This window comes from Pseudonaja textilis, chromosome 3 (genome assembly GCF_049901715.1).
Source record: "Pseudonaja textilis isolate UNSWEBS1 chromosome 3, rPseTex1.2, whole genome shotgun sequence".
Lineage (NCBI taxonomy): Eukaryota > Metazoa > Chordata > Lepidosauria > Squamata > Elapidae > Pseudonaja > Pseudonaja textilis.
This window is the reverse complement of record NC_141992.1, coordinates 4,219,174-4,453,506: the sequence shown is the minus strand read 5'-3', so window position 1 is coordinate 4,453,506 and position 234,333 is coordinate 4,219,174. Positions and strand designations below refer to the sequence as shown.

General features: G+C 45.1%; 7 protein-coding genes, 1 long non-coding RNA gene and 2 other non-coding genes across 16 annotated transcripts; 4 read left to right on the top strand and 6 right to left on the bottom strand.

The window, feature by feature from the left end:
- The first annotated feature begins 12,750 nt into the window (after positions 1-12,750).
- LOC148125991 (signal-regulatory protein gamma-like) lies at positions 12,751-26,286 on the top strand. The gene is made up of 5 exons (XM_087928858.1): positions 12,751-12,841; positions 15,830-16,171; positions 16,371-16,691; positions 18,168-18,485; positions 24,600-26,286. The coding sequence occupies exons 1-5, from the start codon at positions 12,766-12,768 to the stop codon at positions 24,698-24,700; spliced, it is 1,158 nt and encodes a 385-aa protein (XP_087784984.1). The 5' UTR covers positions 12,751-12,765; the 3' UTR covers positions 24,701-26,286.
- A 7,564-nt stretch (positions 26,287-33,850) lies between these two features.
- Positions 33,851-42,430, top strand: LOC113450135 (tyrosine-protein phosphatase non-receptor type substrate 1-like). The gene is made up of 5 exons (XM_087928857.1): positions 33,851-33,962; positions 36,278-36,622; positions 36,810-37,130; positions 38,557-38,877; positions 41,146-42,430. The coding sequence occupies exons 1-5, from the start codon at positions 33,884-33,886 to the stop codon at positions 41,262-41,264; spliced, it is 1,185 nt and encodes a 394-aa protein (XP_087784983.1). The 5' UTR covers positions 33,851-33,883; the 3' UTR covers positions 41,265-42,430.
- A 15,697-nt stretch (positions 42,431-58,127) lies between these two features.
- LOC113450134 (signal-regulatory protein beta-1-like) lies at positions 58,128-72,129 on the top strand. The gene is made up of 4 exons (XM_026721285.2): positions 58,128-58,245; positions 67,310-67,633; positions 68,525-68,845; positions 71,817-72,129. The coding sequence occupies exons 1-4, from the start codon at positions 58,146-58,148 to the stop codon at positions 71,957-71,959; spliced, it is 888 nt and encodes a 295-aa protein (XP_026577070.2). The 5' UTR covers positions 58,128-58,145; the 3' UTR covers positions 71,960-72,129.
- Positions 72,130-77,114: 4,985 nt separating this feature from the next.
- Positions 77,115-90,299, top strand: LOC113450115 (immunoglobulin kappa light chain-like). 2 transcript variants are annotated; one of them, XM_087928859.1, is made up of 4 exons: positions 77,115-77,285; positions 81,769-82,101; positions 87,964-88,278; positions 90,151-90,299. In XM_087928859.1, the coding sequence occupies exons 1-4, from the start codon at positions 77,183-77,185 to the stop codon at positions 90,297-90,299; spliced, it is 900 nt and encodes a 299-aa protein (XP_087784985.1). In that variant the 5' UTR covers positions 77,115-77,182. The 2 variants fall into 2 exon arrangements, with proteins under 2 accessions (XP_087784985.1, XP_026577052.1); XM_026721267.2 differs by having other exon boundaries at positions 77,155-77,285; positions 90,154-90,299.
- LOC113450117 (uncharacterized) lies at positions 90,041-100,685 on the bottom strand. Of its 5 annotated transcripts, none has more exons than XR_015742662.1 (7): positions 100,445-100,685; positions 99,090-99,600; positions 98,148-98,255; positions 95,704-95,852; positions 95,064-95,157; positions 92,616-92,736; positions 90,041-90,348 (listed from the first exon to the last, which is right to left on the bottom strand). It is a non-coding gene; the product is annotated as an uncharacterized LOC113450117 (long non-coding RNA). The 5 variants fall into 5 exon arrangements; XR_015742664.1 differs by lacking the exon at positions 95,704-95,852 and adding an exon at positions 90,694-90,912; XR_015742666.1 differs by lacking the exon at positions 92,616-92,736.
- LOC113450138 (small nucleolar RNA SNORA5) lies at positions 92,077-92,211 on the bottom strand. The gene has a single exon (XR_003375901.1). It is a non-coding gene; the product is annotated as a small nucleolar RNA SNORA5 (small nucleolar RNA).
- LOC113450139 (small nucleolar RNA SNORA5) lies at positions 97,898-98,030 on the bottom strand. The gene has a single exon (XR_003375902.1). It is a non-coding gene; the product is annotated as a small nucleolar RNA SNORA5 (small nucleolar RNA).
- A 1,112-nt stretch (positions 100,686-101,797) lies between the features above and the next one.
- On the bottom strand, positions 101,798-227,955 carry SRXN1 (sulfiredoxin 1). 2 transcript variants are annotated; one of them, XR_015742660.1, is made up of 3 exons: positions 227,406-227,899; positions 222,317-222,686; positions 101,798-101,815 (listed from the first exon to the last, which is right to left on the bottom strand). XR_015742660.1 is itself a non-coding variant. In XM_026721268.2 (2 exons), exons 1-2 carry the CDS (start codon positions 227,628-227,630, stop codon positions 222,483-222,485), a joined length of 429 nt encoding a protein of 142 aa, XP_026577053.1. In that variant the 5' UTR covers positions 227,631-227,955; the 3' UTR covers positions 222,137-222,482. The 2 variants fall into 2 exon arrangements, 1 of the variants encoding a protein (XP_026577053.1); XM_026721268.2 differs by lacking the exon at positions 101,798-101,815 and having other exon boundaries at positions 222,137-222,686; positions 227,406-227,955.
- CSNK2A1 (casein kinase 2 alpha 1) lies at positions 104,853-148,706 on the bottom strand. The gene is made up of 13 exons (XM_026721266.2): positions 148,600-148,706; positions 129,422-129,640; positions 126,092-126,203; positions 120,898-120,999; positions 119,269-119,319; positions 117,246-117,305; positions 115,555-115,638; positions 114,194-114,304; positions 111,937-112,038; positions 110,569-110,669; positions 109,092-109,240; positions 107,216-107,302; positions 104,853-105,809 (listed from the first exon to the last, which is right to left on the bottom strand). Exons 2-13 carry the CDS (start codon positions 129,520-129,522, stop codon positions 105,694-105,696), a joined length of 1,176 nt encoding a protein of 391 aa, XP_026577051.1. The 5' UTR covers positions 129,523-129,640; positions 148,600-148,706; the 3' UTR covers positions 104,853-105,693.
- TCF15 (transcription factor 15) lies at positions 185,139-203,542 on the bottom strand. The gene is made up of 2 exons (XM_026721274.2): positions 202,899-203,542; positions 185,139-185,865 (listed from the first exon to the last, which is right to left on the bottom strand). Exons 1-2 carry the CDS (start codon positions 203,406-203,408, stop codon positions 185,788-185,790), a joined length of 588 nt encoding a protein of 195 aa, XP_026577059.1. The 5' UTR covers positions 203,409-203,542; the 3' UTR covers positions 185,139-185,787.
- Positions 227,956-234,333: the final 6,378 nt, after the last annotated feature.

The following is a 234,333-nucleotide window of genomic DNA, read 5'->3' as shown; positions in this document are numbered from 1 at the left end:
AAGAAGCTGGAGAAGCTGAAGAAGCTCCTAGGAGGAGAAGCGAAATGTTTTTCGTAGTATAAGACACAGCTAGCTTTGGGGGGAGGATAAGAAGGAGAGAAAAAAAATCTCCTTCTGCTTCCCAGCGTACATCCGGTATTCAACTGGCCCTTTTGCCGTAGACGATTCACCGCCACCCATTTGCCGCCGCCATGGCCTGTTCACCACATCCCAAATTCACCCGTGCGCATTGGCCGCTGTCACGGCCCGTTTGCCTGTTTGCCGCGGCCTGTTCGCTGTGGCCCATTCGCCACTGCCCATTCGGGAAAGGGCATCTTATACTTAAAAATACGGAAGTTGCAGGCTTCCCTTCCCGGCTCAATTTCATCATTTCCCTCATTTGCCATTTTACAAACATGGAGCCTCCAGTTTCCAGAAGGAAAAAAAACACAGGAAACTAGCAGGTGAAATCTATAATGTTCTATAGATCTTTTCCTGCAACCAATGAACGTTAGGACTAAGGTAGTTCCTACCACTCCATGGTGGGCCCGTGGTTAGAGTGGAGTACTTCAGGCTACTTCTGCTGTCTGCCAGCCGCCTGCAATTGGCATGGTGGCTCTATGGTTAGAAGACAGGCTTGATGATCAGCGAGCTCGAAATCAAGACCCAGATACTACGTGATGGGGTGAGTTCCCGCCACTCGCTCCTGCTCACCTACCAGTTCCAAAGCCTATCAAAATGCAAGTAGATAAATAGGCTTCACTTGGGTGGGAACCCATGCAGGGATGAGAGGAGATCCCCGATTGGGTGCAATTTGGCAGTTCGAATCTCACCGGGCTCAAGGTTTACTCAGCCTTCCGTCCTTCCAAGGTGGTTAAAACGAGGACCCAGATTGTTGGGGGGAAGAGGCTGACTCTGTAAACCGCTTGGAGAGGGCTGGAAAGCACTGTGATACATAAGGCTAAGTGCTATTGTAAGGTGGAGAGGGAGAGAGGGAGAAAGGAAGGGAGGGAGGAAGGAAGGAAGGAAGGGCCATTGGGTCACAGTGGTTGGAATGCAGCATTGCAGGCTAATTCTGCCCATAGTCAGCAGTTCGATTGTCACCGGCTCAAGCTTGACTCAGCCTTCCCTCCTTCCGACATGGGTAAAATGAGGACCCAGATAGTTGGGGTGAGAGGCTGATTCTGTAAACTACTTAGAGGGGACTGTAAAGCACTGTGAAGCAGTATATAAGTCTACGTGCTATGGCTATTACTATAAACGGACGTGGTGGCTCTATGGTTAAAAGACAGGCTTGATGATCAGCAAGCTCAAATTCAAGACCCAGATATTGCATGATGGGATGAGTTTCCACCGCTCGCTCCTGCTCACCTAGCAGTTCAAAAGCATCTCAAAATGCAAGTAGATAAATAGGTATCACTTTGGTGGGAACCCATGCAGGGATGAGAGCCCCCATGGGGTGTTCCAGACCACGGTGACATCACCAACTGGGATATTTATGTGGATGCACTTGGTGTTCACTTCTGGTTCCATCAGCTGCCAAACATCTACTGTCTCCGACACAGTAGACTCCTGGCTTTCTAGAGATCGTCATACACTAAGTACTAATTCCAAGCCCAGGTCCGACCGTCATTTGGTCGAACCTCCAAATCACTGCAGTCAACCAATCCATCAGTCAATGGGACTCCTATGAAAGTCTATGAGCTCCTTGATTTGGAGATTGGTCATTTCCTTAGTAACTCAGATTTGGGAAATCATGCAAATTTACAAGGAGGAAATCAGAGTTCCTTTTTTGCTCCTCTTGCTGTTGAGAAGTCTTAGTGGGTAAAAGGAAAGTCACCCCAGATGTTCCTCTGCTACTATCGGCATGGCTGCCTTGAGGTCCTTCAAGAGAACCCCTGGTCCTCTTCAGCTGCTACTGCTGCTTCTTCTGCAGGATCTGGGTGAGTGTTGATAGTTGACACCAGGCAGGTTCCACTTTCAGATTTACAACTGGAGTAGAATCCAGTGCCAGAGCAATATGAAGGTTGCTTTGAGCCTGATGTGCTGTGTGATGACCAGATTTCCCTGGGGGAGGTGAAGATTTCTTTTATTGGTTCCACCCCAAGTGACTACAAGTGAGGAAGAACATCAGAGCTCTGGGATCAACTTGGACCCCGCTGGTTTGATTTGATCCTTGGGGCGGTGACTTCAAGATATTGGGACCACACCATCTTGGATTACACTCTTGTTTCCAGTGAGCTTCTTTGTCTGAGATTGGGGCATCTCATGGCTTGGTTGTTGGCCAGGTAGTCACCTTGGTGTTTAATCTCTGCTTATGCTCTCTGGTGGGGTCAACTTAAGGCCAACTAATGTCCAAGCGGAGCCCACCAGTTATTGCCACCTTCCACTGCCTGACAAATTGTGAAGTGTTGAAGAGGAAGTAAGAGATTGAGAAAATCCATTGTTTTCCAAGTCCCCTTTCAGGCCTGACCTCACAACTTTGTCAAAGGAGTCTTATGAGCAGTGGCCAAGGCACGGGAGAACAGGCAGGAAGGCAGGATCATCAACAGATATTGTTTACCCTCCATTTAGAGACTGTTCCTTGCTCAAACTGGACTTCTGCAACGTGTCATAACACTCTTTTAAAAAGTTGAAGGGGTGACCCCCAATTCCTAGCTCTGTGAGAGGAAAGAAAACATGTCTAGAACATGCGTGATGTTCTCTAAAGCCAACATGCTTTGATTTAGCCTCCGCCCCAGCATGGCAGAGGTATATTCCCCCTCCCCTCTTTTAAAATTTGGGATTCTGGTTTTGAAGTGGGTTGCTTTGCACCTTTCCCAAATGTGCCTATCAACATTTGCATCTCTATATATCTATATACCACTAAATCTTTCCTGTTTGTATGTATGTAACCATTAATCCTCATGGAATTAAACTTTAGTAAATTTTATAAAACAATTTAGGAAGTGAGGAACCAAGGTGGGGAAGTGAAAACACCTAGCTGTAGGAGTTGACTAGGCTGGCGTAAAGGTGGAGTCAAATGCCCCATCAGTTTGGCATCACTAGGCCTCTAATTACATCCACGTTATCAATTTTCAGTTTAGATTTAAAGTGACAATCCCAAGATGGTTCACTTTTTCTTTTTCTTTCAAAATCCCTTGTAACATTCCTCATTGTGGCATATTGGGAATTTATTCTGTATATGTTATATACCGTGGGATGCGCGGTGGGGCAGTGGTTAGAGTGCAATACTGCAAGCTTCTTCTGCTGCCTGCTGGCTGCCTGCAATTTGGCAGTTTGAATCTCACCAGGCTCAAAGTTGACTCAGCCTTCCCTCCTTCTGAGGTGGGTAAAATGGGGACCCAGATAGTTGGGGTGAGAGGCTGATTCTGTAAACTTCTTAGAGGGGACTGTAAAGCACTGTGAAGCAGTATATAAGTCTAAGTGCTATGGCTATTACTATAAACGGACATGGTGGCTCTATGGTTAGAAGACAGGCTTGATGATCAGCAAGCTCGAATTCAAGACCCAGATACTTCATGATGGGATGAGTTCCCACCGATCGCTCCTGCTCACCCAGCAGTTCAAAAGCATCTCAAAATGCAAGTAGATAAATAGGCTTCACTTTGGTGGGAACCCATGCAGGGATGAGAGCCCCCTTGGGGTGTTCCAGACAACGGTGACATCACCAACTGGGATATTTATATAGATGCACTTGGTGGTCACTTCTGGTCCCATCAGCTGCCAAATACCTACTGTCTCCGACACAGTAGACTCCTGGCTTTCTAGAGATCGTCATACACTAAGTACTAATTCCAAGCCCAGGTCCGACCGTCATTTGGTCGAACCTCCAAATCACTGCAGTCAACCAATCAATCAGTCAATGGGACTCCTATGAAAGTCTATGAGCTCCTTGATTTGGAGATTGGTCATTTCCTTAGTAACTCAGATTTGGGAAATCATGCAAATTTACAAGGAGGAAACCAGAGTTCCTTTTTTGCTCCCCTTGCTGTTGGGAAGTCTTAGTGGGTCAAAGGAAAGTCACCCCAGATGTTCCTCTGCTACTATCGGCATAGCTGCCTTGAGGTCCTTCAAGAGAACCCCTGGTCCTCTTCAGCTGCTACTGCTGCTTCTTCTGCAGGATCTGGGTGAGTGTTGATAGTTGACACCAGGCAGGTTCCACTTTCAGATTTACAACTGGAGTAGAATCCAGTGCAAGAGCAATATGAAGGTTGCTTTGAGCCTGATGTGCTGTGTGATGACCAGATTTCCCTGGGGGAGGTGAAGATTTCTTTTATTGGTTCCACCCCAAGTGACTACAAGTGAGGAAGAACATCAGAGCTCTGGGATCAACTTGGACCCCGCTGGTTTGATTTGATCCTTGGGGCGGTGACTTCAAGATATTGGGACCACACCATCTTTGATTACACTGTTGTTTCCAGTGAGCTTCTTTGTCTGAGATTGGGGCATCTCATGGCTTGGTTGTTGGCCAGGTAGTCACCTTGGTGTTTAATCTCTGCTTATGCTCTCTGGTGGGGTCAACTTAAGGCCAACTAATGTCCAAGCGGAGCCCACCAGTTATTGCCACCTTCCACTGCCTGACAAATTGTTAAGTGTTGAAGAGGAAGTAAGAGATTGAGAAAATCCATTGTTTTCCAAGTCCCCTTTCAGGCCTGACCTCACAACTTTGTCAAAAGAGTATTATGAGCAGTGGCCAAGGCACGAGAGAGCAGGCAGGAAGGCAGGATCATCAACAGATATTGTTCATCCTCCACTTAGAGACTGTCCCTTGCTCAAACTTGACTTCTGCAATGTGTCATAACACTCTTTTAAAAAGTTGAAGGGGTGACCCCCAATTCCTAGCTCTGTGAGAGGAAAGAAAACATGTCTAGAACATGCGTGATGTTCTCTAAAGCCAACAAGCTTTGATTTAGCCTCCGCCCCAGCATGGCAGAGGTATATTCCCCCTCCCCTCTTTTAAAATTTGGGATTCTGGTTTTGAAGTGGGTTGCTTTGCACCTTTCCCAAATGTGCCTATCAACATTTGCATCTCTATATATCTATATACCACTAAATCTTTCCTGTTTGTATGTATGTAACCATTAACCCTCATGGAAATAAACTTTAGTAAATTTTATAAAACAATTTAGGGTGGGAGGAACCAAGGTGGGGAAGTGAAAACACCTAGCTGTAGGAGTTGACTAGGCTGGCGTAAAGGTGGAGTCAAATGCCCCATCAGTTTGGCATCACTAGGCCTCTAATTACATCCACGTTATCAATTTTCAGTTTAGATTTAAAGTGACAATCTCAAGATGGTTCACTTTTTCTTTTTCTTTCAAAATCCCTGGTAACATTCCTCATTGTGGCATATTGGGAATTTATTCTGTATATGTTATATACCGTGTGAGCCGCGGTGGTGCAGTGGTTAGAGTGCAATACTGCAAGCTTCTTCTGCTGCCTGCTGGCTGCCTGCAATTTTGGCAGTTCGAATCTCACCAGGCTCAAGGTTGGCTCAGCCTTCCCTCCTTCCGAGGTGGGTAAAATGGGGACCCAGATAGTTGGGGTTGGAGGCTGATTCTGTAAACTACTTAGAGGGGACTGTAAAGCACTGCGAAGCAGTATATAAGTCTAAGTGCTATGGTTATTACTATAAACGGACATGGAGGCTCTATGGTTAGAAGACAGGCTTGATGATCAGCAAGCTCGAATTCAAGACCCAGATACTGCGTGATGGGATGAGTTCCCACCGCTCGCTCCTGCTCACCCAGTAGTTGAAAAGTAGATAAATAGGCATCACTTGGGTGGGAACCCATGCAGGGATGAGAGGCGATCCCCGATTGGGTGTTCCAGACCACGGTGACATCACCAACTGGGATATTTATGTAGATGCACTTGGTGGTCACTTCTGGGTCCCATCAGCTGCCAAACACCTACTGTCTCTGACACAGTAGACTCCTGGCTTTCTAGAGATCGTCATACACTAAGTACTAATTCCAAGCCCAGGTCCGACCGTCATTTGGTCGAACCTCCAAATCACTGCAGTCAACCAATCAATCAGTCAATGGGACTCCTATGAAAGTCTATGAGCTCCTTGGTTTGGAGATTGGTCACTTCCTTAGTAACTCAGATTTCAGAAATCATGCAAATTTACAAGGAGGAAACCAGAGTTCCTTTTTTGCTCCCCTTGCTGTTGGGAAGTCTTAGTGGGTCAAAGGAAAGTCACTCCAGATGTTCCTCTGCTACTATCGGCATGGCTGCCTTGAGGTCCTTCAAGAGAACCCCTGGTCCTCTTCAGCCGCTACTGCTGCTTCTTCTGCAGGATCTGGGTGAGTGTTGATAGTTGAGATCAGGCAGGTTCCACTTTCAGATTTACAACTGGAGTAGAATCCATTGCAAGAGCAATATGAAGGTGGCTTTGAGCCTGTTGTGCTGTGTGATGACCAGATTTCCCTGGGGGGGGGGGGGTGAAGATTTCTTTTATTGGTTCCACCCCAAGTGACTACAAGTGAGGAAGAACATCAGAGCTCTGGGATCAACTTGGACCCCGCTGGTTTGATTTGATCCTTGGGGCGGTGACTTCAAGATATTGGGACTACACCTTCTTGGATTACACTCTGGTTTCCAGTTAGCTTCTTTGTCTGAGATTGGGGCATCTCATGGCTTGGTTGTTGGCCAGGTAGTCACCTTGGTGTTTAATCTCTGCTTATGCTCTCTGGTGGGGTCAACTTAAGGCCAACTAATGTCCAAGCGGAGCCCACCAGTTATTGCCACCTTCCACTGCCTGACAAATTGTGAAGCGTTGAAGAGGAAGTAAGAGATTGAGAAAATCCATTGTTTTCCAAGTCCCCTTTCAGGCCTGACCTCACAACTTTGTCAAAGGAGTCTTATGAGCAGTGGCCAAGGCACGAGAGAACAGGCAGGAAGGCAGGATCATCAACAGATATTGTTCATCTTCCATTTAGAGACTGTTCCTTGCTCAAACTTGACTTCTGCAACGTGTCATAACACTCTTTTAAAAAGTTGAAGGGGTTTCTAGCTCCGTGAGAGGAAAGAAAACGTGTCTAGAACATGCGTGATGTTCTCCAAAGCCAACATGCTTTGATTTAGCCTCCGCCCCAGCATGGCAGAAGTATATTCCCCCTCCCCTCTTTTAAAATTTGGGGTTCCGGTTTTGAAGTGGGTTGCTTTGCACCTTTCCCAAATGTGCCTATCAACATTTGCATCTATATATCTATATACTACTAAATCTTTCCTGTTTGTATGTATGTAACCATTAATCCTCATGGAATTAAACTTTAGTAAATTTAAAAAACAATTTAGGGAGGGAGGAACCAAGATGGGGAAGTGAAAACACCTAGCTGTAGGAGTTGACTAGGCTGGCGTAAAGGTGGAGTCAAATGCACCATCAGTTTGGCATCACTAGGCCTCTAATTATGTCCACATTATCAATTTTCAGTTTAGATTTAAAGTGACAATCTCAAGATGGTTCACCTTTTCTTTTTCTTTCAAAATCCCTTGTAACATTCCTCATTGTGGCATATTGGGAATTTATTCTGTATACGTTATATACCGTGGGAGCTGCGGTGGCGCAGTGGTTAGAGTGCAATACTGCAAGCTTCTTCTGCTGCCTGCTGGCTGCCTGCAATTTGGCAGTTTGAATCTCACCAGGCTCAAAGTTGACTCAGCCTTCCCTCCTTCCGAGGTGGGTAAAATGGGGACCCAGATAGTTGGGGTGAGAGGCTGATTCTGTAAACTACTTAGAGGGGACTGTAAAGCACTGTGAAGCAGTATATAAGTCTAAGTGCTATGGCTATTACTATAAACGGACATGGTGGCTCTATGGTTAGAAGACAGGCTTGATGATCAGCAAGCTCGAATTCAAGACCCAGATATTGCGTGATGGGATGAGTTCCCACCGCTCGCTCCTGCTCACCTAGCAGTTCAAAAGCATATCAAAATGCAAGTAGATAAATAGGTATCACTTTGGTGGGAACCCAGGCAGGGATGAGAGGTGATCCCCGATTGGGTGTTCCAGACAACGGTGACATCACCAACTGGGATATTTATGTGGATGCACTTGGTGTTCACTTCTGGTTCCATCAGCTGCCAAACATCTACTGTCTCCGACACAGTAGACTCCTGGCTTTCTAGAGATCGTCATACACTAAGTACTAATTCCAAGCCCAGGTCCGACCGTCATTTGGTCGAACCTCCAAATCACTGCAGTCAACCAATCAATCAGTCAATGGGACTCCTATGAAAGTCTATGAGCTCCTTGATTTGGAGATTGGTCATTTCCTTAGTAACTCAGATTTGGGAAATCATGCAAATTTACAAGGAGGAAACCAGAGTTCCTTTTTTGCTCCCCTTGCTGTTGGGAAGTCTTAGTGGGTCAAAGGAAAGTCACCCCAGAGGTTCCTCTGCTACTATCGGCATGGCTGCCTTGAGGTCCTTCAAGAGAACCCCTGGTCCTCTTCAGCTGCTACAGCTGCTTCTTCTGCAGGATCTGGGTGAGTGTTGATAGTTGAGATCAGGCAGGTTCCACTTTCAGATTTACAACTGGAGTAGAATCCAGTGCAAGAGCAATATGAAGGTTGCTTTGAGCCTGATGTGCTGTGTGATGACCATATTTCCCTGGGGGAAGTGAAGATTTCTTTTATTGGTTCCACCCCAAGTGACTACAAGTGAGGAAGAACATCAGAGCTCTGGGATCAACTTGGACCCCGCTGGTTTGATTTGATCCTTGGGGCGGTGACTTCAAGATATTGGGACCACACCTTCTTGGATTACACTCTTGTTTCCAGTGAGCTTCTTTGTCTGAGATTGGGGCATCTCATGGCTTGGTTGTTGGCCAGGTAGTCACCTTGGTGTTTAATCTCTGCTTATGCTCCCTGGTGGGGTCAACTTAAGGCCAACTAATGTCCAAGCAGAGCCCACCAGTTATTGCCACCTTCCACTGCCTGACAAATTGTGAAGTGTTGAAGAGGAAGTAAGAGATTGAGAAAATCCATTGTTTTCCAAGTCCCCTTTCAGGCCTGACCTCACAACTTTGTCAAAGGAGTCTTATGAGCAGTGGCCAAGGCACGAGAGAGCAGGCAGGAAGGCAGGATCATCAACAGATATTGTTCATCCTCCACTTAGAGACTGTTCCTTGCTCAAACTTGACTTCTGCAACGTGTCATAACACTCTTTTAAAAAGTTGAAGGGGTGACCCCCAATTTCTAGCTCTGTGAGAAGAAAGAAAACATGTCTAGAACATGCGTGATGTTCTCCAAAGCCAACATGCTTTGATTTAGCCTCCGCCCAAGTATGGCAGAGGTATATTCCCCCTCCCCTCTTTTAAAATTTGGGGTTCTGGTTTTGAAGTGGGTTGTTTTGCACCTTTCCCAACTGTGCCTATCAACATTTGCATCTCTATATATCTATATACCACTAAATCTTTCCTGTTTGTATGTATGTAACCATTAACCCTCATGGAAATAAACTTTAGTAAATTTTATAAAACAATTTAGGGTGGGAGGAACCAAGGTGGGGAAGTGAAAACACCTAGCTGTAGGAGTTGACTAGGCTGGCGTAAAGGTGGAGTCAAATGCCCCATCAGTTTGGCATCACTAGGCCTCTAATTATGTCCACATTATCAATTTTCAGTTTAGATTTAAAGTGACAATCTCAAGATGGTTCACTTTTTCTTTTTCTTTCAAAATCCCTTGTAACATTCCTCATTGTGGCATATTGGGAATTTATTCTGTATACGTTATATACCGTGGGAGCCGCGGTGGCCCAGTGGTTAGAGTGCAGTACTTCAAGCTTCTTCTGCTGACTACCGGCTGCCTGCAATTTGGCAGTTCGAATCTCACCAGGCTCAAGGTTGACTCAGCCTTCCCTCCTTCCGAGGTGAGTAAAATAAGGGCCCGGATAGTTGGGGTGAGAGGCTGATTCTGTAAACTACTTAGAGGGGACTGTAAAGCACTGCAAAGCAGTATATAAGTCTACGTGCTATGGCTATTACTATAAACGGACATGGTGGCTCTATGGTTAGAAGACAGGCTTGATGATCAGCAAGCTCGAATTCGAGACCCAGATACTGCGTGATGGTATGAGTTCCCACCGCTCGCTCCTGCTCACCTAGCAGTTCAAAAGCATCTCAAAATGCAAGTAGATAAATAGGCTTCACTTTGGTGGGAACCCAGGCAGGGATGAGAGCCACCATGGGGTGTTCCAGACAATGGTGACATCACCCACTGGGATATTTATGTAGATGCACTTGGTGTTCACTTCTGGTTCCATCAGCTGCCAAACACCTACTGTCTCCGACACAGTAGACTCCTGGCTTTCTAGAGATCGTCATACACTAAGTACTAATTCCAAGCCCAGGTCCGACCGTCATTTGGTCGAACCTCCAAATCACTGCAGTCAACCAATCAATCAGTCAATGGGACTCCTATGAAAGTCTATGAGCTCCTTGATTTGGAGATTGGTCATTTCCTTAGTAACTCAGATTTGGGAAATCATGCAAATTTACAAGGAGGAAACCAGAGTTCCTTTTTGCTCCCCTTGCTGTTGGGAAGTCTTAGTGGGTCAAAGGAAAGTCACCCCAGAGGTTCCTCTGCTACTATCGGCATGGCTGCCTTGAGGTCCTTCAAGAGAACCCTGGTCCTCTTCAGCTGCTACAGCTGCTTCTTCTGCAGGATCTGGGTGAGTGTTGATAGTTGAGATCAGGCAGGTTCCACTTTCAGATTTACAACTGGAGTAGAATCCAGTGCAAGAGCAATATGAAGGTTGCTTTGAGCCTGATGTGCTGTGTGATGACCATATTTCCCTGGGGGAAGTGAAGATTTCTTTTATTGGTTCCACCCCAAGTGACTACAAGTGAGGAAGAACATCAGAGCTCTGGGATCAACTTGGACCCCGCTGGTTTGATTTGATCCTTGGGGCGGTGACTTCAAGATATTGGGACCACACCTTCTTGGATTACACTCTTGTTTCCAGTGAGCTTCTTTGTCTGAGATTGGGGCATCTCATGGCTTGGTTGTTGGCCAGGTAGTCACCTTGGTGTTTAATCTCTGCTTATGCTCCCTGGTGGGGTCAACTTAAGGCCAACTAATGTCCAAGCAGAGCCCACCAGTTATTGCCACCTTCCACTGCCTGACAAATTGTGAAGTGTTGAAGAGGAAGTAAGAGATTGAGAAAATCCATTGTTTTCCAAGTCCCCTTTCAGGCCTGACCTCACAACTTTGTCAAAAGAGTATTATGAGCAGTGGCCAAGGCACGAGAGAGCAGGCAGGAAGGCAGGATCATCAACAGATATTGTTCATCCTCCACTTAGAGACTGTTCCTTGCTCAAACTTGACTTCTGCAACGTGTCATAACACTCTTTTAAAAAGTTGAAGGGTGACCCCCAATTTCTAGCTCTGTGAGAAGAAAGAAAACATGTCTAGAACATGCGTGATGTTCTCCAAAGCCAACATGCTTTGATTTAGCCTCCGCCCAAGTATGGCAGAGGTATATTCCCCCTCCCCTCTTTTAAAATTTGGGGTTCTGGTTTTGAAGTGGGTTGTTTTGCACCTTTCCCAACTGTGCCTATCAACATTTGCATCTCTATATATCTATATACCACTAAATCTTTCCTGTTTGTATGTATGTAACCATTAACCCTCATGGAAATAAACTTTAGTAAATTTTATAAAACAATTTAGGGTGGGAGGAACCAAGGTGGGGAAGTGAAAACACCTAGCTGTAGGAGTTGACTAGGCTGGCGTAAAGGTGGAGTCAAATGCCCCATCAGTTTGGCATCACTAGGCCTCTAATTATGTCCACATTATCAATTTTCAGTTTAGATTTAAAGTGACAATCTCAAGATGGTTCACTTTTTCTTTTTCTTTCAAAATCCCTTGTAACATTCCTCATTGTGGCATATTGGGAATTTATTCTGTATACGTTATATACCGTGGGAGCCGCGGTGGCCCAGTGGTTAGAGTGCAGTACTTCAAGCTTCTTCTGCTGACTACCGGCTGCCTGCAATTTGGCAGTTCGAATCTCACCAGGCTCAAGGTTGACTCAGCCTTCCCTCCTTCCGAGGTGAGTAAAATAAGGGCCCGGATAGTTGGGGTGAGAGGCTGATTCTGTAAACTACTTAGAGGGGACTGTAAAGCACTGCAAAGCAGTATATAAGTCTACGTGCTATGGCTATTACTATAAACGGACATGGTGGCTCTATGGTTAGAAGACAGGCTTGATGATCAGCAAGCTCGAATTCGAGACCCAGATACTGCGTGATGGTATGAGTTCCCACCGCCGCTCCTGCTCACCTAGCAGTTCAAAAGCATCTCAAAATGCAAGTAGATAAATAGGCTTCACTTTGGTGGGAACCCAGGCAGGGATGAGAGCCACCATGGGGTGTTCCAGACAATGGTGACATCACCCACTGGGATATTTATGTAGATGCACTTGGTGTTCACTTCTGGTTCCATCAGCTGCCAAACACCTACTGTCTCCGACACAGTAGACTCCTGGCTTTCTAGAGATCGTCATACACTAAGTACTAATTCCAAGCCCAGGTCCGACCGTCATTTGGTCGAACCTCCAAATCACTGCAGTCAACCAATCCATCAGTCAATGGGACTCCTATGAAAGTCTATGAGCTCCTTGATTTGGAGATTGGTCATTTCCTTAGCAACTCAGATTTGGGAAATCATGCAAATTTACAAGGAGGAAACCAGAGTTCCTTTTTTGCTCATCTTGCTGTTGGGAAGTCTTAGTGGGTAAAAGGAAAGTCACTCCAGATGTTCCTCTGCTACTATCGGCATGGCTGCCTTGAGGTCCTTCAAGAGAACCCCTGGTCCTCTTCAGCTGCTACTGCTGCTTCTTCTGCAGGATCTGGGTGAGTGTTGATAGTTGAGATCAGGCAGGTTCCACTTTCAGATTTACAACTGGAGTAGAATCCAGTGCAAGAGTAATATGAAGGTTTCTTTGAGCCTGATGTGCTGTGTGATGACCAGATTTCCCTGGGGTGTGTGTGAAGATTTCTTTTATTGGTTCCACCCCAAGTGACTACAAGTGAGGAAGAACATCAGAGCTCTGGGATCAACTTGGACCCGGCTGGTTTGATTTGATCCTTGGGGCGGTGACTTCAAGATATTGGGACCACACCATCTTGGATTACACTCTTGTTTCCAGTGAGCTTCTTTGTCTGTGATTGGGGCATCTCATGGCTTGGTTGTTGGCCAGGTAGTCACCTTGGTGTTTAATCTCTGCTTATGCTCTCTGGTGGGGTCAACTTAAGGCCAACTAATGTCCAAGCGGAGCCCACCAGTTATTGCCACCTTCCACTGCCTGACAAATTGTGAAGCGTTGAAGAGAAAGTAAGAGATTGAGAAAATCCATTGTTTTCCAAGTCCCCTTTCAGGCCTGACCTCACAACTTTGTCAAAAGAGTATTATGAGCAGTGGCCAAGGCACGAGAGAGCAGGCAGGAAGGCAGGATCATCAACAGATATTGTTCATCCTCCACTTAGAGACTGTCCCTTGCTCAAACTTGACTTCTGCAACGTGTCATAACACTCTTTTAAAAAGTTGAAGGGGTGACCCCCAATTCCTAGCTCTGTGAGAGGAAAGAAAACATGTCTAGAACATGCGTGATGTTCTCTAAAGCCAACATGCTTTGATTTAGCCTCCGCCCCAGCATGGCAGAGGTATATTCCCCCTCCCCTCTTTTAAAATTTGGGATTCTGGTTTTGAAGTGGGTTGCTTTGCACCTTTCCCAAATGTGCCTATCAACATTTGCATCTCTATATATCTATATACCACTAAATCTTTCCTGTTTGTATGTATGTAACCATTAACCCTCATGGAAATAAACTTTAGTAAATTTTATAAAACAATTTAGGGAGGGAGGAACCAAGGTGGGGAAGTGAAAACACCTAGCTGTAGGAGTTGACTAGGCTGGTGTAAAGGTGGAGTCAAATGCACCATCGGTTTGGCATCACTGTGCCTTCAATTATGTCCACATTATCAATTTTCAGTTTAGATTTAAAGTGACAATCTCAAGATGGTTCACTTTTTCTTTTTCTTTCAAAATCCCTTGTAACATTCCTCATTGTGCATATTGGGAATTTATTCTGTATATGTTATATACCGTGGGAGCCACGGTGGCCCAGTGGTTAGAGTGCAATACTGCAAGCTTCTTCTGCTGACTACCGGCTGCCTGCAATTTGGCAGTTCGAATCTCACCAGGCTCAAGGTTGACTCAGCCTTTCCTCCTTCCGAGGTGGGTAAAACGGGGACCCAGATAGTTGGGGTGAGAGGCTGATTCTGTAAACTACTTAGAGGGGACTGTAAAGCACTGTGAAGCAGTATATAAGTCTAAGTGCTATGGCTATTACTATAAACGGACATGGTGGCTCTATGGTTAGAAGACAGGCTTGATGATCAGCAAGCTCGAATTCAAGACCCAGATATTGCATGATGGGATGAGTTCCCACCGCTCGCTCCTGCTCACCTAGCAGTTCAAAAGCATATCAAAATGCAAGTAGATAAATAGGTATCACTTTGGTGGGAACCCATGCAGGGATGAGAGGCGATCCCCGATTGGGGGTTCCAGACAACGGTGACATCACCAACTGGGATATTTATGTAGATGCACTTGGTGTTCACTTCTGGGTCCCATCAGCTGCCAAACACCTACTGTCTCCGACATAGTAGACTCCTGGCTTTCTAGAGATCGTCATACACTAAGTACTAATTCCAAGCCCAGGTCCGACCGTCATTTGGTCGAACCTCCAAATCACTGCAGTCAACCAATCCATCAGTCAGTGGGACTCCTAGGAAAGTCTATGAGCTCCTTGATTTGGAGATTGGTCATTTCCTTAGCAACTCAGATTTGGGAAATCATGCAAATTTACAAGGAGGAAACCAGAGTTCCTTTTTTGCTCCCCTTGCTGTTGGGAAGTCTTAGTGGGTAAAAGGAAAGTCACCCCAGATGTTCCTCTGCTACTATCGGCATGGACATAAGTCTAAGTGCTATTGCTATAAATTTCTAAATCATTTTTTTCTGCTTCCCAGTCTATTAATTGAGCCAAACATTTCAGCATTCTTGATCTTCTTATTTATTGGCCGATTATTGGCCGTTCACTCTCTTCTATCCAGGAAATAGCATATAAGTGATGTTTGAGCAAGGTCCACAGGATTGTCACACACTCTCTTCACAATTTGTTTTCCTTGTTCCCTTTGGGGAGGGGGCTTTGTGGTACCCGAAGCAAAACATCCACCTTCAGCCACAGTTTTGTTCCATATAGAACCAACCTTGTTAATTCTCAAGTTTCCTCTTTTTGCTATGTACTCAAAATGGGCAGTGATTAATATATACAGTATATCACAGAAGTGAGTACACCCCCTCACATTTTGTAAATATTGAAGCATATCTTTTGTTCTTTTTCAGTAATACTTTTATTAAACATGTTTCATCATTTTATATCACTTGTACAGTTTTTGCAGTTTATCTTCCTCTCACAGCCAGGGTTTTTGGGGCATTTTCAGGCAGTTTTTCAGACTGTTTTCAGGCCAATTATAAGATATTAGTTTAGCAGAATAAGCCTCACTATTCATAGTTTCACAACAAGTTGGTTGCTAAAAAAAATAGAAATGGGGAATATAAACCCCCAGAAAACGGCCTGGAAAATGGGCAGGGATGGAGCCAGCTGGTGGTCTGATTTGCCGGTTCTCCGAACTGCACAGAATCAGAACCGGTTCAGGCGAACCGGTCTGAACCTGCAGCAATGCACCTCTTCCCCCAGTAGATTTCTGTCTCTAGAAGAGCGATGACCGCTTTCTAGAGGAAACCCAGGTACAAAAGTGTCTCTTTTTTGTTTCAGTTGTTACAGGGCAGAATATAGAGGTAACCCAACTTCCGGAAACCATATTGGTGAATCCTGGAGAGACCCTCACTCTAAAGTGTACACTGACTGGAGGAAATTTACCTGGAGGCGTGCGGTGGTACAAAGGGCCGGACAGAAGCCAGCCCCCCATTTACAGCGATAAAAAAGGAGCTTCCAATCGGGTGGTCAGGGTCATCCCAGGATCCAACACAGACTTCAGCATCAACATCCAAAATGTCCAGCCTGAAGATGCCGGGACCTACTATTGTGTGAAGTTCAGGGCAGGGATCCAAGAGAGAGAGCTGGCTTCGGGGAAAGGCACTCTGGTTTCTGTAATTGGTAAGTGGCCCTCTGCATTTCATTTCTAGGGATGGAGGGTTCCCAGTCACCCAGTATTCCCAGTCACCCGTGAGACACAGGGGAGCAATTCCCACGTTCAAAGTTGAGTCTCTCCAACCAAAATCCATCTCGTGTTCTCCTGTATTGTCTGTGAGGAACGTCAACTGATGTCTCTCTCTCTCTCTACTTTCTCCCTCAGCAAAGCCATCCCAACCTGTGGTTCTTGGACCCACAAGAAGAATCGCTGTAGGTTCTCAGGCCGCCTTCAACTGCTCCACAGAGGGATTCTCCCCACAAGAGATCACGGTCAGCTGGTGGAAGGATGGGAAAAAAATACTGGCTGTCCAGACCAGGGTCATGAATTCTGATGAAAAGCAGAGCATCTCCTACCGAGCAGAGAGCACGGTAGAAATCCCGCTGGAGGAAGGAGATATGAAGTCTCAGCTGACCTGCCAGATCCAACACAAATCCTTGAATGGTTCTCTCCAGCAGACCTTTGCACTTGGGAATATCCTAAGAGGTAGGCGAACCTTTGGTTGCAGAGAGGGACGAGGCCATTAAGTCCAGACCTGGTAGAAGGAATAGCAACAGGAAGAATCAAGTTCTCAACCCATGGAAGCCCATTAAGATCAGTCGTGCTTTCTCAACCCAAGTTCCCTCACAGGGCTGCGGTTGTGGGGAACAAGTTTTTAGAGAAAACTTCTACCGTGTTTCCTCTAAAATACAACCTACCCCCAAAATAAGTCCTATTCCAATTTTCCTGCCTGTGCCTAATATAAGCCCTACCTCCCAAAATAACCCCCAGAAATAACCCCAAAATAAGCCCTAGACCAATTTTCACACCTGCGTCTAATATAAGCTCTAACACCCCCCCCCAAAAAAGCCCCAGTTAAGTCCCACTCATCAGCTGGTTGTATGAGGTGGGGTGAAGCGCATACATAAAAATCATGCTAGGATGGGGGTAGAGGGGGTGGAGCTGCCCCACTTGCCCTGCAACCAGTTTACCTTAGGACTGCCGTAGCCCGGCCCCAAAACCTGTCTCTTTGATACCCGACTTCTTCTGCGGCTGCTTCTGACTGCTTGTGGCTGGATGACACGTGGTGCATGGCGCAAGGGCCGCTGCTCACAGCAGGACATTGTGTGGCATGTTGCTCCAGTGCCGCCCCTCATGTGCACAATGGCACAATACACCACGCAGCCTCCTGTCGTGAGCAGTTGAACTGGCACGATGGGCGGTGTGGCGCCCTGCCGTAAGTGGCAGCACCAGCACAATAAGCCAGGTGGCCTCATACCATGAACAGCTGTGAGCGGCTGCATAAGATATCTGGCAGCATCACGACAGGTGTCAGGGTGTAGAAGGCCTGATTACACTGCTCCTAAGGGAAGCGGGGAAGGCATTCCCCAAAAATAAGACCTGGTGCTTATTTTGGGTCCCAAGAGAAACTAAGACCCGGTCTTCTTTTCTGGGAAACATGGTACCTCTGACTCTTTCCCCAGGGACTTGGGTCAACTTGTGTAGATTTCCAAATTGGTGAGATTGTCAGCTAAAAAATACTCCTTTGGTCTTTTAGTTGCCAACAGAAAGGCAGTGGGTAAAGCAGTGCATTCCTTAAATGCCTCAGATAATCGCCTTGGCAGACCAATGCTGTCGTCACACAAGAATATTACTGGAGAGCATGATTGATGACTCTTTGCTATGGATGCGTCCTATTGGAGAATATACATACAGGGTCAAAGGGGGAAATGAATGATATATTTTAGTATCGACTGCATCCAGCTAACACTCTGAGAGATATAGTTAGAGACTTATGATTTGAATGGGGGTGGATACATTGGAGCCCTGACAGAGATATATTTTAATCCTACTTGTCCCAGAATTATTTCCCCCAATGCAACAATGGCTGAACAGAATCACTTGGGACTTTCACCCCATTCTGCATGCAGGAACCAGGAGTCCAAAGCTTTTTGACTGACCTCTTTGGCTTTCTTTGCTCAGTTCCTCCCAAGGTGCATCTTGAGATCAACCCACCTTCTCCCATCCAGCTGAACACCTCAGTGACGGTCACTTGCAACGCAGAAAGCTTTTATCCAGAAGATGCGAAAGTGGAGTTGTTTGCCAAGGATGCCCAAGCCAGAAAAGGAAAGGTTGGCATGAAGACCTCGAATCCCGATGGGACCTTTTCCCTCAACAGCAGCCTCGAGATATTGGCCGCCGAAGACAGGAATTTCTCCACGTTCCTTTGCCTGGTCCAGCAGGATTCCCAGTCTCCAGTCTACGATACCATCACGCTTGTGACGGAACAACTTCAACAAAGTAAATGTCTTTTGTTTTCTGCTGAGAATTTGCTGATTTAGGCTTTGCAGCTTTTCCGTTTGTTTTTCAGATCATTTTTTTAAAGATTAGATTGTATTACTCCTTGATACATCATGATTGAAAGCATTGGTCGCCAACCAGTGGGCCGGGAACCACTGGTGGTTCATGAGAAAAATTTGGTGGTCCTCAGAGAAATGTCACCCCCAAAGTGACCCCCCCATCATTTCTTTTCCTTCTTTGATGTAGGCAAAATTAGGTTTTGGATGGGACGAGGGCAAGGCCAATAAATAATTCATTCTATCTACCTACCTACCTATCTACCTATCATCTATCTATCCATCCATATCTATCTATCTATCTATCTATCTATCTATCTATCTATCTATCTATCTATCTATCTATCTGTCTATCTATCTACTGTCTATCTATCTATCTATCATCTATCTATCTATCTATCTATCTATCATCTATCTATCTATCTATCTATCTATCTATCTATCTACCTACCTACCTACCTATCATCTATCTATTTATCTATCTATCTATCTATTATCTATTTATTATCTATCTATCATCTATCTATCATCTATCTATCATCTATCTATCTATCATCTATCTACCTATAATCTATCTATCTATCTCTGTCTATCCATCCATATCTATCTATCTATCTATCTATCTATCTATCTATCTATCTATCTATCTATTATCTATTTATTATCTATCTATCATCTATCTATCATCTATCTATCTATCTTCTATCTACCTATCATCTATCTATCTATCTCTGTCTATCCATCCATATCTATCTATCTATCTATCTATCTATCTATCTATCTATCTATCATCTATCTATCTATCTGTCTCTCCATCCATATCTATCTATATCTATCTATATCGATCGATCGATCGATCGATCAGAATACAGTATTGTAGACTAACTCTGTTCACTGACAGAAGTTTGATCCTGAGCGGTTCAAGGTCGACTCAGCCTTTTATCTTTCTGAGGTCACTGAAATGAGGACCCAGATATTTAGGGACAATATGAGGACTCTGTGAACTGCTTAGAGAGGGCCATCAAGCAGTACGAAGTGGCATATAAGCCCAATTGCTATTGGTATTAAACAATTGGAAGGGACTTTGGAGGACTTCTAGTCCAACCCCCTGCTCAAGGAGGGAGCCCTATACCATCTGAGACAAGGGACTGTCCAGTTTCCTCTTGAAAACCTCCACTGATGGAACACCCACAACTTCTGGCACCAAGCAGTTCCACTGATTAATTGTTCTAACAGTCAGGAAATGTCTCTTTAGTTCTAAGTTGCTTCTCTCCTTGATTAGTTTCCATCCGTTGCTTCTTGTCCTGCCCTCAGGTGCTTTGGAGAATAGCTTGACCTCCTCCTCCTCTCTGTGGCAGCCCCTGAGATATCAGATAAGTAACAGATAACAGATAATCAGAGTTGGAAGGGACCTTGTAGGGAATCTAGTCCAACCCCCCACCCAAGCAGGAGACCCTACACCATTTCTGACAAATGGCAGTCCAATCTCTTCTTGAAAGTCTCAAGTGATGGCGCTCCCATAATTTCTGAAGGCAACTTCGGTTCCATGGGTTGATTGTTCTCACTGTCAGAAAGTTTCTTCTTATTTCCAGGTTGAATCTCTCCTTGTTCAGTTTCCATCCATTATTCCTTGTCTGGCCTTCAGGTGCTTTGGAGAATAGCTTGACTCCTTCCTCCTCTCTGGGGCAGCCCCTCAAATATTGGAAGATGCTCTCCTGTCTCCCCTGGTCCTTCTCTTTTCTAAACTAGCCCAAGCCCAGTTCCTGCAATCGTTCATTGTATGTTTGAGCCTCCAGTCCCCTCATCAACCTGGTTGCTCTTCTCTGCACTATTTCCAGCATCTCAACATCTTTTTTATCATGTGATGAACAAAACTGGATGCAGTACTCTAGGTGTGGTCTTACTAAGGCTTTAAAGAGTGGTATTAGTACCCGGGGGTGGGATCAGACAGGGTTAACTACCGGTTCGATGATTTACGAGGTTCAGTGATTTACGATGTGCTTCCCTGCATGCTGCGAGTGCCTGTAAATCGTCATCAGCCTGGTGCCTGGACAGCTGAGCAGCACTGCGTGCCGAGAAGCAGCCTTTGAAAAAGAACTTTTCTCCCATGAGCTGTTCAGAGCATCCGATAGTGGGTGGTGTTTCAGTCTCTGCATGTCAAGGCTGGGCTTAATTTGTGGAACGCTCCTCCTCCTCCACGGGACTCCTCCCCGGTGTTCCCCAGTTTTGGCTCAGCCTCATTGTGGCTAGGCAGTGCTTCTTCCTTGGTCGAAACAGGAATATTACTCAGCAGGTTTGGATATAGCCCAGTTCATTTTTTCAGGCTTTTAGCCTCCAAATCACTTTATGATCTCCCGACGTTAGCTCTCTCCATCTGGTCATCAGAGATCATTTACATTTTCGGGCAGTGCTGTTTTGCGCCCGAAGCAGTGGGTGGCTTCGGAATTGCTCCAAGCCCCCCCCCCCCCGCCATTGTGATTCTGCATTGCCTTTCTCTATATCGGCAATAGCGGCATGGGCGTTTTCACTCTCATCTGAGTCGTAACATTTGATTTTTCCCCTCAGAACACCGTCTTGGAGTGGAAAGCAGTAAGAATTCTTTCCACCCCTTTCCCCGCCGTTCCTTTTAGCCACAAGGAGAAGCCATCGGAGGCATTTCCCCACACGGCGGGAGTTTGTTGCTGGGAAGCGCGTGTGCACCAAAAGTAACGGCCATTGTTTTTGCCTTGGTTTTTAAAAACTGCGTGACCATGCTATTTGTATCTCGAGCTGTGTGAGGTAGCTTTCCTTCCCGGTCAGAGGTTTTTCCTTCTGATGACCAAAGGAATTATTACACCTCATTTTCTTATTAGATTCGAGGCCATCCGTGTATTATTGTTGGCTTAACGCTCACAGCCTTAGCCACCCAACGGCACAACAGCGAGCACCCCAGGCCCGTGTCCGCCTGTGCAGGGAAGCTGTTGAAGGCCTCTCTTTATTATCTTGGCCTTTCAGGTGTTCTTAATTTGGCTGTTTGGATATTCACTATATCAAGCTGTTTCTCTATTAATTTAGATATATATATATATTTATATCTCTCTATATATATTGGTGACTTTCATTCACTCCAATAATAACAATAATAATAATAACAATAGCCCACAACTATTCAGATCACTTTTGTTTAAGGCAAAAAACATTGCACGCCTGAACAAGTCGGCCCCTTCTACCACTCCAACTCTTTCAGAAGTGTGACCAGAAGATCTAATTTTCAACCAACCGGTAGTTGAGGCAGATGTGATTCCAGTTCCTCACATGTTTTCAGACCTGGTACAGAAACAGGGGGTGTCTGCAGTGGTGTACCCTGCCCCCACGGGATATGACAGGAAATATTTTAATTTGGCCCCTGATTTCTCAAAATTGTTGAATACTCCCGAAGTAGACGAACCTATAGTGGAATTAGCGTCCTTGTCCTCCATTCCCAGTGAAGCGCTGGAAGCATTAAAGCCGGAGGAAAAACGAGCCAAGCTTGCCCTACGCAGGGCCCATCAGTCTGACACATAGGCCATCAGAGCGGCCACAGCCGCTTCCTCCTTTACCCATGCTTCTCTCAGGTGACTACGTCTCTTACAGGAGCACGTCCCTAATTCCAACATTGGAGCACACCAAGATATTGCAAAACTTATAGCAGCCGCTGAATTCTCAGCTGACGCAACTTATCATGCGGTCAGATTTTCAGCCAGGGCCATTACCTCACATGTCACAGCGCGACGCTTACTATGGTTAAAACATTGGCAAGCGGACATGGAACACAAATGCAAGCTGGCTTCATCTCCTGTTGCGGGAGACAGACTCTTTGGCCCTGCCTTCGACCCGCTGCTAATCGAAACCCGAAACAAAAAGAAAATTCTACCTTCCCTTTTTCAGAAGTCAGATTCTAGAAACCCTCAGTCCTTTCGGAGGGGATCCTTTCGGCCCTTTTATCAGGGATTCTTCTCACCCAGATACCAGAGACCCCCATTTTTTAGACCAGGGCAGCAGCCAGAAAGGTCCGACTTCGGGGATAGGAACAGAAGGGGTGGCCAATCCAAGAGATCCTTTCGAGGAGCAGGAAATAGGTCTGTCCGACATCCAAGATAACTCCCCGGACCCGGCTCCCATTGGCGGATGCCTTAAATTATTCACGGACCAATGGGACTTCTCAACATCTGATTCCTGCATCAGAGACACGATCAGATTTGGTCTTGCACTGGAGTTTCAATCCTCTCCCCCAGACTTTTTCATGTCATGCCCTGTTTCCAGAGTTCCGGTTAAATGTAATCTTATGGAAACAGCTATCCATTATCTACTGGACATACAAGCCATCCAACTAGTAGCTACCAATCAACAAGGGCGAGGTTTCTATTCACATCTTTTTGTTGTTCCCAAAAGTTCGGGGGCTAGTGGAGAGCAATATTGGATCTGAAACGTCTCAACCGTTTCTTAGTATAGAGGCCAAGCTTTGGTATGTCCCACCACTGGATGCTCTGAACAGCTCATGGGAGAAAGGGCATTGGTACTTACCTGACACGCCCATTCTCTTTGAGCTGTGAAGAGATCCAGCCCCACCCTTTTTTTCCATCTGGTGGGATCCTGTTTCAGCCAACAAATTTGTTAGGGCTTTGAGGACAAGGGCGGTTATGTCTCTCGTCTTTGCCAAAACTGGGGAACGCTGGGGAGGAGTCCCGTGGAGGAGGAGGAGGAGCGTTCCACAAATTAAGCCCAGCCTAGACATGCAGAGACGGAAGCACCTCCTCACTACTGGATGCTCTTCACAGCTCAAAGAGAACGGGCGTGTCAGGTAAGCACCAATGCCCTTTTTCCTGCTTTTTTAACTACAGCTGTGCCTCGCTCGGCAGGAAATAAAGGTCAGGTAACAGCCCAGGTGGGCAGGTAGGCAAAAACATCAGCAGACATAGAACCAGTTCTATGTCTGCTGCTCTTCAGAGCTACCGGTTCTACAGAGGTGGACAGAACCGGTAGAAACCCACCCCAGTTAGTACTTGATCTTGATTGTATCCCTCTGTTAATGCAACTTAGGATTGCATTAGCTTTTTTGGCAGCTGCTGCACACGGCTGGCTCCTATTTAGCTGGTTGTCCACTAAGACTCCAAGATCCCTCTCATAGTTACTGCTATTGAGCCTGGTTTCACCCAGTTTATATGTACACTTCTGGTTTTTCTTGCCTAAGTGTAGGACTTTCCTTTTCTCTACATTGAATTTCACTTTCCTAGATATGGCCCAGTATTCTAGTCTGTCAAGATCCATCTGGATCTTGAGCCGATCTTCTTCGGAGTTAGCTATTCCTACCAGCTTAGTATCACCTGCAAATTTACGGTAGTAAGTTCCCCTTCTAGTCCCTCATCTAAGTTGTTAATGAAGAACACTGCTATTATGTCACCCCTAGTCCTTCTTTTCATTAGAATAAACCTACTCGATTCCTGCAACCATTCTTTGTATGTTTTAGACACCAGGCTCTTTGTTGCTCTTCTCTGCACTCTTTCAAAAGTCTCAACATCTTTTTTATAAGGTGGTGACCAAAACTGGATGCAGGATTCCAGGTATGGTCTTAACAAGGACTATCTGAGCTACGGTGGCACAGTGGTTAGAGTGCAGTACTGCAGGCTAACAGTGCCCACTGCCAGGGGTTCAATCCTGACCAGCTCAAGGTTGGCTCAGCCTTCCGCCCTTCCAAAGTTGATAAAATGAGGACCCAGATTATTGGGGGCCAGAGGCTGACTCTGTAAACCGCTTAGAGAGGGCTATAAAGCACTGTGAGGCGATATAGAAGTCTAAGTGTTGTTGCTATCTATGGGCTGATCTCATGCAACGGTGTTCATGAAACATATAGAGGAGTGAAAAGTGTCTGCCATCTTCATGTTTTACTGTGAGGAAACCCTTGGTGCAAATCTGGGATACCTATGATGGAACAAGGCTTTATTTTATTATTTCGTTTTATTCGCAAAATGTATTGGCTGCCCATCTTACTCAAGCTAAGATTATGATCACATCAAAACAATGCACTGTGTTTTCTTCACAGACTCCACAGACTCCGCATCGCAACTATCCATCTATGTTCTCTGCATGGCGCTTTTCCTGAGCAAAGCGGCATCCTACTTTCCATCGCTTCCTTTTTCCTAATAAAGAAGATCGGATTCAAAAGTCAGAGCTGAAGAAGCTTCTTGGATGAGAAGCAAAACATCTTCAAGGAAAAACTAGAAAGTCCAGTTGCCTTTTGAAAAAAAAAAAAGCATCTTTGGGACAAACATGAAGTTGCTGGCTGAGAATTTCCCATAGATGTTGGATGCAACAATGAAAAAATGTTGTTCCGTAAAACTCCACATACTGCAACAATCTGGAAGTTCAAGTTAGGCATATAGGTGAAACTCGAAAAATTAGAATATCGTGCAAAAGTTCATTTATTTCAGTAGTGCAACTTAAAAGGTGAAATTAATATAGGATATACTCATTACATGAAAGGTAAGATAGTTCAAGCTGTGATTTCTCATAATTGTGATGATGATGGTTCAGTCCACTCCTTGTGAAAGTCCCCGACACTTTTGAATGGCCTTTTCCTGACAATCCTCTCCAGGCTGCGGTCATCCCTGCTGCTTGTGCACTTTTTTCTTCCACACTTTTCCCTTCCACACAATTTTCTATTAATGTACTTTGATACAGCACTTTGGGAACATCCAACTTCTTTTGCAATTACCTTTTGAGGCTTTCCCTCCTTATGGAGGGTGTCAGTGATAGTTTTCTGCACAACTGTCAGGTCAGTGGTCTTTCCCATGATTGTGATTCCTACTGAACCAGACTTAGAGACCATTTAAAGGCCCAGGAACCCTTTGCAGGTGTTATGGCTTAATTAGCTGATTAGAGTGGGACACTTTGAGCCTAGAATATTGAACCTTTTCACAATATTCTAATTTTCTAAAAAAGAATGTGGATTTGGCGTTTTCATGAGCTGTAAGCCAGAATCATCTCAATTATGACACATCATGGTTTGAACTATCTTGCTCTGCATGTAATGAGTCTATCTCATATATTAGGTTCACCTTTTAAGTTGCATTACTGAAATAAATGAACTTTCGCACGATATTCTAATTTTTTTGAGTTTCACCTATACTTGTTCCCAACAGATTTTCAGGATGAGAAACAATGTGGTTAATGAATTGATAATAATGTTATTAAAATGCTTTACTCTCTCAAACAGATAACATTATAAGCCTATAAAATCAATATGGTGATAAAAAAAAAATCAACCTTGTATTGTTTTGCCATGTCCATGACTAAAATGAATCTGTCTTAAAATGGATTGTCCCAAAGCGCTTTTTCTTTCTTTTTTCCTTGAAGATGTTTCACTTCTCATCCAAAAAGCTTCTTCAATTCTGACTGAATTGAAGAAGCTTCTTGGATAAGAATCAAAATATCTTCAAGGAAAAACAAAATCCAGTCCAGAGGTGGTATTCAGCCGGTTCGCACCGGTTCAGACGAACTGGTAGCAAGGATTTGGTGTGGGTCGCCGAACCGGTAGTAAGTTCTGACTGGCCACGCCCTTGACCTAGTCACCTGGTAACCACTGGCTCGTTTGCCCCACTCACCGGATGCGCGCTCACCCCGCCTGCCTGACGCTGGCCCATTAAGGTATTTCTTTTTTTTTCCCTCCCGACAATCAGCTCTCCAGAGGCTCCTCTGAGGCCCAGAAGACCCCAAAATGGAGTGAGGGGGGTGCTGTGTGCCCCCTCGAGGCTCCTTTTTTATTTTTTACTGAGAATCTATATCAGCGGTCTCCAAACTTGGCCACTTTAAGACTTGTGGACTTCAACTCCCAGAATTCCTCAGCCAGATATGCTGGCTGGAGAATTCTGGGAGTTGAAGTCCACAAGTCTTAAAGTGGCCAAGTTTGGAGACCTCTGGTATACATAGACATAAATGCTGATTGCTTATTTTTTATAAAAACAAAAAACAAAAAAGTGAAAGTAGCTGTTCTTTCAACACGCATTTAAGTGATTAGGAAAGAAATATAAAGTATTTGCTTACAGAGGTTATAAAGAAGCCAACAGAAAAATCATTTAATTTGGAGCTCTAGATAGATGCTGTTGAAATGTGTAGCAGTGATACAAAATGTTAAATATCCACATTCCATACTTGTGTCTGTACTCTTTGTATAGATGGGGGAATGTTTGCTGGGAAATATATCATTCGATACATTTATGAGTAGAAAGAAAGATAGGGTGTCACTTGATCTCCATGATATAAAAAAGATGTTGAGACTCTAGATAAAGTGCAGAGAAGAGCAACCAAGATTATTAGGGAGCTGGAGGATAAAACGTATCAAGAATGGTTGCTGGAATTCAGTAGGTCTACTTTAATGTAAAGTAGGACCGGGGTGACATGATGTTCCAATATTTGAGGGGCTGCCCCAAAGAAGAGGGAGTCAAGCTATTTTCCAAAGCACCTGAAGGCCAGACAAGGAATAATGGATGGAAACTAATCAAGGAGAGAAGCAACCTGGAATGAAGGAGAAATTTCCTAAAAGTGAGAACAATTAGCCAGTGGAACAGGCTAATTGCCTTCAGAAGTTGTGGGTGCTCCATCACTGGAGGTTTTCAAGGAAAGATTAGACAGCCATTTGTTCAGAATTGTGTAGGGTCTCCTGCTTGAGCAGGGGGTTGGACTAGAAGACCTCCAAGGTCCCTTCCAACCCTGTTATTCTGTTCTTCTGTTAAGCACAGAAGCAGCATAGAACTAAGGAGAAATTTTCTGACAAGGAGAACAATTGATGAATGGAACAACCTGCTTCCAGAAGTTGTGGGTGCTTGTGAACACTGAAGATTTTTAAGAAGAGATTGGTCAACTATTCGTCTGAAATGGTACAGGGCCATGAGAAAATTTTGGTGGTCCACAGAGAAATGTCACCCCCAGAGCACCCTTCAAGGCAATTAATCTAGGCTGTGCAGGAACACAAGGCTGCGCCGCCCACATGATCTGCCCTACCCGTCCACTAATTCCTTACCTGGCAAACATGCCTGCTAAGTTGCTATTTTTCCTCTTCTGACTATCAGCTGTTCTGCTGCGTCGGGAGATTTAGATTAGCTAGAAAGCAGGAAATCGTTGCATTTATTGCTTTCTAGCTGATCTTTAGATCTTTGGCTCTGCTTTTAAGCAGAGCCGAACCTTCCTTAGGATTGAAGCTTCTATTATTGGGTGAAATCTCACGGCAAGCAAATTTTATGTGACAGACTTAGGTAGCCGATGGTGGATTGATAGATCTCTGAGTGTTTCTGTGAGTAACTCAATCTGCTTGACCGCTTTGCCTGGTTTTGGGTAAAAGTTGCTCTTTCTTTATAAAAAATTTAATATTTACCTACGTGGTGTGTTATGAGTTAATTTTGTGAGTTTGCTTGCAAGCAAATTTTATATGACAGACTTAGGTAGCCGATGGCAGATAGATAGATCTCTGAGTGATTCTGTGAACAACTCAATCTGCCTGCCTGCTTTGCCTGATTTTGGGTAAAAGTTACTCTCTTTTTTTTATAAAATTCAATGTTTACATAAATATTTATAATATTTACATACAATCCATGCCCAGCCAGTCACATGACCACCAAGCCACACCCACACATTAGGCCACACCCACAGAACCAGTTGTTAAGAAATTTGAATCCCACTCCTGCTTCTGTGTGTTTGTGTGTGTGTGAGAGAGAGGGGGTGATTGGGAGAGAGAGGGGTTAGATCAGATCTCTCTCTCTCTCTCTCTCTCTCCCTTTCCCTCCTCTCTCCAACATCAGCAAGTCACTGTCAGTCAAAATTCATATTAGTGGTCCCCAGGATTTAAAATTATGAGCTTGGTGGTCTCTGGGGTCCAAAAGTTTGGTGATCCCTGGACTAGAACACCTCCAAATTCCCTTCCAACTCTATTGTTCTGTTATTCTATTACCTAATTTAATTAATTGTCTGTCTCATGTTGCTTTCTGTGTCCAAATATGATAAAATATGCTAACTCTACAGAGGATGTTAAAAAAGAACAAGTGACACAATTAGGTGTAGAAAATCATCAAACCACGGGGGCAACTCTACAAAATGGTGGATAATGCAAATAACTGTACCTTAGGCATATAAATCCGACACCAGCTTTTATTATGATGGTGGTTTGAATGTAATCCTCCCAAGATGGTGCAATTGGAACAAGACTTCCAAGTAAGCCCCAGGTTGGGACTTTTTATCCGTGGATACTAACAAGGTCAAGAATTCTTTGAGAAAAAATGATATGATAGTCATCTCAGCGAAGAAAAATTTAATATGTGAAGATTTCCTTCAGGTTAATCTACAACAGGGGTGTCAAACTTGGTTTCCTTGAGGGCTGCATCAGGGTTGTGTTTGACCTTGGGGGGGGCGGGGTAGAGGGGCCAGGGGGGCATGGCCAACTCGACATCACTCCTATCGGGGGCACCTGTGGTGACCCGAACCCTCTGCTAGCCAAAACGGGCTTGGCTGCAATGGCCTCCTGCAGCCCTCAGCCAGTGAAGCTCAAAACTCCAAGTCAGCATTCCAGAAAACCTCCAGTCCAACAAATAACTCCGAAAGAGACATCATCCTCTCCAAGGTTCTTTTTATTTGAATAGTAAACTGGCACATCTGGAAAATCCCAGATCTGAAAGTTTTGGGTTTCCTTGCAACAAGTAAAAAAATTACAAGTCCACTCCCTGCACCCCTCATGGCACCACATGCCCCAATCAGCCTCCGTCCCGACTTGAGACATCCTCTCACCCAGGTGCAGTAATAACATGACCTTGACTTAGAAGAAGAATGCTATTATGTCTAACCACATACACTCCAAGAAATTCCCTCCTGAGACTCTATAAAAAGTACAAAGAAGAGCAACCAGGATCATTAGGGGACTGGAGACTAAAACATACGAAGAACGGTTGCAGGAACTGGGCCTGGCTAGTCTAGGGAAGAGAAGGACCAGGGGAGACATGATAGTATCTTCCAATATTTGAGGAGCTGCCACAGAGAGGAGGGGATCAAACTATTTTCCAAGGCAGCTGAAAGCCAGACAAGGAATAATGGATGGAAACTGAACAAGGAGAGATTCAACCTGGAAATAAGGAGAAACTTTCAACCAATGGACCTTCTTGCCCTTGGAAGTTGTGGGAGCTTCATCACTGGAGGCTTTCAAGAAGAGATTGGACTGCCATCTGTCAGAAATGGTGTAGGGTCTCCTCCTTGGGTGGGGGGTTGGACTAGATGATCTACAAGGTCCCTTCCAACTCTGATTATCTGTTATCTGTTATCCCATTTTCCCAGGCTCAAGAATGTAGCAGTGTAGAAGTGTCTGGTACTAATATGGCTTCCAAAGCTGACACTCCATTTTCACCGGCCAAGGGTTGCAGGAGGCCATGCTAGCCGAAAACGGAGCTCGGGAGCCTGTTTTTGCTAGCAGAAGCACGATGGACCAGACCTTTGCTGTTGCCAGGGCACTCCCCTGGGCCAGATCTAAATACCCCGTGGGCTGGATCTGGCCCCCGGGCCTTGAATTCAACACCCCTGATCCAAAACATCTAACAGAACAACTTTGGGACATTTTTTCATGGATATAAATAAAGCTGAGAACTTCTTGCAGAAAAGAGACTTGGATGTACATCCTAGAGAAGAAAAAGGTTTCATCCTATGATTAAATTTGAAAATAAGAGAAAAGATCTATTCCATGAGGATAAACTTGAGGGAGCGATTTGAATTCAATGAACTAATTGGAGTTAATTGGACTAATATGGGTGTGATATATACAGTATAAGCGATCCTCAACCAGGATCTGAGGATTGTGTTTAAACTTAAGTAGGGAGTTTCTTCCTTAGTTTTTTTTTTTTTTTCCTGTGGTGTTCAGTCTAAATCTTTGCTCTCAATAAAGAAAAATCATTTTTTCAAATTTGTTCAATGAAATGAAAACTTTCTCTGCTTCAAAATATCTGGAAGGAATCCCTTCCTAAAAATTCTAAGGGGGACAATTATAGGACAATTATATCCACTTTATCAATTTGCAGTTTAGATTTCAAGTGACAATCTCAAACTTTTTGTTTATCTTTCAAAGTGTACTAAATAATCCCTTGGAACATTCCTCATTGTGGCATATTGGGAATTTATTCTGCATACGTTATATATTTCTAAGTCGTTTTTTATGCTTCCCAGTCTATTAATTGCGCCAAAAATGTTATCATTCTTGATCTTCTTATTTATTGGCAGGTTATTGGCAGTTCACTCCCTTCTGTCCAGGAGATAGCATTATAAGCAATGCTCGACTACAGTCTGCAGGATTGCCTGACATCACATCCTCTTCATGATCTGTTTTCCTTGTTACCTTCTGGGAGGAGACTTCCTGGTATCCAAAGCAGAATGTCTAGATTCAGCCATGATTTTCTGACATTTAGTATCAACTGTGTGAACTCTAAAGTTCCTCTTTCCACTACATATTCAAAACGGACATTGATATGTTCTGTCTCACCTTTCTTCTTTCCCAAAAGATGAAAGAATACAAACTCACACAAACACAGGCAGGCAAGCTGGCTCGGACTTCACAGAGTTAATTCTTTGGAACTGATAATGTCCTTGGCATTCCAACACCCTCTGCCTGCCATGTCCGAATTAATAACCAGCAAAAAGCTACTCACTGAAAATTACAAGGCAGACCACGAAAATCATTCACAAGAAAACCTGAAGTAAGATTAAACTTTGTCCCGTACAAAGCCAACAACACACACACTTTTATCCCCTGTGGGGTGTGGCTCCATGACTCAGTTCACTCTCTGACCCTCCCATGCCTCCTACGTTGCTGCTCACGTTTCTCCCTACGACGCTGCCTAGGATCAAGCCAACATTCTTCCTCTTGACTCCCTGTCAGGGGCTGCTCCAATATGCCCTCTTCCTCCTGATTAATCTCAGGCTGTTCCTCTCGGTTGTCTGATGAAACCTGAGGCATTATCAGGGAGGAAGGCATTGCCAGAGAGGAAGGTCCTGGGGAGGAAGGCATTCCCTGTTCCTCCTCCTCATCTTCCAAGTCCTCTTCCTCTAACAGCACAGGATTGGGAATTGGAGCCACAATATTGATATATATTTGTGCATGTGTGTGTATGTATATGCCTGTGTGTGTGTGTGTATGGTATTCAGCTTTGTTCGGGTATTTTCCCACGTCATTATAGTTGTGCTTTTAAAGTTGTAGCAACATTTCAGCAGAATCTCATCTGCCATCATCAGGCTTCTGTATTGTGTACAAAATACAGGTATGTAGGTCTAGGTGCGTTCAGGTCTTTTCCCATGTAAGATTAAGAGTATCTTGGTCCCCACTCGCCATCCTCAGGCTGGTGCTTTCGGCTTCGTGCCGGTGCAACCATATATATATATGGTTCAGGTATATATTTATGTATGTACATAGCATGTGTATATGTATGTTATGTATATGTACACTCTTGTACATTCTGTTAGGAATGATAGTCACCTAACAGTTTGGTTGGAAATATATAAACCAGGATAGTTATTTAATGTTATATCTTTAAGAGAATGCTGTAATTGTGATTGGCTGAGGTTCCTCCAACGGCCATAAGATGGAGCCAGAAACCTGTTTTTTTCTTCTTGCATTTCCTGTTTTGCCATATTTGCCTGATCGTGGTTCTACTTGGGTTGCTGTGAGTTTTTGCAACTGTTAGCAAACTCCGTTTCCTGAACTTTGCATATGATACTGGACTTTGTTTTGGGATTATCCCTGGACTGGTTGTTTTGAATACTAACTGCTTTAACCGTGCATGATTTGGACTGTTTGTTGGACTTTGTTTACCCATTTACTGGAAGTAAAACCTACATTTGACTATTCAGTGTATCTGTATGCTGGTTGGGTGTTATTCCTCACCACTCTCACGACGTGCACTCATTCTCCTAATGGGGAATACCTCAACACCAGGGAACAGGATTTCATTGTTAACGTGTGCCAGTGTGCTCACAGAAAAAAAAAACACGCAGCAAAGGTTATCTTATTTTCTCCAGACACCTCAGGGAAAGCTTGGAACCATGTTTGAAGTTCCTAATTCTATAGTTCTAAGCAGGGGTGGGATTCTACCAGTTCAGACTGGTTCTATAGAACTGGTTGTTATGATTCTCTCCAGTTCAGAGAACTGGAAAATCACCCTCCTGGCTGGCCCTGACCCTCTGCCCATTTGTAGTATAAGATGCACCTAGCTTTTGGAGAAGAAAAGAAGAGCGAAAAATCTGCCTCTGCCCCCCAGCATACAACCGGTATTCATCTGGCCTTTTTGCCGCAGCCGATTAACCGCCACCCATTCGCCGCCACCATGACCATGCCCATTCTCTACGGTCTCAGCCCATTTACCTGTTCACCGCGGCCTGTTCGCTGTGGCCCATTCACCACTGCCCATTCGGGAAAGTGCATCCTATACTTAAAAATACGGAAGTTGCAGGCTCTCCTTACTGGCCAAATTTCATCATTTCCCCCATTTGCCATTTTAGAAATACGGAACCGCCAATTTCCAAAAAAAAACCCAAAAAAAACCCCAGGAAACTACTAGGTGAATTTGTATGTTCTATAGATGTTTTCCTGCAACCAATGAACGTTAGGACTAAGTTCCTACCACTCCATGGTGGTGCAGGGGTTAGAGTGCGGTATTGCAGGCTACTTCTGCTGACTGCCAGATGCCTGCAATTGGCATGGTGGCTCTAGGGTTAGAAGACAAGCTTGATGATCAGCAAGCTCGAATTCGAGACCCAGATACTGCGTGACGGGGTGAGTTCCCGCCGCTCGCTCCTGCTCACCTACCAGTTCAAAAGCCTATCAAAATGCAAGTAGATAAATAGGCTTCACTTTGGTGGGAACCCATGCAGGTATGAGAGGGGATCCCCGATTGGGTGTTCCAGACAACGGTGACATCACCCACTTGGATATGTCTTGGTGGACAATTGGATGCACTTGGTGGTCACTTCTGGGTCGCATCAGCTACCAAACATCTACTGTCTCCGACATAGTAGATTCCTGGCTTTCTAGAGATTGTCATACACTAAATACTAATTCCAAGCCCAGGTCCGACTGTCATTTGGTCGAACCTCCAAATCACTGGAGTCAACCAATGAACCAGTCAGTGGGACTCCTGTGAATTTCTATCAGCTCCTTGTTTGGATATTGGTCACTTCCTTTGTAACTCAAACTTGAGAAATGATCCGAATTGATGAGGAAATGAGATTTCCTCTTTTTCTCCTGTTGTAAGAAAGTCTTCATGGGTAAGATGCAAAGTCACTCCCGATGTTTCTCCTGCTGCAGTTGGCATGGCTGCCTTGAGGTCCTTCAAGATAATCCCTGGTCCTCTTCAGCTGCTACTGCTGCTTCTTCTTCTGCAGGATCTGGGTGAGTGTTGATAATGGAGATGAGGGAGGTTCTATTTTCGGATTTACAACTGGTGTAGAATCCAGCGCAAGAGGAATATTAAGGTTGCTTTGAACTTGATGTTCTCTTCTGAACAGTGCGATGACCAGATTTCCCTGGGGGAGGAGAAGATTTCTTTCATTGGTTCCACCCCAAGTGTCTACGTGAGGAACAAGTGAGGAAGAACAGCAGAGCTCTGGAATCAACTGGGACCTTCTGGTTTGATTTGATCCTTGGGGTGGTGATTTCAAGATATTGGGACCACACCATCTTTGACTGGACTATTGTTTCCTGTTAGCTTCTTTGTCTGAGATTGGGGCATCTCATGGCTTGGTTGTTGGCCAGGTAGTCACCTTGGTGTTTAATCTCTGCTTATGCTCCCTGGTAGGGTCAACTTAAGGCCAACTAATGTCCAAGCAGAGCCCACCAGTTATTGCCGCCTTCCACTGCCTGATTGAAAAGTTGTTAAGTGTTGAAGTGGAAGTAAGAGATTGAGAAAATCCATTGTTTTCCAAGTCGCGCTTCAGGCCCTACCTCACAACTCTGTCAAAGGAGAATTACTCTATTCCCCCTCCCCTCTTTTAAAATCTGGGATTCTGTTTTTGAAGTGGGTTGTTTTGCACCTTTCCCAACTGTGCCTATCAACATCTACATCTCTATATCTATATACTACTAAATCTGTCCTCTTCTGTCTGTATGTAACCGTTAACTGGGTGCAACAGTGCACCACAGAGTGATAGTTTTTAATCCAGGGTGTCTCGACTAGACTAACTTACAGAACGAACCCAAAATCCAGGCCCTACAACTCTCATGGAATTAAAATTTAGTAAATTTTATAAAACAATTTAGGGAGGGAGGAACCAAGATGGGGAAGTGAAAACACCTAGCTGTAGGAGTTGACTAGGCTGGCGTAAAGGTGGAGTCAAATGCCTCATCAGTTTGGCATTACTGTGCCATCAATTATATCCACATTTTCAATTTTCAGTTTAGACAATCTCAGGATTGTTCACTTTTTCTTTTTCTTTCAAAATCCTTTGTAACATTCCTCATTGTGGCATATTGGGAATTTACTCTGTATAGATTATATCCCGTGCGAGCCGTGGTGTTGCGGTAGTTAGAGGGCGTGATGAGGGGACGGTGGATTGTTTTGAATTGTTTTTATTTCTGTGTTTCCCTCTTTGGTGCAGATACTGCGTTGGACAGGGAGGAGGATAGGATGGGATGTAACCAGATAGGGGGTGATCTACACGGGGTAGGAGAAAAGGGAGTAGATAGGCGTAATTGATTAAGTACGGGGCGGGAGTGTGGAAGATTAGTTAATGGGCGGTTGTTAGGTTAGTTGGGAGGGAGAGCATGGAGAGTTAGTTGCTCGCAATGCTGACTTTGCACGGAGTGCCGTTGTTGTTGCTGATTGTGATTGGAAGAACTGCAGTAAACTCTAACATCACACATCTTTATCTATGAGAAATGTGGTTTGTTGTGGAAAGTGTCCAGTACCCGACAGAAGCCGACATTATCATTCTTGATCTTCTTATTTATTGGCAGTTCACTCCCTTCTAACCGGGACATAGCGTATAAGTAATGTGTGAGCAGGGTCCGCAGGATTGTCTGGCATGTCACAACCCTCTTCACAATTTGTTTTCTTGTTCCTTTCTGGGAGGGGGCTTCGTGGTACCCGAAGCAGAACATCCACCTCCAGCCACAGTTTTGTTCCATGTAGCATCAACCTTGTGAATTTTCAAGTTTCCTCTTTTTGCTATGTACTCAAAATGGGCAGTGATTAATATATACAGTATATCACAGAAGTGAGTACACCCCCCTCACATTTTGTAAATATTGAAGCATATCTTTTGTTCTTTTTCAGTAATACTTTTATTAAACATGTTTCATCATTTTATATCACTTGTACAGTTTTTGCAGTTTATCTTCCTCTCGCAGCCAGGGTTTTGGCGCCATTTTCAGGCAGTTTCTCAGACTGTTTTCAGGCCAATTATAAGATATTAGTTTAGCAGAATAAGCCTCACTATTCATAGTTTCACAACAAGTTGGTTGCTAAAAAAAATAGAAATGGGAAATATAAACCCCCAGAAAACGGCCTGAAAAATGGGCAGGGATGGAGCCAGCCGGTGGTCTGATTTGCCGGTTCTCCGAACTGCACAGAATCAGAACCGGTTCAGGCGAACCGGTCTGAACCTGCAGCAACCCACCTCTTCCCCCAGTAGATTTCTGTCTCTAGAAGAGCGATGACCACTTTCTAGAGGAAACCCAGGTACAAAAGTGTCTCTTTTTTGTTTCAGTTGTTACAGGGCAGAATATAGAGGTAACCCAACTTCCGGAAACCATATTGGTGAATCCTGGAGAGACCCTCACTCTAAGGTGTACACTGTCTGGAAGAAATTTATTCGGAAACATGCGGTGGTACAAAGGGCCGGACAGAAAACAGACCCCCATTTTCAATAATGATAAAGAAGGACCTTTCAACTGGGTGGTCAGGGTCATCCCAGGATCCAACACAGACTTCAGCATCAACATCCAAAATGTCCAGCCTGAAGATGCCGGGACCTACTATTGTGTGATGTTCCTGAAATGGGTCCAAGAGAGAGAGCTGGCTTCGGGGAAGGGCTCTCTGGTCTCTGTAATTGGTAAGTGGCCCTCTGCGTTTCATTTCTAGGGGTGGAGGGAGGTGTTCCCAGTCACCCATGAGACACAGGGGAGTAATTCCCACATTCAAAGTTGAGTCTCTCCAGCCAAAAACCATCTCGTGTTCTCCTGTATTGTCTGTGAGGAACGTCAACTGATGTCTCTCTCTCTCTCTACTTTCTCCTTCAGCCAAGCCATCCCGACCTGTGGTTCTTGGACCCACACAAAGAATCATGGCAGGATCTCGGGCCTCCTTCAGCTGCTACTCAGAGGGATTCTTCTCCCAAGAGATCACAGTCAGCTGGTGGAAGGATGGGAAAAAAATACTGGCTGCTCAGACCAAGATCCTGAATTCTTATGAAAAGCAGAGCATCTCCTACCGAGCAGAGAGCAGGGTGCAAATCCTGCTGGAGCAAGGAGATATGAAGTCTCAGCTGACCTGCCAGATTCAACACAGATCATTGGATGGTCCTCTCCAGCAGACCTTTGCACTTGGGAATATCCTAAGAGGTAGGTGAACCTTTGGTTGCAGAGAGGGACGAGGCCATTAACTCCAGAGCTGGTAGAAGGAATAGCAACAGGAAGAATCAAGTTCTCAACCCATGGAAGCCCATTAAGATCAGTCGTGCTTTCTCAACCTAAGTTCCCTCACAGGGCTGTGGTTGTGGGGAACAAGTTTTTAGAGAAAACTTCTACTGTGTTTCCTCTAAAATACAACCTACCCCCAAAATAAGTCCTATTCCAATTTTCCTGCCTGTGCCTAATATAAGCCCTACCTCCCAAAATAACCTCCAGTTAAGTCCCATCCACCATCTGGTTGTATGAGGTGGGTTGAAGTACATGCATAAAAATCAATGTGGGGGGTGTGTGGCGTGGAGCTATCCCACTTGCCCCACAACCCATTTACCTTAGGACTGCCGCAACCGGGCCTCCCACACCCCGACACCTGTCTCTCTGCTACCCAACTTCTTCTGCGGCCACTTGTGACTGCTTGTGGCCGGATGACACATGGTGCATTGCACCAGTGCCATCACTCAGAGCAGGACATTGTGTGGCATGTTGCTCCAGTGCCACCGCTCGTGTGCACAGTGGCACAATACACCATGCAGTCTCCTTCCATGAGCATTTGAACCGGCATGATGAGCCATCTGGTGAGCAGTGGCACTGGCACGATGGGCTGTGCGGCGCCCTGCCATAAGCGGCAACACCAGCACAATAAGCCAGGTGGCCTCATGCCATGAACGGCTGTGAGTGGCTGCGCAAGGTGTCTGACAGCATCACAACAGGTGTCAGGGTGTAGAAGGCTACAATGCTCCTAAGGGAAGTGGGGAAGACAACCCCCAAAAATAAGACCTGGTGCTTATTTTGGGTCCCAAAAGAAACTAAGACCCGGTCTTCTTTTCTGGGAAACATGGTACCTCTGACTCTCTCCCCAGGGACTTGGGTCAAGTTGAGTAGAGTTCCAAATTGGTGAGATTGTCAACTAAAAAATACTCCTTTGGTCTTTTAGTTGACAACAGAAAGGGAGTGGGGGAAAGCAGTGCATTCCTTAAATGCCTCAGATAATCACCTTGGCAGCCCAAAGCTGTTGGTGTGCAAGAATATTATTGGAGAGCATGATTGATGACTCTTGGCTATGGATGTGTCCCATTGGAGAATAGACATCCAGGGTCAAAGGGGGAAATGAATGATACATTTTAGTATCGGCTACATCCAGCTAACACTCTGAGAGATATAGTTAGAGACTTATGATTTGAATGGGGGTGGATATGTTGGAGCCCTGACAGAGATATATTTTAATCCTACTTGTCCCAGAATTATTTCCCCCAATGCAACAATGGGTGAACAGAATCACTTGGGACTTCCACCCCATTCTGCATGCAGGAAACAGGAGTCCAAAGCTTTTTGACTGACCTCTTTGGCTTTCTTTGCTCAGTTCCTCCCAAGGTGCATCTTGAGATCAACCCACCTTCTCCTGTCCAGCTGAACACCTCGGTGACGGTCACTTGCAACGTAGACAGCTTTTATCCAGAAGATGTGAAAGTGGAGTTGTTTGCCAAGGATGCCCAAGCCAGAAAAGGAAAGGTTGGCATGAAGACCTCGAATCCCGACGGGACCTTTTCGCTCAAGAGCAACCTCGAGATGTTGTCCACCAAAGACATCAACTTCTCCACGTTCCTTTGCCTGGTCCAGCAGGATTCCCAGTCTCCAGTCTACGATACCATCACGCTCTTCATTACGGAACAACTTCAACGAAGTAAATGTCTTTTGTTTTCTGCTGAGAATTTGCTGATTTACATCATGATTTAAAGCATTGGTCGCCAACCAGTGGGCCGGGAACCACTGGTGGTTCGCGAGAATATTTTGGTGGTTCACAGAGAAATGTCACCCCCAAAGTGATTAATCCAGGCTGTGTGGGTACAGAAGGCTGTGCTGCCCACATGGCCCGCGGGAACACAAGGCTTGCGTCGCTTGCATTGCGAACCACACGAGGTAGTGAGGGGAGTGTGGAAAGGGTGGATGGGGGGAACTTGTCCCTTTCACCCCACGCACCTGGCCTGGCCACCGGGCTGCTTCTTTCTGCTTCTTTCTTCTTCTGCTTTGGGCTGCACGCAAGGAAAGCAGCAAAAGTCTTTCTTTCTCTCCTCCAAACTCCGCCAGAAATGAGTCTTTGGGACCCTGCAAGGCTTCCTGCTCCAAGAGTCTGCGCTGGCATGAAAGTCTCACAAAGACTCATTTCTGGTGGAGTTTTCGGCTGCTTCTGCTGCTTTCCTTGCATGAAGACAAAAGTCTCTCTCTCTCTCTCTCTCTCTCTCTCTCTCTCTCTCTCTCTCTCTCTCTCTCTCTCTCTTTTATCCCTGAGAACAGAGCTGGAGACACTATCCTGCGATCCCAAATAAAGATTGATCAATCGGTAGGAAAACAGGGTGGGGAATTTTCAGACTTTGGGGGGAATTTTCCCAGGGTCTCTGGTCCCTGAGTTTGGTGGTCCCCGAGGTCCAAAAGGTTGGCAACCCCTGATCTAAAGGGTCTTTCTTTCATATACTTAAGTTTTAAGATATCAGATCTTAAGAGGCAAGGGCTTGTCATATATGAAGCTCCTTCCCAGAATATTTTGTGTTCTCTGTTGAATTTTCTCTTCATACAAAGTCCGGTCAATACACCAGACTGCAACCCCATTGAAGAATTAAGATATTGGAGAAGAGTGCAGATCTTGTCCACTGAACCATTTTGGAGCAAGGTTGGAGTTATAAAAATAGAAGAAAAGGAGAGAGAGAAAGAAGTGTGAATTGTTTGGAAGAAAATTATGGATTTAGAATTAATATTCATTCTAAGTAGTGAAGACACCCTAGTGTTTATAAATACCAATCTTTTCTTTTAAAAAAATCAACTATCATTTCTTTTCCTTCTGCAACGTAGGCAAAATTCGGTTTTGGATGGGATGAGGACAAGGCCAATAAAGAATTCTCTCTCTCTCTCTCTCTCTCTCTCCCCCCTCTCTCTCTCCCTCTCTCTCCCTCTCTCTCTCTCTCTCTCTCTCTGTGTGTGTATGTGTGTGTGTGTATCTACTGCCATCTATATCTATCTATCTATCTATCTATCTATCTATCTATCTATCTACCTATCTATCATCTATCTATCTATCTATCTATCATCTATCTATCTATCTATCATCTATCTATCTATCTATCATCTATCTACTGGTTATCTATCTATCTATTCATCTATCAACTATTTATCATCTATCTATCTATCATCTATCATTTATCTATCTATCATCTATCTATCATCTATCTGTCATCTATCATCTATCATCTATCTATCATCTATCATCTTTCATCTATCATCTATCTATCTATCATCTATCATCTATCTATGTATCATATATCTATCTATCATCTATCATCTATTTATCATCTATCTATCATCTATCTATCATCTATCATCTTTCTATCTATCATCTATCATATATCTATCTATCATCTATCTATCATCTATCTATCTATCTATCTATCATCTGTCTATCATCTATCTATCTATCTATCTATCTATCTATCTATCTATCTATCTATCAGAATGCAGTATTGTAGGCCAACTCTGTTCACTGACAGCAGTTCAGTCCTGACCAGTTCAAGGTTGACTCAGCCTTTCATCCTTCTGAGGTCACTCAAATGAGGACTCAGATAGTTAGGGAATATGCTGACTCTGTCAACCACTTAGAGAGGGCTGTATATCACTGTGAAGCAATATAGAAGTCTAAGTGCTATTCCTATCTATAGGCTGATCTCATGCAGTGGAGTTGATAAAACATACAGAGGAATGAAAAATGTCTGCCATCTTCATGTTTTTTTATTATTATTATTATACTGGGATGAAACCCCTGATGCAAATTTGGAATACGTATGATGGAGCAAGGCTTTTTTAAATTATTTGATTTTATTCATAACACTTATTGGCCGCCCATCTTACACAAGCTTATGATTAAATCAAAACAATCCACTGTTTTTTTTTTTAATCTCTCCAGGCTCATCGCAACGTTCCCTTCTTCTTCTCTGCATCACGCTTTTCCTGAGCAAAGTAGTCATCCTTTCCATCTCTTCCTTTCTCTTAATAAAGAGGATTAGACGCAACAGTCAGAACTGAAGAAGCTTCTTGGATGAGAAGCGAAACATCTTCAAGGAAAAACTAGAAAGTCTAGTCACCTTTTGAAAAAAAAAACACCTTTGGGACAGCCATGACCTGGATGGCTGAGAATCTCCCATAGACGTTGGATGCAACAAAGAAAAAATATTGTTCCAGAAAACCCCAGAAAGTCCAACAATCTGGAAGTTCAAGTTAGGAATTCCTGTTCTCAACAGATTTTCAGGATGAGGAACGATATGGTTAATGAATCGATAATAATGTTATTAAAATGGTTCATTTTCTCAAATGTATAACATTTATAAAATGTTTATAAAATCAACATCGAGATTTTTAAAAAGATTTTTAAAAACAATCAACCTCGTATTGTTTTGCCATGTCCGTGACTAAAATGAATCTATCTTAAAACAGAAATGCTGATTGTCCGGATGCTAAAAAATACTGGACTAAAATCCACATGTGGTTGGAAAAAAATGACAAAGAAACACATAGACTTGAAACCAGAGATCTTTTTATTGCGAATCTTACCTGATACATATAGTAAAGATTTGAAATACCTGATTGTAAATGTATTAACAGCGGCTAGGATTGTATTTGCTAAAAACTGGAAAAATGAGAAAATACCATTGCAGGAAGAAATCATTAAGAAAATATTGGAAGGTGCTGAAATGAGTAGATTGACATTTGAAATTAGAGTACAAGAGGATAAACAATTTTATAAAATTTGGGACCTTTTCTATCAATGGTTAGATAATAAAACACAATAATATAATATTTAGAATTCTAGAAAATAATGAATATATAAATATATATTTCTTTTTTTTTGATATCATATCTATAAAATGTTTTTAGGATAGATTTGGTATGTTTATATGATTTGTTATAAAATAAACTAAGTAAACAAAGTATGAATCGCAAAGTATGAATGAATAAAATTATAGTCAAATGATTGTTCAATAGTGATACTAGGGTATTTAATTTCTGATTGATAATATGAGTTATTATGTAATGTAATTGTAATTGAGACTACGAAATGGATGCACAAAAAATTGGTAAACCAACCGACACACTGATTGTATATTTATGAAAGAAAGCTGGATGTTTTTATATTTTGTTTGTTTTGTTTGTCTTTAAAAACCAATAAAGTTGTTTTCAAAAAAAGAAAAGAAAAGAAATGCTGATTGTCCCAAGGGTGCTTTTTTGGGGGGAAGATGTTTCCCTTCTCATCCAAAAAGCTTCTTCGATTCTGACTGAACTGAAGAAGCTTCTTGGATGAGAAGTGAAACGTCTTCAAGGAAAAAGAAAATCCAGTCCAGGAATGGTATTCAGCCGGTTCGTACAGGTTCACACGAACAGGTAGCAAGAATTTGGCATGGGTTGCTGAACCGGTAATAAGTTCTGGCTGGCCATGACCCCAACCTAGTAACCCCGATCGCTGCTGGCTCACTTGCGCAACTTGCTTGATGCTCGGTCGCCCCGCCTGCCTGACACTCACCCCTTAAGGTATGTCTTTTTTTCCCCCTCATATGATCACCTGTGCTGGGATTCCCCTTGGTGAAGCCCAGGAAAGCAAATAATGGAGGGATGGATTCAGCACCCCCCTCCATTTTTTTTGCCTTCCTGAGCCCCAGGGGAGCCTTCTGCGAGCAACCCCCCCCCCCCAGAGGGTCATCTGAGGCCCAGAAGGCCCCCAAAATGGGTGGAGGGAGTGGCTGCAAAAAAAAGCAAAAAATAAACCACACCCACCCAGTCACATGGACATGCCCACCTAGCCACACCCACCAAGCCACACCCACCAAGCCACACCCACAGAACCAGTAGTAAAAAAAAATTAAATCCCACCACTGATCCAGTCACCTTTTTCAAAAAAACACCTTTGGGACAACCATGCTCTGGATGACTGAGAATCTACAATCAGGGGTCCCCAAACTTGGCAACTTCAAGACTTTTGGACTTCAACTCGCAGAATTCCTCAGCCAGATATGCTGAATGGAGAATTCTGGGAGTTGAAGTCCAAAAGTCTTGAAGTGGCCAAGTTTGGAGACCTCTGGTATACATAGACATAAATGCGGATTGCTTATTTTTTAAAAACAAAACAAAACAAGAAAACGAAAGTAGCTATTCTTTCAACACGCATTTAAATGATTAGGAAAGAAATAAAACGTATTTGTTTACAGAGGTTATAAAGGACCAAACAGAAAAATCATTTAATTTCGAGCTGTAGAAATATGTTTTTGAAATATGAAGAAGTGATACCGAATGTTAAATATCCAGGTTCCATACTTGTGTCTGTATAGATGGGGAATGTTTGCTGGGAAATATTCCATACATTTATGGATAGAAAGAAAGATAGGGTGTCACTTGTTCTCCATGATATAAAAAAGATGTTGAGACTCTGAAAAGAGGGCAGAGAAGAGCAACAAAGATGATTAGGGGACTGGAGGCTAAAACATATCAAGAATAGTTGCTGGAACTGGGTATGTCTAGTCTAATAAAAAGAAGGACTAGGGGTGATATGATAGCAGTCTTCCAATATTTGAGGGGCTGCCCCAAAGAAGAGGGAAGTCAAGCTATTTTCCGAAGCACCAGAAAGCAAGACAAGAAACAACAGATGGAAACTAACCCAGGAAAGAAGCAACCTGGGATGACGGAGGAAATTCCTAATAGCGGAGCAGCTTGCCTTCAGAAATCATGGATACTCCATCATTGGAGGTTTCTAAGAAGAGATTGGACAACTATTCGTCTGAAATTCTATAGGGTCTCCTGTTTGAGCCGGGGGTTGGACTAGAAGACCTCTGAGGTCCCTTCCAACACTGTTATTCTGTTATCCCAGATGGTGCAATTGGAACAAGAATGCCAAGTAAATCCACAACTCTCAAGAGGCCAGGCTGGGCCTTTTTCTCCGTGGATACTAACAAGATCGAGAACTCTTTGAGAAGAAAGGATATGATAGACATCTCCGCGAAGAAAAATTTAACATGTGAAGATTTCCTTCAGGTTAATCTACAACAGGGGTGTCAAATATAATTTCCTTGAGGGCCGCATCAGGGTTGTGTTTGACCTTGAGGGGGGTGGCATGGCAAACTCAACATCCCTCCTGTCGGGGACACCTGTGGAGGCCCGAGCCCTCTGCCAGCTGAAACGGGCTCCTAAGCTCCGATTCAGCTGCAACGGCCTCCTGCAACCCTCCGCCAGTGAAGCTCAAAACTCTAAGTCAGCATTCCAGAAAACCTCCACTCCAACAAATAACTCCGATCCAGACAGACATCCTCCTCTCCAAAGTTCTTTTTATTTGAATAGTAAACTGGCACATCTGGAAAATCCCAGATCTGAAAGTTGCGGGTTTCCTTGCAGCAAGTAAGAAATTACAAATCGTTTGAATTGGATCTTTTGTTTCGTTAATTCCTGTAACCATGCTCGGATTTTGAGCCAATACTTTCGTGCTTAGGGACACATCCCCCACATGTGAAAATTCGTTCCCTGTCTAGGGGTTGCATTTCCAACGTTTGGATGACAGGTTGGGGAACATTTTGGCCAGTCTCGCTGGTGGAAGTTGCCACCGATAAAACATTTTATAAATGGAGACCGATAGCATTAATTTGTAGATTGTTTGCCATAATTGTCCCCATTGGTCCAAATCGATGGTATAACCGAAATGTTTGGCCCACGTTATCGTGTCTCTTTAACCGTCCCCTCCTCTAGTCCTGGGGAGGAAGGCAATTCCAAATCCTCTAACAAAGCAGGCTCAAACCTCAGAGGCAAATCCTCCTCTTCCTCATTGTCCAAATCCTCAACCTCTGACAAAGCAGGCTCAAACCTCTGAGCCACAACATATCTATATACTACTAAATCTGCCCTGTTTATCTGCATGCAACCAATAACTGGGTGCAACACAGAGTGATAGTTTTTAAACAAGGGTGTCTTGACTAGACTAATTTAAGAATGAATCCAATATCTGGGACCTATGACTCCCATGGAATTAAACTTTGGTAAAGTTTATAAAACAATTTATGGAGGGAGGAACTAAGCTGATCTTCATTTAATGACCCCGTCATCCCTTGCGGAGTGGAGTCTGGGCAACTGATTGGAGCTAGCAGAGTGTTTTAATGGCCGGATGCCCTTCCTGTGGAGTTTTGTTCAGCAGATACAGCCTCAGTTTGCCCAGAGAGAGAAATATCTGCCACTACCTGGGATCGAACTCACAGCCTCCTGATTGTGAGGCAAGAGTTCCACCTCTAGGCCACTACACCACTCAGGGAGGACGCAAGGTGGTAAAGTGAAAACACTCAGCTGTTGACTAGGCTGAGCCTAAAGGTGGCGTCAAATGCTCCATAGATTTGGCATCACCGTGCCTCTGATTATGTCCACCTTCTCAATTTTCAGTTTAGATTTAAAGTGACAGTCTCAAGCTTGTTCACTTTTCCTTTTTCTTTCAAAATCTTATCATGGCATATTGGGAATGTATGTTGTACTAGCTCGTTAGCCGTGCTTCGCTACAAAACTATGTGGTCAGGCTTAGTTTTGGGGGAGGAAAATAAGGAGAGGGAATCTGCCTCTGCCTATCAGCATTCATCAGTATTCATCTGGCTTGTGTCCTGTCAGAGTGTGAGAGAATGGAGGGCTGTTTGGAAAGTGAAACAGTATTTGCTGTGTGAGCAAGAAGGAGACAGCAAGGAGCCTGGGCGTGGCTTAGCTCAACTGTTCTGTACTAAAGCTGCTTGGTGCTGTGAAACTAAAACTGAAACTCCTCTCCTCTGCTTGTGTTTTGCATTTGGAAGAGATTTCTTTTCAGGTGGGGAGGGGGAGTAGAACTCCTTAGCATCAGAGCATGTTAATAATAATAATAATAATATACCAAATACTAATAGCTCTGATGGTCGTTTAGAAAAATCCTTTCTTAGTTAGCCCCTAGAAGCCAAGAGGAACATACAGGCCAAATTTCAAGTTTGTAGGCTTTACGGTTCTAGAGATTTTGTGATGACGCATGAGTGGTATTTTGCTTTTATAAATATATGCTTCCCAGTCTATTAATTGAGCAAAACATTTTATCATTCTTGATCTTCTTATTTATTGGCAGATTATTGGCAGTTCACTCCCTTCTATCTGGGACATAGCATATAAGTGATGTTTGAGCAGGGTCCGCAGGATTGTCTGGCATGTCACACAGTTCACAATTCGTTTCCCTTGTTCTCTTCTGGGAGGGGTTTTTTGTGGTACCCAAAGCAGAACATCCACATTCAGTCAGTTTTGTTCCATATAGCATCCACCTTGTGAATTCTCAGTAAAAAGTGACAATCTTATCTACGTTTACCTAAATCCAGAAGTCTGTCGACTTATATTTGGTACCAATTCATCTTGGCCATTGGTGGATGAGATTCTTGTATAAAGGTAACATGAAATAAACATGTAGGACTTTTGAATGCTATCCTGACTCCTGATTTCTTGCACCTTGATGTTAGCAATCCGAGTGCACGAGGGAATTTCCATTTTTATCTTATACTAGCCAATAACCTGGCATTGCCCTGGTATTTATTTATCCCAATCCTTTATCAGACAGGAAAATAGTGTGGTCGAAACTCACGCTGTTGTACTGTCTCTCGCGCAGCTTTGCAAGTCTTCTATTCCTCTCCATGCGAGTTTCTTGTCTATGCTGGTGTTTCATTTCTTTTTTATTGCACTTGACCAATCACCTGACGTTTCCTTGGAGGGCTGAGAGCCTGTCGGTATATTCATGAACTGGAATAGAGCTTCGTAACAAAGTCAGCCAATGAATAGGCATATTAACTAAATCAGCCAATGAAGGCAGTTTGGAAACCGAAACTAGAAGTAGCCTAGGCTGGAAACTGAAACTAAACGTAGCCTAGGCGTGACTCTATTGTTAAGCTCTGCAACTCTGCAGCTATGTTGAGCTCTGCAGCTCTGAAGCTATGTTAAGCTCTCTGAGTCTGTCTATCGAAGATGAAACGAAATTGCTTGCTTGCTGAAAACTGGAGCTCTGCTCTCAACTTGCAACATGTTTCTGTTTGAGTTTGCTCCGTGTTTGGAGAAATCTACAACGGATTTATACAATCTTATTGTGTTTATAAAGATGTTAAATGAAGCATCAGCCATCTGCGTTTATTTTTCTGGCGCAGACTTATCGCTGCAAAAACTCTCAATAGAGACCCCTTGTGGATTACTGTGAAGCCGTTACTATGGCAAGTCCGCTGTGTTGTACAGTAGAAGCCATTTTAAGGCACGACAGGCTGTATCTTAATAGAACACACACCCCGAGGGGTGTTAGGGGTGTCTTACTCCACAGTATTTGTTTCCAGAGAGTAAGTCATCCGTGTACCAAGTTTGGTTGAAATTGCTTGAGGCGGTCCCAGAGTTATGTTGGAACACACACACACACATTTTTATATAGAGAGATTATCTTTATAGCCTTTTAAAATTACCAAATTCTGTGCATCCCTGTATGTGATTAACTTCCAAATAAGTAGATGGGAACTGAAAAGTCTTTATACAATGAGAAGATTACAACATGGGAAAGAGGAAGAAATGACAAAGGGTGAATTTTGGCATACAAATATTGCTCACTCTATATGAGCAATAAATATAGATGACCCAATGGCATTTTTTTTTTTAAAAAAAAAGGCATCTGAAAATGAAGACGTAGGCAATGGCAAACATTAGCATTATTACTAAAAAAAAAAAAAGAAGGCCTGGGCTTGTTATAAATAGATATGATTCATCGAGTTGGAAGTTACAAGATCAAGCATGGAGGAATATCCCATTTACAACGTAAGGAACCAAATTCACTTTTCTGAGTCTGTTTTCCTGAGGCAGAATAACGGTGTGCTGCTGTCTCTCTAATTTTCTGGCTGAATATAGAGACAATTAGTTGAACACTACAAAGGCTTCCATACAAAGTTTTTTTTTATATTGGATTATATTAGGTATCATCAAGGTATAACTCACAGTTATGTTGGCATTAACTACATTTCCAATGAAGCATTCCCTTAAGGAGACAGCTCCCAATTCCCAACTAACTATATACTGTCTAACCAGCACAAACAGAGTAACACCATTGTAAGGGAGCTTAGAGATCTTCTAGTCCAACCCCCTGTTCTAGTTGGAGACCTTATACAATTTCAGACGAGGAAGAAACAATGCAGTTCTGGGCACAGATATGGTATAACTGAAAGAAATACAACAAGGATGCAGCTTGGTTAAAAGAGGCAGCTAAGAATAAAAAGAAGTTGAAACGAAAGAATTAGTAATAACAACAGAAACGGCAGAGAAAAGAGCAAAGAAGATCAAGAATTGGTCAGCACCAGGTGAAGATCAACTGCATGGTTTTCACACCTGCACCTAATATAAGCCCTATCCCAGCCCCCAAAAATAAGCCCTAGTTAAGCCCTGCCCACCATCTGGTGTGGTGGACTGACATTTGAAATGAGACGCAGGGAAAACGTCTGAGCAGATGCCAGCCCCGAGTAGACCCAGGTACCAGCTTTTATTGAGAACAAAATGCATATACAGAGAACAAGTGACCTCAACAGGATGTTATTTCCACAGGATATATAGGATGAGAATAAACAGGATGAGAATATACATCTGCGGAAATTCCCATGGGAATGGCTCAGCTATTCCCTTGGGAATGGCTCAGCTATATACTATGACCTTTCACCAACATATCTGGTCCTCTAAGCTTCGCAGGTCCTAACAGGACAAAAACACCCATAGCAGGCGGAAATGCCCCCCCCACCAGAGGCATTTTTTAGTCCCTAGATCTATGCAAAGCTATACAAGGACCCACAGAATAAAATATATTACCACATTCCCTCCTTTTTATTTATTCAAAGATAGGGGGTGTTTTAGTGGCATAATACACAGTTCCCTCGCGACTTTCGCGACTTGGTCCCATACGTTGAAAAGCTGAGGTACACATTTGAAATAGATTAGGAATACATTGAATACAGCAACATAACATAATAAGTATAATAACAATTGTCACAACTAATTGAAGCAATGAACGTAACCATGAGCCGTCAGGAAGCCAATCCCATAGCAAAGCCCAAGGTGACTTATCAAAGCCATCTTTTCCTGCTTCGTGTTCAGCTATGCGGTCTTCCATATCATGAACAGTTTTTGTAATGTTAGGCTCATAATTATGTATAAAAATACAACAATGTGAATGAATTAAGGCACAAACTCCTCCTTTGGCAGCTAACATTATGTCTAAAGCATAACGATTTTGTAAAGTAATTTGGCGAATTTCAGACACTTCTTCATTTAACATCTTAATGCTCTTAACAGTATTATTAAACATAGCAACAGTGAAATTATTTAAAATATGCAGATCCCGATAATTCATAGCCACCCCCAAAGGTGGTAATGAGAGTCTGTATGAGGTAACTTAGGCAACTCCAATTGACACCAATACTGTCCATAGTCTGAAACAGAAACATTAAACAGAATCAGAGTTGTAGCACAGGCTGAAGATATAATATCTTTATCAGGTCCCGAGTAAAGAATGTCTTGACCCTTATGCCAGGACCAATATGCTGGAAAGGTCAAAGGATGCCGCTGGTTGCAGATTAATTTAGTCTGATTCCCCAAAGGAACCTGCTGCATACAAGTTGATAACCTCAGATAAGCAGTCATCTTTTCCCAGCCTTCACAGTGCTGCGCCTGGATTGCCGGCATCAAGAGAATCAGGAACCACAGGAACGCCATCCTGAGAATCAGGAACCTCAGGAACGCCATCCTGAGAATCAGGAACCTCCCTCACTGGCACCTGCGAAGGCGCTTGTGAATGATCAGGCCGAATGCAACGACCAGGAACCCAACGAATTTGACCAAGATGTTCTACTGCTGCATAACCACGTCCCCACGTAATCAGCTCAGCGGGAACCCATGCCGGATCCGGAAGGAATCGCACCAACACTCGAGGCCTCACTGCATCTGTAGAAGGAGAAGAAAAATGCCTGCTGGCCGCACTGCAGCAGAGGTTACCAGACAAATTTAAAAATTTAAAGTATACAAGGCTAGATTTAATTGATCTTGAATTGCCGGAAGCCCCAGGAGCTTCCCTCCTTTTTATTTAATTTAGCTAACATGTTCTTGAGCGTGCCATTATAACGCTCCACAATAGCCTGTCCTGTGGAATTGTATGGAATTCCAAATTTATGTTCCATGGACCACTGTTTGCAAAACTGATCAAAGACTGTGCTCCGATAAAGCTGCACCATTGTCTGTTTTTAAAGTTTGAGGCGTACCAGCAACTGAAAATGTCTTAATGCAATGATTGATGACATGTTTAACCGCTTCACCTCTTTGAGGAGTAGCCATTAGAAATCCTGAGTAAGTATCCACAGTCACATGTATATACTTCCAAGGTGCAAATGATGGATACTGAGTAACATCCATTGCCAAATCATTGAAGGTTTCAACCCCCTGGGGTTGACTCCCATAGGAATAGCCGTGCCTTGCTTTGAACAAGTTGGACATTGTTGAATTATGGCAGCAGCTTCTGCAGCAGTAAGCTTGAATTGATGTGCCAACGCTTTAGCATTTTGATGAAAATAACTATGGCTGTCCCATGGCTGGACAGTGAGAACGGAAGTTACAGCACTGTCAGCTTTGGCATTGCCTTGTGATAAAATTCCAGGTAAATTACTATGGCTACGAATATGGGCGACAAAACACACATTCACACGCTGCTCCAAACATCCTTGCAACAACAAAAGCAAACGTAGAATATTAGGTGATATTCCAGGAGACAAATAAGAACCTGCTACAAAGGGTAACAAATTATATACATACAAAGAATCCACTATTAGATTAAAATCCTGATTTTGAAAATTTTGAAAAGCCAAAACCACAGCAGCAAGTTCTGCCTGTTGGGCAGACTTCTGCTCTGATGTCACTTTTGTATGCCAAATTCCAGATTTATCTTTCCAAACACAAGCACCAAAAACTTTCCCTCCATCAGTAAAGATTGTAGGGGCATCTGATATAGGCTGAGTCACAAAAGGTTTGCTAGATTAATTCTAACTGATTTATACAAAGATAACCTAGGATCGGCTGGAGGATGACAAGAAAACTTCCCTGGCCAAGAATCTACCAAAACTTGCAAAAACTCACTATTGCAAATCATTTGTTCCCAGGTAGCTAAAGCAAAAGGAACATAACATGTTACTGGTTCCATACCAGCAATAGCCTTGCAGCGCTGACGAGCACGATTAAAAATATCAGCGAGCTGTTCTGTGATACAATTTATGGATTTCGATGGTGTATGAGACAAATGAATCCATTCCAGAATCCTTAAAGCTGTTTTTCTTTTACCTGAACTATCAATGCAGTAGCTCTTCGTTCTGAGATTAAAATCACTGATAATGGACAATCTGGCAAACATCTATCTGTCCACCTACGACTCAAAGCTTGCTCAATCAATGACAAAATCCCCTTCTGTTCTTTATTCAGGGTTATTATGTCAGATGCTTGCTTAGCACTAGCCAAAGCTTGAAACAAAGGACTTAATTGAAGAGTAGTTAAACCCAAATACGGTCTGATCCAATTTATATGACCCAAAAATTGTTGTAAACCTACCAAAGTTAAAGGATCAGGAAGAACAAATTCCAATTTCAGAGGTGTAATGTGACTCAAGAATAATTTATGACCTAGATAGGCAAAAGGATATTCCTTTTGCAATTTCTCAGGGCTGACTATCAGCCCTTTCTCCTTCAGTATAGCAGTTAAAAGAATGACAGCAGAATCCATTGCAGCATCAGAAATATTAGCAGCTATTAAAATATCATCCATGTAATGATAAACCTTCCAATCCGGGAATTTATTCCGGAAAGGTTGCAAAGCCCAATCTACAAACATTTGACACATGGTAGGACTATTTAACATTCCCTGTGGAAGGACAGTCCATGCATATCGCTTAGTGGGCTGCCCCTGATTTATACTCAAGATAGTAAAAGCAAACAAATCTACATCTTCAGGGTGCAGAGGAATGGAGAAGAAAGCATCTTGCAAATCTAACACTCTTATATTCCATCCATCAGGTATTAAATTAGGATTAGGCGTCCCACACTGCAGTGGGCCCATAGGCTTTAAAATTGAATTTATGCTTATCAAATCATGTAAAAATCTGAATTTCCCAGATTTCTTCTTGATAACAAAGACTGGAGAATTATAAGGACTAGTGGTAGGCACTATATGTCCCTTTTCCAATTGTTGTTGAACCAATTCATGTAAATGAACTAATTTCTCACTAGTCAAAGGCCATTGATCTATCCACACTGGCTCCTGCTGGAGTAACTGTAATTTTAATAACTCCACAGGTGGGTGTTCAGTCATCATGAATGACAACTGTTGTATCAAACTGTTGCATCAAATCCCTGCCCCACAAGTTAATGTGAAGGCGCAAAACAATCGGTTGGAAATGTGCAATAGCACTTCCTGCTTTGTTTTGGCAGAAAGAATCCTCCTACTAACCCGTGCGTCTTGAAGTCCTCCGACTCCTCGAACAGACGGTGTAGGATCTGTCGGCCACTCCCTAGGCCATTCACTTTCACTAATCACCGAGACATCTGCTCCAGTGTCCAGCAATCCAATAAACTGTCTGCCTTCAACCAAAAGAGTTAATTTTGGTTTCTGATCAGCCTTGACATTTTGCATGATGGAAAACACACTAGACTCACTAAACATATCTGTAGATCCAAATCCACCCTGGCGAATTCTATCTGATTCCCCCAAAGACAGATATGGTAAAACTAAAAGCTGTGCAAAACAATCCCTTTTTTCAAAGATTGAGGAACAGGTGAATGAACTTGAATTTTGATCTGACCCTCATAATCTGAATCAATAACCCCAGGAACCACAAACAATTTACGCTTATGAGCCGATGATCTAGGAAGAAGAAGACCCACAGAAGCCGGAGGCAACGGTCCATAGAAATCCGTTGACCCTAAACAAACTACATGTGGATATCCCAATTCCAAATCCTCAGCTAATGGAAGATCAATTCCTGCTGAACCTTTTGTAGCTGGTGACCATATTTGATTCCTATCTCTCTCTGGTGGCTCCAACCCTTGGGCATTACTTCACTCTTAGAGTAGGGAGAATGCCCTGATCCCCGCTTCCTAGTTTTTTTCCTTCAGAATGAAGTCTGCACTGATTTGCCCAATGGTATCCTTTCTTACATTTCGGGCACACTGATTTAGGACCAACACCCTGTCCTAATAATCTCCTTTTTGCTGACTCTGACCCCTCCAGGAGCCCGACATTGCGCTTTAAAATGTCCAGGCTTCCCACAATTGAAACAAGTTCCTTTTTAGCATTTCCTGCCTGTAGAGCCAGAGCTAAAGTTTCCATGTTAAAAGTCTGACTCCCCACCTTTCTACATGCGTTTATCAAATCTGCGATCTCTCGCTCTCCGCTCGCGATAAGCGGATTCAGGATCTTTTACAGTCTGTGTTTGCCTGTTCTACTGCTAATTTCAAAGCAATTCATTTCGGGCAAATTGATTGTCAATTTGCCTTTCAATAGCCAATTTCAATCTGCTAATGAAATTTTCATAGGGTTCATTGTTCCCTTGTTTGATGTTAGTAAAGGTCTTCTCACCACCTTCGCCGTCAGGGAGAACCCCCAGGGCTTGTAAAATTAACTGTGGGAGAAGAACGAATCCCTCTTCTGGCATTCCATCTCGCTGCGCTCCACTGTTGTAAAATCACCAGCTCCATAAAGCTGATCTGCAGTAACATTTGCTGTTCCCCTCTGAACTGCCAGCTGTCTCCATTTCTGATCTAACACCAAAAATTGAGCTGGGGTTAGAATCATATTTAACAGAGCTTTCCAGTCAGCTGGAATCATTTTATTTCCATAACCAACTGCTTCTATCAATGCCTGAGCAAATGGCGATCTAACTCCATATTCTTTTACTGCTTGCTTAATTTCCTTTAAAACACTGAGAGGCAGAGGCTTCCATACTCTCTGTGGATTTAAAGCAGCATCTACACCAATTTCTATTGGATTAAGTTGAATCTCCACTCCAAATTCTACCAAATCATCTCCTGATAATTCCCCTCTATTTGTTGCTTCCTGAATAGCTGCAGTGACTGCATCTACTTGAACTCTTAAAGGCAAACTCTTCTCTTCTGACAGAGTATTTTCAGCGCCTGACAGTCCTCTGGATTTATCTGGAGGTGCTGTCGGTGGCAATATACGCATCGCATTGTAAGGCGGCAAACCTTCTTCGGGTGCTAGGAGCGGTTGTTCATGAGTAGCTAATGCATCCATAACCACCCTCCAGGTTAACAAAATTGAAGAAGGGGCACGAGGCTCCTCGTGCAAAAATTTCCCTATCTTTCTCCAGCACTCTACTTTAATACTACCTCCCTCTGGATAACACGGAATATGTTTCCAAACATACTGTAATAAGTCCTCAATTTCTTTCTTTCCTACTGCATGTCCTCTACTATGAACTCCAAACTTAAAACTATTCCCAGCGATCTCTCTCATTTCCTAAAATGCTTTGTCTGAGCTTTAGAGATCTCCCCCATACTCACGAAAAGAATCTGTCTCCGTCCAGCGAAGAAGATGAGGGCCCAGTCGACGTCCGCGGCGATGAGTATAGGATGCGGGAAACGTATAGCTTTTCAAGCTATCACGCCAAAAACGTATAGCCTTCCAAACTATCACGTCGGGGTCACCACTTGTGGTGGACTGACATTTGAAATGAGACGCAGGGAAAACGTCTGAGCAGATGCCAGCCCCGAGTAGACCCAGGTACCAGCTTTTATTGAGAACAAAATGCATATACAGAGAACAAGTGACCTCAACAGGATGTTATTTCCACAGGATATATAGGATGAGAATAAACAGGATGAGAATATACATCTGCGGAAATTCCCATGGGAATGGCTCAGCTATTCCCTTGGGAATGGCTCAGCTATATACTATGACCTTTCACCAACATATCTGGTCCTCTAAGCTTCGCAGGTCCTAACAGGACAAAAACACCCATAGCAGGCGAAATGCCCCCCCACCAGAGGCATTTTTAGTCCCTAGATCTATGCAAAGCTATACAAGGACCCACAGAATAAAATATATTACCACAATCTGGTTGTAGGAAGTAGGTGCTGTCAGGATTCCGACAATCACCTCATTTAAATCATGAGTCTTGAGCCAAACTTCCAAAACTTACAAAGGATTTATTGGGAGTTAACATGTCCGGCACTGCCTGGGTGTAGCCGACTCTGAGACACATCCTTCATTGTCACCCTTGACCCTAGTTTCCCCCCACCCTTCTGGGTGTATCATAATTCCTATTCTCCAATGGGACACCTCCATAGCCCAGAGTCATCAATCATGCCCTCCAGTTAGAATTTTGCATGGCAGAAACTTTGGTCACCTAGTTACTATCTTTGAAAACATTTATGGAATGCAGTTTCGGTTTGCAAGCTGCCGCACTGCTCCCCCTCCCCCTTTCTGTTGGCAATTCTAAAAAGACCATAGTTTATGAGTTGACAGGTGCACGCATAAAAATCAAGCTAGGGTGTGTGTGTGTGTGGAATGGAGATGCCCCACATGCCCCGCACCGCTTACCTTAGGGACCGCTGCAGCCAGGCCTCCCATGTCCCAACACCTGTCACGCTGCTGCATGGCTTCTGCGGCTGCTTGTGACTATAACAGCTCCCACAACTTCCACATTAGCTTCCATTGCCTGAATTACTGGAAGAGTTTCCTTGAGTATTCTTCCAAAATACGTCTTATGGGAGAGCTGAACCTCTCCTTTCTTGTTTTCTTCTAGTAAACCATGTGTAATAATTTGCAAGCTGACACAAAAAAACTGTATTGTGAGGCTTATTCTGTTAAATTAGCAGTTTTACAGGCAATGTTTTAAGTATTTGGCTCCCTCTTGTGGTCTAACAGCACCACTACAGGTTTATTGTGTGCAGAATAATTCTGGACCGAACAGACAAAAGTGTAAATATAATGATTTGAACCGAGATGAGATAATCAAAATAAAATTGAGAAAATCAAAAGAGGGGAAAAACTATATAGAAAATGTAAAATAGTATAAGATATGGAATAGAATACAAAAAGGAGCATGAAATTGAGTTTTGTGTCTGTATAAAGAAGTCCAACCCGGGACCGTGCTATTTTCAAAAAAGATGTTTCACTTGTATTTTGTATGTGTCAAAACCCAAATAAAACTTTATTTAAAAAAAAAAAGATTCTCAGTCATCCAGATTATGGTTATCCCAAAAATACTTTTTATCAAGAGGCAACTGGACTTTTTGGTTTTTCTCTGAAGACGTTTTACTTCCCATCCAAGAAGCTTCTTCAGCTCTGACCGAATGGTGGGGAAAGGAAGGATTTATACTCCTTGCAGACAGCTGGTCATTTGCCTCTTTTTAGAGGGTCCTTGAGGCCACTTGGAGGTTTATCGGTGTCCTCGCGGGCGCCTGAGTGGTGCAAATGGGTGTGGAGCCTTCTTGGAACTGCTAAAAGAATCATGCTGTTGTAGACTGTAGATTGATGATGTCCTATCCTTCCCCCCTCTGTTGAGGGAGGACTGTCCAGTTTTGGTATAGATGGCCTCTTGGACCCCTCTTTCAAACCAGCGGTCCTCTCAGTCCAAAATGGGGACTTTGCTGTCTTCAAAAGAGAAGCCTTTGTCTTTTAAATGCAGGTGTCCGGCTGAATCTATTCCTGATGGGTTTGTTTTCCTATGTTGTGCCATGCATTTATGAACTGGTTGTTTGGTTTTCCCCTGATGGCTTCGGAGCAATATTTCGGTCTTTGGCTCCCTCTTCTGGTGAAATAGCAAAATACAACACAGCCAGGAATCTTTAAGTCTGATGTTGATTCCTGACCAATCAACTTCAGCTAAAATCAAACTATTTCCCTCCCCGCCTCAACAACAACAAACTTCATGAAATGTACACTTATTAGGATCTTATATATCTTATATGCTTTTGTGGTGTGGCGCAGTGGTGGGATTCAACCAATTTGCACCTATTCGTGAGAACAGGTTGTTAACTTTCTAAGCGGTTCGGAGAACCAGTTATTGGAAGAAATCTCCTTTTTTCTCCCCCATTTTATAGGACTAATCCTGTAAGGAAGGCAGGAAGGAAACATTCTGGTGTTGTTTCTAGCCTACTCTTTATTGCCTTGCTTACAGAACCTGTCCCTCGGTTAACCCTTATAACAGCTAAAGGTTCTTGGCAGTACGCCCAGACTTACTGTTGCCTGAGCTTCTCAGGAGTTTTTTTTTTTTTTTCCTTTGCTGGGGCTTGACTTTCTTAAAGGGGAAGCGTTGTTTTAAGCTTTTTACACTGCCGTTGGGAGGAATACTCCCCTGTTGGCAGTAGTGGGCTTCTACCAGTTTCACAACAGGTTCAGTGAGCGCATGCCCACCCAGGTTTGAGTTGGCCATGCCCACCCAGCCACGCCTACCCAACTGGTCATTAGGGCAGAGAACAGGTGGAGGGGGAGGAGGGAGGAGGAGGAGGAGGAAGACTATGGGGTCTCTGGTTCTCTTGGAGCTTGGCGATTTTCTTGCAGGTGTTTCATTACCCAAGCAGGTAGCATCATCAGTGAAACAGAACAGAAATCACTGCTGAGGTCTCCATCTTGGTTTATTCCAGCCTCTTCTCGCATCACCTCCACCTGTCATCTTCTACTTTGGGACATTATTCATCTAGAGTTCTGGAATGCCTCCTTAGCTACACTTCCACCGAACGACTGCGCCAAACAAACAAGGCAATTCGCTCAAACTCAGAAGCAGGAAACATGCGAGTTCCTCTTTTGCTCCGTATTTCAAAGGAAACGTTTTGGGAGGGGTGAGAAGTAGCCCCAGATGTTTCTCCTGCCACTGTTGGCATGGCTGCCTTGAGGTCCTCCATGCGAATCCTGGGTCCCCTACAACTCTGGTTCCTCCTCCTCGTGCAAGACCTGACAGAGTGCTCCTCTGAGAGAATAGGTGAGTATTTTTGCTCAGATTTCCAGCTGGAAGAGGTGGTGGGGGGTTAGTAGATTTCTCATCAGGTTCCAGATTGTGGATCCTTTGAAGGGGAAGTTTCTTCCGTGGGCTCCTCCCTGAGTGGCCAGGTGAAAAAGTAGGAACGGCCAGGAAGAGGGGTGAGGTTTGTGGGGTGAGATCAAGAATGGTCCCTAGTTGGTTTACAAATTGTTTTGTGCTTCCATTTTGTAGTCTTCAATGACAATTACATTTTATATGTTCTCATATTGTCAAATATTCCTAAATACATTAATATAATTGTTAATCATTTGACTGTACTATTATTCATTCATGTTTTACAAGATAATCCATATTTTACTTAATTTGTTCTATGACAGTTCATATTATCATCTCAAATCTATCCTATAATCATTTTGTAGATATAATTTTAAAAAATACATCTTTATATATTCATTATGTTCTAAAAAATCTACATATTGCATTATTACCATGCTTTATTGTCTAACCATTGATAGAATAGATCCCAAATTTTATAAAACTGTTTATCTTCTTGTTCTCTGTATGCACATATATGGAAGATGGTTTGATGTTTTTATGTTGTGTTTATGTTTGTCTTAAAAACAATAAAAAAAATTTTTTTAAAAGGTCCCTGGTTTAGTGAGAATCTTAAGCTGCTTTGAGGTAAAGAACATGTGGACAGTTCTTGCCTTTTGAGCAGCAGCTTCAATGCTTCTGATGATGGTTTGTTGGTTTGTTTGTTTTATTCATTTTATTAAATTTATGTACTCCCCATCTGACTGCAAAGAAACTCTGCCTTATCCCTAATAGGCTGTCTTTAATAGAGGTAGATTTAAGATCACGTGAAGTGTTAGTACCACTTTATAATGCCTTGGTAAGATCACACTGGGAATAGTGCATCCAGTTTTGGTTGCCCTGATGTAAAAAAGATGTTATGACTCTAGAAAGAGTGCAGAGAAGAGCAACGAAGATGATTAAGGGACTGGAGGCTAAAACATACAAAGAACATACAAAGAATTGGGTGTGTCTCGTTTGATGAAAAGAAGCAGTAGGAGTGACATGATAACAGTGTTCCGATATCTCAGGGGCTGCCCCAAAGAAGAGGGAGTCAAGCTACACTCCAAAGCACCTGAGGGTAGGACAAGAAGCAACCGATGGAAATTAATCAAGGAAAGAAGCAACCTAGAATTAAGGCGAAACTTCCTAACAGAATAATTAATCTATGGAATTAGTCTAATAATTAATCATTAATCCATGGAACTGCTTGCTTTCAGAAGTTGCTCCAACAACTGGAAGTTTTTAAGAAGAGACTGGACAGCCATTTGTCTGAAATGGTCTAGGGCCGTGATGGCAAACCTATGGCACACGCGCCAGAAGTGGCACACAGAGCCATTTCTGCCGCCATGCAAGAGGTCGCCTGGAAGAGCCTCACTGCGCATGCCCGTGCGCCTCCCCGCCAGCCAGCTGATTGTCAGGCGTCTGTCATGCATGCGGAGGGGGAGACGTGCATGTGGGAGAAAGCGCACGCATGCGCAGATACATGCAGCGTGCGGGGGTTGTGTGCGCATGTGCAGAGGCATGCGATGCGGGAGGGTCACGCGTGCATGGATCATGGGCGCAGGTAAGCAAGCACGCACACGGGCGTGCTTTTGGCACACCCCGTGGAAAAGGTTAGTCGTCACTGGTTTAGGGTTTCCTGCCTAAGCAGGGGGTTGGACTAGAAGGCCTCCAAAGTCCCTTCCGCTTATGTTATTCTACTCTATTCTATGATAAAATCGGGGACATAAAACTGGTAAAATTGGTGAGATCAATGAGATTAAAATGCTAGAAAACTAAGAACAAGAACAGCGCTTGAGGTGGTGGTATCTTTCCTATTAATCCACCAGCCATCTCCAGCGTAGATCACTGGCATTAAGGATCCAAGCCAATCCGCAATGCCAGATTTTGAGACCCTCCTGGAAGGGCAAAAGGGGGAGGGTAGACCTCACACACACACACACACACAGAAAGATGTTCCACAGGGTGAGGGCCATAGCAGAAATGTCACTTCTTCTCCTACATCCTGCCAGTCAAAACTCCTTAAGATAACAGATAAACAGATCATCGGAGTTGGAAGGGACCTTGTAGGTCATCTAGTCCAACCCCCTGCCCAAGCGGGAGACCCTACATCATTTCTAACAAACGGCAGTCCAATCTCTTCTTGAAAGTCTCAACTGATGAAGCTCCCACAACTTCCAAAAGCAAGTTCTGTTCCATGGGTGGATTGTTCTCACTGTCAGAAAATTCCTCCTTATTTCTAGGTTGAATCTCTCTCCTTGGTCAGTTTCCATCCATTATTTCTTGTCTGACCTTCAGGTGCTTTGGAAAATAGCTTGACCTCTTCCTCCTCTCTGGGGCAGCCCCTCAAATATTGGAAGGCTGCTCTCCTGTCTCCCCTGGTCCTTCTCTTCCCTAGACTAGCCAGGCCCAGTTCCTGCAACCGTTCTTCATATGTTTTAGTCTCCAGTCCCCTTGACCAGTGATATCCTCAGCTTGCCCTTTCTGCCAGACCAAATGGGGCAGGCCAATCCCATTGGGATGAGATGGCTCCCCAGATGTTTAAAGGCTCTACAGATGTTCCATAACATCCTAGCCAAAGTCAAGGGCTTATGCAATCCTAGGCTGCATTGGGAGAGAATCAAGATCACACAAACTGTTTTATAAGGCCTTGGCGAAGCCACACTTAGAATACTTGCATCCAGTTTTGGTTGCCACGATGTACGAAAAGATGTTGAGACTCTGGGAAGAGTGCAGAGAAGAGCAGCAAAGAGGAATTGGGGAACTGGAGGCTAAAACGTTTGAGGAAGAGTGCAAGGAATTGAGCATGTTTAACTTTACAAAGTGAAGGGCTAGGAGTGACAAAATTTGAGGGGCTGTCACGGAGAAGAGGGGGGATCAACCTATCCTCCAAAGCCCCTGAAGGCAAGACAAGAAACAATGGATGGAAAGCAATCAAGGAGAGAAGCAACCTGGAATTCAGGAGACATTTGCTAATAGTGAGGACAATTAACCAGTGGAACTGCTTGCCACCAGACATTGTAGATGCATCATCATTGGAGGCTTTTAAGAAGAGGTTGGACAACCATTTGTCTGAAATGGTATAAGGTTTCCTGCCTGACCAGGGAGTTGGACTAGAAGACCTCCAGAATCCCTTCCGTTCTATTCTACTATGTTTCTCATAAAATAAGGCTGGGTCTTATTATTATTATTATTATTTTGGAGCACCGGGAAAAGGGCTAGGCCATCTTTTCGGGGGTGACTTAATTCCCCCCCCTCCTCGCATCCTGCCGCCGCTTTGTTTGGAGCTGCCGCTTCCACATTTGGAGCTGCCGCCGCCGCGTTTGGAGCTGCCGCTTCCGCATTTGGAGCTGCCGCTGCGGCGTTTAGAGCTGCCGCTTCATGTTAATTGAATGTTAATTGAATGGGGGTTTGCATCCACTCTGTTGTCTTGGGGTTCAGTTCGGTTCCCCTCATCCAGGCCTTGATGGATTCCAGCCATTGAGTCATCTGTGTTACCACAAGTTCCCTGTCACACACCCCTCAAGTTACTCACCTTATCGGAACACCACAACATCTATGGTGTGTGATCTAACGATAAGTCCAAATCTGTTATCTAGAAACCCAGGATGTTTTTCTAAATGTGTGCAGATTAAGATAAGGAACCAAGTCTTCACGTAACTCGATTTCAAGGGTCTGGTGGCTAAATTGTATGACTAAGGGTTGAGGGGCCTACGTACATCTATCTTAATGAAGTGAAGGTGTTATTACCCGGATGGTCGAGCAAGGCGGGCCTCTGGTGGAATGAGGCTGTTTTGATGGACCAGTTCTAGGAATTAAGCCTTTGTTCCCGACAAATGCCCCTCCCCACAGCATCTCCTTAAGTCTCGTTCCCCAGGTTTTTCTGTGAAGAGGGGCGGGGTGCTCTCCTTCTGAGTAGTTGGATCAGCCTGCACTGTTCTTGCCTTCTCTCCACTCTCTGAACTCTCGGATCAGGAGCGGGTGATCCTTGCTCATCGCCTGAGCTCTGTCTCTCATGTTCGCTGCTTAGCTTCTCTTGGTCATTCTGCCCCCTTTCCTCCCTGACTACAAGTTGTCCCAATCCTGACAGGCCCTGGCCTGACTGGGCCTGCTCCTCTGTACATTCCTCCAAAACCAACAAAGCCGCCCCCTCGATCTCTGTCGGTTCCATTCGCAGCTCATCTTCCTCTGCACATTCGGGCTCTGATGGGGACATGACAGGAAGACTACTGTGTTTCCCCCCCAAAAAATAAGACCCTGTCTTATATATTTTTTTGCTACCAAAAAAGACACCAGGTCTTATTTTCGGAGAGATGTCATCCACTGACTAGCCTCACTTGCGTGTGTCACCCCCGGCCTCCTTTTCGCTGTCAGAGGCCTTCAGGAACTTCTTCTTTGGCAGCCAGCAAGGCTTTCCTGAAGGCCACTGCAGCCAATAACAAGAGCTCAGGATCGATCCAGAGCTTTGTTATCAACTCCAGAGGCCTTCAGGAAAGCCTGGCCAGCCTTGCCGGCTGCAGAAGAAATGGGCCAGCAAAGCAGGTGTCGGGGTGTGTGAGGCCTGGCTGCAACTGTCCAAAGGTAAGTAGTAGGGCAGATCCACACACACACACCCATTCCCACCCTAGCTTAATTTTTACCCATCCACTCTGCAGTGGGCAGGATCTTAATTAGGGCTTATTTTGGAGGGTAGGGCTTATATTGAGCACATGTGAAAAAAAATCAAGCTAGGACCTACTTTCAGGGTAGGTCATATTTTTGGAGAAACAGGGAACTAGGGGGTGACATGATAACTGTCTTTCCCAACTTGAGGGGTTACCACAAAGAAGAGGGGATTGATTTATTCTCCAATACACCGAAGAGCAGGACCAGAAGGGTGGAAGAGAGCTCCAATCTAGAACTAAGAAGACATTTCCTGACGGTGAGAACAATTCATCAGCGGAACGGTGAAGAAGAGATAGGACAGCCATTTGTCTAGGGTGGGATAGGGTCACCTGCCTTGAGCAAGGGGTTGCACTAGATTTATAGCAACCCCTAATCTTTTGGGCACCAGGGACTAGATCCGTGGAGAGAGGTTATTTCCACAGAGGTTATTTCCATGGAGAGGTTATTTATTTCCATGGAGAGGGTGCAGCTTCGTGTGCTGTCTGCCATCTTGCAGACGGGGCTTTGCATGGCCGGTTTCTGGCATGCTATGGGCCAGGGCCAGTCCACAGCCCAGGAGTTGGGGACCCCTAACAGATTGACAGAGTTGGGAGGGACTTTGTAGGTCATCCAGTCCACCCCACCCCCCATCCCCAAGCAGGAGACCTTACACCATTTCTGACAGATGGCAGTCCAGTCTCTTCTTGAAAGTCTCAACTGATGGCGCTCCCACAACTTCCGAGGGCAACTTCTGTTCCATGGGTTGATGGTTCTCACTGTCAGAAAATTTCTCCTTATTTCCAGGTTGAATTTCTCCTTGTTCAGTTTCCATCCATTATTTCTTGTCTGGCCTTCAGGTGCTTTGGAAAATAGTTTCATCCCTTCCTCCTCTCTGTGGCAGCCCCTCAAATATTGGAAGACTCTATCATGTCTCCCCTGGTCCTTCTCTTCCCTAGACTAGCCAGGCCCAGTTCCTGCAACCATTCAACGTATACTTTAACCTCCAGTCCCCCAATCATCCTGGTTGTTCTTCTCTGTACTTCTCAACTTCTTTTTTTATATTGTGGTGACTAAAATTAGACGCAGTACTCTAGGTGTGGCCATACTAAGGTCTTATAGAGTGGTATTAGTACCTCACACGCTCTTGATTGGGAATCCCTGTATCAATGCAACTTAGAATTGCATTGGCTTTTTCGGCTGCCACCGCATACTGCTGACTTATATTTTTAATCGGTTTTCTCCAATTAATTCAGACTCCAAGATGCCTCTCCCAGTTACCGCTAGTACGCCTGGTTTCACCCAGACTATATGTGTCCTTTTGGTTTTACTTGCCTGAGTGTAATACTTCACTTTTCTCTGCACCGAATTTCATTTGTTCGATAGGGCCCAGGGTTCAAGACTGTCAAGATCCTTCTGGATCTTGAGCCTATCGTCTATTCTAGGCAGTCCCCAAAGTGCTTTATTTTTTTCAGGAGGCAACTGGACTGTCTGGTTTTTTCTTTGAAGACATTTCACTTCAGCTCTGAGAAGCTTCTTCAGCTCTGGCTGGATGGTGGGGAATGGAAGGTCGTATACTCCTTGCAGACAGCTGGTTATTTGCATCCTTTTAGAGGGCCGTTGAGGCCACTTGGAGGTTTATCGGTGTCTTCAGGGTCACCTGAGTGGTGCTCTTGGTTCCTTGCAGTTTGCAAATCTTCCTCTGGAAATCCGTCCCTACTCCCACGCCATTCGAAAGAGGTTCATCCCAAACTGCATAGCTAAAGGTCTATAGAAATTCTCAGTCATCCAGGTCAGTTGTCCCAAAGGTAGGGTAGGAGTAGGAATGGATTCTCAGTGGACAAAACTGACCATCTGTCTGCAAGGAAGATACATCCTTCCCTGCCCCACCATCCTATCAAAGCTGAAGAAGCTTCTTGGATGAGAAGTGAAACATCTTCAAACAAAACAACAACAACAAGAAAATCCAGTTGCCTTGTGAAAAAAAGCACCTTTAGGACAAACCATGACCTGGAGGACTCTACACACTATCATCTAGGGAGGCGGCTATTCTAACCAGCTTAGTATCTTCTGCAAATTTGATAAGTTCCCTTTCTATTCCTTCCTCTAAGTCGTTTCTGAAGATATTGAAGAGTCCTGGGCTAGAACTCTGAAGTCCCTTCTAGCCCTATTATTCTATGGTCTATTCCTCCCCTGTCTTCCCCACCCCACTTTTTCTGCCTACGTGGGTCTTGGTCGTGTTTGGAATTATCTACTTTCCTTCATCTAACAAAACAATTTTCAGCCTTGGAAATAGACCCAGCGGTTTTTGCCGTTGCTCGATTCCACATCGTACCCACAAGTGACAAATCATTAGAGTGGTTTGACTTGCGCAACTTTCTTGTGAGAGATTCAAAACAACTTCGGTCCGTTCTGAAGGTGCACGCCATCCATCGTTTCCCGTACGTCTGTCCTCTGCCCTTTGAATTTTCCATTTCAAACGGGAGACACGGACTCTGAGACACACAGACATGAGGTGGCTGACCCAGGGAGATACACACAAACACACACACACACAAACACACACACACACACAGCGCCACAAGCATACTTATTTAGAGGGGCTTCTGCTGGGTTTTTAGCTTCTGCAAAGATGCTTGGACAATTCGGTAGCTTTTCCTGAAAACGCTCTCTCTTGGTCCTTGGAAAGCCCGTGAAGATACTGTGCTCTTTTGCATGGCGTTCAAGAAAATGAAAGGTAATTGTTTTTATATACAGGCCAAAGAACCAAGAGCAGTTCTAGAAGAAGGTGGAACATAGAATCATAGGACTGGAAGGGACATCAGAGTAGAGTAGAGTAGAGTAGAGTAGAACAGAACAGAACAGAACAGAATAGAATAGAATATATGGAATGGAATGAGTAGCGTAGAGTAGAATAGAATAGAATAGAATAGAATGGAATGGAATGGAATGGAATGGAATGGAATGGAGTGGAGTGGAGTGGAATGGAATGGAATGGAATGGAATGGAATGGAAGGGAAGGGAAGGGAAGGGAAGGGAAGGGAAGGGAAGGGAATGAGTAGCGTAGCGTAGCGTAGCGTAGAATAGAATAGAATGGAATGGAATGGAATGGAATGGAATGGAATGGAATGGAATGGAATGGAATGAGAATGAGAAGCGTAGCGAAGCGTAGCGTAGCGTGAGCGTAGCGTAGCGTAGCGTAGCGTGAGAATAGAATAAAAATAGAATAGAATAGAATAGAATAGAATAGAATAGAATAGAATGAGTAGAGTAGAGTAGAGTAGAGTAGAGTAGAGTAGCGGAGAAGAGAAGAGAAGAGAAGAGAAGAGAAGAGAAGAGAAGAGAAGAGAAGAGAAGAGAAGAGAAGAGAAGAGAAGAGAAGAGAAGAGAAGAGTTGGAAGGGACCTTGAAGGTCTTCTAGTCCAACCCCCTGCTCAGGCAGGAAACCCAAAACATTTCAGACAAATAGTTGTCCAATCTCTTCTTTAAAAACTTCCAGTGTTGAAGCATTCACAGCTTCTGAAGGCAAGCCATTCCACTGATTAATTGTTCTCACTGTCAAGGAAATCTCTCCTTAAATCCAGTTTGCTTCTCTGCTTGATTAGTTTTCATCCATTGCTTCTTGTCCAACATCTTTTTTACATTGTGGTGGCCAAAACTGGATGCAAATCAGAGGCGGTATTAACCAGTTCTGGAGAACGGAGAGCAGTAATTTTGAGTAGTTTGGAGAACCGGCGAATCCCACCTCTGACTGGCCCCGCCAACCCCATCTCTTCTCTGCCATTGAATCCCAGCTGATCTGCTGGGTCTTCTTTGGTTGCCCTGCACAGGAGAACAGAGCTGGAAAGCAGGTTAGTGGGGTGGGGAGGGAATGGGGATTTTGCAATAACCTTCCCCTGCCATGCCCACCAAGCCACACCCACAGAACTGGTAGTTAAAAAAAAATTAAATACCACCACTGATGCAAATATTCCAAGTGTGGCCTTACCAAGGCATTTAAAGTGGTACTTACACTTCACGTGATCTTGATTCTACCCCTCTGTTAAGGCAGCCTAGAATGTGCCCATTCATAAACGTTAAGAATAAGAAAACCGTAGGCATTGACAAATTTGCCATCGGTCAATTGCAGAAGGCAGCTTGACTTGGAAGAGCTTCCATCCTGCGGCGATCTCTGTAACGCCATCAGACATCCAGATTTGCCTATCCCAGGTCCTGGGTAAGGACTTGAGAGGTAGACAAAAATGCCAAACCCAGTCTGAACATTTGACTGACTGTGCAATTAATAACAACAACAACAACAACAACAACAACAACAACAACAATAATCGGAAGCCATTTTACTTTTCAGTTGGTGGGCGGCCCATTATGAACCAGGAACCTGTGACAATCACAGCAGGCAAGACCCTCATTCTCACATGTATCCTGACTCAGAAAGATCAGCCAGCAAGCGCCGAATGGTACAAAGACCTGGGCAATGACCAGAAGATAATTTACAGGGAAAGTGACAAATCTTCTCGCGGGGTGAGGCTCGTTCCAGGATCGCCAACGGACTTCCGTGTCAGCCTCAACAACATCAGCCCTGGAGATAGCGGGACCTACTGCTGCTCCTTGGTCAAGGAAGGTCCCCAAAGCAGAAAATCGATCAAGACCAAATCGGTGGTCTCTGTGATTGGTCGGTGCTCTTTAAATGTTTGAGATTAAGGAATTTGGGGAAGAAATATCCAACTCCTTTGGCCTCTGGGTGATTTGTTGGATGAGGATAATTCCTCGGGGAATTTGAGGCAGGAGGGAAGACTTGTGTGATGACCCTGGGGCACAGCACAGAGATACCACAGGCAGATGGTGATTCAAGCCACACCTTTGGTGCTCCAAATTTCCCCCCCTCCCCCAAATGCTCCCAGCACGTTTATGGCAAGTCCCAGAGCAAAGTGATCACATACAAACACATAAACACACTGCTCAAATAGCCTCTGGTTGCAAATAGTCCAGCCCACCACTGTGTACACCAAGACTGCACAGAGCAAATCAAGGATTTCAGGAAACTAAAAGATCCAAGTAATGTCCAGAAAGCCAGAAAAAAATTGCAAGGAATCCAGGAAAGTTCAAAGTTTAGGGACTCGGCGTTTATTCCCGACAAATGCCCCTCCCCACAATGTCTCCTTAAGTCTCATTCCCTTGTGAAGAGGGGCGGGGTGATTTCCTCCCGAGTAGTCGGGTCAGCCTGCGCTATTCTCGCCTTCTCTCCAACTCTCCGAGCTCTTGGATCAGGAGGGAGTGGTCCTTGCTCCTCGCCTGAGCTCTGCCTCTCATGTTCGCTGCTTAGCCTCCCTTAGGTCATCTTGTCCCCTTTCCTCCCTGCCTACAAACTGTCCCAATCCTAAAAGGCCCCGGCCTGAGTGGCCCTGCCCTTCCCCATTTTTCTCCAAAGCCAACGAAGCCGCCCCGTCGATCTCTGTCAGCTCCGGTTCCAGCTTGTCTTCCCCTGCAAATTCAGGCTCCAATGGGGGCATGATATCTTGGTAGGAGGGAACATCAGCTGATGTCTTCATGCTTCCTTTCTCAGCCCATCCCTCCCAGCCTTTGCTTCGTGGTCCTTCAGACAGCATCACGGTGGGATCCCAGATTTCTTTCAGGTGTTCTGCAAAAGAATTCCCCTCCCAAGAAATCACAGTCATCTGGTTAAAGGACAGCAATGAAATACAAGCTGCCCGGACTGACATTCTGAATTATACTATGGAGGAGGGCATCCGGTACTGCGTAGAGAGCACGGTGGACATCTTGCTCAGACCGGAAGATATGGGGTCGGTGCTGTCATGCCGGGTTCGACACAGCTCCTTGGAGGACTCCTTACAGCAGGACCTTCGACTCAGTGAAGTCGTAAGAGGTAGGTGAGCTCCGGGTCACAGAGAGGGACGAGGCGATGGAATCTTAACCTGGTAGAGGACCCTCCATGGCAGAGTTAAGGCACTAGGCAGCTTCTCATCCCATGGAAGCCCACTGAGACCAACGACACCTTCTCAGCCCACCAACGACATTTTCTCAACACAAGCTACCTCACAGACCTGTGGTCTTGAGGAGTAGGTCTTCAGAAAGACTTCTGGCTGTCTACACCCCAGTGACATGGGTCAAGTGTCATCTCATAAAGCATTTATATGGACGTTTTAGAGTTGCCAACAGAAAGGGAGGGAGGAAAGGGGTTTGAAAGAGCAGTGCGGCAGCTTGGAAATCAAAAGTGCACTCTGTTGAGGTAATTCCCCGTTAGGAGAATGAGCACATACAGGGAGACGTAGTGAGAGAAGTGTTTGAATAACACACACACAGCACACAAATACACTGTACAGTTAATGTAGGTTTTTACTTTCAATAAACGTTTAAGCACAGTCCAAACAAGCAGTCCAAGTCATTCACGGTTAAATCAGTCAGTTTTCAGTCCAGGGATAATCCAATAACAAAGTCCAGAGTCAAAAACAGTTCAGTAACAGACTTACATCAAATCCAAGAATAACAGTCAATAAGGAAAAATGGTGGAACGGCAAATCTCTTCCAACAGAAGGAAACAGAGACTCACTCACTTCACTGAGACTCTCTTCTGAGACTTCCTGAGACTAAAACAACCCAGGTTTCTGGCTCCATCTTATGTCCATTTGTGGAACCACACCCAATTACAGTTTTTGCATTCTCTTAGAGATACAGTATTAAAATGTCTCTCCTGGTTTATATATTTCCAACCCAAATAGCTGTTAAGCAACTTACATTCCTAACTCATTCCATACATAATTTTTCAGAGATTGTAACTAGGTGACTGAAGTTTCTGCAAATTTCTAACTGGAGAACATGATTGATGACTCTGGGCTATAGAGGTGTCCCATTGGACAGTATGAATTATGATACACCCGGGGGTGGGGGGAAACCAGGGTCAAAGGTGACAATGAATGATGTGTCTCAGAGTCGGCTACACCCAGGTAGTGCCAGACTTTTTAACTCCCAATAAATCCTGTTTAGTTTTGGAAGTTTGGCTCAAGATTCAGGATTTAATTGGGGTTAAGTGCCAGAACCCTGACATCAAGATGAATAGAGTTCCCTGTTGGTGAGATACTATTTAATCCTGATTATCTTAGAATTGTTTCAGTTTGCTGTAGTGGTGTGCATCATTATGGTCTGTCGCACTATCAGCCAGATGTTCAGAGTAGATTTGGCATGATTGTCCACCTATCAAGACCTCCTGAAGGACCTGGGATAGGCAGAGGTGCATGTTTGATGATGTTAATAGATATCGTCATAGGGTGTAAGGTGTTCTGAGTGAAGTTTTGCAATTGTCCAATGTTGTATTTGTCAATGCCAGTGGTGATGTTCAAGTGGTGGTCCAGATGTTTGGGAATGCACCTAAGGCACCTACAGTATGATTATTGATACTACATTTTCATTTCTTTTCTTTTTCTTTCATTCTTTCTTTCTTCTTTCATCTATTTTTCTATCCTCCCTTCCTTCCTACCTACCTCCCCCTACCTTCTTCCCTTCCTTTTCTTCCTTCCTTCCACTTTCCTTCCCTCCCTCTCTTTTCTTTGTTTCTGTTTCTCTCCCTCCCTCTCAGGGGTGGGATTCAAACATTTTAACAACCGGTTCTGTGGGCCTGGCTTAGATGGTGGGCTTGGTGGTCATGTGACTGGGTGGACGTGGCTTGGTGGTCATGTTATTGGCTGGGCGTGGACAACTCAACATCACTCACATCAAGGCACACTTCTCCTTGCCTGGCCTCTTGTGACTGTGGATGCTGCAATGGTCGTAAGTGTGAAAAATAGTCACAAGTCACTTTTTTCAGTGCCATTGTAACTTTGAATGGTCACTCCACACAAGCAAAGTAACAGCAAAGGAGGGGAAAAAAAACTCCAGAGAAGTTCCTGAGACAAGAAGTCTAGTCCTGCCAAGAATGTAATAAGGATTAACAGAGAGGCAGTTTCTATAAGCAACACCAGAATGTTTCCTTCCTGCCTCCCTTACAGGATTAGCCCAGTAATTTCTTCTAACAACCGGTTCTCCGAACTGCTTAGAATGTTAACAACCGGTTCTAGTGAATAGGCGCAAACTGGTAAAATCCCATCCCTACTCCCTCCCCCGCTCTCTCTCTTAATCATCTCAGGCCCTTAATCATTTCAGGTGGGATGCTTCAGAGTGCGGGAGATCCTAGGTGGATACTTAACACAGATACCTAGGCATCTGCTCTGCACCCACCCCGCAAAGACCTTTCCCACACTTTGAATAGAATTGATTAGGATTACATCAAAACAATCCACTATCTTTTCTCCACAGACTCAACACCAAAGTTTCCCATTAGTCTCTGGATTGCCGTCCGTCTTTTAGTAGCTTTCCTCTTCCTAGTAAAACTGTGTCAATGCAATTGTGCAAGAAATCACTCCAGAACATCCCAGGAAAGCGAGGCAGTCTGGGAACTCAAGTTAAGGATCCCTATTCCCAAAAGACTTTCAGGACGAGAAAGAATCTGCTCAGGGCCATGATGCCGAACCTATGGCAGAGCCATTTGTGCGGGGACGTGAGCCCCACCCAAATTTACCTGCACTGCGCATGCGCGCACCTCCCAGCTGATTTTCGGCCCATTTCAGGTCCTCCCACCCTCTCTCTTTGTTTCTATTTCTCTCCCTCCCTCTCTCTCTCTCTCTCTCTCATCTGAGGCCCTTAATCATCTCATTTGGGGTGCCAGAGAATGGGGGAGATCCTAGGTGGTCTAGCACAGACACCTAGCCATCTGCCCTGCCCCCACCCCCGCAAAGACCTCTCCCACACTTTGAATAGACATTATTAGGATTAAATCAAAATAATCCACTGTCTTTTCTCCACAGGCTGGACACCAAATTCTCCCAATAGTCTCTGGATTGCCCTTTTCCTGAACAAAGCAGCCGTCCTTCTCCTTGTCTCTTTCCTCTTCCTGATAAAACTGTGCAAGAAACCTCTCCAGAACATCCCAGGAAACGAAGCTGTCTGAAAACTCAAGTTAAGGGTTCCTATTCCTGAAAGATTTTCAGGAGGAGAAAGAATCTGCTTCGGGCCGTGATGGCGAACCTATGGCACACATACCACAGTTGACACACCGAGCCATTTGTGCGGGCCTGCAAGCGCCAGCCGAACTTACCTGCACTGCGTATGCGTGCGCCTCCCAGCTGATTTTCGGCCCGGTTGAGGATGTTTTTGCCCTCCCAGGGGCTCGAGGGAAGCCTCTGCAGCCTTTGGAGGCCGAAAAAGGGGCCGTTTTTCTGGAAATACCAGAAATGCTGAAATTGGAAGTGCCAAAACGGGCCCATTTTTCAGCCTCCAAAGGTTACAGAGGCTTCCCTCAGGCCCCCAGGAGGGCAAAAAAGGCCTCAAATGGGCCAAAAAAAAACAGCTGGGAGGCACGTGCATGCGCAGTGCAGGTAAGGGGGCAGAGGGGTTGCACATGCATGCGCAGGAGACAGGGCGCATTGTATTGTGGGTGCTGGCACGCACATACGCACACACTTTCAGCACACCACAACGATAAGGTTCGCCATCACTGGCTTAGGGAATCAATCATATCATTGCTAAAAATACTTGTATAATGCTTCATCCTTGCAACCCCATCGTGTTATAAGCCTATAAAACTGAAATGGAGATATACAAATCAAGCTCACACTGTTTTGCTGGGTCTGTGACGCAGAGGAACCGATATTTAAAGGTAAATTTCTTAATTCTTTGGGTTTGCTTTTTCTAAAAAAATAAAACAAGTAAGCGGAAGCAATTTTGACGTTCATTTAAATTGTGGGACACGCCTCCCACTTCCTAGAGAATGAAATATTTGGGGGCATATTAAAAAGAGGCAGAATATTATATTTCCCCAAAGGAGAAATGGAAAAAAAATCTTAACAAAGGAAAAAAGCCACCCCAATCTTCCTGCCATAGCCTCAAGCATAAGCTTGAAGTCTTTAGAGATTAATATTTTGTACTTATTAAGAAGACCAGGTCATCCTATTCATAAACAAAACGCCTTCAACCACAAGCTGCCACCCAAGGTTGGAGCTGATGGGATGAATAATTTACATCCCCCCCCCCAGCTCCAAGGACAGGACAGGACCTTCAGGACAGAAGAGGATTAACCCACCACCATTGAAATAGCAAAAGACACAAGGCTCACTGCATTGCACAACCCCTCTGGAGCATCTCAATCACCAAACCCGAGAACCAGAGGTGGTGGATTCAGCAGGTTCTGACCAGTTCTGGAGAACCGGTAGCGGAAATTTTGAGTAGTTCAGAGAATCATCAAATACCACCTCTGACTGGAGATTTTACAGTAACCTTCCCCTGTCACGCCCATCAAGCCATGCCCACAGAACTGGTAGTAAAAAAAAATGTGAATCCCACCACTGCCTAGAACCCTGTATAAATCCATCCACTCACTCAGCCATTTTGTCAGCTACCCCAGAAACATGCTGCTGTCAGTGTAGTTTCTGGGAAACCAACCAAACAGAGACCTCCTTTCCTTCCAGCCAGCCTCCATTTTATTTCCACGGTTTTTCTCCTGGTTTGAATTGGATTGAATTTTTCTTCCATCTCCCATCTCAACATACCACTTTTATCTTGTTCAACCACCATTAATCTATTATCAATATCTCCAATATTCTTGTCTCTTTATCTTCTTCAATTTTTTGGAATCTCTCATCATACTTCAACATCATTTGTTGGATGTTCTCCACTTTTTCATCGGTTTTCCCTGTTCTTTGTTCAGTGTTCTCTGTTCTTTGTTCAATGTTCTCTATTCTCTTTTCAATATTCTCTGATCTTGCTTGAATATTTTGAATTCCTTGCAAAATCACCTGCAGAGTCATTTTTTCTTGTTCCTTTTCTTGCTTTAACATTGTCTGTATTGAACGTTGTCCTCCGGATGGTGGAGAGGAAGAAGTAGAAGTTGAAGAACCAGGAGCTGTAAATTTCCTACTCATTTTAAGCAATTCAAAATCTTCAGGTTCTTCAAAACCTTAATCCAATTGTGAAGTAACCAATTATAGTTCAAAAACAAAAATAGTAGAAAAAAGAAGCCCAATAATAATGATTAAAAAAAAGAAAAAAAGGGGGGAGGACAAAATTTCTTCAGGTTCTTGTATACCTTAATCCAATCAATAGTTGGATGAAGAAAAAGGCTTGAAAAAAAAAAAGGAAAAAGAAAAATTCTTCAGGTTCTTCAACACCTTAATCCAATTAAAAGGTCTCAAATAGGAAAGAGTGTATAAGAATAAACCAGAAAGGTAGATGAAAAAACAAAAAAACCAGGAAAGAGGGGGGAAAGGCTATTCCCTTAAAAAAAACATTAATACTTAAAGGCTTTCCCTTTAAAATAAAAAACAAACGTAGAGATTGGACTTCCAAAGAAAAAAAGAAAAACAAAGACAAGCTCCAACAAAGCCAAAAACCCAAATAGTTATTACCCAAAAAAAAGATAAAATGAAATACACTAAAGCTGGTGAGGAGGGATAGCACAACTTAGGAAAAGTAAAAAGAGCGCACTGCACTTTGTTTAATTATCCAAGGTTCTTATTATAGCTCTCTTCTCCAAAAACTTATCACCTTTTTTCCCCCTCGGTTTCAACACCAGACTCCAGCTGTTGATAGAAACCCAGAAGAGCACCTGCAATAATACTCTCCCATGCTCTTCCCTCTATCTTATCAAATGACAATGTCCTTGAAAAAAGAGTCTCAGTTCTTTCTTTCTCAGCTTTGTCTGGTCACAGGAAAATAGAATATTTTCAAGCCTCTAGTTGGCAGCGTTGCAAAGTTTCTTTGCTCTCACTTTCCCCCTCCTTTTCCAAGCAAGATATAATAAGAATTAATAAAAAAGAAAGAAAAAGATATTTTTTAAAAAAGAGATAACTAAAGGGAGCTTCTAGCCTAAAATATTACAAAATCAAAAAGGAGAAAAAAAAATAGATGTAAACAAAAAAAAAATAGTCCAGTTTCAAAGTATAAGATCGTGTATAGAAAATCCAGCAATGAGAAGAAGAAAAAACATTACTTTGACATTCCTGTTTATAATCGCCGCTTAATCACTTCTGTCAAAACTTTTACAGATTCTTTCTTTCCTTTAGGGTGTCCTTTCAGATCTTAGAATAAAGAAAAAGTTCTCACCAAACCGGCCCTCTCTCTCTTTCCGTTCTCTTCCGTTTCGGAGCTGTCCCAACTTCAGCAGCTTTAATGGCTGCCTCTTTGCCGCTGGCAAGAAGAGCTTCTCCTGGATCTACCAGGGACTTTGCAGTATCCCTGGGATCGACAGGATGTGCTCTTCACTTTCACCGTCTCTTCCGGATGGTTTAGATCCGATAGGACCGTCCAGGAGCAAAGATATCAGCAGCGATCTCAGACCTCCAAGATCGCATGCTGTATCGTCACGACGCCAGCTCCGGCCCTCCTGGTCTTATTTTCTATGGGGTTTGAAAATAAGCACTTGGGCTTATTTTGGGGGAGGTCTTATGTTTTTTTTAAGTGCAGGAGGTGGTGAACACGGGGGCCGATGAAAGCGGGAATGCAGCTACTACCGGCCCCGCCCTCTCCATCCCACGGTCTACTTTTCCACAGCTGCAACAGACCAAAGCAAAGTACATTCCAGCCGGTACTGTCAAGGTCATCTCCACGGAAACCCACAGTGGCCGGAGGGAGTGACTTCTACAACCCGTGAAATTGCTTCATTGAGGAATGTGACTGAAGAGACATCTCGGGGGGAGGGGGAGACAGGGTCAGAGCCAAAGTGCAAACTAAGTGAGGTCAGAGTTGGGTTCACTTGGTCCGTGCTGACATCCTAATAAATAACTGGATTTCTTTTGAAGTTTGGCTTGAAGCTCATGATTTAATGAGGACATTGGTCGGAACCCTGATGCTATGGTCCAATCATGGTGCAATCTGGCAACCTGGTAGCATCACTCCTCCCTCCTCCGACCAGGTGTGAGAATGTCCTTGGTTCCCAACAGAAAATACTTTGTTTTAGCTACAGAAACCCCTCTATTTCAAATCCCCCTTCCCCATCCCTTGTTAGAGACAAGTGTGGCAACACTGAAGCGGTCAAAAATGGCTTTGGGCAGGTCAGCTTCCAGGTTGACACCAATGCCCTGGGCAAAGGTGTTTGTTTGACGTGGCCGCAGGCAAGCTGTGAGACGGAGTGGGCAGCGTATTGGGATCTTCTCTGTCTGGCTCTGCTGTGCGCTATTCACCCAGAGAGAGATGAAGTTTTGTGTGCTTGCAAAGGGGACCTTTTGAAACGGCCCTAATCACTCCATTTCAAACTGTCCCTTCTGCAAGCACATGAAGTTTTGAGTCACCATCATTTCTCCATCTGGGCAAAAAGTGTTTGGTTGCCTATCGGGTCCTTCGGAATGGAGCGACTTGCTCCGGAGGAGGAGGAGGAAGAGGAGAGGAGAAGGAGGAGGAGGAGGAGGAGGAGGAGGAGGAGGAGGAGGAGGAGGAGGAGGAGGAGGAGGATTGTGAGGTCCTTAGAGCTCTCTGAGCTTGGTTGCTTTCTTACAGATGTTTCAATGCCCAAGCTAGGTAACATTATCAGGGCTTAGTGCTCTCTGAGCTTAGTGGTTTACTTGCTGACGTTTCATGACCCAATGAGGTAACATCATCAAGGATGAAAGGGAGTGGGCTTTAGGAGGAGGAAGAGGAGGAGGAAGAGGAGGAGGAGAGGAAGAAGAGGGGGAGGGGGAGGAGGAAGAGGATTGTGGGTTCCTTAGAGAGCTCTCTGAGCTGGGTTGCTTTCTTGTAGATGTTTCAACGACCCAACTAAGTAACATCATCAGTGTTAGAAGGGAATGGGATTTGTGGGGGGGGGAGGAGGGGAAGGGGAGGAGGAGGAGAGGAAGAAGAAGAGGAGGAAGAGGAGAGGGAGGAGGATTGTGGGGTCCTTAGGGAGTTATCTGAGCTTGGTGGTTTTCTTGCAGACATTTCATGACCCAACTGGGTGAAACGAAGCAGAAATTGCTGCTGAAGTCTCCATCTCGGTTTAATTAACTCTGTCTTGAGAATTCTAAATTTACAACTCCAGAATCTCTTCTTAGTCACTCTCTTATAGGGCAACCGTCCCAAACGAGGCCATTGGTTCAAATTTATTTAGCAGGAAACGCAAGTTCCCCTTTTGTCTCGAAAAGAAAGCTTTCGGGGAGGATCCAGAGATGAAATAGCTCCAGATGTTTCTCCCACTGCTACCAGCATGGTTTCCTTGAGGTCCTTCTCCTTGACCATCCTGGGTCCATTTCAGCTGTGGTCCCTCTTGCTTCTCCAAGACCTGAGGATGTGTTCGTTTCAGGAAATAAGTGAGTATTGTTGCTCAGATTTCCAGCTGGAAGACAGGGAGATTAGTAAATGGTTGTTTAAAGATGTGGATTAAAGGCTGCCCACACTTATACCTGCCTCAAAGACATGTCCTTGCACGATCTTCTTCTTCACCAAGTCGCTTTCAGGTTGTCTTCACCTCCTCTCCAATTCTGGAGTGTGGCATCTTCAATCTTGTGTCGTCCTTGGGTATCTTGATTTTCGCGTAGCATTTTCTCTCTAGTTCGAACACCATCAAATACAGAGGTACAAAGTTGGAAGGGACCTAGTAGGTCATCTAGTCCAGTGGTTGCCAATCAGTGGGCCGGGGAACACTGATGGTCCACAAAGAAAAACTTGGTGGTCCGCAGAGAAATGTCCCCCACAAAGCAATTACTCCAGGCTGTGCGGGAACACAAGACTTGTGTTGTTTGCATTGCGAACAACACAAGGTAGTGAGGGAGGGGGGAAAGAGCAGAGGGGGGGGAACTTTCCCCACTCGCCCCACACACCTGGCCTGGCCACCGGGCTGCTTCTTTCTGCTTCTTTCTTCTTCTGCTTTTGGCTGCACGCAAGGAAAGCAGCCAAAGTCTTTCTTTCTCTCCCCCAAACTCCCCCAGAAATGAGTCTTTGGGACCCTGCAAGGCCTCCTGCTCCAAGAGGCTGCGCCGGCAAAGACTCCTTTCTGGCGTAGTTTGGGGGAGAGAAAGAAAGACTTCTGCGGCTTCTGCTGTTTTCCTTGCATGAAGCCAACAGTCTCTCTCTCTCCTCCCCCGCCCCCCGAGAACGGAGCAGGAGACAGTATCTTACGATCCCAAACAAAGAACGATCGATTGGTAAGAAAACGGGGTGGGGAATTTTCCTGCAGGCTTTTTTCCTGCAGCCAAAATCCATATTAGTGGTCCACGGGATATAAAATTATGAGTTTGGTGGTCCCTGAGGTCCAAAAGGTTGGCAACCCCTGATCTAGTCCAACACCCACCCAAGCAGGAGACCCTACACCATTTCTGACAAATGGCTGTCTAGTCTCTTCTTGAAAGCCTCCATTGATGAAGCTACCACAACTTCTGAACCCAACTTATGTTCCATGAGTTGATTGTTTTCAGTCAGAAAATTTCTCCTTATTTCCAGGATGAATTTCTCCTTGATCAGTTTCCATCCATTATTTCTTGTCTGACCTTTGGGTGCTTTGGAGAATAGCTTGACTCCCTCCTTGCTGGGGCAGCCCCTCAAATATTGGAAGACTGATATCCTGTCTCCCCTGGTCCTTCTCTTCCCTAGACTAGCCAGGCCCAGTGGACAAGGGGAGACAGGATAGCAGTGTTCCAATATTTGAGGGGCTGCAACAGAGAGGAGTGGATCAAGCTATTGTCCAAAGCACCTGAAGGCCAGACAAGGAATAATGGATGGAAACTGCACAAGGAGAGATTAAATCTGGAAATAAGAAGAAATTTTCTGACAGTGAGAACAATCAACCCATGGAACAGAAATTTGCCTTCGGAAGTTGTGGGAGCTTCATCCCTGGAGGCTTTCAAGAAGAGACTGGACTGACATCTGTCAGAAATGGTGCTTGGGCTGGAGGTTGGAGTAGATGACCTACAAGGTCCCTTCTAATACTGTTAATCTGCAAATCTGTCATCTTTGTTGCAATATGTGGTCAGGGAGTGGTTAGCTCTGTTGCTTCATGTCAGAGTCAGTCCTTTGAGATCAGCTAGATTGGGGAACTAACAATACCAAAACATTGAAACTCAACTTTATTGACCTGAGTTATAATAACAGAACCATGGAAGTGTTTCCCCATCTGTTCTTCTTATATCAAAGAGAGTCAAAGGAGGGGAACTTGAGTTTCTTTCTCACCTGTTGTGTTTTCCAGGGCTGAGTTCATATTTAGCTATTGGTCTGCATACGTCATTTTCTATAACCAGAGACAGCTCTGATGGGGACTCGAACTTGTGCAGCGTAAGAACCCAAGAGTCTAATGATACAGCGATCATCATAATGAGGAGCCAGTTCAGGTTAGTCGTGAAAGTGCAGTCCAAAAACCAGGAGATAGGGAATTCTAGTCCCATTCTAGGCGTGAAAACCAGGGTGACTTTGGATCAATCACCAGGAGACCGTGAAGGACTTCTAGTTGAGTCCCCAGCTCAAGGCAGGATACATTATATTATGGTGGTTGTCCAGGCTATTTTTTGTAGACTTCCAGCAATGAAGCATCCAAGACTTCTGAAGGCAACTTCTGTTCAATTGGTTGATTGTTGTCGCTATCAGGACATTTCTTCTTTCCAGGTTGAATCTCTCTTTGATCAGTTTCCGTCCGTTATTCTTTGTCTGGCTTTTTGGAAAATAGCTTGACCCCTGCCTCCTCTCTGGGGCAGCCCCTCAAATATTGGAAGACTGCTATCATGTCTCCCCTGGCGCTTCTCTTTCCTAGACTAGCCAGGCCCAGTTCCTGCAACCGTTCTTCATATATTTTAGTCTCCAGTCCCCTCATCATCCTGGTTGCTCTTCTCTGCACTCTTTCTAGAGTCTCAATCTCGTTTTAATAGTGTGGTGACCAAAACTGGATGCAGGACTCTAGGTGTGGCCTTACTAAGGCTTTATAGAGGGGTATTAGTACCTCCCTTGATCTTGATTGTATCCCTCTGTTAATGCAATTTAGGATTGCATTGGCTTTTTGGGCTGCTGACGCACACTACTGGCTCCTATTTAGCTGGTTGTCACTAAGACTCCGAGATCCTTCTCACAGTTCCTGCTATTAAGCCTGGTTTCACCCAGTCTGTATGTGTCCTTTGGGTTTTTCTTGCCTAAGTGTAAGACTCTACTGTTCTCTATGTTGAATTTCATTTTGTTAGATAGGGCCCAGGGTTCAAGTCTGTCAAGATCCATCTGGATCTTGAGCCGATCTTTTTGGGTGTTGGCTATTCCTGCCAGCTTAGTATCATCTGCAAATTTGGTAAGTTCCCCTTCTATTTCCTCATCCAAATCGTTAATGAAGATATTGAAGAGTCCTGGGCCTAAGACGGATCCTTGTGGCACCCCACTGCTTACGTCCCTCCATGTAGACTTAGACCCATTAAGGACTACTCGTTGAGTACAGTTTGTCAGCCAGTTGCAGGTCCATCTAGTGGTGGTGCTATCTATCTCATTTGCTCTTGATTGAATCCCTCTGTTACTCGGGCTGGGTGTTCAGAAGGGAAAATCTAGTGTTAAAGTAAGATGGCATCAGGCCCAGAAGTGGGACCTAAATAATCCTGCCACATATCCCATTGCTCAAACTACGGCCCTTTTGGATCTCCAGAACAAATAGATAAACAGTCCACAATAGAAAGCATCCTCACATAGAAAGCATTACTGTGTGGTATGCTGGTTTGACAACTGTGGGTAGAAAGACATTACAGAGGATGGTGAGCACAGCACAAAACATCGTGGGCTGTTGCCTGATTCCACTAGATGACCTCGCTAGAGCTCGCTGCCTTAGAAGAGTGAGGAAAATTCTCAGGGACTCATACCCTGGTCAGCACTTCTTCACTCTCCTACCATCGGGTAGGAGATACAGTGTTGATGATGATAGATGATCTGAGCCCATCAGCACATTTGCAGGAGCTGTCGCACCCTGCCGATGATAGATACTTCTGGGTAATTGCGACAACTGCAGCGTCGGAGAATCATGACGTGCGAGGGGATCCACAGCCATCCGTAACTTGAAAGGAAACTCCTGTCTGTGTTCGATGGATTGTTAGACATGAATTTGATGATTCTGCCGAAGCTGAACTGAGAAAGATAAGTCGGCTATGCAGAGAATTGGACACTGAGATGAATCTCGATGTAACCGTGAGTTATATTTGAGGAAGCCTGATGATTCAATAAGACCTTGTATGGATGCCTTTGTGGAGTTTTATCTGTCTGCCTTTATACATTCAGCCAGTAACTGTGATGGAGGAACGGGCGATGGGTGTGTGTGTAACTATTTAGTTTACTCACAAGGAGATAGGAATCATGAGCGATGGATAGGGAAGGAAATAGTCGGCTTATTAGGTAAACCGGATGATGGGAGTAAGGGATGATTAAGGGAATAATTAGGGGGCGTGGATAGGAGATAGGAGCATTTAGGTGGGTGGGTTTATACCTTTAAATAACAGTGTAAGGCAGAAGCTTCCAGTGCTAACCTTCTCTCAGCCAGCACACATGGCGAATCCTGACACCCAGGAAGCATAGCCAGCCACACTAACAGGCTGAAGAGCAGTTTCTATCCGTCGGCTGCCAGACTCCTGAACGGAAAATAGCGTCAACACAGTAGACTTGCGGGGCCGGTGCGTTGTGCAACAAGGTCACATAGCGTAATAAGGTTGGACTGGATTAACTCACTGTGAGTTGTGTTTGAGGGGGCGTGCATGAAGGGATGCTCAGCCAATCTCATTGTGCACATGTTGTACTCTGACAATAAAGGTAATAATAATAATAAACAGAAGCTATTTTCCATTTCAGCGGTTGGTGGTCCCGGACTACGCATCGAACCTGAGTTCATACAAATCACAGGAGGCAAGACCCTCACTCTCAACTGTACCCTGACTCAGATGGATCTGCCAACTACCGCAAAATGGTACAAAGAATTGAGCAATGACCCGAAGTTAACGTACAGGGAGCGTTACCAAGTTTCTCGCGGGGTGAGGCTCGCGCCAGGATCGAGAACGGATTTCAGCATCAGCCTCAGCAACATGGAACCTGATGATAACGGGACCTACCGCTGCTTTACGATCAATAAAGTCCTCCAAAGGGGAGAATCTAATCTAACGAAAGAGGTTGCAGTCTACGTGATAGGTAGGTGCCGTTTGGAGAGGGAGGGAGATCCGCTCTCGTCAACTGAGACATTGCGGAGTGAATCTGTGGGGGAAACTGCCAGGATGGACGGAGGGATTAAGCAGGGAACTACCGTTTTTTTTCGGAGTATAAAATGCACTTTTTCCATCCCCCAAAGGGGGTGGAAATGTCTGTGTGGCTTATACAGCGAAAGTTGCCAAAGCCCCGCCCACCCTTCGGCCTCTGCCTCCCAGCCATTAGTCTCCTTGCAGCAAACAGCCTCTTTCAGCTTCAGCACAGCCCGATTAGCACAAGCAGCTGATTGTTGGTTGGATCGGCCTCCCGACGATCAGCTATTTCAGGTTGCAGGGATCGCCGTAGCCTACTGCTGCCTCAGCGCATCCCTCTTTTGGCCACCGCATCCCATTTTTTGGGCCTCTACGTGGCCCGTTTTCCACCCATTTCGATCCCCGCCACTTGGAATGGGCCAAAAGAGGGGCACGTGGAGGCTGAAAAAGGTGAGGAGGCCGAAAACGGGATGCGGGGGCCAAAAATGGGGCACGCTGAGGCAGCAATACGTGATGGTGATCCCTGCAGCCTGAAACAGCTGATCATCAGGAAGCCGATCCAACCAACAACCAGCTGCTTTTTCCTAAATCAGACTGCGCTGACACTAAAACAGGCTGTTTGCTGTTTGCTGCATGGAGGTAAATTGCTGGCAGAGGCATTTTTCTTTTTCGTGTCCCCTCCCCCCAAAAAGCTAGTTGCGTCTTAAAAGTTTGGAGGGTCTTATACTCTGAAAAATACGGTAGCTTGGCATCCTTACCCAGCTGCCAAGCAGCATAAGCTTGACTTACACCCAGGATCCAAGCAGCTTTATCTCAGGGGTGTCAAACTGGATTTCATTGAGGGCTGCATCAGGGATGGGTTTGATCTCAGGGGGGGCGGGGTGATCATGGCCTGCTTGACATCACTTGTGTTGGGGGTGCCTGTAGCGGCCCAAATGCTCTGCCAGTGAAAACGGGTTCTTGAACTCCGTTTTCGGCTGTGACGGCTCCCTGAAACCCTCTGCCAGCAAAAATGGAGCTCGGCAGGGCACCGCGGGGTAGCCCCACGGACTGGATCTAAGGACCTCACAGGCTGGATCTGGCACAAGGTGTCGACTCATTAAATATGTCTATGGCCTTTTTAAGAGTTGCCAACAGAAAGGGAGGGGAGAGCAGTGCGGCAGCTTGCAAACTGAAAGTGCATTCCATAAATGTTTTCAAAGATAGTTAACTAGGTGACCAAAGTGTCTGCCGTGCAGAATTCTAACTGGAGAGAGCATGATTGATGACTCTTGGCTAAGGATGTGTCCCATCGGAGAATAGGAATTATGATACACCCAGGAGGTGGGGAGAAAATCAGGGTCAAGGGTGACAATGAATTAGGTGCCTCAGAGTCGAGCTACACCCAGGCAGTGCCGGACATGTTAACTCCCAATAAATCCTTTTGAAGTTTTGGAAGTTTGGCTCAACTCATGATTTAAATGGGGGTAACTGCCGGAATCCTGACACACTGGCCTTGATCTGGTCACCCCTGCATTATCTGGTCATTCCTAAGGGGAAGGCAAGCAATCTGGGGAAAATTCTTGTAATAGAGGTGGTAAACAATAAAGTTAGTCACTTTCATTTTTCATGTGTGGCTCTGGTTGCTTTCCCCTGACATTTATCTCATTGTTTGTCCCCTGGCACATAATTACAGTGGTTTGCAGCACTTAGAATCCTGTGTGATCAGCATTTGCAAATGTGTGACCATCCAAGTAAGTCCTTGAGTTACGACCATGGATTTAGCGACCATTTTAAGTTACAAGTGGTAGATGTCGATGGAGATTGTCCATCGCCCAGGTCATGGTGGTCCCAAAAGTCCTTTTTTTTCCCCCAGGAGGCAACTCAGGCATGATATTCCCCCCTGAAAAAAAAATTGGGGCCGGCCAAGAGACCCCCCCGCTGCGCACCAAGAAATCGCGCACACACCACCAATGCTACACACCCTTCCTTTCCTGCTGGTCAGGTGTGGATCAGCTCCGGAGCTGGGCAGCCGTTTCCCTGGTGGTGGGGCCAAGGCCGCCACCCGGAGAGCGCCCGCTGCTTTCCCTCACCAGGGCCGGGCGGTGGCGTGTTGCACGGAGGCTGGTCTGTGGCTGCCCAGCTCCCTTTTCCTGCCGCTCAGCAGCCTCCGCTTCGCACCGCCTGGGCTCCACTCAGGTATCCGGCTGGGGCTGTCAGGAGTTGCTACTGCTGGCGTGGCTCCGCGCAGCTCCAGTCCCTCGTTGCCTCAGGAAGGGAAAGACAAAACCAGGAGCCGCTGCTGCCGTTGCAAAGCACCACCGCGGCTCTTCCTTTTTGCCTTTCCCTTCCCAAGCCGCGCGGAGCCGTGCCAGCGGTAGCAACTCTTGACTCGGGGCCTCCGAGGGGAGGGGAAGGAGGAGAAGAAGGGGGGAGAGGGGGGGGTGATTCCCCAAAAAATCGGAATTCCGATTTTAATCAGAAGGATATCATGTCTGCAACTGGACTTTCTGGTTTTTCTTTGAAGGTGTTTCGCTTCTCATCCAAGAAACTTCTTCGGCTCTGACTAGATAGTGGGGAAAATGGAAGGATTTTATTCCAATATCCATTATATGCACTACAATGCAGTGAACCATGTGCAGATCTGTACATTTGGGAAACAAAACAGCCACTTCGTAAACACATGGCGCAACATAGGAGGACAAACCCATCAGTATGGAGTGTTTCACAGCGATAATTCAGTGACGGAAAAGTAAACAAAGATGGCCGATGCTTCATTTAACATCTTTATGAACATAAGATTTTACAAACCAGTTGTAGATTTCTCCAAAGCGGAGCAAACTCAAACAGAAGCATGTTGCAAGTTCAGAGCAGAGCTCCAGTCTTCAGCAAGCAAGTTAGTTTCATCTTCAATAGACAGACTCAGAGCTTAACATAGCTTCAGAGCTGCAGAGCTTAACATACCTGCAGAGTTGCAGAGCTTAACACAGAGCCACGCCTAAGCTACTTGTAGTTTCAGTTTCCCGCCTAGGCTACTTCTAGTTTCAGTTTCCCACCTAGGCTAGTTTTAGTTTCAGTTTCCAGCCTAGGCTAGTTTTAGTTTCAGTTTCCAGCCTAAGCTACTTCTAGTTTCAGTTTCCAGCCTAGGCTACTTCTAGTTTCAGTTGCCCGCCTAGGCTACTTCTAGTTTCAGTTTCCCACCTAGGCTACTTCTAGTTTCAGTTTCCAGCCTAGGCTAGTTTTAGTTTGTTTCCAGCCTAGGCTACTTCTAGTTTCAGTTTCCAGCCTAGGCTACTTCTAGTTTCAGTTTCCCACCTAGGCTACTTCTAGTTTCAGTTTCCAGCCTAGGCTAGTTTTAGTTTCAGTTTCCAGCCTAGGCTACATCTAGTTTCAGTTTCCAAAAACAGCCCTCATTGGTTGACTTAGTTGCTATACCTATTCATTGGCTGACCTTGTTACCAAGTTACTCTATTCCAGTTCATGAATATACTCTGACCATCAGGACAAGATTCAACAGTCTATCTGCATTTAGAAGACAAAGGCCACTCTTTTGAAGACAGCAAAGTCCGCATTTTGGACCGAGAGGGCCACTGGTTTGAAAGAGGGGTCCAAGAAGCCACCTATCTCCAAATAAAAGAGCCCTTTCTCAACAGAGGGAGGGAGATACGACAGAATCTATCTCCATTCTACAACACAGTTGTGAGATTGTGGCTAAAGAAAAACCACCAGGATTCAAAGTTGATCCAAGGAAGGAGGCTTTATTGGATATACATCTGCAGATGGGTTCCACCCTAGGCAGCTGGGAGGAACGAAAAACATAGATTTCGCTCTACTTTTATACTCTAAAACTACCTCCTCTCTCCCCGGTATCCAAATGGCTTGATTTACAATACATCTTTCAGGATACAAGTTACATTTTATTATCTTTTTGGTACCCAGCACATAACAGACACTTTCTTCTTGATAATTCCCAGCGCTTCAAAGGCGTTCCAAAAAAGTAACTGGTGTCTGGTACTGCACTCCCTTACTTCAAGGACATAAGCTATCTTTCAACGTGAGATTTGAGTCATAAAAAGGATACTTTATTAACGCTTCTCACACAGTCCTTTCAGCAGTTGCAGGAAGGCTCCACACCCATTTGCACCACTCAGGTGACCCAGAGGACACAGATTAAACCTCCAAGTGGCCTCAACTCCTCTCTAGAAGGATGCAAATGACCAGCTGTCTGCAAGGAATATCAACCCTTCCATTCCCCACCTTCCAGTCAGAGCTGAAGCAGCTTCTGGGATGAGAAGTGAAACCTCTTCAAAGCAAAACTAGGAAGTCCATTTGCCTCTTGCAACAGTTTTTCATACATTTGCTTCCTGTAAATATTGTTGAATTCTTTCTTCCTGAACATTCTCTTGATGGTACAGTTTTCCATAGTAATCTTGAATAATTTTTTTCTTCTCTGCATTTCCATAGCATGCATGCCCTCGTTCATTTATCAATTGATTTATTCTTCTCAAGTCTCTTTCCTTTCTCAATTTATAAGCTAGCCATCTGCCTGGTTTGTTTGCATCTTCAAAATAGTTCTGCTTAGCATTTTTAATTTTTTGTGCTATTTCTTCTTTTTTCCATTAGCCCCATTTTATGCTTAGTTATGTCCAAATTTGTTTCCTGTAAATAGTCCTGTAAAGAGTGTTGCGATATCCCCATGGTCACATGATCAACGTTCAGATGCTTTGCAACTGACTCATATTTTTTGATGGTAGCAAGGTCCAGACACGCCCAAAGTAAACATTAATGAGGACAGAGATTTGCCAAGAATTGGTTCAGGTCGTGTTGTGGCCTGTCGGCCGCAAGACCCTCCTACAGCCAAATCAGAGGAGGAGGCGGTGTGGGTGTCAGGGTCAGCATCGAGACAACTTCAGAGGTCCAAGGGGGAAGAGGGAACGGAGCTGTCAGAGAAAATTGGAACTCCTCGCTCTTCACTGGTCTGGTTAAACATAACTCGACGGTATTTAAGGCTACAAGAAGACTGTTTATTAAGACGGAACTGGGAGAAGGTAAGTGGGGAGGGGAGGTTGAGGAGTTTTTCTTCCATTTTCTCCTTCCCCGATCTCAGTCCAGATTGAGTCCAAATTACGTGTTGTGGCCCGTCGGCTGGCGGTCCCTCCAGCAGGTAGGTGAATCAGACAAGGAGGCGGCGTGGGAGTCAGGGTCAGCATCAACCTGAGAGCTCCGAGGGGGAAGAGGGAACGGAGCTGTTAAGAGATGGGAGGCAGCGGCCATCTTAGTCTTCAGATGGGGAGTCAGCAACCCCCAGGTCTGGAAGTGGCTGATGAGGGAGAGGAGGAACAACTGGGTCCAGTGCCTGACATATGGATGCACAGAAGGCAGAGGAGAGGAGAGCAGTGGAAATCTATGGGCCGGTCTTTGGGAAGGAAGAGCCACGGCTGCTAACGAAGCCCCACCCCAGCTCTGGGGATAAAAGGCAGAGGGCGGAGATGAATAGGTGTGGCAGATAACTATTCACCTCCCGGACTAACAGACTTGTTAGCCTGTGGTGGGAGAAATTTTTTTGCCGGAGCTGCTGGCATACCTAATAAAAGAAATCTTTGAGTTCACTTCAGAGCATTTGTCGTGTTTGGAGATCTGGGTCACAAGTTCTTTCTTTTTTCTTTGTTCATGGTGGTTAAGATTTAATCTTGGGCTTCCTGCAAACCAGGTTCTGGATTTTTCGTACAGGGGTTGTTTCCACCTATACCACAGAGAGCAAACCCCATTAAGTCTTCCAGCCGCATCTGCGTGCAGGAGCTTCTTTTGATCAAACTCTTTGGTTTTCTTTGCTCAGTTCCTCCCACGGTACGTCTAGAGACCGACCCGCTTTCTCCCATCCAGCTGAACACCTCAGTGACGGTTACTTGCAACGCAGAATATTTTTATCCAAACGTGGCCAAAGTGGACTTGTTTTGCAAGAATCCCAGCGGGAAAGGAAAGTCCGCTAGGGCAACTTTGAATGCAAACGGGACGTACTCTCGCCAGAGTTCCCTGGAAATCATAGCCACCGAAAATTGGAACGCCTCGCTCTTCACTTGTCTGGTTAAACATAACTCGACGGTATTTAAGGCTACAAGAAGGCTGTTTATTAAGACGGAACTGGGAGAAGGTAAGTGGGGAGGGGAGGTTGAGGAGTTTTTCTTCCATTTTCTCCTTCCCCATGTCAGTCCAGGTTGAGTCCAAATTACGTGTTGTGGCCCGTCGGCTGGCGGTCCCTCCAGCAGGTGAATCAGACAAGGAGGCGGCGTGGGAGTCAGGGTCAGCATCAACCTGAGAGCTCCGAGGGGGAACAGAGCTGTTAGAGATGGAGGCAGCGGCCATCTTAGTCCTCAGATGGGGCGTCAACAACCCCCAGGTCTGGAGGTGGCTGATGAAGGAGAGGAGGAACAACTGGGTCCAGTGCTTGACATATGGATGCACAGGAGGCAGAGGAGAGGAGAGCAGTGGAAATCTATGGGCCGGACCTTGGGACGGAAGAGCCACCTCTGCTAGCGAAGCCCCACCCTAGCTCTGGGGATAAAAGTCAGGGGGCGGAGATGAATAGATGTGGCACACAACTATTCATCTCCTTGCCGGACAGACTTGTTAGCCTATGGTAGGAGAGAAACTATTTTGGCAGAGCTGCTGGCATTCCTAATTAAAGGAATCTTTTGAGTTCACTTCAGAGGGTTTGTGGTGCTTGGGGAACTGGGTCAGAACTTTGTTGACTTGTGCACAGTTAATGCAGGTCACCCTCGATATAAAACAATTCATTTAGTGACTGTTTTTAAGTTACAACGGCCCTGAAAAAAAGTAACTTATAATCATTTTTTTAGAGTTATGAACTTTGCATCATCATCATGGGATCAAAATTCAGATGCTTGGCAAATCAGGCGATCGTCTTTTGCGACCTTCCAATGAGCGAAGTTAGGCAGGAAAGCTAGTTGGGTGACTTTGAGCCAATCATCAAGAGACTTGAGTTCTAGTCCTGCCTTAGACATGAAGGCTTTGGGCCCATCACCAGGAGATGGAGAATTATAGTCCGTCTTAGGCATGAAAGCCAGTTGGGTGACTTTGGGCTAATCACCAGGAGACTAAAAGTTCTAGTCCGACCTTAGGCATAAAAGCTGGCTGGATGACTTTGGGCTAGTCCAACCTACCTCACAGGGTGGTTTTTGTGGGGAAAATAGGAGGAAGGAGTATGTTCACTGCCTTGAGTTGCTTACAAAATAACACAGGCGGGATAACAATCCAGTAAATAAAGAATATCGGATACTATTTGGAAGAATTCTGGCCAACAAGCTGTGAGAGATTAACATTATAGAAATGCAGAACTGGTGGGCAAAAGATGTCTGTGCAAACCATTTTGTGTTGTTTTCCCATTACTCCCAATGTGAAGCCAGTGTTAACGTATCTTGTATAATGAAATAAAGGGTGTGGATCAGTGGTGGGATCCAATTTTTTACTTCCGGTTCTGTGGGCGGGGCTTGGTGGGCAAGGTGTGGCTTGGTGGGAGTGCCAGGGAAAGGATACTGCAAAATTTCCCATTCCCACCAGGGGCAAGGCTATTGCAAAATCCCATTCCCTCCCCACCCCAATAACCTGCTTTGCAGCTCTGTTCTCCTGTGCAGGGCAACCAAAGGAGACCCAGCCAATCAGCTGGGACTCAGGAGGCAGAGAAGAGATGGGGGCGGGGTCAGTCGGAGGTGGGATTGGCCGGTTCTCCCAACTATTCAAAATTTCCGCCACCGGTTCTCCAGAACCGGTCAGAACCTGCTTAATTCACCACCTCTGGTGTGGATCTGTTAATTCATCTAAAATCAAGGCATTGGGAAATGAAGTGAAACATTGCGAGCTATACGGAAATGGGGAAAGACTAGAACAAGCAAACGTGTTTCGAAATACTTTTTTTTTTTTTCCACTCAGGAGAGGAAGCTATTAAACGAAAGACTTCCAGCTTTTATTACAAATAAATTAAAATGATCCACCGTCTTTTCCCCAGCAGGCTCACTGCAACGATCCATGATGGGTCTCTATCTGGGCCTTTTCCTGAACAAAACGGGACTGTTTTTTTTCTTCGCCAGTCTTTTCAAAATGAAGGCGCGTGGAAGCTGCCTTGCGAGACCTTTTGACCCATCTTCCCAAGGCTGAAATTCCGATTTAACTACTACTCCCGACGACATCCTGGATGAGAGAAGATCTGCCAAGAAATTGAGAAGAATGTTATTTTTTTTTTATAAATGTACAATGCTTTTTTTCTGTAATGATCTGTATTGTTTACAAATGTATAGAAGGAATATATATATATATATATATATATATATATATAGAGAGAGAGAGAGAGAGAGAGAGAGAGAGAGAGATTGAGAGAGAGAGAGATATCAACTTCCCATCCTCTTGGATTCCAAAATTAAATGAACCCATCTTCAAAATGTTTAAATACTTTTTTTAAAAAAAAAAGTTGAATTGTAGGTAGTCCTCGACTTACAACAGTTCATTTAGTGACCGTTCAAAGTTACATCATCACTGGAAAAAAGTGACTTACGGCCGTTTTTCACACTTATGACCGATGCAGCAATCCTCATGCTTGTGTGGGGGGATTCAGACAATTGGCCATTGACTCGTGTTTATGACGATTGCCGGGGTCCTGGGACCATGTGACACCCCCCCCTCCTTCTGACAAGCAAAGTGGATGAGAAAGCCAGATTCACTTAGCAACCATGTGGTTGACGTAACAGTGAACTGCAGTGATTCGTTTGAACAACTGTGGCAAAAATGAAAACAGAGCAAAACTCACTTAACAAATGCTTCGCTTCGCGATGTAATTTTTGGACTCAATTGTGGTCGTTAAGTCGAGGACTACCTGCATTATTAATCTTGGTCTAGTTTAACACTTTTTAAAAGATGGACATTAGAGAAACGACCATGAGAGTTCTGCCCCTTGAACTTCTCAGTGGCTTTTTGAGCATGGTATCCTTCTGGACTGGTTTTGGGGCTTGGGAGTGGGAGGCAGATTTACAGAATAACAGAGTTGGAAGGGACCTTGGAGGTCTTCTAGTCCAACCCGCTTCTCTAGTCCAACCCCCTGCTTAAAACAAGAGCGACAAAGGTCCTAACCGGAAGCTTCGCTTTCAATTCTGGAGCTGACTGGAAGTCCAGTTTCCCCCATCATAGAGCCTCCTCCTAGCGCGGCATCCTTTTTCCTCTGCCAACCGGAAGTCCGCTTTCCCCCATCATAGAGTCTCCTCCTAGCGTGGCATCCTTTTACCTCTGCCCACCGGAAGTCCGCTTTCCCCCATCATAGAGTCTCCTCCTAGCGCGGCATCCTTTTACCTCTGCCCACCGGAAGTCCACTTTCCCCCCATCATAGAGTCTCCTCCTAGCGCGGCATCCTTTTTTCCTCCGCCAACCGGAAGTCCGCTTTCCCCCATCATAGAGTCTCCTCCTAGCGCGGCCTCCTTTTACCTCTGCCCACCAGAAGTCCGGTTCCCGCCGCACCATAGTCTCCTAGCATGGTGTCCTTTTTCCTCTACCTATCCTAACCAAAATCCTTATCAATTCCAGAGATGACCGGAAGTCCGGTTCCCCCCACCATAGTGTCTTCTCCTAGTGCAGAGTCCTTTTTCCTCTGCCTACCGGAAGTCCGCTCTCCCCCATCATAGAGTCTCCTCCTAGCACAGCATCCTTTTTCTTGTCAACTGGAAGTCTGGTTCCCCCACCATAGAGTCTCCTCCTAGCATGGCGTCCTTTTTCTTCTACCTGTCCTAACCGGAAGCCCTCTTAACTGTGGAGCCAACCAGCGACAGCTAGCCGCAGCAGAGGGATGAAAGAGCCACACGTGGCTCCAGAGCCACGGGTTGCCGACCACCGTCCTATACTATCCCGTCCTATACCTATATCCTGCCAACCATACCCGTCCAGATACCATACATGTCTGTAGCCTATTTTTATCCCCGGGTCCAACTACGTGAACCAGAGGCCCATGAACTACAGCTCTGATGTGGCAGCCTCAGGGCCGGTTCCCACCACGGAGCAGGCAGGGACCGAATTTGACATGGCTGCACTTGGAGGCGCCGGTTCAGAGAGAAAAGAAAGCAGTTCCTGTGATAATTTTAACCTAGAAACTGGAGCTTAAGAGACAAGAACCCATTTCCTGAAATAGATCATAAATACATCATTTAACATTTACGCATGCTGACCTAAAAGGTATATATGTTATATAGTTAGGAGATTATGATTATTAATTTTTTAGGCAATAATTAAGTTAAATGAATACTGGAATTTAAAAGGATATATAAGCTGTATGGATGGCACACTCAAATTAGTAATTGGGGGGGGGGAATCTTTTTGAAATGTTTGAATCGAATTAGAATTTGTGAAATGATGAAATAAGAATATGCAATGAAATTGTAAACCTGACAGATAAAAGTATAAAAGGATAATGAATATGAAGGTGTTCTGTCTCACCTGTGACCACGAGATGAGAGTCCAAATTTCCAAAGGAATATAAGCAAACAGACAGGACCAGGAACGAGAGAGTTAAATTCCTTTGACTGGAGGAATCCGTGGCAATTTTCCCGAAAGCTGCCTGCCAAGTCCGATAACAAGACAAAACCATAAATCAAAGGCAAACGCCTCACAGATAATTTGTCAAAGCTTCAGTCCCAAATAAACAAGTTGTCCCGAACAAGGATTCAGAGCTAACACTCCCTCTTTTATTCCCTGAGGGGCATGTCAGTCTCTCATCTCAGTCCCTGATTTGTCCTTTCCTTCTACGTTGGATCTCGCGCCTATGCCTGCGTCTTTGCCTCACATCAAACCAACATTCCTCGGCTTGATCCTCAGCCAAAGACTCCAGCACGCTCTCCTGATTATCTGCCGACACCTGAGGCACAACCAGGGAGGAAGGTCCTGGGGAGGAAGATGATTCCGAACCCTCCAGCAACGCAGGCTCAAACCTCAGAGCCAAATCCTCCTCTTCTTCCTGGCTCAAGCCTGTGTCTTCCAGCAAAGCAGGCTCAAATCTAGAGGCCAAATCCCTCTCTTCCTCATTTCTTAAGTCTGTATTTTCTAACAAGGCAGATTCAGACCTCCGAGTCACAACATGAAGGTATGAGATTTATTTAAGGTTTAAGCTGGAGGAAAGTATTTGGGAAAAAATACAATAACAGAAAGTATGTAAAATATTGGTAAGATATGAAACTAAATGTGAAAGATGAGTATCTAATTATGGTAACGTTTGCATGGAAATGTGAAAACCTGGAATCATGCTGTTCACTAAAAAAGTTTTTAAAATGTGGAAAACTGAAAAAAAATATTAAAAAAAAACATTTATGCATGTTATAATGGCCCGAGAGCGTAACACAAACAGAATAAAATCCAAAACGTAAATAAATGTCTTTTAATGCCTCCAACTTGGCCCCGCTGTTCAATAATTCTCAGTTGGAGATAAAATTTATTCAAAAATAGTCTTCAAAAGAAAGCAACACCGTCCGAACATAATGAGCAGATAGAGGTGAAATAAAAAACAAACTACAATGACGGAATTTCCACAACTGACCAGGATAAGTAATTACCAATTTCAAGGAGATAACAAGGCACAGTCTGTTGGAAGGACGCCAACGAAGATAACTTTGCTACTGGCAACGCTGTGTTTTAATCCTCTCTCTTATATACTAGTCTCCCCGGCTGCAACCAATGAGGGGGAATCAGGGCCGCTTCCTCTCTCGTAAGCCAAGTTGTTTCCTTCTCAGTTCCTCCCTGCGTGTGGCTAGGATGGAGAGGGGATGGGCCTGGGTCCTCCTCTGACTGCCCAGCCGGCCTCTGCCCTTCCCCAGCCTCATCCACAACCTCCGGAGCCACACCTCCACTCCGTCGGCTGTTCCTCCTCTCCCTCAGAGTCCGACTCTACCAAGGGCATGACATGTAGATAGGCAGTCCTCGACTTACAACTGCTTGTTTAGTGACCGTTTGAAGTTGCAATGGCGCAGAAAAAAACTTATCTTTTTTACACATATAACTGTTGCAGCCTGCCCCTCGTCACATGAATAAAATTCAGGTGCTTGCCAACTGACTCATATTTATGAGTCACGGGATCCCGTTGCCACCTTCCAACAAGCAAAGTCAATGGGAAAACCAGATTCACTTAATGACATGTGACTCACTTAACTGCAGTGATTCACTTAACGAATTTAAGAAACGCCGTAAAATGGGGCAAAACTCACTTAAAATGAATTTCTCACTTAACAAGAATTTTTTCACCCAATTTATTTTTATTTATTTTTGATTGGTCAATCGTTTACAAGATAAGGGTATAAATATAAACATAGTTATGAATACATGAAATTGATACATATAAGGAAAAAAGAAACAATAGAACAGGGACGGTAGGCACATTGGTGCGCTTATGCACATCCCCTACAGACCTCTTAGTAAAGGGGTGAGGTCAATAGTAGACAGTCTAAGGTTAAAGTTTTTGGGGTTTGGGGAAGAAACCACAGAGTCAGATAGAGGATTCCAGACACTGACCCCTCTGTTGCTGAAGTCGTATTTCCTGCAGTCAAGTTTGGTGCGATTAAACTTGAGTTTGTATCTATTGTTTGCTCTTGTGTTGTTATGGTTGAAGCTGAAGGATTCATTGACAGGTAGGACATTGCAATGTATGATTTTATATACCATGCTGAGATCAGACCGTGATGTGGCTGTCATAAATACTAGTCAGTTGGCGTGTGTCTGAATTGTGATCACGTGACTATGGGGAGGCTGCAGCAGTCCTAAGTGTGGGAAAGAGTCATTTTTCAGAGCCGTCGCCATTTCGAACGGTCACTAAACAAACTGTTCTAAGCCGAGGACTACCTGTAATCGTGCAGGAGACCGTTCGAAAGCAAAGTTGTTCCTTGTTTCCTTGCTACTCACCTCTGCGAAGATTAAAGGGAACGCAACCATTAGATGGGCACGACATCCGCCACCTTAATCTGGAATCTTCTACAAAAGAGGGAAATTCAGTTTCCTTTAGAGAAAAAAAAAGAGAGTGGGAAAAAGTTAAGGAAGCAATTATTTCCTTAACGGATGCTCATCCTGTCAGGATTCCTGCAATTAAATCATGAGTCTCGAGCCAAACTTCCAAAACTTAAAAAGGATTTATTGAGAGTTAACATGCCGGCATTGCCTTGGGTGCAGCCGACTCTGAGACACATCCTTCATTGTCACCCTTGACCCTGGTTTTCCCCCACACCCCATGGATGTATCCTAATTCATATTCTCCAATGGGACACCTCCATAGCCAAGAGTCATCCATCATGCTCTCCAGGTAGAAATTTGCATGGCAGAAACTTCAGTCACCTTGTTCCTATCTTTGAAAAACTATTTATGGGATGCACTTTCGATTTCCAAGCTGCCTCACTGCTCCCCAGTCTCTTTCTGTTGGCAACTCTAAAAAGACCATAGAAATATTCTACGAGTTGACACGTCCCTTCTTTTGTCAAGTCAGTTTCATAAGCCAAGATTACCCGTGAATCTTCATCAGGTCTCTTCACGGTTCACATTACATGCTTACCTTGTATTTGTTACCACTGGCCTTGAAGTCATGCATGGCCGGATGCCACCCAACTGCCTGGTTTGGTTTGAGAAATCTCACACCTCTTTCTGTCAAGGCAGCTTAAATCAGACCAAGGCTTTCTACTCCAGGGGTGTCAAACTCAAGACCTGCGGTCTGGATCCGGAACACAGGGGTGCTTAGATCTGGATTGCGAGGCCACCCCTGGGCCCCGTTTTCAGCCGCGATGGCCTCCTGCAGCCCTCTTCCATCGAAAACGGAGCTTGGGAGGGCAGAGGGCTGAAGGAGGGATGTTTCCTCTTTTGCATTTGAGCATGCAAGGGACAGGAAAGGAGAAAGAGGGAAGAAAAAAGATGGGAAAAGAGGAAGGAAGGAAGGAAGGAAGGAAGGAAGGAAGGAAGGAAGGAAGGAAGGAAGGAAGGAAGGAAGGAAGGAAGGAAAGGAAAGGAAAGGAGGAAGGAAGGAAGGAAGGAAGGAAGGAAGGAAAAGGAAAGGAAAGGAAAGGAAAGGAAAGGAAAGGAAAGGAGGAAGGAAGGAAGGAAGGAAGGAAAGGAAAGGAAAGGAAAGGAAAGGAAAGGAAAGGAAAGGAAAGGAAAGGAAAGGAAAGGAAAGGAGGAAGGAAGGAAGGAAAGGAAAGGAAAGGAAAGGAAAGGAAAGGAAAGGAAAGGAAAGGAAAGGAAGGAAGGAAGGAAGGAAAGGAAAGGAAAGGAAAGGAAAGGAAAGGAAAGGAAGGAAGGAAGGAAGGAAGGAAGGAAAGGAAAGGAAAGGAAAGGAAAGGAAAGGAGGAAGGAAGGAAGGAAGGAAGGAAGGAAGGAAGGAAGGAAAGGAAAGGAAAGGAAAGGAAAGGAAAGGAAAGGAAAGGAAAGGAGGAAGGAAGGAAGGAAGGAAGGAAGGAAGGAAGGAAGGAAGGAAAGGAAAGGAAAGGAAAGGAAAGGAAAGGAAAGGAAAGGAAAGGAGGAAGGAAGGAAGGAAGGAAGGAAGGAAGGAAGGAAGGAAAGGAAAGGAAAGGAAAGGAAAGGAAAGGAAAGGAAAGGAAGGAAGGAAGGAAGGTAGATTATGAGGGTGGGTCTAAGGGAAGTCCTGCCTTAGCATTTGGCCACCACAGGTGCCCTTCACATGAGTGATGTCAAACTGGCCACGTCCACTCTGGCCAGGTCTACACCTCCTCAACCAAGATCAAACACAATCCTGATGCGGCCCTCAATGAAATCAAGTTTGACACCCCTGTTCTACTCTTACGAACGCCAAGCGTTATTCTCTAAAATCCATTCAACCCATCCAGTTAAGTAAGCGACAAGTAAGGTGGACTTATTCTGTTTAACGCAGAATCCTGTTGGAAACTTTTCTCCCTGATAGGGTCCTTGGTGCTCTCCAAGTTTTGGTCGATATCAAGCAGATATCCATGGAGATTCTCAATGATAGAACAGCATAGAGATGGGAGGCACCTTGGAGGTCTTCTAGTCCAGCCCCCTGCTCAAGCAGGAGAAACTATACACTCTCGGATAAGTGACTGTCCGGTCTCTTCTTAAAAATCTCCAGCGAAGGAGCACCCACGATTTCTGGAGGGAAGCTGTCCCACTGGTTCATTGTCCACGCTGTTAGGAAGTTTCTCATTTGATCCAGGTCGTGGTTGTCCCAAAGATGTTTTTCAAAAGGCAACTGGATTTTGTGTTTTTTTTTTCCCCGCTTTGGAAAACATTTCGCTTCTCATCCAAGAAGATCTTTCAGTTCTGACTGAATGACGGGGAATATAGAAATATTTCCAGCCTTTGCAGTCATCTGGGTTGTTCGCTCTCTGAGAGTCGCTCAGGATGCTCGGAAATTTATCTGTATCATTAAGGTTATCTGAATCAGAATGCAAAATGGCTGTGGTCTTGGGATTGCTGGAAGGAAAAACCAAGGAAGAACAAAGAAAATCCAGTTGACTTTGGTGGGGGAAAAAACCACCTTTGGGATGATTTTCATGCAGACATTTCATTACCCAACAAGGTAACATCATCAGCGCTAGAAGGGAGCAGGGTTTGAACTGATGTTGTTGCCCAGTTGGGTTAAGAAACGTCTGCAAGAAAACAACCAAGCTCAAAGAGCATCAAAGGACTCCTAGTTTCAACCCCAAGCTACGAATATTCTCCTTTATCAATACTTTTCTCCTTGTCTGCATTAATGCCACACACAAAATGGACGAGCAGAAACAGGGTGTCTGCAGAAAAACTATCCCCAGAATCCACAAGGAATTCCGAGGCCCATGAACTACAGGTATTACTTTGGCAGCTGTTTGGACCAATGCCCACCATGAAAAGGTAGGGAAAGAATTTGACACAGCTGCAGAGACTCCCCCTGGCCAAAGGTACTCACGGTTGAGGGACCAGTGAGAAAACAGGACAGGCTGGAAGAGAATTCTGATGCAAGAAAAAAAAAAAAACACCTTGTTACATTGGCCTTACCTCTCTTGCCTTGTTTTCTATTGTGGTGCTCTCATCTTCAGTCTCTGCCTCAAACAGGTCTGGAGACAATGTCCATTGAAGAACTTGCTCTGGCCTCACATTAAAATGCTAGAAGATAAGTGTTTAAAAATTATGAGCCAGGCGCGTGCTATAACCAAAAGCCAACACAGTTCTAGGCTGCGTTAACAGAACCAAGATCACAGGAAGTATTAATAGCAATAGCACTTAAGACTTATATCCTGCTTTACAGAGCTTCACAGCCCTCTGTAAGCGGTTTACAGAGTCAGCATAATTGCCCCCAACAATCTGGGTCCTCATTTGACCCACCTCAGAAGGACGGAAGGCGGAGTCAACCTGGAGTCTGGTGAGATTTGATCTGCCAAATTGCCGGCAGCGGACAGTCAGCAGAAGTAGCCTGCAATACTGCATTCTAACCACTGCGCCACCATGGCTCATAATAATGAGCATATTATAATACCACTTTATAATGTATTATAATACCAATTCATAATGCCTTGGTAAGGCCACACTTGGAATAACGGATCCCGTTTTGGTCGCCACATTATAAAAAAGAAGTTGAGACTCTGGAAAGAGTGCAGAGAAGAGCAACGAAGATATGAGGGGATTGGAGGCTAAAACATACAATGAACAGTTACAGGAACTGGGCATGGCTGGTTTAATGAACAGAAGGACTATGTCATGGCCCCGTCGGAGCCTGAGACTGAGCTGATGGAGAATGATCGGAGGAGCAGGACGAGGCAGTCCTGGGAAGGGTCGCCAGCAAGGGTGAGCAGGAGATCAGGTGAGGGGGAGGACAGGACAGGCAGCGGAGCAAACAATTACCTCCTCCCCACAAGCAGGGAGAATGGAGTGGAGACGGGATCAGCGCAAGGCAATCCAACTACTTGGGAGGAGGGCGCCCCACCCCTTCACAAAGCTCACCTGGGGAAATGAAGTTTAAAGAGACGCAGCTGGGAGGTATGTTTGTCATGAACAAGCGTTGCTTTTTCCAGCTTCACCTGCTGTTACCGACCTCTGGATACTTCGCTGGGCTTGTCTGCCTTGTTTGCCAGGCTGGCCTGGCTATGTGTGAGGTCGCAGTGACACAGTTATACTCCGGGTGATGCTGTAGTACCAGTGACTTCTTGCCTGTGACGAGGACTCCTTGGAACCAACTTCCCTGAACTGTGGCTGCTCTCAGAACTGAGCTGCTCCTCTCGATTAATAGCAGCCAGGAACTATTGGAGGTTCATGCTTAGAGCTTTGTTCCTGGATTTGCAGTGAACGGAGGGATTTTTTGGGGGGGGGGGGGGGGGGAGTTGGAACAAAAAAAGGGGAGTTAAATCTTCGTTCTGGTGGTGTTGTTTCCATGCCAAGCCCGGGTGATCATAGATTAGGGGTGACATGATAGCAGTCTTCTCAGAACAGGAAGTCAAGCTATTCTCCAAAACACCTGAAGGCAGAAAAAGAAGCAATGGGGGGAAATTAATCAGAGAGGGAAGCAACTTAGAACTAAGGAGAAATTACCTGACAGTTAGACCAATTATCCAGTGGAACAACTTGCCCCCAGAAGTTGTAAACGCTCCAACACTGGAAGTTTTTAAGGAGAGATTGGACGGCCATTTGTATAAAATGGTATAGGGCAGTGATAGCTAACCTTTCCCACGTCGCAAGCCAAAAGTGCGCATGCCTGCACCAATGATGCAATGCCTATACAACCCCCCCCCCCCACCCCCGATAGATATGGGTAGATAGATGGATGATAGAGATATAGATAAATGGATGGATAGGACAGATGGATGATAGATGTAGATAAATGGATGGATGACAGATAGATAAGATGGATGGGTGGGTGGGTGAATAGATAGAGTAGATAAATAATTAGCTAGCTTAGATAGATAGATAGATAGATAGATAGATAGATAGATAGATAGATATGGATGTAGACAGACAGACAGAAACAGAGATACAGTAGATAGATATGATATAGATAGATGGAGATAGCTACCTAGCTAGCTAGAGACAGAGATAGTTATAGAAAATAGATATTGGGGGTAGGGAGATAGACAGATAGGGATAAAGAGAGTGGGGTAGGGAGATGGATGGATGGATGGATGGATGGATGGATGGATGGATGGATGGATGGATGGATAGATAGATAGATAGATAGATAGATAGGGGGTAGGGAGATAGAGAGACGGGGGTAGGGAGATAGATAACTATGGAAGATAGATAGAAGACATGGAGAGAGAGAGAGAGAGAGAGTCCCCAACCCTCTGGCTCCTCATTTTACCCACCTCGGAAGGACGAGTCCAACCTGGAGCCTGGCGAGGAACTCTGCGGGATGAAGTCCTCCTCAACCCAGCCGGCGGCCCTGCCCTATCCCCGCGCTTACTGGGCCTCCCTCAGCCTGTCCCCGCCGCCAAAGCCGCTTTGAAAGCCTCCCGCCGTCTCGCCTCCGCCAGGCTCTTCATCTCCCTCAGGCGCCATGCCGCTCGCCCGGCCACGCGCTCTCCTCCGCTCAGAACCGGAAACCGTTGTGACGTCATTTCCTCCTACGGCAAATCACTGCGCTTTCTCACATGGCCGAAGAAAGGGAAGCGGCCGGAAATGCCTCCGACGCCATCTTTGTTAAAGGCAAGCCATCGGTTTCCCGACTCTTCTCTGTGGAAGGGGCTCCTTAGCCTCAATATTAGCCAGGATTCATCATGAGATGTACGCGGCTCTTCTCTATAGTATCTCTATGGTCTTTTCTAAAAATATTTTAAATTGCATACAATTCATCTTCCATTTAACGGTGTGTCGTCTGGGTACAATCATCTGGTGCAATAGCAATTAAAATTGACATCCCTGTTCTACTACTTTGGCATTCATTATCTATTTTTATCTTATTAATATATATCTCTATAGCACTCTCCTTCTTAACAGGTTTAATTCTATAAAGCTATTTTCTATATTTCACGAATCTATTGGCTATTTCTAGCTTTCATATTTTTTTCCTCCAGCCATCGATAAAATAATTCCCATATTTTATAATAGTTTGCTCCTTCCCTTTAATTGCAAGTGTTAATCTATTCATTTCTGCACATTCCCAATATATTTTCTAAGCACGTTTCGGCTCTTGATGGACTATAGTTTGAATTTCCACCAATGAAAGTTTCATGGGCAAACATCAAACAATTTGAGGTCTTCCTTGGCTCCGAAGGGGCAGAAAAGTGCATTATAAAACGCAGGAAATATACAAGTAGTGCTCCATTTATGACCACAATGGAGCCCAACATTTCCTAGTGAGACATTTGATTACGTCCCATTTTACAACCATTCTTGCCACTGTTGTTAAGCGAATCCCTGCAGATTGATAAGTTTAGCCACCTGGTTTTTAAGCGAATCAGTCTTCCCCATTGCTTTGTTAGAAGGGGGAAAACGTGACACCGCAACAGTCATAAATAGGAGTCATTTGCTCAGGATCTGAATTTTGATCAGGTGATCACGGGGATGCTGCAAAAACAGTCAAGTCACTTTTTTCAGTGCCGTTGTAACTTTGAACGGTCACTAACCAAATTATTAAGTCAAGGACTCAGCAATCCACAAGGAAAGGCGGCTAAAACAGCTGGGGAATTCTGGGAGTTGAAGTTCTGCAGGCTTAAAGTTGCCAAGGTTGGAGACTCCTGGTCTAAAACCAGCTTTTCTGTCCTAGGAGTTAAAATCTATCCCACATCTTCTTTCTTTTTTTTTAGGAGTAAGTATTCACCAGACTTTTTGTTTCAATGATTTTATTTTTAAAAAAATTAAAGACCTCCATGGCACAAACTTCTCAGCACAATTAAAGGTTAGTTTTCAATAGTGACACTACAATTCCATTCAGGTAAATCCAGAGAGAAAGAGAGAGAGAGAGAGAACCAATCTAAATTTCAACAAAATAATAAAAAAAGATCACTTCAAACAAGGTCTTTCTTTAAAAAAAAATCAAATTTGCAAATAGGGCTATTTATACTGGCGTTTCATTTCCTTTTCTTTTCCTGCCAACACGCACAATGCCAGCATCCCCTTTCCCGAGAAAAATGAGAATATATATATATATGTATATAGATATATACATAGATATATCTCCCCAGGAAGTGCTGAGTAATTTAAAAAGTGTTCTGATACGACGTATACAGATGAGGTAATTTACAACACAGACGTTGTTACAATCTGCAGGTTTTTGGGCTACAAGGCCAGGATAAGCACCGGGAAGAAAGTTGAGATCTGTGTTTTCTCGACGCCTGCCCCTTTAAGGTGCGTGGACTTCAACTCCCAGAATTCCCTGACTCCCGGGAAATCCTGGGAGTTGAAGTCCACACATCTTAAAGGGGCAGGCGTCGAGAAAACACTGGTTTACATCAACTCAACCTCAATATTTCCATCTTGGGTTAGCTTGGATGGATACTGCTCCCCTTGGTGACTCCCCCTCCCAACCCCTTAAATCCTCGTCACCTCGCACCCGGCACCCTCTGGAAAGCATGCGATGAGTCCCTCCTTTCGCCTTGCTTGCCAAATTCAAGGATCAAAAGAAAGCAAAGGGTTGAGTCGATCCCCGGCTCCAGAACCCTCCGGAAGGGAGCTGTCCTCGTGCAAAATCTAGGCACACCTATTTCCCGCAGGCGCCACCATGGGAAATTTCCTGCCGTCAGACATCCGGAAGTCCTTCCTCATCTGCCAAGTCCCGTGCTATTGCTTCCTGCTCCAGCACCCATCCCGTCCCCGACGAACGCAATACGTGCCCCCCCGCCCCATTCCCAAGTTTCCAGAAAGTTGCATATATTTATAGAACTCGAGGCCTCCCCAAGACGGTTAGCAGGCCACGCGTAGCAATGTTGCCGATGGAGATTTTTCACGGAGGATCGGAGATGGGGTTACCAAGGCTCCTCCAAAACAGCGAGCTACAGACTGCGGTGGTTCGGAAAGAGGAGCTTCCATCTTGTCCTTCGCGGCGGTGGCAGCCGCCCCCTTGACGTCCCAGCTCAGCGAGAGGAAAACGCAGGCACCCTCAAACCCCGAACGACATTTTGGCTTGTGAGCACGCTTCTTGTAAGGCTTCCGAGCACTGGGTCGTGGCGGCCACCGAATTCCTGGCAAGGTGCCGAAAACACACACACACACACACACACCCCGAACACATACACACCCAGATCCCAGCCTCCTGGTCCGAAGCCCCAATTCGGGGGTTAAGAGGCTGCGCGTCATGTAAAACGTTTTGATACTGACCCGGGGGAAGAGACTCCGCGCAGGCGACGTTAAACCTAACCTTTGATAAATTAAAAAAAAAAAAAAAATTAATAAGTTTTTATTTACAGCCGGGAATTCCCACGTAAGGTTATTTCAGCATAAAGAAGAGCGAGACCGATTTACCTACAGAGGCCTCTGCATTTCTGGGGTGTGCACGTGGGTGTGTATGTGTGTAGTAGTAATCGTAGTAGACAGACACACAGTCACACAGGGAGTGGATACCATCCTTCACCAGGAGGCTCTTACAAGCTGGCCTTGGGTTGTTGTTTTTTTTGCATTGTTTTTCACAGGCCGTTCTGTTTTCTCGAAAATCACAGCCGGCTTGCAACTTTCCGCCAAGTCCCTCTAAGTAACACGCACGTGTACACAACACCCCTGCCGCGACATGGCACGTGGAGAGAAAAAAGATATACGGGAGGGCAGACGGGGCAAGCAAGCAAACCCCTAGATCCGTTTGGGGGTTTTTTTCATTTTCTTTTTCTTCCCACGATCTAACCTGTTAGAAGTTCGAGAAGGGAAAGGAAAGGAAAAATTTGATTTCTCCAGGAAAAAAAAAAAGGAGAAAAAAAATGGATTTCTCCAGGAAAAACAAAAAACAGGTGAAAAAAAAATGGATTTCTCCAGGAAAAACAGGTGAAAAGTTGGGATATTTTTTTTTTCCAGAATCCCAGAAGAACGTAACGGGGTAGAGCTTGACGGTGGAGCCGGATGCTAACTTTGGAGGGGTGGCATGGATCAGACGGCGAGGCCTGGAGGCTTTGGATTAAGATGTCGAGAAGACCATCGCATAGGATAACGGAGCGCGCTGTCCTCTTTTTTTCGGCAAACCATCCGTTCCGAGCCGCCGCAGACCACGGCGACGTGGCTTCCCAAGATGTCCCTTGTCCTCCAAATCTTGCCGGCTTTCCAAGGCTGGGATTCCACAGAGGTGTGGGCAGGCGATGGGAAGATATTATATTCCCCTGCAAAGCGGGGGCGGGAGAGAGAGAAGAGGCATCGGCGCGTCGTAAGGACGAGAGAAACCGAGGTGAGGAAGAACCGGCGTCCTCAGTTTGGGAGAGTCTTCAAGGAGGACCTGGGAAAAGGGGAGAGCAGGAACAGACGAGGAACGGGTCTGTGAAATATATATATATATATATGGTATTCAACTTTGTTCGGGTATTTTCCCACGTCATTATAGTTGTGCTTTTAAAGTTGTAGCAACGTTTCGGCAGAATCTCATCTGCCATCATCACGGCTTCTGTACTGTGTTCGTCTGTGAGTCAGACTTTTACAGTTGTTTCAGTTTTAAATTTGTAAAATCTGACTCACAGATGAACACAGTACAGAAGCCGTGATGATGGCAGATGAGATTCTGCGAAACGTGCTACAACTTTAAAAGCACAACTATAATGACGAGGAAAATACCCGAACAAAGCTGAATACCATACATGTAAGTACCATAAAACTTAAGAAAACATGTGTATGTATGTATGTATGAATGTATGTATGTATGTATGTATATATTTTTTGCCAGGGTTTTCCTCTGAATTACAAAAAGTTCAAGTAAAAAAAAAAGGCAGGCCTGGGGAGGGACGAGGGGAATTCGGCGTAAGAAGATCCATCAGTGTATATATATATATATACATACATACATACATACATACATACATATATGTTTTCTTAAGTTTTCACGGGTACTTACATATATGGTATTCGGCTTTGTTCGGGTATTTTCCCACGTCGTTGTAGTTGTGCTTTTAAAGTTGTAGCAGCGTTTCGGCAGAATCTCATCTGCCATCATCAGGCTTCTGTATTGTGTTTGTCTGTGAGTCAGACTTTTACAGTTGTTTCAGTTTTAAATTTGTAAAATCTGACTCACAGACGAACACAATACAGAAGCCTGATGATGGCAGATGAGATTCTGCCGAAACGTTGCTACAACTTTAAAAGCACAACTACGACGACGTGGGAAAATACCCGAACAAAGCCGAATACCATATATATGTATGTATGTATGTATCTATGTATGTATGTATGTGTATATATATATATATATCCAGGGGGTGGGGGGAGAGAGAGAGAGAAAGATACATATGGATGATGTGACAGAACGACAATCGATCCACAAGCAACAGTTCCAACATGGCTCCTCCTGTCTCTCTTTCCTTCCTCCCCCCTTCCCCACATTGGCTACAAGAGGCTGTGGAGGGTGGAGGGTGTGAGTGGAGGAGGACCCTCAGCGCTTGGGTGGCTCCAGTCCGGCGTCTGGGAGGTGGGGTGGGGGTTTGGGGGTCCTTTATTGCTGAGCCCCTGCGGCAGCAGGTACTGGCATTCCCAGCGGGTTGGCAGCGGCAATCACGGGCGAGCCGGCTAGAGGTCCGAGGGGGGAAGACGTTGCCACGGAAGAAATTCCTGGGGGGAGAGAGAGAAGAGGAAAAAAAAGGAGAAAATTAGGGACCCGGAGGGAGAAATTTTTGGCCCCCTCCCCCAGTGAGAATGGCTTCTGGTGTGCTTGGTGCTCGTGGTTGTTTCGTTGCAGACGTTTCATGACCCAACTAGGGATCATCAGCAGGGAGGGAGGGAGGAAAGGAACGAAAGGAGGGAGGGAGGGAGGGGGGGGGAGGGAGGAAGGAAGGAAGGAAGGAAGGAAGGAAGGAAGGAAGGAAGGAAGGAAGGAAGGAAAATGTCATGCCCCCTGTCAGAGTCTGAATCTGAGGAGGAAGACAAACAGCCAACAGGGAGTGGGAGTGTGGCTCTGTTGGCTGGGGAGGAAACTGGGGAAGGGCAAAGTCTGGCTGGGCAGAGCAGGGGAGAGGTAGAACAAGGGAGAGGAGGTTCAGAGAAAGACCAAGGCCCACCCCCTCTTCATCCTAGGGCACGCAGGGAGGAATGAAGAGAGCAACGGGGGGTTGCGTGGCTTACGAGGAAGGAAAAGGCCCCGATTCCATTCACAAGGCACACCTGGGAATAGAGTTTAAAGGAGAGGCAGTTGGGAGAGGTGTTTCTTGGGAACAAATGTTGAGTTTCTCTTGTGTTGGCTGATGTTATGAGTTCCTGGCATCCTCCCAACTGGTTGGATTTACCACTGTGTTACTTCACTTCTGGAACTCCTTATCTTACCCTGCCGGATTTATTATCTTATCTTGCCTTGCTGAATCCATAGTTTAAAGTTTTCAGTTTAAAACATTTGAATTGGAATATCTGCAGCCAAAGTCTGTTGCAGGTTCGGAGGAGAGTTTTTCTCCAGACCGGATGGTAACCGGGACACTGGAGGCAAAGTTGGAGCTAATAAAGGGACCCAGACTTATTCTCTAACTGTGTTGCCTTTGTGCCACGCCCCAGGTCATCACGGAAGGTGGGAGGGAGGGAGGGAGGGAAGGAAGGAAGGAAGGAAGGAAGGAAGGACAGACATTGGGGTCCCTGGTATTCTCTGAACGTGGTTTCCTTGCAAACATTTTATGACCCAACTAGTGAATGTCATTACGGGAGGGAGGGAGGAAGGAAGGATGGAAGGAAAGGATTGGGGTCCTTGGTGTTTCTTGCAGACATTTCATGACCCAACTAGGGAACATCATCAATGGTAGAAGAGGAGAATAGGAGGAGGAGGGGGAGGAGACTGAGGTTGTTGGTGCTCTCTGAACTTGACTGTTTCCTTACAGACATTTCATGACCCAACTAGGGAACATTATCATTGCTAGAAGGGAAGTGGGGTGGTTTATACGCAGTGGCTTGCCCTGTCGGGGAGCCCAAGTAGCACGACAGAATGGCTTTCGGGAGAATCAGCCTGCTCCCTACCACAGCATCCCAGAGGGACTCACCTGACAGCATCCCAGCGCTGCTCACAGGTGTGCTGCTCCCTGGAAGGCTGGCCGAATTCATCCGAGCCTGGTCCTTCACAATTGGGTCTGGAAAGATAAGAAAGACAGGACGATGATCCCTGGCGTGGGCTTCGGGCGTTTGTCAAGTGAGCTCTGGCCCCCCATGTTATGACCTTTCCTAGCCACAGTTGTTAAGTGGATCGCTGCAGGTCATCAGTTTAGAAACCCGTTTGTTGAGTGAATCGGGCTTCCCCGTGGACTTTGCTGGTTTAGGTGGTTGCAAAAGGGGGAATCTCAGGAGACTGCAACCATCATAAATGTGAGTCTTGGTGCCAAAAAAAATCTGAATTTTGATCACCTGACCAAGGTCGTAAGTGTGAATAATTGTCGTAAGTCATTCTTTGCAGTGCTGTTGTAACTTTGAACTGTCACTGAATGAACTGTTAAGACAAGGACTATCTGTATTTAGTGCAGCCTTCCAGAACCCTCCAAACATGAGGGACTACAAATGCCAACATCCTTAGCCATCCTTAGCCACTGACTAACAATCCTGTACTTTAATACATTTAGAGGGCCTCAACTCCTATTCTTTTCCTAAACTTGGCAATTTTTAAGATATGTGGACTTCAACTCCCAGATGTCAGGATTCCGGCAGTTACTCCAATTAAATCATGAGCTTCAAACCACATTCCCAAAACTAAAATAAATTAGAAGTTAACATTCCGGCATTAATGCCGACTCAGAGATACGTAATTCACCGTCACCCTTGATCCTGCTTTCCCCACCCCCAACCCCTCTGGGTGTATCATCCAACGAAACACATTCATAGCCCAGAGTCATCCATCATGTTCTCCAATTAGATTTTTTTGCATAGCAGAAGCTTCAGCCATCTCATCGGTCTTTGAAGAAAATATGAATGGAATCTCCTTTCAATTCCACACTGCCACCTGATCTGTGAAACTCCCCCCCCCTTCTTTCTTTCTTTAATCAACTATAAAACGTGTATACAAAATGTTTTATGAGTTGACACCAGAATTCCCTAGCCAGCTTGGCAACTGTTATGGCCTGTTGGCTGCGGGCCCCTCCAGCAGCCAGATCGGAGGAGGTGATGTGGGAATCAAGGCCAACATCAGGGCAACCTGAGAGCTCCGAGGGGGGAAGAGGGAATGGATTTGGCTGAGAGAGACAGAGAGATAGAGACAGAGAGAGAGAGACAAACACTGAGGCGGAGCCTAAGCCGTCCGTCAGCCCTCAGATTGGGAGTCAACAGTCCCCAGGACTGGAAGTGGCTGATGAGGAAGAGGAGGAACAGCCGGGTCCAGTGCCTGACACATGGATGAGCAGAAGGCAGAGGAGAGGAGAGCAGTGGAAATCTATGGGCCGGTCCTTGGGACGGAGGAGCCACTGCTGCTAGTGAAGCCCCACCCTAGCTCTGGGGATAAAAGGCAGGGGGCGGGGATGAATAGATGTGGCAGACAACTGCTGGACAGATTTGTTAGCCTAGACAGAGAGAGACCTTTTGCCAGGACTGCCGGTGCTCCTAATATAAGGGAACATTTACCGTATTTGTCGGTGTATATGACGCATTTTTTCCCAAGTGGATGGAAACGTCTGTGCGTCTTACACAGCTAATGTTGCCAAAGCCCCACCCTCCCGCCAGCCCCCACCCTCCTTTAGCCTCTGCCTCCCAGCCATTTGCCTCCTTGCAGCAAACAACCTGGTTTCTCAACCTCAGCTTCAGCACAGCCTGCTTAGCCCAAGCAGCTGACTGTCGGTTGGATCAGCCTCCCGACGATCAGCTGTTCCAAGCTGCAGGTTTCCTGCTGGGTTTTTCAGTCTGCCCGCTTGACTCGGCCTTCCCGAGAACCAGACTCACAGAAGTAAGGGTGCTCCATGGCTTCTCTGGCGGTCAGTCTGGACTGGTGATCGTATCGCAACAACTTGTCCAAGAAATCTAAGGCTTCGGGGCTGACCAAGTGCTGGTTCTCACTGTGGACGAAACGTTCCCATCGTTTCCGTGAGTGCCTGCGAGAGAGAGAGAAGGAAGAAACGCAACTGCTTTAACTCAGGTAGGCGCATCACTGTCTATTTGATTTGTATCGCCGCCTATTCGCCATGGCGACTCTATTCATCGAAACTGTCTTATTATTTAAGGAAATTTACCTGGCCTCTCAACTCACCCAAGATCAGGGGTCCTTGGTGGTCTCTGAGCCTGGTTGTTTCCTTGCAGGTGTTTCATTACCCAACTAAGGAACACCATCAGTGCTAGAAGGGAGTGGGGTTTGCTGTCAGTCCCTTCTAGCACTGATGATGTTAGGAACCCTCATTTCAACCCTTGGCTGCAAATATTCTCCTTTATTGGTATTCTGGGCAGCTTACAAAAATAAAACCCCACATTTTTCAAGCCCCAATAAATACACACACAGACACACACAAAAATACAAACACAGAGAGAGAGAGTGAGAGAGACAATCAAACCAGGCACTTGATGATCTCTGTGTCCCCAGGCCCATTTTCCAAAACCAGGAAACCAAAGATAATGTTCTAAAAGTCAACTGTCAATCAGGATATTCGGGAAGTTCAAACGAGTATAAAGGATTATTGCTAGCTTAAGTTTGCTACAAGAATCTCAGCTTCTAACGGTCAAGGGAAATGAGTGGAAACTAAGAAGGCATTCCAGGCGGGCTGGACTTAGATCTCTTGTGGGAACGCAGGGATTCGTGGCTTATGACGTGTTTGACACTCCCGTCTCTCCTTGGGCTCAGCTTGGTCATCTCCTACAGCAACTGGACTTTCTTGGATTTTCCATTCCCCTCCCTTCCTCTAACACAGTGGCCCCCAACCTTTTTGGTGCCACGGCCCGGTACCGGCATCATCTGCGGCCCGGTACCGGCATCATCTGCGCCCGGTACCAGCATCAGCACACATGACAAGGCGAGCCGAGCGACCGGCCAGCCAGCCGTCCCCCGCTTCTCCCCGCCACCTTCAACTCCTCCTTTGTACCTTTGTCGATGGGCTTCGCTTCGGGACGGTCGCTCAGCTCGCCTTGCCTCGTGTGCTGAAAGAATCCTTGCGCCTTAGTTTCATTCGAAGCCCTCCCCCTTCGATGAAACTAAGGCGCGAGGATTCCTTCAGGACCCAAATGCCGCTTTCCAACCGGAAAAGCTCACCCGGAAGCACTTTCTCGTCAAACAAGATGGCGGCGCCCAGCAAACCGGCGTCCCGGTAGGAAATGTTCCACGGACCGGTACCGGTCCGTGGCCCGGTGGTTGGGGACCCCTGCTGTAACACACCTATCCACACAGAGACATAATTTGTGGGACGTGTTTGGCTCTCAATCCGTTCCACCCTACCTGCCCAGGATGTCATTGAAACGGGGGTCCAGCTCAATGTTGTATTTGTCAATATAGTCGTATAGGTCTTCTGTTCCCAAGACTTTGGCTATTCTCACCAACTGCGGACAGACAACGGGAGATAGTGGATGCAATGATTAAAAAAAAATTCAATACAGATAATCCTCGACTTACGACAGTTCGTTTAGTGACTATTCAAAGTTACAACGGCACGGGAAAAAAAAGCAACTTATGGCTGTTTTTCTCACTTACAACCGTTGCAGCATCCCCGTGGTCATGTGATCAAAATTCAGACGCTTGGCAACTCATGCCGGAACCGATCTTCTGGAAACTTCCCTCTAGCCGTGTGTGTGCTATAGCTATTATGATCCTATGACCCTGCTATATCCATCCGTCCATCTCTATATCTCTATGTCTGTCTGTCCGTATTTATCATGTATCTATCCATCCATCTATCATCTATATTTATTATCTATATATCTACCTACCTACCTATCTATATCTATCTACCGTATCTACCCTATCTATCTATCTCTACTGCATCTATCTATCTACTTATCTATCTATCTCTAGCGTATCTACCATATTTATCTATATTGTATCTATCAAATCTATCAATCTATCATCTATATCTACTCTAGCTACTCTATCTATCTCTACCTACTGCATATCTCTCTCTCATCTCTCTCTCTAGCTTATCTACCATATTTACCATCCTACCTACCTATCTATATCGTATCTATCAATCTATCTATATCTACCGTATCTACCCTCTCTATCTTTACTGCATCTATCTAATCTCTCTATCGTATCTATCTCTAGCCTATCTACCATATCTATCTATCTATCTATCTATCCATCCTGTATCTATCTATCATCATCACCTATCTATATCTATCATCTATCTATATTTATCATTTATCAGCTACGTATATCTATCAGCTATCTCCTATCTATCTATCAATCAGTATCATCCATCCATCCTCATGAAGGTGGACTCCAGCACGAGTCCGAAAGCTCAGAAGACAAAACTTCCGGTCCTGATGACCAACCCAGATTGGATTCTACAATATACCTGCCTGAGTGAGCCAGGCCACTAAGCCAATTCTCACCGTTTCAATGGCCAGAAGCTGAATTGTGAATTTGAAGGGACCCCAAAACAGCGCCCTGAAATGAGCATGTTTGGCTAACAGGGGACTTGTAGACCCCCATTCAAAGGCTGCACAGACAAGGGAGGAGGGGGTCAGGGTTAAACAACCTACCAGGAGGACATGCCATGGGTCTACCTGGGCATCTACCCATCTGCCCATACCTGACCTCATGCGGAAGGTGCAGGCTGCGAGGTTTTGCTCCCCGGACTCTTCTCACCTGATCGTAATTGTCGTGACCGTGGAAAAAGGGCTCCTTTCGGAAGATCATGCTGGCGAGCATGCACCCTAAACTCCACATGTCCAGGCTGTAGTCGTACATCTATGAGAAAGGGAAGGAAACTCATTAGCACGGCGCGCTCGCAGACTGACAAGGGAAAGACCCAACCAGCACGGGCGGTGTTCGCTTGGAAAAGTTGGACTGCATCACACAATAAAAAACCTCTGTGACTCTTATGCTTAGTCAGAGATATAATTCAATACAGTGAATGTCCAGCGATGTTTTCTGTGATGACCCAGGGTGGGATACAAAATAAGGCAAGTCCCAAAAACAGGTGAAGCCCCTTTTATTCCTTCACTTTGCTTCAAAACTCCAAATATCCTTGACTGGAGACAAAAAACACCCCCAAAAGCAATTATGGAAAGGAGGAAATGCCATTTAAACTAAAAATATAAATTAAAAAGAGTAAAAACAACACAAACCACACTGAAACAATTAAGGGAGCCAGGCAAGATAAGGGCTTGAAGATGTCCACAGATATCGGAACACACACTGGGAAGGATACCAAACTCAAGAGAGGAACCATAAACTAGAGATATTTCCATGCTTTGTTTCCAGCACTGGCCCATACGCATGTCCGTCCTTTTAACCAGTTCTCACAGCTGCAGCCCATGAAGGGGATCAAGGCCCTTTCCTCCCCCGTAGACCATGCCATTCTTGTCTCTCCCTTATCCTCTCCTCCCTGCGTGCCCTAGGATGGAGAGGGGATGGGCCTGGGTCCTCCTCCAACTGCCCAGCTGGCCTCTGCCCTTCCCCAGCCTCCTCCACAACCTTTGGAGCCACACTTCCACTCCCTGTCGGCTGTTCCTCCTGTCCCTCGGAGTCAGTCTCCAACAGGGGCATGACATTTCCTTTCATTCTTTCTTTTCCTTTCTCTTTTCCTTCCTTCCTTCCTCCTTTCCTCTATCCATCCACCCATAATGTCTGTCTAATCTATCATCCGTCTGTCTGTCTCAATCTGTGAGTGAGCCTGCCTGCCTGCCTGCCTGCCTGCCTGCCTATCTATCTATTTATCTATCTATCTATCTATCATCTATCTATCTATCTCTATCTATCATCTCTCTCTCTCTAGCTCTATCTCCTTCCATTCATACCTCTCTCTCCTATCTCTATATCATCTATCTCTCTATCTATCTATCTATCATCTATCTATCTATCTATCTATCTATCTGATCAACTTATCTATTTATCACATATCGGTATCTGTTATCATCTATCTGTATCTATCACCCAGTGAAACTTTTGTGCCTAAGGTGGAACTAGAACTCCTTGTCTCCTAATGAGCCTGGCCAATGCCCAAAGTCACCCACTTCATGCCTAAGGCGGGACTAGAACTCACAACCTCCTGTTGATTGGCCTGTCAACCAGTCAGCTTTCATGCCTAAGGCGGGACTAGAATTCAGAGCTTCCTGGTGACTAATCTAAAATTACCCCGTTGGTTTTCCTACCTAATGCGCGACTAGAACTCCCTCTCTCCTGGTTTCAAGCCTGGTGCTTTAACCGCTAGACCAAACTGGCTCTAAGTATCGTTATTTATTCATTTCATTTTGCTTCCTTTTTTGTTTTTAGGTTCTACTGGGGCAGCCAATCCATCAATCCCTTTTTTCCAGGTTTGTGATCATTCCACATCAAGAGCACAAATCTCTCTCTATAAAAGCGAAATACCCCTCATGCATCATCACAAAATCTCCAGAACTCTAAAGCTTTCAAACTTGAAATTTGGCACCTATGTTCCTCTTGGCTTCTAGGTGCTCTCTAAAAAAGGATTTCTTTGAAATGACCATCAGAGCATTAGCATTTCGTTTGTTGCTGTTGTATTATTATTATTATTATTATTATTATTATTATTATTATTATTATTATTATTATCCTGATTATGTCCCTCTGATGCTAAATGAGTTCTTAAATCCCCAAAACACAAGTAGAGGAGTTTCAAGGAGTTTTAGTTTCACAGAAGCAACCAGCTTTAGTACAGAACAGCTGAGCTAAGCCACGCCCAGGCTCCTTGCTGCCTCCTCCTTGCTCACACAGTTTCAGTTTCCAAACAGCCCTCAACTGTCTCCCACGCTGACAGGACGCTAGCCAGACGAATACCGATGGATGCTGGTAGGCAGAATTACTTCCCCCTTATTTTCCTCTCCAAAAACTAAGCCTGACCACACGGTTTCGTAGCGAAGCACGGATGTCGAGCTACTACCTGATAATCTACAAGGAGTTCGGGCCCTTTGAAGTATCTGGAAGCCACTCGGACGTTATATTCCTGACCCGGATGGTAGAATTCAGCCAAACCCCAATCTATTAGCCTCAGCTGAAAAAGGAAGGAGAGAGATTAAAGATGGAAGGTGAAATATATTTATATATATTTTCCTTGGTTGGCAGCAACACTCGGGCAACTTTGCAACCCCTCTGCCTGAAGAGAATTTACAAAACCAGAAACCAATGGGGGTAGGTAACTCTATAGAAATCCAAAGGTAATTAATTATTTGAGACGGCTCGGAAATGAAACAGCCATGGTTCAAAAGAACCACTGAATTTTAGTCAGTCCTCGACGTACGGCTGCAATGGAGCCCAAACGTTTCTGTTTGGTGCTAAGTGAGACTGTTGTTACATGAATTTTACCCCATTTTACGACCTTCCTTGCCACGGTTGTTCAGTTGGTAAATTAGTACCCTGGCTGTGAAGTGAATCTGGGCTTCCCCACTGAATTTGAGGATCAGAAGGGTTGCAAAAGGGGATCCGGGGACCCCAGGGAGCTGCAACTGTCCTAAACGGTGCTGCAACCGGCGTAAATATGGACCATTTGCCAAGTCTTTAAATTATGACCACGTGGGGAGGCTGCAACGGTCGTGAAGTAGGAAAAACGGTCGTTAAGTCCCTTTTGTTCAGTGCCGTTGTTAACTTTTGAGTGGTCACTAATGGTCACTGTCTCCAAGGGATAGAAATCTTTCCCTTTCCCATCATCCAGTCAGAGCTGAAGAAGCTTCTTGGATGAGAAGCGAAACTTTTTTCAGAAGAAAAAAAAAAAAGAAGAAGGAAGTCCAGTTATCTCCTGAAAAATAAAAAAAGGCACCTTTAAGGACTGGATGACTGAGAATCTCTAGAGACTTTTAGTTATACAATTTGGGATGGATCCCCTTGGAATGGTGTGCGAGTAGGAATGGATTTCCAGAGGGGGAAAAAATTGCCGACTATAGGAACCAGGAGTGCTACTCAGGTGATCCTGAGGACACAGATAAACAACCTCCAAGCGGGCTCAACGACCCTCTAAAAGGATGCAAATGACCAGCTGTCTGCAAGGAGTATAGATACTTCCTTTCCTGACCATCCTGTCGGAGCCGAAGAAGCTTCTTGGATGAGAAGCGAAACGTCTTCAAAGACAAAAAAACCAAGGATTATCCTGCTGCCTCGTGAAAAAGCACCTTTGGAGAATGGAGAATCTCTACAGAGGAATCAGCTTTTAGCAAGACCTGACCCACAATGCAAGTAGGGAAGAAACGTAGCAGCTCCCTGAAGGATAGAGAGGGAAGGACCACCCTCAAGGCCCAGCGGTCTCCTCACCTTTCGATGCTCGTGGTCGATCATGACGTTGTGAGGTTTGACGTCTCTGTGCATGATGCCCATACTGTGGCAATAATCCAGGGCCTGGAGAAGAGAGAGAGAGACACCCCAACATCAGAAAAGGGGGTCCGTATATGAAAGTCACATCATGCCCAAAGTGGAACAAATTATAGGGAGTCCCATTTTCCGAAGGGCCACCATTCAGTGTAGCTGCTTAGAAAATGGCGGCTGCTTAAGGGCAATGTATATAGTTAAAGGAAGAAAAAGGAATGTAATTGATATATATATATATATATATGGATCTTTGGTTGTTCGGGTTTTCTCCCGCGTAAGATTCGAAGTATCTAGGCAACGTTTCAATGAAGTCTCATTCATCATCTTCAGGCTTCTGTCTTTGGCTCTGTGCTTCTCGGAGTGATGAGACTTCATCAAAACGCTTGCCTAGATACTCAATCTTGACGCAACAGAAAACCTCAGAAAATAAATATAAATATAAATATAAATATAAATATAAATATAAATATAAATATAAATATAAATATATATATATATGGATCTTTGGTTGTTCGGTTTTCTCCGCGTAAGATCCTGGCGTAATCTACGGGAGAACAACAAAGATCCCACATACAAAAGAACCTCAGAATATATATATATATATATATATATATATATATATAGAGTAAATATTGTTGCTGGAGCGCTGCAAAAGCTGTAAAAGTGATATAAAATGATAGGTTTAATAAAAAATATTTATAAAAAGAAAATGGCGGCCACTTCGGAAGTCGCGACCTATCTTTCTTCCCTAAGCCGAGCTTTCAAAGTGTTGAGTGGCTGACGTGGGGGTGAGGGGACGGTGTTGGGGCACAGTGGGCGGGGATGCAGCCCAAGACCTGTGGGGACCCCGAAAGGTGGGAAGTAAAGCATGAGGTGGACGCTCTGTGAGGCGCAGGGTAGGGCCTGGAAGAACAAGGCAAAACCTTAAAACCAGGATTTCTCAACTTTTAACCCTGCAGACTTCAACTCCCAGAATCCCTCAGCCAGCGTGGGGAATTCTGGGAATTTGAAGTCCGCCCATTTTAGACACGTGCAGGTTGAGAAACGTTTTCTTAAGCAATTCTCATTCAAGGTAGAAAGGGGAGATTGTCGAGGAATGGCAAATCTTAAAGAGGAAGCAATCTTACTAACTCTCAGATGCTATTATAGGTTACAATGCTATTAAAATAGTGGGGGAGGGGAGGAAGGAGAAAGAAAACAGAGAAGGCGGACAGCAGAGAACAAGAGGGGAGGGGAAAGGAGAGAACGGAAAAGAAAAAGAAGAGGAAAGAAAATGAAGGGTAAGAAAGGGAAAAGGAGGAGAAAGGGAAAGGAAGAAAAAAGAAGGGGAAAGGAAGGGAATGGGAAGGAAGATAAAAGAGGAAAGAAAAGAAAGAGCGAGAAAGGTAAAAGAAAGGGAGAGGGAAGGGAAGAAAAGAGGAAGGGAAGGGAAGGAAAAGGAAAGGAGGAAGGGGACACTTCTGAAGTGAGAGACATCGGATTCATCTATCCTGGTCTGTCTTAACCCAAAGAAACTTGTTCAACGCCTCGGCGAAAGAAGAAAGACATTATCCCGCTTCAAAATGGCCGGCCTCTTCTTTCGCCAAACGCCACTTCCGGGCCATCTCAAAAGACTTTGAGGCAGGAAGGCAACTCACCTTCAAGATTTCATACATGTAGAACCGAATGTCGTAGTCCGTTAACGTCTGGTATAATTGCTGTGGGAAAGGAACAAACCAAGATGAATAAAGCAGCAACCTTCCCATGTCTAACCCAACAAGGAAGTTACTACGCACAATCTCACTGCAATCCCAAGATGCTATTCTAGGTGGCATAAAAATGTAGAGTTAAAAACGTTCGCCGAACTGGTCACTGGCCTAATTTAATTTTTTTCCTGCGTCGATTCCTGTAGCTGAGGACTTTTTTTTTCACCTGTTTTCAGAGGTGGGGGCTGTAATGCACATATAACTGACACCATCCCCCAGGCCAAAGCCCCCCACCCACCCACATTAACAAAAGGGGGATGCAAATCAGAGGCTCCGTTAATCTTTTCCACTAAGCTGCCACCTAGTGGCTGAGTGCAGTGCCTACAAAGCAAAAAAGATAGATGGCCTCTACGGAACCCCCAAAGTAAACCCTCACTGACTTGGGAGTGTCCTGCCTTGGGAAATTTCAGTGTTCGGGTCCTACACCGCAAGAAGTTTGGAGCACAAATGCTAAAGAGGAAAGGGTTGGGAACATGTGTCAATCATTACTTCGTTGTTTGTCAAGTTGTGAACCGGCAAATATTTTCACAGGCCAGAGGGAAGAAACTAATGAAATAAAATAGAAGCTAATGAAAGAGACTCTTTGCAGCTCGGGGTTGAACTGGGGGCTCCCGGGGGCAGGTGTTTCATTACCCAATTAGATGGCATCTTGTACTAGAAGGGAGTGGGGTGGAGGAGGAGGAGGAGGAGGAGGCCTTGTGGGGTCCTTGGTGCTCTCTGAGTTTAGCTGTTTTCTTGCAGACCTTTCATTACCCAACTAGGGAACTTCATCAGTGCTAGAAGGGAGTGGGGTTTGTTAGATATATTATTATATATTAGAATGTGCTGAGGTGGATAGATTTAACATTTAAAAGAAAATAAAAGGAAGAAGCAGAATTCTTTTTAACTTGGGACTTGTTTTACCAATGGCTAAACTAATAGAAACAGGTTAGAAACGAAAAAGGTAATAAAAGGTTTTTGTGTTGAAAATTTTGCAAGATGGATACACTAATTGTACTATTACTTTCTGATTAATATTGACATTTGTTTGTTTGTACAAGATAACAAGTATGAACATAAACAAGAACAAAGGAAGTAAATACACATGAATGGGGACAGTAGGACAGGGACGGTAGGCACGCTGGGGCGCTTGCGCATGCCCCCTTTAAGGACCTCTTGGGAATGGGGTGAGGTAGACAGTTCGAGGTTGAAGCTGTGAGGGGTGACGTATTTATTATGACTATTGTAGTTTTACTTAAAACTAACTGCGCCCAGACAGCACGCTGTTCAGATAGATGTGGTGTCAAGAGTATATTCATGAATTGGAATAGACCATGGTAACAAGGTCAGCCAACGAATAGGCACAGTAACTAAATCAGCCAATGAGGACAGTTTGGAAACTGAAACTAGAAGTAGCCTAGGCTGGAAACTGAAACTAGACATAGTCCAGGCGTGGCTCCATATTAAGCTCTGCAACTCTGCAGCTATGTTGAGCTCTGTGTCTGTCTATTGAAAATGAAACTAACTTGCTTGCTTACTTGCTGAAAGACCGGAGCTCTGCTCCGAACTTGCAACGTGTTTCTGTCTTGAGTTTGCTCCATCTTGGGAGAAATCTACAACTGGTTTGTAAAATCTACTTATTCAGTTTATAAAGATGTTAAAGGAAGCATCAGCCATCTGGGTTTTATTGTTCCGGCGCTGAATTGTCGCTGCAAAACTCCGAACGCGCGAAAACTTTTTTAGGTTTATTTTTCTTAAACATAAAATCAATAAAACATTTTTTTTTAAAAAAAAAAAAGCACTAATGCGCTTCCAGGTTCATCATCACTTTGCCTCCATGTCCCCATCAAGGCTTGCTTTCCTACCTCACCCCCTACCCGACAAAAGCCAAGAAATTAAAATAACGCTGCGCTCTCCGACGGATGGGAAAACGTACCTTAAAATCTGTGTTGTTCACATGCTCAAACACCAACGCAGGGGTACGTGACTAGGAGAGGGAAGGAAGAGAGAAGGTCAAGTCACCTGGGGTTCTTCCAATGCATGATTTATTAGGCCACTTTAAAGGCTGCTCAGAGGCTGGATTGCTGGCCGACATTTCTAGAAACCAGGAAAAGGCTGCATTTTGCAGAAAGCCGAATTAATTCTAAGGCCTGATAGGATCAAACTATTCAGAACAGGCCTTTTTTTTTTTTTTTTTTTGAGGGTGGGGGGAGAGAACCAGAGGTGAAAACAGGAAATAAAATGTCACTTTTACCATTTTAGAATCCAATGCCTGAAATGCTGAGCTACCTGATGATGATACGGTCCTTGGAGGTTCTGTAATTAGGTTATTATTTGAAAATGACAAAGGCAACAGGTGTTGGTAAGCAGTTTTGCCCATCCTAGCCAGACTAGGCTTAAAATGTGCTTTTTCTGCCTAATCAGGTGACAGGAGGTCTTGTCTGAAACTTGCGAGCTGGACTCGGTGCCTCTGATGAACTAGATCCCGGATTTATTAAATTTATAGGCCGTCCATCTCAGCATCGAGACTCCGGACAGATAACAACAGTACAAAGAGAACAACAGACACTGCCCAGAATCCCTCTGTGAGGGAGATAGTCAATTTTAAAATGTGACAGACAGACAGTTATACATACGGATGGATGGATATAGACAGACAGAAAGATGGATAGATATATAGACAGGTAGATATAGACAGATATAAATAGATGACAGAAACACAGACAGATGATAAATATAAATGGATAAGAAATAGACAGACAGACAGACAGACAGACAGACAGACAGACAGATAGATAGATAGATAGATAGATAGATAGATAGATAGATAGATAGATAGATAGATAGATAGATAGATTTGATGATAAATAGGTAGATGATAAATAGACAAGATAGACAGAGAAAGAGGTAAGACAGATAGATATAGATACCGTAGAGACAAGATAGAAAAATAAAAATAGAGATAGATAGATAACAGATAATCAGAGTTGGAAGAGACCTTGTAGGTCATCTAGTCCAACCCCCTGCACAACGAGGAGACCCCACACCATTTCTGACAGATGGGAGTCCAATCTCTTCTTGAAAGTCTCAAGTGATGAGATAGGATAGACAGACAGACAGATATAGATAGATGATCAGACACAGAGAGATATGTAGGCTGACGATATAACAGATAACAGATTAACAGAGTTGGAAGGGACCTGGTGGGTCATCTAGTCCAACCCCCAACCCAAACAAGAGACCCTACACCATTTGTGACAAATGGCAGTCCAGTCTCTTCTTGAAAGTCTCTAGAGATGAAGCTCCCACAACTTCTGAGGGCAGCTTCTGTTCCATGGGTTGATTGTTCTGTCAGAAAGTTTCTCCTTATTTCTAGTCATTGTGTCATTGTATAGAATGACAGATGGATACAGGTAGACAGACGGATATAGATAAGAGAGGGGGATACCAATATTATTCCCTTTATCTTTTTATACCTAAAATTAAATTAAATTAAAAAAACCCAACCCCTTTGGACCCTGAATTCCCTCAGCCCACCTACTTGCCACCCATCAAAATAACTCACCACTGGATCCTTTACTATATCGGCAAGGGTGATGATGTTGGGGCCGCCTCGCAAGTTCTCCAGGATTTTGATTTCTCGTTTAATTTTCTTCTTTTTCACCGGCTGACCAAAGGAAAACAATCGGTTAGCTGGGACAGCCAAAGCTCCGGAGGGAGAGGGGGGGAAAAATCCCCACTGTAGCTGCAACCAGCATTTATTGATTATGTTTACTGAATATATTTGGGTTACCACCCCCCACCCCCCAAAAAACCAACCAAGGTTGCATTTAATTTCGCAGCAGAAAAGTGGCAACTGCAGCGTGCGAGTTTGTGGAAGCAAATATTGTGTCTTTTGAAAAAGATGTATGTAAAGTCAGAGGAGAGATGAACAAGAATCTGTAGACAAGCATTAATAGAAGAGAGTTATTTGTAGTTTAGGCTTAAACTGGGGTCCTTAGTGTTCTCAAAGCAGAGTTCTTTTCTTTCAGACGTCTCATGACCCAACTAGAGAACATTATCAATGAAAGGGGATTTGTGGAGAGGAGGAGGAGGAGGAGGAGGAGGAGGAGGAGGAGGAGGAGGAGGAGGAGGAGGAGGAGGAGGCAAAATGATGACTGTGGGGTCCTTGTTGCTCTCTGAGCATAATTGTTTTCTTGCAGACGTTTCATGATCCAACTAGGGAACATTATCAGTGCTAGAAATAGTGGGGTCTGTGGAGAGGAGGAGGAAGGGGAGGAAGGCAGGAGAGAAAAGGATGGGAGGGAGGGAGGAGGAGGAGAACTGTGGGGTCCTTGTTGCTTTCTGAGCTTAATTTTTTTCTTGCAAGCGTTTCAAGATCCAACTAGGGAACATTATCAGTGCTAGAAAAAGTGGGGTTTGTGGAGAGGAGGAGGAGGGGAGGAAGGGGAGGAGGAGGAGGTTGCAGGCTCCTTGGTGCTTTTGTCAGCATCTGAGATTGGTATTTTTCTTGCAGACGTTTCATGGCCCAACTAGGGAATACCATCAGTGCAACAGGAGTGGAGTTTTGCTCTCTGTTTACATGTAAGTGGCTTGCTCTGTTCGTTTTGGCAGGACAACCAAGGAACTAGCAGCTCGGACCAACAAGCTAAACAGCAAATCACAGCCCAATCAAAGAACCGCCAAGAACATTCCTACCAACACCGACAAGGACAATCTCTGTGTATAAACTGAGAGCAACCCCCACTCCCTTCTAGCCCTGAAGACGTTACCTAGTTGGGTCATGAAACGTCTGCAAGAAAACAACCAAACAGAGAGCACCAAGGACCCCACAGTCCTCCTCCTCTTCCTCCCTGCCTTCTAGCACTGATGACGTTGTCCAGTTTGGTAATGAAAGATATGCAAGAAGACAATGGACCTCAGAGAGCAGCAAGGACCCCAAACTCTTCCTCCTCCTCCCTCTGCAAACACCCCGTATCTTCTAGCACTGACAATGTTACCTAGCTGGGTCATGAAACGTCTGCAAGAAAACAACCAAGCTGAGAGAGCACCAAGGACCCCACAATCCTTCCTCTGCGAACCCCACTCACTTCTAGCCCTGATATTATTTAGGCGAGTCATGAAAAACGTCTGCAAAAAAAATTAAAACCAAGCTCAGAAAGCACTCCTGACACGACCATCCATCAAACATGCACCAAGGAGAATTTCCAATGCTCAGCTTCAATTAATTCTGAAACGAATAACCCAAGAATTATCAGTAAAGTAATTCAGGAAGTCGACTTTGGGCAACTCTTTGAGTCTCCTTCACTCAAAAACGGTACTTCCCATGGTAACAGAATAGTGAAATGAGTGGAAATTCAAAAAAAAAAAAACAGGTTTGCAAGATTCTGGAAGTCTTTGTTATTTTGAGAGAAAAACAAGAAGAAGAAAAAAACCCCACTGGTCCTGCAACCCTCGCTGAGCTCTTTGGAACTGGGCCCTTAGGAGTTAATTATCCCAGAATCCCTAATTAATGAAGTCAATGATTTGGAAAACAAGGTCACAACCCAAAGATCTGTTTTCTTCTGTGCAAAGGTGATATGGGAACCGCTCCCTAGATTTCCTTCCCAGTAGAACAGACCATTGTAACTCTTTAAAAAACAAAACAAAACTCGCATATGCAAATATTTAAGTTATATAAAAGAACGAAATAACACAGCTGGAAGGGACCTTGGAGGTCTTCTAGTCCAACCCCCTGCTCGGGAAGGAAACCCTATATAGCATTTTAGACAAATGATGGTCCAAAATCTTCTTTAAAACTCCCAGGGTTGGGAGCACCCGCAACTTCTGAAGGGAAGGTGTTCCAATGATTAGTTGTCTTCGCTATCAGGAAGTTTCTCCAGGTTTGCTCCTCTCCTGGATTAAGTTTCCATCTGTTGCTTCTTGTCCTGCCTTCAGATGCTCTGGAGCAGCGGTTGCCAACCCGGTGGGCCGTGAGAAAATTTGGGTGGGCCGCAGAGAAATCTCACCCCCAGAGCACCCTCCCCACAAAGCAATTAATCCAGGCTGCACAGAAACACAAGGCTGCTCCGCCCACATGGCCCCCGGGAACCCTCCCCGCTCGCTCACTCCTTACCCGGCAAACCTGCCTGCTAAGTTGCTATTTTTCCTTTTTCTGACCATCATCTGTTCTGCTGTGCCGGGAGATTTAGATTAGCTAGGAAGCAGGAAATGGTTGGAATTTCTTGTTTTCTAGCTAGTCTTTAGATCTTCCGCTCAGCACAGCCGAACCTCCCTTAGGACTGAAGGTTTGCTTGCAAGCAGTCTCGCGGCAAGCAAATTTGAGAGACTGAGCTAGCTGATGGCAGATAGATAGATCACTGAATGATTCTGTGAGCAACTCAAATCTGCCTGCTTTGCCTGATTTTTGGATAAAAGTTGCTCTTTTTTATAAAAAAAATTAATATTTACATACATGGTGTATTGTGAGTTAATTTTGTGAGTTTGCTTGCAAGCAAATTTTATGAGTTTGCTTGCAAGCAAATGTTATGTGACAGACTGAGCTAGCTGATGGCAGATAGATAGATCTCTGAATGAATCTGTGATTCTGTGAGCAACTCAATCTGCTTGCTTTGCCTGATTTTGGGTAAAAGTTGCTCTTTTTTATAAAAAAATCAATATTTATATAAATATTTATATTTGCATACAAGCCATGTCCAGCCAGTCACATGACCACCAAGCCACACCCACAAATTAGGCCACACTCACAGAACCAGTTAGTGGTCCCTGGGATCTAAAATTATGAGTTTGGTGGTCCCTGAGGTCCAAAAGGTTGGCGACCCCTGTTTTGGAGAATAGGTTGATTCCTTCTTTTGTGGCACCCCTCAAATATAGGAAGATTGCTATCATGTCACACCTAGGTCTTCTTTTATCTAGACTGGCCATACCCAGTACCTGCAAACGTTTATCTTATGATTTAGTCTCCAGGCCCTTAACCATCTTAGTTGCTCTTCTCTGCACTCTTTCTGGAGCCCTTTCCGGAATATGGATTCACGTCACAGGAATATGAAGTTTTCAGCTAATCAAAAAGGCAAATATAAAACCTTCTTCCCAGCAGCTCTTAAACGTGGAAGGAAAAGTAGGCCAGACGCTCTTGTTATGTCATCTCCCTGAGCGTAGGCAAAAATAAATAAATAAATAAAACACTTCATGCTGCACTGGTAAGGCCACGCTTGGAATAATGCATCCAGTTTTGGCCACCACGATACAAAACAAAGACGCTGAGACTCTGGGAAGAGCGCAGAGAAGAGCAACCAAGATGATGAAGGGACCGGAGGCTAAAACATACGAAGAACGGCTGCGGGAACTGGGTGTGTCTAGTTTAATGAACAGAAGGTCTAGGGGTGACATGGTAGTGGTGTCCCAATATCTCAGGGGCTGCCCCAAAGAAGAGGGAGTCAAGCTATTCTCCAAAGCACCGGAAGGCAGGTAAGAAACAACGGATGGAAACTAATCAAGGAGAGAAGCAACCTGGAACTAAGGAGAAATTTTCTTAACAGTGAGGACAATTAACCAGTGGAGCAGAAGTTGCCTCCAGAAGTTGTGGGTGCTCCAACACTGGAGGTTTTCAAGAAGAGACAAGACAACCAGTTAACCAGGATGGTATAAGATCTCACCCAAGATCATCCTAAGATGGCATGCATATCTCTGTTTCGCTGCTGTTCACCTCCGTAACATTTTTATCTTTAAAAGTCCCATTCTTAAAATATTGACACAGTAATTAACAGTAAAAGAGCTGCCCAGAATCATCTTACAAGCGTAATAAATAAATCCTTTTTCATGCTGTGTTCTCAGTGCTCTCTGAGCCAGCTGGTTTTCTTGCACACAACAGCGTTGATGAGGTTTCCTAGTTTGGTAATAAAAGGTCTGCAAGAAATCAGGCGCAGGGAACACTAAGAACCCCACAGTCGTCCTCCTCCTCCCCAACCACACTCCCTTCTAGCACTGATGATGTCATCTAGTTGGGTCATTAAACGCCTACAAGGAAACCACCCAGCTCAGAAGGCTCCATGGACCCCAATGTTCTCCTCCTCCTCTTCCTCCACCGCCCTACTTCCTTCCAGCACTGATAATGTTACCTCATTGGGTAATGAAATATCTGTAAACCTCACTCCCTTCTAGCACTGATGATGTTATCTAGTTGGGTCACGAAAAGTCTGCAAGAAAGCAACCAAGCTCAGAGAGCACCAAGGACCCCACAGTCATGGTCCTCCTCCTCCTTCCTCTTTTTCGTCCTTCTCCTTCTCCCTTCTAGCACTGATGGTGATACCTAGTTTGGTTATGAAATGTCTATAAGAAACCAAGAAAACTCAGAGAGCACCAAGGACCCCACAGTCATTGTCCTTCTCCTCCTCTCCTCCCCCCCCCACCACTTCCTGTCTCTCTCCCTCTTCTCCTTTCTTCCTCCTCCTCCCTTCTAGCACTGATGATGTTACCTAGTTGGGTTGCAAAACGTCTGCAAGAAAACCACTAAGCTCAGAGAGAACCAAGGACCCTTCAGTTCAACCCTGAGCTACAAATATTCTCTTCTATTGATAATTTTATTTTTACTGTAGACATTTACCCCAGAACACAACAGGGACAGACCAATTAACGAAGCGGTCAACTGGCATACGATCTCCTGTGTGATTCTAATGACAAGACATAAAAATTTGACCGAAATTAACTATAAGGGGCATTTTATATATATAAAAAAATATCTCTCTGCACAGCAGCCTCACCTTCAGAATTTTAACGACTACTTTTTCATTATTTGTGATGTTGATGGCTTCGAAGACTTCGCTGTATTTGCCCCGGCCTAACTTTCGAACTAGCTGATAATCGTCTTGATTCCTATAATGACAAAAGACCAAAAGAAAAAAGGAAAAAAAAGGAGCATGATGCAAGGGAAAAGAATTAAATGATTCACCAACCAAAAGCATTCTCGTGTTCAAAGAAATCACTCAGTGTAGAAGAACTGTTAAAGTCTGCAGTAGGGAAAAAAAATCAGGATTCTGGTAGCATTTTTTTTCTGACTAAGACATCTTGCCTCAACTTTCAAAGATAACTGGACTTTTAAATTTTTATTTAAGATGTTTTGTTTCTCATCCAAGAAACTTCAGTTCTCCTGGTAATTGGCCAGTCTTGTTTTTCCCCCTAAGGCAGGACTAGAACTCACCGTCTCCTGGTGATTGGCCCAAAGTCACCCAGCCTGCTTTTGTGCTGCAAGCAGAACTAGAACTCACAGCCTCCTAGTGATTGCCCCAGAGTCATCCAGCAGGACTAGAACTCATCATCTCCTGGCGCCTGGCCCAAAGTTACCTAGCCAGCTTTCATGATGAAGGCGGAACTAGAACTCCTGGTGAGTGGTCCAGAATTACCCAGCTGACTTTGTTTTTTTTTTAAGACAAGACTAGAATTCAGGGTCTTTGGGGGATTGGTGTAACGTCATCCAAGCCAGTTTTTATGCCTAAAGCGGGATTAGAACTCAATGGTCCAATTTTTAGCCTGGTCCCTTAACCACCAGACCTTCCTATGTATTCTTCCCACTGTCAAAATTTAGACCAAAAAGCTCCGGATTTTTATTTTTTTGTTTGTAGCAAGAGTTAACGTGCAGAGAGCACTCGTCCATCTAAACCAATTGCTGGCTAAAACCGGCAGAATATCTGCAATGGTTCACAGATTAACGCACGTAGAGTCCTTTGCCACTTGGGCAGGATGCAAATTTAATAGAATGCAGAATAAGAGAGTTGCAAGGGACCCTGGAGGTCTCCTAGTCCAACCCTCTGCGCGAGCTGGCTGTCCAATTTCTCCTTGAAAACCTCCAGTCACCCACAACTTCTGGAAGCAAGGAGTTCCACTGTTAATTGTTCTGTCAGGAAATTTCTCCTTCGTTTTAGAATTTTAATTCTCCCCTAAATTAGTTTCCATCCTATGCTTCTTGTCCCACTTTCAGGTGCCTTGGAGAATCAGTTGACCCCCCTCTTCTCACTGGCAGCCCCTCAAATATTGGAAGATGGCTATCATATCACCCGAGTCCTTCTCTTTGTTAGACTAGAGATTATATCCAGTTCCTGCAGCTATTCCTCTTTATGTTTTAGCCTCTAGTTCTCAAATTCTCTAAATAATTTTCAGGAATAACAGGATTAGGGCCTAAGAGTGTGGGAAACAAGGCCACCTTCAGCCATGGAAGCTGACTCAGAGATTTTAATAATCTCTCTGCCTAATTTCCTCCACACTGCAGCGGGGACGCGATACAAAATAGAGGTGAGAGTGTTATATAGGTTGCTTTGAACTCCTCCTAGGAAGAGAAGATACACCTAACAGATAATGTGTCAATAAGGGCTCCCTTTTAATAGGGAGGAGAGGCAGTGAATCAAGCCTTCTTCTTTTTTTTAATTCTGCAGCAGCCACTAAATCATTCCCTGACCAATTTTATTTTCTTATTTACTGGCTTTGAAAAATCCCATCTTCTCCGCCGCATGCAGGGTTTTAGCCACGGAGGGAGGGATAAAGTATGCGATGGATCCTTTCAACTTTGGTGGGAAATGACACCAGCTGGATGATTTTGGGGCCAATCCCCGGGAGACGGCGAGTTCTAGTGCCGCCTTAGGCATGAAAGATGCCTGGGTGACTTTGGGCCAATCGCCAGGAGTCGGTGAGTTCTAGTCCCGCCTTAGGCATGAAAGATGCCTGGGTGACTTTGGGCCAATCGCCAGGAGTCGGTGAGTTCTAGTCCCGCCTTAGGCATGAAAGCCAGCTGGGTGACTTTGGGCCAATCGCCAGGAGTCAGTGAGTTCTAGTCCCGCCTTAGGCATGAAAGCCAACTGGGTGACTTTGGGCCAATCGCCAGGAATCGGTGAGTTTTAGTCCCGCCTTAGGCATGAAAGCCAACTAGGTGACTTTGGGCCAATCGCCAGGAGTCAGTGAGTTTTAGTCCCACCTTAGGCATGAAAGCCAACTGGGTGACTTTGGGCCAATCGCCAGGAATCGGTGAGTTTTAGTCCCACCTTAGGCATGAAAGCCAACTGGGTGACTTTGGGCCAATCGCCAGGAGTCGGTGAGTTCTAGTCCCGCCTTAGGCATGAAAGCCAACTAGGTGACTTGGGGCCAATCGCCAGGAATCGGTGAGTTTTAGTCCCGCCTTAGGCATGAAAGCCAACTGGGTGACTTTGGGCCAATCGCCAGGAATCGGTGAGTTTTAGTCCCACCTTAGGCATGAAAGCCAACTGGGTGACTTTGGGCCAATCGCCAGGAGTCAGTGAGTTTTAGTCCCGCCTTAGGCATGAAAGCCAACTGGGTGACTTTGGGCCAATCGCCAGGAGTCGGTGAGTTCTAGTCCCACCTTAGGCATGAAAGATGCCTGGGTGACTTTGGACCAATCCCCAGGAGACAGTGAGTTCTAGTCCTGCCTTAGGCACGAAAGATGCCTGGGTGACTTTGGGCCAATCGCCAGGAGTCAGTGAGTTCTGGCCCCACCTGGCAGTGGAGTGTGGCGGCTCACATGGTTAGGGAAGGGGAAAAAGAGAAAAATGGAAGAAAACAGAAGAGAGAAGAGGAATGGGAGAAGAAAAGAGAAGATAGAAGAATGAGGAGAGGAGGAGGAGAGGAGATTATAAAATAGAGCAGAAAATAGAACAGGATAAGGATAAGAACAGAACAGAGTCCTTTCCACAGTTCCAAGAAGGCTCCACATCCATTTGCACCGCTCATATGACCCAGATGTCACAGACAAAACATCCAAGTGGCCTCAATGACTCTCTAAAAAGGATGCAAATGACCAGCTGTCTACAAGGAATATAAATCCTTCCAGCCTCCATCCTTCAGTCAGAACTGAAGAAGCATCTTGGTTGAGAAGCGAAGCGCCTTCAAAAGAAAAAGCAGAAAGCCCAGTTGCCTCTGGAAGAAGGAAGGCGGGAAATAAAAGCACCTTTGGGACAACCGTGACCTGGAGGGGGGAGAATCTCCATAGAACAGAACAGAACAGAATTTACAGAACAGGAAGAAAAATCTCTCGTAAAAGTGTTACGAGAGCTTGGGAACCAAAAAGCCCAGGAGACCAGGACACTTACCCCCACTCCACCACGTGCGACTCGTAATCCCAGTACTCCCGTGGTCTGTGTGTATTTACATCTGTGTAAACTCTGGCCCTGCTCGGCACAGGCCCCGACATGTTGGACAGGCTGGCAGGTGGAGCTGGGCTACGGATCTGGCCTTCACGCCTCTTCCGGATTCCGGATCGATCCCAGGATTGCCTCAGATGGGAATCTGGATGTTTGTTTTTCCCTTCACTGCAAAGACAAAAAAAATGCAAGGATGCTGAAGAGAGGAACCGACGCTTCGAGGTAGGTGACAAAACAGTTCCACGTTTGGACTGAAACTTAAGTTTTAAATATCAAGGAGGTTAAAGGTTTAACCTTTCATTAGAGGCTTTTTTATTTAAAAGGAGAGTTTTCTTCTGTTTAGAAGGTAGTGCAACATTTCTGCCACTTAAGAGCAGGGGTGTCCAACCTTGGCAATTTTAAGACCTGAGGACTTCAGCTCCCAGAATTCCCCAGCATGGCTGAGGAATTCTGGGAGATGAAGTTCACAAGTCTTTAAAAGTTGCCAAATTTGGACACCCCCGGTTTAGAGAAAGCAAGAAGTCTACTGCTCCGTCTCCTCCATGTCATGCACCACAGAGCAGATCGCTAGTACATAAACAAAGTCACGAGTTAGTATTTCCACTTTTTATTAAATACCCTGGCCAGTCTAATTTGTTTTATCTTTGAAATGCTGCCGGTATTATTAGATCAACCCAATTCCACCTCTCTGTCTACAAAAGTACTGCTCGGAGGTCTGTACTTTACGCCATAGGAGTGCTTCTACCCCCTTTTAGAAGATAAATGGATGGATAGATAGGCGGGTGGTTGGGTAGGTAGATAAGGTAAAGGAGAGAGAGAGAGAGAGAGAGAGAGAGAGAGAGAGAGAGAGAGAGAGGAGAAAGAATAGATTAAGAGAGGGAGAGAGAGACAATAGATTAGATATATAGATGAAAAATAGATTAAGACAGATATAACATATAGATGAAAGAGATAATAGATATATATGAGAGATAATAGATTAAGAGAGACAGATAATAGATCAGAAATATAGATGAGAGATAGATTAAGAGAAAGACAGATATAACATACAGATGAAAGAGATATTAGATATGAAAGATTGACAGGTAATAGATTAGATATAGATATAGATGAAAGATAAATTAAGAGATAGACAGATATAACATAGACAGATATAGATGAAAGAGATAATAGATAGATATGAGAGATAATAGATCAGACAGATATGGAAAGACAGACTGACACAGTAAGAAGACAGATGTAGATAGATATAGATACGATGTAAGTAGGTAGCTAAGACACAGATGTAGATAGGTAGGGTAGACAGACATAGGTAGGTAGGTAGACAGACACAGGCATATACAAATACATACACACATATCCATGCACACATATATACATACATACACGTAGGTTCTCTCTCTCTCCCCCCTTTCTTTTGCATTTTATTATCATTATCTGTATTCTGTCATTTCTGCACAGTAATTCTACACCCTGGTCTCTGACCGAATAAAGATTAGCATTGAGTTACATAAATAGAATATTTGAAGTGTGACCCTCCCTGCGCTACGCATGACCTGCAATAATTGTGTTACCCCCCTGGCAGAAAGAGACAGATAGTAAGGCTTTGAGGCCTTTACTCCTCCCTATCTCTAGTCAGCATGGATACTTCTTCCCTTCCGGCTTCGCCGTAAGCCAGAGCTCTAGCGAAGTGTGCTAGTCTGATTTAAAGTTAATGTTGGCAGCACATCGTGCTCGGTGGCTGGGACGTTCCAAACCGTAGGGAAGCTTCAGCGGGGATGTGCAAAATGTTCTCTGTTTCCCCCCCCACACACTTGTGCGCCGCACGGATCTGGTGTGCTTTTGAGGGCAGGACGAGAGATTTTCCTGAGCCACCAATGACCCGCTTTCTGTTCTCCAAAAGGATCGCTCTCGTTTATGGCACGATCCACAACGAGGACGAGGCGATCTGCACAGTTTTACAGATTAACAGCGTTGGAAGGGACCTTGTAGGTCATCTAGTCCAACCCCCCACCGCCGCCGCCTAAGCAGGAGACCCTACACCATTTCTGACAAATGGCAGAATCCGATCTCTTCTTGAAAGTCTCGAGTGAGTTTCCCAACCTTTTTCAGCTTTGCTGCCCAGGGGAGGAGAGGATAGTGCAAAGGCAGCCCATCACTCATGCCTGCGCTCGACCGCCGTTCATGCAAGCGGGGATGGGTAAAAATGCATTCGCCCACCCCTTCCTTGGCCCGGTTCCAAATGGTTCAAGGCCCGGGGGTGGGCTACAGCCTGGGGGGGTTGAGGTTGGGGAACCCTGCCTTAAGCTATGTTGCTAAAAAAAAATCAAGGCTGGATCAGGTCTAACTTTTACAGTTAACCTTGTAAATCTGGGGTCTTGAAACTTGATAGCTTTAAGACTTGTGGACTTCAACTCCCAGAATTCCTCCTCCAGTCATGTTAGCTCGGGAATCCTGGGATTTGAAGTCCACAAGTCTTAAAAGTTGCCAAGTTTGAAGACCCTTGCTCTATTCTATCTATCTATCTATCTATCTATCTATCTATCTATCTATCTATCTATCTATCCTATCCTATCCTATCCTATCCTATCCTATCCTATCCTATCCTATCCTATCCTATCCTATCCTATCCTATCCCATCCTATCCTATCTGTTCTATATCTATCTATTCTACCTCTTTTTATTCTATCTATCTATTCTTTCTCTCTCTCTCTTCTATATCTCTCTCTCTTTCTTTATCTATTCCAGGGGTCTTGAAACTTGATAGCTTTAAGACTTGTGGACTTCAACTCCCAGAATTCCTCCTCCAGTCATGTTAGCTCAGGAATTCTGGGAGTTGAAGTCCACAAAGTCTTAAACTTGCCCAGTTTGAAGGCCTATGCTGTAAAAATGAATGCAACTGAGTCCAAAATTTTTGTCGCTAAGTGAAAACCTTCCCCCCTTTTACAACAGCCATTAAGTGAATCGCTGCAGTTAGCAACATGGTTGTAAAGTGAATGTGGCTTCCCCATGGGCTTTTGCTGGTTGCAAAAGGAAATTATGTGACCCCGGGACGCTGCGACCGTCGTGAACATGTGACGGTTGCCAAGTGGCTGAATTTTGATCGTGTAACTGTGGGGATGCTGCAATCGGTCGTTAAGCGTGAAAAAACTTTTTTCAGTGGCGTTGTAAATTCGAACAGTCCCCAAACCAATGTTTTTAAGTCAAGGAACAACTATACAAACCACAAAACAGAATAAGTAAGACGTAAACAGAAGACAAAGAAATAATTTCCTAAAAACCAATTTTTCCAGGGAGGCTACAATTTACATAAGCATTTGAATATTTCTCCTATATACCACCCACCAGATGTAAAACTATTCTATTATACTGTACAGGTGGTGCTTGACTTACGATTCATTTAGCAACCAAGGTTACTGTTCTGACCAAGGCTTCCTGAGACAATAACAATCGCATGCTGTTTCCCCCAAAACTTGTTTTTATTTCAACAGCTGTGAATTATATGCATTCACAGCCCATAATGAGTCCCACAGAGTTTGTGAAGAGTCCAACGGGAGTTCTGCCAAGGTCCTTCGGGATAAGGCTGATAAGCACCCACCTTTATCTCCCTGGAAATGCTGCCAATGACTAAATTGGCCATTAGTTGTTGAAGGCCAAACAGAGCACAAAGTCCACGTGGAACTTCAGAATTTAAATTGACCAGAACGAACGAAGTTGCTTCCTGCAAAGGCTCATGTCCCTTTGCTTCTCCTTTTTGTCTTATGGGAGGGGCCAATCATATCCCAGCCTTACTCCTGAGTCGCCCCTTTTGTCTTAATGGTTCTTGCCTTCTGGCAGCTCTGCGCAAGCGCGAACTGGGAACAGGCTCCCTCTGTTCCTCTGCCTCACTTGATGTCAGATTCTGGAGACTCCAAAGTCAGGACATAACTTCCAGGTGGCCCTGGCCCCATCCTTCAACCAAGTTCTCCCCAGACTCCAGGACTGGGTCATGTTCCTTCCCATTGTCTGACTCGGCTGCCAGCTCCGCAGGCCGCCGACGGACCACGACGCTTATAACAGCACCGAAAAGTCACCTATGACCATTTTTCATGCTTAACAACTGTTGCAGCATCTCACATGGTCACATGGGCTTACATTCCGATGCTGGATAACCTACTCACATTTACAACGGTCGCAGCATCCCCCGGGGAGTCAAGTGATCCCCTTTCGCGACCTTCTGACAAGCCAAGTCAATGGGGGAAGCCAGATTCACTTAACAACGGGGTGACTAACTTAACAAATGCAATGATTCACCTAACAACCGTGGCCAGAAAGGTCGTAAATCGGGGCTAAATTCACTTAACATTTTGGGCTCAATTGTGGTTCGTAAGTCGAAGACTACCTGTATAGGAAATCCTCAACTTATGACTGGTTGCTTACCGACCATTGGAGAGAAAGATACTTCTGACCCAGATGTGAAGTTCTGATGGACATTTATGGACATTTGCAGTATTTAAAAATCACACTGGCCATCATTTATAACGTTTCCCCTCCCAGAAAGTGAAATTTACTTCTGATTTTCAGGGGGAAAAAACTCCCATCCAATAGCGGAGAATGGGTTTGCTTTAATGACTGTGAGTACGTACTTGTTACATGACAAGTAACCTGTACGACATAAAGGCATTAAAATCAGGCAGGGCCACCTAACGACCCAATTAATGACAGGCTCAATTACGGTCATAACTTGCAGACTACCTGTGTACCCCCACATTTCCATTTCCGGGTCCTGTGAAACCTTTGAAATTCACCTACAAGCCTGTGAGTAAAGTGGTTTGTTCGCTGACTTTCCAGCACCCAGTAGAGGCTGACACTGGACCTACAAAGAAATTCTTATAATACAGATGGTCCCCGTGTTACGGCCACAACTGAGCCCCCCGTTTCTGCTGCAAAGTCAAGCACTTGTTCAGTGACTGTTTGTCACCTTTCTTGCCTCCGTTGTTAAGTGAAACGCTGCCATTGATAAGTTGGTAACCTGGCTGTTAAGTGAATCCAACTGCACCACTGTCAGGATTCCAGAAATCGCCCCAATTAAATGATTCTCAAGCCAAACTTCAAAAAGCTTCAAAGGATTCATTAGAGGCGACATCCTGGCCCTGTCCTGTATGAAGCCAACTCTGGCCTAGGTCATTTCCAGTCCCCTGGGACCCTTTTTCCCCCCCTCCCCTCTGGGTGTCTCACAAACCAGATTCTCCCATTGAGCACCTTCACGGGCCGGGGGTCATTGTTCTCCTATTAAGTATATTCCCGGGCAAAAGCTCTGGTATATTAGTTACAATCTTTTAAAGATACAGAGTTGGAATGTATTTCTGCTTCCAAACTGCTGCACTGCTCTTCCAAATTTCCTTCTTCCTCCCCCCACCCTGTTTTTTTTTTAATGGCAACTACTAAAACAGGCGTAGGAATGTTTTATGAGTTGACATTGGGCTTGTCACGTATTTCAGTGCCATTGTAGCTTTCAACAGACACTAAACTGTTGGAAGTCTCTATATTTGAAGAAATTAAAAGCTGAAAGCTGCAGTTATGAGGAATGTACACCGAAACCAACGCGGCCTCCATGTTTCTGCCGTTGTTGCACAAAACTATCCAGAATCTCCAAAACCAGAGAGCATGCGTTTGACTTCCATTCTTTGGTTCCCTCTTTTTTTTTTTTTTTTTGCAATCATGGCCCTTTTGTCTATTTTCTTTGCAAATAATAGACCTCCGTGAAATAGGGAATATTCCACACCACTGCGGAATTCTTTTAACATTTAAAAACAGCTCTGATGGGAGGACGTAATGGATTTTGAGTTCTCTCAACGCAACGCAAACACCTAGGTTTGTAAAACAAACAAACAAAATCTGAGAATAACTCTCCCAGTTATTATCTCCCCATATAAAGGAGATTTATTTGTAGCTCAGGGTCGAACTGAGGTGCTCTCCGAGCGGGGTTGTTTTCTTGCAGACGTTTCAGGACCCAACTAGGGAACACGATCAGCGCTAGGAGGGAGAGGTACCAAAGGTGCTTTTTCAGGAGGCAATTGGACTGATTTTTTTTTCTTTGAAGACGTTTCGCTTCTCATCCAAGAAGCTTCTTCAGCTCCGACAGGATAGGGGGGAATGGAAGGATTCATATTCCTTGCAGATAGCTGGTCACTTGCATCCTTTTAGAGGGTCGTCCTGCAGACTATGGATACAAATTTAACCAGGTTGAAAGGGACCCTGTAGGTCATCTAGTTCAACCCCCCGCCGCTGCCCAGGCAGGAAACCCTACGCCATTTCTGACCAATGGCAGTCCTGTCTCTTCTTGAAAGCCTCCAGGGATGAAGCTCCCACAACTTCTGAAGGCAACTTCTGTTCCATTAGTTATTTATTCTCACTGTCAGAAAATTTCTCCTTATTCCCAGGTTGAATCTCTCCTTGTTCAATTTCCATCCATTATTCCTTGTCTGGCCTACAGGAGCTTTAGAAAATAGCTTGACCCCCTTCCTCCTCCCTGTGGCAGCCCCTCAAATATTGGAAGACCGCTATCATGTCTCCCCTGGTCCTTCTCTTCCCTAGATTAGCCAGGCCCAGTTTCTGCAACCATTCATCATCCAGTCCCCTCATCATCCTGGTTGCTCTTCTCTGCACTTTTTCTAGAGTCTCAACCTCTTTTTTATAGCGGCGACAGGAACCAGGAGCATCACTCAGGTGGACCCTGAGAACACAGATAAACCTCCAAGTGGCCTCAAGGACTCTCTAAAATGATGCATTGCAAAGGACCAGCTGCCTGCAAGGAGCAGAAATCCTTCTTTTCCCCACCATCCACTCGGAGCTGAAGCAGCTTCTCGGATGAGAAGCAAAACGCCTTCAAAAAAAAAGAAAGTCCCAGTTGCCTCCAAAAAAACCCCCCACCTTTGGGACAATCATGACCTGGATGATTGAGAATCTCTACAGACTTTTAGAAGGGGGAGGGGTTTGCAGAGAGGAAGAGGAGGAGTGTGGCGGGGGGGCTTGATTCTCTCTCAGCTTGGTTGTTTTCTTGCAGACCTTTCATGACCCAACTAGGGAATACCATCAATGTTACACTGAATACCCTTCAATAAACGAAAATGGAAAAGAAACCACAGGATTTATGCGTTTTGTGAGCAGAAGCATTTTTTACACACACACACAGAGCAGTGCACTTGCAGCTCTCTCTGGTCTAGGGATTTTGCAGCCCCGACTGCTGGAAAAACCGTGCGTGAAAAACCGGAAGAGCAGAATGGGGCTTTGGCGGATAGGCTGAATAATGGATGTCAGACAACCGGGCAGCTCCTGGAAGCCAGAAGCATCGGAACGAGCTCGGGTTTCAAGCCAGGGAACAGGAAATGGAAGTAGAACAGAAGAGCAGGGGTGGATGTCTGATTGCTTAACAAATCTAAAAGAAAACAAAAAATCAGAGCCATCCAACAGAGAGAGAGAGAGAGAGAGAGAGAGAGAGAGAGAGAGAGAGAGAGAGAGAGAAAGAGAGAGAGAGAGAAAGAGAGAAGAGAGAGAGAGAGAGAGAGAGAGAAAGAGAGAGAAGAGAAAGAGAGAGAGAAGAGAAACAGAGAGACAGAAAGAGAAAAGAGAGAGAGAGAGAGAGAGAGAGAGAAAGAGAGAAAGAGAGAAAGAGAAAGAGAGAGAGAGAGAGAGAGAGAGAGAGAGAGAGAGAGATTTGTGGGTCACTGGCATGGGATCTATCATGGCTTCTCCCCAACCTTCACCCTCATACAACCTTCACCCCAAGAATCAACTAATCTGTCCATTATCTAATCTTATCCTTAAAGGATACCACCTTCTCTCATCTATCTCTATCCATCGTATTATCTCTCTCTCTCATCCATCTCTCTCTATGCATCTCTCTATTACCTCTCACATCTATCTATCTATCTATCTCGACTAGCTCTATGCCGGTTCTTCGCTACGAAACTATGCGGTCGGGTTTAATTTTGGGGCAGGAAAATAAGGGGGAGGGAATTCTGCCTCTTCCTACCAGCATCCATCGGTATTCATCTGGCTGGCATCTTGTCGGTGTGTCAGAGGGTTGAGGGCTGTTTGGAAGTTGAAGCAGTATTTGCTGTGTGAGCAACAAGGAGACAGTAAGGAAGCTGGCTGTGGCTTAGCTCAACTGTTCTGTACTAAAGCTGCTTGCTGCTGTGAAACTGAAACTCCTCTGCTTGGGTTTTGCATTTGGAAGAGATTTCTTTTCAGGTGGGGAGGGGGAGTAGAACTCCTTAGCATCAGAGTGTGTTAATAATATAGGAAATACTCTAAATGCTCTGATGGTCATTTTGAAAAACCCTTTCTTAGTGAGCACCTAGAAGCCAAGAGGAACATAGGTGCCCAATTTCAAGTTTGTATGTTTTACGGTTCTGGAGATTTTGTGATGATGCATGAGTGGTATTTTGCTTTGATATATATAAAAGAAAGAAAGAAAGGAAGGAAGGAAGGAAGGAAGGAAGGAAGGAAGGAAGGAAGGAAGGAAGGAAGGAAGGAAGGAAGGAAGGAAGGAAGGAAGGAAGGAAGGAAGAAAAGATATCTATCTCTGTATCTATCATCTAACGTTTAAAACATTCCACCTCATCTGTCTAATTTTTAAAAGATACTGTCATCTATCTCTATTTTTTTTAAAGATAACTATCTAATTTTTAAGATTCTTTAATGTAATTCTTTCTCTCTCGTCTAGTGATTTATCAATCTATGTATCTAGGTCTCATCCTTATAAGTCTTATTGCTATAAGTGACACTCTGGTACATTTTGATTCCACATTAGACTCATGTTTTCTGTTGTATAACATTTTTACTTCTTAAATTTATTTGCCACGTATCTTGCCATGAATTGCAGTGATACCATTCACACCCGGGTCATAAAATGGAGCAACATGTCTTGCTTAACAACTTAATTTTGGGGCTCCCTGGTGGTCGTTAAGCCAAGGATTACCTGCACGTTAATTTAGACCAGGCCATGAACTGTCAGTTCTCAACCGCCACTCAAGGTCAATAATCCAATTATATTCTTCAAATGGTAGGGACTACCGAGCTGAAGACTTCGAAAGCCTCACCTGGATTCTTCTAAAAGGGGGCGACCCGTATAAAATGTCAACTTCCTTTTCTCCTTCCACGCAAAGCCTCAACGAAAAGTAAAGACCCAGATTTCTGTACCCAATTTATATGACACTTAGGTTTTAAGATATCACCTCCTACCTTCGGAAGGGAAAGACGCGAGAAAAGTGACTAAATATAAAAGCCATGTTCAAAAAAAATATAAAAAATAAAACCCACACAAAATATTTAGAAAGTCTCCTCCCAAAAATATTCTACCTCTGCGAGCAAGTTTTCGGAATTTGCACTGTAAAGGAGGAGCGTGCTGCGTCATCGCTCGACCGGGTGTGAAGGGCGTCTCTTGCAAAGATGCAAAATATCTTGACTCATCCCAGGGGGAATATGACTCTCACCCTGTCTTTTAATTTTATTTTATTTTTTATACTTTATCATCAGCAGGGACCAATAATTCAGAGGCACAACTAGCAAGGGCCAGTGCCAAAATCGGTATACAGACAGTCCTTAAACCTCCAAGTGGCCTCAACAACTCTCTAAAAAGGATGCAAATGACCAGCTGTCTGCAAGGAATATAAATCCTTCCATTCTCCACTGTCCTGTCAAAGCGGAAGAAGCTTCTTGGATGAGAAGCGAAACGTCTTCAGAGAAGAAACCAGAAAAGTCCAGTTGTCTCTTGAAAAAGAAGCCCTTTTGAGATAACCAATTTTCACACTTACGACCATTTCATCGTCCCCACTGTCATGCGATCCAAATTCAGACTGACTCGCATTTATGACCGTTGCAGTGTCCCAGGGACATGTGATCCCCTTTTGCGACCGGGGGAGCGGGCTGTCCACAGGGAAGCCAGATTCCCTTAACAACGGGGTTACTACTTTAACAACCGAAGTGATTCACTTCACGAACGTGGCAAGAGAAGTCGTAAAATGGAGCAAAACCTCACTTCACATATGTCTCACTCCGCAACATAAATTTTGGGCTCGATGGTGGTTGTAAGTCAACCGCCACCTGCATGGCTGTACAGGTAGTCCTTGGCTGTCCTTATGACAATAAGCGCGCCTGCTATTACGGTCAGGGTTGGGGAAATAAGTCGCCACAGGGCCGTGACGGATTTTTCCACTTTCTGAAGTGGTTGTTAAGCAACAGGGCAATTCTAAAGGGAGCCATTAAACAAGCCAGTTTGCTATAAGGGGTTTTTGACAGAAAGGAGAATCCCCGGTTTCCAACAAAAAAAAAATATCATTAAGTGATCGCAGGATGCTGCGAACGTCAAAAAAAGCTTGAAAGACTCTTTGCACCTCTTCTCTTAAATTTGAAATCTTTATAAAACACTATTTCTCAGCCTTGGTGACTTTAAAGATATGGGTGGACTACAGCTCCCAGAATTCCCCCAGCCAGCCGCGACTGGCTGGGGGAATTCTGGGAGTTGCAGTCCGCCCATCTTAAAGTCGCCGACGGTTGAGACACACCGTAAACTGGATTCAAGGAATTCATGCGAAGTAAATCCTTGCAATATAACGGAAGAATCTCGGCGTTCGCAAAGGGGAACCTTTAGACTGACAGCCGATTACAACGCAACCTTGCAATTACTCACCAGGGAGGAAAAACCATCCCTCCCATGATTAATTCACTCAGGGTAACGTTAGGCCAGGCCTTCCATTTTCATTTCAACATTTAGTGTTTTACTACAGAGGTCACCAACCCCTACTGGTTCAAGGCCCGTTCAGAACCGGGCTGCTACATGCTTGCCTGCCATTCGCACATAGCCATTCTCTTCCACCCCCCTCCCTGCCCCCAGCCAGTCCACAAAGTCAGAAAGTTCAGGGATTTCTGCTTTACCACAATTTCATTTTTGGCCCTGTCCCTAAAAATACGACCTCCCCCGAAAGTAAGCCCTTGGTTGTTTTTTCACATGTGCACCCAAAATAAGCCCTACACCCACCCACCCACCCCAAAAATAAGCCCTAAGTCAAGGGTCTTCAAACTTGGCAAATTGAAGACTTTGTGGACTTCAACTCCCAGAATTCCTGAGCTAACATGACCCGAGGAGGAATTCTGGGAGTTGAAGTCCACAAAGTCTTAAAGCTGTCAAGTTGGAAGACCTCTGCCCTAAGACCTCGCCAACTCCAGGGTGCATGGGTAAAAATTAATCTAGGGTGGGGATGGTGGAGCTGCCTTACTACTTGCCTTTGGATAGTTGCAACCAGGCCTTGCACATACACACCCCCTGACACCTGCTTTGCCGTCCCATTTCTTCTGCAACCGGCAAGGCTTTCCCGAAGGCCTCTGTAACCGATAACAGAGCTCCAGATCGATCCGGAGTTCTGTTATTGGCTGCAAAGGCCTCCGGGAAAGCCTTGGCGGCTGCAGAAATTACCCCTGAAGGCCTCTGACAGTGAAAAGGAGGCCGGCGGCGAGACGTGCAAGTGAGGTGAATCACATCCCCTCCCCGAAAATAAGACCTGGTGCATTTTTGGTGGAAAAAATATATAAGACAGGGCCTCGTTTTGAGGGAAGCACGATATTATTGGAAGCAACAAGAGTCAGAAACATTAGTCAACAGCGTGAAGTAAATTCCATAATAGTTATTTCATGAAAAGAAGCCATTTTTCAGGGAAAGGACATGCCCAATTGGCAACTTAATTTAGCTGACATCCCCATTGCCAATCTTGGCTGCAATGGAAAGCCTTCTTGGAAAAAAAAAACTGGTTAAGCAGAAATGGTGTTTAACAGACGTTATAAAACCCCTCCTGTTTCTTCAAGGGTAAGTTCAAATAAACGTGGGTTTACGTGCAATTTAAAACTCAATTGGTCCACAAAGAACCACCTTGTAAAGCTAGATTGTTTGTGGAAAGTCCACTGGAAGTCAAATGGGTTTAAATTAGGAAACTGCATACAGGCAATTCTCCACTTACAACCTGCTCATTTAGTGGATGTCCAAAGTTTTTACGGCACTGAAAAAAAAGGGGGACTTATGGCTGTTTTTCACACAATCCTTGATCGCAGCATCCCCAGGGCCATGTGATCAAAATTCAGAGGCTTGGCAACTGGCATGTACTTATGACGGTTGCTGTGCCCCAAAGTCATCTCTTTTGCGACCTTCTGACAAGCAAAGTCAGTGGGGGAGCTCGATTCACTTAACGTAACCACCGCGCTGATTCGCTTAGCAACTGTGGCTGCAAAAGTCGACGATATTTATTCAACTGAAATGTGGGGCTCAATTGTCGTCCTAAGTCGAGGACTACCTGTAGGCATCAAAATAGAACCACCTGGGACCTAACCTTCTCCACAAAGAACATCAGAAGATGAATTGACCTGTTATTCACACTTTCCTTTGCTTGGCTGGACAGATTAGGGTTATGGTTACTTTGAAAATAAGACCTACAGGAGACCACAGTTCTCCCTGTTTGTCTGAGAGTTTGAAGGTTTCTAGAATACAATAGTGCTTTTCATAAAACCTATTTATCTACCTGTCAGGTTTTTAAACCACCCATCTCCCTCACAGAGGGACTCCGTAGGGTGAAAACTCACTTAACAATTGTCTCATTTAGGAACGGAAATCTTGAGCTCAATTTTGGTGGTTAAGTCCAGGACGACTTCTACATTAATAACTTTGGGGAGGGGTGTGTTATTTTTATATGCTGTTTTTATATCCCTGCAAGCCACCTTGAGTCACCGCATTATAAAAAAGATGTTGAGACTCTAGAAAGAGGGCAGAGAAGAGCAACCAGGATGATTAGGGGACTGGAGGATGAAACATACGATGAACGGTTGCAGGAACTGGGCCTGGCTAGTCTAGGGAGGAGAAGGACCAGGGGAGACAGGAGAGCAGCCTTCCAATATTTGAGGGATTGCCCCAGAGAGGAGGAGGGGGATATTCTCCAAAGCACCTGAAGGCCAGACAAGGAATAATGGATGGAAACTGAACAAGGAGAGATTCAACTTAGAAATAAGGAAAAACTTTCTGATAGTGAGAACATTCATCCCATGGAACAGAAGTTGCCTTCTGAAGTTGTGGGAACGTCATCACTTGAGACTTTCAAGAAGACATTGGACTGCCATTTGTCAGAAATGGTGTAGGGTCCCCTGCTTGGGTGGGGGGTTGGACTAGATGACCTGTAAGGACCCTTCCAACTCTGATTATCTGTTATCTGCCATGTGAGAGTAGGCGGCAATATGAATTTTCTAAATAAAATAAAATAAAATAAAGGCCAGTGATTTTGCTTCTTCCTACAAGAATGAAGAAATCGCAAACCACCCAAAGAATTCCATTAACAAATCTACTCTGAGTTTTTCCACCAAATTTGGACTCGCCAATTAAATCATGCCTTGCCCGCAGTAAAACAGGTTCCTAGCTGATTCACGGTTCAACTTTCACCACAGTATAAAGTCCATGATCAAACAGACAGGAGTAGAAACTAGGAGGAGATTCCTTAGGCCTCTTTAACAGACTCCTGTCATTTTAAAGAGGGGAGGAAACGAATTCCCCAAGACAGTAAGATCAGATGTTTACAAACAAACAAAAAAAAACACCAAAAATTTAATACAGGTGGTGCAAGACTTACAACAGTTCATTTAGTGACCATTTGAAGTTACAACGGCACCGAAAAAAGTGACTTACGGCTGTTTTTCACATTTACGACTTGTAGAATCCCAGCGGCCACGATTTACATTCGAATGTGCTTGACAACTGACTCGTATTTATGACTTGATTCACTTAAGAACCATGTGACTAATTTAACCATCGCAGCAGTGGCTCACTTAACAAATGTGGCAAGGAAGACAATTCGTAAAACGGGGCAAAAACTCACTTTTAACAAACGCCTCACTTAGCAACAGAAATGTTGGGCTCCACTGTGGTCGTTAAGTTCAGGGCTGCCTGCATGAGGCGGCCACAGTATTATTATAATAATAATATTATAGTATTATTGATGGAGACATGGAAGCCATACCTATAAACAAACAGGGAGGGTGGGGGAAGCATCAAGATCTATTCTAAATTGTAGTATAAAAAATTATAGGACAATTTATCTATGGAACAAGCTTGCCTTCCAGAGATGCTCCATCACTGGCGGGGTTTGAGAAAAAATTGGTCAACCATTTGGCTGAAATGACCTTGGAACTGGGATTGGACTAGATCCGTGGTCACCAACCAGTGGACTGGGGACTACTGGTAGTCCGCGAGAAAACTGTGGTGGTCCACAGAGAAACGTCACCCCCAAAGCAATGAATCCAAGCTGCGCGGGAACACAAGGCTGTGCCGCCCACGCGGCCCAAATGGGAACTTGCGTCGCTTGCATTGCGAACAACACGAGGTAGGGAGGGGAGGGGGAAAGGGTGGAAGGGAGGAAGTTGCCCCACTCGCCCCACGTGCCTGGCCTGGCCATCGGGCTGCTTCTTTCTGCTTCTGCTTCTGGCTGCATGCAAGGAAAACAGCCAAAGTCTTTCTTTCTCTCCCCCAAACTCCGCCCGAAATGAGCCTTTGGGCCCCTGCAAGGCCTCCTGCGCCAAGAGGCTGTGCTGGCAAAGACTCATGTCTGGCAGAGTTTGAGGGAGAGAAAGAAAGACTTCTGCTGCTTTCCTTGCAAAAAGCCAAAAGTCTCTCCTCTCTCTCTCTCTCCCCCCTGAGAACGGAGCTGGGGACGGTATCCTGCGATCCCAAATAAAGAACGATCGATCGGTGGGAAAACGGGGTGGGGAATTTTCCTGCAGACATTTTTGGGGGATTTTCCCAGGGTCTCTGGTCCGCGGGATTTAAAATTATGGGTTTGGTGGTCCCTGAAGTCCAAGAGGTTGGCGACCCCTCAGACTAGAAGACCTCCGTGCCTGGATTTCTGTGATTCTATAATCTCCCACCTCAAAAATCTCCCTAACACAAAACACATGGCTGGTTCCTCATACAGGTAATCCTCCACTTACAACAGTGTGTTTAGTGACCATTCGAAGTTACCACCTCACTGAAGAAAAGTGTTTCACACTTATGACCGTTGCAGCATCTCCATGGTCATGTGATCAGAATTTGGGCACTTGGCAACTGACTCATATTTATGACCGTTGCAGTATCCTGGGGTCATGTGATTTCCCTTTTTGGTCACCTTCTGACCAGCCAATGGGGAAGCCAGATTCACGTAACCACCACGTTACTCTCCAAACAGCTGCAGCGGTTCAGTTAACTGTGGCCAAGAAAGGCCGTAAAACAGGGCAAAACTCACTTAATAAATGCCTCGCTTTGCAGCAGAAATGTTGGGCTCCATTGTGGCCGTAAGTCGAGGACTAGCTGTAAATCCTTCCCTTTCCCCAACGGGTTAGTTAGAACCGAAGCGAGCCCTAAAATGAGAGTTCACTTAACAACTGTCTCATTTAGCAAAAGAAATGCTGGGTTCAGTTGTGGTTGTAAACTCGACTTGCAACAGTTCTCTTAGTGACCATTCAAAGTTATTAACAGCACTGGAAAAAAAAAGGGGACTTACGACTATTTCTCACACACTTACGGCTGTTGTCGCATCCCCATAATCACGAGGCAGCTGACTCGTATTTATGACGGTTTCACTTAACTGTCGCACTTAGCAACACAAATTTTGACCTCAAACGTGGCCGTAAGCCGAGCCCTACCTGTATTTACTGTTTGTTTGTTTTTTCCTGTTTACTCTCGTTTCAGCTTACGATATCCAACAAACGTAGGCACGCTCCACATATCCTTCCAGAACCCCAGGAAGAACAACTACACAACTATTGGCACCATTGTTTTTGGCACACTCCCTCCTCACCTCTACAGAGGACCTGTGTTAGGAAATGGGAGGGAGGTGGCTCTTGGGATTCGTGGCAACCAGGACGGTTTTCCCACCATGATTAAGGAGGGAGGACGCAACGCAGCTCAGGAAATGCAGGAAAAATGAACCTTGGGGAGGAAATTGAGAGCAAGAGGCAGCCGTGAGGTCCTCGTTGCAAGGATAAGGAACACCCCAGTGTCGTTACAGTTGTAGTCCTCGACCTACAACAGTTCATTTAGTGACCGAAGTTACAACAGCCCGGGGAAAAAAGGGGACTTATAACCGTTTTTCGCACAGGACTGTTGCAGCATCCCCCTGGTCAAAATTTGGATGCTTGGCAATATTTTAAGATGGTTGTAGTGTCCAGAGGTCCTCCTTTTGCGACCTTCTGGCAAGCAAAGTGGATGGGGAAGGCGGACTCACTTAACAACCGGGTGACTAGCTGAACCCCCTGCAGTGATTCACTTAACAGCTGTGGCCAGAAAGGTCGCAAAACGGGGCAAAGCTCATTTCAACCGATGTTTTGCTTAGCCACAGAAAGTTTGGGCTGCATCTGTAACATTTTTACTTCCAACAACAGGCACAATCCTGTTTTGGAAAAGCCTCAACAAGTTTCAAATACAAGAAATAGTTTCCAAACTGTTCTGCTTAACTGTTTTAAACCCACAGGATTGCTTAGTAATCACCAGCTGGCTCTTGAAGATTGCCAACTGAGGGATGGAGTAGTGATGCCCTGAGTAATGATGCCCTGAATACATTCAACCAGTAGTAAGGAGAAAAGGGCTCTTGAGTTTTGTTGGGTTTTGTTTGCAGATGTCTCATTACCCAACTAGGTAAGATCATCAGTGTTAGAAGAGAATAGGGTTTGTGGAGAAGAGGAGGAGGAGGAGGAGGAGGAGGAGGAGGAGGAGGAGGAGGAGGAGGAGGAGGAGGAGGAGGAGGAGGAGGAGGAGGAGGAGGAGGAGGAGGAGGAGGAGGAGGAAAGCAACTATGGGGTTGTTACTGTCTCTGAGATTGGTTTTTTTGTAGACATTTCATAACCCAACTAGATAACATTATCAGTGCTAGATTAGCACTGATGATATTACCTAGTTGGGTCATGAAATGTTTAGAGATCACCAGTGACCCCATAACATCCTCCTCTGCTCTGCAAATGCCACTCCCTTCTAGCACTGAAGATGTTCCCCGGTTGGGTCACGAAATGTCTGCAAAGAAAACAGCCAAGCTCAGAGAACATCAGGGACCCCATAATCCTCCTCCTCTCTGCAAACCCTGCTCTCTTTTAGCATTGAAGATATCCCCTAGTTGGGTCATGAAACGTCTGCAAGGAAACCACCAAAGCTCAGAGATCACCAAGGACCCCATAATCTTCCTCCTTTCCACAAAGGTCATTCCCTTCCCTTCCCTGATGATGTTACCAAGTTTGGCAATTGCAACATCTGCAAGAAGACAAGCCAGACTCAGAAAGCACCAAGAACCTCCCAGTTCAACCCAGAGCTACAAATATTCTCTCTTAACCCGGTGATCTGGAGGGAGAGGGGGGAGAACAAACAAACAAATGAAAGTTTAAAGCAGAAAACAACCTCAAGAGAAACTAATTCCCAAACCAAAGGTCTTCTGACTAGGAGATCAACAAGCATGATTTAAACCACCCGTAATTATATTTCTAGCTGCCAGACACCGGAGCCCCACTGGTCTTTTCAAAGAGGCTCATCAGCTCAATTACCAGAAAACCTGAGGGAACTAAAGTTTTTTTTAAAAAAAAAAAAACACGCACCTTTCCTCCTTGATCAGAGGTTTGGGGGGAAGAAGATCCCTCAAAGCACCAAAGAGATCCTGAACACAAGCAAAAGACACGTGTTGGGACGCCCTGCAGCCCACGGTAAACCAGGATGCAAACTGGGATTCGCAGCCCCTCCAATGAAACCCCCGTTATAACCACAACAACCCCTAGGACGATGCAGCACTGCAGACCTCCCAGCCAGCCTCCCTTCGCCCTCCCTGTTCGCACAACGACAATATCACATTGCCAACATCACACTGCCAGCGAGTTGCAGCTTTCCCCCCTCTCCATCCTGATGCCAGGATCCCAACGTTGCTGCGGGAGCCAAGACGCCCCTGAATCGGCCCTAGAGGAACGAATGAATGAATGAATGGATGAATGAATGAATGGAGGGTGCAAATAAGGGGACCTCCAACCCCCCACCATCCATACAGGGAGGACCCTCAGATTCTGAATTAAGACTCTCCATCACTAAGGACCCCCTCTGCAAAACAAAACACCCCCCTCAGATATCCAAATATTCCTGGTAGCATTAGCACCAGATCCTGGCCCCATAGGAATCTTAATGCTACTACCAATGTTTAGATATAGGGTGGGAGGGTGTCTTGGATTGGGGGGGTCCTTTGGGGAGAATCCAGAATCCGAAGGTCCTCCCTATTTGGGGGAAGGGGTGTCCCCTGCCTGCTCCCCCATTTAGATATGGGGGGTTCTTGGCTTGAGGGAGCCCTTGGTAGAACCTGAATCCAGAATCCAAGACTCTTCCCTATCTGGGGGGGGGGGTGTCCCCCTGCTCGGTCCCCCATTAGTATAGATATGGGGAGGGGGTCTTGGTTGGGGAGTCCTGGATGGGGGAGAATCTTAACCCAGAATTTGAGTGTCTTCCCTGGTGGGGGGTCCCCCTGCCTGCTCCCCCCATTAGTTTAGATATATGGGGGGTGTCCCTTGGTGAGGGAGAATCTAAAGCCAGAATCTGGGGGTCTTCCCTATAAGGGGGGGTCTTGGTTTGGGGAGGGGTCCTTGGGCCTCCCCCAGAATGCCCCCATCAGACTTCCTTGCAACAGGGGTGTCCCTCTTCCCCCCTTGTTGGGGGGTCCTCCCTCCCCAGCCCGGCCTGCCAAGGACCCACCCACCCCCACCCCATTCTGGTGGGGGGAGGGGCGAATGTAGCGCAGCTAGAGGGCGCCAGGTTGGGGAAGGAGCACCGAAATGGGGAGGGAGTCGAGGGAAGGCCCACCCCAAAGGAGCCTCGCTTCAATGGGCGGGGGGAGAGGCTTTGGCGGGAGCAGCGCCCCCATTCAAGGAACCCCCCTCTTTTTCCTCCTCTGCCCCCCTCCCTTCCCGGAGGCTACAGAGGCGGGGAGGGGAGGGGGAGCGCCCGCCACTCCATTCATCGCTGCCCCTCCTCCAAAGGGGTTGCAGGAGGGTCCCCCTCCCCCTTGCCCGGCTCTCTCTTCCCCACTCCCCGGCTTCTCGGACTGTTCCCGCCTCGCCGTTACCTGACCAGCCGCCGGGCGCCCCGCCGTCCACCCGCCTCACCGGCCTCACACAGACAATATGGCGGCGGCACAAGGCTCGGCCGCCACCGCAGGGCCCAAAGCGAGGCTGGCCGGAAGCGGAAGCTGCTCGCTTCGGTCCTCCGCCTTTCCTCGGCCTCCCCCCGGCCTCTCTTGCCCTCGTGCCTCTATGCCCCTCGCCTTCCGCGCGAATGCTGGGAGATGGAGTTGGTTGAGAGGCACGCCTGCCTTATTCCCCTCTCCCCCAATTTCTCTCTCTCTCTCTCTCTCTCTCTCTCTCTCTCTTCTTCTTCTTCTTCTTCTTCTCTCTCTGTCTCTGTCTCTGTCTCTCTCTCTCTCTCAGTTCCTTTCTTTCCCTTTCTATGTGTCTCTCTATTTATTTATTTCTCTCTCTTCTTTCTCAATTTCTCTCTTTCAATTTCTTTCTCTCCCTTTCTCTCTCTCTTTCTCTCCCGCAATTTCTCCTCTCTCTCTCTTTTCTTCTCTGTCTCTGTCTCTCTCTGTCTCTCAGTTCCTTTCTTTCCCTTTCTATGTGTCTCTCTATTTATTTATTTATCTCTCTTCTTTCTCAATTTCTCTCTTTCAATTTCTTTCTCTCCCTTTCTCTCTCTCTTTCTCTCCGCAATTTCTCCTCTCTCTCTCTTTTCTTCTCTGTCTCTGTCTCTCTCTGTCTCTCAGTTCCTTTCTTTCCCTTTCTATGTGTCTCTCAATTTCTTTCTCTCTTTCTCTCTTCTTTCTCAATTTCTCTATCTCTTTCAATTTCTTTCTCTCCCTTTCTCTCTCTCTTTCTCTCCCGCAATTTCTCCTCTCTCTCCCTCCCTCCCTCCCTCTCTCTTATTCTCCCTCTCCCTTCCTCCCTCCTATCCACAGGCTTCATGTCATGGCATCGGGACAGTCTGGCTGGGAACGATGGGGATGACTTTCTTTGAAGACATTTCACTTCTCATCCAAGAAGCTTCTTTCTGTTCTTCAGTTTTCTGGTTGTTCTTTGCACAGTCAGCCAGATGTTCAGACTGGATTTTGCATTGTTGTTGTTGTTGTTATGACAGTGTACACAGCAAGCAAGATAACTATGCTGGGTTTCATATCACAAATCACTAGTCCACAACACTTTCCAAGCATTTAGGACTGGGTGTGAGCAGATCCCAGTAAGGTGGCCTTCTGCAGCTGACCAGTGGGGATTTTGTCAGTGCTAATTGTTTTCAAATGCTTGCCTAGGTCTTTAGGCACAGCACCCAGTGTGCCCAGTATCACTGGAACCACCTGCACTGGTTTATGCCAGAGTCTCTGCAGTGCGATTCTCAAGTCCTGATATCTGGTGATTTTTTTCCGAGTTTTTTCTCGTCAATTCTGCTGTCACCGGGTATGGCAATGCCGACGATCCACACTTTTTTCTTCTCCGCAGTTGTGAGATCCGGGGTGCTGTGTTCCAAAACTTTTGTCAGTCTGTATTCGGACATCCCACAGTAGTTTTGCATGCTCATTTTCGACCACTTTTTCAGGCTTACGATCCCAGAGTTCTTCGCTACAGGCAGATGGTAATTGTGACACGAGTTCCAGTGGACCATCTGAACGACTGTGTTGTGCCGTTTGTAGTCAGTCTCAGCTATTGTCTTGCAACAGCTCAGCATGTGAGCGATGGTTTCATCCACTTCTTTGCAGAGCTTGCATTTGGGGTCATCAGCAGATTTTTCTATTCTGATGGCTTGTCCTTGGGCTGCAAGAATCAGGAAATTATTGTTGTTATTGTTATTATTATTAAAATATATGCCGCTTGATTCCCAACACTTATGGGACTTTTGTTGTCTGTTTTAATTTTTCATTGAACAAATTTATATAGAGATAGCATTTGTTTAGTGACCATGACACCGGCACTGAAAAAATGACCGTTTCACACTTATGACTGCTGCAACATCCCCACGGTCACATGATCAAAATTCAGAGGCTTGGCAACTCTCATTTATGACGGTTGCAGTGTCCTGTGTTCACATGATCCCCATTTGCAACCTTCTGGCCAGGAAAGTGGATGGGGGGGGGGAGAGTCACTTAACAACCTGTTGCTAATTTCACCACAGCAGTGATTCACTTAACAACATTGGCAAGAAAGGTCGTAAAATGTGCAAAACTCCCATAACAACTGTCTTGCTTAGCAACAGAAACATTTTGGGCTCCATTGCGTGTGGCCATAAGTTGAGGACAACCTGTATGAACAACAACAAGTTTACAAGAGTGAGATGGGTGGAAATGAAATGCAATACAGACATTCTTTCCCTGGACAAATCTCCGAATTTTTCAGGGCAAGATTCCCGAAGTGGTTTGGCCATTATCTCCTTCTAGGACCGAAAAAGCCTAAAATCACAAAAAGGAAGCAGGGTAGCATTTGCAAATGACCTCGACTATGTGTCAGAATGGTCAAACAAATGGCAACTTCAAATTTCAACAAACAAATGCTCTGTCTTACATATTGGTTAAAAAAAAAAATCAGAAAATAAAAGCTGAATGGTCAAGACCTTGTTGGTGATCCAAACTCTGCCAAGGACCTTGGAGTACTCATCTCTAATGACCTAAGTGCTAGAGCCCACTGTAACTACATAGCCAAAAAGGCCTTAAGAGTTGTTAACCTAATCCTACGTAGCTTTTTCTCTGGTAATATCACACTACTAACTAGAGCATACAAAACATTTGCTAGACCAATACTTGAATGCAGCTTATCAGCCTGGAACCCGCATTACGTATCTTATATTAGCGCAGTTGAGAAAGTCCAGAAATATTTCACAAGAAGAGTTCTCTGCTCCTCTACTTGTTGTAGAATACCTTATGCCACCAGACTTGAAATTCTAGACCTAGAAAACCTTGAATTACGCCGTCTTCGGTCCGATCTAAGTATGGTATATAAAATCATACATTGCAATGTCCTACCTGTCAATGAATACTTCAGCTTCAACCATAACAACACAAGAGCAAACAATAGATACAAACTCAAGGTTAACCGCACCAAACTTGATTGCAGGAAATACGACTTCAGCAACCGAGGGGTCAATGTCTGGAATACTCTACCTGACTCTGTGGTTTCTTCCCCAAACCCCAAAAACTTTAACCTTGGACTGTCTACTATTGACCTCACCCCCTTCCTAAGAGGCCTGTAGGGGGCGTGCATAAGCGCACCAACGTGCCTACTGTCCCTGTCCTATTGTTTCTTTTTTTAATTCATATCCATTTCATGTATTCATAACCATGTTTATACTTATACCTGTTATCTAACACTTGCTTAACAAACAAATAAATAAATAAATCACCATTTCCCGCTAGAGGGCATTTTAACTCTACCCATGCTTCTTAGCCACGCTGCCTTCTCAGCCAGTGCTAATAAAACGCTACAACGCATGTAGTGCGGATTTATACAATGCAGAATTAATTCCTGGTAGTGCTAAACAAAAAGTGCTGTGTTGTAAAATGTATCAATAAAGGAAAATAAATAGATAAAATGCACGCACTTCAAACTGAACCCAAAGCACATTTCTGTTGGAAAAACACACTCTGCGCTCTACAATCGACGCAGAGAACAGTAGCAAAGATGATTAGGAGACTGGAGGTGAAAGCATACAAAAAAACAGTTGCTGGAACTGGGTAGGTCTCGTTTCATGAAAAGAAGGACTAGCAGGGACAGGATAGCAGTCTTCCAATATTTGTTGGGCTGCTCCAAAGAAGAAAGGAGTCAAGCTATTCTCCAAAGCCCCAGAAGGCAGGACAAAAAGCAACGGGTGGAAACCAATCAAGGAAAAGTCAAGAAAAGAAGCAACGGATGGAAACGAATCACGGAGAGAAGCAACCTGGAATTAAGGAGAAATGTCCTGACAGTGAGAACAATTAACCAGTGGAACTGCTTGCCTCCAGAAGTTGTGAATTCTCCATTACTGGGAGTCTGAAGAGATTCTCCGTCATCCAGGTCATGGTTGTCCTAATGGTGCTTTTTTTCAAGAGGCAACTGAACTTTCTGGTTTTTCTTTGAAGACGTTTCACTTCGATACAGGTACAGATTAACAGAGATGGAAGGGACCTTGTAGGTCATCTAGTCCAACCCCCCACCCAAGCAGGAGACTCTATACCATTTCTGACAGAGGGCAGTCCAGCCTCTTCTTGAAAGCCTCCAGGGATGAAACTCCCACAATTTCCGAGGGCAACTTCTGTTCCATGGGTTGATTGTTCTCCCTGTCAGAAAGTTTCTCCTTATTTCTAGGTTGAATCTCTCCTTGTTCAGTTTCCATCCATTATTTCTTGTCTGGCCTTTAGGTGCTTTGGAAAATAGCCTGACCCCCTCCTCCTCTCTGTGGCAGCCCCTCAAACATTGGAGCACTGCTATCATGTCTCCCCTGAGTTCTTCGCTTCACTAGACTAGCCATGCTCAATTCCTGCAACAAACTTCTTGAGAAGCGAAACATCTTCAAAGAAAAACCAGAAAGTCCAGTCGCTTCTTGAAAAAAAAAGCAGCTTTGCTTTGGGTAATTGATAAAAATTTACCAAAACAGAGCTTTGGGCTGTTTCTATATGTAGCGATGATATATAGTGCCAGGACTCTTTAGGCAAATATGCTATGTTTCATTATTTTGTTTAAACAAAATAAAAATAAAAACCATAAAAGAAACATTTCAATAAAAAAATAATGATTACAAATAATAAATGAGTAAATATATATTTACTTATTTATTATTTGTAATCATTAATAGATATAGATTAGATATAGATATAGATTAGACAGACAGATATAGATATATATGTAGATTAGATATAGAGATAGACACAGACATAGATATAGATTAGATATAGATATATAGGTTAGATATAGACATATAGATTAGACATAGGTATAGATTTGATATAGATATAGATTAGATACAGATATAGACATATATATTGTTGTGGGCCAGAGGCTGACTCTGTAAACCACTTAGAGAGGGCTGTACAAGCACTGGGAGAAGCGGTATATGAGTCTAAGTGCTATTCCTTCCTTCCTTCCTTCCTTCCTTCCTTCCTTCCTTCCTTCCTTCCTTCCTTTCTTTCTTTCTTTCTTTCTTTCTTTCTTTTCTTTCCTTCTTTCCTTCCTTCCTTCCCTCCCTCCCTCCCAGTGGTTAGAATGCAGTATTGCAGGCTAACTCTGCCCACTGCCAGTAGTTTGATCCTGACCAACTGGCTCCAGGTGGACTCAGCCTTCCCTCCTTCCGAGGTGGGTAAAAATGAGGACCCAGATTGTTGGGGGCCAGAGGCTGACAGTGTAAACCGCTCAGAGAGGGCTGGGAAGCAGTATATAAGTCTAAGGGCTATTGCTATTGCTATGAATAAAAGGGATGTGGGGGCTCAGGGGCTAAGATGCTGAGCTTGTCGATCAGAAAGGTTGGCCATTGGGCGGTTCGAATCCCTAGCACCACGTCACGGAGGGAGTTCCCATTCCTTGTCCCGGCTTCTGCCAACCTAGCAGTTCGAAAGCAAGTAAAAAATGCACGTAGAAAAATAGGGACCCCTTTGGTGGGAAGGGAACAGCGTTCCGTGCGCCTTCGAAGGCGTTTAGTCATGCCGGCCACACGACCACGGAAATGTCTTCGGACAGCGCTGGCTCTTCGGCTTTGTAACGAAGATGAGCAGCGCCCCCTAGAGCCATAAACGATGAGCATGGATGTGTGCAGGGAACCTTTCCATCATCATCATCGTTGTTGTTGTTTGTTGTTTGTTGTTGTTAATCTTTACTTGCATATAATAATATTCTTCCCACTTCTAATTTCAACAGATTCGAACTTCTGACGGGAACACAAGTTCAGTTCTTGGCCCACTGGCAGCGCCAGCTATCACGTGAAGACAATTTATGACATTTTGTCCAGAAACCGACATTTGCTTCCAATTTCCACCAAAAGCCCGCCCCAAAGCAAACAATGGGTTTGCTTAACAACGGTGGCTTTTCACTTAACAACTGCAGGATTCGCTTTACGACCGCTACACTCACTTAATGAGCAGAATCTTCTCTTCACCACCACTGCAAAGACGGTCATAGAATAGGAAAAGGTTATGCAATAATCTGCTTAATGGCTGTCGTGACTCACGACCATAATTCCGTACTCAGTTATGGTCTTAAAATGAGAACTACCTGTACTGTAGTTTAGCGTAGCCAAGTTTAACCTCCGTCTCAGCTAGATGGCAGCCCTGAGCTATACTGACCCAGATTAAAAGCTGGTTACAGAACAAGTTTTTCCATTACAGATTAACAGAGTTCGAAGGGACCTTGGAGGTCTTCTAGTCCAAACCAGTGCTTGAGCGAGAGACTCTATGCCGTTTCAGACAAATGGCTGTCCAGTCTCTTCTTAAAAACCTCCAGTGATGGAATCACCCACAACTTCTGGAGACAAGCAGTTCCACTGGTTAATTGTCCTCCCTGTTAGGAAGTTAACTAAAGCATACAAAACATTTGCTAGACCAATATTCGAAGACAGCTCATAATCTGGAGCCCACATTACATAACTGATATTAACACAGTTGAAAAAGAAATATTTCACAAGAAGAGTTATCCACTCCTCTACTCGTTGTAGAATACCTTATGCCACCAGACTTGAAATTCTAGAACTAGAAAACCTTGAATTACGCCGCCTTCAGTCCGATCTAAGTATAGCATATAAAATCATACATTGCAATGTCCTACTTGTCAATGAATACTTCAGCTTTAATCACAACAACACAAGAGCACACAATAGATACAAACTCAAGGTTAATCGCACCAAACTTGATTGCAGGAAATACGACTTCAGCAACAGAGTGTTCAATGTCTGGAATCCTCTACCTGACTCTGTAGTTTCTTCCCCAAACCCCAAAAACTTTAACCTTAGACTGTCTACTACTGACCTCACTCCTTTCCTAAGAGGTCTGTAGGGGGGGTAGGTGCATAAGCGCACCAATCGTGCCTACCATCCCTGTCCTATTGTTTTCCTTTTGTATTTTTCTTATATGTATCCATGTATTCATAACTATGTTTTTACTTATACCTATTGTAAACAACTGGCAAATATAAATAAATAAATACAAATAAAAAATAAAAAAGTTTCTCCTTAATTCCAGGTTGCTTCTCTCCTTGACTGGTTTCCATCCATTGTTTCTTGCTCTGCCTTCAGGTGCTTTGGAAAATAACCAGTGGTGGGATTCAGCCAGTTCACACCAGTTTGGCGGAACTGGTTGTTAATTTTCTGAGCAATTTGGTGAACTGGTTGTTGGAAGGAATCATTAAGGCAGAGAACCGGTTGTTAAATTGTTTGAATCCCACCACTGAAAATAAATCGACCCCCACTCCTCTTTGGGGCAGCCCCTCAAATACTGAAATGCTGCTATCACGGCCCCCTCTGTTCCTTCTTTTCTCCAGACTAGTCAAACCCAAATTGTCCAGCCATTCTTCGTATGTTTTAGTCTCCAGGCCTCTGATCCTCTCAGTTGCTCTTCTCTGCACTTTTTCCAAATTTCTTTTTTGTAACGTGGTGACCAAAACTGGATGCAGGATTCCAGGTGGGGCCTTACTAAAGCGGGATTAATACTTCACGCGATTGTGATTCTGTGCCTCTGTTTATACAACCCAGGATCGTATTAGCTTTTTTGGCAGCTGCTGCACACTTCTGGCTCACGTTTAAGTGATCGTCCACTAGGACTCTTACAGTTACTATTTTTTTTAAACAAGTTTTATTTGAATTTTCCACATTTTTAAAACGTCTCTTTTTAGTGAACATCATGATTTACAGGTTTCCACATTTACATACAAATATGGCCATAATTACATATTCAACTTTTACATTTAACTTCTTATATAAGCAGTGTTTTTATACATTTTCTTTTTTATTATAGCAAATATTTTCCTCTTATTTCAATCACCAGTTTTTCCCATCTCTTCAGAATTATTATACTTTAATACTTTTATCTGTCATATTTGCATATTTCATCGCATATTCTCATTACATCCTTTCATAGAGGCTAATTTAAAACAATCATTAAAGAAATAGTTTCCCCCCTAAATTACTAACTTAAGTTAGTTATAGTTTGTATATTCATTAATTATCTCCCCTTTTAAATCCCTCACAGTTACTACTATTGAGCCAGGTTTCGCCTCATCTGCTCTTGTACTTTTGGTTTTTCTTGCCTAAGTAAAAAGAAAAGTGTAAAACTTTATTTTTCTTTACACTGAATTTCATTTTTTGTTAGATAGGACCCAATGTTGTGACCCATATCGTTCCCACACTAAACAAGATAAGCCTGGGAAATCCTCAAACTTACAAGGATCGTTGTTGCCACATTAGACAGCTGACAAACCATTCCGGAATTCCACAATGTTGTCAAAAAAAGCACACATGGACATTTTGTACGGAATCCGTCTCTATTTCAGTTTTTCCCTCATTCTCCAGATGTGTGTGAATTTCATTGCATATTCTTCATGGCCATGTTGGGTGCAGAAAACGTACGTTACAGCCAGTCCTCAACTTATGACCGCAGCAGAGCGCAAAATTTCCATTTTTCAGCAAGACAGTTGTGAAGTGAGCTGTGCCCCATTTTATAGTCTTAGTGGCTGCAGTTGTGTTGGAAGTTAAAACCCACCCCGCTCCTAGGAAAATGAAATATTTTAGGATATACTTAAAAAGGCAGAATATTTCCCCTAAAAAAAGAGCAGAAACTCAGAAGTAGAAGCTCACCCCAAGAGGAGGAGGTGATAAAGAAAAGAATGGAATATGCAGAGACCAGTAGATTGACATTGGCAATTAGAGAGCAAGAATATTATAAAATATGGGATTTATTTTATCAATGCTTAGATAGGAAAATAGGAAAATTAAATATATTGTCACATAAATATAATACAATAGTGAATATAATACAATGGTAATGATACGTTATGATTGATTACTATGGAAGGAACTATAATATGAATTAGAATTTGTAAAAAGCGAGTCTTGCTCAAAAAGGATAATGTGAACTTGCAAGTAAAGCCTAATGATGATGTAATAACAACATAACAGGGCATGGAAAGTTGATTAGTCTAATATGAATATAAATTTAAATCTAAGCGGGAAAGACTATGGATATTGTACACAAGAAATATGTACCGACCAACGCACTGTACGATTGAAAGAAGGTTTTATTTGTTGTTTCGTGTTTAAGTTTGTTGTCTAAAAAAAATAAAATAATTTACAAAAGAAGAAGAAGAAGAAGCTCACCCCCGCCTTTGTTAATAGGCGGGCCATTAAGACCTGGGCCAGAGTATTCTACATAACAAAGGCCTCTACCCATCTCACCACCTGGCCTAGGAAGATTGTATTCAGCCAGCACCCAGGTGAAGCCATGTGGTCCAGACAAAGCCTACAAAGTTAGTTAAGACCCCACCCCTGGGAGTCTGGCAGCCAATGGGATACAATTATTACACAGGAACAGGAAACAGTAAGGTGGAGCCCAACAGAGGTTATATAACTAAGGCACTCCCCTTTTCACCCAGGAGCTCCAAGCCATGTGGTCCTGTCCAGCATTAAACCATCTTTGCCAAGGCGTCACCATGTTTCCAGTGTCTTTCTTCCTCACTTGGAACTGAACCCAGAAGGATATTTCTTCCAACAGTTGTTAAGCGAATCTTTACAGTGAATCGTGCAGTCCTTTTTTTTTTATTAATTTTTATTTTATTTTATATTTTACAATAATTCCATTTCATTTCAACCGTGCGTCAACTGGGTGCATATATCTTGGGCTTACAATTCTAATGAATGCTTTTCTTGCCAATATAACAATAATCACATTTTCTTATAGCTATTCTTTAATATATCTATTACTATTTTTTAACAACCTTAACTTATTGCTCTATATATTCATCTTGTCCATTTTAATTTGTTTTATTTTCCAACCGTTGATAAAATAAATCCCATACCATATAATATTCCAATTTTTTTTTCTTTGATTATCAATGATAACCTAAATTGTGCAGTCATTAAGGAAACCATCCTTCTGCCTGTTTGCCCTACATAGTGGTTGCACGAGCTGAACTCTTTACCAGCTCTGATGATGTTACCCAGTTTGGTAATGAAACGTCTGCAAGAAAACCACCAAGCTCAGGAGCACCAAGGACCCCACAGTCCTCTTCCTCCTCCTCCTCCTCCTCCTCCTCCTCCACTCCACAAATCCCCCTTCCTTCTAGCACTGATGTTGTTCTCTAGTTGGGTCATGAAATGTCTCCAAAAAATCCCAACCAACTCAGAGATCACAAGAATCCCATAGTCCCTTTCCTCCTCCTCCCTCCTCCTCCTCCTCCTCCTCCTCCTCCTCCTCCTCCTCCTCCTCCTCCTCCTCCTCCTCCTCCTCCTCCCTTCTCCCTTCTAGTACTGACGATGTTACCTAGCTGAGTAATGAAACGTCTGCAAGAAAACCCACCAAGCTCAGAGAGCATCGAGGACCCCACAGTCTTCCTCCTCCTTCCCTCCCCGCTTCTCTCATCCAACCCACTCCCCGTCTAGCCCTGATGATGCTACTTAGTTGGGTAGTAAAACGTCTGCAAGAAAACAACCAAACTCAGAGAGCACCAAGGATCCCACAGCAGTGATTCATTTAGTAACATGTTTGTTAAGTGAATCTGGCTTCCCCATCGATTTTGCTCGTCCGAAGGTTGCAGAAGGTAACCGCAAGACACTGCAACCATCATAAAGATGAGTCACTTGCCAAACATCCAAATGGCGATGCGGCAATGGTCATAAGTGTGAAAACTTATTCCTTAGTCCCTTTGTTCAGCCCCATTGTCATTTCAAATGGTCACTCAATGAACTTAAAAGCTAAACGTTGAGGACGACCTGCGTAGCGTGTCCTGCTTCAGCCGGGGGGGGAGGGGGAGTTGGACTAGAAGACCTCTAAGGTCCCTTCCCACTCTGTTTTTTTGTTATTCTTTTTTTTTTCTTCAATAATAATTTTTGTTGTACTCAAAGAATGTTAAATATTATGACTTGAACTGAGATAAGTAGAATAAAACTAAGAGAGTTAAAAAAAGGAAGAAGCTATATAGAAAATGGGAAACGGTAATAAGATATGGAATGATATATATAAGGAACATGATTTTTGAAGAGGTGTCTGTACAATGAGTTTTAACCCGGGATCAAGCAACTTTCAGAAAAGATGTTTATGTTTTTATGTTTTATGTCTTGTTTTTTTTTTTATTGGAAGAGAATAATGAAAATGTATAAGACAGATGGATATAAAAAATGTACACAATCTAAAGTTAAAGAGATATAATTTGAATAAATAGAAGGAAAGGAAGTAATAAAGAGAAGTTTGGGATAAGATATGAAGATGAACAGATAAGGTAAATATATATATCAAATTGTGCTTGTTTGGAAATGTGATAACTTGGAATAATTCTGTCTTTAAATAAGATGTTGTATTGGCTTTTTAAGAAAAAAAAAACTCTTATGTCATTATATTCTATGTTTTTGTCACTGTATTGTTTTGGAAAATCAATAAAATTTGTTCAAAAAAAAAAAAAGAAAAAAAAGAAAAAAAATAATTTTTGTTGTACTCTTCCACATTTCTAAAAAAAAAACAAATACAATCTTCTCAGGACTGTGACATCGACAATTCAGTCAATATCCATATTTACATCAATTTTTGTTTCTACTTTCTGACCAATTACATCCCTTTTCCCAGACCGCATAGCATTCCATATCTTCTCTATCTTGCAACTCCAATACAAGTTTGATCATCTCTGCGCAATCCATTACTTACTTTATTTCCATGCTTCTGGAGGGGGTACTACCTAGTTTCCAATTCTGAGCCTAGGCGATGCTTGCCGCCGTCAATATATGTATTATAATATATTTAGTTCCTTTGTCAAATACTCCTCTCATTATTCCTTAATAGAAACATTTCAGGTTGAAGCTCGGAGACTGATAATATCCTGCAACCAATTCCTTATTTCATTCCAATATTTTCTTCCTTCGGGGCATGACCAACACATAAGAAAGAAGGCCAGACAAAGAGTAATGGATGGAAACTGAACAAGGAGAGATTCAATTTGGAAATAAGGAGGAATTTTATGACAGTGAGAACAATCAACCCGTGGAACAGAAGTTGCCCTCGGAAGTTGTGGGAGCTTCATCACAAGAAGAGACTGGACTACCATTTGTCAGAAATGGCGTAGGGTCTACTGCTTTGGCAGGGGGTTGGACTAGATGATCTACAAGGTCCCTTCCAGGTACGTTAATCTGAATCTATCTAAGATGATCAAAGCAGGTCTGGAGGCTAAAACATACAAGGAACTGGGCCTGGCTAGTCTAGGGAAGAGAAGGACCAGGGGAGACAGGAGAGAATGTTCCAATATTTGAGGGGCTGCTCCAAAGAGGAGAAGGGGATCAAGCTATTTTCTAAAGAACCCAAAGGCCAAACAAGGAACAATGGATGGAAACTGAACAAGGAGAGAGATTCAACCTGGAAATAAGGAGAAACTTTCTGACAGTGAGAACAATCAACCCATGGAACAGAAGTTGCCTTTGGAAGTTGTGGGAGCTTCATCCCTGGAAGCTTTCAAGAAGAGACTGGACTCCCATTTGTCAGAATTGGTGTAGGGTCTTCTGCTTGGGCGGAGGGTGGGGTTGGACTAGATGACCTACAAGGTCCCTTCCAACTCTGATTATCTGTTATCTCTTCTGTTGTTCTAAAGCCAGCGCTGGTGACTCCAATGTCCTTCCTGGCGGAGCCGAAAGGTAAGCAACGTTTGACCGAAAGACAATGCAAAACGGCGCACATTTCTTGGCCCACAAACTAACCACCTTGAAGAAGCCCGATGGAAAAAGCTGAGTTGGTTTCACCTTGTTTTCCCGGCTCACCGGCTGCCTCGCCCACCCTCTGACGGCAGTGCCTGCTTCCCTGGCCCGGTCAGGGTTCAACCGCTTTGGGTAAAGGAGCAAGATAATCTCTGGCCAGCACAGTCCCAGGTCTTTCTCGTCTCCATCTTCCTTGCATTGTATGGCTGAGGCTCATTGAGGAAACCTCGTGGCCCCTGACAGCTCCTGAGTGGTCCCCAGGGGGAAGCCCGGCCCCCTTCCCCCCATTGTCAGAATCCTGGCTGTATCCTCGCTTTAAAAATAGACCGCCTGATCGAGCCGATTGTTTGAACACCTCCAGCAAAGAGGATTGACGTGGAAGACGACAGGAGTGTCCTGGGAGCCGTGGAGAATTCTGTAACGGAATTCTTTTTAAAAAGAAAAAAAAGAAAAAAATTATTTATATATTTTCTCGTTACGTACAGTAGAATAGAATAGAATTAGAATAGAATAGAATAGAATAGAATAGAATAGAATAGAATAGAATAGAATAGAATAGAATAGAATAGAATAGAATATAGAAATAAGAATAGAGTAGAGTAGAGTAGAATATTGGAATGAAGAATGGAATGGAATGGAATATAGAAATAAGAATAGAATAGAATAGAATAGAATAGAATAGAATAGAATAGAATAGAATAGAATAGAATAGAATAGAATAGAATAGAGTAGAATATTGGAATGAAGAATGGAATGGAATGGAATATAGAAATAAGAATAGAATAGAATAGAATAGAATAGAATAGAATAGAATAGAATAGAATAGAATAGAATAGAATAGAAATAAGAATAGAGTAGAGTAGAGTAGAATATTGGAATGAAGAATGGAATGAATGGAATATAGAAATAAGAATAGAATAGAATAGAATAGAATAGAATAGAATAGAATAGAATAGAATAGAATAGAATAGAATAGAATAGAAATAAGAATAGAGTAGAGTAGAATATTGGAATGAAGAATGGAATAGAATATAGAAATAAGAATAGAATAGAGTAGAGTAGAATATTGGAATGAAGAATAGAATGGAATGGAATGGAATAGAATATAGAAATAAGAATAGAATAGAGTAGAATAGAATATTGGGATGAAGAATAGAATGGAATGGAATAGAATATTACAGAGAAATTAGAATAGAATAGAATAGAACAGAATAGAATGGAATAGAATAGAATATTGGGATGAAGAATAGAATGGAATGGAATGGAATAGAATAGAACAGAGAAAATAGAATAGAATAGAACAGAATATTGGGATGAAGAATAGAATAGAATGGAATGGAATTGGAATAGAGTAGAATAGAATATTGTATCCTTACAATTTATATTGACTGTTTCCTAATATGATTTGATTGCTTATTTGTACCCTATGACTATCATTAAGTGTTGGACCTGATGATTCTTGACTCTTGACTAATGAATCTTCTTTTATATACACTGAGAGCATTTGCACCAAAGACAAATTCCTTGTGTGTCCAATCACACTTGGCCAATAAAGAATTCTATTCTATTCTGTTCTGTTCTGTTCTGTTCTGTTCTATTCTATTCTTATTGTACCCTATGACTATCATTCAGTGTTGGACCTGATGATTCTCGACTCTTGACGAATGTCTCTTTTCTTTTATGTATATTGAGAGTATTTGCACCAAGACAAATTCCTTGTGTGTCCAATCACACTTGGCCAATAAAGAATTCTATTCTATTCTATTCTGGAATGAAGAATAAAATAGAATAGAGTAAAGTAGAGTATAGTAGAATAAGTGTAAGAATGAGAATAGAACAGAACATAGAAAAGAATAGAATAGAATAGAGTGGGAAGGGACATTGGAGGTCTTCTAGTCCAACCCAAACTATACCTGTGATGGCAAACCTTTTTGGTACCAAGGCGAGGGCCGAAACTGAAATGCATGGGCACGCACGTGCATGGGCGCATACCAGAGTGCCAGAAACCCGAAGACCAGCCTCATGTGCACATGCCTGTTTTTTTGAAGCGTTTTTGGCCATTTTGGGAGCCGTTTTCCAGCTGTTCTTCAGGCCATTTTTTCAGGCCAAAAGCAAACCACAAAAGAGCCTGGAAACGGCCCCCAAATCGGGCTGGTTTTTTGGGCCATTTTCCTGGCCGTTTTAGAAGACCAGCTGGCGATGGCGCGTTGCCCACAGAGAAGGCTCTGTGTGCCACCTCTGGCATGCATGCCATTGGTTCATCCTTATGGACCTAGACCATTTCAGACAAGGGACTATCCAGTCTCTTCTTAAAAGTCTCCAGGGACGGAGCGCCGACAACTTCTGGTGGCAGGCTGTTCCACTGGTTAATTTCCTCACTGCCAGGAAGTTTCTCCTGAATTCCAGGTTGGTAGGTAGGCGCCAGTGTTCAAATCTATCAAGGTCCTTCTGAGTCTTGAGTCTGTCTTCGAAAGTGTGAGCAATTCCCCACGGCTTGGCCTCATCTGCAAATTTCACGAGTTCCCCTTCTATCCCTTGGATGCCAAATTCCTGCTGGCTCTGGAGATCTATTTTCTCGCCTCTGTTTTCAGTTCCCGGCACAACATAATTGAGCCCAGGGTCAACGGAGCAGCCCCTTTGGTGGCTAGACGGCCCCACTTAAGCAGAAAGCACGAAAACTACTTAAAATGCTTATACCAGTTGTTATTTTCGTACTTATTCTTGCTTGTGTTTGTCAGATATATGTAGCTGCTACTGATGTTTCCCTGGATAAATGGTTGTTGCAACTCCATTGGATTCAATGGGAAGGAAGGAAGGAAGGAAGGAAGGAAGGAAGGAAGGAAGGAAGGAAGGAAGGAAGGAAGGAAGGAAGGAAAGAAGAAAGAAAAGAAGGAAGGAAGGAAAGGAGGAACAAAGGAAAGAAGGAAGGAAGGAAGGAAGAGGAAGGAAGGAAGGAAGGAAGGAAGGAAGGAAGGAAGGAAGGAAGGAAGGAAGGGAAAGAAGAAAGAAAAGAAGGAAGGAAGGAAAGGAGGAACAAAGGAAAGGAAGGAAGGAAGGAAGGAAGGAAGGAAGGAAGGAAGGAAGGAAGGGGAAAGAAGAAAGAAAAGAAGGAAGGAAGGAAAGGAGGAACAAAGGAAAGAAGGAAGGAAGGAAGGAAGGAAGGAAGGAAGGAAGGAAGGAAAGAAGAAAGAAAAGAAGGAAGGAAGGAAAGGAGGAACAAAGGAAAGAAGGAAGGAAGGAAGGAAGGAAGGAAGGAAGGAAGGAAGGAAGGAAGGGGAAAGAAAAAGAAAAAGAGGAAGGAAGGAAAGGAGGAACAAAGGAAAGAAAGAAGGAAGGAAGGAAGGAAGGAAGGAAGGAAGGAAGGAAGGAAGGAAAAGAAGAAAGAAAAGAAGGAAGGAAGGAAAGGAGGAACAAAGGAAAGAAGGAAGGAAAAGGAAAGAAGGAAGGAAAGACAGAAGGAAGGAAGGAAAAGGAAAGAAGAAGGGAAGGAAGGAAGAAAGGAAAAGGAAAGAAGAAAGAAACACAGGAAGGAAGGAAAGGAAGGAAGGAAGAAAGGAAGGAAGGAAGGAAAGAAGGAAGGAAGGAAGGAAGGAAGGAGGAGGAGGAGGAGGAGAAAAGAAATAAAGGAAGGAAAGAAAGAAAGAAGAAGGAAAGGGGAGGGAGGAGGGAGGAAGTAGGAAGGGAAAGAAAGAAGGAAGGAAGGAAAGGAGGAGGAGGAGAAGGAGGAGAAAGAAAGGAAGAAAGGAATGAAAGAAAGAAAGAAGAAAGAGGGAGGAAGGAGGGAGGAAGTAGGAAGGGAAAGAAGGAAGGAAGGAAAGGAGGAGGAGGAGAAGGAGGAGAAAAGAAAGAAAGAAAGAAAGAAAGAAAGAAAGAAAGAAAGAAAGGCAAAAAACAATGCCCAAATCCCCGAAATCCCATTAATTCAAGAATTAGTTCACTCAATTAACTCAGCCGCGCATCCTGGCTCTCCCTTCTGCAGCCCCCTTTCCTCTACGCTCCCCCAGTCTTGGTGCGGTGCGCAAGGGCTCCATCCATCCCGGAAGGGAGGAGGGTCATCTTGCCAGGATTTCAGGGCTGGGGGGTCAGGGGGGGAGCGGGCAAGATGAGTTTCCCTTTGTTTTCCTCTCCTTGGGCCCAAAGGTAGAAGCTGTTTTGAAGAGATGCCGGCCAGGTGACCTTCAAGCCCAGCCGGAGTGGGCCCTAGGGACCTCCCTGGACAGCAGGAACAGGACGGTGGCCAACTCGGCCGCTAATGGCCTCGGCGAAGTGGGGGCCTTCCTCCGGGTTTCATTCCACCAGCCCTGCATGCAGATCTTACAACTTCCCCTCCTTGGCTCTCGTTTGCGTAGGCAGCGCATTGTCCTATTGTTTTCTGAGGGAAGCTGAACTTGGAAATTAACCTGCTGTTCACCCCGAGCTGTAGGTTTCACACCCTGTCCTCTTCTGGGACTTGGAAGGAGGACGGTGGGATTTGGAAGGAGGAGGGAGGAGGAGGAGGAGGAGGAGGAGGAAGAGGAGGAGGAAGGAGAATAGCAAGTGAACTTTTGAAGAGATCAGCAGAAGCTACTCATCAAATTCCCTGCGTTTTTTATTTGGGCTTTTAAGAGAATTACCGAGTTGGAAGGGACCTTGGAGGTCATCTAGTCCATCCCCCTGCTCGAGCAGGAGACCCTTACAGAATTACAGAGTTGGAAGGGACCTCAGAGGTCATCTAGTCCAACCCCCTTCCCGAGCAGGAGATCCTATACCATTTCAGACAAATGCTTGTCCAATCTCTTCTTAAAAAAAATCTCCAAAGTTGGAGCACCCACCATTTCTGGAGGCCATCCATTCCATGGATGGATTGTCTTCACTCTCAGGAAATTCCTCCTTAATTCCAGGTTGCTTCTCTCCTTGATGAGTTTCCACCCACAGTTGCTTCTTGTCCTGCCTTCTTCAGGGGTGTAGAGTTGTAATTGCAGGAATGTTCCAATCTCGGATGGCAAACCTCCGATCAAGAATGTTTCCAAGCAAATACAACTCAGGCAAACAAAGTCACTAATCTAAAGGAGGATTAGAGAGAGGAACTAAACATAGGTTAGACTTTAACTAGAGATAATTAATCATATGGATTACTGTGCTAAACAGTAACCAAAGTTAAGCAGTAACCAAAGTTAACCAGTGATGGAGGATAATTAAAAATGTGTATAAATGCAAGACTAGACTCCAATAAAGACCATCATGATTCAGTTGTTCATGATCAAACAACTCCACTGTCTCGTCATTACAACACAGGGGCTTTGGAGAATAAATTGACCCCCTCTTCTTTGGGGCAGCCCTTCAAATATTAGAAGACTGCTCTCATATCACCCCACCAGTCCTTCTTTGCATTAAACCAAATATGCCCAATTCCTGCAGCCGTTCTTCATATGTATCTTTCCAGTTTTGTACCTATGTGGGTGCCTCTTGCTATACGGATGGAGAAAAATGATGATTTTTACTCATTTTTATTTCATTGGGTTAAACCCACCACCACCCTGTACTATTCTATTTCTATTTCTATTCTATAACAACTGGTTCGGTGATTGCACACTTCGCTGTGCACATATGAACATCAATGCAAAAATCCTCACCCGCTAATGTTACTTCGGGGGGAGTAACACAGCTGAGGAGTGGTCCAAACTGGCAGAATTTCACCCCTGACCTGTGGTATCCTTGGAGCTCTCTGGGCTTGGTTGTTTGGTGGCAAATGTTTCATTACCCAACTAGATAACATCATCATTGCTAGGAGGGAGTTGGGTTTGCAGGGGGAGGAGGAGGAGGAGGAGGAGGAGGAGGAGGAGGAGGAAAACCCAAAGGACACATATAGACTGGGTGAAACCAGGGTCAATAGCGGGAACTGGGAGAGGGATCTTGGAGTCTGAGTGGACAACCAGCTAAATAGGAGCCGGCCGTGTGCAGCAGCAGCCAAAAAAGCCAAAGCAATCCTAAACTGCCTTAACAGAGGGATACAATCGAGATCAAGGGAGGTACTAATACCCCTCTATAAAGCCTTAGTAAGGCCACACCTAGAGTCCTGCATCCAGTTTTGGTCACCACATTATAAAAAAGATGTTGAGACTCTAGAAAAAGTGCAGAGAAGTACAACCAGGATGATTAGGGGACTGGAGGCTAAAACGTACGAAGAACGGTTACAGGAACTGGGCCTGGCTAGTCTAGTGAAGAGAAGGACCAGGGAAGACATTAGAGCAGCCTTCTGATATTTGAGGGGCTGCCCCAGAGAGGAGGAAAGGGTCAAGCTATTTTCTGAAGCACCTGTGAAGGCCAGACAAAGAATAATGGATGGAAACTGAACAAGGAGAGATTCAACCTGGAAATAAGGAGACACTTTCTGATAGTGAGAACAATCAACCCATGGAACAAAAGTTGTCCTCAGACGTTGTGGGAGCGCCATCACTTGAGACTTTCAAGAAGAGATTGGATTGCCATTTGTCAGAAATGGTGTAGGGTCTCCCGCTTGGGCGGGGGGTTGGACTAGATGACCTACAAGGTCCCTTCCGACTCTGATTATCTGTATCTATCGGAGGAGGACAACTGTGGGGTTCTTGGTGCTCTCTGACCTTGATTGTTTGCTTGCAAATGTTTCATGACCTAAATAAGTAACAACATCAGTACTAGAATGGAGGGGTTTGCAGAGAAGAGGAGGAGGAGGAGGAGGAGAGGAGGAGGAGGAGGAAAACTGTGGGGTCCTGGGTGGTCTCTTGAGCTTGGTTGATTTCTTGCAGACATTTCATTATCCAGCTAGGTAATATCACCCATGCTACAAGGGAGTGGGGTTTGCAGGGTGTAGGAGGAAGAGGCGGAGGAGGAAGAAGATGAGGAGAACAATGGGATCCTTGATACGCTTTGAGTGGTGGTTTTCTTGCAGATGTTTCATTGCCAAACTAGGCAACATAATCAGTGCTACATGGGAATGGAGTTTGCAGGGAGGAGGAGGAGGAGGAGGAGGAGGAGGACCTGGCTTCCATTTGTGCTCTCTAAACTCTTTGACAGAGCAAGGCTCCCTCTTCCTCCCAGATTTTTTCAAGCCTCAGGTGATACTTTCTGCCAGCAACCTTGATTGATGCATTGACTGGCAGCTATGACAGGTCATCAGGATTTTTTTTAAAAAACCCAGAGCTCTAGTCTGGGGGAGACCATGTGCTCAGAATCTTGGCAAATTAGGATTTCTTTTATTTCATCTCATCCGATTTTATCGTATTTTACTTTATTATTTTACAGAGACTTCCAATGTCCCAAAGCACAACTGCTGTAGAACTTCTACACCCACCAGCACACTCTCTGTTGGAGCCAGGGGTCCTGCAGAAATATTCAAAACATCCACCCAACTCGTGGACAAAAGTTGACAGAGCTGGGCGCCATTTTTCTTCATCAACCTCCATGGTTGTTTTACACACCATCTACTTAACCAGGTTTATTGAATTAATCCATTGTTTTTGGGGGGATTTGGGGTTTGGTAGGCTAACAAGGCACCCCACCTCTTCCTTCCAAACCCTGTTTTCTTTTTGTCAGAGTCTATTCAGGGATGGGATTCTACCAGTTCAGACCAGTTCGATTGAACCGGATGTTAAAGTTACAGCTGGTTCACCAAAACGGTATTTCAACCAACCGCCCCTCATGCCTCTCTCCTCCCAGGAGTCTCCACGCGGGCCATTTTTTTCTTTTCTTTTAAATTTTTTCCATTAATTTTACAATTAAAAAAACATCTACAACATCTACACCAATAACACGGCCAAGAAAGGCCAGGAGAAGAGAAAGAGGGAAACACGAAAAAGAAGGAAAAAGGAAGAAAAAGAAAAAAGACCAGAAGGTGAACAATTAAAAACATCTTCATTTTTGACAGTTTGTAAGATCTTTTCTTCTTAAGTTATATCATATACGCACATCTTACCGGTATCTATAGTTGAATTACCCTTGACTAAGTTTATCTTATGCACAATCTATCTTTGATTTAACCAGTTATACCAAGAATTCCGGTTATTGTAATATATTGAGGACTCTTTGTGTTTTAAGGCTAGAGTTAATTTGTCCATTTCTGCGTAGTCTAGAATTTTCTGAATAATCGTCTGTTCAGTGGGTGTATAGGGTAGTTTCCAGCACTGAGCAAACGCTAACCTGGCCGCTGTTAAGATATGTATAATTATGTATTTGGTCTTTTTGGATAATTGTTTGTCAAAGATCCCTAAAAGGAAGGACTCCAGTTTGTATTCGATTTGTTCTTTGGTTATCTCCTCCAGCCATTTCCTGATTTTTTGCCAATAATTCTGGGTTTCCTTACATGACCACCACATGTGGAAATAAGTTCCATTTATGTTTTTGCATTTCCAGCATTTTGGACTCGTGTCGGGGTGCATCTTCGCCAATCTCGAAGGGGGAAGGTGCCATCTGTAAAATATTTTGTATGCATGTTCTTTGTAGGCTGCCGATTTTCAGTGGAGATAAGTGCAGGTTCCGTGTGGAGGCTCTGGGAGGGGAGAAAATGGCCTTTCTGGAAGTCTGGAAATGGGCCTGTTTCCTGCTTCCGGAGGGCCTCCAGAGCCAGGGGAGGCTGTTTTCACCCTCCCACAGGCCTGGGGGGGACTTTGAACCATTGGGAGGGCAAAAATGACCTCCCCCAGGCTCTGGAAGCCCACTGGAAGCCAGAAATAGGACGTTCCAGTAGGCCACGCCCACCCAGCAACTGGGCAGCGAACCGGTTGCTGGGATTTTTGAAACCCTCCCCTGAGTGTATTCATGAACTGGCAGAGACATGGTTAACAAAGTAAGCACTGCGACAGACCAGCCAATGGGAGCTGAGGGCCTGGGGTGTGATTTGGCTCTGTGCGCTTTGCTGAGAATTGAAAGGGAAGCTAATCTCGCTTACTAAAGTGAAACTAGAGTTCTGTTCTGAGCCCTCTGAGGTGCTGCTTGTGTTTTGGTTTATGTGACGTTGAAAGAATCTACAAATGGTATCGTAAACTTTATTCACGTCAGTATGTTTATAAAGAAGTTAATGGTCCTGCTGAATCCGTCATCTGCGTGTTTTCTGGACTCGAATTTCTGCCGCAAAACTCTTCACACTTTTTTTTTAGTTTCTTTGAACGTTTGTTAACTTTAATCTGTTGTTACACTTACCATTCTTGAATGCTTGTTTTATCTTGATGCAAAGCCGCTCAGAGTTCACGGCAGCGGCAGATGGGTGGCAAATAAACTTGATGTCAAACAAATAAATTGGTGTACCACAACGAACAAATCAGCTAAGAAAAACCTGATGGGATCGTATTACTGAGTGCCCTGAGAAACCCCCAGCCAAAGTCAACATTGTATAGCCCCAAAAACATTTGCCAGGGCTTTTCCTCACCTGGCTAAACATGTTGTGTGAACATAACCTCCAGGAGTCCATCGACTACTAGCGGTTTTAAATAAAATCAAAACACACATTGCAAATGTCAGTTTTTGGAGTCTCGCTGTCAACCCATTGTGTGTCTGTCCTTGGGGAAAGTTGAAGGAAGGATAAGTAAAAACAATAAATGTTTCTGGATTATTCTGAGAGACGGGAGGCCAAAACAGGCTGCAAAATTTCACGCCCTTTGACTTCTGCCTGCAAAACTTGGCACTGTGAGTCCTTTAAGCAAAGTAAGAAACAGGTAGGCCTCGCCTTCTGACCGTTTTTTGGGGAAGCGGAATTTCCGCTGCTGAGAGAGGCGATGGTTTACTGAGACATGCCTGATTTCACAACTTTTTTCTTTTTTTTTTGCCCTGGATGCTAAGTAAATCATTCCGGTCATTAAGTGAACCGTGTGGTCCTTAAGCAAGTCCAGCTTCTCCCATTGACTTTGCTTGTCAGAACTGTCTGGGGAGGTTGCAATTAGAGATCAAACTGATGATTTGTGGAGTCTGCAGGAAAACTTAAGGAGAGCACTAAGGACCACACAGTCTCCTCCTTCTCCTCCTCCTCTACTCCACACTCCGTTCTAGCACTGATGATGTTCCTTAGTTGGGTCATGAAACATCTGCAGGAAACTCATCAAGCTCAGAAAGCAGGAAGGACCTCACAATCCTTCTCCTCCTTCTCCTCTCCACACACTCCACTCCCTTCTAGCCTGATAATGTTCCCTAGCTGGGTCATGAAAACCACCAAGCTCAGAGCAGATCAAGGACCCCACGGTCCTCCTCTTTGTCATCCTCCTCCTCCTCCTCCCCTCTGGAAAACCCACTCCCTTGCAGCACTGATGGAGTTGGGTCATGAAACAATTGCAAGAAACCCATCAAACGCAGAGAACCCCAAGGATCCCACAGTTGTCTTCCTCCTCCTCTTCTTCTTCCTCCTCCTCCTCCTCTTCCTCCGCATCTTTCTCTTCTTCCTCCTCCTCCTCTTCCTCCTCCTCTTTTTCCTCCTCTTCCTCTTTTCCTCCTTGTCTTCCTCCTCCTCTTTTTCCTCTTCCTCCTCCTCCCTGGTAAACCCACTCCCTTGTAGCACTGATATTACCTAGTTTGGTCATGAAACATCTGTAAAAAACCCACAAAGCCCAGAGAGCACTAAGGATCCCACAGTCTTTTACTTCCTCCTCCTCCTCCTTTCTCCTCCTTCCTCCTCCTCCTTTCTCCTCCTCCTCTTCTTCTTCCTTGTCCTCCTCTTTTTTCCCTCTTCTCCTCCCCTCTTCCTCCTCCTCCTCCTCCTCTTCTTCCTCCTCCTCTTGTTTTTCCTCCCCCTCTTCCTCCTCCCCCTCTTCTTCTTCTTCTTCCTCATCCTCCTCTTTTTCCTCCTCCTCTTTCTCCTCCTGTTTTTCCTCCACCTCCTCTTCTCCCTCCTCCTCCTCCTCCTCCTCCTCCTCCTCTTGTTCCTCCTCCTTCCCTTTCTCCTCCTCTTCCCCCTCTTGTTCCTCCTCCTTTTTTTCCTCCTCTTCCTTCTCCTCTTCCTCCTCCCCCTCTTCTTCCTCTTCTTCCTCCTCCTCCTTTTCCTCCTCTTCTTCTTCCTCCTCCTTTTTCCTCCCTCCTCCCCTCTTCTTTCTCCTCCTCCTCTTCTCCCTCCTCCTCCTCTTCCTCCTCTTCTTCCTCCTCCTCTTTTTCCTCCTCTTCCTCTTCCTCCTCTTTCTCCTCCTCTTCCTCCTCCCCCTCTTCTTCCTCTTCTTCCTCCTCCTCCTTCTGTTTTTCCTCCTCTTCTTCCTCCTCCTCCCCTTTCTCCTCCTCCTCCTCCTCCTCCTCCTCCTCCTCCTCCTCCTCTTTTTCCTCCTCTTCCTCCTCCCCCTCTTCTCCCTTCTCCTCCTCCTCCTCCTCTTCTTCCTCCTCCTCCTCTTCTTTTTCTCCCTCCTCGTCCTCCTCCACTCTGGAAAACCCTTGTAGCACTGATATTACCTAGTTGGGTCATGAAACATCCGTAAAAAAAACCACCAAGCTCAGAGAGCACTAAGGATCCCACAGTCTTTTACTTCCTCCTCCTCCTGTTTTTCCTCCTCCTCCTCCTCCTCCTCCTCCTCCTCCTCCTCCCTTCAAGCACTGGTGATATTCCCTAGTTTGGCAATGGAACGTCTGCAGGAAAGCCACCGAGCTCAGGGAGCCCCACAAGGAGACCGCTACTCAATTCTACCTTGATAGCTCCTAAAACCAGCGGATGAAATTGAACTGGGGGAGGTGGGGGGGTGTTGATCTGGAACCTCAGCGTTGGAATCCATCTTCCAACCCCCCCCCCCCCGAGGAACACACACACACACACACACAGACACACACACACACACACACCCCAAGATATTTGTCAAATGCTGGAAAATCCGGAGAGCGGGATTCGCCTCGGAAGGGCCGATCCTTTTTTCTTCCCCCTCTCTCTTTCCAGCCCCCAAAATTGCCGTTCTCGGGGCAGGGCTGAGGGGGGCTGGGGTTTGTTAAACATTCGAAGAGCCTAAAATATTTGGGAGGAAGGGAGGAAAAAAAAATGCTATAAAAAGAATGATGAAAACATCCCTGGAACGTTTAAAAGGAAAAAAAAAGAACGAAGAAGAAGAAGCAGCGAAGACAAAGACAAGAGGACAGCTGCGTTTCGGGATCCAGTTCCCAGGTGATGTCAGGACTGGATCCCGGCCAGTTTTGGCCCCAACGAGACTCTCTTTCTGGGTTCAGCACAGACTGTTTTTCCTTCCTTCGACTTAAAGGACACCTTCCCGGCTCAGAGAAGGCGGCCGAGCCCCGCCCCGAGGATTCTGGAGAAGGGGAGGGGAGGAGGGAAGGGAGGATCAACCGGGAAGGGCATGGGAGTCGACAGAAGAAGATCGAGCGAGGGGTTGGACTAGAAGACCTCCGGGGGTCCCTTCCAGCTCTATTCCGATTAAGATATGAAGATGGCACTGTTGGGTAACTGCCAGAACAAATGGAGCGTCTGAGATTTTTTATCTTTTCTTTTCCTTTCCATCTGCTTTCCTGTGTATCCCCGTCCTCCCTCCCTCCCTTTATTTCCTTCCTTCTTCCATTTGTTTTCCTTTCCCCTTCCTTCCTTCCCTTCCATCTGTTTTCCTTGCCTTTTCCTTCCCTTCCTTCCTCCATCTGTTTTCCTTCCCCTTCCTTCCTTCCTTCCATCTGTTTTCCATTCCTTTTCCTTTTCTTTCTTCCTTCCTTCCATCTGTTTTCCTTTCCTTTTCCTTTTCTTCTTTCCTTCCATCTGTTTTCCATTCCCCTTCCTTCCTTCCATTTGCTTTTCTTTTCTTTTCTTTTCCTTTCCTTCCTTCCATCTGTTTTCCTTTCCCCTTCCTTCCTTCCATCTGTTTTCCTTTCCCTTCCTTCCTTCCCTTCCATCTGATTTCCTTTCCTTTTCCTTCCCTTCCTTCCTCCATCTGTTTTCCTTTCCCCTTCCTTTTTTCCTTCCATCTGTTCTCCTTTCCTTTTCCTTTTCTTCCTTCCTTCCATCTGTTTTCCATTCCCCTTCCTTCCATCTGTTTTCCTTACCCTTTCCTTCCTCTCTCCCTCTTTTCTTTCTTTCCTTTCTTTTTCTTTCCTTCTTCCTCCCTCTTTTCCCTCTCCCTCCCCTCTGTTTTCCTTTTCTTTCTTTTCCTCCTTTCCTCTTTCTTTTCCTCCTTTCCTTTCCTTTCCTTTCCTTTCCTTTCCTTTCCTTTCCTTTCCTTTCCTTTCCTTTCCTTTCCTTTCCTTTCCTTTCCTTTCCTTTCCTCTCTCCTCTCTCCTTTCTCCTCTCCTCTCCTCCTTCCTATTTTACATTTCCTACTATCTCCTCTCCTCCTTCCCTCCCCCGCAGAGGACCTGCCTGTCAACTGAAAACACCCTCTTCACCTGTATTCCTCATCGGTCTGCTCACATTCATCCCCAACCAGGTAAAAAAGATACCTGCCATATTCATACCACCTACTACATCTGGCTAACCCTTTTGCCACTTAACCTGATGGGCCAAGGCAGTGGAGGTATTCAGCCAGTTCACACCGGATCGGGCGAACCGGTAGCAAGGATTTGGCATGTGTCGCGGAACCAGTAGTAAGTTCTGTCTGGCCACGCCCCTGACCCGGTTCCCCAGTTACCAGTGGCTCGCTCACCCCGCCCGTCTGACGCTGTAAGGTATTTCTTTTTTTCCCATCCCGACGATCAGCTGATCATACAATCAGCTGTGCCAGGATTCCTCTTGCTGAGGCCCAGGAAGGCAAAAAATGGAGGGAGGGGCTCAGGGCAAAAAATGCCCCCTCTAGGGGCTCCTCTGAGGCCCAGAAGACCCCAAAATGGGGGGCTCAGGGGCAAAAATGCCCCCTAGAGGCTCCTCTGAGGCCGAGAAGACCCCAAAATGGAGGGGCTCAGGAAAAATGCCCCCTAGAGGCTCCTCTGAGGCCGAGAAGACCCCAAAATGGAGGGGGCTCAGGGAAAATGCCCCCTAGAGGCTCCTCTGAGGCCCAGAAGACCCCAAAATGGAGGGGGCTCAGGGAAAATGCCCCCTAGAGGCTCCTCTGAGGCCCAGAAGACCCCCAAAATGGAGGGGGCTCAGGGCAAAATGCTCCCCTAGAGGCTCCTCTGAGGCCAAGGAAACCCCAAAATGGGGGCTCAGGGGCAAAATGCCCCCTAGAGGCTCCTCTGAGGCCGAGAAGACCCCCAAAATGGAGGGGGCTCAGGGAAAAATGCCCCCAGAGGCTCCTCTGAGGCCCAGAAGACCCCCAAAATGGAGGGGCTCAGGGAAAAATGCCCCCCTAGAGGCTCCTCTGAGGCCGAGAAGACCCCAAAATGGAGGGGGCTCAGGGAAAAATGCCCCCCTAGAGGCTCCTCTGAGGCCCAGAAGACCCCCAAAATGGAGGGGCTCAGGGAAAAATGCCCCCTAGAGGCTCCTCTGAGGCTCAGAAGACCCCCAAAATGGAGGGGGCTCAGGGGCAAAAATGCTCCCCTAGAGGCTCCTCTGAGGCCAAGGAAACCCCAAATGGGGGGCTCAGGGGCAAAATGCCCCCTAGAGGCTCCTCTGAGGCCCAGAAGACCCCAAAATGGGGGGCTCAGGGTAAAAATGCCCCCTAGAGGCTCCTCTGAGGCCCAGAAGACCCCAAAACAGGGGGACTCAGGGGCAAAATGGCCCCTAGAGGCTCCTCTGAGGCCCAGAAGACCCCAAAAATGGGGGGCTCAGGGGAAAATGCCCCCTAGAGGCTCCTCTGAGGCCCAGAAGACCCCCAAAATGGGGGAGAGTGGCTGCAAAAAATAAGTCACGCCCACCCAGTCACATGGCCATGCCCACTTAGCCACACCCACCAAGCCCCGCCCACAGAACCGGTAGTCAAAAAAGGTTCGAATCCCACCCCTGGTCCAAGGGTTTGCTTAAGTTGGATCAGTATCCTTGATCCACCATCGAAAGTGGCTCAGTGAACCCCAATTAAAGCAGACACATCAGATACTCCTTGACTTACCACAACCGAGCCCAACATTTCCGTGGCTAAGCGAGACAGTTGCTAAGTGAGCTTCGACCCGTCGGATGGCTTTCCTCGCCACGAAGTGACTTCCCTGCATTTGTTATGTTGGTAACCCGAGGGGTGAAGCGAATCCAGCTGACCTGACTTGTCTGAAGGTAACTCGTCCCTGGGACACTGCAACCGTCATAAGTCCATGCCAGTTGCCAAGGGTCTGGATTTCGATCCCGTAACCGTGGGAAAGCTAGAACGGTCGTAAATGTGAAAAACTAACCTCTCTTTTTTCAGTGCCGTGGAAACTTTTGAAACGTTAAATTTGCATATTAAACGAAGTGTTGTAAAGTTGGGAGCTAGCTATACCTGCTTGGTGTCAGATAAGGCTTTTAAAGTCCAGAAGTGGTGAATGCAGCCGGTTCTGACCAGTTCTGGAGAACCGGTAGCAGGAATTTGGAGTCGTTTGGAGAACCGGCCAATGTCACCTCTGGTTGCCCTGCACAGGAGAATGGAGCTGGAAAGCAGGTTAGTGGGGTGGGGGAGGGAAGGGGGATTTTGCACTATCCTTCCCCTGCCACACCCACCAAGCCACACCCACCAAGCCACACCTACAGAACCGGTAGCAAAAAATGTTGAATCCCACCACTGTTCAAGACCCCATAGTCTGTTTAAAACCCATTCCTCAAATCGCTCCTGCTTATTGGGGAGGGGGTTTGAAGACCCCGGCAGTCCCAACGGCTGGACCCGCCTCTCCTCCAAAGACACCCCCTCCCCTTGTATTTCCAGAGCGGAGGTTTGCTTCCTTAAAACAAAAAACAAAAAAAACCCACATTGGCATTAGAAGAATGTACTGGAATATTGAATAATTAAATAATGAAGGATTACAATTCAATACAAATATGTGTTTTAGCATCAGAATTATATAAGTTTGATGAATGTAAGGGATACGATTAACGTTATTTTTGTTCGCACCAAAATGTGTGACGCTTAGGTGCCACACTGTTTAGGCATTGATGTGTATATATATATATGCAGAATAAAATTTAAAAAACGAAACAAAACATGAAGTTGGAAACAACAACAAAAAAAAACAACAGCCACAAACCGCTTCATTTTAAACGTCCCGGGGTTATTTATTTACAGAACACGAGAAAAACTGTTTCCTCCCCCACCCCCGTCCTCCAGTCCCCTCCAGTAAAGCCCAGTGGCAGCAAACTGGTGTTTTGAGATCTCTCACGGCTGTTTATTGGGGCCTGGGACGGATTAGACACAGTGAGGACAAACTGCTTCCTACCCACCCCAAACCACCTGGGATTTTCGCTCACAGCTGCGTGGTGCAGTCAGTGCCATAAATCAAAGCCCCCCAAATAAGGAAGGGAGAGAGTGAGCAGCCCAACTGGGAGGCAGGGAACTAACTGGGAAAAACATCCAGCAAAGACCTAGGGTGCTCAGCGTTAGAGACACGGGGGCAAAACTTACATGCTTTTTGGTGTTGTTGTTTTTTTTTTTGAGGGGGAGGCTGTGTCTTTGCCTGTGTGTGTGTGTGTGTGTGTGTGTGTGTGTGTGTATATAGCCATGTTCCAGGCTGCAGCTTGTGAGTCAGCATGCGGGTTGTGGGAGGTTTGGCGCACAAACTGGACGTTGTTTGCAGAGATGCTTGGTTTGGGGAGAGAAACACTATCAGGGTAGGCCCCGGCTTAAATTTGAACAGATTTAACAGAATAACAGAGTTGGAAGGGAATTCTATTCTATTCTATGCTATGCTATGCTATGCTATGCTATGCTCTGCTCTGCTATTCTATTCTATTCTATTCTATTCTATTCTATTCCATTCCATTCCATTCCATTCCATTCCATTCCATTCCATTCCATTCCATTCCTATTCTATTCTATTCCTATTCTATTCTATTCTATTCTACTCTATTCCATTCCATTCTATTCCATTCCAGATAACAGATAATCAGAGTTGGAAGGGACCTTGTAGGTCATCTAGTCCAACCCCCTGCCCAAGCAGGAGACCCTACACCATTTCTGACAAACGGCAGTCCAGTCTCTTCTTGTGATGAAGCTCCCACAACTTCCAAAGGCAACTTCTGTTCCACTGGTTGATTGTTTTGTCAGAAAATTCCTTATTTCCAGGTTGAATCTCTCCTCGATTCCATCCATTATTCCTTGTCTGGCCTTCGGGTGCTTTGGAGAATAGCTTGACCCCCTTCCTACTCTCTGTGGCAGCCCCCCCAAATATTGGAAGATGCTCTCCTGTCTCCCCTGGTCCTTCTCTTCCCTAGACTAGCCAGGCCCTGAATGGTTCCTGAAACCATTCATTGTATGTTTTAATCTCCAGTCCCCTCATTATCCTGGTTGCTCTTCTCGGTACTTTTTCTAGAGTCTCAAAATCTTTTTTATAGTGTGGTGACCAAAACTGGATGCAGTACTCTAGGTGTGGTCTTACTAAGGCTTTACAGAGTGGTATTAGTACCTCCCTTGATCTCAATTGTATCCCTCTGTTAATGCAACTTAGGATTGCATTGGCTTTTTTGGCTGCTGCTGCACACGGCTGGCTCCTATTTAGCTGGTTGTCCACTAAGCCTCCAAGATCCCTCTCACAGTTCCTGCTATGGAGCCTGGTTTCACCCAGTCTGTATGTGTCCTTTGGGTTTTTCTTGCCTAAGTGCTAAGACTTTACTTTTCTCTACATTGAATTTCATTTTCTTAGATATGGCCCAGTGTTCGAGTCTGTCAAGATCCACCTGGATTTTGAGCCTATCTTCTTGGGTGTTGGCTATTCCTGCTAGCTTGGTACCATCTGCATATTTGTTAAGTTTTGCACAGTGCTAGAATTTCACATCAGGAAAAATAGATAGAACCTTGTTGCTCAATGGTTAGAGCAAAGGTTAGACTACAGCAATTATGTTTTTCAATCTTGGCCATTTTGAGATGTATGAACTTCAACTCCCAGAAATCCACAGGCATTCTTGAAATCCCTAGGAATTCTGGGAATTAAAAGTCCACACAGCTTAACGTTACCCTGGTTGAGAAAGAGGCAGGGGGATTCTGGGAGTTGAAGTCCCCACCCCTTAGAGTGGACAAGGTTGAGAAGCCCTGGCATAGAAAAAAGTTGGGGAATTCTGGGAATTGTAGCCCACAGATCTTAAACTAGCCAAGATTGAGAAAAGCTGGTTTACAAAGAGGCTGGGGGATTCTGGGATTTGAAGTCCACTCATCTTAAAATTTGCAAAGATCGAGAAATGGGTCCAGCGCATAGCAATGCTTATGTGTTTGACTTGATTACTCAACGCTTCCATTGGTGGATTGACACAATGCCCTGGATCGCAATCCACAATGCGACCGGACTCCGAGTCTCGAATGGCCACCTGAGTCACCCCAAATATTGCTTCTCCTCCCAATCACCCCTTCTTGGGGTGACCAGGTGCACACCGTGCATTGAATCTTCATCAATGGTGGGATTCAAATCATTGGACAACGGGTTCTCTGCTCTAATGACTGGCTGGGTGGGCACGGATGGGGGCCAGCCAGCAATTTAACAACCGGTTCGGCCAAAGTGGTCCAAACTGGTTAAATCCCAGCACTGGTCTTCATCCTATCTGCTTCCTGATGCCATTAAAGTCTTACTTAGGCCCCTAGCGTCTCTCTGTTGCAATACCCAAACACTACTCTAGTGTTTCCTATGTCTCTTTCCTGCCACCTGGGGGCTTAGAAAGCATCCAGAACCTCACAGTCCTCCTCCCCATCTTCCTCCTCCTCTCTGCAGACTCCACTCCCTTCTAGCACTGATGATGTTACCTTGTTGGGTCATGAAACGTCTGCAAACGTCAGTGAGGAAACCACCCGGGTCAGAATCTTCTCCTCTTCCTCCTCCTCCTCTTCCTCCTCCACCTCCTCCTTCCCCGCTTTCACTCCACAAACCCTACTTCCTTCCAACACCGATGATCTTACCTGACGGGGTCATGAAACATCCGCAAGGAAACAGCTCAGCTCCTGGAGCACCAAGGACCCCACAGATCATCCCTGTACTCTCTTCTTTTGGCCAGCACTTTCTTAGAAAGCATCCAGAACCTCACAGTCCTCCACCCCATCTTCCTCCTCCTCTTCCTCTTCCTCTCTGCAGACTCCACTCCCTTCTAGCACTGATGATGTTACCTTGTTGGGTCATGAAACGTCTGCAAATGTCAGCGAGGAAACCACCAAGCTCAGAGACCGCTACAGTCTTCTTCTCTTCCTCCTCTCTCTCCTCCTCCTCCTCTCCCTCCACAAACCCTACTTTCTTTTCTTTTGGAAGAATTATCCTTCTGGGTTCAGTTCCAAGCGGGGAAGAAAGACACTGGAAACATGGAGGCTGTTTGGAAAGATGGTTTAATGGTGGACAGGATCACACGCCTTGGGTGAAGAAAGAAGGGCAGAGATGCTGAGAGTCCCTTGGTTTTATGCCCTCTGGATTTGGGATTTGAATTTGAGCTTGTATTCTGATTGGTTGTCAGACTCCCATGGGGCCGTGCGGGGGGCAACTCTGTAGGCTGTCCTGAGTCCCAGGCTTGGTTGAGCCTTCGCTGGATGATGATGTCATGAAAGGGCTTTGGGCAATTCCTATTATGGCTTTACCCGGAGTAGATCTTTGTTATGTAGAACAGACTGGACCAGGCCAGAGTAAGGGCCCATTAACAAAGGTGGGAGTGAGGGTCTGAGTTTCTACTTCTTAGGTGAGTTTCTACTTCTTTTTAGGGGAAATATTCTGCCTTTTTAATATTTCCCCGGGTATTTCATTTTTCTAGGAGAGGGGTAGGTGATAACTCCCTACACTTCCAACACTGATGATGTTATTATACCTTGTGGTGGGGTCATGAAACATCTGCGAGAAAACAACCCCAGCTCCCGGAGCACCAAGGACTCCACAGTTCAACTCTGTATTCCAGGGGTCTCCAAACTTGGCCACTTTTATAAGATTTGTGGACTTCAACTTGCAGAATTCCTCAGCTAGTCATGCTGCCTTGCCAATTCTGGGAGTTGAAGTCCACAAGTCTTAAAAGTTGCCAAGTTTGGAGACCCCCTGTTGTAATTCTCTTCTCTTGGCCTCCACTCTCTTAGAAAGCATCAAGGACCCCTTCTCCTCCTCTTCCTCTTCCTCCTCCCCCCCCCCTCCACAAACCCTACTTCTTTCCAACACCGATGACCTTACTGAGAGAAAAGAATTATAAGTTACTCTTTTATAATGGAATTTTTTAGGTAGTTAAGACTAGAAGATTCTTCTCGGCTCTTTCTGATGCTTTTCTGTTCAATTCCTCTTTTTCTTTTTCTGCATAAAAGCCCCACCCTAAAACCCAAAATGTGTTCGGCGACAAATACATGATACACTGTTATAAGGGACATCCTTCCAAGGTTGTCCAGCAGTAAAACAGGATAAGACACTGAAAAAAACAGAAAACAATGTTATGTTGACCCTCAAGCTTATAGTTAATCTCATTTTAGAATATAGAGAATATGTGTGTGTGTGGGGAAGGCTTCTTAGGCGTAGTGTGTTCTGTGCAGGGGTATAAAATGTATTGCTTCAATATGGAAACTTGCTCTTCCTGTGCCCAATCCACTTTCAAAGGGACTGGAAGACCCGTTTGCAAACGCTGATTTTCTTTAATAAACCTTTGAATGGCGAACCCGACCTGTTTCTCTGCTTTTTGAGTATGGAATAATTCGGGTCTTCCATCTCACGTTACCTTGTGGGGGGGTCACGAAACATCTGCAAGGAAACAAGTCCAGCTCCTGGAGCGCCAAGGACCCCCACAGTTCAACCCTGTATTCTCTTCTCTTGGCCGTCACTTTCTAAAAAGACGGCGTCAGTTGATTAAAACAGGAATTCGGGCTTCCTGGCTCCCCAGCTGGACTGGACAAACTTTTGAGTCACCCAGGGCTCCTCACTTAAATCTGGCCTCCTGGACCCCTTTCCAGGTGGACATCCAGCCTGGTGTCTTTACCACACTGCAAGCTGTGGATATCACATGCTCATCGGAGGAAGAAAGCAAGAGGATCCCGAGAGATCTCTCCCCGTAAGGATTTCCTCAGACGCTGAAAATAAAACGGTTGAATGAGACGATCGGTAACAAACAAGGAAATTGCTTGAAATAAGGTATCCAGGCCAGCCAAAATAAACAAAAAGATAAATAAAACAAGTGTTTCAACCAGCAGTGAACATAATACGATAAAATTCAGGATGATGGCATGGATCAGGGGTATCCAATCGTGGCAGTTTGAAGACCTGTGGGCTTCAGCTCCCAGAATTCCCCAGGAAGCATTCTTTAATATGAGTGGACTTCAACTCCCAGAATTCCCCAGGAAGCATTCTTTAATGTGGGTGAACTTCAAATCCAAGAATTCTCCAGGAAGCATTCTTTAATGTGAGTGGACTTCAACTCCCAGAATTCCCCAGGAAGCATGCTTTAATGTGGGTGAACTTCAACTCCCAGAATTCCCCAGGAAGCAGTGTTTAATATGAGTGGACTTCAACTCCCAGAATTCCCCAGGAAGCCATCTTTAATATGAGTGGACTTCAACTCCCAGAATTCCCCAGGAAGCCATGTTTAATATGAGTGGACTTCAACTCCCAGAATTCCCCAGGAAGCATTCTTTAATATGAGTGGACTTCAACTCCCAGAATTCCCTAGGAAGCAGTGTTTAATATGAGTGGACTTCAACTCCCAGAATTCCCCAGGAAGCCATGTTTAATATGAGTGGACTTCAACTCCCAGAATTTCCCAGGAAGCCGTGTTTAATATGAGTGGACTTCAACTCCCAGAATTCCCCAGGAAGCCGTGTTTAATATGAGTGGACTTCAACTCCCAGAATTCCCCAGGAAGCAATGTTTAATATGAGTGGACTTCAACTCCCAGAATTCCCCAGGAAGCCGTGTTTAATATGAGTGGACTTCAACTCCCAGAATTCCCCAGGAAGCCATGTTTAATATGAGTGGACTTCAACTCCCAGAATTCCCCAGGAAGCATTCTTTAATATGAGTGGACTTCAACTCCCAGAATTCCCTAGGAAGCAGTGTTTAATATGAGTGGACTTCAACTCCCAGAATTCCCCAGGCAGCATGCTTTAAAGTCCATGGAGCTCAAGTTCCAGAAATCCCCAGCCAACATGCTTTAAAGGTGGGGAAGACTTCAACTCCCAGAATTCCCCAACCAGCTGAACAACTTTAACATGGGTGGACTTCAGCTCCCAGAATGCGGGATTCTGGGAGTTGAAGTCCATCCATCTTCAACTCAGCAAATTTGAAAAACACTGACCTAGATGAAAGGCGTAGGCTGGTTTTTAGAACTGTTCTTCCGTTAACCAAGATAGTTATAAAATGACCCATCTGTTTATCCCCCTTTTTTCTTTTGGTAGAAATAACAAGCCAGCCTACTGTCTTATCTCCCTGGACTCTTTCTCCATGTAAGGATGTGGGACTTGTGCTATCTCGCTGGAGACACACCAAGAACAAACAAAGGGAAGTGATGAAGAATTGCACAGGGATAAGAGGGGGAAAACAAACCTTTTTTTTTTATTTTTAAGCCCACAGAATAAGGAAATAACATTAACAAGGGTGACCTCATCGATTGGCTGAGAGAGGTCGGCCGCTTGCAACCGTCCTCTCTCCTCTTTTTCCAGCTCTTCCGATGCCAGATTCAGAAGGAATCTGGCCACGGTTTCCCCCGATCAACACACGCCTTATTCCAAAGCAGACGCTTTCGTGAGAAGCCTCACGAAAGCTTCTGCTTTGGAGTCAAGACACATTCGTCGGAACAAGCCAGAACTTCCCGCCATCTCGGATCCCCCTCGACTGTCCTCCCAAAACCTCAGTTCCAATATATATATATATATATATATATATATGTATTATTCAGCTTTGTTCGAGTATTTTCCCACGTCATTATAGTTGTGCTTTTAAAGTTGTAGCAACCTTTCGGCAGAATCTCATCTGCCATCCTCAGGCTTCTGTCTTGTGTTCGTCTGTGAGTCAGACTTTCACAGCCGTTTCAGTTTTAAATTTGGGGCTAGCCTACTGCTGTGCCAGAATGGTTTTCTTCTTCATCCTGATTGGTTGGGAGTCTTGGTCTGTGTTGATTGGTCTTGGAGTTGGCTGTGTTCTGCTTGATTGGTGTTTCTAATATCTTCTGTCTGTTTTGTGGCTTTTTGTGTGTGTCTTGATTGGCTGGCAACGTTGCGTTCCAATCAAGACACAATACAGAAGCCTGATGATGGCAGATGAGATTCTGCCGAAAGGTTGCTACAACTTTAAAAGCACAACTACAAGGACGTGGGAAAATACCTGAACAAAGCTGAATGCCATATACATACATACATACATACATACATACATACATACATACATACATACATATCCCTCACTCAGCAGCTGGAAGAGTTGGGGAAGTGGCTTTTGGAGAAGGTTGCAGAAGTCACATCTGGAGCAAGTCCTTTCAGAGAAAGATGGACGATCCCAATCTGGCAGGGCTGGCCTTCCTCCCATCCTTTGTCCTCAGTGTTATGGTTCACCGGCAGAGCTGGTGCAGATGGCAGCAGAATCGGACAGTGGGGAAGAACGGGGACCAGTCAGGGAGTCTGGAGGGGACTCGGGTGAGGGTCCTGCATCCAATGCAGAGATGGGGCCAGGTCTATCTGGGAGCGGGGTGCTGCCTCCAGAGCCTTTGGAGTCCGGCAGCAGCGAGGCAGAGGACCCGGGGGAGCCTGTTCCCAGTGTGTGTGTGTGTGTGTGTGTGTGTGTGTGTGTGCAGAGGTGCTAGAAGGTGAGAGCAGCTGAAACAAAAGGGGTGACTCAGCAGTAAGGTTGGGAGGTGTTTGCCCTTCCCATATGGGATAAAAGTCAGGCCAAGATGATGAAACTTTTGCAGGAAGCAAAGTAAGTTGGATAGATTCCGAGTCCTCCTTGAAGCTCTCTGTACTCTGATTGTTTTTGTTTTTTTCTGGTACTTTGGTTGGTTTCTTTTATATTTAATTGGGTACTTCTGTTTTGGGCAGCATTCCACAGCACTGAAAGGTGTGTGCTTATCTCGGGGAACTGTCTAAGATTAGTTCTGTCTGGGAATGAAAGCAATTCCCAGCGTTGCAATAAAATAGGTTTGGTTTTTAAAACAAGTTTGCGATTAATGACGTTTGAGGAAGCCTGAGTCAGAACACCCAGGCTCCAGCCACGGAAGGAGGCCAGGGTCTCTCTTGAGGTCCAACCCAACCGAAGTCCGTGGTAGGACTGCATAGTCCCTTTGTGATGGCAGCCCTGAGCCCTTGCTGCAATTCGAACAGCATTTTGTTTTTTTCATCCTGCTCGGTCTCCTCCAAGTCCGGACTAACAAGAGCCCCTCTTTGTACCCTTCCGCATCGTCATATTTCCCATGACCCGCAACTGTCCCGCTCACGGGAAGACAAAATCCGAGGCACGGATCTCCCTTTGGTTGGCCTTCTCCAACAGGTGGCTGCTCCTGGGCTCACCTCCGCAACATCTTCACCTGGTTTCCGTTTCGGGTCTTCAAACAGCTGCTCCCGGCAAGCTCCCTCCGACTTCCCTACACAGAAGGGGAGAAAAAGTTGAGAAGCCTCTTCCATAGAGTCAGCCCGCCGGGCATTCCTACACCATCCTCTGGGCTCCATATTTTGGAGGGGGGGAGGGTAGAGAAGGGGAGACAATCCATCTTTCTATTCATCTCAATGATAGATTTGCTTATTTTAAATGTATTGGTTTTCAATAAATAAAGGGATAATTCGGTGGGTTGTAAGAGGAAATAAAGGGTGTGTCAGGATTCCAGCAGTTACCCCCATCTAAAAAATATTTCTATGGTAGATGCAGGTAGACAGAAATAGAAAAATAGATACAAAGAGAGAGAGCGGGGGGAGAGGGAGATTAGAGAGAGATAAATAGGAGATAGATAGATCGATAGATCGATAGATGATAGATAGATAAATGTAGATAGATGTGATAAATAAATGTAGATAGATAGATCTAGGTAGGTAGGTAGGTAGGTAGGTAGATAGATAGATAGATAGATAGATGATAGATAGATAGATAGATAATTCTTCTATTGGTCTGCCACATACATTGGACACCTGGGCACAAACAGATCCCCCCTGATACCTCCAGCTCAAACACACCCCAACCAGGCACCCAGATGAAACCTAGCTTCCTAATAAATGATAGCCGTCCATTTACTCGGAGCCAAACTGCACTAAAAGCCTCCAATACAGGAACACAATGTTGCTAGCCAATCAAGATACAAAAAGAGCCACAAAACAGACAGAAGATATTAGAAACACCAATCAAGCAGAACACAGCCAACTCCAAGACCAATAAACACAGACCAAGACTCCCAAGCAATCAGGATGAAGAAAAAAAACCCATTCAAACAAAGCACGAGGCTAGCACCAAATTTTCTTCATCCTGATTGTTTGGGAGTCAGAAACAGCTGCGAAAGCCTGACAGACAGGACGAAGACAAACCCAATACACAAGCCTGATGATGGCAGATGAGATTCTGCCGAAACGTCGCTACAATTTTAAAAACACAACTATAAAGACGTGGGAAAATACCCGAACAAAGCTGAATACCATACATACATACATACATAGAAGAGTGTGTGTGTGTGTGTGTGTGTGTGTGTGTGTGTGTGTGTGTGTGTGTGTAAAAGAAGAAACAGACATCCTGCGATCTCCGGAACCTAAAATTATATTTAATGTACTTAGGGAGGTTTGCCTTTATATAACATTAACCAATTTAGCCTTGCATGGTCATGATAGGCCCTCTGAAATGCCTCCCATCTGTAATTAGTTCTGCTGTTTTTACCTCCGTCATGTTGGTCAAAGGAGGCTTGTATCTTGTTATTGCTTTCTCCCCGAGCTGGACCCAGCCTGGAATGCTTATCTTTAGGAGGAGATGTTAACATAGCAGCTATCTTAAATTTGTTGTTTTGCTTGTGACTTGTAGTTGGCCCGGCTAGTTCTCCCTTATCCCTCTCTGCTATAACTTGAGGCAGCTCTGCCGAATTCCCCTGTATTGGACAGGCCTGGCTAGGTCTTCATAGGGTGAGTCCACATGCCCAGGGATGGAGAGGTGACATCGGTCCCTGTTCCCCAATGGGAAGTGATCTCTGCTCCTCCTGCAGGGTCTTTCTTGGTGTCTCAGTGCCTGGTAGGCCGGTGGTAGTTCGACATGCCTATTGATAGAATTGCTGTTGGAAAACCAGGCTTCTTTTAAAAGGCGTCCTCCTTTGGTTATATCAGGGCTAAATTGGTTAAGGTTATATAACGGCAAACATCCCTGTAATGGTAGCTTAAAACTCTGACGTTGTCACCAGAGGCTGACGAAAGCTCAGTTAAGTACATTAAATGTAATTTTAGGTTCCGGAGATCGCAGTGTGCTGTCCAGCCAGTATATAGTAATGGGAATTGGTATAATTAGTTAGGAATTGAGAGCTGTCCCCTTAAGGGAATGCATCCTGGTAAATGTACTTAAGGTATCCTGGGAAATGTAGTCCATGTCATGTGGCCACATCTGTAATCCTGATTGGTCACTGAACTGACCCTTGGTGGGTCGGGGGAGGTTTCTGCACTCTTGCCTGGAACCCAGCAACATGCTGCTGCCTCACCCCCTTCCTCCTTCATTTTGGGGATGAAAGATTACTATCCTTTTACGCCAGAAACTCAGCTAGGCAAAGAGTTGGACATTGAGATGAATCTCAACATAACCGTGAGTTATTGAGGATGCCCGATGAACCAATAAAAAGGCTTTGTATGGATGCTTTGTGGAATTATCTATCTGCCTTTATACATTCAGTCAGTAATTATAGAGGACAGTTTAGTAAAAGGATGGTTATATCTTCGAATTCCCAAGACAAGTAAAGGGATTGTAAAATGTATCTGGATTCCCAACATATACCTGGAACTCATATTTTTAGAATAGTTTTTTTTTATCTATCTATCTATCTATCTATCTATCTATCTATCTATCTATCTATCTTTGGTTATTTGGGTTTTCCCCCGCGTAAAATTGGAAGTATTTTGGCAACGTTTCGACGAAATCTCATTCGTCATCTTCAGGCTTGTGTCTTCGGCTTTGTGCTTCTTGGAGTAATGTGAGCTTGCAGCTGTTTTTTCTTTTAACTGCCAGTGGGATTGCGACTTGACTGGGTGGGGGTCGCCAAAATACTTCCAATTTTACGCGGGAGAAAACCCGAATAACCAAAGATCCACATACAAATACCCGCGAAAACCTCCGAAAATAAATATATATATATATATATATATACACACACACACACACACACACACACACACACACACATATATATATATATATACATACACACACACACACACACACACACACATATACATACATACATATTTATCCTATCATGCTTACGTAGTGTAAAATTGGAAGTGGTGACCCTCTTAAGAACTGTATGCAATGAAATTTCATTTTTAATGTGTGCCAATTAGTATACATTCCAAGTGACAATAAAGTAATAAAGTTATTCTATTCTATTATGATCATCCCTAGATCCAGTGATCATCCTTGGGGGCTTTTCAAGAAGAGATTGCACAGCCATTTGTCTGGAATGGTATAGGATCTCCTGCTGGAGCAAGGGGCTAGACTAGATGACCCTTCCAACTCTTGTTATTCGGGGGTTTTTTTTCCTCCAGGTAGCCAATACCAGAGAGGAGAGTGGAAGTTTTCATGCCAAGGAGAGGCTGGCTCTTCCTAAGGAATTGCACTTCTGATTCAACTATGATGCAGAGTATAAGCCGACGTGTGAATGTCCCAAGTTTGCTTTTATTTTCCAAAAAGCAGCTGGGCTTCGTTTTTCCTTGAAGACATTTCGCTTCTCATCCAAGAAGCTTCTTCAGTTCTGGCTGTTGCATCCAATCTTCTTTATTAGGAAAAAGGACGAGAACGCATAAAGGCATTTCCAATGAATGTTGGAAATGCAAATTTAAAGAAGGGACTTTTTAATCATTTATGGTGGATGTGTGACATAGCAAACAAGCATTGGAGCAATATTCATATCTTAATACAGAAAATTCTTAAAGTGAATGTACACAGAAAGCCAGAGGCTTTTCTTTGGGGTATTACTACTCCTTTACAAAACCTTAGTAAGGCCACACCTGGAATACTGCAACCAATTTTGGTCACTGTTACTACAAAAAAGATGTCGAGACTTTGGAAAAAGGTTCAGCGAAGAGCAACTAAGAGGATCCAAGCAGGGGTGGAATGCAAATATTTTTACGACCAGTTCTGTGGGCGTGGCATGGTGGCCATGTGACTGGGTGGGTGTGGCCCTTTTTTTGCAGCAACCCCGCTCCCCTACGCTCCGTTTTTTCCCTCCTCGGCAAAGCAGTAAGACAGCGAGAGGGATCCCGGCATAGCCGATTGTCGGAACAGCTGATCGTCGGGAAGAAAAAAGAAATACCAGTTTGGCTGAACCGGCAGCTGTTTCTTTTACTACCAGTTCGTCCGAACCAGTACAATACCACCACTGGATCAAAGGCCTGGAAACCAAAACATATGAAGAATAGTTGTAGAATTTGGGTTTGGCTAGTCTGAAGAAAAGAAGAATGAGGGGTCATTCTTAGCACTATTCCATTACTTGAAGGGCTGCCACAAAGAGGAGAGGCTCAAATTATTCCGCAAAGTAACCTGAAGGCAGGACAAGAAGCAACGGATGGAAACTAATCAAGGAGAGAAGCAACTTAGAACTAAGGAGACATTTCCTGACAGTGAGGACAATTAACCAGTGGAACAGCTTGCCACAAGAAATCATGGCTGCTCCATCACTGGAGGTTTTTAAGAAGAGACTGGACAGACACTTATCTGAAGTAGTATAGGTTCTCCTGCTTGAGCAGCAGGCTGGACTAGAAGACCTCCAAGGTCCCTTCCAGCTCATTCATTCTAAAAGAGGTGTCAGGGTTTAATGGAAAAGGTCTTGGGGGGAAAAATCCTGGAACTCGGATGGCTATTGTTGTTGGCGACAAGACTACCCTATGCAGAGAAATTCTGGATTGCGCAGAGATGGATAGGTTAACCCTAAAAATTAAAGGGAAAGGAGAATCGAACTATTTCATAACATAGGAACTGTTCTATGCATGGTTAAATAATAAATATTAAGGATAGAGGAGTGGAATTAGGTGAAATATGGTTTATAGGAGAAAGAAAGACAGTTGAGGAAATATTTCTGATGGTTATATAATCGATACTATAACGAAAGATAATATATGTTATGATTGATGTTATCGCATATTTGTTTATATATTATTATTTGTGTATACACTCACACACACACACACACACACACATACACACACACACATACATACATACATACATACATCACTATACAGAAGCCTGATGATGGCAGATGTGATTCTGCCGAAACGTTGCTACAACTTTAAAAGCACAACTACAATGACGTGGGAAAATACCCGAACAAAGCTGAATGCCATACATGTAAGTACCCGCGAAAACTTGAGAATATATATATACACTCAAGTTTTCACGGGTAAATATGATTATAATAACGATGATGTTTGCATGTTAACACCTTCGACACCTAGAGAACACACTCTTCAACATAAAAAGGAAATGTATGATATAAAACAATGAAACTTATTTTTTTAAAAAAGAAATGGAAGGACATTTTGATCCCCATTATGGACGAATGGCTGCAAAAATGGATGGAGTTAGCAGAGATGGCTAAATTGACTGCTTTGATCAAAGGGAAAAAATGAAAGTACCTTTATGGCTACTTGGAAACCATTTCTGGACTTTATGCTCGAGGTGGAAAAAAAAATGAAAGTTAGATTTGGGGTTTTACTGATTAGATAGATTTGTTGTTATGGAAATGGCTAGTTTCCAACCGATTAGGAAAAGGGTGTTGGAAAAACTTAATTCAGCCTAGAGAGAATAAAACTTCAGTTCCTTTGATCTCTATTTTCTTAATCGGTTGAAATACTTAATGTGTTACACTATAGCAGTGCAGGGATTTGAACTCCATATTTTTCTGGAACAGAAACATGTGGTATAGGGTTTCCTGCCTGAGCAGGGGGTTGGACTAGAGGACCTCCAAGGTCCATTCCAACCTGTTAATCTGTTATATAAAAGTAAAAAGTTGAGGTATGATATTCATGCTTATTCTACTGCCCCAAAGGGAGTCGGAAGTCAATGCCTCTTCTTCCTTTTTCCCTTCTTCTTTCCCTCCCTTCTCTCTTCCCTTTATCCTTCCCTATTTTTCCCCTTATTTACTTTCATATTGTCTTCATATGCTACTTTATAATGTAATAAAAATTATTAAAAGGGAGAGAGAACAAGTTGTGGAGGCTTCTTCAGTTCTTCAAAAGGGATGAGAAGCAAAACGTCTTCAAGGAAAAACGAAGTCCAGTTGCCTTTTGGAAAGAAAGAAAGAGAAAGAAAGAAAGAAAGAAAGAAAGAAAGAAAGAAAGAAAGAAAGAAAGAAAGAAAGAAAGAAAGAAAGAAAGAAAGAAAGAAAAGAAAGAAAAAAAGAAAGAAAAAAAGGAAAAAGAAGAATGAACAAAAAAAGAACGAGAAAGAAAGAAAGAAAAAAGGAAAGAAGAGAAGAGAAAAGAAAGAAAAAGAAAGAAAAGAAAAGAAAAAGGAAAAAGAAAGAAAAAGAAAAGAAAAAGGAAAGAGAAAAGAAAGGAAGAATAAACAAAAAAGAATGAGAAAGAAAGAAAAGAAAAAAGGAAAGAAGAGAAAAGAAAGAAAAAGAAAGAAAAGAAAAAGGAAAAAGAAAGAATGAGAAAGAAAGAAAAGAAAAAAGAAAAAGAAAGAACAAGAGAAAGAAAAGAAAAAAGGAAAAAACAGAAAAGAAAAAGAAAGAACAGAAAAGAAAGAAAAGAAAAAGAATGAGAAAGAAAGAAAAAAGGAAAGAGAAAAGAAAGGAAGAATAAACAAAAAAAGAATGAGAAAGAAAGAAAAGAAAAAAGGAAAGAAGAGAAAAGAAAGAAAAAGAAAGAAAAGAAAAAAGGAAAAAGAAAGAATGAGAAAGAAAAGAAAAAAAGAACAAGAAAGAAAGAAAAGAAAAAAGGAAAAAACAGAAAAGAAAAAGAAAGAACAGAAAATAAGAAAGAAAAGAAAAAGAATAAGAAAGAAAGAAAAAGGAAAGAGAAAAGAAAGAAGGAAAGAACAGAAAATAGGAAAGAAAAGAAAAAGAAAGAACGAGGAAGAAAGAAAGAAAAAAAAGGAAAGAAAGAAAGAAAGAAAGAAAGAAAGAAAGAAAGAAAGAAAGAAAGAAAGAAAGAAAGAAAGAAAGAAAGAAAGAAAGAAAGAGCACTTTGGGACAACCATGACCTGGAGGACTGAGACTCTCCAGAGAGACTTACGTGTGAATGGACATTTTGGCATCTCGGGGGCTCTGAACTCCGGAAAGGGCTTGAGGCCAAAGAGGACCTAGACTTTCGGGACTCGGCCTTTCCTGGGTCCAGAAGAGGATGAGCTCACCCAAGGTTGCCATAGCAACCGTTGGGATGCCCTCGGAATCCAGGACAGCCTGGAATCCCAGCTGCTTCCCATGCTAAGATCCAATGGCTTTCCGTGGGGGAGGAGGAGGGAGGGGAGAGCCCCACCCCCTGCAGCTGAAAAAACACACCACTGCAAATACCATTTGCGGTTATGGGAAAGTCTGCCTTGGGCCCAAGCATTCCCTGCCTGTACAAAAATAGCCCGCGGAGGAGCCCTGCTTCCTAACCTTGGCAACTCTAAGACGGGAGGACTTCAACTCCCAGAATTCCCCAGCCGGCATGGATTTGATGGAAAGGGGGTGAAATGAGGGGCTGAAGGGATTTCTGTAATACAAAAGGGATGAGTTTCTTTATAGCTGTTGAAAACAAAGTTGGAACTTCCTTCACCATCAAATTTCCTCCCTCCATCCCTTCCTTATCTATCTATCCATCCATCCTTTCTTTTTTCCCTCCTTCTTTCCATCATATCAAACTCCCTCCCTCCTTAATTATCTATCTATCTATCTATCTATCTATCTATCTATCTATCTATCCATTCATCCTTCCTTCCCTCCTTTTCTTCCCATCAAACTTCCTCCCTTATCTATCTATCTATCTATCTATCTATCTATCTATCTATCTATCTATCTATCTATCTATCCATCCATCCATTCATCCTTCCTTCCCTCCTTCTTTCCTTCCCATCAAACTTCCTCCCTTATTATCTATCTATCTATCTATCTATCTATCTATCTATCTATCTATCTATCTATCTATCCATCCATCCATCCATCTTTCCTTCCTTCCTTCCTCTTTCCTTCCCATCAAACTTCCTCCCTCCCCCCTTAATTATCTATTTATACATCTATCATCTATATATCCATCGTTTCTTCCTCCTTCCTCATTTACTCCCTTCTCTCCATCCTTCCTTCCTTCTCCCTCCCTCCCTTCTGCTTTTCCCACTTTGTCCTTTCTCTTTTCTTTCCTTTTTTCCTCTTATTTTCTTCTACTTACGGAAAAATTCTCAAAAATAAGCATTAAAAACAGATAAAAGAAATCCAGGAATGAGGGTTGGTTTTTTTTTTCCCCTTTCTTTTTTCATCACACTGATTTACTTGACAAATAGCAACATGGATCCTTCTGGTCTAACTTGATGTCTATGGAGATTCTAACTTGACAATATATTTAAACAAATGTGGCCTTAGGAAGCGTGATTATTATGCCTCGAGAGAAAAATAATCCCTAAGAGAGGCATCTAAGAGGCCTAGTGGACAAGGACTTCAATAGGAGCCAGCAATGTACTGCAGCTGCCAAAAAGAGCCAACCCAATCCTAGGCTGCGTTAACAGAGGGATAGAATCGAGACCACCCTTGAAATATTGCATCGGGTTTTGGTCACCACAATATAAAAGAGAGGTTGAGACTCTGGAAAGAGTGCAGAGAAGAGCAACGAGGATGATTAGTGGCTTGGAGGCTAAAACACACGAAAAACTCCCATCTTCTTTGGGGCGACCCCTCAGATATTGGAAGACTGCTATGGTATCACCTTTAAAACAATTACTACCCACCTGCCTTCAATGGAGGAACTTTTATACTGCAGGAGTCAGAAAGAGGGCTGTGAAAATATCTACAGACCCCTCACATCCTGGATATATAAACTGTTTCAACTCCTTCCCTCAGAACGACGCTATAGAGCCCTGCACACCAGAACAACCAGACACAAGGACAGTTTTTTCCCAAACGCCACCACTCTGCTAAACAAATCATTCCCTCAACACTGTCCAACTATTTACAAAGTCTGCACTACTATTACTATTAATCTTCTCATCACTCCTTACCACCCATCCCCTCTTACTTGTGACTGTAGGACTGTAACTTTGTCACTTGTATCCTAACGATTTATATGGACTGTTTCCTAGTATGATTTGATTGTTGATTGTACCCTATGACTACTATTAAGTGTTGTACGTTATGATTCTTGATTCTTAACGAATGTACCTTTTCTTTTATGTATACTGAGAGCATTAACAACAAGACAAATTCCTTGTGTGTCCAATCACACTTGGCCAACAAAGTATTCTATTCTATTCTATTCTATTCTATCCTATTCTTAACTTATTTTCACTAAACTAGACACCCCCAATTCCTGCAACCATTCAATGTATATTTTATCCTCCAGTCTCCTAATCATCTTTGTTGCTCTTCTCTACATTAGTTCTAGAGTCTCAACATCCTTTTTACATTGTGGCGACCAAAACTGGACTCAGCACCCCAAGTTGAATCTAACCTGGGCAGCTATTCAACAGTAGGGAGAGATCGCCTTTTTGACAAAGGTCCGTAATAAGTCAAAGCTATCGGTTTTTTTTTCCCAGGAGACTCCCGCTTGGGTGGGGGGTTGGTTTAGATGACCTACAAGGTCCCTTCCAACTCTGATGACTCTGTTATCTGAGTCATGTATGGCTGGAAGAGCTGGACCCTAAGGGAGACTTAATGATAAAAAGTAATGGTTCCCCTCACACATCTGCGCTACTCATTTCCAGCTCTAGGGGGCACCAGTGCTCATCTCCGTTACAAAGCCGACGAGCCGGCGCTGTCCGAAGACGTCTCCGTGGTCACGTGGCCGGCATGATTGAATGCCGAAGGCGCACGGAACGCTGTTCCCTTCCCACCAAAGGGGTCCCTATTCGTCTACTTGCATTTTTACATGCTTTCGAACGGCTGGGTTGGCAGAAGCCGCTGGGACAAGGAACAGGAGCTCCTTCCGTGACGCGGTGCTAGGGATTCGAACCGCCGAACGGCCAACCTTCCTGATTGACAAGCTCAGCCTCTTAGCCCCTGAGCCACCCGCGTCCCTTAAGGGAGGCTTTAGGAGTGAAGAATTGATGCTTCCTGAAACGCGGTTCTGGAGGAGGCTGTTCTGAGAGTCCCTTGGGCTGCAAGGAGATCCAATCGGGCGATCCTAAAGGAAACCAACCCCTTTGGAAGGGCAGGTGCTGAAGCTCCAATGCTCTGGCCACCTAAGAAGACCCTGATGCTGGGGAAGATGGAAGACGAAGGCAGAGGGTGAGATGGTCAGATGGGATCAATGATGCCATGAACGTGAACTATCAGTTCGCCCGAACCGGTCCGTACCGGTTGAATCGTACCCATGATTGTTGCAACATCCCTACGGACACATGATTTACATTCAGACGCTGGGGCATCTGACTGTTCTGACCCAAACCTGGTTCCAAAGAAGCAAACATGACACAAGAGTAACAGCACAGCCGTTTAACGTTTCTTTACGAATCCTGCCCCTTCACGGGTAAAAGGCTGCTTCAAACCAATCAGCTCCGATAAGGAAGAGCCTTGCCGAGGTGGTGCAAGGCTGCCAAGAACACTGGGTAAAGTTGCCAAGAAATAGTTCAAACACAAAGAGTCTCCAAACACCAACTCAGATATTCCTAATGTCCACCAGACTCGAGTGCAAAAACGTCGTTGCTTCCTGCAAAGAACTCCGGTTTCTCAGCTGGCTTTTATCTTCTCAGGGAGGGGCCTTACTCCAGAGTCGCCCATGTTGCTGTAGCTGCTCTTTCCTCCGAGCAGCCCTGTGCGCAGGTGAACTTTGGCACAGGCTCCTCGGGGGCCTCTTCCTCACTGCTGCCAGCCTCCACCATCTCCAAAGGCAGCACTCCACTCCCTGATGGTCCTGGCCCCATCCCTGAATCACACGCGGGCCCCTCACCCGAGTCCTCGCTCTCCGAGACCTCAGCCATCCTCACCTGCTGCCGGCGAACCACAACACTGACTCATATTTACGACGGCCATGGCGTCCCTGGGGTGTATGTGTCACAAGATCCCCTTTTGTGACCTTCTGACAAGCAGAGTCCACGGGAGAAGCCAGGTTCACTTAACAATGGTGTTGCTCATTTAACGACAGCAGGGATTTGCTTAACAACGGTGGCAAGGCAGGTCGCAAAATGCGGCAAAACTCACTTAACACATTTCTCCCTTAGCCGCATAAATTCTGGACCCCATTGTGATCATAACTCATAAGTCAAGGACTACTTAGTACAAGGAGTCCTTGACTTACGACTGATCTCTTAGCAACCGTTCAAAGTCACAACGGACCTATCTGGGAGGCTATTCAAGAGTTGTATATTCGAAGTTCCAACAGTCACACGCCCATCCCATGACTGGGCACTCAGCAACGGGACCCCCAATTACGGCCATTTTTAGTGTCCCACAATCATCTGACTGCGTTTTTAACAACAGATTTGGCAAAAAAAACCAAAACCCACCACCGCCCATGATTTCCAGTTTTCAGCAAAACTGCGTCCACAGCAAACCGTGGATTAGCAGTTTAGCCATCTTCCTTCCGCATGAATCCCAACCTAAAATCCAACCCTTTGTACTTCTAAATTGTTTTTAACATCTGCGGTGGTGGTGGAGTTATTGGCAATAAAAATTGCAGGTCAAAATAATAATAACAACAACCTGGTAAAGCACGAATTGTAGACACACACCAAGAAAAAAAAATCACAAAGTATCGGGACTTACAAATTGAAGTTGAGCGACTTTGGTAAAAGAAATTGTGTGTTATCCCAATTGTGATTGGAGCCCTTGGAGCCATACCTAAAGGGCTGCCTCGCTATTTGGAAATCCTGATTTTATCAGACTTAAATACCCTGATTCTACAAAAAAACCCACCCTACTTGGAACAGCTTATATCCTCCGACGCTACCTGAACAGTTCCTAGGTCCTTGGTTAGGACTCGAGCTGTTGAGTTACCAACCAGCCCCAAAGGCTGTGAATCTCACTAAAGATTAAATCATCATCACCACCATCAACATTGTCATCAACTCACCCACCCATCCAAACTCTGACATTTTCAAAAATTATCCATGCTATTATAACCTGGATTAAGAGGGGACCCTTCCAAACAGGTTATAGTGCTATACTTGTGCTATTCTTACTCCTGGTTCAGCTAGGACAGCAAACCATGGTTTATGCTGGTAACCTAGGCCGGTTTGGTCACCAGGCTAGAAGTCAGGAGACTGTGAGTTCTAGTTCTGCCATAGCCATGACTGGCTGCCTGACTTTGGGCCAATTGTCAGGATATGGTAAGTTCTAGTCCTGCCGTAGGTATGAAATTTGGCTGGGTGATTTTACACCGATCACTGGGAGATGGTGAGTTCTGGTCCTGCCTTAGGTAAGAAACTTGGCTGGGTGACTACGCCGATCACCAGGAGACTGTGAGTTCTAGTCCTGCCTGAGGTATGAAACTTGGCTGGGTGACTGTGCCAAACACCAGGAGACGATGAGTTCTAGTCCTGCCTAGGTATGAAACTTGGCTGGGTGACTTTGCGCCAATCGCCAGGAGACGGTGAGTTCTAGTCCTGCCTTAGCCATGAAAGCTTGTCATTCTCTTTTTAACCACACCTACCTCACACGGTTGTGGGGAAAATAGAAAGAAGAAGGCCTGTTAGATATCTCTACCACTTTGAACTATTTGTAGAAATAGTAAAGGCAGGATACATATAAAATAAACAAATAAATAAACCAGTTTAAGTTCTGCCCCATCACCCGTGTTCCAGATTTTAAATATTTTCCACTATCGGATCTTCATTGCAAATTCTACTCTGACTTTTGAGGGCGTTAAATTGTCAATTTGTGGCTGAAGCAACTAAGTGAAATCACACTTTTTTCAGTTATGATGGCTTCAAACATCATCCTTAGGCATTTTTTTTGTGGGGGGGGGTCATCTGGTTTTAGTTAATGATAATATTTAGTTAATGATTATATGCAAATTATGCCTTTTTCCCCATGCTTTCTTTGTTGTGTGCACACGAAGAAATAAACTCCATACACACCAGCCCTCATTGCAAATTCCAAAGCAAACTCTCTTCACACATTTTTCTGTCTTACCACACATCAGAACAAGGATTGTTATTATTATTATTATTAATTTTTGGCATATCCAATCTACCTCTTCCTACACCCACATTGGATCCACCCAACCCTTCCTTTGTTTGGCATGTGGGAATGGAATTTGCCTCACAATTTCAGTCAGGGCTGTATTAGTCTAAAATATTTGGCAGGCGAGGTTGCATCTAAAAAAATGAAAACAGAATGACTAATTACCAATCACAGTTCCAGCCACACACACATCTACCAAAAAAGGAAGATGTGAATTCGGAATTCAGTCTTTATTGATTAGCCTTTGGGCCGTATCAAAGTTGTAGAATTCCAGAAACAAAGTCTTACTAAAAAATTGATAAAAGCAATTTAAAATGGAATGGGATAAAATGCAATTTTAAATGAAATTGGAATAAAACATGATTTAAAATGAATTTGGAATAAAATGCAATAATTTAAGATATAGACAAAATGTGATAAAATTATATTTTGGTGTCACCCCAGCAATCTACTCTAATCAGTCCCACATATGCAGATCTCAACTGAAACCATGTCGGCTTAAGTCCAGTGCTGTATTAAATGTTATTTTCAGATTCTGGCTGCATGTAAGGTAAGTTGTTTTGATATGGGGTGTCCCAGTGGGCCATTGAAATATGACAGTGTGAATTATTTCAGCAGCCACTTCTGATTTATTGTCTTTCAGAAATTTGGGACATAACTCATAATTCAAGATTGTGGTGTCTAGGAGTCATCCCAGGCCACTGTAGCTTATACGCCCAGGTGAGAAAGTTGCGGGATTTTTAAAAGACTATCAATATTGCTGTTCACGGTTTGCTCTCTACAGAAAATAGAGTTTTATCCCAGGTTTGTGAGTTGCGTCCCTTATTTAGTTCCCTCTTTTGCCAACGTCAGTCAGAAGAGCTAAATTTAGACAAGTATCTGGCTGGGGAATTCTGGGAGTTGAAGTCCAACCATCTGAAAAGTGCCCAAGATTGAGAAACACTGGTTTACAGAGAGACTAAGGAAGTATCAGAAAAATAGAGTTGGAAGGGACCTTGTAGGTCATCTAGTCCAACCCTCAGCTCACGCAAGAGATCCTGCCTACACCATTTCTGACAGATGGCAGTCCAGTCTCTTCTTGAAAGCTATCAGAAATGAAGCTTCCCCTGCTCAATAACAGAGTTGGAACTGACTTTGGAGGTCTTCTAGTCCACCCCCCCTTATTGATTAAAAGAGTTGGAAGGGACCTTGCCAGGTCATCTAGTCCAACACGCCCCGCCCAAGCAGGAGACCCTACACCATTTCTGACAAATGGCAGCCCAGTCTCTTCTTGAAATCTTGGGAGTTGACGTCCACACATCATAAAGTTATCCAGAAACATCGGTTTATAAGGAGGTGCCGAACAAAGTTTGATTTCTCACTGACAAAAGAACCCAAAGGTGCGTTGTTTTTTTTCAAGAGACAACTGGACTTTCTGGATTTTCTTTGAAGAGGTTTCTCTTCTCATCCAAGAAGCTTCTTCCGCTCTGAAGATCCTTCCCTTCCCCACCATCCAGTCAGAGTTGAAGAAGCTTCTTGGATGAGAAGCAAAACGTCTTCAAAGAAAACCAGAAAGCCCAGTTATTTCTTGAAAAAAAAAAAGGCATCCTTGGGACAACCATGAACTGTGAATCTCCATAGACATTGGCCAAAGGGAAACCGCTTTTGAAAAAGGGCACACACGAGCATTATTTAAATACTGAATTACTAGCTGGATACCTGGCGTGCTTCGCTACAAAACTATATGGTCAGGGTGTTTTGGGGGTGGAAAATAAGGGGAAAAATTCTGCCTCTGCCTACCAGCATCCATCGGTATTCATCTGGCTAGCGTCCTATCAAGTGTGTGAGAGAGTTGAGGGCTGTTTGGAAACGGAAACGGTATTTGCTGTGTGAGCAAGAAGGAGACAGCAAGGAGCCTGGGCGTGGCTTAGCTCAACTGTTCTGTGCTAAAGCGGCTTGCTGCTGTGAAATTGAAACTCCTCCCCTCTGCTTGTGTTTTGCATTTGGAAGAGATTTCTTTTTTTCAGGTGGGGAGGGGGAATAGAACTCCTTAGCACCAGAGCATGTTAATAATAATAATCATAATCATAATAATAATAAAGGAAATACTAATAGCTCTGATGGTCATTTCAAAAAAACCATTTCTTAGTGAGCCCCTAGAAGCTTAGAGGAACATACGTGCCAAATTTCAAGTTTGTAGGCTTTACGGTTCTGGAGATTTTGCGATGATGCGTGAGGGGCCTTTCGCTTTTATAGATATAGCTAAAATTTTCTGGAATTGCGTACAGTGTTGGCCACCCACCACCCAAATAAGGGGGTTTGCACAGCATCCCAACGATGGCACTGATGTGCAACACTGGATCTGCAACCTATTTAAGGGGGCTGTGTGATCACTGCCAGCCGCTGTTAATCTGAGTTTGGTAGATGATGGCCTGGGATTATCATGGCTTTTTAGGGGTCTGTTTTATGCGATCTTGGTGGTCCACGGTATGAGGTTATTTTACTCTGACCGTCCATTTGATTTGATGTTTTATCTGCTCTCGTGGATTTTGTACTTTTGCAGGCTGTCCAATGTGCACTGGATTTGGGCGGCCAATGAAGTCAAATAAATAAATGCATTTTTCTACCCATGGCTGAGCAACAGGGAACTACGTGGTCCAGAATCCTCCTTTCCTCTCCATTAATTTTCACTTCTATTAGTCCATTTAAGGATGATCTTGAGCCAGTAAAACTGGGATCAGCAGGAAAGGCAAAATAAAGGCTTAGCTTTGTTTGTTATTATGGTTATAGTTACACAGTCAATCAGATGTCACTAATTTTTTGCTTCATTCTCCTGGCAAACTTTTTTGTATTGTTGTTGTCTCAGGCACCTACAGCTTGTTAGGAAGGAAGGAAGGAAGGAAGGAAGGAAGGAAGGAAGGAAGGAAGGAAGGAAGGAAGGAAGGAAGGAAGGAAGGAGAGAAAAGAAAAGGATCGAGGAGAAATAGAGACAGAAAAATGGGAGGGAGAGAGAAAAGAAAAAGAAAGGGAGAGACAACGAAAGAGAGAAGGAGGAAGGAAAGACAACAAGGCAAAGAAAAAGGGGAGAGGGAGAAAGAAAAAAGGGAGGAATGGAGGAGAAATAGAGACAGAGAAGAAGAGAAAGGAAAAAAAAGTGAGAAAGAGAGGGAGGGACAAAGAGAGGAAGGAAGGAAAAGAAGAGAAAAGGGAAGGATAGAGGAGAAATAGAGACAGGAAAAAAAGGGAGAAAAAGAAAGTGAGTGAAAGAAAGGAAGGAGGGAAGACAACTAGAGACGGAGAAAAAGAAGAGAGAGAAAAGAGAACGAGGGAAGCAGGAGAAACAGAGACAGAGAAAAAGAAAAAAAAGAAAGGGAGAATAGGAAAGGGAGGGAGGGGGAAGGAAGAAGAGATGGGAAGAAGAGAGGGAAGGAGGGAGAAAGGAAGGAAGAAATGGTTATATGTTATTTATGCTGTATTGTATTTTTGTTACGGTTAGCACCAGCAGGAGCAAAATCAATTTTGTTGTATGTATGTACAACAACTATAAAGGTGGTTGTGATGAAGAAGAAGATGATGATGATAGGAAGGAAAGAAAAGAAGGAAGGAAGGAAGGAAGGAAGGAAGGAAGACCAAACGCCCATCATATTGGCAACTCCTGGGTGGGATGGGGGGGCTTATTCTAAGGGCCAGGTGCAAAACTAGAACTCTAAAGCTCCAGGTTCAAATCCCACCTTCTAAGGGCCAGGTGCAGAACTAGAACTCTAAAGCTCCAGGTTCAAATCCCACCTTCTAAGGGCCAGGTGCAAAACTAGAACTCTAAAGCTCCAGGTTCAAATCCCACCTTCTAAGGGCCAGGTGCAGAACTAGAACTCTAAAGCTCCAGGTTCAAATCCCACCAAGCTCCTTGGGGTGTGGAGGAGCAGCTAGGACTGAGCCAGTTCTTCTCTTCCCGCGGCACTCCCACCCACCCACCCCCGTCCACGCCCACCCCCCTCGCTGCAAGGCTGCCTTTTCGGGAACCTGGAAGCCGCAAGGCTACCCTCCTTCTCTGCCGCCCGCCCCGCAAGCCGCCAAGAGCACCCCGGAGCATGCACAGAGAGCGCGCGCGCGCCTTCCTTCCTTCCTTCTCCTCCTCCTCCTCTTCCTCCCTCGCTCACCCCTTTGCGCTGGTTGCTCAGGCAGAAGGTGCAGATGCTCCTGGGCGGCCCGGACGTCCCTCCCTCGCCCGGCTTGGCCCCGCAGAGGGCGCGGAAGCAAGGCTGCCCGTCCTGGCAACCCTCGCCCAGGAGCAGCACGTTGGCCAGGTGGGAGATGTAGCTGGAAGCCAGGCGGAGCGTCTCGATCTTGGAGAGCTTGCGGTCCACGGGCTCGGTGGGGATGAGGGTGCGCAGGGCGGTGAAAGCCGTGTTGACGCTCTGCGTCCGGTCCCGCTCGCGGGCGTTGGCCGCCTGCCGCTGTTGCTTGACCACCACCACCGGCCCGTGCCCGGTCGGCCGGCCGGCCTGACGACGGCTCTCGCAGCAGCCGTACGAGCGCTCCTCCGAAGCGTCGCTCCCGCTCCGGGTCTCCTCTTCCTCCTCTTCTTCCTCCTCGTCCTCCTCGGACAGCAGGCTCAGCTCCGGGTACAGCACGTGGGCGGCCACCGGGCCCAGCACGGTGAAAGCCATGGCGGGAGCTCGGATCCTCTCTCTCTCCCCCAACCCCGGCGAGAGAAGGGGCGTCGGGGAACCCGCCGAAGAAGCGAAGCGCGGCAGGGACGGAGCGGACGGACAAACCACCCGACGCTCCGCACGCGGAGCCAGCTGTGCGCGAAACCGCGGGGTCCCCCTCGCTATTTAAAGCCAGGGGCGGAGTCAAGGAGCCCGCCCCCCCCTCTATCTCCCCAAAGAATCCCAACCGGCCAATGGGAGGCTCCGGCATCCTTCCCGCCTGGCCAATAAGGAAGCCGCCGATGCTGCCGGGCTCGGACAATTGAAAAAAAAAACCTCGCTGCGGGAGGAGGACGGGGGGCGGCTTGCGCACGTGGCGCGGGTGGCTTTTGACAGGGCGCCCCCGGGCGAGACGCCTCGTAGGGGATACAGATTTCACAAGAGCGGGGGGAGGGTTCCTTGGAGGTCATCTAGTCCAACCCCCGCCCCGCCCAAGCAGGAGACCTTACATACACCATTTCTGACAGAGGATGAAGCTCTCACGACTTATCTATTCCGAATGTTATCATTATAAATTATATTATAAAGGTTATGTGCAGTGGAGGGATTCTTTTTTAAAAAAAACTACTGGTTCAGTGGGCGTGGCTTGGCGGGCGGGGCATGGCGGGCGTGGCAGGGGAAGGATAGACTGTAAAATCCCCATTCCCTCCCCCACCCCACTAACCTGCTTTCCAGCTCCGTTCTCCTGTGCAGGGCAACCAAAGGAGACCCAGCCGATCAGCTGGGATTCTGGAGGCGGAGAATAAATGTGGGTGGGGCCAGTCAGAGGTGGGATTGGCCGGTTCTCTGAACTACTCCAAATTTCCACTACCAGTCAACTGGTCAGAACTGGCGGAATTCACCACCTCTGGTTATATGTTAGTGATTCCAAATGTGTCAAATCTTCCAGATTTTGCAGTCTTAGGAGTAATAAAATGTTTCTGCCATGATGGTATAAGCACTAGGCTGGTAGTGGTACCTGGTAGACCACTGACACTGTTTACAGATTAAAGAGTTGGAAGGGACCTTGTAGGTCATCTAGTCCAACCCCACCCCACCCAAGCAGGAGACCCTACACCATTTCTGACAGGTGGGAGTCCAATCTCTTCTTGAAAGCCTCCAGGGATGAAGCTCCCACAACTTCTGAAGGCAACTTCTGTTCCATGGGTTGATTGTTCTCACTGTCAGAAAGTTTCTCCTTATTTCCAGGTTAAATCTCTCTCTTTGTTCAGTTTCCATCCATTATTCCTTGTCTGGCCTTCAGGTGCTTTGGAAAATAGCTTGACCCCTTCCTCCTCTCTGGGGCAGCCCCTCAAATATTGGAAGATGCTCTCCTGTCTCCCCTGGTCCTTCTCTTCCCTAGACTAGCCAGGCCCAGTTCCTGCAACTGTTCTTCATAGGTTTTAGCCTCCAGGCCTGCTTTGATCATCTTCGATAGATTCAGATTAACAGAGTTGGAAGGGACCTTGTAGGTCATCTAGTCCATCCAGTCTATCTAGCCCAAGCAGGAGACCCTATACCATTTCTGGACAAATGGCAGTCCAGTCTCTTGTGATGAAGTTCCCACAACTTCCAAGGGCAACTTCTGTTGATGGTTCTCACTGACAGAAAGTTTCTCCTTATTTCCCGGTTGAATCTCTCCTCGTTCAGTTTCCATCCATTATTTCCTTGCCTGGCCTTCAAAGGCGCGTTGGACAATAGCTTGACCCCCTCCTCCTCTCTGGGGCAGCCCCTCAAATATTGGAAGATGCTCTCCTGTCTCCCCTGGTCCTTCTCTTCCCTAGACTAGCCAGGCCTCTTAGCAGAAGGAAGGCCCAAAGTGCTTTGCCTCTGTTTTCTTTGGCTCGCTGCCTTCTCGCAGAGGGCTCAGCTCTCTGGGCTGAAGGAAAGGAGCCGAGAAGACAGAGGTGAGAAGGGAAAGGAGAGGAGAACGAAATTTCTCCTCCCGGCAAAGATGCAGACAGGAAAGGAAACCTCAGAGCAATAATTCATCCACGTCAGGAAGCCAGAACGGGGCAATGGCTCCCCTTGTGTCCTGGCTGCAGGAGATGAGCTGACCTCTTGACTGGAGCTGGTGGGTTTCTTCTCCGTGCAGGCTAGGATGGATCCGGTGAAATCCAAGTGGATTTGCCTTCTCTTCCCTTTGCAAGGAAATAATTCATTTTTTTTTTCCAGGGCTGGCAAGCAAAGAAGAAGAAGAAAAAGGGGGGGTGGGGACGAAGTAGGAGGCGAGAAAGAAAAAAAAAGAAAAAAAAAGTTAGCCCCTCGAAGTCAGATGGGTGTTTCTTTGCAGGAAACGAAGCTTGCGCAGGACTCTCTGATGAGGAAAAGGAAGGATTTGAAATAGAATCTGAACACGAGAACGGTACAGGTGTCCGGCGAGGCTCCATTCAAAACCCAAGTAAGAAAACCTTAGACCCTCCACTGTTAATATAGAGAAAAGGACTTTTGCGGGATTTGAAGGGGTAGCATCGGAAGAAATACAAGATCTGAGATAATAGGAGCGAAAATCACACATAGAAAGTTACCCATCTTCCCACCCAGGGCTAGCATTCAGCCGGTTTGCACCGGATCAGGCGAACCGGTAGCAAGGATTTGGCGTGGGTCGTGGAATCGGTAGTAAGTTCTGGCTGGCCACGCCCTCAACCTGGTCACCTGGTCGCCGCTGGCTCGCTCACCCCACCCGCCTGACATTGGCCCCTTAAGGTATTTCTTTCTTTTTTTTCTCCTGCCAACGATCAGCTGTTCATATGATCAGCTAGGCTGGGATTCCCCTTGCTGAGGCCCCCGAAGGCCCAAAAATGGAGGGTGGACGGATGCTGAGGGCCTCCCCCATGTTCTGTTTTTCCTTCAGAGGTGCCTTCTGGGAGTAAAAACGCCCCAAAAATGGGTGGGTGGGAGGAGGTAACTGCAAAAAGCAAAAAAAAAAAAAGCCACGCCCACCGGTTCACCTGGTCACGCCCACCTAACCACACCCAGCAAGCCATGCCCACAGAACCAGTAGTAAAAAAATTGTTTTTTTAAATTCCACCCCTATACCCACCCCCAATAATTCAACCTGGCCACCCAATCTGAGGTGCATATAATGTCATGTGAGTGCATCTTCTTCAGGTGGCGTTTCAGACACGGACAGAGACAGGGACAGACTTCAGAGGGTAATTAGGACCGCAGAAAAAAAACAATGGCTACCAACCTGCCTTCCATGGAGGACCTGCATCCTTCACCCTGAGTCAAAAAGAGGGCTGTGAAAGTATTTACAGACCCCCTCACATCCTGGATATATAAACTGTTTCAACTCCTTCCCTCAAAACGACGCTATAGAGCCCAGCACACCAGAACAACTGGACACAAGGAGAGTTTTTTCCCCAAATGACATCACTCTGCTAAACAAATAATTCCCTCAACACCGTTCAACTATTTACTAAGTGTGTACTACTACTAGTATTAATACAACTTCCAGAATTGATCACCTTGGATGGACTTCTAGTCTCAGAATTCACTTCCCAGAATTGGTCACCTTGGATGGACCAACTTCCAGAATTGATCACCTTGGATGGACTTCTAGTCTCAGAATTCACCTCCCAGAATTGGTCACCTTGGATGGACCAGCTTCCAGAATTGGTCACCTTGGATGGACTTCAACTTCCAGAATTGGTCATCTTGGATGGACATCAACTCCCAGAATTGGTCACCCTGGATGGACCAGCTTCCAGAATTGGTCACCTTGGATGGACGTCAACTCCCAGAATTGGTCACCTTGGATGGACCAACTTCCAGAATTGGTCACCTTGGATGGACCAGCTTCCAGAATTGGTCACCTTGGATGGACGTCAACTCCCAGCATTGGTCACCTTGGATGGACCAACTTCCAGAATTGGTCACCTTGGATGGACCAGCTTCCAGAATTGGTCACCTTGGATGGACGTCAACTCCCAGAATTGGTCACCTTGGATGGACCAGCTTCCAGAATTGGTCACCTTGGATGGACCAGCTTCCAGAATTGGTCATCTTGGATGGACCAGCTTCCAGAATTGGTCACCTTGATGGACTTCTGGGAGTTGAACTCCAACCATCTTAAAGGTCCGCAGCTGAAAACACGAACGTAGACATTGTCCGCCTTGGTTCCAAGCTGACGCGTCCCCACTCACAGCCTGTAAGGAGCCTGCATTTCATCGCATCCCAAACACACAATGTTTCCTCTGTTTGTCTTTCACCCCTCCCTTCACTGCCCTGAGGGTGATGACCCCCACATGCCTTCAGGCCCCGTTTCCTTTGAAGAGCAGGGTCTCACCTGCCGTTTCTAAAGTGGAAACCATAAGTAAGCAGCGGGGAGAAACCCCAGGCCTCTTGGTCTGCTGATTTGCAAGAGGGGTGGGTGAGTTGGTATTGCCCCCCCCGCCCCCGACTCCCAGAGTCCTTCTGGAGTGTCCTGAGGTTTACACACCTCCAGCTTGACCGAGAGAGTAAACACGTTGCGCTGCTGTTCTGACCTCGGCTTCCTAAAATCACGAAGCGGAGTTCTCGTCCGATAAAACCCCTTTTATTTTAGGTTCAAGGGAATTCCTCTCCAGCAAAGTCCCAGCAAACTGTCTTCCAAGAGAGTTCACAACTGCAGACCTTTCTCAGGCTTGCAAAGTTGCCAGGCCGATAGCTTCCAAACGCCACACTGTAGCAGCAATGATTTGGCAAGGAGTCAGGCACAGATCTTCACCCTAACGAATTGAACGAATTTTCTCCTGCAAACCCCCCTCCCCTTTCGCTCCTCTTTTATTCCCTTGGGGAGGGGCCATTCACTGTCCACCTATGGCTTTACTCCCGAGTCGACCCTTGTTCCTTAGCTGTTCCCTTCTTCTAGCAGCTCTGCGCGTGTGCACACAGGAAACAGGCTCCAGCTGTTCTTCTTCCCCACTGATCTCTGACTCCGAAGGCAGCTGATAACTCTCGGACGGCCCTGGTCCCATCTCTTCCTCTGACACAGAGCCTTCCCCAGACTCCAGGACTGGCCCATGTCCCTCCCCAACCTCCTCACTGTCCCAGTCTGCAGCCAGATCCACTGGCCACTGCTGGGCCACAACAGCTACAAGCCAGTGTGTCCAGATGTGTGTGTCCGTGTCCGTGTGTGTATCAGTTTTCCAGATTCCCCAATCTAGCAGGTCAGAGCGGTGGGAGTCTCCTAATCTCTCCATCTCACACCCCACCCCACCACTTGGCCTATAAACCTTACAGGTGGTCCTCAACTTACGACCACAAGGGAGCCCGGAGTTTCTGCTGCTAAGCGAGACAGTTGGTAAAGGGAGTTTGCCTGCCTTTTGTTAAGTTAGAGTTGTGGGTTGTTAAGGGAACCCGGCTCCTCCATTGACTTTGCTTGTCAGAAGGTGGGAAGGAGGGAACACGTGAGCCGGGAGGCTTGCGACTGTCATAAATGCAGGCCTTGTTGTCCAAAGCGCCTGGATTTTGATCAGGCGCTCTTCGGAAGGATGCCGCGATGGTGGTTAAAGTGTGGGAAATGGTCCCAGGTCACTCGTTTCATTGCCGCTGTCCAGGGGTGGGATTCTACTAGTTTGCACTTATTCGCTAGAACCGGTTGTTAACATTCTAAGCAGTTGGGAGAACCGGTTGTTAGAAGAAATTACAGGGCTAATCCTGTAAGGGAGGCAGGAAGGAAACATTCTGGTGTTGCTTACAGAAACTGCCTCTCCGTTAACCCTGATTACATTCTTGGCAGGACTAGACTTCCTGTCTCAGGAACGTCTCTGGAGTTATTTTTCCCCTCCTTTGCTGGTACTTTGCTTGTGTGGAGGGACCATTCAAAGTTACAATGGCACTGAAAAAAAGTGACTTATGACCATTTTTCACACTTACGACTGTTGCAGCATCCCCACAGTCATGAGAGGCCAGGCGAGGAGATGCGTGCCTCGATGTGAGAGATGTTGAGTTGGCCACGCCCAGCCAATAACATGACCGCCAAGCCACGTCCACCCAGTCACATGACCACCAAGCCACACCCACCATCTAAGCCACGCACACAAAACCGGTTGTTAAAAAATTTGAATCCCACCCCTGCCGCTGTCACTTCGAACGGTCATTCAATGAACTGTTGTAAGTTGAGGACTACCTCTACTTGTGTTATAGGAGGTCACCTTTGTTAGTTCATATCCCCAGAAGCTGAAGGTGGCCAGGAGGAGGAGGAGGAGGAGGACTGTGGAGTCGTGGTGCTCTCTGGCTTAGTGGCTTTCTTGCAGATGTTTCATAACAGATAACAGATAATCAGAGTTGGAAGGGACCTTGTAGGTCATCTAGTCCAACCCCCCACCCAAGCAGGAGACCCTACACCATTTCTGACAAATGGCAGTCCAGTCTCTTCTTGAAGGCCTCAAGGGATGACCCAACTAGGTAACATCATCAGTTCTAAGGCAGTGGGGAGATGAGGAGGAGGAGGAAGAAGAGGAAGAGGACACCCTCTAAACTGATTGTTTTTCTTGCAGACCTTTCATTACCAAACTAAATAACGTCATCCATGTTAGGGAACGGTGTCAGAGCACTGCTGATGTTCCCGAGTTTGGTAATGAGACGTCTGCAGGACACCCACCCAGCTCAGAGAGCAGCAAGGACCCCCACCATTCAGCCCCGAACTGCAAACATTTCCTTCTATCCACCCCATTCTTGCATTCCTTCAGGGCACTAAGCTGAGATTGGCTTAACCACGGTTTAAGGAGAGACCAAGCCTTATAAAAGTTCCCACGAGGCCAATGGAAAGGACGGACCTTACGGCTCCTTCCTGCCCAGCGGAGCCTTCCAGAGGAAAACAACCGGTTCTGAGTCGTCGGTCCCTTTTTGCCTTTAACGACGGGCCTCATGAGGACTAGCCCCTTAATTATTTGCACCTGGAAAGCCAGCATCCCCAGGAAACCGCTTTAGGGCTGGTTCCTCGTGACCGGGGGGGGATTTGAGGTAGCCGACCTTTCCTTGCTCCGTTCAAATTGGCTTCCCCCTCCCCCACACACACACCCCTGCCCATGTCGCCCCACAAATCCATTTGCTAAGGGGTCTCGTCAACAGGGACGCCCTACTGGGCTGAGGACTTGGGGAGGGGGGCAAGGAAAGGGTGGGGGGGCGGACTCTCTGACAAGCGCTGTGACGGATAAGCTGGGAGTGTGTATTCAGGTGCAGAGGCTTCCAGCATGTGGGTACCATCTGACTGGGGAGGGGCGGGGGGGGGCGGGGGAGAAAGGCCCAGAGGGAGAGGGAGAGGAAGCGGCAGCCCCTCACCCGGATTTCACCGACTCTGTCTCAAACCAGCCCTGCTTAATTCTTGCATCACTGCTGGGCCTTTAAAAATGGTCTTTCCTTTCCTTTCTTTTTCTTCCTTCCTTCCTTCCCTTTCATTCTTTCTTTCATTCTTTCTTTCCTCCCTCCCTCCCTCCCTCTTTCCTTCCTTCTTTCGCTTTCTTCCTCCCTCTCATGTCCCCCTTCCTTCCTTCCCTCCTTCCCTCTCTCACTCTTCCTTCCTTCCTTCTCTTCTTCCCTTCCATCTCCCCTCTTCTTCCCCCTTCCCTTTCTCTTTCTTTCTTTCATTCTTTTCCTCCCTCCCTTCTCTTTCATTTTCTTCCTCCCTTTCATGTCCCCCTCCCTTCCTTCCATCCCTTCATCCCTCCCTCCCTCTCTTCCTTTCTTCTTCTTTCACTCTTCCTTCCTTCCCTTCTTCCCTTCCATCTCTCTTCTTCCTCCCTCCCTTTCTTTTTTCTTTCTCTCTTTCATTCTTTCTCTTTCTCCCTCCCCTCCCTTCCTTCTCTTTCATTTTCTTCCTCCCTTTCATGTCCCCTTCCCTTCCTTTCCTCCCTTCATCCCTCCCTCCCTCTCTTCCTTTCTTCTTCTTTCACTCTTCCTTCCTTCCTTCCCTTCTTCCTTCCATCTCATCTCTTCCTCCCTCCCTTTCTTTTTCTTTTCTCTCTCTTTCATTCTTTCTCTTTCTCTCTCCCTCCCTTCCGTCCCCTTTCATGCCCCCTTTCCTTCCTTCCCTCCCTTCATATCTCCCTCCCTCTCTTCCTTTCTTCTTCTTTCACTCTTCCTTCCTTCTCTTCTTCCCTTCCATCTCTCCTCTTCCTCCCTTTCTTTTTCTTTCTTTCTCTTTCATTCTTTCTCTTTCTCTCTCCCTCACTTCCTTCTCTTTCACTTTCTTCTTCCTTTTCATCTCCCCTTCCTTTCTTCCCTCCCCTCTCTTCCTTCCCTTCACTCTTCCTTCCTTCCTTCCCTTCTTCCTCCCTCCCTTTCTTTTTCTTTCTATCTCTCTTTCATTCTTTCTCTCCCCTTCCTTCCTTCCTCCCTCCCTCCCTCTTTCTTTCTTTCTTTCTTTCTTTCTTTCTTTCTTTCTTTCTTTCTTTCTTTCTTTCTTTCTTTCTTTCTCTTTTAAATGGATTTGGTTAAGCTGGCAATCTACATAATTTTAAACAAAGAGATTTTATTCGATCCCGTTTAAGTAGAAAAATCAGATCTTTTAAGGTCATTTAACAAATGCTAAGATTGGCAGGAATATTTATTTATCCAACTGACTCCAATTCCCTGTGTCCGTGCTAGAAAGGGGGCCAATGATGGAACAGCCACAACTTCTGAGGGCAGATTGTTCCACCAATTAATTGTTTTCACTGTCAGAAAATCTCTCCTGAGTTCCAGCTTGCTTCTCTCCTTGGTGAGTTTCCGTCCGTTGCTTCTTGTCCTGCCTTGATGTTCTTTCTTGCTGCAGTTGCTAAGTGAGACACCCCTAGCAGTAGGTTTCAAATCCTGTCCTTTCTGGGGTTGGAAAGAAGGAGGAAGAAGAAGAGGAGGAGGAAGGAGAAGAGCCAGTGAACTTCTGGAGAGATCGTGAAAAGCCGGTTACCAAATTCACTGCGTTTTTATTTGGGCTTTCAACAGAATAACAATAACAGAGTTGGAAGGGGCCTTGGAGGTCTTCTAGTCCAACCCCCTGCTCAAGCAGGAGAGAGACCCTGTACCCATTTCAGACAAATGGTTTTCCAAGAAAAAACAATGGCTACCAACCTGCCTTCCATGGAGGAACTTTTATACTGCAGGGGTCAGAAAGAGGGCTGTGAAAATATCTACAGACCCTTCACATCCTGGATATATAAACTGTTTCAACTCCTTCCCTCAAAACGACGCTATAGAGCCCTGCACACCAGAACAACGAGACACAAGGACGGTTTTTTCCTGAATGCCATTAGTCTACTATAAACAAATAATTCCCTCAACACTGTCCGACTATTTACAAAGTCTGCACTACTATTACTGTTAATCTTCTCATCACTCCTGATCACCCATCCCCTCCCACTTGTGACTGTATGACTGTAACTTTGTCGCTTGTATCCTTATGATTTATATTGACTGTTTCCTAGTATGATTTGATTGCTTATGGTACCCTATGACTATCATTAAGTGTTGGACCTGATTATTCTCGACTCTTGACGAATGAATCTTTTCTTTTATGGACACTGAGAGCATTTGCACCAAAGACAAATTCCTTGTGTGTCCAATCACACTTGGCCAATAAAAGGATTCTATTCTATTCTATTCTATTCTATTCTATTCTATTCTATTCTATTCTATTCTATTCTATTCTACTCTATTCTATTCTATTCTTTCTCTTTTTCTCTCTGTCCTCCCCTGCTCTCTTTCTATTCTATCCTATCCCCAACCTTTGGGTCTGGTGCCCTAAACCCGTGCTTAGTCTGCTTAATGGTTAATACATCACTGGGTGCATCCAGTTTTGGTCACCACACTATAAAAAAAGAGGTTGAGACTCTAGAAAAAGTACAGAGAAGAGCAACCAGGATGATGAGGGGACTGGAGGCTAAAACATACGATGAACGGTTGCAGGAATTGGGCCTGGCTAGTCTAGGGAAGAGAAGGACCAGGGGAGACAGGAGAGCATCTTCCAATATTTGAGGGGCTGCCACAGAGAGGAGGAAGGGGTCAAACTATTTTCCAAAGTGACAGAAAGACAGACAGACAGACAGACAGAAAGAAAGAAAGAAAGAAAGAAAGAAAGAAAGAAAGAAAGAAAGAAAGAAAGACATCTGAGCAAACCATGGATGGAAAAGAAGGATGGGGTGACATGATACCAACATTCCAATATTTGAGGGGCTGCCCCAAAGAAGAAATGTAAAAAAGAGGTTGAGACTCTTGAAAAAAGGATAGAGAAGAGCAATGAAGATGATGAGGGGACTGGAGGATGAAACATACGATGAACGGTTGCAAAAACTGGGCCTGGCTAGTCTTGGGAAGAGAAGGACCAGGGGAGACAGGAGAGCATCTTCCAGTATTTGAGGGGCTTCCCCAGAGAGGAGGAAGGGGGTCAAGCTATTTTCTAAAGCACCTTTGAAGGCCAGACAAGGAATAATGGATGGAAACTGAACAAGGAGAGATTCAACCTGGAAATAAGGAGAAACTTTCTGACAGTGAGAACAATTAACCAATGGAACTTCTTGCCCTTGGAAGTTGTGGGAACTTCATCCTTGGAGGCTTTCAATGACTGCCATCGGTCAGAAATGGTGTAGGGTCTCCTGCTTGGGCAGGGGGTTGGACTAGATGACCTACAAGGTCCCTTCCAATTCTATCATCATTTTGTTATTCAGATGTTGTGGGAGCTTCATCCCTGGAAGCTTTCAAGGAGAGACTGGACTGCCATCGGTCAGAAATAGTGTAGGGTCTCTTGATTTGGGTGGAGGGTTGGTCTAGATGACCCACAAGGCCCCTTCCAACTTTTGTTAATCTGAACCCCTCACCTGGGCCACACTTCCCAAAGCAGCGTCAATCTTTCACCCTGGGGTGGGGGTGGGGGCAATTTGTCCATTTTGCCAAAAAACAGTAGCTGGCATAGTAGGAGTACTATGTACTCCTACTACTAGTACTAGTAGTAGTAGGAGTCGATCTGGGGGTCTCCGTAGTAGAGTAAACAATCCCTCTGGGATTTCTCCATCCCACCCCACCACCGTGGAAGGTTTGCAACCCATTCACCTGGCCGGGATCTTTTAATCCAGGGGGGGGTCTGTGGGGCAGGGGGTGAGGGGGTAGGAGGAAGGTTGATCCTTAAGTGTAAGTCAATAAACAGAAAGCAGATGGAAAGCACCAGCAGCAGGGCTATTCCCAGCTCTCGGGGGTCTCGTTACACCGCGCCCCCCCACTTCCCCCCCCCTCTTTACAACCAAGACAAATGGATACCAGACCCGGCCGTGTTAAACGCCGGCCACATGTGCCCACTGCAGGACGATGCCGGCCTGACCTTCCGTAGCCCCCTTTCCAAAGAGATTGGCTTCTCCTTTCTGGGAGGGGGAGAGAGAGGGAGCTGGCAGGGGGTCTCCCGTGACCCCCCCCATCCTCTGCAGGGCCCTGCTGCTTGGTGGCCTCCTTCACGAGGCTCTGCCTGTCTTGGGGGTTAATTTCAAGGGAGCCTTTGATGGCCGATGTCGGATATTAACACCGCCGCGTTGGGGGTGGGTGGGGGGCGAGACCTCTGGCAGAGGGGCCCTCCCCACCCTGGAGCAGGAAAGAGGAGGGGGCAATGGGGAGGGAGGGGGGGTGTCAGGTCACGCTTTCCTTCCTCCCTGCCCCCGGCCCTGATCCCCCAAATCGAGTTGTTTTCCTTCCTCGGCTTGGTGAGATGCGTAGGGTTATTAGGGAGTCGCTTTGGGTTAGGTTGGTGGGTGGAATTGAGCTGGGAAGGACCTTGGAGGTCATCTAGTCCAGCCCCCCCGCCCAAGCAAGAGACCCTCTACCGTTTCAGACGAATGGGCTGTCCAGTTCTCTGCTTAAAAACCTCTAGGGATGGAGTACCTACCATTTCCCCTGGTTAATTGTCCTCCCTGTTAGGAAGTTTCTCCTGAATTCCTGGTTGTTTTTCTCCTTGGTGAGTTTCCATCCGTTGTTTCTTGTCCTGCCTCTTTGGTGCTCTGGAGAATAATTTGACCTCCCCCCACCCAAACTCTTCTTTGGGGCAGCCCCTCAAACACTGGAAGACTGCTATCATGTCAATCCACATTCTTCTTTTGTCCAGACTGGACAAACCCAATTCCTGCAATCCTTCTTCATATGTTTTAATCTCCGGGCCTTTAATCCTCTTAGTTGCTCTTTTCTGCAAGGAAGGAAGGAAGGAAGGAAGGAAGGAAGGAAGGAAGGGAGATGGGGAAGGGGAAGGAGAAAGGAGAGATGGGAAGATGAGAAGGAAGGAAGGAAGGAAGGAAGGAAGGAAGGAAGGAAGGAAGGAAGGAAGGAAGGAAGGAAGGAAGGAAGGAAAGGTGGGAGAGGGGAAGAAAAAGGAGAGGGAGGAAGAAGGAAGGAAGGAAAGAGGAAAGGGAGAGAAGGGAAGGAGGATAGGAAGATGGGAGAGGGGAAGGAAGGAAGGAAGGAAGGAAGGAAGAAGAAGGAAGGAAGGAAGGAAGGAAGGAAGGGAAGGGGAGGAGAGATAGGAAGCAGATGGGAGAAGGAAGGAAAGAAGAAGGAAAGAAAGAAGGAAGGAGGGGAAGGGAAGGAAAAAGGAGATATGGAGGCAGAAGAGAAGGAAGGAAGGAAGGAAGGAAGGAAGGAAGGAAGGAAGGAAGGAAGGAAGGAAGGAAGGAAGGAAGAAAGGGGAAGGAAGGAGAAAGGAGAGACGGGAGGCAGATGGAAGAAGGAAGGAAGGAAAAGGGGAAGGGGAAGAGAAAGGAGAGGTTTGTTTGTAATCTTATCTAATCCTGTCCTCAGTCCATCCATATCTTGTAGCAGTGAGTTCCACAAGTGTGACTCTTTCAGGGGCACCATGGAAGAACCCCGGTGGCCTCTCTGCGGGGAGAGGGGAAGAGGATTGACGGGGGCCATTAATCTTGAGGCGGAGGGGCTCCCGCCCGCCCGCCCGCCCACCTGTCTCCCCTTGTAGCCTGACCTGGAAGGGCCGCAAGGACCCCCAACTGACACATGACCTCAGCTGCCCAAACCCATTTGTTCCGGGAGAGAACAAAGGGGCTCGGGGATCCGTTCTTCTTCTTCTTCTTAATCGTGGATCTTGGGAAGGTTTCCTCCCAAGACAGCTGTGAAATCTTTCTCAGGATTGCCCTTACCGGGAGGAGCTGGATTAGCCAGAATCCACTCCACTCCATTCTGTATTCTATTTGTTCTGTTCTAGTCTGTTCTATATTATACTGTACTATATTCCTATTCTACTCTAAATTCTATTCTGTTCTGTCCTGTTCTGTCCTGTTCTGTCCTGTTCTATCCTATCCTATCCTATCCTATCCTATCCTATCCTACTCCATTCTTATTCTATTCCATATGTCTATTCTATTCTATTCTATTCTATTCTATCCTATCCTATCCTATCCTACTCCATTCTTATTCTATTCCATATGTCTATTCTATTCTATTCTATTCTATTCTATTCTATTCTATTCTATTCTATTCTATTCTATTCTATTCTATTCTACTCTACTCTACTCTATTCTTATTGTACCCTATGACTATTATTAAGTGTTGTACCTTATGATTCTTGACTCTTGATGAATGTATCTTTTGTTTTTATGTACACTGAGAGCATTTGCACCAAGACAGATTCCTTGTGTGTCCAATCACACTTGGCCAATAAAAGAATTCTATTCTATTCTATTCTATTCTATTCTATTCTATTCTATTCTATTCTTATTGTACCCTATGACTATTATTAAGTGATGTACCTTATGATTCTTGACTCTTGACGAATGTATCTTTTGTTTTTATGTACACTTGAGAGCATTTGCACCAAGACAGATTCCTTGTGTGTCCAATCACACTTGGCCAATAAAAGAATTCTATTCTATTCTATTCTATTCTATTCTATTCTATTCTATTCTATTCTATTTTCTATTCTATTTATTCTATTCTATTCTCTATCCTATCCTATCCTATCCTATCCTATCCTATCCTATCCTATCCTATCCTATCCTATCCTATTTCTATTCTACTCCATTCTTATTCTATTCCACATGTCTATTCTATTCTATATTCCTATTCCTATTCTATTCTATTCTATTCTATTCTATTCTATTCTATTCTATTCTATTCTATTCTATTCTATTCTATATTCCTATTCTATTCCTATTCCTATTCTATATTTTCTATTCTATTCTAGTCCAATTTTAAGACTGCCGTTCTATTTTTTTTTTAAAATTGAGTTATAAAACGTTATAAGATACAAGATACGAAAGTCAACAGAGAAGCAGGGGGGAGGAAAGAGGGAAAGGGAAGTGAGGAAGGATAAGAAAGAAAAGAAAAAGAAGTATTGACTTCCAACTCCGCTGCAGTAGAATGAAAAGCAAAATGCCATTCGCATCAAATCACAACTTTTTGGTTTTTTTCTATACGAACACGGAACAAGCCATATCCATAAAGATCTGTCGGATGATTTGGAGCTCTGGAAGACCAGCTAATGGACTGGATTCAAATCCTGACTCCAGACCGTCCCATAAGCAACAGGCAACTCCTTGACCTTTGACCACAGCGGGAGCCCAAAATGTACGTTGCTAAGTGAGACCTTTGTTAAGTTTGCTTCGTCCCATTTTACAAGCTTCCTGGGCGCGGTCCTTAAGCGAATCCTGGCCTTACACGGGCTGTTAAATGAATCTGGGCTCCCCTGTGGATTGCCTGTCGGAAGGTTGCAAAAGGGATTGCATGACACCGCGTCATAAATGTGAGTCAGTGGCCAAGTACCTGAATTTTGATCACATAACCAGGTGATGATGATGCAATGGTCATCAATATGAAATGGTCATACATCACTTTCTTCAGTGCCCGTTGTAACTTCGAATGGTCGCTAAACAAACAAGGACTCCCCGTAATGAACAACAAAAAAAAAAACAGCTTCCTGGATCAGTCCAATGTAGTGCCTTGGCCCAAAGAAGTAGATAAATCAGAATTGGAAGGGACCTTGCAGGGTCATCTAGTCCAACCCCCCACCCCCCACCCAACTGGAAGACCCTGCACCGTTTCTGACCAACGGCTATCCAGTCTCTTCTTGAAAGCCTCCGGGGATGACAATAAACCGTTTGCAAACGGAGCAAGCTGTACTTTCCTTGACCGGCTGTGGCTTGTTTGAAATTTGACCCCTAGAACTAAAATGCTACCGGAGAAATAAAAGAGGAGGGGAAGAAGTGATATTTCTAAATGACTGATGGAGGGGAGGTTCTGAGGTCACACAGAGCTTTATTTATTGAAGTTAGCCAAAACCACCATGAAGAGGCAGGGGGCGGGGGCGTGCAGGCGGGGGTGGGGGGACTTTCAGGCTGTTCACCGAAGCCCCAGAAGGCAGGACGAGAAGCAACGGATGGAAACGAACCCAAGAGAGAAGCAACTTGGAATTAAGACATTTTTCCTAACGTTGGGGACGCAAGAAACAGTGGAACTGCTTGCCACCAGAAGTTGTAGATGCTTCGTCACTGGAGGTATTTAAGAAGAGACTGGACAGCCAGTTGTGCAGAATGGTGCTTGAGCAGGGGGTTGGACTAAATGACCTCCAAGGTCCAATCCAATTCTGTTATTGTGCTGAATTTGTGGGTGCTCCATCACTGGAGGTTTTTAAGAAAAGACTGGGAAGCTACTGTTATAGGGGGTCTAGGGGCTTTGAGCCTCCTCCTCTTCTTCTTCTTCTTCCCCTTCCCCTTCCCCTTCAACAACAACAACAACAACTTCTTCTTCTTCTTCTTCTTCTCCTCCTCCTCCTCCTCTTCTTCTTCTTCTTCTTCTTCTTCTTCTTCTTCTTCTTCTTCTTCTTCTTCTTCTTCTTCTTCTTCTTCTTCTTCTTCTTCTTCTTCTTCTTCTTCTTCTTCTTCTTCTTCTTCTTCTTTTTCTTTTTCTTCTTCTTCAAACAGTGAGTTCTAATCTAGTTTTAGGCATGAAAGCCAACTGGGTGACTCTGGGCCAATTACCAGGAGACAGTGAGTTCTAGTCCCGCCTTAGGCATGAAAACCAGCTGGGTGACTTTGGGCCAATCACCAGGAGGTGGTGAGTTCTAGTTCCACCTTAGGCATGAAAGCAGACTCAGTGACTTTGGGCCAATCCCCAGGTGTCAGGGAGTTCTAGTCCCGCCTTAGGCATGAAAGCAGACTCAGTGACTTTGGGCCAATCCCCAGGAGACAGTAAGTTCTAGTCCCGCCTTAGGCATGAAAGCAGACTAGGTGACTTTGGGCCAATCACCAGGAGACAGTAAGTTCTAGTCCTGCCTTAGGCATGAAAGCAGGCTAGGTGACTTTGGGCCAATCACCAGGAGACAGTAAGTTCTAGTCCTGCCTTAGGCATGAAAGCAGGATAGGTGACTTTGGGCCAATCACCAGGAGACTGGGAGTTCTAGTCCTGCCTTAGGCATGAAAGCAGGCTAGGTGACTTTGGGCCAATCACCAGGAGACTGGGAGTTCTAGTCCCGCCTTAGGCATGAAAGCCATCTGGGTGTCACCCCAATAATGCTTCATTTATAGCATGATTGAATTTCAAAAAAAAAAAAGCAACAAGAGAAGGGAAACAACCAAGAAGAAAATGATTTAGGCTCAGAGTTCAGATTCCACCTTTTCGGTAAGGAACTAGGAAGTAGCTGAATTTTCTGTCTCTGCGGGAAAAGGGCGCCCCCTGCTGGATCTTTTTGTCCTGAAAGGAATTTCTTTCACTCTTGCCCCCCTTCGCCTCTCCCCCCCACCCCAATTTTTCTAGGAATGGAAGTCATCAAAATCCAACTATTTGGGGGTGTTTTGAAGAGGAATCCATGCGAGGCGCCCTGGTCTAACCCATCTTCTGCCTTGAACCCTGGATCATCTCGCTCATTCAACGGAGCTGGTTTTGCAACTATTTTTTTGTTTTTTGTTTTGCTTACTCACTTCACCGTCAGTAAGCGAGCGCCGCCATCACTAAGCAAGCCATTAGGTTCTCCGTGGACTGTTTTTCCAAAAATAATAATGGAAAGAAAAGCCGATTTGGGGGGGGGGAAACTGGCATCAAATGCAGTCGTGCTACTACAGGATGCTGAAAACCGCTTTTAATGTCACCAAGTCCTCCCGCTTATGACCATTTACGTTGATGCTGCCGAGTGAGAAATGTGTTAAATGAGCTTTGTCCCATGTTGCAAACTTTCTTGCCACGTTTTACAATGGCCGGCCGGGGAATTCTGGGAGTTGAAATCCACAGGCAGGTTCTTTTTTAATTATTATTTATAGAAAAGAGTGAAAATTTCAATGACTACTGTTGTGGTTGCCAGCAGAGTTGGACGGTGGGGAGGGCCAGTCCAGGAGTCTGGGGAGGGCTCGGATGAGGGTCCTGCATCCAGTGCAGAGATGGGGCCAAGATGGGAGCGGGGTGCTGACTCCAGAGCCTCCAGAATCTGACAGCAGCAAGGCAGAGGAACAGCGGGAGCCTGTTCCCAGTGCACGCATGCACAGAGCTGCCAGAAGGTAAGAACAGTTAAGACAAAAAGGGTGACTCGGGAATAAGGCTGGGAGATGATTGGCCCTTCCCATAAAACATAAAGGAGGAACAAAGGGATAGGAGCCTTTGCAGGAAGCAACTTTGTTCACTCTGTCCAGATTAAACCTTGAAGCTGTGTGGACTTTGTACTTCGGTTGGCTTTTTACAGTTAATTTGGCACTTTAGTTGTTGGCAGCAATTCAAAGGAGAGAAAGGTGGGTGCTTATCTCGAGAGGCTATGGGCTGGGAATGAACATAATTCCCAGCTGTTGAAATCAAAAGAGGGTTGTTTGAACTAAGCGTGTGCTTATTTACGGTCTCAGGAAGCCTTGGTCAGAACAGCTACTCTATATAAACCGTTGTGTTGTCTGGGTAGTTATTCAGTATTGAATAATCATCTCCATCATCGTAACAATAACATTCGTAACATTAGTAGTCATCATATAATAACCATAACGTCTCACCGTAACATTGACAATAAACATCTAGTGACAACATGCTTACTTATCCATTTAGTAAACCATTTTTACAAAATTAAGTCACTTTCTTGTATTTATTTATTTTTAAAATCTAACTTCTCTTTCTGCTCAATATTCCATGCGCATCTTCAAGCAACCAAGGTTGGAAAAAAAAACAGGCTGGACCACTCTATCCCAGGGGTCTCCAACTATTGTGGTCCGTCGGCGGACTGTGGAGATGGCAGTAGATGGTCAGTGGGGAGGAACAGGGGCCAGTCCTGGAGTCTGGGGAAGGCTCGGACGTGGGATCTGCATCCGACACAGAGATGGGGCCAAGGTCATCTGAGAGTTATGTGCCGACTCCGGAGCCTCCAGAATCTGACAGCAGCGAGGAAGAGGAACAGCGGGAGCCTGTTCCCAGTGCGTGCAGGCACAGAGCTGCCAGAAGGCAAGAACAGTTAAGACAAACGGGACAACTCGGGAGTACAGCTTGGAGGTGATTGCCATCCCAAAAAGACATAAAGGAGGAGCCAAGGGACAGGAGCCTTTGCAGGAAGCAACTTTGTTCGTACTGGTCGGTTTCACCCTGAAGCTCCGTGTTGAATTTGTGTTCCGTTTTGGCCTCGTATAACTAATTGGACATTTAGTCGTTGGGCAGCATATCAAGGAAGATAAAGGTGGGTGCTTATCAGCCTTATCCTGAAGGACTTTGGCAGACTTCCATGGGACTATTTAGAAACTGTTTCAGACTCATTATGGGCTGTGAAGGAGCAAAATTCACAGCTGTTGAAATAAAGAAAAAAAGGGTTTTGGGACTAACGTGTGTGTTTATTAGGGTCTTCACAAGCCTTGGTCAGAACACCAACTTTGGTCACTCGTGGACTTCAATTCCCAGAATTCCTCAGCTAGCATGGCTGGCGGGTGAGGGGGGGGGAAATTCTGGGAGTTTTGAAGTCCACAAGTCTTAAAGCGGCCAAGGTTGGAGACCCCTGCTCTATCCCCCAACGGAGATACGGACAAAAAATCAGGTTGCTGGTCCTCGTTGTTTAAGGTCTGGCAAAGGAGACGGATCCCCGGGTCCAGCTCATCTCCAAGATTCAGAAGGTCCAGGGAGGTTCTGGAACTGGAGGTGAGGGCAGCCCCCCCCCCCCTCCTATTGCAAGTCGGGGAGAGAAGAGCCCAGGTAAGTCCTCAGGTCGCTGAGGTTCGACCGGATGATCTTTGCTGGGATGGTTTCCTTGTTCAAGCGCTTGTAGGCCGCGTAACGGTGGCAACCTCCGAAGGAGTAGAAGTAATCCCCGCCTTCTCGGCCTTTGATCCAGAGCACGTCAATGGGGGGAACCCGGTCAGGCTCCTCCTGAAAACAAGAAAAAAGAAAGAAAGAAAGGAGGGAAGGAGATAAGGAGGGAGAAGATTAGCCCGAACGAGGGAATCACAGGATGGAAGAAATCCCCTTCTTCTCCACTGGCAGGTCTTATTTATTTTTATTTATTTATTTACTTTATGTGTCAATCGCTTAAGACATAATAGGTCTGAGTGTAAACATGAGTAAGAGTACGGGAAATAGGTACAAATAAATGGGGACAATAGGACAGGGACGGTAGGCACGATGGTGCACATACGCGCGCTCCTCACAGACCTCTTAGGAAAGGGTATTCTCTCCTTTCCTTCCTTCCTCCTGCTCCCTCCTTTCTTTTCTCTCCTCCCTCCATTCTTTTCTCTCCTTCCTTCCTTTGCCTTCCCTGTTCTCCTTCCTTCCCCCTTCCTTCCTTCCTCCCACTCACTCCCTTTTCTCTCCTTCTTTCCTTCCTCCCTTCCCTCCCTTTTTCCTTCCTTCCCCTTCCTTCCTTCCTCCCTTCCCTCCCCTTCCCTGTTTTCCTTCCTTCCTTCCTTCCTTCCTTCCTCCCTTCCCTCCCCTTCCCTCCCGTTTTCCTTCCTTCCCCCTTCCTTCCTTCCTCCCACTCACTCCCTTTTCTCTCCTTCCTTCCTCCCTTCCTTCCTTCCTTCCTCCCTCCCTCCCCTTCCCTGTCTTCTCCTTCCTTCCTTCCTTCCTTCCTTCCTCCCTCCCTCTCCTCCCTTCCTTCCTTCCCCCCTCCTTCCTTCCTCCCACTCACTTCCTTTTCTCCTTCCTCCCCCCTCCCTCCCTTCCTTCCCTTCCCTGTTCTCCTTCCTTCCTTCCTCCTTCCTTCTTTTATTTTTTATTTTATTCATTTATTTGATTTGTCAGTCGCTTACAAGATAATAGGTATAGGTATAAACATGAGTAAGAGTATGGGGACCAATGGGGACAACAAGACAGGGACGGCAGGCACCATGGTGCACTTACGCACGCTCCTCACCGACCTCTTAGGAATGGCTATTCTCTCCTTTCCTTCCTTCCTTCCTCCTGCTCCCTCCTTTCTTTTCTCTCCTCCCTCAACAGATTACAGAAACAACAGAGTTGGAAGGGACCTTAGAGGTCTTCTACTCCAACCCCCTGTTCAAGGAGGAGAACCCGGTTGAAGCTGGCCATCAACCCCGAGCTTGCCCATCCAAAGCTATAGATGCTTACATAAACATAACTATTATTTTTAAATAGATTGTGTGAACTCAGCCAAGGTTACTTACAATGAGAGCAACCTAGGTGGGATGCTTGCGTTGATCCTTAAAGGATTCGAACTCAACTAATTGCTTATTGTACCCTACGACTATTATTATTAAGTGTTGTAGCTGATGATTCTCAACTCTTGACGAATGTCTCTTTTCTTTTATGTGCACAGAGAGCATTTGCACCAAGACAGATTCCTTGTGTGTCCAATCGCGCTTGGCCCATAAAAAGAATTCTATTTTATTCTAACTAGGTAGGTGATCTGCTGGCCACTAGGGGGCAGCATCTCACCCACCTGAGCCAATTTTGAGAAGTCAAACAAGCCAGAGCAGGCTAGTCCTGGGATGGGACACCACCAGGAAATCTCAACTGTAAAGTTGTCTTCAAATTAACAACCGTTCGTTCAGCAACCGTTTAAAGCTACAATGACACTGAAAAATGTGACAACTGTTGCAACCTCCCACAGTTTAGCTACAGATTGATGTATGTATCTTTTCTTTTTATGTACACTGAGAGCATATGCACCAAGACAAATTCCTTGTGTGTCCAATCACACTTGGCCAATAAAGAATTCATTCATTCAGATACAGATACAGAGTTGGAAGGGACCTTGCAGGTCATCTAGTCCAACCCCCTGCCCAAGCAGGAGACCCTGCACAGTTTCTGTCAGAGGGCAGCCCAGTCTCTTCTTGAAAGCCTCCAGGGATGAAGTTCCCACAACTTTTTTTTTTTTTATTTGTCAGTTGCTTACAAGATAATAGGTATAAGTAAAAACATAGTTATGAATACATGGATACATCTAAGAAAAATAAAAATATATATAAAATAAACAATAGGACAGGGACGGTAGGCAGGTTGGTACGCTTATGCACACCCCCTACAGACCTCTTAGGAAAGGGGTGAGGTCAATAGTAGACAGTCCAAGGTTAAAGTTTTGGGGGTTTGGGGAAGAAACCACACAGTCAGGTAGAGTATTCCAGACACTGACCCCTCGGTTGCTCAAGTCATATTTCCTGCAATCAAGTTTGGTGCAATTGAGTTTGTATCTATTGTTTGCTCTTGTGTTGTTATGGTTGAAGCTGAAGTATTCATTGACAGGTAGGACATTGCAATGTATGATTTTATATACTATACTTAGATCGGACCGAAGGCGGTGTAGTTCTAGGTTTTCTAGGTCTAGAATTTCGAGTCTGGTGGCATAAGGTATTCTGCAACGAGTAGAGGAGTGGAGAACTCTTCTTGTGAAATATTTCTGGACTTTCTCAGCTGTGTTAATATCAGATACGTAATGTGGGTTCCAGATTGATGAGCTGTATTCAAGTATAGGTCTAGCAAATGTTTTGTATGCTCTAGTTAGTAATGTGATATTACAGAGAAAAAGCGATGTAGGATTAGTTTTAACAACTCTTAATGCCTTTTTGGCTACGTAGTTACAGTGGGCTCTAGCACTTAGATCATTAAAGATGAGAACTCCAAGGTCCTTGACAGAGTTTGGATCATCAACAAGGTCTTGACTATTCAGCCTGTATTTTATTTTCTGATATTTTTTTGCCAATATGTAGGACAGAGCAATTCCAAGGGCAACTTCTGTTCCATGGGTTGATTGTTCTCACTGTCAGAAAGTTTCTCCTTATTTCCAGGTTAAATCTCTCCTTGTTCAGTTTCCATCCATTATTCCTTGTCTGGCCTTCAGGTGCTTTGGAAAATAGCTTGATCCCCTCCTCCTCTTTGGGGCAGCCCCTCAACTATTGGAACACTTGCTATCCTGTCTCCCCTGGTCCTTCTCTTCACCAGACTAGCCAGGCCCAGTTCCTGCAACTGTTCATTGTATATTTTAGCCTCCAGTCCCCTAATCTTCTTTATTGCTCTTCTCTGCACTTTTTCTAGAGTCTCAACATCTTTTTTATACTCTGGTGACCCAAACTAGATAAAGTACTCTAGGTGTGGCCTTACTAAGGCTTTATAGAGTGGTATTAGTACCTCCCTTGATCTCGATTGTATCCCTCTGTTAATGCAATTTAGGATTGCATTGGCTTTTTTGGTTGCTGCTGCACACTGCTGGCTCATATTTAGCCGGTTGTCCACTAAGACTCCAAGATCCCTCTCCCAGTTCCTGCTGTTGAGCCTGGTTTCACCCAATCTATATGTGTCCTTTGGGTTTTTCTTGCCTAAGTGTAGGACTTTACTTTTCTCTACATTGAATTTCATTTTATTGGATATGGCCCAGGGTTCTAGTCTGTCAAGATCCATCTGGATCTTGAGCTTATCTTCTTGGGTGTTAACTATTCCTGCCAGCTTAGTATCATCTGCAAATTTGGTAAATTCCCCTTCTATTCCCTCATCTAAGCAGAATAGAATAGAATAATAGAATATAATAGAATAACAGAGTTGGAAGGGAATATGGAGGTCTTCTAGTACAACCCCCTGGCTAGACAGGAAAGTACGTCTATATATAGACTAGTTCTATACCTGTGCTTTGCTATGGGCTTAGTTTTTGGGGAGGAAAATAAGGAGAAAAAATTCTGCCTCTACCTACCAGCATCCATCGGTATTCATCTGGCTAGCGTCCTGTCAGCGTGTGAGAGAGTGGAGGGCTGTTTGGAAACTGAAAGAGTATTTGCTGTGTGAGCAAGGAGACAGCAAGGAGCCTGGGCATGGCTTAGCTCAACTGTTCTGTACTAAAGCTGCTTGGTGCTCTGAAACTGAAAGTGAAACTCCTCTCCTCTGCTTGGGTTTTGCTGTTTGGAAGAGATTTCTTTTCAGGTGGGGAGGGAGAGTAGAACTCCTTAGCATCAGAGTAAATAATAATAATAATAATAATAATAATAATAATAATAATAATAATAGTAATAGTAATAATAATAATAATAATATACGAAATACTAATGCTCTGGTGGTCATTTCGAAAAATCCTTTCTTAGTGAGCACCTGGAAGCCAAGAGGAACATAGGTGCCAAATTTTAAGTTTGTAGGTTTGATGGTTCTGGAGATTTTGTGATTATGTGTGAGAGGCATTTCACTTTTATACATATAGATTTGGTAAATTCCCCTTCTATTCCCTAGAATATAATAGGAATAGGAATAGAATAGAATAAAGGATAGGATAGAATAGAATAGAATGAGGAGAGGAACGGAGAGGAGAGGAGAGAATAAAATAAATATTGGATGAAGAATAGAATAGAATAGAATAGAATAGAATAGAATAGAATAGAATAGAATAGAATAGAATAGAATAGAATAACAGACTCGGAAGGGACTTTGGAGGTCTTCTAGTCCAACCCCCTGCTTTGGCAGGAAAGTAATTTTATATATCAATTTAATAAAATAGAAAACAAACCCTTTTCCGAAGCCCAACCTGCCGGTGGCCCCCCTCGCTCACTACCTGGGCGTCCCGGCGGTGGACGATCCAATTTACCCGCCCCGTAGAAGAGAAACCCGAGTCACTCACGTCCTGACCCGACCCAGAGTCGTGGGAACCGCCGGCCCTACCTGGATGGTCTTCATGAGACTTTCCACTTTCCGCTCGTCCAGCACCGGCGGGATGGGCCTGATGATGACCCGCAGGGGCACGTCGTGGACCTCGGAGACGTTGTCGGAATGGATGCTCCTCCCGCCGCCTTCGCTTTGCATGGCGAGCCAGCTCCGCCGCGGCCCGCGATCACCGCTTGGTGCCCTTTCCCACCACCTCCACGCCACTCGCGCCGCTCCTCGCATCCAGCACCGCCTATTATAGAGGCACCTGGGGAAAAAGCGTGAGCGGAACGTACCACTCCAGGTGACCTGGGGGGGGGGGAGTCGAGACTGATGACCTTCCCCCCTTTTCTCGAGCGTTTCCCCAGCGCCTTCCGAGGACCCCGTTTCCGATGCGAGGACCCCCCACCCGGATCGAGCCCGGAGCGCCGCGGATGGAGCCGGTGGGTTGGAAGGGGACGTCTGCACGCGCGGAACAAGCTGGTTGCCCCCTCCTCCACCCCACCCCCCCGCTCCCCAGCTCGGCCTCCGAATGGAAGGAGCCGTTGGCGTGTCACAGGCGCACGTGTGCAACGCCTTTCCTGGGCCGGGCTTCCCGGAGCTTGTTTTGCTGAGTCAGGCAGAGGCAGCGGAAAAGGCGCTGGGGAGGGAGCGCTTATGTCGTTCTAGTAGGTTGTTATAAACTGCCAAGTCACTTAGATGATGAGAAAGAGGGGGAGTGAAAGAAGAGGAAGAGAAAGAAAACATGAGAGAAAGAAAAGAGAAAAAGAGAAAGAAAAAGGAAAGAGAGAAAGAGAGAGACAAAGAAAAGAGAAAAAGAAGGAAAAGGAAAGAGTGTGAGAGAGAGACAAAGAAGAGAGAAAGAGAGAGAAAGAAAAGAAAGAAAAAGGAGAAAAGAGAAAGAAAGAAAGGAAAAGGAAAAAGAGAGGGAAAAGAGAAAGAAAGAGAAAGTGAAAGAAAGGAGAGAAAGAAAAGAGAGAAAGAAAGAAAAAAGAAAAGAGAGAGAGACAAAGAAAAGAGAAAGAAAGAAGGAAAAGGAAAGAGTGAGAGAAAGAGAGACAAAGAAGCGAGAAAGAGAAAGAAAGAAAAGGAAAGAGAGAAAAGAAAGAAAAAGGAAAGAGAGAAGAGAAAGAAAGAAAGGAAAAGGAAAGAGAGAGGGAAAAGAGAGAGAGAAAGAAAAGAGAAAGAAAGAGAAAGGAGAGAGAGAAAGAAAAGAGAAAGAAAGAAAAAAGAAAGGAAAAGAGAGAGACAAAGAAAAGAGAAAGGGAAAGAATGAGAGAAAAGAAAAAGATAGACAAAGAGCGAAAGAGAAAGAAAAGGAAAGAGAGAGAAAGAAAAAGGAAAGAGAGAAAGAAAGAAAAAAGGGAAAGAAAGATAGAGGAAAAGAGAAAGAAAAAAGGAGAAAAGAGAAAGCGAGTGAGAGAAAGAAAGAAAAAGAAAAAGTGAGAAGTAAGAAAAGCGAAGGAAGGGGAGACGGTGAGAAAAAAGAAGAGATGGAGGGAGGGAGTGGAAGAGAAAGAAAGGAAAGAAAGGAGGGAGGGACAGGAGGAAGGAAGAAAATGCTGCCTAGCTCCCAGCAACTCTGGGTTGCTTTGCTAATTGTAACATGTTCACTTCATTCCCTGAACCAAACCGAGTGTGTTTGTGTGTCTTTGTAATTTTGGGCGTGATTATTCACATTTCCAAAGCAGATCATTTTAAAACTTGGACAAAGTATTTTTTTTTCTTGTTCTTCTGAGCCCCTTAAGGTCCTATTTTTTTCCTCTTTTTATTACTTTACTAGATGACAATTTGTCTTTCCTGCCCTCAACCGTAGAAGGTGCGCAGTGTTCTGAACGTCCCTGAACACACTTGCAGGTGTTCCGAAAGACACCAAACCCTCAGAGAAAGGAGTCGTGAACCCTATAAATTCGTCACTTGTGGAATGTTTGGTCAACTCTCACCTGAAATCAGCAGATCTTCAAGTTGGGTCACTTGCTTTCTAAATATCAGGTCTCTGATAAAAATGAAATGTAGGTTTCATTGGTTCTTGCTTGCACCCTATGAAAAGTATCAGCGAAGGGAGAAAGTCAGTTTGGTGTGGTGGGGAAAGTGCTGGCCTAGAAACAAGGAGACGGTGAGTTCTAGTCCTGCCTTAGGCATGAAAGCCAACTGGGTGACTTTGGGCCAATCACCAGGAGACGGTGAGTTCTAGTCCTGCCTTAGGCATGAAAGCCAGTTGGTGACTTTGGGCCCATCACCAGGAGACTGTGAGTTCTAGTCCTGCCTTTGGCATGAAAGCCAGCTGGGTGACTTTGGGCCAATCACCAGGAGACAGTGAGTTCTAGTCCCGCCTTTGGCATGAAAGCCAATTCAGTGACTTTGGGCCAATCACCAGGAGACAGTGAGTTCTAGTCCCGCCTTAGGCATGAAAGCCAACTGGGTGACTTTGGGCCAATCACCAGGAGACTGTGAGTTCTAGTCCTGCCTTAGGCATGAAAGCCACTGGGTGACTTTGGGCCAATCAACAGGAGACTGGGAGTTCTAGTCCCACCTTAGGCATGAAAGCCAGCTGGGTGACTTTGGGCCAATCACCAGGAGACAGTGAGTTCTAGTCCCGCCTTAGGCATGAAAGCCAGCTGGGTGACTTTGGGCCAATCACCAGGAGACGGTGAGTTCTAGTCCCGCCTTAGGCATGAAAGCCGACTGGGTGACTTTGGCCCAATCACTGGATGGTGAGTATGCCATAGGCATACAGGTTGTGAGTTCTAATCCCACCTTAGGTAGGCCCTTGCCTGGAGAAGTTGCTCCACCACTGGAGGTTTTCTTTTTAAAGAGGAGATTGGACAACCGTGTGCAAGAATGTTGTAGGGTCTCCTGCCTGAGCAATGGGGCTGGATTGGAGGACCTTTAAGGTCCCTTCCATCCCTATGATTTTATGTTCCTCAGACGTGGCTGGTCGCTCCCACAATTTCCCTGCCACGTTTCCTCCCCGCCTTCTTGCTACCCAGCCAGTTTATTGCAAAACAGTTCCTCGTTCTTAACTCCTTGAGTTGAGAGCCCCACCTGACTGTTGCAAAGGCTTACAAATCCATTTCCTTGATGAACAGCAATCCCTTAAGAGGACACAACACACACACACACTTGTGTATATACACTGTGCACACTCTGTTGCGGGAAGTCGGTATTATTGAACCCAGCCCGTATTGATTGAAGCATTAAAGGAGCTAACCGGAAAGGCTGTTTGTGGTTGGAGACTGAAGACGGCACACTGGACAGGCTCAGGAAGAGGAGGAGGAGGAGGAAGACCAAAATGCCATAAGGCTAGTCCTCGACATACGACAGTTCGTTTCGTGTCTGTTCAATGTCGCTGGAAATAAGTGACCCGGTCCTCGCACTTACAGCCTGTTCTGACCTAGGCTTCTTCCCAAGATCACGAAGCCGAACTCCTCGTCCCGATAAAATCCCTTTTTATTTAGATTACAGGGAATTCCTCTCCAGCAAAGTCCCGGCAAACAGCCTTTCAAGAGAGTTCACAACTACAGATCTTGATCAGGCTGGGAGAGTTGCCAGGCCGATAGCTTCGAAACGCCACGCTGTAGCAACAATGACTTGGCAAGGAGTCAGGCACAGATCTTCACCCTCATGAATTGAACGAATTGTCCCCTGCAAAGCCCCCCTCCCCTTTCGCTCCTCTTTTATTCCCTTTGGGAGGGGCCATTTCACCGTCCACCTGAGCCTTTACTCCCGAGTCGACCCTTGTTCCTTAGCTGTTCCCTTCATCTGGCAGCTCTGTGCATGAGCACACTGGGAACAGGCTCCAGCTGTTGTTCTTCCCCACTGATCTCCGTCTCCAAAGGCAGCTGATAACTGTCAGAGGGTCCTGGCCCCATCTATGTGTCCGACGCAGAGCCTTCCCCAGACTCCAGGACTGACCCAGGTTCCTCCCCAACCTCCTCACTGTCCGCTGGCCACTAGTGGACCACAACACTACCGTAGCAGCATCCACATGGTCATTTAAACAAAATCTGGTCACTGGAAGGGCAATCGGCGTATTTTTATGACGGTCGCAGCGTCCTGGAGTCACAGGGTTCCGCCTTTGTGACCTTCTCACTTAACAGCCACATTACAAACTTAATAACTGCAATGATTCGCTTAACAACTGTGGAACAAAAGGTCGTCAAATGAGACAAAATTCACTCAATAAACGTTTTCCTTCCTCACAAAAATGTTGGTCGTAAGTCGAGGACTACCTGTATCCCCCGGGGTTGGTCTAAGAAAGCATCACAACTGCCTTTGCCTCTTCCAGTAATGCAGGTTAGTCCTTGACGTATGACCACAATGGAGCCCAACATTTCAGTTGTTAAGCAAGACAGTTGTGAAGCAAGCTGTTGCGCCATTTTACAACTTTTTTTTTCTTTTGGCTACAGTTGTTAAGCAAATCACTCTCGTCGTTAAATGAATCATGGGGTGGTTAAAGCAAATCTAGCTCCCCTCCTTGGCTTTTTCTTGTCAGAAGAAACAAAACCTACATTATGACCGTTTTTTTCTCACTTACGACCATTGCATTTGCGACTTCCCAGCCAGCCAAAGCCAACTGGGGGAAGGGGGGGGAAACAGAATTTGTTTAATGACCACGTGACTCGCTTAAGGACGGCAGGGATTCCGTTAATCACGGCAAAATAAGGTTTTACGATTGTGTGGGGCTCGTTTAAGAACCGCCTCGCTTAGCAATGGAAATTCTGCTCTTGACTGCGGATGTAAATCGGAGACTTATCTCTAAAGGGAATTGTAAGAAGGGAATTGTAAGAAGGGGCTTGTCTGAAATGGGGCAGGGTCTCCTGCTTGAGTGGGGGCCTGGACTAGAAGACCTCCAAGGTCCCTTCCAGCTCAACCCTGATGGATTGCTATAGCATCGAACAGCGTTTCTCAACCTTGCCAGCTAAAGCCGCGTGGACTTCAAGTCCCAGAATTCCCCAGCCGGCAATGGGGTCAAAGGTGGGGTAAAACATCTCTCTCTGGGCTGGAAGAGATGAGATTGTGTTGAAAGGGTCAAAAAAGGACTTTCCTCTTTTGGCATTTCTAACTTGGAGCAAGTGGTTAGGATGGAACACCACCAGGAGATGCCACAGGCAGAATCTTAATTTAAAAAACAACAACAACTCCAACCTCTCCACAAGGTGGCAGTAGTAAACCACTTCTACATAGCTGAATGCTGTGTATAGCTATACCCAGGAAGTCACCAAGGAAGGATCAAGCTATAATGGCACCTGGAGAGGTTTTGGCAGAGGGGGTGGTGGTGAAAAGACAATGCCAAAGGCAGGGGTGGGATTCTACCAGTTTGCGCCTATTCGCTAGAACCGGTTGTTAGCATTCTAAGCAGTTCGGAGAACCGGTTGTTAGAAGAAATTACAGGGCTAATCCTGTAAGGAAGGCAGGAAGGAAACATTCTGGTGTTGCTTACAGAAACTGCCTCTCCATTAACTCTTATTACATTCTTGGCAGGACTAGACTTCCTGTCTCAGGGACTTCTCTGGAGTTTTTTTCCCCTCCTTTGCTGGTACTTTGCTTGTGTGGAGTGACCATTTAAAGTTACAATGGCACTGAAAAAAGTGGCTTATGACCATTTTTCACACTTACGACTGTTGCAGCATCCCCACAGTCACGAGAGGCCAGGTGAGGAGATGCGTGCCTCGATGTGAGTGATATGGAATTGGCCACACCCAGCCAATCACATGACCACCAAGCCATGTCCACCCAGTCACATGACCACCTAAGCCACGCCCACAGAACCGGTTGTTAAAAATTTGAATCCCACCCCTGGCCAAAGGTATCCGTTGGATAAGAGACAGCATGGCTCACAGCAGCAAAATGGACCAGGCAAGAGAATCCAAAGAGACCTTCCTTAGCTTAATAGGCATGGAAGGGACATTTGAGGTCTTCTAGTCCAGCCTACTGCTCAAGCAGTCTTCCCTATACCAATGGTGGCTAACCTTTTGGGGCTCCTGTGCCAAAAATCGCACTCGGGTACCAGCACCCAGAAGGCAATGTGCGCTCCCCCCACGCCCCCTACACATGCGCACATAATCCACACACACACACGCTACCCCTCTTACCTGCACTGTGCCTCACAGCTGATTTTCGGCCGGACTTCCGGTATTTTCGGAAAAACAGGAAGTGATGAAACGGGCCAAATTTTCATCCCGCAAAGACTCCAGAAGCCTGCAGGAGCCTTCCTCAAGCCTTTGGGAGGCCGAAAAAAGCCGCAAACAGGCCGAAAATCAGCTATAAGGCACGCGGATGCCCAGACAGTTAAGTTTGCCTGCAGCTCACATGCCGGCACAAATGGCTCTGCGTGCCACCTGTGCCATGCATGCCGTAGGTTCGCCATCATAGCCCTATTCCATCTCAGACAAGGGACTGTCCAGTCTCTTCTTAAAAGCCTGCAGTGTTGGAGCATCCAGAACTTCTGGTGGCAAGCAGTTCCACTGGTTAATTGTCCTCAGAGTCAGGAAGTTTTTTCTTAGTTCTAGGTTGCTTCTCTGCCTGATTAGTTTCCATCCGTTGGTTCATATTAGTATGGAAAAAAAGCAAAAAGTTGTGACTTGGAAGTTTTATTTTACTGCCACAGAGAGAGTCCGTGTTTCTTTTTCTCTACTTTTTCCTACCTTTCCCCACTTCCCTTTCCTCTTTCCCCTCCTTCCTTAATGTTGCTCGATTTACTTTTATATTTTGTATTTTATCATACCAAATAATTTAATTAAAAAATGTTTGGGGAGGTTTGCATTCTGTTAACATAGCCTTACAATTCAGCAGATCCATCTCATTTGTTTCTGTATGTGTGTGTGTCCTTTCTCATTTACCACATTCCTCTTAATCCTGCAGGTTTTGGGGGACTACCTTAGCCTTGAACCATTAAGGTTTTCTTTGGCCCCATCCCCTTTGTCCCCTAAAACAGGGGTCCCCC

Bases quoted from the DNA above. Each gene is read 5' to 3' on its own strand.
- SRXN1 (XM_026721268.2), bottom strand. From the start codon at position 227,630: ATGCGAGGAGCGGCGCGAGTGGCGTGGAGGTGGTGGGAAAGGGCACCA. The intron at 222,687-227,405 runs GTAGGGCCGGCG...TCTTGTTTTCAG, and splicing joins GTCTCATGAAGACCATCCAG to GAGGAGCCTGACCGGGTTCC.
- LOC148125991 (XM_087928858.1), top strand. From the start codon at position 12,766: ATGGCTGCCTTGAGGTCCTTCAAGAGAACCCCTGGTCCTCTTCAGCTG. The intron at 16,172-16,370 runs GTAAGTGGCCCT...TTTCTCCCTCAG, and splicing joins CACTCTGGTTTCTGTAATTG to CAAAGCCATCCCAACCTGTG. The intron at 16,692-18,167 runs GTAGGCGAACCT...TTCTTTGCTCAG, and splicing joins ACTTGGGAATATCCTAAGAG to TTCCTCCCAAGGTGCATCTT.
- LOC113450115 (XM_087928859.1), top strand. From the start codon at position 77,183: ATGGTTTCCTTGAGGTCCTTCTCCTTGACCATCCTGGGTCCATTTCAG. The intron at 77,286-81,768 runs GTGAGTATTGTT...TTTCCATTTCAG, and splicing joins GTGTTCGTTTCAGGAAATAA to CGGTTGGTGGTCCCGGACTA. The intron at 82,102-87,963 runs GTAGGTGCCGTT...TTCTTTGCTCAG, and splicing joins GGTTGCAGTCTACGTGATAG to TTCCTCCCACGGTACGTCTA.
- LOC113450134 (XM_026721285.2), top strand. From the start codon at position 58,146: ATGGCTGCCTTGAGGTCCTCCATGCGAATCCTGGGTCCCCTACAACTC. The intron at 67,634-68,524 runs GTCGGTGCTCTT...TTCCTTTCTCAG, and splicing joins ATCGGTGGTCTCTGTGATTG to CCCATCCCTCCCAGCCTTTG. The intron at 68,846-71,816 runs GTAGGTGAGCTC...TTTTCTCCACAG, and splicing joins ACTCAGTGAAGTCGTAAGAG to GCTGGACACCAAATTCTCCC.
- CSNK2A1 (XM_026721266.2), bottom strand. From the start codon at position 129,522: ATGTCGGGGCCTGTGCCGAGCAGGGCCAGAGTTTACACAGATGTAAAT. The intron at 114,305-115,554 runs GTGAGGAGACCG...TTCCTTTTTCAG, and splicing joins TCGACCACGAGCATCGAAAG to CTGAGGCTAATAGATTGGGG. The intron at 110,670-111,936 runs GTGAGAAGAGTC...GTCTGTCCGCAG, and splicing joins GTCACGACAATTACGATCAG to TTGGTGAGAATAGCCAAAGT.
- TCF15 (XM_026721274.2), bottom strand. From the start codon at position 203,408: ATGGCTTTCACCGTGCTGGGCCCGGTGGCCGCCCACGTGCTGTACCCG. The intron at 185,866-202,898 runs GTGAGCGAGGGA...CCTTCTGTGTAG, and splicing joins TGAGCAACCAGCGCAAAGGG to GGAAGTCGGAGGGAGCTTGC.
- LOC113450135 (XM_087928857.1), top strand. From the start codon at position 33,884: ATGGCTGCCTTGAGGTCCTTCAAGATAATCCCTGGTCCTCTTCAGCTG. The intron at 36,623-36,809 runs GTAAGTGGCCCT...TTTCTCCTTCAG, and splicing joins CTCTCTGGTCTCTGTAATTG to CCAAGCCATCCCGACCTGTG. The intron at 38,878-41,145 runs GTAAATGTCTTT...TAATCTCTCCAG, and splicing joins TACGGAACAACTTCAACGAA to GCTCATCGCAACGTTCCCTT.